The sequence below is a fragment of the Mustela lutreola genome, chromosome 11 (assembly GCF_030435805.1).
Source record: "Mustela lutreola isolate mMusLut2 chromosome 11, mMusLut2.pri, whole genome shotgun sequence".
NCBI classification, from domain to species: Eukaryota; Metazoa; Chordata; class Mammalia; order Carnivora; family Mustelidae; genus Mustela; species Mustela lutreola.
In genome coordinates this window covers 2,566,864-2,855,221 of record NC_081300.1, presented here as the reverse complement: position 1 = coordinate 2,855,221, position 288,358 = coordinate 2,566,864, and the positions used below count along the sequence as shown (strand labels likewise).

General features: G+C 51.5%; 1 protein-coding gene across 3 annotated transcripts; it reads right to left on the bottom strand.

Moving 5' to 3' along the window:
* Positions 1 to 125,124: 125,124 nt before the first annotated feature.
* Positions 125,125 to 232,900, bottom strand: ZNF516 (zinc finger protein 516). 3 transcript variants are annotated; one of them, XM_059140876.1, is made up of 4 exons: positions 232,746 to 232,900; positions 183,155 to 185,086; positions 136,411 to 137,853; positions 125,125 to 126,813 (listed from the first exon to the last, which is right to left on the bottom strand). In XM_059140876.1, the coding sequence occupies exons 2-4, from the start codon at positions 184,911 to 184,913 to the stop codon at positions 126,797 to 126,799; spliced, it is 3,219 nt and encodes a 1,072-aa protein (XP_058996859.1). In that variant the 5' UTR covers positions 184,914 to 185,086; positions 232,746 to 232,900; the 3' UTR covers positions 125,125 to 126,796. The 3 variants fall into 3 exon arrangements, with proteins under 3 accessions (XP_058996859.1, XP_058996860.1, XP_058996862.1); XM_059140877.1 differs by lacking the exon at positions 232,746 to 232,900 and adding an exon at positions 232,224 to 232,484; XM_059140879.1 differs by lacking the exon at positions 232,746 to 232,900 and adding an exon at positions 229,083 to 229,204.
* Between the last annotated feature and the right edge of the window lie 55,458 nt (positions 232,901 to 288,358).

Genomic DNA, 288,358 nt, shown 5'->3' with positions numbered 1-288,358 from the left:
TAAAGTGAAGGAAACAACATGTGTTGGAGAGGATGTGGAGAAAGGGGAATCCTCTTACACTGTTAGTGGGAATGCAGGTTGGTGCAGCCACTTTGGAGAATGGTGTGGAGACTCTTCAAGAAATTAAAAACAGAGCTTCCCTATGACCCTGCCATTGCACTCCTGGGTATTTACCCCAAAGATACAGATGTAGTGAAAAGAAGGGCCATCTGTACCCCAATGTTTATAGCAGCAATGCCCACGGTCGCCAAACTGTGGAAAGAACCAAGATGCCCTTCAATGGACGAATGGATAAGGAAGATGTGGTCCATATACACTATGGAGTATGATGCCTCCATCAGAAAGGACGAATACCCAACTTTTGTAGCAACATGGATGGAACTGGAAGAGATTATGCTGAGTGAAATAAGTCAAGCAGAGAGAGTCAATTATCATATGGTTTCACTTATTTGTGGAGCATAACATATAGCATGGAGGACATGGGGAGATGGAGAGGAGAAGGGAGTTGAGGGAAATTGGAAGGGGAGGTGAACCATGAGAGACTATGGACTCTGAAAAACAATCTGAGGGTTTTGAAGGGGCGGGTGGGGGGGCAGGGAGGTTGGGGTACCAGGTGGTGGGTATTAGAGAGGGCACGGATTGCATGGAGCACTGGATGTGGTGCAAAAACAATGAATACTGTTACGCTGAAAAAAAATTAATTAATTTAAAAAAAAACAGTTAGCCAAGTCAAATATGCAAGTTCTTCCCTAAATCAACCCCATAGGGCTCCAGATAACAAACACATTAATATGGGTCTTTGCCTGCACAAACATGGAATATTTGTTGACCATGAACACTGCATGCCAAGTGTCTGTACAGGTATTTTCTGTTTTGGTCTTCACATCATCTCTTCAGAGAAGATACTATTACTCCATATGACAGATTCATTCATTCTTCTGTTCAACAATTTTCTTCCCTTCTTAAGCCTTGGGGAGGCTGTGTGACTTGCCCAGGACCACACAGTTCAGTAGGTAACAGTGTTCTTTAAACATTATTTTGACTCTCAAAATGGCACCATTTATAGTCCATCTGTGTTTTCTAGATCTTGTATTGTTATCAAGACAGAGACAACAGAACTCCTCCAGGAGAAGGTGTAGACCGGGGTCCATAGAATACATCACAGTAATTCAACAGGGCTCTTTGTGGACATTTACCCATCTGTGTGTCCCCTTCCAAGGAGCATTCCTTGATTGCCCTGTACCCACTAACCCATGGCTTATGGAGGTGCCCTAACACAACACATTACACTCCCTGAGGATCCAACAGACCCGCTGTTAAGAATAGTGGTGCAAAGCATTTACTTAATCCTCTATGTAAGGGACAGCACTCCAAGTGCTATATTGGCCAGGACAGGCTATAGTCTGCAGTGATAAGCAAGCTCCTCCAAACCCTCAGAGGTTTAAAAAAAGTGAAGATTTGATTTTGCCTGTGTCACAATCCACCGTGAATCACACAGCGCTCCCTGACAGCTCACCTCCAACCCCCTGCATCTTCAGTGATGGCATCTGATGTTGCTGGGCCTGTTATCACTACCAAAAGGTGAATGGAGGGGGACAAAGGAGCAGATGTCTTCGTGGCCAATCCGGAAGTGGCTTCTGTAACTTTTCCCATGCTGTACTGAATAAAAACAGTAACCTAGTCCCAACCTAACTCCAAATGCAGCAAGAAAATATGACCCTCCCATGGGCTCAGGAGAAGAATATATAACTGCTAAGTGTATAATTCATCTTCGTGATGAGTGTCTGTTTGACTACAGCATTACTGGGAATGTTATGCTCCCCACATTTAGTGCTTCTTATCTATGGGTAAGTCAAGCAGTGAAAAAGAAAGCTTTCTCATAAAAACTTTTATGAGAAAGGTGGTTGGTGTTTGGGGCAACTATGCCAGAGTCTAAGAGTTCAGGAGGGCTTCCTGCAAGAAGGGACATACCTGGAGTCCCAAAACATAGAGAGGGTTTAGTGAAATGAGTACGGAAGGAAAGCTGTTCTAAGGATAAGGAAGATCCTGGATGGCAGGTCCGAAATGAGTACTAAGGACTGAGAAAATGTTGGTGCACTGGAGCAGAAAGCAGTACCAAGGGAGGCTGACAAATTACTGCCAGAGCCATTACCATTGTTCAAGTCACAAGTGACAGCAACCAGTCATCATTTGAATAGACCTGCGAAGCTCTCTGTCCCAGAAGACTTGCTGAAGGCACTGCATATGTATAATTGGATCAAGACTCCCTTCCTTAATTAGATCTGAAGTTCTTCATCTGTTTTCCTCTGAGTAGAAGCCCATTTTCAGCTTCAAGTGCAATGGCAACCTTCTTTTATGAAATGTTGAAGTTCTTCATGGAATACTTTGGGAAAACCTGTGGCCAATTCCCTCCTCTGATGACATGCCTGCCTGGCCTCTGACTGCGTTCTGAAGTGGCTTGTGTGTGCATTCCCTGTAGGGATCAGGAGGTGAGCTAAGCTCACCTCAAAGCATGTCCATAGCTTCTCCTTTCTGTGCTTTGTGCTCTGAAAGAAATTTGGGCCCCCCAAAATCTTTGGCCCAAATCTGCAAAACCACCAGCAAGTGTCGTTCTCTTAATTGAAAAATTTAAATATTAGAACACTTGCTTTACTAGTGGAAATGTACCTTCAAGAGACCCATGGTCACCCATTGCTCAGGCCACAGTGCAGCATCTCCTGGGCCACACAGTCAGTCAATGGCCTTGGACGTTTCTGCTAATGTGTCAAGATATGACCATAGCCCTTGAATACATATCAGTTCAGGAAAGATAACATTTACTTAGAATCCTGAGTGAAACTGCATCCACGTGCGGCATAAGGATCTGAAATGAGTCTTGTTGACGGCTCTTTTCTTGTTAAAGGACCCACCCTGCCCAAGAAGAGTGGGCTGGCAGGTGAGCACACCTCCACGCTAGCACGCCGCATCTTCAGTGAAAGAGACATTCCTATATTTTCAATGTGCATTTGCACCAACTGGTTTAAATGGAGTTCGACAGGAAACGAGCAGGAGGAAGGCGCAGTTAGAGAAAACGCGGAGAGGAAACCGGCTGCTGGGTTTGGCCTGTTTCACTGGTGAAGGAGCTGCATTTTCTATTTCTTTTCTTAGATTTACACGGTGTTTCTCTTCAGGGAATGCTTGGTGGCTCATCAGTTAAGCTTCTCAGCTCAGGTCTTCATGGGGTCATGAGTTCAAGCCCCGCACTGGGCTCCACAACCCAAAAAGAAATCAGAAATAACTTTCATGTTCATCGATAAGAAAATGGACACATGGCGCTCCTCTTCAAAGAGCCCCTGTTCTAAGTGTCCACGGACTGATTGTCTTCTAAACAGAAGAGACGTGACTCGATGGCGGAGTGGCCCTGAGGGGAAGGATGATGGTCAGGCCTGTCAGGCAAGGGGGCCTGGGTTCTGTGTACCTGCTTTGAAAGAGCATCAGCAGATGCAAGAGAGGATCATTCAAGGATGTTTATTGGATTTTCTTCATCCCGTTTATCTGCAGGGTGGAAAGAGAAGTCATTTTTGAGATCAGAGGAAAATGGCAGCTTTGACCACGGGCACCAGAATGCTTGAGAGCTGGGTGCAATGTCAGCCCACCCCAGAAGGGCTGCAGATCCGAGTGACTGCCAGACGTACACCCACACTCCTCTCTGTCCTGTGACTTGGGTGACAAGCACAGATACTGATTCGCCAAGTAAAAGATTATTGAGGATGAAGCACAGCCCAGGCCAGGAGCAGGGATGGACAGAGGTACAAGACACTGTCTGCTTCCAGAAGCTCCTCACAGTCAAATGGGAGATCCTGCAGGATAATTAAGCAATTCAGAGACCCTCCCAAACTTTCAGGGAAATGAAGACCTAAGAGCAAAATACTATTTGAAAAAGGTAATATCAGGATATTAGATCGACGACGGTAAATCTTGAGTCTTACGTACTTGATGAACACTCATGAGCTGTCATGTTGAGGCATCGGGATAAGAGGACCCCCTTTCAAAAAACAAACAAAACAAACAACGGAACAGTAGGGACAACAAACAGGTCCTGCCCCCATGCAGGGAAGCTCGATCCCCTGAGACAGGGCGCCACGGGACAGGCTGGAAAGCCCGTGACCCCTTCCTGCAGGGCCTGCCGCAGGAGCCCGCCCATCGCTGAGTCAGGACGTGGGGCAGGTGTGAGCTGCTTACCTGTTGGCACAATTTGTGCTGTTCTTGACCTCGGGAGGGAAGGCAAGGACAGTGGGAGCCCACGTGGACGGACGGGCCTCACGGGACCGGCTGCCTGCAGGGGTGGTGGCTTCTTGCACCAGGCTGGGCGTGCATCTGGCGGAGCACTTGGAGACGCGGCACATGGAGCCCCTGAGGGTTGGGGAACCAGAAGCCTGGCTGCTCGCCCAGCACCCTGGCGAGCCAGTGAGCTGCAGGTCCCGTCTGAGCACGTGGCCACCTCAATAGCACGAGAGCACCTGCTGTTGTCCCCATCCCCCCAGAACTACAGGCTCAAGGGACCTGCAGGCAAAGCCATCCTAGCTTAGTGGAGAAGGTCTGGCACAAGCCGCCATGTCTAACGTGAGGCCCAAGTATGCGGAGCCCTCATGAGCATCTCCTCCCGTGCCCCAGCACGTGCCCCGTTCCAGTTCCCAATATTACCCCAAAGCAGGGACAGGACGCGCCAGCAGATGGCCTCTCCCAGGAGCACGGGTGAAGAAGAATGTTTAGACATGGTCCAGGAAGTTTTTCTAATCTGTGTACACATGTAGTATATACGAAAGTGACTTTAAAGTTCTCATGGATTTTGGTTTCATTTGTTCCTGCAAATTTTTTAATATCCATGTGCTCCCAGATCAGTTACATAACTTCCTTCAGATATCCACTGGGCTATTGATATAAACAGAAATAACTGTCATTTAAAAAATAACCGTTTCTGGGGGCGCCTGGGTGGCTCAGTGGATTAAGCCTCTGCCTTCAGCTCAGGTCCTGATCTCGGGGTCCTGGCATCGAGCCTCGCGTCGGGCTCTCTGCAAAAGCAGGGAGCCTGTTTCCCCCTCTCTCTCTGCCTGCTTCTCTGCCTACTTGTGATCTCTGTAAAATAAATAAATAAAATCTTCTTTTAAAATAAATAAGTAAATAAAATAACCATTTCTGTTCTTAAAAAAATTAAGGAGACTTTTCAAATAAAAGGAAATAAAATTAAGAGCTTCTTAAAGCCAAGACCCTGTTTTCTACCCCAGTGATTCTCAAATTCTGCCGCCTGGGAATCATCAGAGGAGGCTAATTAAAGCAGCGTATCTGCATTTTTTTCAAGCCTTCCAAGTGAGCCTGGTATGCAGCCACATGAGAACCAGCGTGCCCCGGTCCCTCATTTCGACTGGCTTGAACGGGGGCATCAGAACGTCTTCGGTGAAGTGACAATGCCAGCTGTGGGCTTTGTTCACTTTGCTCTGGTTTGGCCGTTTTGTGGCAGCCGTGAGCCCACAGTTACAGACTCACGGACCCGCTGACTGAAAGTGCAAACCGCAGAGACTTCCCAGACAAGGAACGTTAAGAGGAAGGCAAATCGGATTAAGCCACATTTAAATCACATGAGTTCCATGTAGCAAAGTCATGGCAAGTATGCTGTCATTCCCTTTCCTCTGTGACATTCAACCTTGCCTTTCATTCCAGAATCTGGCTTCCCAAAAAGATTACTGAGGACTGCAACAGATTTGTAGGGAAAGTTCCACCCCCAAGTACCCCCGCACCTGAAACCAGCCAAGTACCCTGCCTATGAGAAGACCAACTTCATTATGATTCAAGAACAACAAAAAAAAAAAGAACAAAAGCTATGAATTTCAAACGTCCGCCTCTTCAATAACTTAACTCAGGCAATAAGCATCACGTAAAATTGATTCCTAATAAGGAAATGAATAAATACTACTTAATAGCTTTAGTAACTATGTAGATGTGGAGAAATTATGATCTAGTAAAATGATCGCCTCACCTCTCCCCTGCACATTTCCTGCTGTGGAGAACTTGGGGCCTCGAGTTGCTTGGGCTGCGTCTGGCAGAGCTCACGTGACCACCCCCTTCTGCCCTGTGCCACCGTGCGGGTCCCTCCCATGCATGGGGACAGTGCCGCCGGTCGCCAGCGCTGTGATCTTCCGCAGGGCTTTCTTCCCAGGCTCCATTCCTTCTCTGCAAAACGGGACTGGATCCCGCATCACAGAATCTCGAGGATTGAATGAGATCATGCATGTCAGACCCTGAAGGTCGGCATCAAACAGCAGCTGAATATGCCATCTGCCCTTTCCGGGCTGGACCAACGCGTTCTTTGGAAGGGGGACACGATTTCACACCTGGTTGGGTATTTTTTTATTGTTTCTTCGTGGGTGTTTTCATCACTTGTTTCCTCTGTGCCTCTGCCAAAGGGGGGGTCAACAGGTCTTCATGGCACTGGATCAGCCCTGAGGTTTTTCAAAAGCGTAGAGCTTATCGTGTTAAATGATACGCCATTTTTCTCCAAAAGACTCGAGCGCTCTCCTTCCAAATGCTTCATCAGGTCAGTTTTTGTACGCTTTGAAGTAAAAGTTATTAATGACGCAGCACGAAATGGATTAGCTCGCATCATCTCTGCCGATTGAGAATCAGAACATTCTGGTTTCATAACAGCAGGAGTCATCAAGAACGCCTCAAGCTCACGGAGACTCGTCCCTAAAGAGTCCCAAAGACACAAGGGATGGCTTCTCAGCATTGAGACGCGGAACACAACGGACGAATCCTGGAAATCAAGATGTTGAGAAAAAGTCAATCAGGAAGAGTAAAGTGAATGGAGAAGCTGCAACCGCTTACGTAAACAACGCCTAGAAAATAAACTAAAGCTTGTCGTGGACGTTCCTTCTCCCCAGGGATGGATGTGTGTACAGTAAAGGTCTCCAGAAGTGTCAGCCCATGGGCTTAGTAAACATGTTCTGACCAGGCTACTTTAAATTCTACGAGGCACGAGGATCGGACTAAAGTGATTTAAACTTTTCATTCCTGTTGTAAACGGGCATTCTACTTTCTGTGTAAGGTCATATGATTTTCCTAGATTTATAGCTGCATCAAAAGACAACAGTTAAAATTTATTAGTAAGATTTCTGGGGTGACATTTAAAATGTTAAGAATGTTAAGAATGTGCAAGTGTCAGGCTTGTCCTCTGACGATGGCCTTTCGTCTTGCTACGCGGACTTTCATCACGCAAATTGGGTATAATTGATCTAATGACGAGAGGATACAACCTGAATTACGGCCGACCTCCATTGATCAGGAGGGACCCAACTCGAGCCCAGAGAGGACGACGAGGCGGCCGTCCTGCGCGGGGCTCTGTGTGAAGCCTGGAGAGGATCTGGACTTGTCGGAGTGAGAGACGCGGCAGGCGTTGAGTGCGGAGTTGAGAAAGGGGAAGACATGTAAAAAGCAGTTGTCAGGAAGAATTAGGGAAAACAGGTGCTTTAGTTTTGTGCACGGATTTTACTTAGAAACTACTTATTTGATATTTATGTTTCGTAGTTTCACACTTGGAACTATGAAAAAAGTATTCATATTGAAGTTCCTGCCAAAATAAACCATTTTGTTGTCTTGGGTCTGAAACACCAACCCCTTTTCCAAAGGAAATTTCACTATATGGAGATCTGTATAGGGTTTTCTGAAGAAGGCAACTAATCAACTATAAAAATAAAAATTAAAATGCAGCAGATTTTACTACTTCCCATCCCAGTGGACGTCCTCATCTGGTTCAACAGGGCAAGCATTTTGCCACACAACTCTACGTGTGCCCGCCCGCCTTCCGAGTACTTGGCCACAGTATCTTCCCTTGGCTTTGGGTCGATCAAAATTTTTAATCTGCAACGGTGCCTGCTCCCCCCAAAATAACGAGCCCATTTTAGCTAATGATGTCCGACCCACAGCGGGCCCTGCGTGAGTTTCAATATCAAGATGAATGAAACCAAAGAACCTCCCTTCAGGTACATGGGAAGCATTGGCTCTCGTCAGCAGCTCTACGAAAAATTGATCCCAAGTCTCCAATCTGCGTGTCTGAGGAGAATGAATAATTTCGGGAAGGGTCTTGACAGAAGGTGGGAAACAGTCGCTTTCCTTTTGCAAGGACACCACCTGGAGATTGCGGCAAATGTCGTCTGATTTGTCCTTTTGGAAATATCCTGCCTCCACTGGTTCATTTGCTCCTGGTGACCCAGCATCACTTCCACGAATCCTGTGGCCCCGGGTCCCCTTTCTAGCACTCAGGTCTCCCCCGGCTCCATCGGGAAGGCTTGTCATAGCGGTCCTTACAGCGTGGGCAGCTACAGAGCTCATCCTCCTGTCCTATGTCTACGTGAGGCGTGAATTCTAGAGAAACCTCAACCACGAAGAGAACAAAGCCTTCCTTACTTGGTCAGTGACCGGAACTTAACACCAAATATCTTACTGGAACATCTTCAACAGAGGTGAGCCAGGACAAGATTTTAGCAAACAGGAGAACTGAAAGCCATCTACAGAGGTGACAAAGTCTCTTTTTCTGTCCCTGTTGCCTGAATTTGGCTGCGTCCTGCAGTCGCGCGAGGTGCTGGCAACTACTTGAAACACAGTCAGCGTGCGGGACGTCTCTGTGCGTTTAGGCGGGTTCCCTTGGAGGAGGCGTGTGGGCCTCTGTGTCTTCCCAGCACTTGTCATACACGACGGACCACAGTGACCCATGAACATCTCATGGACTCGGGCTGTTCTTTTCTTCCTCCGAAACGGTCACCGGATTCCGGGGAACATCCCAGCAGTCCCAGTCCTGCTGCTTCTTCCCTCTTTGATTTGGGGAAAGCCGTTTCACTTTTTTGGAGCATTGCCTTTCTCCGCTGTAAAATTGAGGAAATGATCTCATCCCCCAGGGCGCGGTAGGAAAGCGTCAGGTCACACGTGGAAGCCCCTGGCACGCAGCGGCTCTCCCTACACGGGGACTCTTGCTGTAGCTGGAACGAAGGAGCACTTCGTAAAGGAAGCGTGCTCTGCTCCCACGCTGGCCCGAGCGCGACTTCCTGGGAAGCGCTCTAAGTGCGTCGCCGCCGCTCACCCTCCTGAGCCCTGCATCCCCGTAGCTTTCAACACGACCTGCACCCGTCCAGACTGAGTTGACAGGCCTGCTTTCAAGTCAAGCCAAAGAAATGAGTGCCTAATTTCACAAAACTGTTCCTCTGTGGTCCTGGGTTTGGAACTAGAAACTCCCGCAAATGTTTCTCGGGGTAGAACGAATGGACAAATGCAGGGCGTCTGCGGTGGCTGCGGCCACGAGTCCGGGTAGCCCTGCGTGCGAACAAGCAGGAGGTCCGTGCAAAACCCAGAGAAGAGAACAGGGTTTGATCCTACACTTCAGGTTACCAGACTACAGGGAGATGCGGGAAATAGTCCAATATTCTCCCTCTTGTCTTGTCACGCGCACAGAAAGATGCCCGAGAAGCTGACTCTGCTGGCTCGGGTGTTTCTGAAAGCGCCAAGGTCAGGCCCGGGGTTTGTGGAGGCCGGGGCTGCCGTCCCTCGGTCCGTGGAAGGCGGGAGCAGGTGCTTGCCGTTACCGGCCGCCGATGACCAGCGCCGCGTGGACGCTGTGAACCGTTCGGTAGACCCACATGTGGGGAGTGAGGACGGGCCAGCGCGATGTGCCTCTGTTCCTCCCGACTCCCTGACGCTGCTGGACCTCCTGGACAAGACAGGGACAGTTACTAAACATGGCTGGATGCCAGGATTGCTCTAAGCAGTTGTCACGGACGAATTCATTCATTCCCCCTCACACTCTCATAGGACAGCTGCTGGCGCTTCACTTCACTAGTAGGTCAACGGGGCTCCGCAGGGCCGAGCTGTGCCCTCACACGCACACTCGCACACCCAACCACAGCGTCACACACGCTGACACACACACTCACACTCCATGAAGTCAGCCACTGAGAGGTATGGAAGCCTGCGGAGAGATCCAAGGGGACCAGCCCTGAGCCGAGCGGACCCCGCGGAGGGCTGCCCTCTACCCGGCGGGGATGGGCGTCCAGGAGGCAGACCCACGAAGGAGAAATACCCGCTGGCCGTCAGTACAAGTCCCAGAAGGCGAGGAGTGCCTGAGCACGTAGCTTCTCGGGCGGAACATTCCAGAGGCACCTGGAATCCTCAGGGTGGACAAGGAAAGCAAGTTTGCACAGAAGGAAGACACGGGACAGGTCTCTAAGAGGAGGTGCCTACCCAAGGCCGTTCAGCTGGGCAAGTTCTAGAAGACGAGCTGCCAGTCCACACAGGCACCTATGCAGCCCCCAGAACCGAGCAAACATCCAAATATGAAAATAAACACTGCGACACCTGCACAGTCTGCAGAGCGGCTGCAGACCGGGCAGTGTTCCAACCTGCTTCACCTCACCGGCTTCTCGGCCACACCCGCAGCTCAGGAAGTGGGAAATCAGTGCCATCACATGTGCTCCCTGAATCCGGCGACTGCAGCCCACGAGGCACGGATCAAAGTAGAGGAACAGTAAGTGAACATTCGGTCTTATGCTGCCTCTGCTCTTCAGGCACTCCCTCGGACTGCTGCAGGCCACACCAGGGTCCCACTTGCAGGACCACTGTGCTGGGTTTCCTCCCTCTCACGTGTGCATGTGCATGTGTGCATGTGTGTTCTAGTGCATGAGTGGCCCATGCACGGCTGTGTGTGTGTGTGTATGTGTGCGCGTGTGGGCACGTGTGTATGTGTAGATGCACGTGTGTCTGTGTTGTATGTGCATGTGTGTGTTATGTGTGTAGGTGGATATGTGCATGTATACATGAATGTGCGTGAGTCTATGTGCATCTCTGTATGTGTTGGTGTGTGTGGTGTGTGCACCTGCTCTGTTGTGTGTGCACACATGTGTGTATACATACATGTACCCCAGCATCACTCCTGGAAGGTTGGTGTTTCCCCCCACAGTGTGCCTTGGAGGACTCAGCTGCTATCCTGCTCTGAGCCTGTGATGAGGCCATTCAAGCCCACGCCTGTTTGAGGGCCCAGCCCATGCTCTAGTTCCACAAGGCAGTTGAGACCGAGGTGACTCGGAGTGGGGACAGGTGGAAAGTGCAGCCCAACGACCCACAGGCAGGTGCCATCAGCTTGGGGAAGAGACAACGCCCCGCCTGGATGGGGACTCCTGACACCCGGGAGAGACAGACAAGCAGGTTCACCCGCCCCACGGTGAGGTTACACCTCCTAACGCTTACGAGTCTGCACGCACACGCATGGGGTGTCTGATGAATCGTCCGTAGCCTACTCCCATCTACAGATGGAGCTCTTCCAAACCAAGGCTTGCATTCTTCACTACATCTAACAGCGAAATAACTTCTCTGGGAAACAAGGAGTGTGTTTGTATCTGCGTGTGCCCCCAGATACAACACCCAGGTGCGTGGGACATACCAGGAGAACATTCCTAATGCTTGAAGTTATTGTAGAATACCAAAAACATGAATACAAAATGTAGTAGAAAACTGCACACTAACAGACAATTCTCACACATCTATGCAAAATAAAGATCTAGTAAACTTATGAGAAAAAAATGATCCTCACTCATCATCAGGAAGGGAAAAAAATGAAATAATGTGTTTCATTTATCAAGCTGGGGTGTGAGAGCTGTTCGGTTCTCTGTTGTATGTTGCTGTATATTGAAGGGTTCCTACGACAATAATATGATTACGGCTGTCATCAGAAGACAGTGCTGTCACCGCGGGCAGGTTCGAAGAAGTTGCTTCTCCGGTGGTACAAGGCAGACCCACATGACGTCCCTAAGTCCCCGTCCATGCCCACGTGAGAAAAAGGCTGGTGAACCATGTTCCTCTAAGAGGCCTGTGGACTCCAAGTGCCCCTTGGTGGGCCCGTCCCGACCCACTTCGTAAAACAGCTAGAACTAAAGTCACGGTCGCTTCTGCCTCTGCGCACAGGTAGTGTCACCTCTGCTCTCCGTGTAGACAACGCAACAGTCTTTCACCAGGCTTCCTCAAGGGCTTTAACATACCGTTTCCTAAAGCAACCAGGATGGGAACCACCCTTACAAAATCCAGGAAATGTTCTGGCCTACACGCGATGCGCACCGTTTCTTCCTGGCTGGGCTCCACCAGCAGACACCAAAGTCAAGCACAGTTTCCTGCCTTCACCTAGAATTTCCGGGCTTTTTCGAGTTGAGTTCAAATGTTGCCACTCTTCACTTAAAAATATTTTGCCACAATTGAGTGGATTCAGCAGCCTTCTTTCAGGAAAACAAAACAAAAAAAAAAAAAAAAAAAAACGAGAGAGAGATTGAGAGACACCTCCCTACTTAAACCATGGACTCAGGCCAAACTCTTCACCCACCTGCCCAGCACCCAATAGCATAAACATGATGCTACCTTGTTCAGGCAGTGACTTCCGTGTGCTCACATCAAAGACCTGAGTGTCTCTGCAGAAGAATTCAGCCTTCCAGACCCTTTTGAGCTCACGCACATCCCTGGCCAGTGTGCGGGATGCTTCTGATCCAGCGAAAATTTCAACAGCTAGCGCACGTCCCTGGGTGTGTGACTCAGGAGACCTAGCGTACACTCACTTCCTGAAACACTCAGCATGCTGAGTGTAAGACACTTTCCATGTGAAGGCAGGGGCTTCCCGCTTTAGATGCTCCTAATTCAAATTCTGGTAAATGCAGAAATGTGCACCCTACTGGATTTAGAGTCCCTGAAGTAGGACCTAATTAACTAATGACCTCAAGGTCACCTCTGCATTATTCACAAAATCAAGAAGTATTGTTAAATTTTTACTGTGCCCAGGTTTGAAACCATTTAGGAAGAAGGAATAAAAAAGACCAAAAAAAAAAAAAAATGAGTAGAGGACAAGACTACGGGGAAAAGTAACACAGGAAAAGAAAAGGAGGGAGAGACGGCTGGAGGTGCCCCAAACTGAGGTCAGCGACCCGCCCCTCTACTGAGCACTTGATCTGGCACCATGTACACTGAAGACTCCCTCTGCTGTCCTCACATACACAACAAGATTGTGATAGACACTCAAATATAAACGTGAGGAATGTGTCCTTTCTACTGAATTCAAGATTTCCACAAAAACTTACAGACAGAATTTCCAATTTATCCAATAACATATCAGTATTTTTCTCTGAAATAATCTCTAAATCTTGCCTTAGTATAAGCTTTTAAGGTATCATTATGGTACATGAAGACTTTTAAAGCTTATTTTGTATCAGGGATTTTTTTTTGTTTTCTTTTTTTGTTTTGTTTTGTTTTTTACTTTCTATTGCTGTATTCCCCTCCAGAAACATACCTACTTATAGTCCTATCATTGTGTTTCACCTTTGCCGATATGGATATGAACAGTGTTTCAACTGTGAGGCCTTAGGTTATTATATTTAAAGACAATTTTTTTTTAGAAAGCCATTATTGTTCCTCAAGATCTGAATTTTGTGGGATTCATTTAATCCAAATGCACTTCCAGGAGAATGAATGTTATTATTCCCAATCTCATGATGGATATCTCAGTGAACATAGGATTTTCTAAAATTAAATATGGTCTAGAATGGATTGACTATAAACTCAATCCAAGGAAATCATGTTTTTAAAAGAGTTGAACAGCTTCTTGTACTACAGATTCATGGCTTACATGTAAAATTTTCATAAAGCTTATATGAAATATAATACATAATTTTGGCATTGATGAAAACAAAATCAACAAAATATTTAGTTGCATTTAATCCCGAAAAATCTGAATACTTTAAATTTTCCTCTATTCCAATGTTTTCACTCCCCTAACTTAGTAAGCCAACCACATTGAATCAATCTTATTCATAATTGATCCAATGTTATTTTTAATTGGGTATGTCTCTTCAGCCATGACTTCCCTAGAACTTGACTGACTTGGGATTCACAATCTTGAATTCTCAACCTCTTCTCCCTGGGGCGATATCTATGCTCACTCAATGACTTGTCCACACAAATCTGATGTAGCTACTTCAAATTCATAGTTCCAAGATATTTAAGAAAAATATTCTAAAGATCTTTAAACTTAGGGCACTAGGGTGGCTCAGTCATTAAGGGTCTGACTTCAGCTTCAGGTCATGATCCCAGCATCCTGAGATCAAGCCCTGCATCGGGCTCCCAGCTCCTTGGGAAGCCTGCTTCTCCCTCTCCTGCTACCCCTGCTCATATTCCCTCTCTCTCACTGTCTCTCTCTCTCTCTGAGAAATGAATAAATAACCTTTTTTTAAAAAAAAGATCCTTGAATTTAATTTGTTTAATAAGAGACTAACCATTTTATATTTGACTGCACTGCCCTCTGCTATTTCTTCAGTGCTGACCATCTTTGTTGATGGAACACTGATGGTTCACCTAACTTCTTCTTTCTTTGTCTCGTGTTTCTTGTTCATCTATCCTGTTCCTGACCTACCTTCTCCACCATGACTAAGTTGCCTTTTTTTATTTCCCTATTTCATTATTTTAAGATAGGTACTCTCATTCACTTCATCACCCTCACTGTGACATAGAGCAGCATGAGGAAGGGGAATCCTACCATAACAAGTGGCCAGACATGGGAAGTCTCTTTATCCCCACAGGTCAGTGACTCTTCTCCTCTCCCTAGAAATCCTAGGTGGCTCAGCCTGGGGAATTGTCATCTGCCTCCTCAGGCAGCACCAGAACTGTTTAGCAGACCAAAACAACACCACAGAGATTAAAATATAATTGTCATTGGATCCACAGTCTACAAAGACAGGCCAGAACCTAATGCAAACCCTAAATAGGGTGACTCTCTTCTAATGTAAAATATTTTAAAAGACTCAAAGACTCCTAAAATAATAGGGAATGTATCCAAGATTTAATAAAAAAATGCCCATCATACCAAAAATCAGAAAATTACAAGTTGAATGAGAAGTTAATCAACTGACACTAACACTAAGATGAATCAGATGTTAGAATTATCTGACAAGAATTTTAAAGTACGCAGCATAAAAATGCTCTGATAAGCAATCACAGCATATCTTGAAACAAATGAAAAAGGATAGGAATGGCAGCAGAGAAACAGAAGTCATACAAAAGAACCAAATGGAAATAATAGAACTTAAAGATACAATAACAGGATTTTTTTTTTAAATAGTAGAGTGTTCAATAGTAGAATGGAGAAGACAGAGTATAGAATCAGTGAAGAGAAGGACAGATCAATGAAACATATCTAGTCTGAACAACAGAGAGCAGACACAATATGAGTAAGTGAATTGACACCACAAACGGGGCTGATAAAAGACCATTCACATCATGTCCTTTCAGAAGGTGGGCAGAAGAACTGCAAGGCTACAAGAATATTTGAGAAAATTTTGTATGAAAACTTCTCAAATGTGGTAAATGCCCTAAACATACAGATTCAAGAAACTGTATAAAACCCAAATAGGGTAACAGCAAAGAAATTTATACTGAGTTACATCATAATTAAGCCACTGAAAACTAAGGAGAAATGATACCTTACCTAGAGGGGAACATGAATTTAAGTGACAAGAGATTTTCTCAGTGGAAATTATGGAAGCCAGAAAAAAGTAGCACTATGTTTTTCAAGTGCTAAAAGAATTGTCAACCAGTAAAACTATTCTTCAAGATGGAGAAATAAAAACATTCTTAGATGAAAAGGGAAAAAAACGAATTCCTCACTAGCAAATCAACTCTGAAAGCATGACTAAAGTTAATCCTTAAAGCATATAGAAAATATAAGAAAAAGAGGAAGAAGGAGGAGGTGGAGGAGGGGAAGAAGGAGAGGAAGAGGAGGAGGAGGAAGAAGAGGAGGAGGAGGAGGAAGAAGAGGAAGAAGAAGAAATATTTTTGGAGCATCAAAAAAGATAAAAGAACAATGCAAAGAGTGTAAGTATGAGAACATATCATAGACTATCCTTTTCCTTGTGATTTTTTAAAATAATATGTGATGATTGAAACAAGGATTATAAGATAATCAGACACTCCAGAAAGTTTCTCTTAAATGTGTAGAAGTAAAGAGACCGACATGGAAGTAAAGTGTCCACACTTTACTCAAAGTGGTAAAATGTTGATACCAATAGACTGTGATAAGTCATATAGGTACATTGTAACACTCAGAGTAAACCCCAAGAAAACTATACAAAGAGTTACATTCAAAAACACTATAAATAAATCAAGATGGAGTCCTAAGGACCCACAGGAAAGCAAGAAAATAAGAACAGAGGAACAAAAAAACAAAAGAAAGAAACAGAAAACAAATAATAAGATGGCAGACCTAACCCTTACTATATCAATAAATACTTTAAGTGTAAATGGTCTAAATACACAAAGTAAAAGGCAGAGATTGACACGGTGGAGAAAAAAAAAATCAGGACCCAACCATATGCTGCTTTAAAGAAATTTATTCTAAATTCAAACCCATAGATTGATTGAAAGTAAAAGGATGGAAAAATGATACCGTGCAAACATTTTCCCCAAAGAGCAGGAGTAGCAATATTAGTATCAGAAAAAGTACACTTGAGAGCAAAGAAAACCATTAGATAAGAAAGAAAAAAAGGACACGACCTAATGATAAAAGGATCCATCTGTCAGGAAGATATATATGTGAATGCATCAAACACAGAGACTCAAGAAATAGGAAACCAAGCCTGACAGAGCTAAAAGGAGAAATAGACAAACCTACAATTACAGTGAAGGACTTCAGCTCCACGCTCTGTATGAGTGACAGTACTATACTAGACAGAAAGTCAGCGTGGATATAGTTCTGAGCGAAAATTCAACAAACAGAACATACAGAACACTCCATTCAACAGCAGAATATTCATTTTTAGAATTTTTTTTCCCTAAAGATCCATGGGACAGTTACCAAGGGGGAAAAAAGAGCATATCCTGACATGCTGGACCATAAAACAAAAACCTTAAAAAATTGAAATAATGCATAGTACATGCTCTGGCACATGGAATCCATTCATGATTTAAAAAACAAAATGAAACATACAAAAGAAACATCCCAGAAAACTAGGAATACAAGGATAACTCAATTTGATAAAGAATATCTCCAAAAAAATCAGCATCTAACATTATACTTGATGATGGAAAACTGGGTGATACTCCCTTAAAACTGGAGACAAGGCTGAGATGACCACACATCCTACTGGAAATTCTAGCAACTTCAGTAAGGCCAGAAAATAATCAATACAAAGCATATAGAATAGAAAGGGAGAAACAAAACTCTCCCTACTTGCAAATGGCATTATTTCCTTCATTATTTCTACAGATTCCCAAAGAATCCATAGACGTGTTCAACAAGTTGAGTCCAGTAAGTTTTCAGGAAGAAGATCCACATGGAGAAGTTGACTACATTTGGCTGTATTCACAATGAGGGGAAAATCAAAATTAGAAACATAAGACCATAGGCAATCAATTAAAAAATGAACTACTTAGTGGGTAAACTTAACAAAACATATACGGGACCCATAAACTGAACAAATGACAGCACAGATGAAAAGATGAAAGAATTTGAGGAAACGTTGAGAGGAAGGAGCCCCTGGAGGGACAGAAACAGAAGAGAAGCAAGGCGGACCGCTCATGAAGGAGCTCGGGGCGGGAGGGGAGCTGGTGCAGGGCACACGGAGAGGGGAGGCCTCCCGCGCAAGGAGGCCAGAGGCAAATGGGCACGGCTCAGATACTGGAAGGTGCACACTTCAGGGCGTCTGACCCTCCGTGTTAGCAGTTGTTTATTTAAAGAGCAGCTGTAAGTGAGGCACAGTCTTCAGTGAGTTGACGGGGTTTGAAGGTGCAAGGAGTGTCACGAGAAGGCCGTTATCCAGCAGGGAAACGTGGTCATCTGGTGTCCCTGAGAGATGAGCTGACAGCCATCCGCAGTCTCCGCAGCGCCAGGCACCCCGTCAGGCAGAGGTCAAGGATCCCGGCACGGCAAGGGGGCTGGGGTGAGGGGCCTGAGTGCCTGGCAAAGTCTGCGGGATTGGCCCCACAAGCGTCCCCTGCCTCCTCCGACTCCCTCCTGTGTCTGTGCGTGCTTCTGGGCTCTTGGACGCCAGCCCAAATCTCGCCGGCCTCCACTTTGCTGTATTTCTGATTCTACACAACCACTGTTTCCTACAATGTTTCTGTAGTCTACTAACAAAGCGTATTCATTGTCCTAACAGCAGAAAAGATTCCAAAATTCATCTTCTCCATAATTCAGACCCAAGTCAGCACCACGGCAGGCTTGGGTAATTTGGCCAACTCGCCGGCCACGATTCCTCACGTTGTAATCCATCATCATTATGAGCTGCATTCACAACATTTCTTCCTTTGGCATCAAGTCTGAAATGCAAAGGATTGTTAGGACAGAGAGAGATGAACCAATGAGATACTGAGACCCAGATATGTGCTTTGTTAGAAATGAAAATGGAAATATGATTCCAGGGGAAAAAGGACTTTGTCGCAACATGGTCACACACTCCTTTCAAAACATGAAAAATAAATTCACCCTCAAGAAAAAGAAGAAAAATGGATCTGACAGGTTCATTCTCTCCTATCTTGAGGTTTCTCCTCTGAGCCTATGCATCAAGGATCCGCAGGAACAAGCAAGGCCGCGCCGTCAGGAAGACAGCCTGCACACTCGTTGTTACTGAGTGGGTCCTCTCCTCACTGGCCCATGGTTTTTAACCCAAATGTGATTAAGTGGCTTGTCCCAGAAATGAAAAAAGTCAGCTTCCAGCCGAAACGTAAATAGATTACATACCCAGTGAGTTTCACTCTCGCGCCCAACGCTCACTACAAATTTGAATGTCGGTACCTTTGATTGTATTTCTAATCCAGAAGGGACAAAATATCCTTCAGTAGCTCATTAATTACACATTCTTTCTTGTGGTCTTTTGATGTAGGGCAGAGCGGTGCACGTTGAGCAGAATGATGGAATGTGAGCAGAGACTCGGCAGATCTTCAGCCACTCCGTGATGTTGTGGATGAAGTGCCTGCAGATCAGGAAGGAAGGGGGCTTGCATGCCCAAGTTCTCTGGACTGGAGCCCCGTGTCCCACCACTCATTGGCTGTAATGCACAGACATACAAGGCCCTCAGTCTAGCTGGCACTTGCCCTTCTTTGCTTAGTGGGTAACTCTCCCCACAGCTAATCGTAGATGTCGATAAATCGTGCCTGAGACTCAGTAGATACCAACAGGTATGTTTTAAATATCCCCTGAAATCGAGGAAAACAAAAACCCCCTTTGATCTCATTGGAAGTCCCAACCACAAATGATTCTCAGATACCAGTAGACCCTTGACAATTTCCCTACCGAGAATAATACAGTTTGGCAATTTGTTATAGAATTAACATGACCATTTCTGAACCAAATTGTGGAATACTAAGTCTAACAATGGTCTTTTTTTCTGATTTATGAACTGATTTATAATTATTCATCACTTCATTATACCGTCAATTAATCACTTCACTGGAAAATTTGTAAATTACTTGAATTCAGAATTGTCTCAGAAAATCCAAAATAACTACATGGCAAGATCTAAAGATCCAATCACACACAGACCCAAACAACTTGGACTCTTTGATGCTCATTTTGAGTAAGTCTCATCTCCAAAGGCATAGGAAAATTTTACTGTTTCCAAATTTGCTACGTAATGTATAACTCCCCGTATAGGTCAGCTTAAAGGAAGATCAATGATCTAATATGCTTATGGTAAGCCTACCATAACCTGCCACAAACACACCATCTTCCTCTTATGAATGGGGGGAAACAAGCTCATTCAGAATCATGGTAACATTGTTTCATCTGTTCCTGTTAATAGTTAGTAGCCTGTGGATCCATTCCGAGTGTTTATCATGCAATCTGCCGGAGTGCACAAAGATGCTGTGGCTTTTCTGACAGACCTCTCTGCCACCTTCACACCTACTAAAATCAAGTGTCACGTTCTGCTGTTAATACTGAGCTGGAACACATAAAAACACCTTCACAACGTTAGATAGAGCCCCCAGTCAAGATTCTATCGAGACCATATAAAAAGTCTCAGGATGTTTAATTAAATCATGAAATCATGACATTCTCCTTACTTCTAAAGTACCCAAATCAGCCAATTCTTATGGTGTTAAACCAGTGGCCCAATAGGGTATATATATAAAAAAATAAACAAATAAAAACCAGTCACTATTGTCAGGAAGTTAGAGAAAGAACATCTCTAACTGGGGAGGAAGTGGAGAGACCCTTGCAAGCGCATCTTCCAGAGGAAATCAAGAGGAAGCATTTAGAAGGATCCCCCCACCCCAGCTTTGCTACAAACTTGGTACTAACTAGCCGCCTAAGTCAGACAACCCCACAGGGGTGGGATGTCAGACTCCCACGCAAAATGAAATTATTGGGACGTTCCAGCACCAATATTTTATTTACGTTTTGCTAAGTTTGGAATTTAATGTGCAGCTTGAAAATACTTTTAAAAGCAGATTTTCCAGAAGACAGAGTAATGACTGGCAAAGGAGGGGTTCTCAGTAAATAAACACTACTGAGTGCAGAAGAGTGTGGACCAGATAGGGCCGCTGGTGATGAGCGCACGCAGCTGCCACGAGCTGCCGTGTCCCCTTCCCTTCTGTATTCAGAGAAGACATAGAGTGTCTCTTCATATGGGCTAAACTGGCATGACAGAAGTGAGCCTTCACGTATGTTTTCAATCTTTATTAGGAACAGATTAGCCTAAAACACCGTGGGGACTTGCCACAGGATCCGTGTTTTTGCTGTCGAGCTCACACATTCTCTGTTTCCGATCTCGTCCTTCCTTCCTCTGTCCCCAGTCCCCCTTCTCTTAATGTAACGAGAGAAAATGGCACGTTAATTCCAGCTCCACCTCTGCTGGGTCATTCTCAGGTCAGCAGATCAGAGACACCAGCAGAAGAAAGAAGACAGCGCGCTCCCACTGCAGGGCAGAACGAGCCGGCCATCCGTCAGGCCCGCGCACGCGGGAACAATGACAGTCATCTGTCAGAAAGCAGGAGGTGGCGTCTCATTAACACGCTGCTCACCTGCCCTGAGCTACACCTCGCTTATAATAATATCGATCATTCACCTCCGAGGGGTTGCTTTTTTCTGCTGGATGAAATAACAACCACTCTATCTCCCCTCTTCTCCCCTTGGAGTGCCCACGGCAGGCTTGCTGGGAGAGGGAAGACGTGGTCGGCCCTGGGCAGGACCGGGCAGGTCCGGCGATGCCATCGGGAGCGCAAACAATGCGTCCCCCATGCGCTTCGGCGCAGGGATCAGTCCCCGCTCCCTGCGGGGGGAGCCGTGCCCTCGCGAGCCGGGGCCCGGAGGTGCAAGCGGGCAGCTGGGGGACTTGGTCCTGCTGCCCGCCATCGCCCCCACTGTCCTCAGGAAGGCTCCTGAAGATCTCACACTGGTTTTCCACTGTTTCCTGTGACTACAGATGTGACCATGAAGTCAGCAAACAGGGTTGGTTTTATGAGCACTGGGACCCACCACCACGCCTCTCTCCTCACTGCCTGCGATTTTCCCGATACCATCCGCCCCTGGTGAGCATTTAATGAACTCAGCCTAAGGAAACCCTGAAACTCTGGCCACAGAGGGAGTTCTTCTGGGGAAATTTTGTTGTGAAACCCTATTTAGTGATGTTCCCAAAAGGAGACTGTCGGGCTTTTGCTCTGCTGCAGCCTTCGTGGCCTGTGCAGTCCCAGGGTCTGGGTTTCTCTGATGGGCCATAAATAGATTCTTTTACAAAGTTCTAATGGAAAGCCCAGGATTGAAACTTACGCCCCCATCCGGAACTGTTCATAAATTATGAAAATGTGTTTCTCTTCCACCGTAAAGGGATTAAACACACACACACACGGCCTTTTTCAATTCTTAAAAAAAAGAAAATATAACATACCTTTTTTTCCCTGGGTGGAAAAGTAGACAAAAGCCCCTGCAGCTCAGAGGGGGTCCACGGACGAGAACACGGTGGCCCAGAGCAGCAGTGCGACCTTCATGAGACCAGGCGAGCCAGGCAGCCGCAGACCATGTCCTGGGCAGGAGGGGACATAAAACAAGTCAATGCAAACTTGGGAGAGTGGTCCTCGTGGTGTCAGGGACTAGGGCGTGTCACTTACAAGCACAGGACTGACCCACCTAGGACACAGGGAGGAAAGAAGCATCTGAGCTCTGGAGTCCTGAATGCTCGGGGCCAGGGGACGGACGAGTGTAGGTGTCTCTCCTGGGAACGGCAGGCCAGGGATAAGTCAAAGCGACAATGGGTCGCCTCACCATGTCGCAGGGTCCCCTCACCATGCCACAAAGCAACGCCTCCTTCCCGCCTTGTCACTCGGATACAGTTCACCAGTTGCGTTGAACTGTGGAGAAAACGTCAGCTGGTGGAGAAAATGTCTCGTGCAGAGCAACTCGGCCCTGCTGAGGTGCACTGTCCCCTGCGTGGGGAGCGGCCGCCTTCCTCGGGGTTCGCGGGTCTGCGTGAGGACGCATAGTTTTAGTGACGTTTTTCTATTAAGAGTCCAGGTATATACTGTCTTCTTTCTCTTATGATTACAATTTGCACAATAAAAACTGAGTGCCTGTGGGAAAAGAAAAAGTACGGGTGTATCATCCCTTATGTGCAATTACAAAAACCAAAAATGTTTGAACACTGAGAAGACTTTCATAACTACCTCTGCGACAAAATCTGACCTAACCTTCACTGGCGTGAACCTATTCCTAGTGTCTATTTTTTCCCATTTAGACTGAAGACTCCTACCTTGGACTCATGCACTTGAGAGTACTGCCCCTTCCCCGAGAAGTTACTGAGTATAAAATATACGTGCACGGTGGCACCTTTCTCAAATCAAAAAGACTGAGCACTAAAGCACACCTGGCTGGCTGGTTTCCGATCAGATCCTAAGGAGCTTCCCCCACATCCCCCTCAGATTTGAAGGGGTCTGCAAATCTCTGTGCAGACATCGTCCGGCATCCCATCATGCCTCGGAGACGACAAAAGAACGACCAAGGGAACACGGGGTTCGTTGTTTTTTCTGGGAACGTCCCCCCATGCTGAAGCCGTCCATCCATTCCTACTTCCCCTTCTTTTCCGGAGAGCAAGGAACGGTCTTGATTAGTAATAGTTCTGCCAGGAGCACTGAGCTCGCTCCCAACCACGCAGCCCTTTGATTTGAGGAAAGCCCTGGGGCCCTTCCTTGGGGCTACGTGGAGCCTGTGGGATCCAACAGGCAGTCTCCCCAGAGGAAAGGCCGGACACCTCACACACCTCCGCTTTGCCAAACCTTCACCCCTCCTTCTCTGATTTGCAAAAGCCATTACCACAGTTGCTCTAAGGGGGAAAAATAAAATATAGGCCTACCCAGTTCTAATTCCCAAGAACTTAATCTATATCACGCAGGATTAAAATATTGATTTTCCAGTAGGCTACTGGAAGACAGCAGGTGGATTTTGATGCAGGAGTCCTACGTGTGCCAGAAGCCAAATTTCGCTTCTACGACGGTCGTGTTTACCGTCGCGGCACTTCTCCCCGACAGTTGCCCTGTCCCCTTTGGTTCCACGCAAATTATTTTCAAAACTTCGTATTTTAAATCAACCACTGGATGTCTGCGTAGGATTTTTCCCAATCACTGGGGAATGACCCTTTCTAAAACCCAGTCCAGACTCATTATGCAGCTTTTTATGTGTTCTTTATTTATTCGGGACAGGGAAAACAAGCACATAATACAACATGTAATCTTTCACACAGATTCCTCTTCCTCCTCTCTCTCCCTCCTTCTCCCCCATCCTACCTCTCTCTCCCTCTCTCCCTCTCCCTCTCTCTCTCTCTCTCTCTCCTTAATTGCCCGGCCTTTACAAACCCAGGCCTGCGAAAGAAACACCCGTCTTTTCTCTGTCAGATGTGCCTGGCTGGGGAAGCTATTGGGTTTATAGAAGAGACAAACATTTCAGGCATGCCATTCTGGGGTAATGAAGCATGGCAACAAAATATACCTGTGCAACATTTGATAAAGATGAGCTGACACGCCAGTCCAAATAGGTTCTTTTGTGTGTCTGCACGTGTCTGCCATCACCGCTTCCATCTTAGAGCAGGAAGGCAGCGGCGGCGGCGGCGGCTGGCAGCGACCAGAAGGGAGAGCCACTCACACAATTAAACGTCGTTTACCTCTGGCCTGATTTCACTCCCACTACCCTTAATTTATTACATGTTTTCTCCCTTCATATATATATATATATATATATATATATATATATATATATAAAGTGGCTCAATTTTTCTTTCTTTCTGTTGCTTCCACTTGCTTTTACAGGGGCTCCAGAGAAGACAATAGGGAAAGTCCCCGGGTGGGTAGCACTGGGTCCTCAGTTAAAATGCCTCTTCGTGGGGTTTGTATGGCCTTTATTGTTGTTTGATTAATGTAAAGCAAAATTAAACCCTACAGTTACACATGGGTACAGCAGCCAGAGAGCGGGCCGACTGTACTTCCTCCTTCGGTTTACAGAAAACATCTTTTGTTGCTTAAGAATGAGAGCAGGACAGAGCGAGCTGGAGGCCAGCTGAAAAGCAAGACTGGGAGATGCAGAAAACCCCGTGACCCAAATACAAGCCAGAGAATGGTTTCTGATCACTCATCTAATCCGAGTTGCTTTCCTCGTGCTCCTCTGCCGACTTCTGGGTCCAACCTGCATGGGTTTCCTTTCTTCGGGATGGCCAAGGTGGCCGTCCCCCGGTGTCCCCTGGCGGGGGCCTCGGCTGGGACAGCGCCGTGACTGAGGGAGGGGGTCTGCCTTGCATCCCGCACTGCCCTCGCTAAACCTGACTTCACAAAGGCCTATGCAGTGGATTGCCTTAATGCTCTTTCTAGGCAAGCGCGGCCTATTTATAAAAGCAGTGCCGAGAAGCTGAAAGGCGTATAATAGCCGCTCTGTATTATGAAGCTCTTCTGTTGAAAGAGCTGGACAAAGTGCCTTGGGTTATTTGATTTCCTTCTTCTCCCCTCGATGGCAGTAGCCGTTTTGGTGGTGCGCGTGACGACAATGAGCGCTTTGTGGTCTGATGACCTCCCTGAGAGCCAGACACACACAGGTTTTGCTTTTGTTCACTCATCTAATTACCAACGCTCCACTGTATCTCTTCTCGCACATATAAACTCCAGTTAACCTTTCAATTCAAATAGGCTGGGCCTTCCATTTGCTTACATCGGAGTAAGGCTACTCTAAATTGTCATTTCCACGTGAAATAATGTAGGATAAGGGTCATTTCTCCTTCCCCTCAGACCTCGTGCCCTAGGAGTCTTTATCCGGTAAAGACCTTGAGGACAAGGATGAGGGACAAGCACGTGGGGTTCTGGTCTGAAAGGGCCCGGGTTCAAGCAATTGCCCTGTTGCTCATTAACTGGGAAAAGTCTTAATATCTTTGCGCTTCTGCTTCCTCTTCTATAAAGTTAGTATAGGAAGATTCTAGACCTAGCACGGGAGGGACTGGAGAAAATCAAGTGGGTATGAGAGCACTCTGGAAACAGCAAGCGCTACACCCAGGGTCACTTCTTTTTAAAAACATGTTAAAAGTCGTTTGTACAGATAAAAGAAAACTTCAAAAATAATCACAGAATATAGTCCTGTTAAATCTCAAAAACTTAGCGATGAGAAAGAAGGAAAAAAATCCAATAAACCCCCAGATTGTAATGCATCTGGCCTTACCGAGTCTATGTTCTATAAAATTCCCGGTTATTTAAGGCTGCGTCTTGTCAAAACCATTACATTGACTTCCTTCTTTTAATTTGCAAAGTAATGGTGAAAATATCCCTCGAGACCTACAGCAGCGAGCACTGTCTAATGGAAGTCATTCAGTAAGTTGGCTATTGTTTTATTGGTGATAGGAAACACACTCCTGACTAGAAGAGATGTATTTCGGAAGAAACTCTATAAATTTATCATAAAATCAGCCGTTTCTTAGCCACACAAAAATAGCGACATGAACAAAATTCCTAAGGTAAATGAAAAGGTTCCTTTATTTCCTTTTGTTTCAGATTTTAAGTCAAGTTGATTATCATTTGACAATTATCCATGTCAGCAAAGGCGTGCACCAGAATGAAGACATGAAACATTCCCGCCGCCCTCAGTCGCATCGGCAGCCAATCCCCCCACACCCGGTCTCTAGCAGCCACCGACCAGCTCGTGTCTCTGTAGGTCTCTCTTTTCCAAAGCTTCGAATACACAGAATCACAGAGTATGTCGCCTCCCGAACTTGGCCTCTTTCCCCAGCATAACGCACTTGCGCGTCCTCCGTGACTGCACACGAGCGGAGCGCTCCTTTCCTCGCAGGGAGTCCGCACTTGCTTGTCTACACTCGGTTTGCTTCCAGAGTTCGACAGTTATGAGGAAAACCACGTGCGCGTTTGTATAATCCCAGAGCATCCGTTGCTTGAAGGTGTATTCCGTCCTCGCAAATTCAGCATACACAGGTTTTTGTGCGGACATTTTATATTTTCATTTCTCTTTGATAAATATGTAGGCATGGATGGGATCCTGGGTAAGAGGGTGAGTGTATGTCTCATTTTACAAGGCTCTATTAAATTGTTTTCCAGAGTAGTGGCGCCATTTTGCATTCCTAGTGGCGGTGGATGAGACTTCATGACGGATGATGTCGTGGGGCTATTTTCTACCTGTGCGTCTGGTCTGAGGAGGCTCCTTCAGATCTTCTGCTCATGTTTTTTTATTGAGATGTTTTTCTTATTATCCTGAGAAACTTTAATCTAGTCTAGATACCAATATTCTACCAGATATGTGTGAGAAAGATATTCTCTCCCACTGCGTGGGTCATCTTCTCTCAACAGTGTCTTCTGAAGAGCAAAAGCTTTTAATTTGGAAGATCAACCCGTCGATTTTTTTTGCTATGTATTTCAGTATTTCAGTACTCCTGAGTACTGAAATTTTTCTCGTGTGTAACTTAATTAGAAAGACTCATCGACCAGTTGTAGGGTCCTCCTCAAACAAACAAAACTGGTCAGGACGACTCCTCGGTACAGCATCTTCCCTTCCTTCCCCTTCATGAACATGTGAGAAATTCCGAAGTCCGTACAAGGACCATGGTGTGTTCTGGCTCCAATCAGATAACAGGTGGCTCGGGGCCTGAGATTAATGAGGCGGGTGAGGGAGATCCTTGCCTAGTTATTAAGTCAAGCATTTGGCTTGGGTGAATTTAATGGTAAAATTACTATAGAGAATCTCAAAGTATGAGCTTGCTCTGCCTTTTCAGTTTTGGGGGGTTGTTTGTTTGTTTGTTTGTTTAGAGCTGAGAGGAGAGGCAGAGAGAGAATGAGAGGCAGAATCTTAAGCTGCACACACAGCTCAGAGCCCAACATGGGGCTCCATCTCACAACCCTGAGATCATGACCTGAGCCAAAGCCGGGAGTTGGCCAGTCAGCCAACGGAGCTGCCCAGGAGCCCCTCTGCTCTCCCCATTCTTGACTCACGTCTGTTCATGGACTTCAAAAAATGAATCAACTGATTAAGAAAAATTAAAAAGAAAGCCCTATGAATGGCCAATCCAGAGTTTAAAGAACCATTAACTCAGGCGCACATCAACTCCTAAATATGTACCTAAAAGCCCTTTCTCTTTACTTGTTGAGCCGCTCTTTCTGTGGTGGGGAACGGAGGACTCTGGGGTTCTCGGACAAGATGTGGGCGTCCTCTCTGAGGCCCACGCAGGCAGACGACCTCTTGACGGCCGTCTTGGGCCTCTTCCATTGCTCGGGTTCCCCTCTCTGATGCTGGAACTCTCTGGAACTTGCCGGCGGCCCCGTCCCGTCTCCGCTCCTGCAGTCCCCACGCTACAGCTCTTGGCATTTCCATCTGCTTCTTTCTGCTTCTGTGACACCTGTACGTGGACCCTTTCCTCGGACTATTCAGAAAGCAGCTGGAGCCTTATTTTCATCCATCTGCGCGTCTGCACCTTGCGCACCTCCGCGAGTCCCAGATTCCCCCCGCCGCGGTGACCCCTGTGCTCTGTGGCCCTGTGTTTCCTCCTGGCAGCTGGGTCCTTAGCTCCCTCTGGGCCAGCCTTCCAGGGCTTGTTCCCAGCAGGGACAGGCCTTCCTCTCATCCTGCAGGCTGACTCGGCCGCGTGCCTCCGCAGCTGCCCTCCCGGGCCCTGAGCATCACCGCATCTCCGGCTCCTCCTGGCTCGCACTCACCTGCTCTCCCCAGTGCCACCGAACATCACAGCACGTCAAAAAGACCCCAGAAGCCCCCAGTGTCTCTGTCTGTTGTGGAAACCCGCCATCTCCCCTTACCCCATCAGTGAGAGCCACAGCTCCGATGTGCTCCGCTAGACTCCTGTGGCTCCAGAGAAAAGGCAGCCTGGCTTCCTGTTCCCCTGTGAGGTCAAGACTGTGGTCAAGCAAAGGGGGTTAAAGATGCGCTGGGTCTAGGTGGGGCCGGTCGGGAACAAAGCAGGCAATCCGATGTGGCCAGGAGGGCTTCAGCACACGGACCTGGTCATCGCCCGCTTGGCAAGACTCATCCCAGCTACTCCAGTGGGAGGGGGCGGGGGACAACTGGAAATGTTCGGAATGATTGACCAAAACGGTTTAGCAATCTCTAGACCAAGGGCCATTAATCTGAAAATGGCTCTGAGTCTATTTGATTTCAATAGAAAGAAAAGACTCCTTTTGAAATGGATAGTGACAGCCAAGTTCAGAGATAACAGACTGGCAGTGACAAGCGGTACTTCTTAAAGCAAACAGAAACCCTTGCTGGCTGTGTTTGGTCAGTTGGTTTTTCAGGTCGTCAGGAGGGAGGCTCACGTCCCGTTCCCCACCTGCCCTCCCGCCATCAGAGCTCACAGATGCGCAGACCTTGCCGGGGAGCCAAGAGCGGAGGCACGAGGAGGACGGAGCAGAGCAGGGGGAGCGCTGGGAGCCCCCAAGCCCTCCTTCCTCTACCCCTTCACGGGCCACAGACAGGAGACCGGGGAGAGGCGCGGAGAGAGGCAGCGGGACCCTGCGGACGGGCCGGTGCGCTGGCCTCGGAGAGAAGACTCCGCGGGGCGGGTCGTAGGCGCACGCGGGCACACTCAGGCGCTCGTGTGGCCTCAGCACCAAGTCTTGGACCATCCCTGGAAGGACAGCAGGACAAGGTCATGGGAAAACACTCCTCTGAATCACTCTTAAGGAGGCAGAGGAATTAGGACTGATTTATGAATGTATTTCCACAATTTACTTGGAAATTTGTAATGTCTGTGCAGCCCAGCGAGAAAAAAAAAGAAAAGGCGACGGTTGTGTGAAGGAGCGTTTCTGTCCCACTTTATTGTAAAATTATCCCATGCTACCTGCTCTAATCCCGTGAAAACAAATTAAATCCTCACTAAGCTGACTTTAAATCAATAGTTTCATTTAAGAATACTGTGACTTAATAAAAATAAAAAACTAACTGGTCCAGCCAATTTAAGAGGGGAATAAATCATTGCCCGAGGAAAAATAGCAGATTTGACTTGTATATGGGCCCCAGGTCCGTTTAGGGGGGAGAGTCTGTGTCTAAATTAACTCCAGCCGAGAAGGAAGCCCACCGCCCCACTCCGGGATCTGCCGGGCTGTGCCAACCCCAAGAGCACGGGTGCTGGTCCCCCGAAAAGAGGGAGCAGCGTTTCAATGAGTATTTTGAAAAAAAAAATCACTAAAAAATACAGGATGACACTCCATGGGGGTCTCTCCTCAGCGACCCTGCGAACCACCCAGGGATTACCTGTGTGAACTGAGAAACATGCTGTTCACTGCCGCAGAGGCAGACGGGGCCTCGTGACGATGTGCCGGGCTCGGTAAGTGCTCCTCAGCCAGCCAGGACAAAGGCAAAATTAGGTGTGTGTGACTAACATCAGTAATTACAATAGATGCGTGATCTATCGGCAAACCTTTAAAAATCAAAGGGTTAGGCAGACTTTTTGTTGTATACTAGAGGTATGTTATCATTTTCTGAAAAATGAAAGTCATCTAGAAATAAAGATTACAATATTACTAAAGAGGTCCTCGCAAGGGCTTACAGAAGAAACCCTCCGACACCATCATTCTAAACTAGTACTTTGTCCCATTTAATGAAGTACTTGTTTATTAATCATATAAATTAGAAAAATCCTTAGAACCCCATGCTTGCCCGCTTACTTTATTATTATGTATTAGGGATACATAAACATTAAAGTGAGTGCCTCCAGACCGTGACGCATCAATATTATCAGTGTCACTCCTTACCACCAGGACATTTTTAAATTTTCTTAATTATAAAATGTCAATTCCAGTTACTCACCGATGTTCATGGCCAATCGGGTACTTTTATTCATCATGTTGACACTAACAAATAAGAAAGCATACCCTTTCTAATGTAAGATTTAACCTAAAAAAGCCAGACAAGACCACTTGTTCTTTCCCATTGGTCTCTCTCTTAGGGACTAAATTTAATTTCTTTAGTTGGCCAGAAAAACACTTGGCAAATACCTAGAGAATCAGTTATTAAGGCAGCGTAATTTTGTGGGGAACACTTTAGCTCTAGTCATGCTCTTATATTGATAATTCCGTGTCACCTACTTAATTATTTGATATTCTGGCCTCAGTTTTCTCATCCATAAAAGGTCAGTGTTCTAACCTTGGCTGGTCACTGAGTTACTAAGAGGTCTCACGGGGAAGGAATGACTGGGCCTCCTGTCTCTCCACAAATGAACATGGTAATTAATCCGAACACACACACACACACACACACACACACACACACACACACACTTGGCTTTTCTGTGGCACTCATATATATCTATCCAACATGGCAGAATGATCCTGGCCATCCTAAAGTGAGAGCTCTAGGAAGGACTATGGCAAAATATGGTCACTAAAGAGCCTATTCTCCTAGGGTTAGCCAAGGGCGTACACACTGCACCCATTTTAGACCATGTCCGGGGTTCAGAATGTAGGGTGATGGCCTCAAGAGACCTGGACAGAGTGTTTCCAAACTTGCTCCAACGTGACCAGTTGGTGAGATGAATCCATGGTTACTTCACCATGCCAGTCTCCGCCTGCTGCAAACAAGTGACCTGACAGCTACAAACTAGAAATGTGTTTGTTTCTATTTGTATGTTTTCCTTTACTGGAAGGTCAATCCTTTGTTTTCAATATCCACTCAAGCGAAAATCTTCACCGTTATGAAGCAATTCCCCAGCAGTCTCTCCTTGAAAAGTGCTCTAAAATCATTCTGTGAACAGCACCTCTCGATTACCCGGGAGGTAGGTGGGCATTTTACAAATGGAGAAACCAAGAATGAGCAGGAAGCCTGGAAAGATCGTGGGCCCACGATCATGTCGCCAAGAGAAGGGTTCGTAATCCCCTTGCTGGGTTCTTACCATCCGATCTTGTCCTGAAGTCTCCACAGTATGGACATTGCTCCCATCAGCCCAGAGTTTGAAGCATCAGTACAAGAGCTGTTGTCGGAAAGGGGGTCACCTGGTCGACAAGGGACATCCTGTGAAGCTTAATCCTGTGCACGCAACTGCCGATCCCCCCCAGCCCCTTGGCCCTTCAGAAGCTCTCCCCCAATTCTGACTGTTAGGCAGTGGTTCTAAGTCAAACCATTCAGAAGACACCCAGTGGGACAGGGAGTCCCCATCTTTGCCAGCCAGGCAGAGCCAACATCCGTAGTGATGCCAGGTCTACGATACCTACAGCCTCGGGTCACAAAGGACAGCTCAGGGAGTCCAGGCTCTTCCAGCCAGAACTCACACACCCCAGCCCAGCTACTTCCAAGGCCATTAGAAGAGTGTCCTACTCTACCTGCGCAGCCCAGGAATCCAGGGACGTGGCTTGAAGAAGCTTGCTTGGGTCCCCTGAAAGCTTGCCCCAGGCTCCCCAAACTTCCCAGATGACAGGAGTTCCTGGGCAGCTCATCAGACCCCAGATCACCCGGCGCCCTCCCTGGAGTCCTGTCCTAGGGCAGGCCGTGGGACTCTCTATCACAGGCACCCAGGAGATTCTTCTCATCAGAAATTTTCAGAACTAGTAAACAATAAGCCTGACTCAAGGTCAGTGTTCTAACCTTGGCAGGAACTAAGCAAGTCACCTGTGCCTCTTACCAAACCGGTTCAATTGCTGCACAGCTTAGTGCAAATGCAGTGCAGCCCACACGGGGATGCGGCGTTTCCAGAGCTGTGTGCAGATCCCTGAACACAAACCGCAGTGTCCTGAGAGGCCAGCGTCCCACACGCACGGCCGCGGTCCCAGAGTGCTGTGGGGCAGACACCTGGAGGGGGCGAGACTGCGGGTTCTTTCACAGGCAGGAGCTTCTGGGAGGCCGAGCCCCGGAGGAGGAGCAGATAGGAAAAGAACCGAGTCCTCCTTTCCAAACGGCCCAGCTGGCTGGCTCAGTAGTTCTAACACCTTAAGAAAACGTGTGTTCACTCACCTGAGTCCTGACCTTCCAAGACAGGAGATAGAACCAGGCAGAAGAATCAAGCCAGTCTCTGAGGGGGGGTTAGATGAGATGTTTCCAGCCAAGTCAGTGGGAACACAGACTCCCTTTCCCCAGTGAGCGCTGGCCCATACCTCATGCTGTTCGTCTCCAGCAGGAGCTGCCACAGGTTTTTGCTTCTTTTCTTTAACTTCATCTGCTAAAAGAGTTGCTTTGCAACCAATAAAACATCCAGAGACGAGTGGCCAGAAGCCTCAGGAACCGGGGAACAGGGGCACCTGGGTTTCCAGGGGCTTCCCGCCAGCTGCCAGGCAGGAGCCCCACCCGGTGCTGGTCCCCCCGCTGAAGAGGGGAGAGGGGAGCCCGGCCGGGCCGAGGCGGTCAGCCCGCCTGTCCTGCATTTGTTTTGTGTTTGCGGCTACAGACATTCTCTGCAAAATAACTTTAAAAGCCTCAGGATTGCATCAATAAATAAGTAAATAAGCCTGATGACTGCGGTATTTTTACCAAGCAGAAGAGCCGCAGCCAAACGCATAAGAGCGGCAGGTGGGCGTTCCCAGCTCCCTCACAGGGCCCGGCGTGCGGGTCCTCGAGCTGCCCAAGCAGGGGCTGAGCCCAGCGGCCCTCCCCACGGGCATGTCCCAGGATGGGGGCCACAGGCCCCCATGTCGTAGACTCTGCCAGGCAGGGCAACCCAATCTTCACATCTAAGAGAAGTTGGTGGAGGAGAGCAGGCAGAAACACTCAGGCTCCAACAATGAGTCTCCCCCAGGAGTCCACGGCACCGAGAGCACCCCAGGATGGGGGGGCGGGCTGTGAACATGGTGGGTCGCCTTCAAACAGGTTCCAGCCACTTCTTCAAGGCGATCCATCTGGGCCTTGGCTTGGTCCCATCAACACACAGCCCGGCCCTGCACTGAATACAGGTTGGCTTTGTAGGTTCTGTTGAATGAATGATTTCCTTGCCCCCAACAGATTCATCTTCTGTGAGCGTGAAAATGCTGCTGCACCCCCAGCCTGGGAAGATTTCCTAGAATCCGGGCCCACAGGAGGAGCTGTGCTCCAGCCTGAGTCCCCCAGAGCCGTGGTGGCGCCAACTTCCCCTCATCTCTCTCATGTCTTCTGGTCTGGAAACCACCTCTCAAAGCTCCTTCAGAAAGGAGCTCCTATCAGGACCAGGGAATGGAAGAAAATGGGCCACAGGTGGGTGACAGCTAGGCTGATGCCTTCCCCAGGGGATCCTGCAGGGCACCGTGCACACCCCACCCCGCATAGGACAGGACCCGGGGTGTCTCCCCCATTCTACACGGGCTCCCTGAGGGCCAAAGCGTGTGTTAGAACACACTGTTTCCTCAGGACCCGTCACAGCATCTGGCACCTGACAGGTGTTCCCTAAACATTGGTCACATGATTGATGATGGAGTCGTAGTGCGACACCTGTTTCCTCCAGCAGGGAAAGGTTTTGCGCACAGGGATCCTACTGTAGCATGAGCATTTCTGTCATAATCCTGGCCCTATAACAGACACCAAAAGAGGGCGGACTTCAGTTTTGTATCCTGTTGGCTCGTGAACCCCCCGCTTTATGAAATCACTGTCCCTGTTTCTCGTGCCCAGGTGCTGAGTGCTGGCTTTGCCCCATGAGGGGCCTCATACACACTCACTCCCAGCTCACCTGAAACCACGGGAGCTCCGTGGGGCTCTGAGAGTCTCTCAGGGAAACTCCTTCAAGACAACCAAAACACAGAAGCGCAGATCCCGGAAGACTTGCCTATGGAGAGACAAAGACCACGAGCTGGTATGGTCCCTGGTAACTCGCACATCCCTGTAGGGTAAAGAGGAGCGCCCCCCACAGGCGGGACAGAGGGTATCACAGGTTGGTAGGGACCTGCGTTTGCGGCTTCAACAAGCACTGTATCACATCCTGGAATCTCGTTGAGCCTCCAAAGGATCCCAGGAAAACCATGTGGACACTTCCTTTTATTGATGAACAACACGGGTGGTAAAATTCTGAGAATGCACGGATAACTCTGAAATAATACTAAGGCACCGTCATTACACGTATTTTCTCTACTTGAAAAATGTTTTCATGGAGCTTACCATAGCAAAATATGTATATGCATGAATTTTTTTTTTAAAGATTGTATTTATTTATTAGAGAAAGTGCATGAGTTGCGAGCAGAGGCAGAGGGAAAAGCTGTCTCCCCACTGAGCAGGGATCCTAATGTGAGGCCTGATCCCAGGACCCTGAGATCATGACCTCAGCCAAAGGCAGACGCTTAACCAACTGAGCCACCCAAGCGCCCCACACTTGAAGTTTTTGAAAAAGGTATTTAAGAAAAAGGTAACTGAAAAACGTAAAATAAATTAATTATACAAGCAGCCAGGGGCCAGATACTTAATGTAACTGAATTCTGAATTTGAGCTTCCTCGCAGTCATGTCAAAAAATGAAACCTACTGTTTTCTAAAGACAGTAGAGTTGTCAAAAGAGCAAACATTTGTCCTAATGTGATGTTCTACACTTAATTTAGGAAGCAAATACTTAAACATAAAAGATATTGCAAACATCACTAATAGTCTTTAAAAACACTTTAGAACATGAAGAAATGTGGATTACTTGAGCATCTCCTTTAAACTAAAATCAAAAGCCTAATTTCATTGTATTTGTAAATTCCAAAATTAATACGTTACTCTAAAAGATTCTTATGCTGAGAAAGTGAATAAAAAGCAGCTCTTTTCGAACACAGAATTGTGTCTTAGCTCATTAAAGATGAGCTCACGATGTTGCTTCTCAACGACCCCAGAAAATGAGAAGAACGGGTGTTGCCAAAGCCTTCAACCTGTCTCTCGAGTACCAGCCCCTGTGCAGGGGCTCCCTACGCTGGAAGTCGGAGGCCTCCACGTCGGCCCGGCGCGGCACCAATCACAGAGCCCCTGTTGGCACCCGCCGGCACAGCCACCGCCAGCCACGTGTGGCTCCGGAGCCCTTGAGGTGGACCAGCACGACCGAGGAACTAGATGCCATTCAGTTGTTCACTGTAAAATGGCTAAAATGGTAAATTTTAGGCTGGGTCTATTTTACCAGCAATAAAAACTAAATTGAGCGGATAGAGTGAGCTGTCGGAAGTTTGCAGAAAGATCTGGAAAGGAAGACAAATGTGTGTTAGGATTCTGCCAAATCTGGCTCTGTTCCGATAGGTTTGTGCATTAGATTTGCAGGAAAAAAAAAAAAAAGAGAGAGAGAGAGAGAGAGAGAGAGAGAGAAAGAGAGAGAGAGCGCTTATGGTTTCTCTGGAGCCAATTATTATAGTGACGCTAGACTAGAGTGTACAGTCCTTTCTGTGAAAAGGACCATCTTGGGGAGAGCTTGTACAGCTTTCTAAGGGAAATCTGCCCAAACAGCAGAGGCCCCGCCCGACCAGAGTGACTTCAATGCTCTGCCCCCAACCCTGCCAGGCCCTTGATGATTCTTCATAAAATACAAGAAACAACACATGTAAAATAGACGTATAAGACAAATAGATATGAAACCTAACTTACAATTCTAACCAAAGATTCAGCTCACCTTCCACATAGAAATGCATGCAAATTAGTACAGACCCAGAGTTTCACAGTTACATAAACCTAATAGATTTCCGGTACCCAAACATTTTGGTAAAAGTATAAAATAAAATTTGTCCCTCCTTGTTCGTATTGCTTTGAAACAAGTGTTCCAGGTACAGGACAATTTGCAGTTGGTACAACTTCTGAAGCTTTGTTTTTGTTTTGTTTTGTTTTTTTTTTTTTTTGAATCGAGCTAACCAAGGCACTGCCTCAATTTCCTATAGTCTGAAAACCCAAAGAGCTTGACTTCACAATACTGCCAAACCTTCATGCCTCTTTCACTCGCTCCTACATCATATGCCTGAATACCACATTTGGCATTGGCGGAACAGTATTTTTTTTTTTAAATAATGTCCTATTTCTTTCTTTTTTTTTTTAAAGATTTATTTATTTATTTATCTGACGGACAGAGATCACAGGTAGGTAGAGGCAGGCAGAGAGAGAGGAGGAAGCAGGCCCCCTGCCGAGCAGAGAGCCCGATGCGGGGCTCGATCCCAGGACCCTGGGATCATGACCTGAGCCAAAGGCAGCGGCTTAACCCACTGAGCCACCCAGGCGCCCTGTCCTATTTCTTTTTCTGATAATACCTTCCTTCCTTTGTTCTTACCCCGTTCGAGCACCTGTGCTGCTCTGCGCTTGGTGCCGTGTCAGGGAAAGAACTTGCAAAGGAGGAAGGGAAGCACCTGTGAGTGTCTTCTCGCTCGTGTGTTCCGGAACTGTATTCCCTCGGAGGAACAAGCCATCAGCCAAGACATGTAGGAGGCTTTGAGGCTAGATGGGCTTCTCCCCGCAGCCGTCTGCCCTAACATGTCCTCAGACGACGTAACCACCTCCTGGCTTACAGGGAAAGAGAGGGAAGAAAGGCGGAGAAGAAAAGGGGAGGGCGCACAGTTTCCGGAAGGTTCCTGGGAGCCTCACAGCATTTGTGAGATGGGAGCCCCCAGGGTCTGAGACGGCGCGCCCAGCAAGACACGGAGGGGGCGTCCGTGGGTGTAGGTGGGCAGTCTGGGTCAGCAAGCCTGCGACGGTCCGGAGAGTTCCATCCTCGTGTCTGCCGCAAAGGTGAGGCGCAGCGTGCTTCCACAGAGGAGGAGCAGAGCCGGCGGGGAGTGGGTGCTGAGAGAGAAACCTCTGCAAGCTCCCGCGCGGCCAGTGTGAGCAGCAGGAGGGGCAACAGCCAGAGCAGCTTCTCTGGGTCGGGCACGCGGCCCGCAGCAGAGGCTGGGCTCTCCACAGGCTTTCCTCAGCACCCCTGCCGTGCTGGGGGGGCGGACTTGAGGGGCCAAAAACCTCAGAGAAAGGGTGACTGGATCAGGTCACGTAAAACACAAGATTTTTATACTTGTGCACAAGAGTTTGGGAACTGAAAGTTGTACCTCCTCTAAGTGACATTCAGCAGTCTTAAAGCAGGTGTCAACTCACTGTCACAAACGAGCCTCGCCTTTTCATCTCCGGACACAACAGTCCCCAAATTAAAGTACACCTGGGCTGGCAGCACCGGTGCTCACGGACCGCAACGTCCCGTTCCTCACGGTTTACGCCGCAGACAGAAGCCATTATTCGTTCCTTGTGTGTGTCCTGGGCAGCGTCGCCAGAACGGGACGTGCAGACACGGAGGGCAGGGGTCACACCTGCGTCCGAGCGCTGGCTTCCCTCCGACGCCTGCTTGACTCCTCTCTAGCGCTCCTTTCCCCTCACAAATGGTTTTATTAATCGTCACCTCTGGGACTTAACCGGAGAATCACACAATGTCCCCGAGAGATCTCTGGGGAAGGACAGCTTCCCAACGATCTCCTCTCCAAGCCAAGAATTCTTGGAGACAGAAAAGGAAGCTCTTTCTCTCCTCCAAATGCACATTCTGCTCCAGCGGGGAAGCAGAGCCTTCCTGGGGATCCGCTTCCCGGGTGATGGACGGTGAGGCCATACCCAGGTAGGGATTGGGAGCTCCAAGCCAGTGTGATCTCTTAATCCACACTGAGAACCTTTCGCCCGCCCTTCTGAAAGCAGCACACGAGGTGTCCCCCAAGCACTGGGTTCAGGGTGGGGGTGGGGTGCGGGAAGCAAGGTCATGGGAACGTCCAGGGGAATCACTGCCAAAAACCAACTTGGAGCTGCCAGTCCTCACCAGTGCGTTCTTGAGAAAATGACTCAGACAAGCCAGGAAGCCAGAGCGTTTGGATTGATTTGGTTGTTGCTGTATTTTTGTTTTCATGTTCACGGCTATCCTTCAAGTTCATTTCCTGCTCATTTCCTCTTGCAGTGATAATTGTCTGCCTTGAATTGATCAGAAGGGAAGACCTGTTTCCGTCTCCCGGCCCATTGGGGACCGGTGGATGGTCTTCCTGCAGCTCCATCTGCTCTCCCGACCGAGTGCTGCCCCAGGCAGTGAGAAGGTCACGGTCTCAGGCCAGTGTTCCAGCCCCACCTCGGGACCACCGGCTCCTTGGTCAACTACCAGGTCCCTCTTCTCAAGCCGCTGCCTGTCCTCTGTCACTCGTGACCGCCCACTGCAGGTAGAGCCAGCTGTCTGTTCCATCATAAACTCTGCTCCAACCTGACAGGTCACCACGCTCTCTGTCGCACACAGAGAAGGCCAAGGGCTGGCAAACACCTGTCCCATGGTTCTCTTGGGGTGCCAGGTGGCTTGAGGCAAGTGCATATCCTCGTCGAGACCAGAAGTTCTCTAGGACTTCTTTCCTTTCCAAAACTGTGGACCCGAGCCCTGTGCCCCTGCTTCTGCATAGTCCCCCCTGCAGTGTTCCCCTGCTAGGTGCTCTGCCTCAGCTTCCTGACCTATGGAATGGGGGTCATCACAGCACCCATCCTGAAAAATGACAAAGCTCAAATAACACTATTCCTACTGAGCATTTAAAACAGTGCCTGGGTCATAGTAAGATCTCAGTAAATGAGATCTCTTTACTTCCATCAAACACCGGCCAACAGCCACCACCTCCAGGAAGCCTTCCAGGAGATATATCATCCATGGTCATCTCCCTCTTTCAGGAGCTTACAGCATCTCTTACACATTCCTCTTGCTTTAGACACCACACATATGCGCTCCAAATACCAACATGGCTTTCTCCTGGTGCCGCACATGTGATGTCATTGGTCTCACCGGATTATGGAGGGCACCCCGTGCTGCGTTTCTTTGTATGGTACCACGACGCTCTGTCTACGGCTGAGCAGCTGGAATTCCCGGGGGGGGGGGGGATGCCGAGGCTCCCAGTGTGCCCAGAAGAGAGCATGTCAGGTAAGCTGGGAGCCAATCACCTCTGGGGACCCAGAAATTCCCTTCAGAAAAGGTCACGATGGCCTTGATACGTCCACTTCCCAGGGACTGCTCCTGGCGGAGTAAATCTGAGGGCATCCCCTTGGCTGCTTGGTCCACCTCCACACTAAGAAAGCCACGGAAACTTACGGCTTAAGCTCTGCATGATATTCATGTTTACTGTCTCTAATCGGTGAATCCTGCCTCATTTACCAATAATGGCCCATCTCAGCACACCACGTGCCTGAAAGTCAAAAGGAGGGAGAGAGACCAGAGAGCGAGGGGGGCGTGGTTCGCGGAGTTCAGGCCCCCAGCAGGCCGCGCTCCCGTGCCATAACGGAAACGTCAGTCTTGAAAGAGTCACATCAGTGTCCAAAGGCGCCGTAGCCACGAAAGAGCACCGCACCGCAGAGGCACCCAGGGGGGCTGGTGCTACTACTCTCAGAAGATCAAACACTTGGAGCCCTGGAAGCTTCCACAGAGCGCTTCTGCTGAGCCGAGGCTCGCGCGGAGACAGACGAGGCAGCGCCCGATGCTGCTCATTGATGACAGCTGAGCAAGAGCAGGCAGCGACTTGACCTCGGCTCTCAACCTCGGTTCTGCGCCGGCAGGAAAACACTGGCCGGGTGTATTCCAGAAGCAGCCGAGATCATCTGCAAAGCTGGGCACAGAATGGAAGGAGCCATTGGCGTCCTGGGCTGTCCACGGAGCGACACCGCTGGGACAGTGAGGCGGGGGGAGCGTGCCGGCGAGCCCCCCAGGGCTGCTGCAGGAGAAAGGCTGCTGTATGCATGTCGTCCTTTTGGCCGGATTTGGGGCAGCTCTTCCCAGAATATGACATCGTTACTTTATAAGGATCTCGGGAAGTTGGAAGCATTAATATTTTAAAACAGGAAGAAATTTTCATCCCAGCCATGATACAGCATCACGATAGGTGGTCAGTTGTAGCCGTGCCCCATTGTACATGGGGTAAAAAGATGCTTTTCAACTACGGTGCTGGATTTTCTGAAGCCCTGTCAAGGAAAACAGTATCAACTTGTGATGTCGCTTCCTGGGGGAAAAGCCTTTGGCCATGGAGCAGAAGTAATTTTATGCTAAAACAACTCTTGGGAGTTCTCGTTAACCACCGGGGGTAAATAGGACCTTTCAAAGAGCCGACATAGATACTCTGAAGACAGAGTGTCCGCAGTGGTCCTGGCAGATTAAGTCCCTGACAGTGAGATCAATGACCTGCAAGGGAGCCCCTAAATCAGGACGCCTCAACCTTGGCACTATTGACGTTTCACGGGGGATAATCGCTGGTTGTGGTGGCTGTCCTCTGCATGGTAGGAGGCTTATCAGCACCCCAGGCTTCCACCTGCTAGACAGGGGTAGCCCCGCTTGTGGGACAATCAAAAACGTCCATCAGGACTCCCCAGTGTCCCCGGGGTGGGGGTAGAGGGACAAAATGTGCCTCCGTTGGGAACCCCTGCCCTAAGTTAACTAGAAGGTCTCCTTCGTTTGTGACATCACAGTGCAGTCTACACCTGTCCGCTGACTAAATGAACCGGCAGAGTCACCACTATCAAACCTCAGGGCTGGGGATGGGAAGGATAATCTCTTACACTCTTCCAAGAGATTCTCCAATAGGAGAACTTCCGGATGAACCAGGTGATCCCACGGGCCTGGGGTTTCTCATGTTTCATGCATGAGATGTGGCCCAATGGCGCCCACCTCCCGCCTTATGACGAACTGTTTCATCCTCCCCAGGGAACAAATCCTCTGGCTTTCGAAGGACACCCGGACAGGTTGCTTAATGATCATTGGGACATTGTGGCACCGATTTTTAAAATGAAACGCACATAAATATCCTGAGCCTGGGGGTGATTTCTCTCTAATCTTGATGGCCTCTCTCATCTTAAAATGATTCACAGGAGTGCTGTGATGACAGCGAGCCGAGGGCGACTCCTCCTTGCGTCACTTTGCGGAGACACTTATCAAATGCCCAAACAAGGCCCATAAATCGCTCACTTCCCTGGTCGGCTCACACCGTTCCCAGCCCCGTGTGGTCTATCAAAGGGTCGCTTGGTGAGAGGCCAAGCCGCCGGCCGTCTTCCCTCGGTGCTTTTTTAATTTCCTCTCTTCCTTCCTTTATTCTCCAAGATACTACATCTTTAAATAAAAGGCAATGCACAACTTAACAGGGAATTTCATTTTAAATAAAATGTTCTTGAATTCAAAAAAGAAGAAAAAGAAGCGCAGGGGGAGGGCGGAGAAGAAAGGAGAAGCTTTTCTTGATAAGTTGCCTGGAGCTCTTGGCTCGGGGCGCTGGCCGGCTTCCCACCGCGCCATTCCACACAATCGGTTACTTTGAGACAACCAGTCAATGGCTGCAAAGCCAAACAAAAAGGGACCAGGCTCGTTGACTATTTTTCCGAGGTCTCGCTATTTACGGGAGATGGGTGGCATCTGCCTTTTCTCGCGGCTTTCTCCGCTCGCTGGCCGGCTCCTTTCATGGACGATGCGTTCTCCCTGAGCCAGCTCTGTGTCAAGGCTTGCCTTGTGCATGCAGGTGGCCAGTGTCCCGCCTCCGTGATGTCCCCCCTTCCTCTTCAGAAGGGTCTCTGCCCAGCATGGGGCTGCCCAAGACCCAGAACATTCACCATGAACACCCAAAGGCCCATCAGTAGGAATCACATTCTGCCTGATGGACGAGGTCTACATTTTGTCCCCATTTTTGTGATTTATGAAAAATCACGCATCTCTTGACTTAATATGAAAGCAACATGGAAAAGCATCGTTTTCCTTGTGTTGACAAACGTTTCTGCTACGGAGACTCTTGGTCCTCTCACTTCCATGTGGCTTGAGGTTGTGAACTGGAGAGATGAAGAATCCATGGATGGTTGCCTGAAAGAGAACCCTTCGTTCTAAAACTGACTCATCCCATGTGTGTGCTTCTGTTTGGTTTGCATTCAAGGACAAGCACTTGCACGAAGCTCTTTCCCCTGGGTCACAGTGTTAATGCAGCACTGTCCCTTACGTTGGGGTGCAGGTGACAAGGTGCTCCATTCAGAGTATGGGTCAGTTCATGATGTACAATAGTCCCTAAATACATGGCCTTCACTGTGTATGCAGGACAGGTCCCACACACAGGCAGAAGACAAGCTGTCCCCAGTCATGGCTGTGACATGACACCACTGGAATGAAGAAGGGTTTTATGTTCAAAAAGAACATGGGCATCTCTCTACCTGCTTGCTAAGACATCTCACATAGTGTACACACTTTAGGCAGAGAGGATGCATTGACATAAGCTTGGGAAAAAAACAAGAGGGGAGGTGAACCATGAGAGACTAGGGACTCTGAAAAACAATCTGAGGGTTTTGAAGGGGTGGGGGGTGGGAGGTCGGGGTACCAGGTGGTGGGTATTATAGAGGGCACGGATTGCATGGAGCACTGGGTGTGGTGCAAAAATAGTGAATACTGTTATGCTGAAAATAAAAAATAAATTTAAAAAAAAACAAGAAAGCAATGATAATGTGACCAGGCAATTGAAGGAATAAAAATCTGTAGATCAGAGAAAGAAAAGAAAGCCCATCTCTTGAAATTCTCCTTGCCTAGCCTTCCTTATAACCTGGGATAAGCCCAGTCCCAACATCACTTCCTTCTACATTCAGCTGACCTTACCCCAGGGACAAACAAGTATGAATTCTGCATCTAAAAGCAGCTTATTTCCTCACAAGAAGGGAAATGTGACATGGAGAGAGACTATGCTTTACCATGGGCCACATGGATGAGGAGATGATTGAGAAAATGTTAAGGGGGAAAAGTCACCAGGACTGTAACACGGAAACCCAGGCCACCGACCATCATCAGAGACAACGATGCAAGTCCGCCTGAGCTAGAAGGTGATCATTTCGTCACATGTCTTCTCTCTCCTTTTATTTAGAGCTCTCCACCTCACATCAAGTAAGTATATTGTAGATCCACATTTCTTCCAAAGCATGGGAAGTACCTGGGATGAGAACTTGCACTGGATTTAGAAAAATGCAAATGTTTTTAATTTCCAAAAAAAAGTTTAACAGTTGTTTTAGTATCTTCTGTTTTTACCCATTTTAAAATCTTTTTCAAGAAAAAACTCAAAGGCAACTGAGGGACAGTGGTGAAGTAATGAGGGGAGGACAGAAGGGAGGGAGGGGGTTCTTTCTAGAGCTACAAGGACAGCATTGGGTTGACCTGGAAGCACTGGCAAGTCCAGCAGATACTATGATGCCATTTATCACTTTAAAAATTAGTCTAGAGACTTAAACTTCCAGAAAGATGTAATAGACGTGCCTTTCCTGTTCCTCTCACTAAGGTCAGCTAGTCACCTATAAAACAAACTGTACATTACCTATACAACAAGCACAAGGAGAGTAAAGGCTAGAGAGGAACAAGAAGACCATCAGGACACCGGGACACAAGGAAACACAGGATGGTATCCTCACCACCACCATCATCATCACCACCATCATCTTTTGTCTTGTATCTACTAGACTAGGTATTAGACTACAGAAGCCAGGAACCCAGCAACACAAAGTGACACACAGACAAAAAATTCGTGACAGAAAAAGCCTGTTCTCACTAAACAAAATTTAATAAGAATGAAAAGTTTTAACAGAACTCATTTTACTCAGCCAAACACTACAGAAAAACACTGTGGCCCACCCCATCCTTGTCAGTCAATGGAGAATTTAGATCTCCATCCTCACCGAGCTGTAACGAGGCATCCCAACCTCCTCATACAGTGTCATCAAAGGCAGCCATTTGGGGAGCCAAGACTTCCAGCCTACCCCAGGGTACTAGGCAACCCTCCTACACCAGGATGGTACCAGGAGTGAACAGGAAGAACAAGGCCACCCACCGCGATGTCACTGGCACCATGTGGGGAGCCCCTCTGAGCCAGGTGGTATTACCAAATTCTGAGTGGAAGTCCAGGCTCCCCCACACTATTCATCAGTGACAAGTGACCTGACCTCCCCATCTTCCCATGTCAGTAGAGGCCAAGTGAGGAGCATGGACTTTCATCCCTACTCTTCCACTCCCTAACAGAGCAAGGTCAGACAAGGCTTGCTAAACAGAAGAGCTTAATATGATCCAGAGACTCATGACATAATATGAAAAATGTCCAGGTTTTGATCAATAATCATTCATCATAGCAAGAACCAGGAAAATCCCCATTTCAATGAGAAAATACAATAAAAGACACTTACATTGAGATGATAGAAATGTTATAATTATTTAGTATGGATTTCAGAACAATCATCATAAAAATACTTCAATGAGAATTTATAAACAAGCATGAGAAAGATGAAAAGAATAGCAAGTTTCAAAAAGCAATAGAACATATAAAAAAAGAACCAAATAAAAATTTTAAAACTAAAAATCAATAACAACTGAAATAAAAAACTGAATGGATAGGCTCAACAGAAGAATGGAAAAGGAAGAAAGAATTTGTGAACTTGAAGGCAGGACGATAGAAATTATCCAGTGTGAAGAACAGAGAGAATGCAGATTAAAAAAGAAAAAGAAAAATCAGCAACAGTACCCAGTAACTGTTGACTGTGACAAAATATCTAATGTGCATGATATCAGAGTTTTGAAAGGAGAGAAGAAGGTAAGATTTTAAAAGTACTCAAAGACTAATAATTGAAAACGTCCCATATTTGGAAAAAGGCATTCATCTACATACATATTCAAGAAGCTCAGAAAACCCCAAACAAGATAACCTTGAAGAAACCCATGACAAGATACATCATAGTCAAATTCAAAATACTAATTAAAAAAAAAAAATCTTGAAGCAGCAAAGAGTGAAATGACATCTTACCTAAAGGAGAAAAACAATTAGAATGCTAGCAGATTTATGATAAGAAACTCAGGAGGCCAGGAGGAATTGCTATCACAGTTTTCATACTCTGAAAGACCAGAACTGTCAACCTATGATTCTATAGTTGGGAATAAAGGAGAAACCAAGTATTTCAAGATGAAGAAGCACTATGAGAATTTGTTGCCAACAAACCTGCTTTAAAAAAAAAAAAAATGCTGATAGAGCTCTCAGAAATAAAATACTAGAAGATGGATCCTGGAACATCGGAAGTAAGAAAAACAATTAAAGACACAAAAATATGGATAAATACAATAGACTTTGCTTCTCCTCTTGACTTAAATTATATGTTACTGCTGAAACAAAAATAATAACATTGATAATGTGTATGTAGAGGAAATATTTAAGACAATTGTAGTCTAAATCAGGAACAACAGAGGACATAGGGGGATATAATATCTACACGTCACCCAAGCTGGTAAAGTGACAGAAGAACAAGAAAGACCCAGGACATTTGGAAACTAATCAAAACTTCTAAATAATCAAAGAGCAAGTCTCAAGAAAATTTTTAAGAATACACTGAATGAATGTAATGGAAATGTATCAAAATTGGTGAGATGTAGCGATAGCAATGCTATTAGGGAAATGAATAGCACCAAATACTTACCTTTAAAAAGAAGAAACTTCTCAAATCCATAATCTTAATATTTAAGTCAAGAAACTAGAAAATCAAAGAGCAAGATAATCTAAATCAAGCAGAAGAAAAGAAACAATAAATACAAAGACAAAAATCAGTTCGTTTTTTAAAAATGGAAAAAAAATAAAACAAAAAAGCAAAAAACAATGAGGTATTTCTTGAAAAGACCAAGAAAAATGACAAACTTTTAGTGAGATTGAAAAAGAAGAAAGAAATTACTTATATTAAATTACTAACATTAGGAATGGAACAGGAGATATTACAGACCCTGCAGACACCGAAAGAATAAGGGAATATCACAAACAACTTATAACATAAACTTGACAACTCAGATGAAATGAACAATTCTTCAGAAAGTACAAACAACCAGAGCTCATCCAATATGAAACAGCTTTGAGCAGCCCAATAACCAACTGAGTTTCTTATTTGAAAACCCTTGGAAAAGATACCTCCAGGCCCAGATAATTTCACTAGCAAAGTCAGCCAAACATTTGAAGAAGAATTAAAACAAATACCACAAAATTTCTTACAGAACACTAAAGAAGAGGAATACCTCCTCATTCATTTTATGATGTCAGTATTGCCTTGATAAAATCAAAGACAGTATGAAAAAAAATTACACCCTTATATCTCTCATGAATATAGACATAAACATCTTTAACAAAATGTTAATAGAAGTCAACAATTTTATTATTTAGTAATATATTTTACTATTTTGTGTGTGTGTGTGTGTGTGTGTGTGTGTGTGTATCTCTGATGAGCAAGTGAAGTTTATTTTAGGGATATGAGATAGTTTCAATATTTGAAAATCAACCAATATAACCCACCATATTAACAGATTCAAAGAGAAAAGTCATATGGCCATATGAATTAATGCAGGAAAGACATTTGACAAAACTCAACTTATGGGTGCCTGGGTGGCTCAGTGGGTTAAGCCGCTGCCTTCGGCTCAGGTCATGATCTCAGGGTCCTGGGATCGAGCCCCGCATCGGGCTCTCTGCTCAGCAGGGAACCTGCTTCCTCCCTCTCTCTCTGCCTGCCTCTCTGCCTACTTGTGATCTCTCTCTGTCAAATAAATAAATAAAATCTTTAAAAAAAAAAAAAACTCAACTTATATTCATGATAAAACTCTCATAAAACTAGGAATAAAGGGGGGAACTTCCTCAACTTAATAAAAAAACACGTACAGAAAGGTGTTTAAGTATGAGCTAATCTCTTACTTAAGGGTGAGATGCTACTGAATGCTTTCTCACGTAAGACTGGAAACAGGGAAAAGATGGTTTGCTCACAGCATTGCTGTTCAATCAAGTACTGCAAGTTCTAACTGCACAGTAAGGCAGGAAAAAAATAAATAAGTAACAGACATGCCTACTGGAAAATAAGAAACAACACTACCCTATTTGCAGATTTTCTATGTAAAAATCTGGAATTAACAAAAAGAGCTGTTGAAACTAACAAGTAAGTTCAGGAAGTTCTCAAGTAGAAAAGCAGCATACAAAAATGAACTATATTTCTGTGATTTACCAATCAGCAAGGAGAAGCAAATTAAAAATGAAGTTACATTTATATCTATCAAAAAATACTTAGATGTAAGTCTAACAAAACACACACAGAACTCGTATGCCAAAAACTAGGAAACACTGATGTAGGAATTCAAATAACATCTAAATAAAAGAGATACATACCATATTCATGGATTGGAAGGCTCAGCAGTAAAGATATCAGTTCTCTCCTCATTGATATACACGTTTAACATCGTTTCTATCAAAATCCTAACCAGATTTTTTGCAAATGCTTAAAGATTATGCTAAACTTTATTTTTTATTTATTTTATTTCTTCTTTTAATTTGAATTCAATTTAAATATTTGAATTCAATTAACCAACGTATATACATCATCAGTTTCAGATGTAGTCTTCGATAATTTATCAGTTGTGTGTAACGCCCAGTGCTGTAGATGAAAAGTCTAAAAGCCACGGAATAGCTGAAGCAATCTTGAAAAATAAAATAGGATAAATCATACTACATGAGATCAAGACTACAGTCTAGCTACAGTGGTGCAGACTGGGTGGTATGGGCAGAGCGACAGACACACAGGTCAATAAAACAGAATTACCCATCACAGGTATGCAAACTGATTTCTAACAAAGGTGCAGATGCAGTTTAATGGAGGAATTGTCTTTATAACAAAAGGTGAGATTTGATGTCCACAGGCCAAAAAGGAAAAAGCAATTCAACCTAAACTTCAATTCTTCTACAAAAATTGAAATATAAGTGGAGGGGTGCCTGAGTGACAGATGAGCTGCTGCATTAGGCTCAGGCCATGATCTCTGGGTCCTGGGACTAAGCCCCGTGCTGGAACAGATGAGCTGCGCCCTGCTCTCCTCTCAGCTCCTGCTGGCTGGCTCCTGCGCTCTCTCTCAAATAAATAAATGAATAATCATTAAAGAAAGAAATGTAAACATGAAGCTATAAAAATTTGGAAGAAAACAGAACAAAATCTTCAGGATTTAGGTTTTCACAACAACTTCCTAGACATGATACCCTCACCATAAAAGAAACGCTTCTATGAGTTAGATTTGATCAAGATTAAAAACTCTTTCTCTGAAAACAACCCTATTAAAAGGACGAAAAGACAAGCTACTGACTGGGAGAAAATACTTGTGGACCACATATCTGAGGAGGAACACATATCTAGAATTATTTTTTTTAAAAAACTCTGAAAACTCAGCACTAGAAAGAAAAATCAAATAGAAAATGGGCAGAAGACAGTGCGAGGGAAGACTCGAAGAAGGATCTACAGATGGCAACGAAGCAAATATGTTGCACATCAATAACCAGTAGAAAGTGCAAACTGAGACCACGATGACCTCGTACAACGCTACCGTGAACACTAGTGAGAACACTGAGTGCTGGAGGATTCGGAGAAACTGCACCTCTCCTATACTACGTGGAATGAAACACGATGCCGTTACTCGGGAAAACGGTTTGACAGTTTCTTAAAAGCTAAGCATCTATCTACCTATAGTCCATTGTACTCCTGGGCACTTATCCCAGAGAAACGAAGACTTGCACACAACTGGTCCTGGCAGCTTTACTGGCACTCATCGGGAACTGGAGACAAGCGGAATGTCTCAGCGGGTGAACCAGTCGTCCTCTAGCCATACCATGGCAGCCGACCCAGCAGTAACCAGAACAGACGGTAGACACATGCCACCACCTTGATGGCTCTCAGGGGCATTTTGCTGCGTGAACAAAAACCAGTTTCAAAAGGTCACATGCTGGACGGTGCCACGTCTGTAACATTCCCAAAATGACAAAATTATAGAGACACAAAGAGATGAGTGCTTACCAGGGCTCAGGGCTGGTGAGGACAGATGCCATGACAAAGAGGAGGCATGAGGACTGTCTTTGAGGAGACAATAGTCCTGCTGCTTGGCTGGGGTGATGGTTGCGTGAATTTATGCCGTGATAAAATGGCATAATACCACACACACTCTACCAGAGTCCACTTGCTAATTTTGATCTTGTGCTACCGTTATGCCCCAGGCAACCGCTGGGGGAACCTGGGGGAAGTGTTCGTGGGACCTCTGCTCCATCGGCACAAATTCCCACGCACCTGTCACTATTAAATAGGATGGAGAGGCATAAAATGAAAATCTCCTTTTCCACATCTCTCCGCACACCCACCCCAGGCATCGGTGCGGGAAACAGGCTCTTCCACTTTCTCCCGGAAAATCTCTATGCATGTGCAACACACACTTGCTCATGCAAGTGAGAGCGTGCTATGCGTGTGTTCACACCGTGCTGTGGTTTTCCTGCTGATCTCTCTCAAAGTCCCTCAGCCTCTTCAAATCTAATGTAATGGTGGGAGAGCAGAACTTACTCCTCCAGTCTCTTCCCCGTGGATGTCAGAGCTGCTCCAGCTTCCGGCGGAACTTTTCTTTGTTGGATTTTTCTATTATAAACAACACTACAGCGCATAAATGAGCGCCAGACACACGTGACTTCACCTGGTGGTGAGTGGTGTGAGACCCATTTCATAAGAGTCTCGCCAGCACAGGTTTTTATCAAACTTTTGAAACGGTTGATGTTAGGGTATTTGGAAAATACCTTTGTCTTTCTTGACTGTCGCATCTTCGGCTTCAGCCACAGCCCACTGCTTGATCCTGGCTCTCCTGCCCCCGTCTCTGCACCCCACGCCCTGCCAGGTCCTGCTCCTTGACTCAGACGTGAACAGCTGAGATTCGCAGGGGCTGAGTCTTGGGTCCTCCCTCCTCTGCACACTGCTCCCCGCGTGAGCCGTCGCCTCAAGAACGCAAATACCACTCAGAAACAGGCAAGTCCCAGTGTCCTTAAAAGCAGCCAGCCCTGTCCATGCAGACCCTCTAAAAGTCCTCTGTCCCTCTGCTGGAACGCCCCGTCTCCACGTGGCTAGCTCCTTCCTTCCCTTCCCGTGTCAGCTCCAACACCGTCTCCTTGCCTGCGCTAAGCCAAGACTCAACCCCCAAGTGTTCCGCCCCTGCCTCCTGTCAGCTTCTGACCCGGACCGGATTCTGCCGTGAGTTACAGATGTTGATTTTCTACTTAGCACGCATCTGTCTGGAGCAGCGCTGACCAGGACACCCGTCTGTGAGGACCGACATGCCCTAGACGCCGACCCCTGCCCTCCAACCCCTGCCCACAGCCACATGTGACCACTGAGCTTTTTAAGATGTGGCCAGTGCCACTGAGGAACTCAATGTTTTGCTTTATTTAATTTATATTATCCTAAGTTTAAATTTAAATAGCCACCTATGGCTAATGGCTCTTGTGTTCTGGACAGGAGCGCTCGAGAGTCTCAGCTTCGGACCAACAAATGCGATGTCTGATTCATTAATGCTAGCACAGGGCAAGGGGTGATGCTGTCGTACAATAAATAAGTGAATGAAAATAAAATGTCACTTTTTATTTGCATTTTTTGTTATAATGAGTTGGATCACCATTTCAGACATTTATGGATCACGGTTTTAATTTTTTCCCCCCACGGACTGACCATTTTTCTCTTGATACGTTGAACCATTTTTATATAAAATATATTTTATATATTGACCCTTCGACTGTCAAATATGTTGCAAATATTTTCTGCGGGCCGTAGTTGGTATTTTTATTGGTATCTGTTGCTTTGTGGTGAGAAAGGGAAATGCCTTTAAGGAATTCTGTACAGCACGACAGGTGCTCAGTGCTATGGTCAAGAGTGGAAGACAAGTGCTCACACTGGACACCCAGCCACACGGGCAGCCTCTAGCACATGCACTGCAGACTTCAAGTGAAGGTCCAGCACACAACCTGCCTCGGTGGCAAGCAAGTCCCTTGATCTCATATTCCGGGGTCTTTGAGCAGCAAAGGAGAGCCTCGCAATGACCCATCCTGTAGGTCGTCAGCTCTACCTGACGGTGTGGGCATAAAGCCCAGGATCGGAAACCTCACGTCCAGTCCCAGGGGGGTGTGAGGATCACCGCTGCCTGGAGACCAGTGTCCAGACCCCTGTGCCTTGGACCACAGGGTGCTCCTGTGGGAGCGATGGAGTCTGCGGCAGAGGGCGTCCTTCATCAGCAAATGCCAGATGCCTTTCCCATCCTGCCCACAGCCTCCCAAGGACTGCATTTCTCGGTACAGTTGAGCGTCTCCCTGCCACTGGACACCGCCTGTGTCGGGAGGTGATCCACAGGGCAAGCACTTCCTGGTTGAGGCAACAAAAAGCGATCGATCGTAGACCGACGATTTCCATTTATGCTGAATTTCAGGAAAAAGGGATAAAGCCCCCTGTCCTAGGAAAGCATAAAAAGAAACAAGGAAATATTTGATATGCGCTTTTCAGGTTTGAATAAAACCTGAAGCTCGAACTTTCATATATCCCCCCAAAAGAAGAACAAGTAAAACAGAACTAACACGGTGTCAGGCCAATGGTCCCTCAGGTCTTCCCCTGGGAGGGGTCGGACCTACAAGCACGTACTACATATGTATGCGTGAACGGAGACTGCATCACATCAGAATGAAAAGAAACTAGATCTCATTACCGATAAAGTGAATTAAGAAAGTGTTTCTGGCTCCAAAAGTCTCTCCTTCTTAAAAGGAGCAAAATTAGAAGGGCCATAAACGTTTTAATCACTTCCTTGAATGTGTGCGGCGTGTACCTGGCGAACCTCTTCCGTAGGAAACACAAGGCGTCTCCCTAATGCAACATTTTCTTAATGGCTTTGCTGTTCCTGACTTCATTTCATGGCACTGTTACTTGTTACCTCCGACGCGAGTTAATATTGCACTTAAAAATATTGAAAGGCATTTCTCCACCACATCAACTCTCTCCACCCCCAGAGGAAAGGAAGCCCCCTGGCTCCAGGCCTCCTCGGGGCGCAGTTAGGAGTCAGACGGGAGGAAGAAGAGGAGGCGTCGGATGGCGCCGGAATATAGTCACCTCAGAACGCGGGTGACGAACCTCTCTCCCCCCGGGAACACGCTATGGGTAAGTAGAGAAACGAGATACCCACGTGCTGGATGGAGAGATGCATGCCACGATCCCGCAGGCGCGGCCTCCGGCGGCAGGCTGGGGGTCCCCTCGACAACCACCTCTCCCGGATGGAAGCCCAGCCCTGAGAAGCGCTTTGGATGCACAGCCCAACCATTGGGAACAAGCTCCACGAACACCCCTTTTTTCAGGAATAATCTCTCTCTCTCTCTCTCTCTTTTTTTTTTTTTTTTTTTTTTTTTTTTGCATGAGTAATCCGACCGTGTTGCTTATCACACGCTCACTAAGGACACATCCACCCACTCACGTGTCAGCAACGGACTCCTGGTCTTGGAAAAGTTCTGTAAAACTGACAGGCCTTGTAGGAGACACCCTCAGGGGTCATCTGCACCAACACCCAGGCTGCCCCAGATCTACAGATGACAAGCCAAGGTCCAGGGAAGGGACTTCCCACGTCAGCCTCCGTCAAAGCCAGCCCATCACCCAGGGTCCCCTAAACCAGCCAGGCCCTGTTCCAACTCTCGTTCGATGGAAAACAGAAATGTTTAGAAGGTCCTGCGAGGGCCTTATTTCTTGAATGGAGAGTGAGGACTTGACATTCGTTAAGAGTGCGGCCAGCTCCGGACAAGCCGCGCCAGATGACGACGCGGGGACCGGGCTGCGAGGAACCTCAGGGTGGAGGAAAGGGGCCTTTTGCTTTCTTAAACAAACTGCTATAGATTTCAAAGCACTTAGAGTTATTTTCCTTTCATATCCTCGGCTGCTTCTTGAATTCTGGGCCCTGTTCAAATGTTAGTTTTACTGGAGTGCTTTATGGAGGCCAAATTAACATCCGAACGGGTGACGCTCACCTTTGTTCCACAGATGCCACCGAGGTGCTGAACACATTTTAACACTCAAGAACGTTTCCCACCAGAAAAACACAGCAATTTGCCAAGAGGGGGGACCCGCCTCGAGCTCTTGAACCTGATCCGCAGAGGCTCCTAGACAAGGATTTCCCTCCCCCCGCCTCTCCCCCGGCTTGGGTATTCCTCCTGCTTGCGTTCCGCCGTGCGTCGGGACAGCTGGAGGCTGGACTCCTGCGTGCGGTTCTCTAATCCCTCCAACAGTGTTGCCTTCTTTGTGCTCGGCCCCAAGGCAGGAAGAGGGAGATAAATCCTGCTCCCTGTGGGTTGTCACATCGCCCGGCGTGCTGGGCCTTCCACTCAAGGTCTCCGGGCACGGGAGTGCCAAGATTCAACATGGCTGAATACGGGTCTGGTTTCGTCTTGGCAGAGGCACGGACTTTCCGCAGACAAATTAACATTGTTGCATCTCATTTTGACACCGTAATGCCTTTTCCGTACACCTGCTCTGACATTTTCATAAAATCATTGCCTCCCGATCAACTGAGCAGGGAGTTAGCCTTGTTACACCAACATGCTAGAGACTGTGGGCTCTTTTTCATATCTAAACATCTCATCCCATATGCCGCTTTGGAGAGATAAATTTGAAATCCAACACCCTGCAAATTTAAAAGTCTAAAATATGCATATTCGATTTTGCAGTCTCTCTAAGTACAACGTGTAAAGGCATAGCTGCATTCATGCCTGGGTAAATGGATAACTTTGATGAAGTATTAACCCCATCCAGAACTTTGATAAAAGAGGAAGTCTCCCATGTTTTGGCATGTTTAAATAAGAAATACTTCTGGATTGACGTTCCTGAAATTTCAGATAATAGTAATCATTATTGACGTGATAATGTTAATGATAATATTCTTCGGTTTTGAAAGCTTTCACATACATCCTACCGCGTAGGGCACAGAAAACTCCAGTATGATTCATTTATTATTGGCTTAAATTTACAGGTAGAAAACTAGCGCTCGGGAATGTTGCACGTGGTGGTTATGGCAAATCTAATTAATGGGGAGAAGGGGATGAAACTATAGGTTTTTTCCCTCAAAACCGTTATACCACAAAGCACACCATGGAGAGCGCAGTTCTTAGTGACTTCGCACGCTGCTGTTTGTGACGGCTGCCGAAATGAGTTTCTAGATCCTTGAGGCTTTGCTTTAGCTTTTGGTCTAAGAAACGGCAAAACTACACCGTCGGTGTGTGGACCATGGGCAGTTAATCAGAGGGTTGGGAGAGCCGCACCGGAGAGCTCTGCTGTGTGGTAGGATGGGGTGGGAAGGCTTTTCAAAAGTCTCAGACTGTGGTGCCCGACGTGTGCGTTGGCCAGGAAACCTCTCCGGTTTGCTGATAGAGAAAAATGTAGAGCAAACATAACAAAATTGTTCTCATCAGTACGAAATGGCAGGCACAGTTCCTCAGTCTGCCAGGGCAAAAACGCACATGTAACAAATTTGAAACAAGTGCTCTTCTGTCTAAAACGCCTAATTTCCACTTTTTCCTCCACCACCGCCAACACTTCGACTCTTCCGACAAGATGTTAGCCAAACGCCATTCGTTCTGTTTCCTCCTCCAGATAAAACTAATAATTATTAACTTCTTTACGCATCCATTTTCACCAAACACATTAAACTATGACACTTAATCCAATTAATTCATTCCTGTGTTCAGGCCAATTTCCCGTCCTCTCCACTCCCCAAATCGAGCTCGTACGATCCTACTGGGCAGGGATGGCATGCTGTCATTTTCAAATCTCCAGTTATTAGCGCATGAAAGCTTATTAAGCGAACAAATTTTATAGCAGCCTTCCAAAACAGAACATCGCCCGTCCACCCCCCGCCTTGCAAATGATCTCCCTAGCTATATACCATGCAGGTGGAAAAATTATTAAATCAATATATATTCAAATCAATTCAACAAATATTGATTTTCGCATCTAGTTTAGAGATGCGGAGTGATGCACAGACCCGCCGTTCACCCCCACCTTGTTCCCACTAATAGGATCCCTTTTATGCCATTTAGAGACAGTATTAGGATGTCTAACTCTTGAAAACTTGTCCACATGGGAGCATCGGCAATTTAGACACAAGAAATTCTGCAAAGAATCCGGAATTGAGAGGTAAATCCCTTCGTCAAAGATCAGTTTCTTCCCTGGCCCGGCGAGTGGCATTTCCTGGATTTCTGGCATCAGCACTCACAGGAGAACACGCATGGGACATTTCTTCACTTTGCATGTAACCCCATAAGGGTCTCTTTGTTCCACCAAGCTGTTAATTCCTCACACCTCTGGTCATTTTAATGGGTGCAAACTTGATGGAATGAATTAGTGACATTTTTGTGGCGGCTGCATATGGCTCGACCTTTCCAAAGTTGCCATAAACAGCAAGGGGCTGACGATCGATGATTTTTTTTTTTCTTCGAGCGCTAGGCTCCTTTGGGCAATGGGTGTTAAACACAAAGTATTTCCGTCACTGAGTATCACGGGTCGGGCACCCCAATCCCAGTGACATTATTTGTGTAGGCAGTGGATTTGGGGTTTCAGAAAGCACCTAGAAACCTTCAGCAAGACCTGTGTTTCCGTGGCACAGGGTGGGAAGGTTGATCTCTCCCAGATGTCACGCTTGACCTGGGGACATTGTGTATCATGGTGTCAACGGAAGTCCTAGTTCTGGCCCAGGTCACCCAAGGCCCAGGCATGGATGAGACTCTCCCCATCTCGGGCTCTACCCATCCCATACTCTGATGCCACAGAAGGAACAATGGGTGAATGTGTTCCCAGCAACGCACAAGGACCCTGCTCCGTGGCCCCATCGCCAGCAAAGCCTCTTTCCGAGTGTATCCCCTTCTGCTGGAACCTGGAACCCTGGAGGATGATTTTGCCAGAAGGAACCCAGCTACAAAGTGAAAGGTCCACCCTTGTCTCCAACCTAGAGCTCCCGCGCATAGAGTGAGCTGGGCACACCTTGGCGTGGCCCCAGCCCCGGCACCTGGGAGAGAACGGAGCCAGGCTACAAGGGGGCAGCATAGCAGCAGACAGACGACAGGCCACGGGTGACAGGGAGAACCGTAGCCTGATTTCCAAGTCACCGAGCAAACGATGCGTCAGGCCTTCCGTGGACTCGGGATTCCACCGTCATGAAACTGAGCAATAATTCAGATTTTTAGAATTCCAACAGGTGGGCGGGGTGGAGTTTGGCTTTTCCGCGGCGTGAGTCCCTCTGCCCACATCTGTAAGACACTGAGTGAGAATCACGCATGTGGAGACAGACAAACCCCGAAGCTGGGAAGGGCGCCCGTTCCCAGTGCTCTCTTGAACAGTGTTGCATTCAGGAATCTCGGTTCCCTGGCGCACGCCCCCGACCTCTTGCAAACCCACCCCGGCCCCACTGGAGAGGTTTCAGTGGTCGATACTGAGTGCAAGAAGTCGGCAGGGGTGGCAGGGCCGCGGGCGATCTCTGTCAGCGGGAGTGAGCCCCAGCAGGGCCGGAAGTGTGGCGCCCCAGCTCCCATCGGGCTTTCCCGGAGACACGTGGGAGAAGACACACGTCCTCTGCTGAGCCTGCCGTTCAGCCAGCATCTTCCCCGTCTGTTTTTCGGGACTCCAAAGCACCCACTCCAAGCACCCAAAGGCTCAATGAAAGTTGTACATTGGTTTGGTGTCGACTCGTTTGGGCCCAGTTCCTTATAAATGGAGGCAACATTTACGACTCGGGCTCCCCCGACCCACCCCAGACCACTGCTTCCTCCCAGGCATCCGACGGCGCAGTGGACATCCCCCTTCCATTCCGGCTGATGCATGAGTTCACGGCCATGGAGATGGGGCCTCCTGAAGACTGGCCACTTAGAACAGTGCTGTCCACAGTCAGGGTCCTTCCATCGTGAAAACTAGCAGCACGGGGTCTCCGCACTGGGATCGCTCTTCGAAAACCCGGCACTTGTCCACTATTTGTGTTTCTTATTGGTTGTTGCTCAGCCGAGAGCCTATTGGTTTGGGGATCAGAGAGAGACAGAGAGAGAGAGAAAGCCCAAGCCAGATCTGGGAGCCATCTGACTCCCTAAATGTGGACAGGTTTGCAGGAAGATATCTTAAAACTGTGCGAGGTAAACATGGTATAAATCCCCTGCTTTGGGAAGATAATTGCTCGGGGTTCTGTAAGCTAAAGGCGCAGTGCTGAAATTTGATTGAAAACTTTGTGACATGAACACCGAAAATCACAAGAAGGAGGCAGGCAGCTTTTAATCTTCTGTTGGATGACAATTCAAGATAAACTGATAGCGGTACCTGCCTCCTGATAAACCAGTCAATACTGCAGATGGGAGATACTGGCAGGAAATAGACCCTGGGAAAAGACTGGGGGATGGGGACCAAGGCATCTCTACGTCAGCCTCTGCTCTCAGCTCCGTGCTAAGCAAGGTGAGACCTACAACTTGCCACATTGTATTCTCATACTAAGGACCCAGAAACATCCAGACCCTTCCAGGTAGACCATCCAATACGTGCACATATATCCTTGGGCCGTGTCATTTGTCCATAACGGACAACGTATTTTACGAGGTCTTTGAAAGAAATCTGTCTGCCTCAAGAAAAGCCCAATTTTCAGGCAGAGAATTTCTAGTGAGTCCGTGTTATAAATTCTTTTTTACTATTTTCATGCACAGGCAGAAACACGCACAGCAACACAAAAGAACGAGAACCATCACTGTTTTAGCCAAAAGAATAGAAAATCCACACTGCTGGGGAATGAAACAAGGCAAGAGCAAGCCTAGAGTTTCTCATTGTGAGCGCCTGTGTGTGCCAGCATGCATGCACAAGTGCGTGTGAGCTCTCCAGGTTGTACATGTACATGTGTGTGCCAGCATGTGGGCACATGCGTGTGTGCCCCATCTTCAGACTCTACGCCCCTGTGTGTGCACCGACTACCCGTGGCACACTTGACTCCTCCACTTATTTGGAGGAAATTTGAGAAGATATCTTTGAATGTGGTTGTCTTAAAGGATTTTGTTTATTAAATAATTCACTAGGCTTTTCTTCTGGAAAAATTTCCAACTGTAACAGAAAGAAAGCCAAGAGAGAGGAATGTTTATAGCAAGGAGGGGCTCTGAAATATCTTGGCTCCGGATTCTGTATTAGGTAAAACTATGTGACACCACCATTCCTGTTGGAAACTGTTCATTTAATTTCCCTCTTTTGCAGATACTTTGTTTTCCCCTAAATGTCAGTGCGTGCTGGGGAAAAACATTTTGGGTTGTTCTTTTCAGAGCTTCTTGCAGTAGACGCCTCCACCTGCTGGGAGGATTTGGGCATCTTCGTTGAGCACGGCTGACGCGGACTCGGGGAGGTCTGTTTCCAGATCACTGAGGAGAACAGAAATCGTCAATACGTAGAAGAGATGTTTACTGAGCCACGTGATGTGTCAATTAAATATGTGTCCGCCTACCACGAAATTGTGCAATCAGGATATTTTAAATACAGTTTGGATTGGAAATAACTTCATTTTAGGGAAAAGAGAGTATATGTTGATGCAAGTAATACAGATATTTATCTTAATAGAGGCAATCAAAGGTGAAATATAAATCGTGGCATAAACTTCTGAATGTTAACAAATATTTCCACTTCCTGAGCGGCACTACATCATTTCTATCAGCGACTGGAAAAGAATCTGCATGTTGGTCTAGACAACCTGCCTGTTTTACACACTGGTACGTGGAGACAGGCATCCCGGTGCTATGGCATGTATATAAATTCTGAGAATTCGTATCATTTACCTGATAGATCAGGAGCCATTACAGCCGGCTGCGTAAATTCATATTTTGGCACTCTTTAAAAAGTGGATTATTAGTGACCCAATAGACCATAACAGTTCCAAAGAAGCCATTACTGTCTGTTGTGTAAATCCTTCATGGTGTGTGTTTCACTGACCCTTTAGAGCCATCAGGGCCTGGCTGGTCAGTCTCGCTGCCATGTCGGTGTACCCAACGCAGGGGCTAAAAGTTCTCCGAAATTGAAGCCGGAGTCAAAGGACGCTTGTTCCTTGCCCAAGAAGCCGCAGGGAAACCACACATCTCCACGGCAGGCTCTTCCTCCACCGGCAGAATCGCATTTCCTCGTACTTCTAAAGAGGTTGGAAATCTGCAATGTGGTTAAGCAACTCGTCACTTGATTTAAAAATTCAAAAAAAAAGAGAGAGAGAGAGAGAGAGAGCAGGGAGAGCGCGTCTCCGTGCACGAACAGACATCTCAAAGGCCGCGTGGATTTACCAGCTTCTGGGAGGCTGGCAACGACGTGGTGAGATTTCTCTAGTTTGGGCTTTTGGGAATCCCAATGAGATCTTTATTTGTCGACAGGCTTGTTTTGTATTTTCCACCTACCTGTCCTTTCCTCGCATTAAAAAAAAAAAAAAAAAAAAAAAAAAAAAGGCCACTGGAATATTTTGCCAGAAAAACCTCTAGTTATCTGCGCATTGGATAAAAATAAAATGGGACATCAGAGGCTGCCTGCTGTAGGGCTAGTGTCCCTTGTTCCGTGGGGCCGGTGAGGGCTCTGAGTCAGGCCATCCTCGCACGTGCACAAAGACGGGCGTGTCTGAGGCGACCGTGAGACTGTGTTCCTGTGCTTCCTGATACACCGAAACTATACAAATCAGCGTGGACTCCCCATCACCAGACATGGGATCTGTTCTAGAAATCACACTGTGAACACACCTACCGGCCGACCCTACCCACAGGAAGAGGAGGCCCGGTGCCGTGAGGTAGAGGCTCTTACTCTCTGGCATGAAGCAAATGGTTAGAACATTCTCGAAGCTCGGGAGAAAACGCTCATGGAATGATAGTTTCAAAACATTTAGTCAGCAAACAGATTGTAGGAGAGGCCGACATTCTTCCAAGTTACAGAACAGAGCGAGGACAGGAGGAGTGAAATTAACACAATAAAACTTTATTCTCTGCCCTAAGAAATAGTAAATACGAACCTTTTATAGTGTGTTATTTTGCTCTGTAATTGTGGTACTTGATAGTTTAAGAGCCTGACGTTCACGTGCCAAGTGGAGGACACAGCAAGTCAGAGAAACGGACAGAGAGGTAGAATCTGCAAATCCCTAAGGAAGCTTTGGGGGGATACTCTGGGGGAAATCTGTTTGTTTCCAGGCTGCAGGTACCCGCTAACCGGCGCACGGCTTCCTTCCGGGCGTAAGAGGAGGACACAAAGCACGGCTTCCCGATGCTGAGGCATAAAGCACGAGGAAACCCTTCACGGAGCCCTGGCATGACGAACCTCAACAGGTCATCTGCCTTCTTCCGGGAAGAATCCATCTGAACTCGTCCCAGTGAGCTGGCTTTGTACCCTGAGGTCTCTGGCGGCGACCGGGAGAGATGGCCATGTCACAGGAGCATTGATTCAAGTTGGCGGCCACCGCAGAGCTGCGTATCTGTGATTGTGCATCTCGGGAGGAAATCCCAGCCCTTGCTGGTGCCCACCGGGCCCATCCCCAGCTTGCAGCTTGGGCAGGAGGGGGTTAATGCTCAGCAGCTGCCTGGCAGGGGACAGATGAAGCGGATCAGCTGGGAACCCTCCAGGCCTCGCCTCTGCTGATCTTCCTTCGGAAAGGATCCAGAGACCCAGGACAGAGGACAGCCAGCCCTGCTGCATCCCTGATTCCTGTGTGCAGGACACACACGCGTGTGTACACACTCACAGGGCTCATTTGGCCTCACGATCCCTTTGCCTCTCGCTCTGATTGGAATAGGAAGTTGTATTTGCACGCACAGCGCTTGCTACCAGGGCTGCTTTCCTGCATGAGTACGCCAAGCTGCTGCCTGTTTGAAAAAATATTTGCACACTCACACGTGTCCCCAGCTCATGGGGCACCCTTACGCGCTGATCCTGCATCCTGCCAGAGGAACCCCTGGGCAGACACTCTGTCCTGAACGTGCAAACTGCCCCAGACTGAGAGTGTCCCGTTGGCCGGGCGGGGTGCGGTCCCAGAGGGGCCAGAGCGAAACCCTCAGGCGGCTGCTGGGCACCCGGGGCCTGTGTGATCAGGCTCACCCGCGCAGCCCGGGCCGGCGGTTCCCGGTGGGGACGGTAAAAGCTAACTCACTTAGTTACCAACAGAACACGAAATTCCGCTGCCTTTCTCTTCAAAAGAGGAGGGTGGAAACTGGAACTTCATTATTTGAAGGACGTCCTGGAGAATTAATATTTTTTAAGATCCCCTTTCTTCCCTGTTTTTATTTGCATTCTGGTCTAGCCCGCATGAAGGACATTGGGAGCCTCTGTCACCAACAAATGTCTGAATGTTTGGCAAAGGGCGAAGCAGGGTCTTCCTCCGGCAGCCGAATGAAAGAGTCACAGTCCCGGAAGCGAGAGAGACCCTGATCCACGTCGGAGGGGGACCCTGTGCCCGGCTGCTCTCTGCCACAGCCCAGCCCTTGGTGTGCGACTGGTGTGTCAGCGCCACCGGCAAACCCTGTTCCTAACACCCTGCTAATGACAAGAGTCCGCGCCGGCGGACTGTCTTCTGGGGGTTCTGCAGGGTTCGCCCCAATTTCTGACAGTGAAGACATCGATCCCGAACACGCCGTCAGCTGTGACGTCAGGCGTGGGCACGGCCCGCGGGGCTCAGAGCGGCGGCCTCCCTTCCATCCGTTCTGGCGGGATCCCACTGTTTTCTCTCAGTTTTATTTGTCACCGTATTTCAGCCTCAAAGTGCGAATTTGAGAACCAGAGAAACCGAACCTTGAAGGGAGGAATGCAGCCCCTGGGGCAGCCCCTCTTTCCTGCAGAGAGAAGCAGCAGCCTTGCAGAGATGTCTCTCACGAAGGAAGGCGTGGGTCCCGCCCCGGGTCTCACGGGCGGCTGTGCAAGCAGGTGCACGTGGCCGTCACCGCCAACTCGGCAGCGCGAGGCCAGCGCCCCCCACACACACCCCACTTGGCACAGCACCGCTCGGATCCAGCGGGACGGTGACGGGCAGGGCGTCCCAGAGCCCCGCAGCCCGCGGGCCGGCCACGGGCAAAGGCTGGCACTGCCTTCTCAGACCTGCAACCCTGGCGTGTGGTAGCAGGTGCTTTGTGAAGGGGAGCTACAGAGGCCTGGGACAGGACTCTTGTGTAAAAGGAATTTTAAAAGCCCCAAGACCCTAGAGATCTTAGATGAAAGGATCTTGATTTTTTTTTTTTTTCTCTCGCTTTCACATCTATTGGTCTATTAAAGTCTGCCCAGACTGCTGGGGGTTGGTCTTTGTGGGGAGCGGGGGAAGTTCTAAAGAAACAGAAGCAAAAACACGGTAGCCCGTGTGGGGCCTGTTTGGGAAGGAGCCCCCAGCAAACCAGTCTGCAGAGTGGCCGCGGGCCCGCCTGAGGGGAGCCACTCCGGGACGCGTTGCCTGTCTGCTCGTTGGGAAGGACGGACACCTCGTGGGGCACCGTTGGGGGCATCCCTGGTCAGGAACACAGAACAGCAGCCCAGTTTCTGGAATTCTGGGCATTTTGTAGGGGCTGTTGGAGCAGGGCGGGGACGGAGACAAAGCCAGCCAGGCGTCACAGGGAGGGAGAGCACATGCCCACACATCGCCCCGCACTTACCGTGGCTCAGATCCAGAAAATTCTAGAAGTGCTCTGTGAGCCCACTCAGCACAACAATGGTGGGGGCCAGGGGGTCTCCTAGGGCCAGTTCCGTAGTTGGCAAGGGGGAGCGAGACAGGAATCTCCGTGCCCACACACAGGGAGCCGCCAGGGAGCAGACCTGTGGCCTCTACTTACCTCTGTGTCCGTTGTGTTAGATCCAAAACGTAAAGGATCGAGTCGCAGGCATCCGTATTTTAAGTTCCTTTACTGGCCTGCCAGAATCAAAAAGGGTCTGAGGAGAACTCTAAAATCAGCTTGGTCTGTGCGGGGCCGAGGGTCTCCACCCCAGCCCAGGCGATGCAGCTGTCAAGGACCCGGGGCGGCGGAGGTTCCTCCGAGGTGGGGGGCTTGGGGAAGTTGCCCGCTCGCAGGCCCGAGCTGGCCGGCAACAGTCTGTGTCTCCAGGATGGACGACATCATTTATGACCCATTCTGTAATGACACGGGCGCTACAAATGGAAAAAGGTGTCCATCAACATTTCTGGGGTACCAGCCCCAGCCCAGGAAACACCAGGAGAGGGAGGATTCTCCGGCCGGCTCTGAGCTCTGTCTTTGCAGGAGGCCCTCGCCCTGCGGCCTGATTCGGAGCAAGACGGGGGACAAGAACAGGCAGCAGGAGGAAAGGGGAGTGTGCCCTGGGCGGCAGCCCCCACCCCAGCTCCTGCGCCAGGACAGGGTCGGCCGGACCAGACACAGGGGCAGATTCCAACGGTTCCCCCCACGGTTTTATCTCAAAGGTTCAAAACACTCTAATTACCCACTTGATCTCGTCCCCGGATGAAGATCCCAGACAGGCTCCCTCCTCGCGCCCGCTCTGGGCCCGTGAAGGCCGCCGTCAAACGGCACCATTTACAACGCGTCTGCCCCGATTCTGTGTGACTTCTCCCGCTTTTAACCTGAATCCCTAACCTATTTTAAACATGCCATTTCCCCCCATTAAGAGAAGGGGTCCTTTCTTCTCCTGGCGTCTTCTCCCTCAGCAGATGAACTTTCCGCGCAATCGGGCGCTCATCCCACAGACCCCCCGCCGGGCCCGATTGTCTCGGGGAGAATGGGAGCCGCTGCCAGCCTTTGTGGAGGGGGAGGGAGAAGACAGACATTATTATGATTTTGAATTCGAAGCTCTTCTCTTTTCTTCCCTTCCTTTTATTTTTTTTTCCGGGATCTAACAGCTGTTTCCCATCACAACTGGTGTTTGAAAGACATTGCAAAAATGAGTGTATCGCGGCCACAATTAACTTACTTGCCGTCCGGGCTGATTTCGTCAGGACGGACCCTGATTTATGATTCTTTGTCCCAGCGGCCAGGTGCGTGGGGAGGGCACCCCGCCGGCAGCACTCCCTTTGGGGTGCTGTGGTGGACCGGCCGCCCTCCTCCCCGGGGTGGGAGCCCCATCCCCCGGCCCCGGTGTCCGCCTCCTCCGGAGGCTCCCTCCTCACCCCATAAGGTCAAAGATACTTCAAAGCTTCACGTTAGTTCAGACAGGAGAGCACCAGCTTTGGGGGGAGGCCACTGTCCATGGTGCCAAATTATGCGTGTCCAGTTTTTGTGATGTGATCTACCACCGTTCATTAGGGACTGAGCTGAGACCATCGACTCATTTTTCTTAGGACCGAGAGCTGGTCTGCAGGGAGTCCCAGTGCTGAGAGGCCGATCAGTCCTTTGCTCACTCAGCAACTTTGCTCTTTGGATTTTTTTTTTAATGAAAATTTTTCATGCAAAATAGCAGAACCAGGCCTTCAATGCAGAAGCGAGTGGATCAGATCTTGCACAAATCGAGGGCCCAGATCGAGTGGAAAAGGGAACAACTTGGAGACATTTGGCAATCTGAGTGCAGGCCGGAAGCTGTCTGCTCCCGAGCGGGGAGGCCGGGCCGAAGGACAGCCGTCAGAATGAGGCGAGGGGGTGTGTCTCACTTCGGGACCTGGGGATTCATGGGATGTGGGACTTAGCACCTCAAAAAGGTATGCAGAACACAGTGAAACCTCAGGGCGCCTCGCCAGTAAGCAGACTCTACAAGACACATGCACCTCAGTAAAATCGTCTCTTTCCAAGCCACGATTTTAGGGCAGGATAGAGTGAAAGAGACTCAAGAAAACCCTGGAAATACCCTGGTGGTGTGCAGGCAAAGGAGATGAGAGACCGCCACCCCTGTCCCTTTCCCCCAGGGGCTTCACCCTCTCTCGGCAACTTTTGATGGCAGAGACTCGCAACCCTCAGGGCAGAAAAGGGGCCCAGGACACCCGGGAGGAGGTGACGTGGGTGTGGGCCCATCCAATGGGGTTCTGAAAGCTCCCCTGTCCACTTCTTACCCCACTGGGAGCTCCCCCCACAAGTCTGCACTGCTGGGGAGCAAATGGCCTGGCCCAGGATCGACAGAGTCCAGTACACAAGACCGCCAGTCTTCAGACAAGGACCGGGACAAACGGGGCTGTGCAGGGGTCCTGGAGAGCTGGAAGCCGGTCCCCTTCCAGAAACGCTTCCCATCACACCGCGGCCACACCTGCCCCAGATGGGGCCCAATAGCAACAGAGGTGAGAATCCACGTCCACGCAGAAGGCCCCATGTCCCCCACATGGCAGTTCCACCCCAGCCCCAGGAAGCTGCCAGCTAGTTCACAGATTTTAAAATAAAGGAAAGGAAGAAAACCTCCTGAAAACATCCCCTTGGATGGCAGCGGAGGCAGCCGGCGAACTTTGTGGCGAGGCCCCGTGCCGCACAGTCCCCTCCCACAGGAGCGCGGCCACCCAGGTGCCCAGCGGGGACAATCCTTGGCTGCGAACAGTATCGGGAATCTGTTTGTGACCAGCGGGGCAGGAGGAGACCTGAGAGCCATCCTGCACGTGTGGCGCGGCTCTTCGGTTCCTGTCTGTGGGGCTGGTCGCCCGTGTTTCTGGAGAAACCGTAAGAAAACCAGCGGAGGCTTCCGTCCCCTGTTGTTCTGAGTTCTTGCTGCTGCAGGTTTTCCTTTGCAGAGAGAGTCCGGCAACTTGGGACCAGGTTCCCGGTCCCCTTGGGAGGGACACCAGGCAGAAGAGCCTCGCGCAGTCCTCACCTAACAAAAATCACTTACAGAGGAAGAAAGCCAGACCGCCTTCGGCCGCCCGAGGAGGTGGGCATCTGCGGCGGCGTCACCTGGCTTCTTCCTGACTTTTCCGTGCGTGTCTCCCCTCCTGCAGGGCCCGGCCGGGCCGGCGGCAGGGGGCGCTGCCCCTGGAGGGCCGCACACTTCCTGAGTCCGAGAGGAGAGAGCGACAGAGCCGAGTGACAGTCCCTCCGTCTCACGCGGCATGTTTATAAGTCCTGTAACCAAAAAAATAAAAAAATCTGTTTACAAAGTGGAGTGTCAGGAACATTGTGTAACAGAACGCTCCTCTGGGCGGCTTTGATCTCTCGTGCTCCCTTAGGGAGACCGCAGGGGCCGTAGCTGGATGGCGGGGCCGAGGGGAGGAACGGAGTTTCCCAAGGAAAAAAACTGCTTGTACTTCCTCCTGGCTGCATCTAAAGCAAAAATCCTGTGAAATCCCTTGGAAGGAGCTGGCGCTGGGCCGCTGTCCCACCCCCCAGGCCCACGGCGTCGGGGACTTAGGAAGGCAGGGCCAGCAGCCAGCCCTCTCCCCGGGCGAGCGGGCATATCCACCCCGGGGCGGCAGGTCCAGGTACGCAGGACCACACCGCGCTCCAACCCTTTCCAGCCGGCCAGGAGGCACGGGACCCGTCCTGTCCTGAGGCTCCCGGGAGTTCTGAACTCCATCCAGGCCTCACAGAACAGGCACAAAAGGAGGACAGGCCGGCAGGGAGAGGAAGAAACATGTCCGTATTATTAGGATTCCCCTACCCAGTTCTAGTCTATCTTTTTATCTATAAGGGGACAAACAAAGCTGTACCTAAAGAGGGAATTCTACTTTGTACTGTGGGCCTTCAGGCTGGAAGGGTTCTAGGAAGAGCATCCAGGAGCTAGAGAGACTCAGAATTTGCGGGAAGGGTCTGTGGCCAGTTCAGGCAGACTCATGGATACAGAGAGAACATCACAGCACCACCCCCCCACCACCCGGGTTCCTCTTCCTAAAACACGTAATTGAAAAAGTAGAAGGAGCTAGTCTAGGTCTCCATGGGCTAGCCACGTAAAAATAGGGGGCGTAGTCACCGTCCGTAAAACAAAGCAAAAGAACATTCTAAAGAGAAAGACCAAAAAACCGTCAGGGACCCTTAGTGGAAGAAATAATGCAATACAATAAATTGCCCTAAATGCAGTACAGACCGTCAAGTGTGGGAGTCCGGGAACGTCAGCGGGAACGTTGAGCCTGCACAGGAGCTAGTGAGAGGAACTGTGGACCCTGGTGGGGACATTGGTGACGGGACGGTGCAAATCCTACAGGTGTCCTGTCCCGGACTATGAGTGGGCATAGTCCACGCTCGTGCATCCAAAGGCCTGGGACACCATAAAGCAAGGAAAATTAGGGGCCCACTGGAGACATAAACTCAGAGAACCACTCAGCACCGTTCAAGGCAGACGCGCTTACCTGTTGAAGGAAGACTTCTGCTATCCGCCGCAACGGGCACGGGAGCCCCTTCCTGCTGGCCGCACGGGGTGCTTCGGAGAGCCGCGGTGTGAGCGTAAAGCAGTTGCTGTTCAGGTACAATCGCTCCGAGTTCTCCTGAGAGTCGGGCTCCCCCACACCCCTGGGCTATTCCGACGACGCAGCGCGGTTGGCACTGGGGCCCCTGCTCCGCAAGGGACCTCATGGCCAAAGTCGCCGAGCTCCGGTGAGCCAAGGGCTGGAAGTCGCCCTGCGTGTGCGGACTCCCCGTTCTCTTACACGCGATTTCAGACGAGGCTGGAGCACGTGCTCACGCCCTGCAACGCTCCGAGTGGCGACTTGGGAAACCTGTGGTCCCGGCCCCTGCTCATCAGTGCCCCCCGCAGGCCACGAACAGGTGCGCTCCTCTTCCTCTTTCCCACCTGCCTGGGAGGTGCCCACGCCATCCTTTTAGAGAAGCCAAAATGACAGTAAATCGCCCAAAACTGCACACCCATGAGAATTCATGAGCTGGAATTCAGAAGCCGGTCATCAGCCCCCAGATGGTCTCTTCCTCTGCTCTGACGCTGCCGTGACCCTGGAGGACGCCTGAGGCTTGTCCCTAGGCTAGGCAGCAGGAAATCACAGCTGTGCGGCCTTGGACAGGGGACAGCTGCCCCCAGATTCCTCATCTATGAAATGGGGGCATGAAACCTGCCTATCAGAAGCTGTGTGAGAATGAAAGTGAAATGCTGATATTTAACTTTTTTAATATAAATAAAATTAAATTAAAGTTCAATCTGATTTAATTCAAATTAATTAAATTGGAATAAAATCAAATTAAGGTAAAATTAAAATACTACCTACCTAAAACTGTGTGTGAATTAAGGGGAATAATTTATGTAAAGCACTTAAAACACTGCCCGGCCCTTTTAAGTGCTTTTCAAACGCTCCTGGCTACGAGAACCGTGATCACTACCGGCATCACCATCATCATCATGATTCTTTCGCTCGTGGCCAGGGGAGGTCACTCAGATCCACACTTCTGGCCGAAAGAGTAATCCATGTAGACTTTACATCACAATCAGCAAGAACACGATTTTGAAACCACGTCTTCCCACGTCCTGTGACCGATTCCTGCATGTTACGTGGGTGAATATCTAATATTTAGCAGAATAATCAAAGTTATGGTCTGTGCTCAGTGCTGCCGACTGCTCAGCCACGTCCAACGCCAACCAGCACCAATAAATATATAAGAAAATGGAAAATGTTGCTTCAGGGTAGAAGAGACACCGGAGAACCCCCAAGCTTGTGCCCAGAGCACTCTCCCTTCCCCACGCCCCCGACGCCCCCTCATTTCTTCCTGGGCCGGGTGTCTTGGGTCTCAGCTGAGACTCAGCAGCCCTGGGAGCCTCCTGTGGTTCCACGGCGACAAGCCGGGTGCCTGGCTCTGTGCTCTGGGGACTCTGAGCACACGGTCACTGCCACACGCTCCACAGGCGACTAAACTGTCTGTCCCTCATCCCCTACTGGACCATAAAGTCCTCGAGGGTGGGAATGATAGTCATCTTAGCATGAGCACATCTCTACGTTCAGCAAACCCCACCCCACGCCAGCACCATGCCGGACGGTCTCCTCCTAGTGCTGCCCAGTAGGACCCAAGTAGAAGGGAGCCCGGAACTAAACAGATGCTCAATGAATGTTGCGAGAATCTTCGGAACTGGCAATTTCCAAATAGCCTGTCGATCTAGAATTAAACCATTTATTTTTGATTTAATAATATTTTGATAGTTTCCTACACGTAAGCTAGGTTGTATGCTTTAAGGAATATCAAAAATGGAAAATATATATGCTCTGCCCTCAAAGAGCTTTACATTTAGTAGAGAAAAGATAAAGGAAGAAAGAAAATACAGACACAAATGCTATCACAAAAGCTCAGTATCCTTCAAGAATTCCAGGAAGAGACATTCACCAGCCTGAGATCAGTGGAGGTGGTCGCGGTGGACCATGAACAGGGGGTAGGATTTCTACAGGAGTCGTGGGGCAGGCAGAAGGCGCCGGGTGGGAGGCTGGGAGCCCGGTCAGCCCGGGCAGGTCAGACATGGGTTTGGGAAGAGCCCATGTCTCCCTTGTTGGGCGTATCCATTCGCTGGAGCTGTGAAGCGCCCAGTACCAACCAGCAGCAGGCACCGCCAACATCCACTCCCTCCAAAGGCCCAGGGAGGACCCCACCTTCAGTTCCTCACCAGCGTCGGTGGATTGGGGAAGTCCTCAGAGCTCCGTGGCCAGTAGCTGCACCGCTCCGGTCTCTGCCTCTGTCTTCACATGGTCCCCTGGGCCTCTGTCTAAAGTGCCTCTTCGTAGGACACCAGCCCCTGGATCAGGACCCACCCTACTTGAGTATGACGTCATCTTTACTGTTTTTCTAAGCAAAGATGTAAGGGCGACTGGGTGGCTCAGCCGGGAAAGCATTGGACTTTCTGGGTTTCTGCTCAGGTCATGATCTCAGGGTCCTGAAATCCAGCTCCGGGTTGGGCTCGGAGCTCAGCAGACTCTGCTTGAGATGTTCGCTCTCCCTCTCCCCTGCTCCTCCCCTGCTCATGTTCTCTTGCTTTCTCTCACTCGCTCTCTCTCAAATAATAAATAAATAACTAAGATCTATGATAATTAGGGATATAATAGATTCATGACTTTTTGACTTTTACTGTTTTCACCGATGTATAACTGAGGTATTTAACTGCAGAACTAACAAATTGTTTCACAACGTACCTATTCTTCTTGAATCATTACGTTGTGTGCGTGACACTTGTGGAATGTTGTATGTCGATTATGTCATCTTAACTCGATGACATCTGCAAAGAACTTCTTTCCTAACAAGGTCACATCCATGGATACCGGGAGTCAGGGCTTCAACAAATCTCTCCTGGGCACGGCTCAACCCAGAGCGTGGACTCACAGGAACAGGGATGAAAAGGGCGCTTGGGCTCACACTGTGCAAGGGTGTGCAAACAGAGCGCTGTGGGCTGGCTTGTGGGGACATCACTCTGCACACGAGCCAGACGATCAGGACATCCCACTCCAACATGAGAAGAGAAACTCCCAACCCAGGATCGCCCACCACCCTCACAGAGAGGGCGGCCTGAAGAAGGGGCAGCATCGCCAAGCATCACATTCTCCTGGCACATGAACCCCTCTCTGGTTGTACATTAGGGACTCTGGGGACGGCTTCGAGGCCACCAGCACATTGTCTTGTCTTGTGAAGTGTAAACTATAGCATGACCCGGCGGTGGCCACGGGGAGCATGGAGGTCCTGTCAAGACGGTGAAGGAGGCGGGATCCGTGCCCACCGCGCCCTCGTCAGATCCCGGCAGCACAGCTGACAGCCCAGCTCCAAAGACGCGGAAGCGAGGCCCCGCACTATTATCTATTCCGTTTTTTATTCTACTCCTACTGCAGTCACCAGGTGACAGTTCCTCCATCAAAGTGCATGTACATTACGACTAAAAATATCTATTGTGATTTTTTTTTAACACTGTATAACTTCCACGCGAAATGAATCCCCATCAGTCTCTCCATAGGGCGGGGCCACTCATAACGGTTGATGTCCGGGGCTTAGGTCCCGCTGAGCGACCGCCACCTCCAGGTGCAGTAAAATCTTCAGGAAACACACACTACACACAAATGAATTTCTTACCCTGGGGTGAATTTTAGTAAGAATACCCCACTCAGGGCGCCTGGCTGGCTCAGTCAGTTAAGCGTCCTACTCTTGATCTCAGCTCAGGTCTTGATCTCAGGGTCATGAGTTCAAGCCCCGTGCAGGGGTCTACACTGGGTGCGGTGCTTATTTTAAAAAAGAAAAGAAGAAGAAGAAAAAGAATATACCGCTGTAGACCGAACCCTCAAAATATACAACTTTTTGCCAGTTAACATCTTCAAGGTACAATATTGTCTGTGGCACCTTAGCCCGGGCCTCCCCGGCCCGCATCCAGAAGGACCCGACGGCGCGGCTGCTGTCCTGCCCGCCCGCGCGGACCTACGTCAGCCCTAGGCCCCCTTTCCTGAAGGGAGATGCGGAGAAGCGTGCGGCCTTGGTCCCGAGAGTGAATGCGTTCTGCCACGGTGAACCGCTCCAGAGCCGGGCTGCGAAGGGCTGGCGGTCAGGGTGACGAGGCTGCGCCGCTGCAGGGGAGTGTGAGGTGCAGCGGCGGGGAGGGCGCCCCGAGGTGCAGCCTCGCCCGGTGCCTCCGCCGCGCGGCGCGTCCCCTGCGCCCAGAGGCGCGGCCGTCGGGCCTGGCCCGCGCATGGCGGCCGGACAGCAGGGAATGCGCTGCCGCACTTCGCGGGAGGCCGGGCTGGGAGCGACCCTTGTCCTTCCTGCGTGAGACCGACAGGACTGTCCGCTCCTTCTGCCGCCGCGACCCGGCGGGAAACAGCTGGACGCGGCGGGAAGCGCCACCGGCGCACGGGGGAGCGTCTCCCCGAGTCCGAGCCCTCGCGGGCGCGCGTGGCCCTGCTCTCACGGAGCTTGAGGGTCTGCGCCGAGACGGGGCCGCGGCTGTGACCCTCCGACGGGACGGGACGCTGAGCCTGGCGAATGCTCCCACCCCGGGGTCACCCCTAAGCCTGGAAACCCGGAGGGACGGCGGGCGGGCACCGGCCCAGCCACGGGGTCTGCGTCCGACGTCGGGCCGGGCTGGGACCGAGCGCCGAGACCCGCGCGTGGCGCGTCCGCCGGCCTCGGAGCGAGTCCCGTCGGCGCGTTCCGGTCCACACCGCGTCTCCACTGCCCGCTCCGGGGCGTCAGGGAACTCCGAAATGACTGTGATCTGCGCGGATCTGGACAAGAAGAGGACCCTCGGCCGCCGGTGCCGTCCCCTTCAATAAAGACGCGCAGGGCAGTGGATGAGGGCGGGAGGCGAGCCGCGGGGGCCCTGGGCACGGCGCTCCCGAGACCGCGGACACCGAGGGCGCCAGTGACACCTGGTGGCCGCAGCCGCGACAGCGCGCCGCTCACCCGCGCCGGGACGACTCGGGCTGTCCCGGCCTCCAGCCCTGACCCGCGTCACCACTCGGGTGTCGCAGAGACACCCTGGGGAGTGCACAGCCGCTGCGGGACCCACTCGTGCACCTGCCGGGACCTTCTTCCCCGACGATGGGCCCTTCCATGCCCGGATCTGCCGCTTCGTCCCCACCCAAAGCGTTGGAACGGGGGAATGATCGGTTGTGCTCTTTGTTCAATTCATACAAAGAGATTCTCTTTCTCATGTCGCCGAGGTCAGTACCTGTGGACTCTAAGCCCTCAGTGAGAGCATTGCAGAAGCAGCAGCAGGACCACTTAGAAGCAGCGTCCTCGGAGGGACACGGAGTCGGTGTGACCTGGGGTCCGCTGTTTCCCCCGGGCGACTTCCCAGCATCCATATTTTATTCAAATGAATTAAGAGTGTTTTGGGTTTTGTTTTGTTTTGTTTTGTTTTGTTTTGTTTTGTTTTTAGCAATGAGTTCTGGGTTTGGGTACTTTTTGAGTCATTGATGCTCAGAAAAAAGTAATGTTATTTAATCAAAGCAAATGATATAATGTATTTCTTTTAAAGAAACCACATTTCATGTTTAGAGCCCTCTGAGATACTGAATACAAATGAATTTGTTTTACTTTGAGTACATACTATCTTTTAAACGGAGTCTCTGAAACACACTGCCTTGGTGCTCGTTTGCTGAGCTAATTACTGTCGCCCACCACCCTGCCTGCGCCGGTCTGGGCATTCCGGGCATTTTCCTAACTACGGCACAATCTCCTTTCAGGACAGTCGTTCAAGGTATGATACGGAGGTACTGTCATACTCATTTTTTTCCCTCTAGAATAAATTGAAAACTAAAGGACTTTTCTCTAAAATTGCAGTATTAGTGATATATTAAGAAATAGCAGACTAGCACCACTTCCATAAACTCAAATTCTCTCTCAACAACCTAAGGGCCATCCTGTCCCCACTATTTGGCAGTAGCAGATCCTCTGGATCTAGAAAAGCATGAGCCAGAGCTTCTCAAGAGAAGGAAATTCAGAGCTTCTACAGAAGGAGTTCATCTGACCTTGGGTCCCTCGTACAGTGGTTCAATTTGTGCCCTGCGTAATGCAGGAGGCAGGGTCGCACCTGTCAACCAGGCAGAGAGGGCCTGTGATGTGGTGCAGTACACAAGTCCCACAGCCATCAACACTGGCTTCTGGGTATGTCTGACACTCTGAACTTCCGCCTGATGGCCTGGGAGAAGGGCATGGCAGGGCTGGGGTCAAGTCGAGCCTTCCTTCTATACTGGTACCTTCATGGCTGGCCAAAGACACCAGATCCCAAATGGAACAGTAAAGAAAATTTGCGAGCTGGTGCCTCAAGGGAATTGTCTTTCCTATTCAACTTTCAGAAGACAGTGAGAAACAAAAAGGCAGACATCTTCTCACTGAAAAGCATCCAATTAATGCCCTAGAATCTGAGAATTGTACAATATGAAATCTCTTAAGTGTTGAAGCCCTGCGTGTTCCCCTGGGTGTTACGCCAGCAAGCTCCAGCATAATACCCAGACTCACCCCGAACAGCCTGTGTCCTCACAGTTGGGATTTGCTCTCCTACAGGCAACTGGGTGTTTAATTGACGGGTCTGCTTTTAGCCCATTATGGGGCCATCTTATTGTCCAGTAACCAAATCAATTCTAATCCACATCCACAAAAGAAATTACAAAAATATTAGATGTGTTGGTGATCTACCCATGAGTTTCGTTCCCACGGCCCACTGGCCCACGGTCTTGACCCCAAACAGCCCCAAATGGGGTTGCAGCCTTCTCGTTCCAGAGCCCGGAGGGAGGCTGGCAGCCACACGGTCCTTCTGCTGTCCTCAGACTGGCTTTTTGCTTTGACCTTAGTCGCTTCTACATTGACCACAGGCCCTGAAGTTAGTCGGTGGTTTCATTTCTTCTCTGGATATAAATGTACCAGCACCCGGAACTACCCTGCGGCCGAGAGGGCTTCGGGAAGTGCCCATCATCGTTGGCTCTCTCTCGATGCAGCACCCTCACTGGCGCCCCTGATGCGGTAAGGGCTCCTCAGGCGCTCAACTCAGAAACCAGGGACCACCGTGCAGAGGCGGAGCCCTCCTGCGAGGAGGCTGAATGTTCCCTGTTCTGAACCCTTTCAGGACTGCATTCGGATGTCAGCTGAGTCACGTGCTGACGACTTACCATCCAACTCGTCCAAAGAAAAAGTTTCCAGTGAAATAACTTAAACTTCCTATTCTACTATCTATTCTAGTAAATACGGCAACTCAAGAGAAAAGATGCTTCACTCTTATACACCAGCTCCCTCTTCCCAGTGCTCCCTGCCACGGAGGAAGGAGCCACACTCCCTGCAGCACGCTGTCCTGGGACCTACGACGCTGGCCCACAGCCAGCCCACGCACTCGTTGCTCCAGAAAGGGAAGGCAATAAATATTGAACATGGTCGCCAGACCGATGGGAAGCAACACAACACTTCATCGTGACCAAACAGGGAGCACACGGCACGTCAGAGATCCGGAGAATGAACGCGCCCCACCCTCACCCCGGTCCCAACCTCACCAGAAGACGCTGATGTTCTCCGAGGGTACTTGCGAGAAGCGGGTGAGAAACTTGGGGAGAAGCTGGGGAGAAATGAAAAGGAAACATACAAACACAACCAGGCTCCTTATTTGCACATTTTGATAAAGGACCAATGCATTTCCTTCCGGTAAATCAAGGCAAGTGTGGGAAGAAATGATTTCTAAGTCGGATGCTGACCTCCCCCATCTCTCTGTGGCTTCGTTTCATAAAGCACAGCTAACCGAATGATCGATGGTGAAGTCACTTGGGCAGTCGCCAGTAGCTATCTCCTTCTGTTCTGAGACCTGCATCCAAATTTGAGCCTGTGAAATGGCTTGGGTGATCTTAATTTGACAGTTGTCAACATTTCAAAATCATTGCCAAGTTCAACCAAATGGAAGTCTTTGATCAGGCCTGGCTCTCTCTGTATGTGTGTGCGTGAGTGTGTGCGCCTGTGTTGTGTGTATCAGCGAGTTGCCAATCTGAGCCCGCATAACACACCTGTGCGCCCTTCTTCCATCATGTCTTGTTAGCATCTCTCGACGTGATGAGTTCTGTGGGAGGGGAGGGAAAAATGGCACTTCAACTCCAATAAGTTTGGTCCAAGAAGGAGCAAAATTTGCAGATGAAAATTTCTGGATAGTGGATTAAATTAATTAAACATTAAAATCTGAAAATATAAAAATCACTGCCCAGAATATAAACTTTTGCAAAAAAAGAAAGGACCTAATCGCCAACAAAACAGCTCACGGTAAGCATTACTTAGTGCTTATAGTTTTCGGCATGAACATCTCAGCCTCAGCGAAAATTAAAGACAATTTAACTGATCCAACATCCATAGAAAGGCAAGCATAAAAACAGTGAAAATAACCAGGAAAACGACGAGACTTTTCTGAAATCTGCCATGTACAGGATAACTTATTTGAAAATGAGACTCCAGGCACCGGAAATACAGAATCACCATAGGGAGGTCATTGAGACAAAAAAGCAAAAATACCTCATTCCTCCATGCAGGGAACATGGCTCTGACTTTGGGAAATGTTTCCTTAATCTGTAGAACATACAGGCCATTTCTCTTAGTGCCGAATATCATGAAAGCACAAACAGAAGACAGAGGACATGTTTTCGAGACGTGCTTTCCTTTTTTTCCTTGTTTCAGTATGTTGGGGTGACTATTCCCCAAAAGTTAAATATCACATCAAGGTATAGATGCGTACGTATAAGGCCTTGGGTCAGAAGAGCATGTTTTCAGTTCTAATAAATGTTTATGGGATAAGTAAATAAACAGACGGTTGATGGGCATAAACAAATATATATAGTTCCATGATGTGAGAAAATACTGTCTTGAAAAGCTGAGCTATGATTTATGGTTAATCTGTACTTTCAAAACTGTCAACAGCTAAATCACACTGAGTCCAAAAGCCATGCAGATATTGCCAAGTGACCTGATGTCCTATAATCAGCTCCTTGGAACAGTAATGGAGCAGAAGTCTCTGCAAGTTTCTTGATCTTATGAATAATCATACCCGAGCCCCGGGGGAGATCTGTCCTCTGCTCACACACTTTGTTGTGTGGATGTGTTGATGACACAGGTCCATCTGTCAAGACAACTTAGAATTTCCCCTGCTGCCTTTCATACATGGCCTCAGGGAGGTCAAGCCGGGGTGACCAGAAGCGTTTTCAAATCTCCCCATGATGGCCCTGCTTCCCTACCTGGTGTTTCCCCTGAAAAGGCCAAATTTGGTTTTGTGAATGAAAAGAATTCCATGAGTGGATCGATAGATTAGAGAAACAGACGTCTCTTCACAGCCACTGTCTCCTATTTCTACTGATGACCTGCCGTGATGGCGGGCTTTCGAGATGTCCATTGGCAACAAGAAAGGACTGTCCCCAGGCAGCCTGAGGACTCCAGTGCACAGAGACTACTGTCCCTGTGCTGCAAGCTCTGTGTGTTAGGAGAAGGGGCCTCAGACCTCCCACAACAAACCTTGCAAATTCACATCTTTGTTGTTGTTTTTAATTGAACATCTTATTTTGAGGTAACTGTAGATTTGCATGCAGTTGTACGAGATCACAGAGATCCCGTGGACCACTTACCCCGCTTCCCCAGTGGTAACATCTCATAGAACAATAGTGCAACAGCCCGAACAAGAGAGTGACCCTGATTCAGTCAAACATAGAGCACAGCCACCCGCCCGTGTTGGAATGGCCCGTCCCGCATCCTTCTGGCTCCATTCCCCCATACGCGCCGATCTCTCTACATTTATAGCTTAGCATATCCATACTGTCATGTAAATGAAAGCAAACCATATGCAACTTTTGGGACCAGCTTTTTTGACTCAACAGAATTCTCTGGAGACTCACCCAGGTTGCCCTACCACCAGCGTGTGTTCCTTGGGTGCATGGACCACACAGCTGGTTTAACCGCCCACCCGTTGATGGACATCTGGGATGTCCCTGATCTGGGATTTCCATGAATAAAGCTATTTGGAACATCCATGTACAGTGTTCGTGTGAAAATAAGTTTCAGTTCTCTGAAAATAAGTTTCAGCTCTCTGCACCCAAGGTGCAGTGGCTGTCATTACTGCTAGGTGGGTGAGGGGTTGGTCTGGGGCCCTGGCTCCATGAGTGATACTCCAAGGAGTATGATTTTTGGATTGTAGGGCAAGTGTATATCAGTTTTTTAAGAAACTGCCAAATTCTTTTCCAGCGCGGCTGCACCGTTTTACATCTAGTCAGCCACATGTGGAAGATCCAGTTCCGTCACGTCTTCACCACAATTTGATGTTGACACTATTCTTTTTTATTTTGATCATTATGATGAATGTGAATATTTCACTGTGGTGGTAGCTTGTGTTTCCCTAATGGCTCATGATGCTCAACATCTTTTCAGGCATTTTTCTGCCATCTGTATATTCTCTTGGGTGAACTGTCTGTTCATGACTTTTGCCCGTTTTCTAATTGGATTGTCTGTTTCCTTACTGTTGCGTTTATGTCCAGCTCACAGACCCTCCTCCTTCTCTTCACCCTGTTAACGCCCACCCGGCGAGTCGTTTCCTTCACGGATAGTAGTCCTCATCTGAAAACTTCCATCTGCTCCTTTATACCTTCGAGCATTTTGCTAAGACTTTCTACTTCTTGGCTGAGATGCTCTATTTTTTTTTTTACACTTCCTATTTTTTCCTTTGTTTCAAGTGTGTTCCTAATAGCTTACTGACACAATTTTGGGGAGGCTCCTTTTTAATCATTTTAGGTAATTCTAGCATCTCTGTCATTTGGTGTTGGCATCTACATACTGTCTCTTTTCATTCTGTTTGAGATCTCCCTGATTCTTTTTTTATTCTTCATTTAAATCCAATTTATTTAACGTACACTGAATTACTAGTTTTATGAGTAGAATCTAATAATTCATCACTTGCATACAACACCCAGTGCTCATTACATCAAGTGCTCTCCTTAATGCCCGTCACCCAATTACCCCTTCCTCACCCACCTCCCTAATTCTTGGTGTGACAAGTGATTTTCAAGGGAAGCCTGGACATTTGGGGTAACACCTTCGAAGGGTCAAGATCTTATCTAAACCTTGGGTTTTGGTTGATTTCCTTTGACCTTGCCCCACCACCTCATCACTACCAGAAGGGGGCAGAAGTGCAGGTCCCTCAACTGCACTCCATGGGCACCCAAGTGTGCAGTGGCTGTCATTACTGCTAGGTGGGTGAGGGCTAGGTCTGGGGCCCTGGCTCCATACCTTCCTGGCAAGGAGGGGCTGCATTACGTGATCACTGCTTCCTACGTGGCCTCAGCTGACACCTTCGGAGGAGGTGGCCCTGTTACCACTGGGCAGTGATGAATGTCTTGTCTTCCCACTAGACAGCTCTGCCACCAAACCAGTTGAGATTGTTGGGGGACCCACCCACATCACGTGACAGGGGTTGTCTTGGCTCAGGTTGTCTTACCATGATATCACACTCTGGGTGATTTAAACACCAGACATGATTTTCTCAAGGTTCTGGAGACCAAAAGTCCAAGATCATGGGGTCATCACTCAATGAGAACTCTCTCCTGGTATTGCAAACTCTCCCAATGTGGCCTTTCCTTGGTGCACATACTTGCAGGAAGAGATGTGTCTCTTTTCCTCTTCTTGTTGGGCCACCAATCCTGTCAGATAAGTATCCATCCTATGACTTATTTAATCTTAATCATTTCCATGAAGGCCCTTAAAAGATTTCAACATATGAATTTGAGGGACACAATTCAGGCCACGGTGGGGCTGGATATCCAGACTCTCATATGGTCTCCACTAACATGTCACCCTGCTCAGCAAAATGTGGGAGGCCTTCCTTACAGCCTCACCGACGCAGACAACTAGACACCCTGCTAGGCCTCTCCTGGTGGAAATAAAGGGGTGGGCAACACTGTTTGCTGCCATGTTTGGCTGGAGCCCAACAATTATTGTTTAAAGTTGTCTCTTTCGCCCAGCTGCCTCTTTCCTGCCCCTTCAGCCAGGGATAGCACTTCTCTTGGGTCTGAGATTTTGTCTGCAACATGTGGTTCCAGGTCACAAGCTTCTTCACCTCCAAGTGTGGGGCACATGAGGCAAAAGGAAAATCAGAGAATGCACCGCCCTGTCCTTGCATGGGTCCACAGTCCCCAGCCAGTCTCCCTACTCTGTCTGCCTTTGGCTGTCTTTCTTAAGCGTGCTTTCCATGTAATGTTTTTAGTTGTGTTCGACAGAGAAGAGTAGGTTTACCCAGAGATAGAAGTCTACTCTTTCTTTAAAAATTCCAAATAGGGGTAGCTGAGTGGGTCAGTCGATTAAGTATCTGCCTTCAGCTGAGGTCATGATCTTGAAGTCCTGGGATCAAGCCCCAGTTGGGCTCCCTGCTCGGCGGGTTGTCTGCTTCTCCCTCTGACGTTCACCCCACTCATGCTTGTGCGCGCTCTCTCTCTCTCTCAAATAAATACATAAAACCTTTTAAAAAAAACTTTTACATTTTAAAAAGAGCTCCAATTAGTTGTCAACATTAAAAAATTATCTATTAGTCTGTTCCTATATAATTTTTCTTTTTTTTCAAATCAAAGCTCCATTCAAAGCTCCATTCCCTGGGAACAGCAGCTGGTAAGACCTACATTTGGCCTGGTGTCGTTACTAACATTTCCTTCAGTTGCCAAATGAAACATTCACCCATTTATATCACCTGCCTGGTCCTGAGGAAAGAGAATTAGCCAAGCTTTAGGGAGGGGTCTGAGTTGTTGTTCAGTATTAGTCAGAGTTCACGTAGAAAGGATAAATAGATAGACAGATAGATGGCAGATGGGTAGATGGTAGATAGAGGGGGAGAGAGGATAGACAGATGACTGATCAATAGAGAGATCGAGAGAGACAGGATGATATAGACAAATGACGGAGAGACGATTGATAGACTGACGATAGAGAACTACAGAGAGTTGATAGATTGCTAGAGAGATACGTAGATACATAGATAGATAGATAGATAGATACCTTTGAGAAATTTATGACAAGACTCGCCTTACATGATTGTGGAGCTGGACAAACAGGTCCCAAATCTGTAGGGCGGGCAGTCAGGAAGGTATGACCTGACAAAGGAATTGCACGTGTGAACTTAGCTGCTTTTTGGAGTTTGGCTCAAGGAATGCCCGGGCCTTATTTTACATGAATTCCACTAGTACTGGTTCAGCCAACCCCTCACCCCCCAGGATAATCTTTACTTATTATTTTTTTAACTGATGAGGGACCTCAAATGCATCTGCAAAGTCTCTTCACAGTAGACCTACCCTGCACCATCTAAGTGGGCAAGGGGCACATGTACAAAATGGCCACTTGCGCTTCCCATCTGTCCACACTTAGCCAAGGTTACACGATGCATCCAAAACCTATTATGGTGGGTGGAGTGCTTTTCTTTTCATCACAGACATAAAAAGCATCAGGCCAACCTATTCTCACTCAAGGGATTGTTCAAAACACATCACTTGATCCACTCCTAGGTATCTATTCCAAAGAACTGAAAGCAGGTCCTCATATAAGTCTGTGCACGCACATAGCCTCACTATTCCCAACAGGCAAAGGTGTGAGCAGCACAAACATACACTGATGGATGGCTGGATAAACCACTGTAGTAGACCCATACGATGGGAGGCACCCAGCTCAGAGAAGGATGAAGCACTCATTCATGCTAAGGTATGAATGACCCTTGAAAACATTACATGAAATTTGAAATGTCAGAGACAAAACACCACAAATTGTATGATTCCATTTATACAAAACATCCAGAATAAGTAAATCCACAGAGAGAAAAACATAGATCATTTGTTCCTGGTCGGAGGAAGGCAGGAAGAGAGAGACTGCTTAATGGGTTTGGGGAATCCTTCTGAAGTGATAAAATTGTTTTCCGACGAGTGAGAGGTAGCAGTTGTACAACACTGTGAGTGAGCCAAATGACTGAATTGCTCACTTCAAAATAGTTAATTTTATATTATCTGAGGTTGACCTCTATTTTAAAAAGGCCTCGCTGGACAAGGACGTGTTCAGAAGGGTAAGTTCTCCTCTATGCTCCCCTATGTGCGAGTCTGAAATATACAGAAGGAAGGTCAGATCTTGGGCACTGTGAGGACGGGACCACTGGCTTCAGGTCAAACAGACAGTTAGACAAAGGCAAGACAGGGATATCACCCTAACATATAGTACCTTTCAAAGATTGAAACTGCCTGTCTCTCAATCTCTCTCTCTCTCTCTCTCTCTCTCTCTCTCTTTGTTGGGTATGGTGAGTTTATTATGATGTTTATATGATTTCTGGTAATGGATAGGCTTTTAAAAGAAAATGAATGTCCCACAGATTTTGCCTTGTCATTTCACTCACTGCAACTTGATGCCCAGAAGTTAGGCAAATAAAGCTTCAAGTCAGAAAAACCCAGAGAAACCACAGTACATAAAGTATGAGAGGAAGTCAAAGTGAACCAGATGACACAGCAAGCTCATTTCTTATTTTTCTTACAGAGTCCTCTTTCCCTCAGGCTGACCCTCAGTCTCCTCTCTGCCGGGCAAGGTTGAGCAATGAGCGTCATGACATTGGGCAGCAAGCAGCAATGGCTGTCTCAAAAAGAAATCCTATCGGGGCCCAGAAGGTAGAGGAGGGAGCAGAGCTACTGAATGGCAAAGAGTGGAGACTTCCAGCAGAGGCCAGCCTGCCCCATCTGCCCCACCAATGCCCAGAACCTTCCAGAAGCACAGAAGTCTCAGACATAGACGAGCACAGACCACCACTGTCTTGTGCTGTGCCCATGACTGGTTTTACTCCCAGGCTGGTATAAAATGGGGGACAAGGTTTCCATACAAAACTGGCTGCTTTTGTGCAAGAATTGGCCAGTGTGCCACCCTCCCTGTCCTTCCCCGATATGTGAGGATCATTGGAAGATGCTAAAGGCTTGTTGAGCTTTTTACCAAAAACAAATGTTAGCACAGATCTTGGGGTTTCTCCCAAGGATGACAACCAGAGAATCAAAAGTGGGCAGAGGAAATGAAATGGCTGCGGGTAGCTGACATGGCTGACTTGGCACTCAGCATTTACCCTCAAAAGTTCTGGTTCTCTGCGGGCTGGCAGCACAAAGCCACATTGACCAGTCTGAGGTCACTGCTCACAGAATTGGTCGGGATGTGTATTCTGTGCCTCCTATCCCTGTTTCCAAATAGGACCATACTACAACTGGACCAATCTATCTCAGAGATATGGGAAGTTACTGTATTTTCAAAGGATCCTTGGAGAGGAGTGTTCTGTAATTTCCCTTGGTAGCTTGTTCCCAATCTTAATAACACTCAGTATTTCCACAATTGTTTTCCTGTGTCTCCTTTTTTAACAAATAGTGTTTGTTCGTTTGTTTATTTGTTCAATTTCTCAAGATTTTTGATTATTATGGGAAAACTTTGCAACTATTCCAGCCCGTTCACAAACTAAAGAGGTTACCTCAGGTTATTCTCAAAACTATTTCCCCTGTTGTCATCATAAACAGCTTTCATGCCAACAGCTCATGATCCTTTGTAGCTCATGATCCTTTCCTTAGAATGAAAATTATTTTCTTAATTCTGAGAAAAGAACTTCAGGAAATCTGTGCTGTATTAATAAAGGGTAGATCTCCTTTTTCTACAAATAACTGTTCGTGTACACAGCCTTCAAATAGCAGAAAAAGATGTGCAAATATTGCACCTGTGAGAGGTTATTTACAGAAAAACATTGGTGCTATGTGGGGTCAAGATACAGAAGGAAAGTTAATTCACTTCTTAGTGTTTATACAGAGCAAAAAACATCATTCCCCAAGCCTCTTACATTCTTATTCTATAGTTAATTCCATCATTAATTCTTAGTAATCTTACAAATTGGTCTGTTTTTATCCCATTTTACAGAGAAACTAAGGTTGAGAACCAGGTCACAATTGGTAATCCTTTCTTTGCCTAGTCATGTACATAAGTGACTCTTTGATTGACAGGGAAATGTCCCAATTAGCTGTGTCCCAGGGAGAACCACAGATTGATAATAGTGTCAATTACTGTATGTGAATCTGAAATTGTTAATATTATTTGTAATATGAGATGTCTCCTCTGCTCAAGACCAGAAATCCAAGGAGCCTAGAGCTAAGCTGTTATTAGTTTCAATTTTACATCTCTTTGTTTTGATCCCCAAACTAGCTGTATATTAGACTCACTTAAAGGTGCCCCTGAAAAACGCATCTCCTGGGCACCAACCCCAGAAATTTTAACTCCATATATGACAGTGTATAACTATATAGAGTAAAAAGGTGAAAGTTCTATTTAACCCCACACACACCATTGTCCAATAAAATCAGAACAAGGCAGATACCATTGCTACCATTATTCAGTGTTGCTTTTCAGTCCATGTAGTGAAACAGAAAAAGAGAGAGATATAAAGAAAGGCAGATAAACTCATAGTTGCCTTCATAGTAAATCCAAATGATAAATCAAAATTGTCATTGACTTGGTCCTGCTAAATGATGATACAAAAGTATACACACACATGCACACACACACACACACACACACACTAGCAAAATAAAAAGAAAAATGTAACTAAAAGGAAGAAGATTGACTTTTTTTTTTAGGGGGGTGGGCAGAGACAGGGAGAGAGAGAGATTTTTAAGCAGACTCCACGACCAGCATGGGGCCTGACACAAGGCTCCATCTCACAACCCTGAGATCACAACCTGAGCCCAAATCAAGAGTCAGACCCTTAACCGACTGAACCACCTAGGTGCCCCAAAGGAAGAAGATTAATGTCTTAATGCAAAAGAAACTACAAATTCCCAGGAATGGTAGTAACAGTAAATGTGCAACATCAACAAATACCAACATTAAAGAAAAATATAAATTTTAATGACAGACATAAAAGAGAATATAAATAAATGGAATATCATTTCTGATGAGATGACTCAAGTTTAAATATGTTATCTTTCTTTAAATAAATAATGAATCTCATAAAAATCCCAACTGATATCCCAAGATAATTTAATTAAATCTGGTTAGCTGACTCCAAAGTACATCTAACAGAGGGAAAGCACAAGACAACTATTGAATTTAAAGTGACCAATAAGAGACAACTTACCTCAGCAGACAATAAAAACATAACATACACAGTAATTGAAAAATATGTGGTGGGAAGAACTGACAATAGAAGAAACAGAAGCTTTTTCTGAAGCAATGGCATACGTAATAAATATTGTTCAGAATCAGTAGGGAAAGATTAATTGTTCAACAAATGGACTAGAATAACTGTCTATCTTTGTGAGAAAAAGTTAAGTTATGACTCAATCTCACTTCCCACAGTAAATTCAGGATGGCTGTCTTATATTAATGTGAAATATGATGTTATTTTTATAATCCCAGCTGGAGGTATTTTCATTAACCAATCATTAACCAGAAGCTATGAAGGAAAATATTAAAGTTATTCTCTATTTCTATAATTTCATTAGGGGACAGCATTATAAATAAAGATAAAGTGAAAAAATATTTAGTAGTTAAAACAGACCAAAAAAATCAATATTCATAAAATACAAGAAACTCTTTCAAATCTATGGGGAAAAAAATAAGCAAAACAGTAATGGATATAAATAAGCTTACAAAAGAGTTCAAGTGACACAAATTTCAGGAAAATATGCTTACTATTACCTATAATAAGGAAAATAAAAAACAAAATAAGATAATAAGTTCTACTCTGGTAATGAGAGAATAGCTTATATTAGACAAGCCTCCTGCATATAAAAATGCCTAGTCTGAAAAAAACATAAAAGTTAACTAATTAGAGAGTGATCCATAAAAGCATAAACTAGGTGAGAGTTGGTCCTCAATGGAGAGGAACTGCATAGAATGATATGTGTGATTAGGCAACTTTTTGTTGAGAACACACACCCAACTAAGTGAAATAAGGCAGCTGAGACTTGAACAGAAAGCCAAGCATTACTGTCATGAGGAGTCAGAGTACAAAATCTGGGGTGACAGGATTGCTAGGAAGTGAAGGGGGAAAACACAGAAAGGAGGATATACAGATGGAGAGCCCAAAATCCAAATATGAAGTCTGCTCAAGTCCATAGCTTATCCCTGATTTACAGATGCAAATGGAAACTGCAGAAGAATCAATGGAAAAGAAACTAAAGAAGAGAGATGTTAGCATCACAGAGAACAGGATTTAGAATCTGATTCTCATCAGGTTAGTTGACTACCGGAATACTCTTCAAAGGACTAATGAAATACAGAGTCTCTGCAATGTCATATGTACATTTTCAGTACAAAGTCAAAAATTAGTAGACAAGCATAAAAATTAATAACAATAAAAATATGACCAAGGTCAAGGGAAAAAAGAGTCAATAGAAGGCATCTCCAAGATGACCATTGATTTTGAAATTCATGGGAAATAATTTCAAATAAAATACAAATGTGTTCAAACTATTGAAGAAAAAATATCGTCATAATCAATGAAAAAAAAAGGGGAACCATAGCAGAGAAAGGGAAACCATTAGACAACCAAATAGAAATTACCAAACTGAAAGCTACAATAACTGAAATAAAAATTGTATTAAGTATGTTTAAAAAGCAAAAGACAAGTTTCAAAACCTGAAAATGAATTGATAAAATAACACAATCTGAATAACAGAGAGAGAAAGAAATAAAAAAAGGGAGGAGGAAGGAAGGAAGGAAGGAAGGAAGGAAGGAAGGAATAAAAAACCTGAGGAAGAATTTCAAGTCTAACATACATATAATTGGAGTCCCAGTGGGAAAAGCAAAAAGGAAAAAAAAAGTTAAGAAATAATGGGTAAAGTTTTCCCAATTTAGTGAAAAATATCAACTTAAAGATTCAAGACTTTCAGTGAACTCCTAGGAGTAAAATACAAAAGAAAAAGAAAATCATGAATGTAGCTTGAGAAAAATGACATGTTAGACATAAGAAAACACTATAATTGATATTTACCTTCTCATCAGAAAGAGTGGAGGCCAGAGGCAACAGAAAAACAACAGAACACTATTAGTGTCAAGGGGAAAAAAACTAGAAATTGAGAATACTTTATCAAGCAAAAATATTCTTCATAAGGGGTGCCTGGGTGGCTCAGTGGGTTAAATCCTCTGCCTTTGGCTCAGGTCATGATCCCAGGGTCCTGGGATCGAGCCCCGCATCAGGCTTTCTGCTCAGCGGGGAGCCTGCTTCCCCCTCTCTCTCTGCCTGCCTCTCTGCCTACTTGTGATCTCTATCAAATAAATAAATAAAATCTTTGAAAAAGATGAACTTAAAAGCATTTATTTCTTGTTCCATATACTTGCATAAGTAGAAGTGGGTACGAGAAGAATAAATGAAAGAAGATGGGATTGGGAGGGAGACAAACCATAAGTGACTCTTAATCTCACAAAACAAACTGAGGGTTGCTGGGGGGAGGGGGTTTGAGAGAAGGGGGTGGTATTATGGACATTGGGGAGGGTATGTGCTTTGGTGAGTGCTGTGAAGTGTGTAGACCTGGTGATTCACAGACCTGTACCCCTGGGGATAACAATATATGTTTATAAAAAATAAAAAATTATATTAAAAAAAAAAGAAGAAATCCAATTTTTTTTAGGCTGAAGATAAATAACTCTACATGGATCTATAACAAAGAAAGAAGAGCACTAGAAATAGTAATCATAAGGGCTGTTATTAAAAGTAATAATTTTTTATTAATTCATTTAAGACATGACAGTTAAAAAAAATATATTTAAGAGAAGGAGAGAGATTCTCAAGCAGGGGGGCAGCAGAGGCAGAGGGAGAAGCAGACTCCCCACTGAGCAGGAAGCCCCAAGCAGGACTTGACCCCAGGACCCTAGGATCATCTGCTGAGCCTAAGGCAGACACCTCACCAACTGAACCACCCAGGCACTCCTAAAACATATGACTATTTAAAGCAAATATTATAGCAAATATTGTAGGTAAATGTAGTTGTAATATATATAACAGTAGCACAAAGGATGAGGGGAAGATAACTATACTGTCATAACTTATCTATTACTAAAATAATACAATACTAACCCTAAGCAGAGTGTTATTAAAGATGCTATGTGCTGGCTACTGAGATACCATAGATATTATATATATATATATATATATATATATATATATATATATATATATATAAATTATTTTATATATATATATCATCAACCTAGAAGTTGAAAGAAAAAGATGGAATACATATTTTATGTATTTATCAAAATAAGCTTCAGCGACTATATTAATGTCAGAAAAATAGACTTTGAAACAAAAACTCTTATCAGAGACAAAGAGGGAAATATTTCATCATGGTAGAAGAGTTGATTTATCAGGAAGACAACACAACCCTACATATGCATGCACTGAATAAAAGAGCGTCAACACACCTGAAGAAAAACTGGCAGAACTAAAGGGAGATACAGACACCTGTATAATCAGAGTTGGAGATTTTGACACTACTTTCATGATAATTTACTGGACAATTAGATAACACTATTAACCACACAACAACTATAATCTACACATACTTTCAAGTGCACCTGGATGGTTCATCAGGATGGATTAAATCTTTAAAAACTGTATTCTTTGTAGTAAGTGACCAATGAAGTCTCTGCTTGGTTAGCTTAGAGTCAGCTAATGATTGGTGAGATATTTTTAAATGCCTTCATCCGGTAAGTCATTTGCCTTTTGACAAAGAGTTCTGTGTATGTTGGGGCATAATTTCAATACTTAGGGTACATATGAGCCTGCCTTAGCCTGCACTCCCTACTTCCCTACAGACTCTAGGTCTTTCAGAGATAAAAGATGGGGTCCTTCTTAGGTCTTTCCTGGCTGGGCATACAGTACTGCATGCATGTGGTCTTGGTCTTAACAAGAATAGAGCAGAGCTCGGGGCGCCTGGGTGGCTCAGTGGGTTAAATCCTCTGCCTTCGGCTCAGGTCATGATCTCAGGGTCCTGGGATCGAGCCCCACATCGGGCTCTCTGCTCAGCAGGGAGCCTGCTTCCCTCTCTCTCTCTCTCTGCCTGCCTCTCTGCCTACTTGTGATCTCTGTCAAATAAATAAATAAAATCTTTAAAAAAAAAAAAAAAAAAAAAAAAAGAATAGAGCAGAGCTTTTCAAACCTTCAATGGGCATTTCATTCTCCAGATCTTGCTTTCAGATTTTTGGTCAGGCTCTTGTTTGCACTGAAAGAGATCAGTCCCAGGCAACCATGTCCTTAAACAGTTATAGCTGATTGTTTTCAACAAATGCCTTGGAGACAGAGGTTTTCTAGCAGAGTGACCTCTGAGTGAAGTCCAACTACAATACCCTGTTAATGCAGCTCTTCCACGGAGTTGGTCAGGTGGTGACAATACTCTGGGGATGGAGCTTTTTGAACTCCAAATGTGTTCCTCTTCATTTGGTAGCTGCAAGGCTGTTGGTTTCCACAGTAATCATGGTTGCAAGGCCATTGGTGTTCAAGGCTACTGCAGAGCTTGGGAGGCTTCTGAGAGTCGACATGTTAAAACACCACAAACCTCACCACTGAGCATCTCTTCTTTAATAAATACTTCTTAGATTGTTGCAAGCTTTTGGCTAATTTCTGGAATTCTGAAAAAGTTGATTTTAACAAATTTGCCTATATTTTTTTCTCGTTTTTATAGAGCAGCAGTATATTACTTTCCATTGTTGCTATAACAACTTACCACAGATGTGGCTTAAAAACAAGCATATATATTATCTTAGTTCTGGAAACCAAAAGTCTGAAATGAGTCTTACATGGCTAAAAGCAATATATTACAGAGCTCCATTTAACCTGGAGACTCTAGGGGAAAATCTGTTTTCTTGTCTCTTCCAACTCCTAGAGGCTACCCACACTCCTTGGCTGGTGGTTCCTTCCATCTTCACAGCCAGCAATCACACTCCTCTGACCTCTGCTTCCATTGTCATACATCCGTCTCTAACTCTGTTTCTCTTGCCTCCGTATTCCACATTTAAAGGACCCTTGTGATTACACTGGGCCCACGCAGAGAAGCAGGATAATCTCCTCACCTCAAGAGCCTTGACTTAATCATACCTGCAAAGTCCCTTTCACCACTTTACCAGGTAAGGTAACATAGTCACAGTTTCTAGGGATTAGGACACAAACATCTTTGGGGAGCCATTGTCCTGCCCACCACAAACAAATTTAAGGAGTTCCTCGCTCTGTCTTTCCAGAAGTCCTGCCCCTGGCCTCCTCCATTCATAACCACTTAATTCTGTAGAGTTGACTCTGTCCTCTGGCACATGGAAAGAGCATGTCTCTTGGGCGTGTGCTGACTACTTACATCCATAAGCTCTTCTGGGTTATTCTTCATAACAAACAACCCAAAGATCTTGGGGGCTTACAACAACAGTGGTTTATTCTTTGCTTCTCTGTGTGTCACTGTGGATCTACTGCAGTTGTACTGATCTCTGCTCAACTCTCTTCTTTATCCTGGGGTTCCAGCTAAAAAGATTTGCCCACCTGGGATGGGTCATGTCAGAAATGTCTAAGGTCTAAAAGAATGGTTCTCAATCAGAAGTTGTTTGGTCACCGAAATCCAAATTCAACTAGAGGTGTGAAGGGAGGACACTTTGCATCTCTGAATAAAATTATAGTTTGCTTCTGCTTCTAGAGGATAGCTTTAGCAAACCTTAATGACCAAAATAAAGTTTCTTCCCAATTAACCAGTTAGCATTTTGTTCATATGACTGAGGACTCCCAGCATCACAACATAAGTAGATGCGCTTAGAGGGAAAAAGAGTTGAAGGGAGAATACAAATCTGAAACTTCTAGTGTCTCCCCTTCCTTAGTTACTTATATGAAAATAAACTATATGAATGTTTGAATTGAGGAGGAACAAGGAACATAATAGAACAAATATGGGCACTGGAGAATTAATAGGTTATTTGCACAGGATATTCTAAATGTCCTATGAGAAAAGAATTTAGCAAGCCAGTATACTTGATTGGCTCGTGGCTTCTTCAAACAGTTAAAAAGATCCATGTGCATAATCCCAAACTATTTGTCCTGAGATTGTATTTTACTGATTTTGTAGCAGATTCACCAACAAAATGAAGCTTTATTCAAGCTAATGGTAAAGCTGGCTTGTGTCATTCTGGAACAAAGCAGGCAGGAATACAGACTGTGCTATGTCAGGCCCACAGAAAAATTATCCACACACAGACATAGAATCTGATTGTTACTTACTTTCTCAAAACAGAGTCTCAAGTTGAAATTTCTAACAGTCCCAAACATGGAAGTTCGGGATATTGTGTATCATCATGTTCCACGCATGAATTCCAGTAAGTTTAAACATAAAACTAATAAAATCAGAAATCACCCTGAAAGACTGAGGGAAAATCAGGATGTAAACATTTTTGTAGCGTCAGTTTGATGATGACTATTTTCCTCCACCCAAAACATCAAGAAGCAGTGATCTGGCTTCACAGGGACAAGCAGCTCATTCCTCGGCCCCTGCAAGATGCCTGGTCCGATGGCAGCTCGGCTCGAGTCACGGGAACTTGCACAGGAGGCAAGAGGTTCGCTTCTCCCCGAGGACACAGGTTGGGAATGACTGAAGCCAACACGACCATTAAGTTGTCCTGCACGTGTCTAGCAGAGAAGTCTTGTCTGTGGAGTACAAAGCGACAACGCCGAGCTACCTCTGTTCCTCGCTCCTAATCCGACCAAAGGAAAGGTCTTCCCTCGCCTTCCTTACCTATGCTTCAAGCTATTGGTCCAAAAAAGGGAAAAGTGAGATTTTTGGCTTATGGCTTTACAAGGAGCAAAGTTCAGTTAAGTATTTAAGCTGCCGTATCTTACTCTGTGTAGGCTGAGATGACAGCAGAGCCTGGGATCTTGTCTTTGTTTTGGTGTTGATTTTCTTTCCCACTCGACCACTTTGTGCTGGGAAATTTTCCTGAGACCTCAGACTCAAAAACTAAAATTTAAATAAATGGAAGAGGGGAATGGTTTATTTTTGTTTGCATTTTTCCGGGTCTGGTTGCTGAGAAAAATGGGTGGTAAGAAAACCTACCAAGATTTGCTTCGAGAGGTGGGAGTGTCACCAGACTTTGGCCGGCCACGAAAATGGAACCTAATGCCTGAGGCACAAAGGAAGTGGGAAAAGCTGAAGGAAAAAGAAGAATTAGAGAGGCTGCAGAGACCTGAAACCACGTGGCTCGTCCCGAGGAAAGGAAACATGCTCTTCGATCTTACGGTTGTCCCACAGCTGTCTTATTTTCAGGGTGAACTCTGTGGCTCCAAATCTTGTGATTCTGAGTATCTTATTTCAGGACAGGGTTGGATGGCCCCGTTCGCGGCACAGCCAAATGCAAAGAGACGGGTTCTGGAGTAAGGCGTGCCCCCTTGGTTGAGGAAACAGCCGAAGGGCAGGGTTGAAGACCAACGCCATCCCAGTCCCCCACTGAACGAGAGGCATCTCCGTAGGAAGCCTGCAGGGATGGAGCTCATGAGAGCAAGAAATTCTTAGCGACACGGCGTGGCCTGCTCAGCGCGTGGGTTCTTAGCGACACGGTGTGGCCTGTCCAGTGCACGATGGCTTCCTCCTCCCCATGCCCAAAGCTACAGATGCTCACTTAAAATCCTACAGCAGCCCTCCTTGGCCAGAACTTCTTCAAGAACGGGCCCCCACTGTTCGCCCGAGACCCCCCAGGCCAACACCACAGCTGCATCCCCCTCTAGCTCGGGTCTATTCAAACTAAAGATCAAGGGGGGACTGAGTTCCAGTTCCTTCCAAGATGCTGCCTCAAGTCCTATCTTTCAGTCCCCTGGAAAGATGTGCCCCCGCTTCCATTTCTTACCAAAACTCCTATGGCCCAGGGTCCTGCGCCCGGGCTCGGGTTCCCAGTGCACACTGCGGGAGCACAGGGCACAGCTCCCGGGACGGGGTCAGTACCCGGAGCGGAGTCAGGGCAGGGCGCCATGCGTCACGACAGGCCCCACAGGACGGCCAGCTCTGCGTCTCTGCCGGTGTCTCCCCAGCGTTCGGCAGGGGCTGGGTAGATGCTGCTGGAAGCGGCAGCTTCGGCAGGTCCGTCTGGCTCCACGGCCAACAGATCTGAGAGGTTTTCCGGTGTTTGGTGACAGGTAGGACACCGTGGCCTGGAGACGAAAGTCGTGGTGCTGACCTTCGCGGCTGCAGACTGTGGTGAAGCAGGTGCCAGGCCGAGACTGCAGGAGGGCGGCGGCTTCCCGGCTGGACCAAAGGTTCCCTCGCTGAGCAGCTCAGCACCACTGTTGCCGAGACGGTCCCAGAGGGCAGCATGGTCTGCTTCTCCAGCCTCCCAGCAACCCAGCAGGTGTCTGATGCCCTGTGGGGAGCGCCCGCTGCCTGGGGCCGAGAGCCCTGGTCGTTCTGTCCACTGAGCCTCCCGAGCTGGCGCTGCTGTCCAACGTGATTGCTGTGGGGCTGGCTGCTGGGGATGGATATGGAACTGACCGGCACTGGAGGTGGGGCTTCTGGGGGTCTCCCTCTGCTTCAGGACCACCTGTGCTCACCTGGAATGGAGCTAGCGGACTGTCCATGAGCAGGTGCAATTCTGGAAACTCTCGCGACTGGACCTGAAGTGAACTGGAGACTTGGAAGATCATATTCCAGACTCTTCCCAAGCTCCCATGGAAGGGGTGACATTGAGAACCCTTGGCAGCCCATCGTCCCAAGAGGCAGACTTTTCTTCCTTCCTCCCATGGGCACGGATGGGGTCCCGGCCTGTGCCAGTCATCAAAGACATAAATATGAATAAAACAGAAAACCCGATCCCCCAGATCGATAACGTGCAGAGAGAACTGGAAATATCTACGTGATGCTGTGGGCTGTCAGGGCCACATCTTGGGGTTGGCATTGGAGCTGGGTTGGGGATCTGGAGATGGATCAGGTCATGGTGTCAGCATGCTCCCTGCTGAGATGGTGGCATCTGCCTGAGCCATTGAAGAGAAGCAGGAGTGTCCTGTCAGCAAATGGAACAATAGACCGTACAGGCCAGCAGATGAGTTCTGGGACAGGGCACCAGCCGGGGCACAGCCGGATCCCGGCTTTCACCGGGCAGAGCAGAGGGAGCGCCATCTGGGAGCGTAAGCAGGGGCCGTCGGTGCTGTTCTGCGTTATGAGGAGGGGACCTCCGCGTGCGGCAGGCCGGCGGTAGGGAAAGCCTCTCTCAGGTAATCGGGGTAATCGGGTGGCTCTCGGTGGTCACAGGCAGGGGCGGGCAGGTCACCCACGCAGGACAGGGAACGAATGCAGGGCCTGAACGGTGCTGGCGGGCTCTAAGCCAGGAAGGGACTCCGCGGAGGCAAGAGCCCGAACCCCAGAGGTGTGACCCAGTGCGACCCTCTCTCCACTGATTTCCAGCCCGTCCGCCCCTCCCCTCCAGATCTTCTGTCCTGGTTGAAATCCACATGGAAAGGCCTTGTGCCACCACCGACGGCCAGTGCCCATCACTGCCAACCCCGATGCCTCCTCCCAAAGCCACAGAGCCTGTGCCTGGAGGGGACGATTCAGGCAAGGAAAGCCCTACACCGTGCTTTTCTAAACACGCAAAAGAAGGCCATTCCATCTGCAGTGGTCCAAGGGCAGCTCAAAGCCAGCGTGCCGTGCGCAGGAGAGAGCGCGCAGATCAGGCTCGGCCAGAGGAAAGGGCCGAGCTGGGGACCGTCACGGATGTGCCGCGGCGAAGGGAAGGGCTTGTGGGGGGAGGACAGAAATGGGAGGTCCGACCATCGTCCCAAAACACCCAACTGGGACACGCGCCGGATCTGGAGAGAAATCGTGAAATAAAGTTCGAAGGCCTATTCTAATTGGGAAGAGTCTCATTTTCATTTGGTCAAGAAACACTGGGCCAGACACCATGAGGTTATTTCCTCGGACACCTCGGCCTGAGCATAACCACCGGGCAGGGTCGCCGCCTTAAATCCAGCAAGAGGGAACAAAGCTCTGCTCCAAGGTTTTGAGCAACAGAAGGCAAATAGGATAGACCCTTTCCTATTCTGGCTCTCAACAACATAATGCGGAAAGACACTCTCACATTGTAGGAGCAGGAGCGGGGAGCTCTCCGATATTTAAGGCGATAACGTTGCTTTTTTTGGTCCAGCTGGAATCTGGGAAAATCACAGAACTTTCTGTGCATGTGAAAGCAGCCCCAAAGAAAACACAGTCTCTTGGCAGGGCTTCTGAGCTGCTAAAACATCCCTATCCCGGGTGAGAGACACAGATCCGGCAGGCTGAAGGTCACGGGCTCTGAGCGAGAAGGGTTGAAGGTCACGGGCTCTGAGCCAGAGGGTTTTATCAGCATTCCAGGAGATTCTGTACATGCCCTCCGACGGAATGGATTCTTTAGGAAATGAAACACTCCTTTTAACAACTTTGCACGTGTTTGCACGTCTCTCTCTTCCTTGGAGCCTGTTGGGAAAAGCACAAACGTGAAAAAGAAAAGGTGGTTCTCTGTGGTGAACCCTGTACGCCTGCGCGTCCCGGCGTGGAAGCCAACACTAAGGCAAGACTTTCCTCTGTTTGGGTGTAAATAACGCTGGACGCGGAGGAGACTCCCCTTCCCAGTCATGACTGTCATGGGTTTGAAGAGAAAAAAGCAGAGGTCATTTATGATAGGTTATTTTTCATGCAAAACACCCCATGTTAGCCGTCATTCAAAAGGATTCCAGCGACGCCCTCACTCGTATATTAACAGGGCTTCAGGTCATAACCTTTTATGGCATTTGGAATTCCAGAACCTCTGATTAGTGCAGTATTTACATATCCTTCAGGAAAAGTGTTCCTCCATAGAAACGCATCAAGTGTTGTAAATTTGTTTGGCCTTTAGTCTAGACTATGCATGAACTCTGAATTCAAATCAGGGTGCATTAAACTCTATTACTTTGTCTCGTGATAGTGTTTCCATTAATGGGCCACCAGTTAACCCTTTAGAGAGGGGCTAGCCTTGCAAGCCAAGAACATCAATCGAGGGAGGTCTTTTCAATAAAATTAATAGTTGCCACTTACCCGAACTACCTTGACCATTTGATCCCATTTATATGTTTCTGGAGAAGAGAAATATTCATGTCCAAATCAGCCTTGATTTAATGGTCTCCATAGGATTTGAAATGGTGGAAATTTACTGGAAGTTTTAAGAACGTCACTGAATTACTGCATCATCACCTTATAGAAAGAGACACCCATCTTGACTCTGTGACCTTCCATAAAACGGGAGCACCTTCTGCTCCCTCTGCATGATCAATACGTACCCCCTCTTTTTTTTTTTTTTTTAATTTGCCAAATTCCATTGTTCCACTGGCTGAGACGGCTGTATCGAGCCTTCACCTGGCTTGCTGCTTTGGCCAACAGGCAGATTTGTTCCAGACTGCCACACTCCAGTATTAAAAGAGTGCCCCCCCCAAAGATCTATCGACTCAATGTTACTCAGCAGAGTGATTTCTTAAAAATAAAATTTAACCTAGAAAAGAGGTCCAGAGCTACAGCCGAGGTCCATCAAGAACCAGACATCCACTTTCTTACTAGCATTCCTCTACTCCCGAGAGCAAGGAATATACTGCATTTTTTCAGAAACGGAGTCCACAATTCCCCCTTGACCTGGGACTTAGACCTGCCCTGTGGTTTGGAAAAGACAGATGTGCTATTGTTACTTCCTTCCCAAAATATCCCCCATGAGGAACTTGCGTGTGCGCACACCTCGTGTTGACTTCACAATTCAGAGACATTTTCTCTCACTTGTCCCAATTCCCCTCTGAAACCTCGAGCGTCACTTAAAATATGTTGATGTTCAATGAAGAAAGAGCCATACTTTTTAAAAATTTTTTTTATTAATTTAACAGTATTCATTATTTTTTTCACCACACCCAGTGCTCCATGCAATCCGTGCCCTCTCTAATACCCACCACCTGGTACCCTAACCTCCCACCCCCGCCACTTCAAACCCTTCAGATTATTTTTCAGAGTCCATAGTCATTTTACTTCTAGGGTTTTAGGCTGCCTGCCGTGACCTGACACTATCTTCCCCAGGAAAAGGACAGGCTCACCAGTGCACAGCACGAGGAAGTGGGAAGGAGGCGGGAGACCAAAAGTGGGTGTGGCCTGCGGACATTAACGCGCTCAACCCAATTCATACCCCTTTAAAACTGCAGGAGGGCCGACATGCCTCTCGGGATTGCTCTCCCTCTCTCCCGCCATGCCCACACCTGCTTCCAGGCTTTCACCTGAGGCTCCTGCTTACATCCCATTTCCAACCGTGTTCTTCTCTTTTCCCAAAAATTCATTCCATCTTTCTGACTGGTGGTCCACCCCAAACCTTGTAAAACTGACAGGTATCTAACCGACACACATTTTCAAAACACCTGTGACAGCAAATACCAATTTTACACTTCAACCTGTCGAAAGAGAAAGAATGTTGTCTCTGCAATTTGTTAGACAAAAGAATATTTAAAAAAGTAGCCCATGCACCCCAGCCTCTAGGAAAATATGCTACATGTTAGCTTGCTTAGAGAAACAAGTATGGCTAAAGTAACACAAATTTCCTTGGAAACGAATCTTCACTTTGGAATAAGAAGCATTCAGACTTCTTCCGAGGCCTGCGATGCGACTCTGCTGCAGTCAGGAAGCTGGTTTGCCTGGTTTGCCAAGTAATGTCAGCCGCTGTCACTGGCAAGCCTTTACGCACTCCATGTCGGTATTGGGGCAAGGAACGTGCACCATATTATTACTGTTCCCTCCGATTACCTCCCCGGGGCTGGGATTTTGTTCTCACTTATGGACCTGAGCTTCTGAGAGACAAATTAACTTGTCTAAAATCGCAGGGAGGTTGGAGGTAGCAAGAAACGGATTCGAACATGGTTCTGACCTCACGCTCTTGACCACGAGCTTATTCCAGACGTGTGCGTCCTCTCTCTCCATGTGTTTCCTGCCCTGCACTCAGCTGCGATGGACGGGCCGAGGAGGTGACCGCCTCGTGGTGGACGGCTTGTTCCGAGAAAGAGCTGAACCAAAGGAGTCTAAAGCTGCCCCAGGCTTGAAAGGGGCAGTAAATCGTGTCTGGATGAGCAAATAAAATGAAAAAGCTCTATTCACGGGGCTTTCAGGAAGAGCCCGGCCATCGTCAGCTTTGTGGCCCGGGTTCGGTCCTCGTCCTGAAAACGTGGTCCAGACGCGCATTCCCAAAGCAGCTGCAGTGCCTGGAGGGTGAGCCGGCGTCTGGGATTACCTGCCCCGAGGCACATTTTTATTACCGCGGGGGTCACAGCATCGGCCGAAGTCCGATTTTCCTACAAGGAGAAACAGTAACTATCCGACCCAACGAGAAACCAAGATCCCGCAGCATGGACGCTGCTCCCGCCCCCGCCTGAGCATCTCCCGAGCACGTGCGCGCCGGGGAGCAGCTGCGACCCTTCCCTGAAGAACTCGGGCGTCGGGGAGAATCGTAGCTGAGCGCGCGTCGCCGGGTCGGGATGGGCGAGTCGCCGGGACTGGAAGGGCGCGTCGCCGGGTCGGGAAGCGCGCGTCGTCGGGTCGGGAAGGGCGCGTCGCCGGGTCGGGAAGGGCGCGTCGCCGGGTCGGGAAGGGCGCGTCGCCGGGTCGGGAAGCGCGCGTCGTCGGGTCGGGAAGGGCGCGTCGTCGGGTCGGGAAGCGCGCGTCGCCGGGTCGGGAAGGGCGCGTCGCCGGGTCGGGAAGCGCGCGTCGCCGGGTCGGGAAGGGCGCGTCGCCGGGTCGGGAAGCGCGCGTCGTCGGGTCGGGAAGGGCGCGTCGTCGGGTCGGGAAGCGCGCGTCGTCGGGTCGGGAAGGGCGCGTCGTCGGGTCGGGAAGCGCGCGTCGTCGGGTCGGGAAGGGCGCGTCGCCGGGTCGGGAAGGGCGCGTCGTCGGGTCGGGAAGCGCGCGTCGTCGGGACGGGAAGTGCGCGCAGACGCCCCGGGTCCCGCACCGCGCGAGCGGGTCGCCGCAGCCGGACCAGCGACCTGGAGGCCTGGAGGAGCCGCCCGCCCCGTGAAGGGTGTGAACAGGACTTCGGGAGGCGCGAACCCGACCTCGAGCGTGGACGGCAAGTCCCGCGCCCGCTCAGCGCCCACGGACCTGTTACTTGGTCCCCGTGTTCGAGCGCACGCAGTGGAACCGTAAGTCCCAGCGAGAAGGAAGCGGGCGTCCTGCCCCGCCTCCGCGGAAGGCGCTCGCGCCGGCTCGGCCGGTGACGTCCGTGTGACCCGAGAGGCTGCAGAGAGCCAGAGGGAGGCCGCCGTGCACAGGGGCTGCGGGACAGGGGTGCCCGGAGGAATTGGCGGCCGCGTGGTGGCCGCGTGGCCGCGTCCCCCGCGAAGCCCGGCCTGGGCGCTCTCGGCCTGCGGGGCTCGGGCGCCGGGCCGGCCCTTGTGCTCGCGCGGCCCGCTCCCTTCTCCTCCAGCAGCAGAGACCACGGCAGAGCCGCCGCTCCCCGCCCTCCCGCATCCTCTCGCTGTCCGAGGAAGAGGGGCTCCTTCGGGGAGGTGTCTGCGCTCCGCTAAAGGCGCCTGTGAGCCGAGGGAGCGAGGGGGGCGCGTGGATCTCACGCACCCGCCAGAGCTCCAGGCCCGGACAACACTCAGATACAAATCCAGCCCCGCGGCTCCGGGACGAAACCCCGCTCGCCGCAGGCAGGAATCAGTGCAGGCGAGGCTGAGGCCCGTGTTTTTCTCTTCGGCGGGAATATGTGCTTGACTGATCTCTGCCAGGTTCAGAACCAGATACAAATGCATCCGCTTAAGAAAACAAAAGCCCACACAAAGCCCACACTTGACTCATTAAGATGATTTAGCCTAGCTTTGGCGGAGGCGCTGGAAGAACTCTTGTATACAGACTTACATTTTATACCAATACTTTGTCTCCCATTCAAAATATTTCCCATCCAAGACCAGACTCCAAGTCCCTGGGGTGGCGGACAGGGTGCCAACGCAGAAATTACCCTGCCCGGACACATGTGCCTCACTGATTTTAAAAAGTAAGTGCAAATCAACATTATTTTATGTATGTGGTGGCTATGAGCTAAACAAGCAAGTGGAGGGGCAGCCCCCCACCCCTCACCCCCACCTCCATCTCCTCCTACATGCCCCCTGATGTCTGCTGAGCAAAGGTACCACAGAGCTCACAGTAACATGATTGTACCCAAGTGCACCCTTTTCCCCAGACATCTGCCTTCTTCCCCCGCCTCTCAAAAACACACACACCCAGTAAGAGTCACCATGGTGTTGAAGTTCGAAAAGATTATATAAATACTGTCTATTCTCCGAATACTTTCTGTCCCTCTCTCATTGCCCTTTTGTGCATAGAAGACATAAAATGGACCTTTAAGAGTTCCACAAAATAACTCTACTTAATGCTCCCACAGCTCGTGAAATGCACGATGAGAGGCATGAAAATAACTTTTATGCCCAAAGTGAATTTCTAGCCTAGACGAGTAGCTGTGTCTTGACCTATTGATCTGGACCTGTTATCTTGAGTTGACCATGAGGGGGCCCTGCCACGTTGACCAATGAACTTTGAATTCTTTGTAGCCACCAGCAGCTCACCTTATACCAGACAGCTTTCTTATCGATGGGTGTTTGTTGTCAGTCACAGAGCATGTGGGCAAGAAAACGAGGAGGAACGGCACCATGAGAGGCCCAGGAGGTCGGCCTTGGAGGACCGCTCGGTCGCATCTTGGAGCGCACGGTGGACGTGCAGGTGAAGGGGCTCTTGGGCACACCGATGCATAAGCTTTGAGAGGAGTGGGGTCACGCGATTGTAAGTTGCAATGAGAGACCGAATCGAGACTGGTAAGAACAGGACCAGACCATCGTTAGGACACCAACAATCTGAACCGGGGACATAAGTGCAAACCCTTCACTGAAGTCTGGGGGCTTTGTGATTAGATCGTGAACAGAAATGCTGCACCGATCTAGAAAATCAGAATTACGGGAGACTGTGAGCTGATCTTGACCCAACGCCCTCTTTCTACCTTCAAAAAAGCAAGGCCTGGGGTGCCTGGGCGGCTCAGTGGGTTAAAGCCGCTGCCTTCGACTCAAGTCATGATCCCAGGGTCTTGGGATCGAGCCCCACATCGGGCTCTCTGCTCATCAGGAAGCCTGCCTCCCCCTCTCCATCTCTGCCTGCCTCTCCCTTACTTGTGATCTCTGTCTGTCAAATAAATAAATACAATCTTTAAAAAAAAAAAAAAAAAGCAAGACCAAAAGAGCCATGGTTTGCCCAAAACGCTGAACAGCAGGCACCAGCCCCTTATTCCCCTCCCCACAACGTACCGAAGCTGTGTCCTAACAAAAAGCAGGAAGGCCTGTACAACATTTTACAAAAAGTGTCTTAAGTCAAAATTTTAAGGACAATAAAATCATAGCTAATCAACAGGAGTCGGTGTGTGTGTAAGAGGTACATTAATACACAAGGTGATACACATGAATTAGGCTTACATACGCTGTCGTCACGTAGACGTATCTGTATACCTTGTAGTAGACAGAATAGTGCACCCCCACAGGTGCCCACAACCTAATTCCCAGCACCTTCGACCATGTCACCTTCCGTGGCAAAATGGACTCTGCTAAATGATAACATCAAGGACCTTAGCGTGGGAAGATGGCCCTGGACTGTCCTAGTGGGGCCGACAGCATCACAAGGGCCTGCTACGGGTGAGAAGCAGCAGGAGGGGCAAGACGTGGGGACAGGGTCGGACGTTGGAGGCCTGAAGATAGCGGGCAGCCGGCCGAGAAGATGCCACAGGGGCCCCTTGCCAGAGAGAGGAGGGGCCTGCGGGCTGGGCGGCGGGACAGGCTCCTTGCTCGAGCCGGAGCTCCGTGTCAGACTTCTGACCACAAGTACAGCGTGTTCATCTGCTGCAGCAGCAGCACGGACGGGGGTGCGTGTGCTAGAATTTTTAGGTAGAAGTACGATGCAGAGGGGGTTCCTGTTGCCTCTCAGACCATTTCTTCCCTACATGCTCCTCTTACGTAGGAGATAAACCCAGTTTAACAAATCCTTCGCCCAACTCAGTTGTATTAACACGTTGTATTAGCACAACACAGAAGAGGCCTGAAGTTATATTTTAAAATTGTGCTTTATGCATCATCTCAGCCCATCAGATCCCATTCTAGATTTCTCTTTGGGGCTAGGAGGACCCGGGTGGCGTCCCAGAGGCAGCCACACTCCTGATTCAGGCAGGAAGCTGGGGTTTCTTCCAAACAATGGGCGTCCCGGTCCCAACGTCACGCAGTTGGGGGTGCTTCTCACGAAATGTGACCAGGGAGCAGGGAGGTCAGGGGTGAGATTAGGGGCGCCTGCTCCCTGACATCCTGACACTTTGACTGACAAGGTCACTGTTCCCACACCCAGCTTCATCCCATCCATGACCGTTTTGCCAACACCTACGTCTCCCCTATAAAGCCTTCCTCACTTCTCCCATCACCAAAGGCAAAACTACCCCTCTGCAGCATGCCCCCGTGGACGGAGAGCGTGCAGATTATGTGATGGCGGCAACTTCTTCGTCACCTCCATTGCTGCAGGTACGGCACGACTCACCTACAAGGTGCTCCGTAAATACCAGCGAAGACCCCTCGCATCCTTTGGGCCCTAAGACGGATAACCAGGGGTCATCTTTTCTGGAAAGGCAGCAGAAGACTTTGTCTTGGCCCCCGGTCATTCGGATTAGTTAGCTGCCACATTCTTGGCAAATTTCAGTACGTAGCTCTATGCAACCAATCCTCACTCTTCTGTGCACGGAGCGAGGCTTTCCCTGGGCGCTGATGAGCAGGACAAGGAGACACCAGCAGGCTCTCCCATAGCGCAGCCGTCCGCTCTTCTGCTCCTTGGTCAACACAACTCTCAGCTGCAAACTGGGGATAGAAATTTTAAAGACCCACTTTGGAGCATGCCATTCGGGTGACACACACACCTTCAGGATGGGTGCAGACGGCACGTGACAAAAATCACAGTCGGCGTGGAGTTCTTCTTTGTGGAGAGCGCACATCCGTGTGCCAAGAGAGCAAATCAGGTCAAGGAGTGGAAAAATATCCAGCCGGGCCCCCACAGCCGGGCCCCGAGGCCTCCACACAAGGAACATTCCTTGAGCAGCTGGGGTTACCAGAGGCTGACACAGCAGAGTCTGCAAACCGAGGTGATGGCTTGGCGTGGAGAGTGGGCCACACAGTGGAACGTCCCCCACAGAGAACCGGCACCTGCGAGGGGCCAGCGGAGACTGGCTCCGTCACCTCATATGTTTCTTAAAACTTCAGTATCTCCCAGCCCTCCATTCAAGAAAAGCCGCAAAGATTCTAAAACACATTCTCCTCCTTACTAGTTTGTTTGTTTGTTTGTTTGTTTGTTTTAAAGCAATTTTTTACAGCTCTGTTTTCCAGAGAAACGTGAGGAGTGAGCCACAGCGATGTGTGTAAACCCTCGCAGGAAAACACTTTTGTCGCTTAAACGTTCCCGCGGAAGGCACGCGAGGCGGCCGTCGTGGGACGTGTTGGCTGTGTCAGCATGCTTGTTTAACACATGATTCCGAGTCTGACAGGTTACTCAGCCTTTAAAGACTCAGGGAGTTCATAAAAACCCACGGAGAGAACCCCAAAACCTTCCCCGAGGCATATCTCTGTTTCTTCCAAGTCAGGCGATCGAATTCAGGCCCTTTCCCAGCCGCCCACATGAACTCGCGGCAGCCGGTGCTCGGGCTCTGGGAGCACCGCCGCCCCCCGGAGCCGGTTCCGACTCCGGCCCCAGCCGCAAAGCGCGTTCGCCACCTGCAACAGTGCTCTGGGTCAGGGCCGAGCGACTCTGCTGTCCTCGTGCGCCTCGTGACTCTTCTGCCACACACTGCCGCGAGATCACGGACAAAAGCTGCCGCTTTGATCCCCATTTGTTACAAGGAAAACGGAGAATTAAAGAAAAATGAGGAAAGTTGAATATTACAGGGAAAGTGATTGATAATATTGTGTCATATTCTGAGTTTTAATATTATAAACTGAGTTTTATGTTAATCTCTTATAATCGTGACATATTTAACATTTAAGATGGGATATAATAACCTTATGGGGTAAAATGGATATTATTCGATGATTATACCATAGTGCTTTGTCAAATTCTTGTATGTTAAGTATAAAAAAAAATACAATAAACACAAGAGGAAATTCTGCCTTCCCCCGACGGAGCAAAGACACTCCACGCTGAACAGGCCTCAGCGCTGTCTGGCCCGCCGCAGGGATGTGCGTCTTGTCCTGTCTGTGGCATCGGAGAAAAGCCGAGAGTTGTATTTTATCCCCATAATTAATGTGAAGCCATTTGTTGCGGCTGCCGTGGCCCTGCCTGCTTCATTCTCCAGCGCAGGAATAAAAACCGAAAACGAAACAGGGTCCTGCGACCCCACATCTCCCAGGAGCTTACGATGTGGCACAAGCTTCGGGCTTGGCAGGGACAGGCCCCAAGAAGTAAGCGGAGCTGTGTTATCACAGGGTGGCGGCCCTTGGTTCACTTGGATGAAGGCACTGAGAAGTCCTGCTTGCCATCACCTCAGGAAGGAGCAGGGCTGGGCCATGGGACGATGCAAACAGAGAATCGCAGAGGTCTTCCACACCCAGAATTCACAGAACATCCAGAGTTCACAGTTGTCAATCCTGAATCCAGTAAAAGGGAAATGCGACAATGTACCTTCCCTTTCGGATGCGTCCTAACCATCTTGTTACTTTTCTCCTCATTTTCTTCTATTGTCAAACGTACGTTCCATATCTGTGTCGCATGGATACAGAGGGACACAGGCTCAGGTCCAGACACAAGAACAAGTCCCCGTGCAGACAGAGATGCAGGCTGTACGCAGGCGTGGGCCGATGCTCTGTTGGCTGCAAGCTTTAGGCATCTGCGGCCACAGTGGCAGCCTAGTAAAGAGACGATCCCGCAGAAATCTGTCCGACACTAAGCACACCCACCTTGGGGCTGCTTGGGTCACGTTACGTTTCCTGGGACCGTTTCAGAAGGAAAGTAGGCCCAGCGATGGGCCAGGAACGGCCTGTTGGGCTGTTCGCCCCATAACGCACAGCGCCGACACGCAGCCACGGTCAAGTCTACACGACGAAATTCACATCAGCAGCTGGACACGTTGACCCTCATTTCAGGTGCAAATGATAGATTTTGAGTGTGATTTATTACTTTGATAATTCAAGTTCTCTCATTCACCTCACTAGAACTTAAAGGAAACCCAGGCAGCCTCACGGGACTCATGCCCAGAGCCTCGTGAAAATCCAACACTGAAATTAAAAGATGGTATGCGACCCCCTCGCCTTTTCTCTGTCGTATTTTATTTCGATGAGGTCATGCCGGAGTGGTCCACATCACCCCTCAAGACGGGCGTCTTTCTCCTGTTGGGGTGACGGTAGGAAGTGTGAGCTCAGAGGCAGGCATTCGCCTCCACTGCACACTCAGGATCGAAGGGTAACCAGCGGGGATCGAACCTGACCCAGGGCAGCAAAACATCCGCACAGCAGCCTTCCTTGAAAATTGTTTGGAAGGCTGTACGTCTGTGTTTTACACCCTAAAGTTTTGCCAGTGGAGAACTCTTCTCTTACTATTATGGGAAAAGGGTAACCAGGATGGAGCCAGCTCAAGGATCCTATATTAATGCCAGAGTTTTGACCACAGCATCAAGAAAGACGTGGGCTTGATGAAGACTGTATTCCCAGGGCTCCCTTGTTGAAGAGGAGCCTTCGGTCCACCAGACAAAGACAGACGTGGACTCAGAACTTTGCATACTGTCCCCCTAACTCGGGAGCAGCCAAATGCATAAATCGATTAATAACAAAATTGAAGCAACTCATTGATAATGGCACGAAAACAGCAGGGGACTTAAAGACCCTACCCCCTGCACCGGACAGATCATCCCAGCAGAAGATCAGCAAGCAAGCAAGGGCTCTGGGGGAACGTGTCGGGCCAGGGGACCACACAGACACATGCAGAGCATTTCCTCTTAAAGCAACAGAGCACAGCTCTTCTCGGGAGCACACAGAACATTCTCCAAAATAGATCCCATTCTGGGCCACAAATCAGGTCTCAACCTTTGCTCAAATACTTCTGTTGATATTTTCTAAAGATTCAAACCGTCGGACCTCTTAGTTATCCAGGCCTACTCGAAGTAGAATGATTTAAAGCTTATAAATGGCTACATTTAGTCATATGAGTAAATGATTTTGCATTTGTGCACTGGCTTAGGATTTTCAGAAAATGCCCCGTCAGATGCTCAGACCCACCTTTTGGGAGGGGTAGGTTCTACAAGGCGACCCTCATTTTCTCTTCTTTCCTTTTTCTGTTTTTATGGTTTTCCGAAATCATGGAGCTAGTCGGAAAGAGCTGGAGAGCCCCATACGGAACCCTTCCTCTGGTCCTGCTCTGCCCAACTTCGTCAGGACCCCTTGCACCCAGCTTTCTGGGACCACTTTTCAGGAAGCCCCATTAGGCAGGCTTCCCTCCCCTCCACCTTCCACCTTCCCAACCATTCCAGGGTCACGGCATGGACGAAGGACAGGTCCGCCTGTCCCTACTGGTCTGGGCTCTGGGTTCCTTGAGTCAGAAGCCACAGCTGTCTTGTCTCTGTGCCAGCATCTTACGGGATGGTGAGGCCACCTGCACGTACCCGACGCCCTGTGTCCACGTGACGCTCCACATGTAGCGGGTGGCAGGTGCGCAGAGCCCACCAGTAAAACGAACGGTAAAGTGACAAGGCTAATGATGTTGCATTGATTAACAACGCCTTTGATTTCCAAAAAAGCAATACTCACATTGTTGGCAACGGTTCCCTGTGAGCAGCCAGGCACCCTACAACACTGGCAAGACCGAGGTCTCTAAGCTCTTGTCCAGCCTGGGGCACCCGGAGCATCACAGCTGCAAAGTGCTTCCGTGAAGACAATTCAGACAGACCCAAGTTCAAGTTCTGTTTCTGCCCCTTGTTAAATTGGGTAAATTTTGGCACATTTGCTAACCTCTCTAAACCTCAGAGTGGTGATGCTAGAATCTCTGAATCTCCTAAGTGTAAGTAATAAAATCATGCTCAAGAGGTAGATAAAAGCAAGATGGGTATACGAAGTGCACAACAACATGTTTAAGACCAAAATAGCTCATTAAAATGCCACAAGCAGCACGGGTGAGTGGGAAGAAGACAGAATGAAAAGCCAACTCCGAACTTGGTGAGAAAAAAAAATATCAGAAGACGTTTAGTGATCTAACTGCACTATTATTAATGTTATTATTTATAAAGCATGTTAAGTGAGTAAGACATTCTACCAAACAGACATTAATATGGTCTCTATTTTTACTTAACAATTTCAAAGACATAAAACAAGCCTCCCGATGGTTTGGCCGAGTCCGATGCTTTGATGGCGCTTTAAAGCCAATGAAGAGCCCCATTCCTGCGGTTCGCGTGCCACGGGTGTGTGTCCGCGAAGTCGGTGAGTTTCCACACCCCTCCGAAGCCCCGGAGCCTGTGGGGGGGCGAAGAGGGTAGGGAGACTTGTGGTTAGCTGAGCCTTCGTCCCCTGACTTCAAAAACAATACTGCAACCAAAGCTAGAAAGGAACCTGAAATGTCAACAAATAGGAAAAAGAATTACTATTCTGGAAGAAATTGGTAGAAATGCGAGTAAGTGTATAGTGCGGATATAAAACCAAGTTGTGGCCACCGTATGGTGGGTGCAGAGCCTCAAAGCCTTGCTCCCCGCTGAGCCCATGGGAGGATGGGTCCCCCGACCCTCCTTGGCCAGGCGACCCCATGGGCCCTCACGGACCTTGGGTGCTGTCCTGTCGGACCCATTGTCCCCTCTGCGAGGCCGTCACCTCCACAGCCCGCTGCAGACAGACACCGGCGACTGATCTCGGCTCCTGCCTGTGCTGAAACCTGAAAATATCCATGTCATAAAGGAGGGTGTTTATAGGGAGCACTCGGGTTGAGTTCCGAATTCTCCGAGATGACAAGGTAGCCGTCGCGACGTCGTAGTACCTCCGAGCTAATTGCAGGGACCGTTTTATATTGTGTCGCGTTCGTGCCACAGTGTGATGGTGGCACCCGGACCTGTCAAAACAAATAAACTTTCTTTTACTGAACTCTGTTGCACAAAGCACTAAAACAAATCATGGGGTAGAGGCGGGTGTCTACCACACTGTCAGCATTTAATGCCTGGAGACAAACAGCAGAGACTTCTAGGAATTTGATTGAAAATGAATTGAATGCGAACGAAAGTCTTGATCAGGGAGACGAGGTTTTGCGAGAGGGTAGCCCACGCCGCACGCTCCCGTACAGTTGGGACATCTGGAGTGGCACAGACCATCAGCACACAATTTGCAGCTCGGATGGCCAATGACTCTGGGCAGAGCCTCGGAAGAAATGTCCAGGCCCCGGGTGACAAAGAGAAGGGAAGGGGGCTAAGTGTCGGATTGTTGGGCTGGATTCACTCGTCACTAGAATGCAAACATTGCTAGAACATTTGAGCTGGTGCCTTCTACGTTTCAACCAACGATGAGAGAACTGGCCCTAAACCAGGGCGGCAATTAGTACTTGTCGTGGTCAATAAAACCCCAATGTCAAAGGGCGGACACGAATGACGGTGTTTGGGGAGAGAGAAGGCGCAGGCATCCAGATGGGCCCGAGACACACGACCCGAGCAGACGGGGCACGGGAGAGCCTTGCTGATGGACCACCTGACAGGATGTTTCGGCAGCACTTTAAAAACAAGGTCGCCGTTTTGTACCCAGGGAACCTCCCAGAGAGAGGACAGAATGGTGCACGGATAGGAGAGCGTAGGTTCTCCTCGGGGCTCTGCTGAGATTAATCATTTTAAGTCAGATTCAATCTCGAGGCCCTTCAAAACAGAAGTGGGTGCGTGGATAATAGATCCACGACACAAACAGCTTTGCCACGACCAAAAACGATCCTGTAGAGAAAAATCTCTAAGCGTGGGAGACGTTGACATAATAGATGAAATAAACAGGTTGTAAACCCGTATGTAAAATGTCTCCTTTCGGAGAATACAGTATGTTATATCCCACTGCAGCAGTTACCACATCACACACAAACAGCACCTAGAGTCACGCGGCTGGAAATGCTATCGGCAGTCGTCTCTTCCGTAGGGGCTCTCGGGCTGTTACCTTTTCTCTGCCTTACCTGTCTTTTCTCGTTTTTTTAAACAGTAACCGTTTAGCCTGATACGAAAGGGAAGCCATTTGGAATAAAAAGTAAACTGGAAAGGAAAACTGGACACTGAAAAAAAAATTAAATTAAGTTTTTTAAAAAAGAAAGAAAAAGAAAGTGAAAGCTGAAAAAATAAGCAGAAGCAGCAGCAGAGAAAACCAAACCAGCCAACCCCCAGCACACAGCGGAGGAGGTAAGAGGCAGGCAGGCCGCGGGGGTGGCTCGAGCGGGCCGTCCTCGTCAGCCTGGGATGGCCCTGGTCCACTTGTTTCCAGAGCCTGACGGTGAGCTCCATTCCTGAACCAAACAGAAAAAAGCCTGTCTGTCTGTCTGTCCATCAGCCGCTGGGGGACGGGAGAACGTGCCTGGCTTTGGGAAGCGCATCGCAAGGCTTTCAGAGTTCATCGTCGGCCGGGGACAGAGCATACGTAATACTCCACCCACTGGTTATCTTGTTCCCACCAGCTCATCTAGGAGAATACTGTTACTCCGTCTACACTGGGAGGCGACACCACCTGGACTGGAGTTACTCACTGGTCCCGCGGGCACTGGCTGTGGTGACGTGTCCTGAAATAATCAGGAGGATGGAGGAGTGGCGTGGGACTACAAGACGGCCGCTGGCCGACCCGGGGGATGTCCTGGTACCGGAGGCCAGACAGCTCAGTGTCAGAGAGACACTGAGTCACTTCAGTGGCTCGGGGTGACAGGGAGGCACTCGCGATGGTGGCCTCTCCAAAGACGCAGGGTGCCCATCTCCCGGGGACCTGGTGGCATCTTGGGAGGAACAGCAGAGGCTCAGAGCCCGCCGGCCCAGAGACAGCGGCCACCCCTGGAACACCTCGCCTGCCGGCCAAGCTTCCTCTGGTCACTGTTGGACCCCATCAGTGTGAGCGCCATTTCCAAGACATTTCTCCTTGCAAAAAGGATTTCTTTCATTGACCTCATTTCTCCGTGGATCAAGTCCCCTGAGAGCAGGCGGGTGTGGCGGTGCTTTCGGCACCGGATTCCTGCAAATGTCCTTTTATTTTTTTTCCAAATCACTTGCATAGTTTTGGTGTTGCTGCCAAGACAAACCTATAAAAGGATCATTTTTCAAGAGAGAAAGGACTTGAATGGATGTAGCAGGGACTCGGCTGTGTTCCTGGGTGAGGTCCCTGGAAGCAGGCACCCGCTCCAACCGCTGGGCTGGGGGTCGGCTCTCGCCTTACACACTGGTTGTGCAGATACACATCCCCGTGTCACTCTGTACAACCTGCCTGTGCTCTCATGCACGTTAGCCAGCACCCCCAGCACCCCAGGAAGAATTGGCCTGGCTTCCTCCTGACCCTCACGCCAGGCACTGTTCCTGCCACAAACATGGCACCAAACCTTTTTCATGCAGAGAAACAAACACCACACAACTTAGGACATCATGTAACGGGCACGTACCCTCCAATACAGAGAGCAGAAGGGTTGTATCCATTGCTTTACCCCTGACTTTTTACTTATCTAGAGTGTGTATCGGTGAATGCCTCACAAGGAAGGACACACTATCTCAAAAGAATCGCAGACGTCATGCAACGGCTTCTGGACAGCATGGCTTTCTATGGCGTGCCACCTCTCTCCCTGCGGAGGCACAGGGGACAGCATATCTGTGGGTAGAGGGCGACCTGAGCGCGAACTGCAGGTGGACACGTGTCCGCTTCCGGGTGGGGGCTGCAGCCTGCAGACTCCTCCCTCCTCCCTGAGTCTCTCTGCCCCGGCGTCTGTAAGGCCCCAGATGCGGGCGGAGGCTCCCAGCCCGCCCTGGAATCCCAGGGGAATGGCAGATCGGTGACACTCGTGGGCTGGAACCTGCGGCAGGAATGAACCGGCTGCGCCAGGAGCAAGGTGCTTGTCCTCCAGGTGCTTGCCGTTGGGATCTTTGGCATTTCTTTGGACATTTGCTGCCTAAAAATCTGACTTCCGTGTCTTTACATAAGAACACAGAGCCCAGGAGAGCCCAGTGTCACTGTCGGCCCACCCCCTGCGCACCCCGGCTGAGGCGCACCCGGCAGCTTCCTCCTTCGGGGACCCCCTGCTCGGAAAGTGGCCCTTTGAGGAGTCAGCCTCACACGTCCCTCAGCCAGGTCCCCATCTCGTCCCATCCGTTACAGAATCTTGCCGTATCTGCCTCCCGAACGCATGGCCATACTGGCTGCCTCCTGCTCCTTCACAGTCTCCTCTTACGCTAACGTGCCGTGCCCCTCCGCCCTACTCAGGGCTCTGCTCCTTCCAAACCACCTCCACCCAGCAAGCAGCATGATGAGCTTTTGAAAAATGTCATTCAGATTATGTCATAATCTGCTGTTAAAAAACAAACAAAAACAAAAACAAACAAACAAACAAACAGCATCTGTGTCTCGTGTTTTCACTTAGCGTGAAGACCAGCAGTCCTGGCCTTGACGATCACCGTGTTTCTGGTGTCTCCATGTCTGGCTCTACCCCCCTGTTCTCTCCCGCACACGCAGCCTTTCCTCTCCTCCCTCTGGAGTGCTCTTCCCGGGCCCGATGTACGCTTCTGGGCTCAGCTTCGACACGCCTTCAGGGAAGGGTTCCTCCTCTGCTGAATCAGGGGCCCCGTTTCGAAAGTGTGTTTGCAGAGGTGTTTCTGAAATACCTTTTGGGGGTGCCTGGCTGGCTCAGTGAATAGAGCATGAGACTCTTGACTCTGGGGTGGTGGGTTCAAGCCCCACGTTGGGTACAGAGATTGCTTTAAAAGAATAAAATCATTGGGGCGGCGGGGTGGCTCAGTGGGTTAAAGCCTCTGCTTTCGGCTCAGATCATGGTCCCAGGGTCCTGGGATCGAGCCCCGCATCAGCTCTCTGCTCTGCAGGGAGCCTGCTTCCTCCTCTCTCTCTGCCTCTCTGCAGGCTTTTGATCTCTCTGTGTGTCAAATAAATAAATAAAATCTTTAAAAAAAGCCTATTCTGTATGAACAAATATGTAACACACGAAGAGGTCTCAGTCCTCCTAACGTCCAGCTCAGAGAGGCCAGATGCCTTCCTGCCGTCCCGATATATAATTCCTCACCATTCTCCCTTGATTAATTTTTTAAGTTTTCAAAGGGGGAAAAGCAGTTAGACTCACGATGCTTGTTTCAACAGTTTTAGTTACTCATCAGCCATGTCCAGAATCCCGGTCATAGGGCAGCTCCAGCGGTGAGGTGGAGAAATGGAGGGGCTGTGACGTCGCTCCTCGCAAACTGCCTCCTGTCTCGGGCTCGCAGGCCATTTCTTTAATTCCGTCTTCCAGAAGGCGACTCAAGTGTGTGCTCGGTGTGGATCTCCTTCCTCATTATTTTTGAAAACCCGGAGCAACATTGATCCCTTTCCTGGTTCCTCAATTTTCCCCACCCCGCTGAGATCACCGACAGTACTCTGGTCAGCAGGGTGTGCCCGCGTCTCCAGACGGAATCCATCTGGTGTAGGGCACGTGAGCACATTTCAAACATCTTCGAGACACGACAATTTCATTTCCCTCCTTCCTCCCGCCCCCCCACTCCTCCATCCTTCCCCAGAGAGCCCGTCTGCTGGGACGTATCAGACACACACGGCCCTGCCCTCCAGAAGCTTTTCCCGCCATACTAGCTCATGGTCCTATAACCTGTAATTTATCCACAAATAATAAACAAGCTTATCGATGCCGGCCATTTGATATTACAACCACTCACCTACTTGCCTTGCAATGATTTCAGTGACATCTTTCAGCGACAATATACAATCACCGCAGCGCAGCAGGGTACATTGTCCCTTGCTTTATTGCGCCGGACAGACAGTGTGTTTTTCCACAAACTGAAGGTTTGTGGCAACCGTGCACTGAGCAAGTCTACTGGCGCCTCATCTTCTAAGAGCGCTTGCTCACTTGGTGTCTCTGTGTCACGGTTTGGTAATTCTTGCAATATTTCAAATGTTTTCTTTTTTTAATTAATTAATTATTTGACAGAAAGAGATCACAAGTAGATCACAAGTAGGCAGAGAAGCAGGTAGAGAGAGAGGGGGAAGCAGGCTCCCCGCAGAGCAGAGAGCCAGACACGGGCTCGATCCCAGGACCCTGAGATCATGACCTGAGCCGACGGCAGAGGCTCAGCCCACTGAGCCACCCAGGCGCCCCATTCATACCATTATATGTGTAATGAATGGTATGACCCACAGAAAGCGAGGATGATGGTTAGCACTTTTTTAGTAACAAAGTATTTTTAATTAAGGTATACATACTATTTTTTAGTCACGATGCTGTTGGACAGTATACTAGTAGACTAGTATACTGTAAAAGTAACTTTTATAAGTTCTGGGAAACCAGAAAGTTAATGGGACTCATTTTATTGCAATATTCACTTGACTGCAGCAGTCTGCGACAGTATCTCCCAGGTTCGCCTCTGGTTCTTGCAATGAGGTCATACACCCCCTGCAATCTTACACTGTAACAGATGCTTCTGGGTCGTTTCCTAAAGTAGTACATACTCTGGAAATCTCCGATGGCAAGATACTGCCAAGAGACCATTTACAAATCACAGAACTGATTTAAGTGGCTCTAAATGCATCCCTTTAACCGCACAGGTTTACGTTCTAAGTTTCCAGCAAACATTGCAGAAGGGGCTCCTTACTTTGGTTCATTACAAGCTCTCAGACGTCCTGCCGAGGGCCTGATGTCCAGGCACTGCATGGAGGCACAAAGGCAGTTGCGTGGAGGACATTCTACCACATCTGGGCTGCAGTAGCTGCGCTCCACCTAAGGGCTCGGTCCCCACTGGCCCGCACGATCCCCACCCTCACATCGATGCAGATGGGTCTCCTTGAAAGCAGCAGGGCGTCATGGGAGTGAATGTTTGCCCAGGTGTCAGTTCAGCAGGTAATGCTCCCCTCCCTGGCAGCTCTGTCGGAACCTGTTGCCGGCTGCCTTCCTTCACTCCTGTAGGAGAATGGACACCTACTGATACTTTGACCACTTTTTTACTTTTGTCTTTTTCCTTAGGGAGCTCCCACATTTTCCTGGCCTCAGCCGTGAGGACTCACACACAAAGCTTTAGTTTCAATCTTACCTCCTCCCTGAATCTGAGTTCTAATGTTCCAGCTATTTTATTTTATTTTAGGACACTCGTTTACATAGGAGGATGACGGCAGTGATGAGAATGATGGTGGTCATGGTGACGACGGTGATATGGTGACGGTGTTGTTGGTGATGATGGCCATAGTGGTGATGGTGGTGATGGTGGTGGTGGTGATAATGGTGGTGATGGTGGTGGTGATATGGTGATGGTGGTGATGGTGGTGGTGATATGGTGATGGTGGTGATGGTGGTGATGGTGGTGGTGATATGGTGATGGTGGTGATGGTGGTGGTGATACGGTGATAGTGGTGATGGTGGTGATGGTGATGGTGATATGGTGATGGTGGTAGACGTGGTGATGATAATAGTGGTGGTGGTGATGATGGTGATGATGATGGTGATAATAGGGCAACGGGGATGACAGATAGTGGTGACGGTAACAGAGATGACGATGGTGACGGTGGTGATGACGAACGTGATCATGATGATGGTGGTGATGGCAGTGACGGCAATGACAATGGTGATGATCAGGACGGTGGTGAGGGCGGTAGTGGATACTGACGGTGGCAGGGGTGAGCATGGTGATGACAATGGTGAAGATAACGAGGACGGTGGTGACGGTGATGGCGAGGGTGGGGGTACCACTAGGACCGCTCTCTCGTGGGAGTGCCTCTGAAGGGGGCATCAGGCCAGGAGCTGACGGACATGAGGACACATGCTGAGAAAGGTCTAAGGAAAGAAGTTTCCAGAAGCACAAATGTTTCGTCAAGGATAATGTTTATCCACCACAAACAGGTAACATACTTCCCAGGGTATAGATGATGTTGCAATGTTTACTGACGAGGATACAGAAAATAGAGGATTTGCGTTGGGTTACAGCAGGCTGCCCCGGCCAGGATCCTGGGTGTCGGCAGAGCCGAGGGCACAGAGCTGGCGGAGGGAGCGTCATGACCCTTGCCTGGCAAGAAGAGCCGACGACATGAGGCCCCGAGCCCCCAGCCTGGTGCCTGCTCCTCTTTGCGATCACTTGTCCTCCATGGCTGGCTCTCACCTTCCACCTTGAAGACAACCCATGAAGACAGGCCCGGCCACTGCCACCTGTGTCAACTCTGCATTCGGTCAAAGGCGCCCTCACCTGGCCACCGCAAGTCCTCACACCCCCCTTCGTAAGGCACCAAGAGCCTTTGGCAGAGCTGGTCCTCAGGAGGCCGACTCCAGGGAAGTGAGGGCCGCTGCTTCCGCCTCCCATTTCCCCCGCACCGCCCCTGGGCCAGAAGGTCTCACCCCAACTGTGACTGTACTTGGGACCTTTGCCTGCCTCCCCCACCGGCGGGGCTGAGCGGCCGAGCTCTCCCCAAGTGGCTGCCCCTCCAGCCCTTGGTCCTTCTCTCCCTCGGCCTTGACCCCCTTCGCGGGGCCCGTCTGATGTCTTCTCATGGACGCCATCCTCCCAGACTCGGGGAAACCGAGGCCCTGACAACGCTCCTCTGTTCTCCTCCTCCCGACTCCTGGCCTTTCTCTGCTCGTGGCTGTCCTCTCCTTCTGGGGTATGCACGCCTTTGGCAACCGTGTTTCCCCAGAAGAACGTAAAAGCCCTGAAGGGCGAGAGCTAAGCCTCTGATGTGCCCCTGCAGCCCGGGAGCCTAGACCCAAGCGAGACACGCAGCGGGCGCTCATGGCAGACGAAGGCAGGAAGGAACGCCATCCGTGCTCACGGCCAAGGACCACGCAGCCGGAGCCCTTTCACCCGCCCTGACGTCGGAGCTGCCCGGCCAGCAGCCCGCCCGTGCTCCGGCACACGGCGCGCAGTACACGTTCGCTGCAACCCATGCTGAAGAAGGGATGGCTCTGAAATGGGATTAGTTTACGTTCATGTCTGACCACCGTCCACCACCTAGTGGTGGGAGACGGCAACTTCAGGGCGACGTGCTTCTGCAGGAGCACCAGGGAGAGGATGGAGGCAGGGCTGCGGCCGCTGGGGAAAGGCTGGGGGGTTCCAGCACTTGCTCTGTGACCACATCAATTCAGACTCCGGGGTTCGACCCCAGAGCTGCACCCTGCCTGGGACTGAGGGAGAGCAAAGGCCAGCCAGTGGGTCCGAAACCCCCGCGAGCCACGTGGATGAGAGCTTCCGGGGCCGTCCGCGTGTTCGCGGGACGTCGGATACGTCAGAGTGACAGTCCGGGGACTTGCATGTGGCTTCTGACGTCATCAGAGATCAGAACCACACAGAAGCTTTAACTGGAGAACACAGGAATGCTGTGTTTCCAATGGCCTCAGGACACCCCGAGATCCCTCGAGGGAAGTTAAAATAAACCGAGAAGAGTGAGCAATGCAAATCTGAGGGAGAGGCAGGGTGAAAGGCAGTAGAAATGACAAAGACCCCCGAAGCATGAAGCCAGAGAGACCAACACAACACTTACTGCCTAAGATCACAAAACCCAGTAAGACGGCAGACCCCCACGCTGGCAGTCCGCAACCCCTCCAGACCGCTCTCCAGCAGGATAAACAAGAACTTTGACAACACAGGAACTAAGAGGTTTTTCAACCTTCAAGTTCTTTAAGAGTCTTATTTTAAATTAACTTCAGGCAACTCCCCAACCCAAACCTGAATGTAGCCTCATTCGGCTTTTCACGGCGTCCTTGAATAAATGTTTGCTTTCTTGCTCTAGGGACCATCCCAAACCGGAGGGTAGTGACAGGGACGAGGTGGGACACAGTTCAGGAACGTGCCAGCCTGCACCGAGCTTCGTGAAGACCTAACAGAGCTTCCGCAAAGCTGGAAACACATGGGGATCCGGGCGGTGGGTGTCCGCGAGCAGGGCTGGCAGGCGACGGGCGGCGAGCCTTCCTGCACAAAGGCGGGCCAGGCCGCGCAAGGTGGCCGCCACGTTGCATCAGACAGACGCGGAGAAGCACTTTCCACAATGACCCACCCGCCTGTGCGTTCGTAAATCCCAGGAATCTACCGGACTTCAGGCCACGAAGACCACCATGGGACACGCACCACTTTTATTCTTTGGGAACTTAGCAGGAGGCAGTGGGGATTCTGAGCTGCCTGCCCTTCCCCCGCATGCCCAGGCCCACGCTCTCAAAGCTGGGCGATTGCTCACCTATGTCCTGGTGCTGGAGCCACAGAGCAGGGCCAACTCCTACAGGATCTCTGGACGGCCGACACTCAAAGCCTCCGAGGGCATGAACACAGCCCCTAAGGTCGCTGGGGCACCCTCGCCCCCTCGGCCCCTCGGACGGCCCGCGTCAGCTTGTACGGCCCACCTCGCCCCACAGCCGCTGCTCCCTCTACAGCCCACCCCTAGCAGAAGCACATCCAGAAAACAGCCCCACCTGATGCTCCACAGCCATGTGCACAGAGCCCCCCGGGGGCTGCACCCAGTCTCCCCTGGGACGGCCCAGCCCTTCCTGTCCTTGATAACGAACAAAGAAGCCTTTTCCCAGCGTCTACCACTGTAGCTGAATGACCAAGAACCATCGGAAGTGGTTTGGTTAACGTACAAGCCCTCGTAAGCGCTAGCTCACTTCCGTGTGAAATGTGCAGAAATTAGTTAACCTTCTCCCTTGAGCAGCCCTGTGAAGGGCCTGATGACGGACTGCCCCACAGCAACGGACCAGACGGTGGCCCGGCGGCCCGGTGGCCCTAAAACACGGATCGAAGCCCCGAGACTGTTCACTGGGTGTTCGTGGAGTGGTTTCTGTCTACAGAGAGCACAATCAGCTCTTCCTTTATTATCATTTCCGAATGTTACTAATAGAATACATTGTTTCATGAAGAGTGTGATCAGCTCGCTTTCACTGGTTGTTAACCTTTGTCGCTACAAGGAATCCAGCTATCTTTCGCTGGTCAAAAAACTTTGTGAGCGCGGGAAAGTGACCCACTTTTAAGTGTGTCAAATAAGCAGTGGAAATTTCCTGATTCACAAGGGCAATACCTGTTTTTTTTGAAAAGCTGGTACATAAAACCCATGTTACTTAATGACGATCTTACAGAACTGGAAAAACACTGCTATGTAAATTGCTTGGAAGTAATTCTGGCGCGTGTTTATGAGTCACATGAGAGGCTAGAGCATGCAGCCATCACGCCATTTGACGCGGCAGGAGTAGGAGGGAGACGGGACTGAGACGGGTCACCCTGCACAGCTGTGGGAACTGAGGCACGCCCTGTTGGGTACGGGCTGAAGAACCGGCCACTGGGGCTCCACCAGGGGACCTGGCTTTAAGGCAGCCCAACTTCTCTGCCTGCCAGCAACTCGGCTCATGGGGAGAGGCGGAGGGGACCTACTGACTCCCAGACGTCACGCTACCCGCGGTGAGCAGATCCCAGCATGCTGCAGGGGACCCGGAGGAGAAGCAGGTGCCCCGCCGGCGGAGGGTACGGGAGGTCCAGGACGCCAGGGTGGGCCCTGCACAGGCTTCCTCAGGGGTGGGGGGAGGAAAGCGCCAAGCATGCGCACCAGAGCCGGTGCCTTCAGGAAACGCTAGTCACTTGGTATTACAGGAGGCGTTGCATGACGGCACACAGAGGAATTCAGCCTCTTTCTCAAGGATATAGAAAATTACTGGTGAATTCAATCAGGAGAGTAGAAAGATCTAACGCGGATTCCAGAAGATTCCTATGGTGGCCACAGAGGGAGAGTAAATTGGAGGGGAGGTGATCCAAGGCAGAAAGACCAAGGTCATCGTCCCCAGAGCTCAGAGAATAGTGTGGGGGAGACGGTCTGTGGATTCGACAGGTGTGTGACAGAGAGAGAGAAAAGTCAGGACAACCCCCTTACTTTGGGCACGGTGACCAGCCGGCAGGTGGCTATGCCATTTACTGAGACGTATTTGTAGGAGGAAGGGCTGAGGGGAGAGAGGGAGCCTGTGAAGTCCCGGCACCCCATTGCCGGCTGAGCCCAGGGTGGCTGAGGCTCCCAGGGCACGACGCTCACCTTCACTGCCCAGGCAGGAGGCCTGTGTCCCAACCCTCGGTGGGTGCAGGGTAAGAGACGCACGTAGGAGCGGGATGCTGGCCAGGAAGACCAGGGTCGCCAGGTCGGGAAACCAAGGGCGGGGCTGGAGGGGATCGATGGAAGAGGAAATCCCACGGAAGCATCACGCAGTGCAAGGAACACAACATTCCTGTTTCGTTTGTTGAAAACACATCACTCGGAGATCAAGTATTCACAGTGCAAGTATCGGGATGTCTGGGAATGTCCTGAAATATTCCAAGAGAAAACAGCCATAATAACAAAGTAAAGTGTAGCAACAAACTTGGCAAAACGTACGTTTTATGAAAAATGTACATGTGTGTTTTTCAAAGGACATTTGAATAACACGTAGAATAAAAGGGGAAAAAAAACATGATTCTAACCAGAAAGGTCCTTTGTGATCTTAACAGGAGACAATGCAATGAAGTAAGTGAAGTAGGTGATGCTCTTCAAAGCTAGACTGGGGACTGGCAGAGGGACCGTGAAGCACCTTGTTTGGAAGACCGGCCTTAAAAGGCAGGACAGGACGTACGGGAGGGAAAGGAAGCAGAGGACCAGAGGACCAAAGGTGGTGGGGTTTTGGGGGGCGGTGGTGGGGAATAGGATGTCTCGATCATGAAGGAAAGAGCCAATAGAGAAGGAAAGACCAAATCTGGGAGAAACTGGCCAATGGATGCCTGTGTTCCACCTAGGACGTACCGCATGTCCTACCCAGGCTCTCAGAAATCCCAATCGGTGTTGTCCTCCCTCCGTGTTCGTAACTTCCGGGAAGTCCATCGAGAGACTCTTCGACCCAGAAAGAAGAGCTCAGGAGTCCGGAGCGTCTGGTTCTGACCCGGTGGTCGCCTGCCCGCCTGCTGGACACAGGGGCTACTGTCTGCACCTTAGTTGCAGGATCGCCACCGTGGTCCGCGGGGTAATGGGGGTCTCAGAGCTCCGGAAAGCGGGAACAGGTCTCGCAGAGATCATCACTGTTACTCACCCAGCTTCCTTAGGGATGGGAGGCAGAACACGCCGAGGCAGAACAACAGTAGCTGGCGAGCCCACGGGCCCGAGCCCCAACGGTGTGTCCGCAAGCTACTGCTTGTGTCACTTTGAGCACGGTGCCCTTCCAGAACCTTCTGTGTTTTTGCCCTTAAACTAGACTTAATGATGCCGGCTTTGAAGGTGCAGGGAGACTTGCCATAAGGAATGGCCTTTCCCAACCCCAGAGCCTGTCCTCTCGAACGTCCGCTGTTCTTTGGTTCTGAATCTACCTCTCCAGACCGAACCAGATCCCACTGAGACCAGTCACAGTGCCAAAGTGCTGACCCAGGTCCTTCTCAACCCTGTTCTGCCTCGGGCTAAGGCCTCCCTCCGTCAACCGCTGGCTTCTCCGGTTCCTCAAACCCGCGCGGTGGCCCATCAGCGACTCGGCACAGACGTGCACTGTTGCTGGCCTGTCCCAGCACCTTGCCCACGGAGACCCCTGCTCTCTCTGCCCGACGGCTCACTTGGAGCTACTGTCCCCAGCGACCCCGGCCGTGTCATCGGCCCCTGTTCTCGATGCAATCTGACAACTTGAAGTACGTTCTGAAGGTGCGGTGGTTATTTCCCAGAATACTCCTCTCTGGATTGTCGTCACTGAAATCCCCGGGTCACCCTTCTCTCACGCATCGAAATCTGCTTGGAGGCTACCCAGGTCCACGAAGGTTTGAGATCAGATGCCCATTTTAACTCTAAATCATCACCTCCACCGTTTTATAAAATTGTTTCTGAAGTTTTAGGTCAGTGCCCCTGGGTCGTGGTAACACAGAAGCGTTTGGCTGGTTTAGAAGATCCTGGTCCCTCCTCCCCCGCCCAGCGGGCTCCTGCCTCCTCCACCCACGCCCCGCAGCCCTGACATGCCCAGCATCAGGTCAGCTCCAGGATGTCCCCGTCCTCCTGTGGGACACAGCCAAGGGCAGGCTCGCGTCGCCGGGCTCTCCCACCCAGCACCTGGGGCTGCGCTGTGCCGTGGCAGGGGCCCCGGACTTGGGGCATGGATTTATAAAGTCAGAAACGTCCTGTACCATTTCCACAATTGGGCCCAGGCCCGTGGGCTCGCCAGCTACTGTTGTTCTGCCTCAGCAGAGGCGTTTTCTGCCTCGGCGTGTTCTGCCTCCCACCCCTAAGGAAGCTGGGTGAGTAACAGTGATGATCTCTGCGAGACCTGTTCCCGCTTTCCAGAGCTCTGAGACCCCCATTACTCCCGGACAGTCTGAACTCTTGGGATGAGACGGGCACGCTCTTCTGGTTCCAATTTGCTTCGCCGTGCCTCCCGCCACTGAGAGCGGCTCCGAGGGGCGAAGTCCCCATAGGTCTTCACTTGCTCCTTCTCCTGTACATCTCCAAGACCTCACAACCACTCACCTGAGCTGCGTGAAGATTTTCTTCGTAAAAGACGCCCCTCTGTTTTCGATTCCTTGTCCCCTGTCCTGCACATGTTCGAGTTCACCACGCTTTAAAAGGTCATTTCCCGAACTGAAATGAGCCCATCAGGAGACAAAGTGAAGCCACAGGTCAGGTGGGGACACTTCTCCTGCCCTGAACACGCATCCTCCACTGACAAATCCGGGTCCAGAGAAAGGTGAGCTTCCTTGTCCCCTCTGAAACTCAGAATGTTGGCCACGCGCTCGGGGGTCAGTCTGAGCCCCCCCTGCAGAGACCCGGCCTCCCGTCAGGAGGCCTCCTTGGGAAGAGACTCCCATACTAGCTTCTTCCGTTGGAAGAAGGGAAAAAAGATGGCATTCTCATTACGATCTTTATTTCACTCTTTCCTCTTCCCTCAGAGGAACCCAGAGGGTGCGCCACCTGATGTCCCCTGCTGCCAGGTCCCCGTGGCCCTTCCCCAGCCACAAAGCCCTGCCACAGCCTCGTGTGTCCACGGGCAGGGACTCTCCAAGAACTCATCACATGGGCCGAGACCAGAGCACGTCCCGTTCTCCTTCAATTATTCTGCTCATCTCTTGAACGAGAACTCACCTTTTCAAAGTTCAGGCGGGGAACACGAACAGCCCAGATGAGACACACATCGTTTTCAAACGGCAAGAAATCAGACGCAGGGCAAGAAGGTGCCGTCACAAACAGCGGGATTTGTTTCTCAAGCGTGTGTGTTCTGTGTGGTGGGGGGGTGTGCGTGCACGCGTGTGTGTGAAGCATGGCCACGCCCAGTCCCTGCCTCCAAGGTGCTCCGTGGCCGACTAGAGCGCAGGAAACAGTCAGTGGCCATCTTACGCCATCTTCTCCCAGTGGCCAAGGAGCCCCCAGCCCGCGGCTGTCTGCTGTCTGGTGACCAGCAGGGAGACAGAAGGAACGCACCTTCCTGGAGAAAGGACTGTGGCCACCTGGAGAAAGCCCAGGGTCGGGGAAGGTGTCTGGGCATGAAGTTAGGAGCTCCCACGCCTGTGTCCTGTGAAAGGAAGTCCCTGCATCGGGGCACAGGGAGGTCTGGGCCAGGGTTTCTGCCGGGCACCAGCAGGACTGTCCGTTCCCACCTCTCTTACTGCCAGTGGAGACACAGTTATACCTTCTCACTTCAAAACACTTCTCAGCTTTTTAAGCTGAAGTCCCCTGAGGGCCTCAGACCTCATGTTCTTGATCCCGTCACTTCATGTGACTCGGGCTCGCTCTGCGTCCGTCCTGCGCACGCCGCGTGACTCGGGCGGCCAGAGTAGGGACGGTGTGTGCGTTTGGTGAGGGAACAGCGAGGGGCGCCGCGGGAGAAAACGAGTGCTGTACGGTCACCTTCCAAAACAAGAAACAGTGTGCATGCCCTGGAGTCGGCAAAAAAATAAAAAAACAAACAAAAACAAAAAGAAAACACTCTGGCCATCCTGACATGGTGTTAGATGAGTTATCTTGTGAGTCACGCTAAAACCCTTCTGCTTCTAGAAAGAACTCTACACTTGGCTTTGTGTTCTGCCAATGAAAACAGGAAACCACAGATCGAGACGAAGTTTAGGCACCTCCTGGGACCGGCGAAGAAGGTCTTAACGAGTCTCAGCAACTCCAAGATCTTTTTATTGATTTCAAAGTCCAATAGAATGAATATGTTTTATCTAAATATTTTTTCACATAACTGAAACACTGAATTATTTTTTCAGAAATAGAGTTAAATACATCCATCTAGTTACAAATCTAATATAAAGAGTACAAAATATAATGTTATAAACTGTATTTAAAAAAAAAAAAAAAAGAAATACAAACTCTATGGTCTTTTGCATTTGACTGCTTCAGAGTGTGATCAGCGCAGTGGATGAAGAATGAAGCCCCCTCGGTCCCGTCCCACGGGTGTGCAGGAGCCCGGCCCGCACCGAAACCACCTCCGGGAGCCCTGGCCGTGGTTCCCTTTCACTCCGGGGACAGAAGGCTCCACACCCGGAACTCAGCGACGAGAGACAAACACGGCCCCGCTCCTTCGGCGCCACTGACACCCTCAGGGCTTGGGAGTCAGCATGTTGGCTTTAAAGCAGAGGCTGGTAAAGGGAATCTGGGCACAAGAATCTTGGAGGCACAGTGTCTCTGGGGCACAGACCGACACGTGTCGTCACTGCAGGATCGAGGCGACACCCGTCCCGCGGGCTCCGAGCGCTCTGGCTGTCGTGCTCTCAGCCGGCGGCTCCCCGTCCGCGCCGCACTCGAGACTGCGCCCATCCGAAAGCGGGGCTCGCTTACCAACGGCTGTGTGCGGGCCCTTGTTCCGGATGTTTCCGGAATATTACGTGACCTGTGACAGAGTGGCCACGTCTGAACGTGGCTCGGGACACAGATGGCAAGAGCCACGTCCCTCACCCGGCGCAGCGGCCACGGGCCAGGACTACCGCGAGCAGCTTCCCGGGCGCGCTTCTTGGGAAACTGGTGTCTTTCTTGATTTCGAAAATAAATGAGTATCAGAGAAACCGCTCCGAGTATTTCATACTTTTCGAAACTAGAAAGGCAAAATCGCCGAGCCCTGCAGGTCTGTGCTGCGTTCGGACCGGCGGGAGACGGAGCCTTCGGAGAGGCCGAGGGACCCTCCCGGAGCAGGCGGCGGAGCGGCCGAGGCGGGCTGCGTCCTGGAAGGGGCCGGCGGCAGACGCTGCGGAGAACGGACGCGGCCTTCTTCGAGTTAAGGAGTGTGAGTGAGTGACCTGAAACGCTCCTCAGCTCGTCGTCATTCTGTGTGACCGGACGGGGACAAGGAGGAAAGACGTGAGCGGGGAGGGGAGGGGCGCGGACAGCCGGACCGACAGCCGCCCGGGGCAGCGAGGGCGCCGGCGGGCCGGGGAGACACACGGAGAAGCTGCGGTGTCCACAAGCAAACCCTTTATTGTCTAAGTTACATCAGACGCCAACACTGTAAAAATCCTGTTAGGAAACAAGGAAACAGCAGGTCGGTAGAGGTAGTAGAAAGAGTCTGTAACAGTCAGAAGACGACTTACAGGAGGGATCACGTGGAAATTATCGTTCGAAAAAAAGCAAATCAAAACATTGGCTAAATAAATAAGAAAACACAGATCATATTAAATACTATGGTCAAACAGACACCAACGCATGAACAGACCCAACCATACTGCTGACCAGTGACAGAAGGAAGCCACAGTCCAGCCCCAGACAGCGTGGCTGCTCCGTTCTGGGGCCGCCGCCTTCTGCGCTGGGCCAGGCACGCGCTCCCACAAGCGGACTTGGACTGCGCGCTTTGCCCGCGGGACCGGGGGTGCACCCCTCTCGCCATCAGGCCATTCCGGCCACTGGCGGGGCTCCGGGGTCGTTGGGGCGTGGGGGGGAGCTTCCAAAACAGGAAGAATGGACAAGACAGCTCCATGTCACTTTGGGGACAGAACTGCTTTTAATCGCTAGAACACAGAGAAAGACAGGACTGGGTCTGGAGCCCCTGTGCGCCCTGACCTGTCACTGTTCACTTTCAGCTGAGAAAATGAAAGCCGGAACTTATCACTGTGGGGAAACTATCGAAATGATCAAACAGAAGTCAAGAGAAAGGCATTCTGATTTCTAACAGAGGAATGTGTCTCTGCAACTTTGCTCAAAATACAGAAACAGTCGATCACAGCTGCTCGATACAATCGGCGTGAATGTTCCTAATTACGCCAACACAACAGATCATTCCGGAACAAACCTGGTGTACGAGGATCAGGAAAAAGTGAGTGAAAACATCGTGCACACAGGCATACGCGTGTGTACATCCATACGTAAAGAGGAGCTACCCAGTTACATCCCACTGTTTCCAAGTGTTGCAAAGTAACCGGAACCTCAAGTAATTTAAATTCAGTAACAAGTAGAATCCAGAACCAAACATTAACTAATAACAACATCAACAATAATAATAATATAATAATTCAACAAATCATTAGAACAGGAAAACCACACTTCAGGGTTTGTGTCTGTGCGCGCGCACGAGTTTAAACATATCTTTGTATCAGAAGCCCATTTTCTACAAAAAACTGCGCTGATCCATGACTGTATTAAGTAAACTGTTGCTCTCACCAGTATTAAAGGTTAGGATAATTTCTGTACAGGTAAAATTATTGCTTTTTTGAAAAATATATTTAGCATGCTTGTTTTTAATCTGTTTCCTGCCTTTACAAAATGTCACGATTAAAAAAAACCTAGTAAAGCTTTTGCAAAAAATTTCACAGAACATTGTCATTCAAGGCAGCAACCTTTGATAATGCATAAAATCATATGTGCAAAAATCTGAAACTCTCAGAAATATTACCATCGCACACAGTGCCACGGTAACAGGAAAAGAAAATATTTCTATCTGTGGAATACAATTTTAGCTGCGTACACTGCACGGTTTAAGATCCTTTGTTTTGGGCCTTAACCCCCCACCACAAAAACTTGCATTTGCGGGACTGAGGAAGAGGTATATGAAGCTGTCCCCACCCAGGAGCCAGGGGACCTCCACGCTCCGGGAATGAAGGGACTCATCCCATGGAGGTCCCCGGGCCCGAGAAGACACGACACCTACTAGCTGGGCCGGGCGGGGGCAGCTGGGAGGGAGAGGAGCACAGGTTTCCAGAGCACCAGGGCCCCCGGATCTGCTCAGGGATGCTCCTGCCATCACTGAAACGGGTCTAGACCGGGGCAGGGAGTTTCAGTGGCTAGAGAATTTACGGGCAGTCTTCCTTGGGGAGCAGTCCGCAGAGTGTAGCCCTGTTACAAAAAGGTCCTGAGAATAAACAAAGAAGCCTGCTTGTCTTAGTGTTCAACTAGCTCTTTCCCGAAGCAAATACACGCACTCCTGTGGGTGTGTGTCCCCTGCAGGCTCGCCGAGCACAAAGGACGGGAAGGTCGGGCAGAGCAAACGGGAAACACCCGCGGCCCCCAAAGGCCACCAGTTAGGACCACACCATGGCCCCAAGCCACCGGGCCTGCTTTCCGCAGTGACCAGTGCTCCCTCCTTCCTCTCTTGTGGACGACTTTAAACACCCGCTACGACACAGACGGCTGTGGCACTAACGCTCCACCAGCCGCCCCACCACGTGTCCTGGCGTTACCCGACTGTCCTCTGAGCGTCAGCAGCTCCCGCCGGCGCCCAGCTCTTCCGTCTCTCTGACACGCACAAGAATCTCTCTCCAGTGTCTCAGACGTGTGTCCAGCAACACAGAGGCCTGTGCTCTGAGCGTACCTGCCAATAGCACTGTTTATGATAAGAAAATAGGGGGCGGCGGTCGATGAGCCCAGAGCTGCCCAGAGTATGTACACGGGATCCTGGAGGAGACCATCTTCGTGTGCTCCAAACCGTTTCCCAAGGCGCAGAAGCATCTCCCTTTGGCCTGCGCTCCAGCACGGCCGCGCCCGGGTCAGGCCAGGGTCGGGCCATCCGGTCGGGGCTCCTGCAGCTTCTCCTCCACGGGGGGTCGGGGTCACTGCCGGGACGTCCATGGGGGGCTGTGAACGGCTGTCACGGGGCACCAGGGTACGCCGGCCACGAGTCTCTAGGTTCCCTTTCTGTGAGGCACTGCTGGACGGGATTGGGGTTAGAACGGTCTCTCCCCTAGATGAGAAAAAGCAGACAACAGAGAAGCTCATTTCTGCCTTTTGGTATCTAAGTGCATTTTCCCTATTAATTTTCTTATCAACCCCCAAGAGCAGGGCGACCTTGACGCAGCAACCCCGTCAGGTGGGTGGAGACCCCTGACTGCTGCAGGAAATCACTCTGCTCGAGCAGAAGAGATTTTAAATGGGCCTTCCTGCTCTGCGGGGGCAGCTTCAGACAATCATTCGCAAGGCTGCAGAGAGGATGGCCGGCCGCCTCCGTTTCACATCCAAGAAGGCGAACAAGCATCCAGACCAGCCCCGGAGGTGAAGTGACAAGATGGAATTGGGGGAGGATTCCCAAAAAAAGGAGAATTTTGTAGCACGACGCGGATTTACAGGTGAGTGACAGCTCCGCAAGGAGGCTGAATTTGGGGGTCAGACAGACAGTCAAAAAAGGACAGCTCCCACATCGATCCGTCGGAACCGAGTGCTTCCACCGATTCCCGTACATAATCACCACGTTGGGAAAACAGAAGGGGTTCTCTAAAGTCAAGTGCACGGCGAGATAAAAATGGGAAAACATGTGAGCCTGCGGCTTTCAGAGAAGGCTCTCCAGTGACATTCGAAGCATCGCTGTTGGAACAATGGAGTTTACCATCCGAGAACAAAAACAACAGGGCGAGATTAATCTTACTGAACTGCATGAACCTCCAGCTGACGTCCTGACGGAAAGAGACCGATCACTTGACATTAACACGCACACGACGCCACAGCACTCCCGCGCCGTTCTCACTGGTTTCCAGCCGTGCCTCCGGGAACCCCAGAAATCCTGGGGGGAGGGCTGGCTGACACCGTGCATTAAGCGCTTCTCTTTAGTCAAGTTTCTGAAAGCTCCTACTTAAAACCAGCCCCACGTGCATGACGTCCATCAGTCAACACTGACGGAGGCCCAGGAAGACACTGGACCAAAGTTCTGGGGGGGCTGGGGCGGGCACAGTGGCACAGGCAGGAACTTATCCGACGCGTAAGAGTAACTCCACGTCCTCGGGTAGACGGCGCATTCCCCGCAGCGAGCGGAGCGCGAGGTTTTACATTTTTGCACAGCGACCTCACACCACGGAGATTCATAACAGGGCACTTTCCAAACTGCTTCTAGATACATTCAAGAAAGGAAAATGGCCTTTGTGTTTGCCAAGAGAAAAATGAGTTATTGTCAGTGCTTAGGTGAATGGCCTGGAAGTCTCCCCAGAATGACTCGCCGGCGATTCTGAACAGTTTCCACTCTGCACACGCGACAGCGACGGCGCCCCTGACCGCCGCCTGCACCTTGTTTCCTTGGGGCCAGAATACACAAGCTTGCACAGGGCAGATTAGAGAGGGAACAAGAGGACGCGGCTCCCTCCATGAAGGACAGAAGTTTTGAATTGCAAAGCTCAGGAAGTTTTAAAAATGATTCGGAAGGACTGCAAAATCTGGTAACCCTAACCACCAGGTTGTTAAATTCAGTCCATAAATCTAGACACAGTAATGCCTATTTTTGCTTTGGAACTGAAGCAATATGTTCAGACAGCATCTCATTCTTTAAGGGAGTCATCAACATTTTATTCCTCAATACAGCGACCTACAGGCTTTTTAGGAAATGAAAGAAATTCATTTGAGAAATCGGCACATGGGAAATGCAGCCCGGGAAGAAAGGAGTCACAGAAATATGCACGTGCACACCTAGGATTTTGAGTGCACACATGCTGCTTTCTCCCGCTATGAGACAGAATACTCAGAAGACGAGAAACATGTTTTTAGAAAAATCTGTGGGTTTTCTGCTGCTCTGTGAATTATGGGCTTTTCAGTAACAGCAACACTAAAGAAAATAATTATCTTCCTTAATGCACTTCAATGTTCTAGGGATGGATACTGACTTCCGGAACTTCATGAGGTCTACTTTTTCTCCCTTTTGGCTTTATAAGGTAAGGGGATGTACGTGTACTCCTGTGGGGAGGGGTGAGGACACAAACACCCTCCCAGGACACACGCGAACCTGTCGGCCTTCAGAGGGAAGGGGACGCGACCAGCGTCTGACACACGCGGTGTGGTGCTCTAGGCCGGATGAGGTCACACGCAGCACCTTCCTGACTGCGACCTTCACTCACCGCGCCGCAGGCGAGGGGCGGCTCTCAGGACCGCGTGTCACTTTGGACAAACCACGCATCCTGTTCACAGCTTTTCATAGTACGTTCAACTCAAGAGAAAGGTGGAAAACGTGTTTTGAGGTGTCTGTTTGGTTTTACCAATACGGAAGCTGCTTGGAGACCTGAGCGGGACTTTGAAATCCGACGTGTGACACTGAGACCCCAACAGTGACCGGAAACTGGACTGGGCGGCTCCACGAGTCTCCATCACCTGCATCATAATATCCAGAGCTAAACCAGGCCCCCAGTTACTTTTTCATTTCCCCTTATTTTGATTAATGGAATTATTTCTCTGGCTTAACTACTTTAAAATAACATTTAGAATAATAAGAAATAAACTATTAATCATAGTCTTTAAATTTTGGCAAGGAATCCAAACACACTGGGAACACCAGATTTGCTATTTCAGCAAAAGTCAGTCTGGTCTTTTAAATCCAAAAGCCAGGATACAGCAGGGAGACAGGGTCCATTCTTCTTGGTTCTAAAACCATTTCAATTTCTAACGTTTAACCACATAACAGAAAAGACAATTTCTTCACAACACACAGACAAAGCCACCTAGAATTCTCCCCCCAAACACCACTAGGACAACAATACCCATATGTCAGCCTATTATTTTTTAAAAATCTTGCTGATGATGAATACTGGTGATTACTGGGAACTAAACGTTCACTCAGTCCTGCTGAATCTATGACAAAGCATCTTGGAAGGATGCCCTCCTTTCATTTAGAATTTAGCTTCGAGCATCAGCTACCCTCACGACTGGACTTGGGTGCACTTACGAGAAGCACAAAAGTGGGGCCTTCATTCCTGAGGGTGGGGACAGTACACCCAGAGCCGTGGCCAGGCCTCACGCGGGATGACACTCCTCCCCTCCAGCACCCACGCCCTGCGAGAGCAGACACTGCAGAACAGACACCATGACCACGAGTCTCCTTCTAGAAGCTCGACCACTAAATCCACGCCTGTAACTTGTAAGGGTTCAGCGACCCTGTCCACTCGAGCTGTGGGAGGAATGCCTGCTGACCAGCGCCCGTACGGAGAAGAGCACGCTGCCACAGCACACAACCAAAGAGAATCACTTCATTTCCCCAAGTTTCTTTCATTCTGACCTAACAGAAGCAGATTCATTTTGGCTCTGGGCCTGGACCCCGTGCCTCACTCGGAGACCGGGGACATCATGATCTGTCCGAATTAGCTAACACACAGACTCTGGATGCTAATTTGGCAAATCAGGGGGCTGCTGCGTGGTTGCCGGTGTGACACGGCAGAGAACTGGGGCCCCAGGTCTTGGCGACAAAAGGCACAGTGCCTGGCTCTGGCAGCACCAGGATGTCCAGAAAAAAGAACCGCCATCGGGGCTGGTTGGCTCATTCAATCTGGGAGCAGCATCCTGCCTCCGCATGTGCCTGGATCCCAGCGGTCACGGCGGGCAGCGGCAGACCCATCCCAGAGCACACCTGGATCCCAGCGGTCACGGCGGGCAGCGGCAGACCCATCCCAGAGCACACCTGGATCCCAGCGGTCACGGCGGGCAGCGGCAGACCCATCCCAGAGCACACCTGGATCCCAGCGGTCACGGCGGGCAGCGGCAGACCCATCCCAGAGCACACCTGGATCCCAGTGGTCACAGCGGGCAGCGGCAGACCCATCCCAGAGCGCGTATGCGGCCCACAGTGTCTTCAGGGCGAGGGTACGACGTGCTCCTGGGGTTACCACAGACACGGGGCACCGGCACAAAGTCCCACACCCCAGGCAGGGCGGGGGGCAGGGCAGCTTCCTACTCAGGACCCCAGGGTCTCAACAGTTCAAAAGTGGACCTCGCTCGCTCTCTCAAATAAATAAAACTTAAAAAAAAAAAGCCACTTTAAATGTGACAAAGGACAAGAGGCACAACCAGGGGCCGCGACCTCCCCCTAGGAATTAAGCAAACCAGCAGCTCCAGTGGGAGGGGCAGGTAATCCAGCACAAGGCCAGGGTCACAGGTCTGAGTGAACGTGTCCCACGGTTGGCCAGAAGGACAGCTGACCCACAGAGGGCCTGGCCCCGAGAGGGAACGGCGGCTTAGAGCACGTAATGTGCATCCCTGCGGACAGGAAGCCCACAGGTCAGTCGGTTAAGCACAAAACTGCAGAATTTGCGTCCACAAGCCCAGAGAAACATAAACCATCTTTTCTCGGTCACAGTCCAGCACGGGTACCAACCGTTACGAAACCCCAACTAAGTACCGCAGCAAAGACACAGCGTAAGACACAGGCTGTGACGAGGCTCGCTGACTCGCGTGTCGCTGTGACAGGGCACCCGTGACAGGAGGCGGGGCGGAAGGAGCGCAGCGCCCACACCGGACGCGCGACCCCGAAGAACCTCGCCAAGCTCCTGGTGGGTCCGCCGGGCCTCGGCCGCGACACCCAACACTCTCCGCGGAAAGCCACGCCCTAGGGAGATGCAACGGGTCGCCTGCGGGCCACGGACACTCTGCCCCGACGCCAGCTGTGACCTCCAGCGCACTCTCCAGCCCCGGTGCATCCGCGTTACGTCCCGCAAACACGCCGCGGTGAGTCCCGCCATGAGGGCGTCTGTCTACACCCGTGGGAAACGGCGGCGCCCAGGCCACGTCTGGGTGGGGATCTGTTAACTCCGCATCCGGAGAGACGTTAGTTACGTCCGAAACGGTCCCAGCACCGCCAAGTGCTTTCTTTCTATGCTAAAACAGCCCGTTTCATGGACAGACAGAAACTGCTGACTGGAAAACGCTACCACACAACAGGGTGTTCAGTCGGTGACGTGAAGAACAGGCTTTTTAGCAACCGGCAGACGTTCTAAAATCATAGTAAGACACAAGCACCAAGTGCAGGACAGGCCACTCCGGGCGAAGGTCCACCTGTGTGGCAGTGGACGCTCCCCTGACAGCTTTGCAGCGAAGCTTCCCTTCTTGAGACACACACCGGGAGGCCACCGTCACCGTCCCCACCCTCAGCAGCCCAGAGTCCCGGGGACGGTTACGCTGGTCAGACAGGACCCATGAGCGTGCGCTGACCCCGTGACAGGGCCCGAACACTTGCCCCGGCTGCCGAGACGCCGCTCCCTTCACAAAGGGGACAGCGAGCAGCTACAGAATCCCGTCAGAAAGCGAGAATGTCAGCGGAAAGTGCCCGTGGGAGGAGAGAGCACAGGGATGTTCTGTGCGGGGACAGGAGTGGGGAGAGCCCTTAGCCCAGGACGACCCACAAGGCCACTGAGGACGGTGCGCGCCCTGCGACAGGAGCTCACACTGAACCCCTCCGACGGCGTGGCACGCCGTGGGGATGCTGAGCGGTGAACACACGGAGGCCATCCAAAGCGGCAGCAGAAAAACGCAGCACTTCCATTCAGCCGACCACACGGCCTTGATCAAGTATGCGCCGGCGCGCACGCACCGACACACAGACACACGCTGTTCTCCTGTGCACTTTGCCGCATCGTTTTCTCTTTCCTCTCTGAGAAAGGACCGCTGCCCTTCATGGTCAGTAATGTCGTGCCCGAGCTACCCCGGAATTCGGAGCCCAACATGAAGGTTATAGACTTCATTTGAGCCGAAGACGGGCTGGGGACAAGCGCTCTAACACTCTGACCTGGACACTAGAGTTGCGCAGCAAGGAGGCCCGGTGAACGGCAGGCGCCTCCGCGAGGCAGGCGCAGACGCTCCCCAGCCCCGCACGCTAACGTGACCCGATCAAACACACTTGCCTGTCTGCAAGGGGAAGGGGAGCCTGGACGCCTGCGGGGACCCCTCACGGAGCCCGGCGAAGGAAGCACACACCTCGCATCACCGTCACATCAAGTGTCTGTGTGGCGGCAGCAGCGCTGGACGGGACACTCCCCGGCACGGCCCTGGACAAGTCTCAGGCTTGTCCTCGGACAAGGGACTCTGTCAAGTCCCAACAACAGAGACCTTACATCTCATTCTATCTAAAATCAGCTCGTCCTGTTACCCTCAAGTTTCATTCTAAAGTCCCTATTCTCACCTAACATAGGCTGACCACGAAGCGTGAAAACCCAGATAATGTATTATTTTTCTATTCTATCAACAGAACAGTCCTACTCTGCAGATGGAAGTTTCCAGACTCGCCAGCCACAGAGCAGACCCTGTGTTTCAGGCTTCAAGGGTGGTGGTCGGAGTCCCTCCAGGAAGCGACAGTCGTCACGCCACAGAACATCCTTCCTCCCCTGGCAGGGCCTCCCCACAAACATCATTCTGTCGCAACACGTGGGGAGACGGCCTCGGAGAACTCTCCGCCCCGATGTCTGGAAGGACCCGATGTCTCCGAGGCACCGCCCGATGGCACGGCCTCTGTGTGAGCAGAACACGAGCCCTGACAGAGTCACACTGGCCCCCACAAACACTGCACGTGGCACAGACGGCCGCTCTTCTCAGATGGTTCCCTTCAGCAGCCTCTGCCTCCCCCACAACAGCGGGAGGCCAGGAGGTGCATTCCTGCGGCCCGCGTGGAGGAGTTGAGACCTTTACTCTACACGGACACCCCCGAGAGGAGGCTCGCATCCGATCCGAGAGGAGGTGGATCTGACCACGGAATGGGAGCCGACCAGCACGGGCCGACCCATCAGTGGTGCAGGCCAGAAAGATGACTTGGAACCGAAAGAACTTAATTTTCTAGATTCATGATGTGAAATTCAACTGCGTAGCACACCAAAGCCACGGACGCCTGGCCAGCAGAAGACAAAAACCTCAGGAATCTGCGTCAGTGGCACCTTCAGAAATGCGTCAGGGCGGTGATCTAGGGGCCACTCGCATCTGCCGGCGGCACAATGACAGAGGGCCTCCCTACAAGAACCGTCAGCCCCCCACTCACCTCTCGGCCAGGCCACGCCTGCCACGTCTCCTTCCTATGCAACACCTCAAGGGCCATCCAGAAACATCCCAAGAAGGAGAAAGGAACCAGCAAAGGCCCCGGAGGGGCGACCACAGACGGGACACGTGGGCAGGGCGTGGACAAGCCGAGGAGTTCGAGGAGTCCACAGGTGTTCCCATGGGACAGCCCAGACCCGGCCCCAAAGTCGAGCCCAGAGCCCAAGGGGGGCCACAGAGGGGAGGGCCATGCAGGGGGCGTCCCGTCCGTGCACGGCCATCACACAGACACCAGCCAAGTGACGGAGAGAAACCGATCTCTGCTCTTCCCTAAACCCAGGAAACCATGGTTCTAGAAACACACTTAATATATTACAGCTGAAAAGTTTAGGATCTGCCCTTAAGGAACCCACGTCAGCGTGAATTTAAACGCCCTAAACGCCCTTAATCCACGGAGCTGTTATGTCCATGTGTACACGGGCAGAGGACCCAAGAGAAGCACGTGTGTGTGAGGCACGAGTCAGCGTTTCTCACATGTAGAAGGTCAGTGTGGAACCTCTCTTAAACCGCGCACACACGCATACACGCACATTAAACCCCGAGAACCATTTACAATTCTTAAGGAAAAGGAGAACATTTCTGGCTACTGCATACTTCCAAGCTGCCACGTGAAATTCTCAAAACCCGAACTTGAAACGGACTTCTACTTTTTGGGGGGAAAAGCAACAACAGCACCGTCGGACGGGCAGCACGACAGGCAGCGCGACGGGCCGGTACAGAGGAGGGTCGCACCATGACGCCCCAGGTCTGGGCGCTAAGCAGAAGCCACTGACACAGGGACAGGCTTCCCCGGTCTGGGCACCCGAGGCCACAGTCACTGGAAGGAGTGGACAGCGGGTCACGGCTGCTGGGCACACGGGTACCCACGGAAACTTGCCCACTGTCAGCGGCCTCTGACTTCTCAGCTTTGAGACCCACGGAAACCAAACCTAGAGCAATGGGGCTGCCCCCAGGTCTAAAGGGCGCCCACGCACTGTGACTCGTCTCCCAGCAAATAATCTGCATGCCTGGAAACGTCCCTGGGACGTGCAAAACTCACTGAATTAACTGAAACCTGAACATGTGAACACACCAGGCCACGGGCCGGCTGCCTTCTATCACCCGCCACAGCCTGGCGCCGCGCCCCTGACCCGAGGGGAGGCGTTGCGGACACAGGGCCTTCCAGCCTTGCCTCCCAGCACCTTGGTGATGGCGCGTCTCAGCGACCTCTGGGCTTCCGTGCCTTTAGCTTCATTCTAGAAAGTTCCCAGGAAGCGCGGGCTCTGAGCAAAAAGGACAGACGCCAGCCTCGAATGAGGACCCCACTGGCAAAACCTCCGAGACTGTGGGACCCGGAGTGCTTCCCACCTTAGTGTTCCCAGGAGCCAAAGGCACCGCGAGCCACGCCAGGACGGCTCCAGCGTGCCCAAGGAGCTGGCAGGTTCCAAAGTCCCTGCGAACGTCGGCCAAGACCCGCCTTCTCGGCGAGGCACCCGCAGCCACATCGTGGGTGTGGGACGCCTCGCCGTTCACCCAACTGCCACCAAACCATGAACCACATTCCCCAAAAGTGCCTCCACCTTGCTGGAATTTGAGGGGCCCGATCGCAAAGGTCACTGTTGATGGTGACCTGCGGTAACGACAGGTGCGCGAACACTTGAGATCAGAGAAGGGCCACGGACAGAGAGAGCGCCGCGGGGCCTCCAGCTGCTTGATCTTTGGTTTTTAACAGCAAATCCTTCACTCTCCTCGTGCTCTGTTAAGGGAGAGCCCCCCACAATTCACGCCCAAGGAGGAGGGCGCCCTATCCGGCGTGTGCCTTCCCTCGCGGTCCCCGCAACAAGGAGTCAGTACCCAGACACCGGCAGAAGAGGGCAAACGGCCACTAAGGTGTGTCTTTTCTCAAATCGCGGCACAAGCCAGTCCCCAGACGTCCTCCGGTACATTCATACTCCGCAGGGCTTGCTCACTACCACCACCGAACTACGCGCTTTTCGATTACGTACGTACAGAAACAAACGCTTGCTTCTTCAAATGGACGTTCCCACCTATTGAGAGAAAAGGGACCACGAACATCTACTGATTCTGTGTTTAAAATGACAAAGGAAAGCGCACCCAGCTGGCTCCGTCAGGAGAGGCTGTGACTCCTGATCTTGGGGCATGAGTTTGACCCCTATGCTGGGCAAAGAACTTACCTAAAAAATTAAAAAAAAATTTAAAAAGATAAAAAAACAAAGGACGTGAGGGGCGTCCAGGCTGCCCGCTCCCGTGAAACGTCAGCATTCCCGAATTAACAGCCCCAGGAGGGAAGGCCTGCGGGGCCAGCAGGCTCCCGCCCGGGCCCCAACCCTGGGCACCCGAACCCAGGCAGGCAAAGCTGGGGGGCAGGAGGGTGCACGGGCCCCGCGTTCTCTGCTTGGTGCTCAGAGGCACAGCCGGCCGCCGGCAGCTGCCCCACCCCGTGGGGAGAGGCTGCTCGTGGGGCCTGCAGAGGACCTTTGTGCCGGCGCTCGCAGGGCAGGGTGGGGGCTGCCCGTCTTACCTCTGTGCTCGAGTGCAGGGCCACTGGCACCCCAGCTCTGGTAGAGAGAAGCGAAGTCCTTTGGAATGTACGTCTTAAAGACACTGAGGATGTCCAGGCGTTTCTCGCGGCCATCCGCTGCGGGCTCTGGCTTGCTGGCCTGCACGGCCGAGCTCCCCCTGGGGCCCGCTCCGCAGCTGGTGGGCGGCCGCAGCTCCTGGCCGGCCTTGGAGTGGGGCTCGCGGGGAGGTAGAGGGGGGCCCCCATCGCCTTTCCCGTGAGGTGGACCCTGAGGCTGAGGGCTGAATTTGGCTTTCGGAGGGTCTGGGGCACTGTGCTTCTGTGGGGGGCCGAGGCTGGCCCCCGTGGGAGGGAGGACATACTTGTCCCCCGGCCTGCTACCTGTGGGGGGCTGGGCTCCTGCTCGGGCGATGACGGGGGGCGTGGGGGTGGCACACCGGCTGAAGCCACCGCCGCCTGCCGTGGGCCCCGCTCTCGGGCCAGCCTCCGGCCTGGGCTTCGGCAAGGACGGCGGTGCGGGGGCACCGTGGGGCTCGGGGCCGTGGCCGGCTTTGGCCTGGCGGGGCCCGTCAGGGCCGGCCACCCAAAGCGCACAAGGGCCCCCGGAGTGGCTGTCCTTGCTCTTAGGCAGGCTGGCGGCTTTCGTGGCCACGCCCAGGGGCGAGGGGCCGCCTTTGGGCCCCGGCACCCCACCTGGCACCTGAGTGCGTGTGAACCGGGCGATGGGCAGCGGCTGGCACTCTTTGCCCCCAAGGGCAGGCGGGGGGCCCGTGCGTCCGCTCCGGGCAAGGAAAACCAAGTTGTTCCTGATGCTCCTGTAGCCATTGGGCTGGATCCACTGGGGGGCCACGGAGCTGCAGCTGACCCTGTGCCAGACTCGCTCGTGCATCCACAGGACCTCGGGGTAGTAGGTCTTGTGGTTGCAGTAAGGACACGGGTGAACGGCCAGCGCGGCCTGCAGAGATGAGGCCAGCTCCTTGCGGCTGGGGTCGTCCCGGCTCGACCTCTCGCTGAGGTCCAGGGGGGCCAGGTCTGGGGCCGGCCCCCTCCGGCCCCCTGCAGCGTGCTCCTTCATGTGCAAGTCAGACGGCTTCTCCTTCAGGGGCTGAGCCGGGCCCGTGGACAAGAGCGGCAGGTCGGCTCCTTCGGGGAAAGTCTGATCTGAATGGAAAGGGGAGTCGGCGGCGTCCCTGGAGACCGCAACCTCCTGCTTCGGGTGAAACGCCGGCATTTTGACGCCCACGGAAAACCGGGGCTGCTCTGCTCTCTTGGAAGCGTCTCGGCTCCTGCTTCCGAGTGCGGACGCAGAGGCTGCGCTCCCCGCTCCGGGCTCCCCGGTGTCGGTGTGTGACGCGGCAGTCCGGGGCGCGCGACCCTGGTCTCCGCTGGCGAGCGCGGTCGAGGCTGCCTCTTCAGAAAAGCGGAAGTGGAGAGGCTTTCCCCCTGGAGGGTCAGAACGTAAAACGTGAAGTTACCACTTCTCATCAGAACAGAAGAGGCACAGCAGCACACCCCAAGGCACTGTGGTCCTCGCGCGCAGAGGGTGCACAGGTCCTCGGGAAACAACGGGGTCTCGCCACAACACTCTCAAAAGTGGGCCAGCTGTAAGGGCAAAAGGATGGTATTTGGGGTGGGGTTTCTTTCTTCGGTTGATTAACTCAACAGACTGTCGGGAGAAATAAAATCTAGCTGCCTGCAACCCTGCAGTTACTCGTGAACAGAGGGTAACTAGTTGTATCAGACACCAAGAAACACCTGCTCCGTACTAGCACAAGCTCCCCATGCCTTTCTGAGAACTCTCTAAATGCAGTCACAGTTAGGGACCCCGGGGACGTAAGCCAAGAGGACCCCAAGACCGTGACACGCAGCCCGTGGTCACACAGAGGACCCCAGGACCGTGACACGCTGCCCGTGGTCACACAGAGGACCCCAGGACCGTGACACGCTGCCCGTGGTCACACAGAGGCTGAGCCTGAAAATGGCTCACTTTGCCCAGGGAATCCCGTGGCTGCCGCAGAAGTGTCTGGGCTACAGGTCAGCTTCAGACTGATCCAGAAAGGGTCCCGAGTGACACTCTGTCTCAAGGTCCACTCCTCTGGTCCAAAGCCTTGACACGGGAAGATTCCCTTCAGAGGCACGGGAGGTAAGTGAAGCCACGCATCCCTGCCCTTCCCCAGAGGGGTGTCCGGGACGGGGACCCTGAACACTGCCCCTGCGGTTCCCACTTGCAGTGCTCCTGCAAGAGACACCGGGTGCACCCGGAGGCCCTGCCCCAGGGAGGCCGGCCTCTGCCCAGCCACGCTGCGTGGAGTGGTCAGTGGCCGGTGGAAGCGGGGCTCTCTGCCCTTCAGGCCCGATAGGTGAAAGCCTCCGCAGCCAGGCCAGACCACACCCCAAGGGGATGAGCACAACCTGAGAGAAAGTCCACTTCACACTCGCACTGATGAGCTCGGGTGCAGCGAGCCCAACAGCGGGAAGGTGTGCGGTCCTTTCTGGATGTCTCAGAACTTTCCAACACAGGTTCTTCATCGTGAACACCCGCTGGACGCCCCTGCGACCGCTGCTGGGTGCCCACTGACGGCAAGGCCCAGTACTGCTGGTCTTTAAGGATATTCACACCCTTAAATATCTGCAGTGAAACGTAGGTATCTATTTATAAAAAAATGTTCTTTAAAATTATTCTAAGTATATTTTGGGGGGTTAAGTCTCAGAAATCCCATCAAATGGGTATTTTTTTTAACGTATTCTAAAGGGATCTCCATTTAGGCAGGAGAGCATCCTTCAGAGAACGGGTTTGACAGAGATCAGAAGGAGCACAGTAACAAATGTGCAGTTTCCATTAGTAGGTAGTGAGCCGCTCCCACGCAATTTTAAGGGCTTGTGACTCACATGATACGTGACCAGCATGTAGTGATGGGGAGGATGGGTGAGGAGAGAAGAAGGCGCAGAAAGGATAACTATTCCTGTCTGCACCAAAATGCTAACATGTGAACCACTCTGGGGTATGTGTCTGTCCTAAGTACCATGTCCTGTTCCCCGGAAGGCACACTGAGCAACCCTGGGAACCTCTGCTGACAAGAGGGTACCTGATCTGGGACTAAACACGTGGAAACCTCGTGGCCTTTGTTCAATTCCCACTGATGCTTAGAATGTCATAGTCACTTTTAAATTATCCAGAGAGAGAAACACCGGGGGCTGGGGGCCTCGTCTTTCCTGTATTAAAGGAATATGGATTTATGAAAACACATGCCAGAGACTAGGAGTCGAATTCCAAAACTGAAAGAGAGAACCGCGTAACCTGACACTGCACATCTGTGGAGGTTTCAAAGCAATCTGTCCAAGGCCCCACATCTTATGCTCCCAGAAAGGATTTTAAAACATCACAGCGGGACTTCCAATACCCCTGACCACGACACTAAATCACAAGATGAGACATGCCACGGGGTCATCAGAGCCATCGATGGGGGCATGGCAGAGCTGGGGTCACGGGAAGCTGGTTGGGAGAAAAAGGAGGCACTCCTTCCCAGCTGCCGCCTGACTCCTGGAGGACAGCTCAGGAGGGGACGCCAACAATCCACCATCAGGCGGGACGGGGGAGCTGCTGAGGAACCAGGTGCTTCTTCAAACCCAGAGCCTACAGCTCTCACGCCCTGGAGCCCTTTCCTTGAGAGGTTCCCTACGACGGGTCTGAGGAACCCCAGTTCACCGCAGAGAAGCACCTCCAGCCCGTCCCACGAAGCCAGGGGGCTCACTCGAGGCCGCCAAGCTTCAGGGCAAGCAGGCCAAAGCAGGTGCGGAGGGGCCGCCCGGGGGCCCCATGCTCCTGGGTTCTTGAGTGCCATTTCCAACTTTGCAAGTCACCCACGGGGTGGACTTCTGGGGCGCTTCCCCCAGCCACCTGCTCCATGAGCACATGGGGAGCTCATTCCCAGCAACTGATGAGGCTTCAACAAAGGGGTTGCTTAAACCCAACACTGAGTTTGGGGCCTGAGTTACTCTCCAGCAACAAGTGTGGGTGACCCTGGCCACAAGGCTAAGTGTCTGCAGATGAGACACGGGCTCCGAGAGGCACAGTAAGTCAGCGTCCCTGCGGGAAGCAGCAGCCATGCGGTCTAGCCACAGCCCCTATCCCGGAGCCCGTGCCTGGTGCAGAGCAGCCAGACCCGCACGGCCCTGGGAACCACAGCTCAGTCACCACCCCACATCTGCACATCCAACAGGGTGATCACCACCACACACACGTGTGTTTGTGCACATGGGTGTGCACACAGGAACACACATGTATGCACACGAAAACATGCACGTGTGTGTGCACTGGAACATACACGTGGACACATGCACACACAGGAAGCGTGCATACACGTGTGCATGCACAGGTGTGTGAGCGCAAACACGTGTGTGCACTGGAATCATGTGTACACACATGGACACCTGTGTGCACTGGAACATGTGTGCACACATGGATGTGTGTGCACAGTGTATGCGTGTGAGGAGGTGTGTGCGTGTGAAAACATACCTGCACGTGCGTGTGAGCACACGAACGTGTGTGCGCGTATGGAACCATGCACGCGAGTGCACACATATGTGGGCACACACGTTTTCCAGGGCCTGCCGCTCCTTGGCCCGAAGGACAATGTGTGTGAAATCTGTTTCTCCCTCAACAGGACCATCCTGGCAGCGCTGGGAGCCGTGCCGCTCTGACACGGGCCCCACATCTGCAACCGCCCGGGTCACTGTGCATGCACACGTGCCGTCCACACACACACGCATGCGCACACAGCGCCCTGCAGACCCCCAGCCGCCCCAGAAGGCCGGTGGAGGAGGGGACATCACCGTTGGAAATCTCCACAGCAACCCCGTTACACACACACGCACACGCGCACACACACAACTACCCCGAAACAGGACACAGTGGAAGGGCACTCAGTAAGAAGAATCACTCCCCTTTGACTTTCTCTTTCTCGATGTTTTTACTGCGATAAGACCTCCGTCCGTCACAACAGATCCACCGTTTCACCATCCCGAGTGTCCGCTTTCGCCCTGATGACGGATCTGGTTTTCACCGCACATCCCTGTTTTCATTTTTATACCCACTTTAAGGCACTTAATTCTCTGTGCCTATCACTGCCTCTTCCCCCCTCCCTGCTCCAACCCACAACTGAAAAGCAGGCCTGTGTGCTGTTACGTGCCAGAGACGAGCAGGCTGTGGACACGCCCCATGGTGCCTCGGACTGGGGTGCCGTCCGTGCCCCGACGCAGGGGTGCTCGCCTGGGCCGTGGCGCACCCCACCCCTGCACACGGGCTCTCCAGCTCACACCCCAATGCACAGCTGCTCGCGTTCTCTCCACGAGGTGCCTGTCTGACTGGGTGCCCGGCCCACGGGCTCAGGGCAGGATGCTTCCACCCCACCCCCAGCACTGGCTTCATCACGGTCATTACCGATCCTGGGAGTGACCGCGATAACGCGTGCACCCGCCCACGTCAGAGCTTCCCTTGCCACCCCGTCTCCCCAGGACTCAAGAGTCCCTGCAGGTCCAGCCTGGTGACACGCAGGGCAGGGCTGCCAGGACCCAGCGACCGGCACGTGCGCAGGAGCCTTGGACCCACGTGCAGCCACGTTCGCCACCTCACGGGCTGGGCTCCCCCCACAGCAAGTGCACAACACAGACAACTACAAACCGGCATTCCGCGTCCGCCTGTGGTACCCGGGGCTGACGGGAGAACGAGGGGGCCTCTCTCAATCGTTAAGAAAGAGTAAAGCTTCCAGGCTGTGCAAATTACATGAGGAAGAAAATCTGAGGCCCACCGCCGGGATTCTCTAAAAGAAAAGTCGGTGGTGCAGCCCTGATTCCAGGGCATTTTGGACACAGACCTGTCTTCTGCCCAGCCCGGGACGGCTTCACCGGAAGCACCACCAAGAGCTCGCTCGGCAACTGCACTGCGGTCTCTTGCAAGGACTTTAGTTTCTTCCGACCCGGTAGCGCTGTAGTTTCCTTCTTAACAGATGAATCTGAAGTTGAATCTCTTCCTGTTTCCCGCTGTCAGTCCCTGCAAAACCATCACCCTCGCCCCCGTGGGACGCTGTATTGACACGAACACCTTCCACCTCTCCCGTCCTCGAGCAGCCGGAGCTCGCCGCTGCCCTGCCCAGGCGTCACGCCCTTCTGTCCCCACAGCAGAGGAGGACTGGGTGCCCAGGGCGGCGGGGCCGGGGGATTCTCATCCGGCTTCCCACCCAGGCTGTGCGCTGGAGGGGACCTGCCTTCTGCCGCTCACACAGCCCAGCTCCTGGGAGGGAAGGGGGTCTGCGGGGCGGCTCTGCTCTGGGTGGGGTGTCCGGGGCACCTGCAGGGCCAGAGGAGATGTGGCAGGACCCACACTGTGCAGTGCACTCAGCTTGGCCTCATCCATAAAGAAACGTGTCCTCCTCCAGGCCTCCATGATGACCAAAGACAGAGGCAGTAAATTCTATGTGCCTTGGTGTTCGGGTTTATAAAATAGGATGCATTTCAAAATATTTTATCCTAGGTTTGACGGGAAAAAAAAAAAACAAACAAACAAACACCCAGCACTGTAACAGCCCACAGATGGTCCAGCACAATTCCCTCTGCGACAAGGCTTTCAACACTGGTCACTCAGGGGACAGAGTGGCACATGGGCCTGACTCGCTGACAGTCCAGGGACTGGACGGAAGGAGGCTGCACGGAGGTCTCAGAGAGGCAGGGTGGGCTGAAACCGCGCCCGTGCCCAGGACCAACAGGAAGGAAGGCCTCTGAAGCGTGTTCAGTGTCTGTGCTCCCACCGTCATTTCCACCAGGGCCCTTGATGAAGAAATGGGACTAGACAAGTTTATCAGATCCGAGACTGACACTCAGCTAGGAGAAACAGCCAAAACCTTCAGTAACAAAACAAAGACTCAAAAGTTTTCAACAAGATATAACAAAGGCTGAAAAATAACGGGAAATCCCATGAGGAAAAACAGAAAGTGAAAGGTCTGGCTTAAGAGCTGTGTTGTGAAAAAGACTCCAGGATCCTAGGGGACCACAAGCCCAGTATGTTAGATCAAAAAAGCATCCTCAGGCAGACGTCTAGCTGGAAGAGCCCAGCCCCGGCTCTGAGCCACACACCAAGAGCAAAGAAGATGAATGGGAGCACGTCCAGAATAGGCCTCCTGAGGAGAAGCTTCTGGAAACCAAGCCATATGAAAAAGACTTGCAGGATCTTGGACTCCTCTACCTAGACAAGGGGACTGGAGGCTGTATACCTCGGACATTCCTTCACTCAGTGTGGGATGAACGAGGGGATGACTTCCTCATCAAGGGCAGGGTTCTGTCTACACCCTAGAATCACCCAGAAACATGCGAACCATCACGGGTGAGAAATTCCCAAGCCTGGACCAAGAGCCAGACTTTCAGGGGAGGGGCCTACCCTCAGCCTTTTCTCCAAAAACCTTGGGGTGATTCAAACTGCGGCCAAGACCAGGGAGCAGAAGAGTCAACACAGGACGAACACCTGGGAGTCACAGAGGACCTGGGACACTTGGAGTCACAGAGGACCTGGCGGCCAGGGAGGCCAAGGTGGACATACAGCCACTCCTCCTGGGGACAGCGGAAGCCCAAGTCGGCTCCCAGGAACCGAGTGACCAAGTGTCTGTGCGAGGCCAGGTGACCGGCACCCAGTGACCTGCACCCAACCCCGAGGCTCTATGGGACCCAGTGACAGGGGACCACAAGCTGCTGGTGTCCCGTGCTTCTCCGGCACCCCCGTTCCTCCGAATGAGCCCCTTTTCTGCACACTAAGTGTCAGCGAGGTTCAGGACAGAGCCCCACCTTTTAAAAATAGCTTTGTCACTGTGTGAGCTGCAACCTGAACCCCGGCGCGTGACGATTTCTCCCAGAGCAGCTCGGCAGCATGCACTCGGGGACGGCTGAGTGATGGGGACGCGGCGTCTGGGTGGGGCAGAGCCGTGACAGCCCTGACTTCTAGCCCCCAAATTCTCCTAGTGGCTGACTCGTGAGCTCGGGCTGCCGCACACTCCGCTGTCTGCTACGGGACTCTGACTCTTTCCTTCCTTGCAGGTTCTTCATCATTTCTACCTACCTACCTATTCCTTCCTTCCTTCCTTCCTTCCTTCCTTCTTTCTTTATTTATTTTCAGCGTAACAGAATTGGTTTTTGCACCACACCCAGTGCTCCATGCGATCAGTGCCCTCCTTAATACCCACCACCTGGTACCCCGACCTCCCACCCCCGCCCCTTCAAAACCCTCAGATTGTTTTTCAGAGTCCATAGTCTCTCATGATTCACCTCCCCTTCCAATTTCCCCCAACTCCCTTCTCCTCTCTAACACCCCTTGTCCTCCATGCTATGTGTTATGCTCCACAAATAAGCGAAACCATGTGATAATTGACTCTCTCTGCTTGACTTATCTCACTCAGCATCATCTCTTCCAGTCCCGTCCATGTTGATACAGAAGTTGGGTATTCGTCCTTTCTGATGGAGGCATCATACTCCATAGTGTATATAGACCATATCTTCCTTATCCATTCATCCATTGAAGGGCATCTTGGTTCTTTCCACAGTTTGGCGACAGTGGCTATTGCTGCTATAGAACATTGGGTACAGATGACCCTTCTTTTCACGACATCGGTATCTTTGGGGTAAATACCCAGTAGTGCAATTGCAGGGTCATAGGGAAGCTCCATTTTTAATTTCTTGAGGAATCTCCATACTGTTCTCCAAAGCGGCTGCACCAACTTGCATTCCCACCAACAGTGGAAGAGGGTTCCCCTTTCTCCACATCCTCTCCAACACATGTTGTTTCCTGTCTTGCTAATTTTGGCCATTCTAACTGGTGTAAGGTGGTATCTCAGTGTGGTTTTAATTTGAATCTCCCTGATGGCTAGTGATGATGAACATTTTTTTCATGTGTCTGATAGCCATTTGTATGTCTTCATTGGAGAAGTGTCTGTTCATGTCTTCTGCCCATTTTTTGATATGATTATCTGTTTTGTGTGTGTTGAGTTTGAGAAGTTCTTTATAGATCCTGGATATCAACCTTTTGTCTGTACTGTCATTTGCAAATAGCTTCTCCCATTCCGTGGGTTGCCTCTTTGTTTTGTTGACTGTTTCCTTTGCTGTGCAGAAGCTTTTGATCTTGATGAAGTCCCAAAAGTTCATTTTCGCTTTTGTTTCCTTTGCCTTTGGAGACATATCTTGAAAGAAGTTGCTGTGGCTGATATCGAAGAGATTACTGCCTATGTTCTCCTCTAGGATTCTGATGGATTCCTGTCTCAAGTTGAGATCTTTTATCCATTTCAAGTTTATCTTTGTGTATGGTGTAAGCAAATGGTCAAGTTTCATTCTTCTACATATAGCTGTCCAGTTTTCCCAGCACCATTTATTAAAGAGACTGTCTTTTTTCCACTGTATATTTTTTCCTGCTTTGTCGAAGATTATTTGACCACAGAGTTGAGGGTCCATATCTGGGCTCTCTACTCTGTTCCACTGGTCTATGTGTCTGTTTTTATGCCAGTACCATGCTGTCTTGGAGATCACAGCTTTGTAGTAAAGCTTGAAATCAGGTAACGTGATGCCCCAGTTTTGTTTTCTTCATAATTTCTTACGTTCCCACTCTTCTGGTTCAAACAAAATAGAAACTTTCACTAAGCACAAACCCAGGAAAACTCCCCCTGATGGTCGGCCTCCCTCTGCACAAAACAACCCTGACGGACCCTTCCTGGTGATGCTCTGGGCCCCGCAAGCAGCTGTGTGCTGAGGGCCTTGGCAGATCTCCTGCACACTGACTGGCCCCCATGATCCACAGTCTCCCCTGTGCCTCACCCGAGGGAGCGTGGCCATGAACCCGGAGGACTGGCTTGGAGCCCAACACCAGTGGATCTCACTGGACATTACCAGCTACCACCATCCATAACAGAAGCCCACAAATGGCAGTGTGGCTCCTCTGTCCATGTACCACGAAGCCACGTCACCCGTGTCGGGGAACCACTGGCAGCCAGGTCAGCTCCTCACGGGCCCCCAGCCATTCTGCCCTTGGGAACAGGACTAACGGCGCAGGAAGTGGGCGGTGCCACGACAGGGACACGACAGGGACACTCTACCTCATGACAGATTGTATGTGATCCTTTGCTCTTTGTCCCAGGAATGAGGAGCAGGACAGAGAAGCAGAGGGTGAAGAACTCCCAGGTCGAGAGGAGACAAAATTGCAGACCATGGGGAAAAGGTCTCGAATCTCTTGGTCAGCAAGACTCTGGGGGGACCCAGGGCTCTTCATGCAGAAGCCGACCTTCAACAGGTTCAAAGTGGGCTCTGGGGAAAGCAAGCTACCCTGGGGGCCGTGGAGCACAGGGAGAGCCTACAGCTCGGAGCAGAGAGCCACTGGTGTCCGGAGGGAGTGCTGATCCACACCTTCCCACGGTCCGACCACCACGCTTTCCCCCAACAGAGCTACGGGCCATTTGGGGGAACTGAGACTCTATTCCACGTTTTTGTGTCTGAAAGCCTCCCTCCCTCCCTTTAACACGTTTCTGCCCTAAAAAAACATGTGAACAAGTGCCTGGTCACCTAAGGCATGGCAGGAATATTTTAGAAAGTACGTAGCAAAGTCACTGAGACGGTCTGTAGAACACCTCCTTGGGCCATACTAGAACAAGCATTTGACCGTAGGAGTGAAGCTCTCATCCAGCACGTCCATCACCCGGCGGCGTGGGCTTCCCACACGCCCACAGCCACTGTCCCCCCAGGCCAGGCTCCTCCCCCTCCCCGAGGAGCACCTCCCTGACCACCCTCCATAAAATAACACCCCCTCACACATCCGTTCCCACCTCTTGCTCTGTCTGCTTCGGTGCTGCGTGTGGGGGCGCGTCCTCTCTGCCTCTCCCCAAAGCCTCTGAGCTCCAAAAACACAGTAACCAGACACTGTTCTCGCCAGCGTCTGGCACATCTGGCACGGGGCAGACGTTCCACGGACACACACCAAATTAACAAACAAGTAAGACAAGTCATTCAACGTGCACAGGTCATGTGTACAAGACGGAGCACAGGAAAGCACCCCAAAAAGTGTGAGGTGAATTATGACCCGGTCAGTTCAGCAGATGCTTCTCATGGGCTTGAGGGACCGAAAGTGAAGGCTGTGTGGTCAGTCGCGAGGCCCTGCGGTCCCCGCACTGTGCAGAACCGCCAACGCAGTTACCCACCTCGGTAGCAACCAGTTACCCAGCGCGGGTCCTGGAACTGCGGCGACCGCCGTGAGTGCCCAGTCACGGGAGTGGGGGCAGGCACGGTGCTGACACGGCTCACGGCGACGGGGTCCCCGCGCTGCTCAGACCTGAAGAGCTCCGAGGGGACCCGCACTCTGGACTCCTCGGCCCACGAGTGAAATCAGACGCCCGCTCGGACGCTGGCAGGACAGGCCCGGCTGCGGCAACGCCCTCCGTCTCACTCTCGCTAAAGCGTGAGAACGTCCCATTATTGCTGCCGCCTCCCACCGCCCGGTTCCCACAGCCCCGAGAACGGAACCCTCGCTTGCACCACGGGCCGCCACTCGCCTTGGGCCGGTCCCACTGCGAACTCCGTCAGCGTCCCCCTCGGGCGGCGAGAGGGCACGGGGCCGCCCCAGCCGTCCCCCAGCTCCGAGGGCCAACTGCTGAGCAAGCCACTGCCTGCGCCTCTGCTGGTCCCCAAGGCTGCCTCTTCGGAAAAATAAACACCATTTCTGCAGGGAACGTGAGCTGAACGCAGAAGAGGGAGCAAGAATCGTCTGTTTCCTGCGTCCGACAGCGGCCGAGGGCAGGTGCACAGCCCGCAGAGCGGCGTGCGGGACCGGGCCGCGCTCAGACGACGTGGCAGGGCGTCCCCGGCTGCCTCCTCGCTGTGGCTGTGCACCTGCTGGAGGAGCAGCAGAGAGACGCCACGCTGGGACAGCTCGGCGTGGCTTCTCCTGGGAAGGGACCCATCCAGGCCGGGTGCACTGAGGGCGAAGCACGGGCCTCACACGAGCAGCGAACCTCCACCGCTGTCTACACGGAACCCAGATGCTCTCCAGCCACGTGATTCTAGGAGAGGAACTTTGTCTCCAAGACAGGCAGCCTGAGCACAGGGCGGTCCAGGAGAACTAACAGTGATCCCACGGAAACGCAGGTCAGCCGCGACAGCCCCAGCCTGGGCGGCTGCAGCAAACGGCGGGGACGGCCCAGCGGGCCTCCAAGGGTCGGCGAGCTGCAGGGACAAGACCCCACGACAGCCAAAACCTCCCCAGCACCTCCCCAGCACCTCCCCAGCACCTCCCCAGCACCTCCCCAGCACCCCCCAGGGTCTGCGCCAGGCGGCCCGGAAAGCAGGAAGAGGCAGCTTCTCCAGGACCCGCGGGGAGCCCTGTGCCACCCGGGCATGGGATCCGATCAACAGCCCCACGCCCTTCGTTAAAATCCAGACGTACCATCTGCAGGGAGGACCCACCGGCGGCCGCGCTCGAGCGGACGGCAAGCGCACACGCAGGTGCCCAGCTGGCCCGTCCCAGCGGCTGTGACTTGGGAGAGCTTCACATCTCTCCTATTTGCTCCTCTTTCCTGAAAAGATCTGCAAACTAATTCCACATATGGAGGAATTAGGGGGCACATGGGGGAAGGTCGGTCACTTGAGACAGAAATAGCTTCTATCCTAAACTGTACTGTGATGTGAGCTTTCTACGGCACACGGCCCTCCTCTGAGGACATCCCGAGCGCTGTGAGCCTGAAGCAGTCTACTGACAACTACTGGATGAGAAGTACGTTTAGGGGCACCTGGGGCTCAGTCAGTGAAGTGTCTGCCTTCAGCTCCCAAGGGATCGAGCCCCAAATCTGGCTCCCTGCTCAGGGGAAGCCTGCTTTTCCCTTGGCACGGCTCCCTCAACCCGTGGGATCCTGTGTGTGTGTGTGTAACAAAATCTTTTTTTAAAAAAGGAAAAAAAAAGAAAAAGAAGTCCAACATATCAGCAGTTCATTTTAGTATTCCTGAGTTTCTAGTAACTTTTATAATAAACATCACCAGTTATAAAAACCTTGATGTGACAGCGAGAACGCTGCAGTTCGTAAACGTTTCTCGGCAGATTCTTCTCTTATCTTCTTTTTATGTGTCTTACAACAGGACAGCTGGTCGCCAAAGCCAGGCCAGAGGAAAGGTAACAGGTCTGGGGAACCACCAGACATGGGAGTCTCGCTGAAGCCTCGGACTTCCTTGACAACTGACACGCAAACATTAACAAAGAGAAAACAGCATGGTGTCTGCAAAAAAAAAAAAAAAAAAAAGTGCCCTGGAAAGATGTTTCCATGAGAAAAAGCTCCAACACAGACCACTGATTCTCGGTGAAACGTGATGACGTAATGACGATCTGGCACTGGGCCTGAGAGGAGATCTAAGAGCTAAAAGCTTCACGGCCGTCGAAGGTTTTAGGTCGGACCTACAGGACGCGCAAGATGGCTTTCAGCTCCATTCCCCATGGGGCTTTACCGTTAAAACACACAACTCCGGCGTCCTGTGCCAGCGAAGCCGAGGGAAGGCAGGAAAACACTGCCACGGGCTGATTTACCCCAGAAGCTCACCTTCCAGAAAGCGGGAAAATAACCAGGAGCCCGAGACAGAGCTGGAATGTGCGGTCAGCAGAGGGACGCAGGAGGGAGGAGCGGCGGGGCTGCCGGAGACGGGGCAGGACCGAACACAGACGCTGCGGAGACAGAGCAGGACTGATCACGGACGCTGCGGAGACGGGGCAGGACCGAACACGGACGCTGCGGAGACGGGGCAGGACCGATCACGGACGCTGCGGAGACGGGGCAGGACCGATCACGGACACTGTGAGGCCATCCAGGACCCTGGGCCCGGGACTGAGCACAGAGCACCAGCGGGGTCCCTCCACTCACCCTGAGACCTCAGTATGCCATCTAGCAGGTTTGGTCCAGGGGCCGGAAAACTTCTCCTAAGCGTTCTAAACTCTCTCACAAAGGTCATTACACCCACAACATAAACTACAAAAAGAAGAAGAAAGCCTAAAAGATAAGGAAAGTGCCAGTAGCTAAAATAATGGGTAACAGCTAATCATATTTTCCAATTCTTACAAAGAACATGTCAAGTTGCTCGGCTACTTTTTCTGTGTGAGTACAATATACGTTTTCATTTTATTTTTTTTAAAGATTTTATCTGAGTGAGTGAGAAAGATTGCACAGCCGAGGGGATGGGCAGAGGAAGAGGGAGAAGCAGGCTCCCCGCTGAGCAGGGAGCCCGATGGGGGACTGGATCCCAAGACCCTGGGATCATGAGCGGAGCCAAAGGCAGATGCTTAATCAACTGAGCGACCCAGGTGCCCCCAAGTTTTCATTTTAAACAACTGATCTATTAACATAAACAAACTGCAAAACTAATTTGCATTAATAGAAAAACAGTTAAGAACCTTCGTACTTTGGAAGCCGTACTTTGATTTCTGAAGAAAAAGGGTTACAAGTTAAATACTGGCTTTCTGACTGATCAAATTAACCAGCTCATACAAGAAAACCTAAAGCTTAATATCCGGAAAAGAACTTTTTCAAAAGTTCTCCTACTCCTCAACTACAAAACCCGGTTTCCGAGGCTAGTCAGACACCTTGAGTCTCCACGGAGCTTCAGCCACTCACCCGCAGTCTGTCCCACCGTGAACACAACTGCGTTCTCGAAATCTCAAACTCAGGAACTGCTTCCTGACTCAACCATGAAACACAACTCCCCGGTGGCTGCTGTGTATTTAACAAAAACCCCACTGCTGCTGGAGTGAACAGAATCCGGGTCTGTTTTCATAGTGGCGATCCATTTAACACACCCCCCTTCACTCCCAAAACCTAACTGCAAAGGACAACTCACCCATTTGAAAAAACACAAACAAATGCAAAAAGAAATCACGAAACAAAGATTTGCAAACCGTGCTCTGAGCAGCAACGAACATTCTCACCCAGCACAACCAGCGGGAAAGTAAATCAAATCTTCCACAAACGGTCAAAGGAACTGCCGGAAAGAAGGCCCTTCTACCACGTCTGGGTGTGGGAATGTCACCACGGGAGGAGAGGGGACAGAAAGGCACAGGACAGCTCAGCACCGGGCGCCCTTCCACGTCCCCCTCGGGTGGTCCCGACCTTGCTCACGGGACAGCAGCCTAGAGTCGCTGTCGGGGGCGACCGAGAAAATGCTCCTGAGCTCCCCTGCTCTGTCTCACACCAAGTGTTTCCGGACTCGGGAAGCGGGGAGCCCTGAGAAGGCGGTGGCGCTGCACAGCTCCCGCAAGAGAAGCGGGACGACACGCACAAGCTCGCAGGCACGCGGTTTAGAAGCTTCCCCCTGCTGCCTTACCCCAAAAATATAAAACCCAAATGCTGGGTATTTCCAAAGAAATTATAATGATCTTGTTTTTAAAAAATCAGATTATCTACTGGCATCGCCTTCAGACCTACAGACAGACCAGGGAGGCAGGCGCTATGCAGGCCGCCCGCCACTAGATGGCGGCTGCTCACAACCGATAGGCCCAGGCTCCTGCCGGCTCCCTGGGTGGTCCCCGGAGCCCAGAAATGGGACCTAGAGATAGAGACCTCTGAACAACGCCGTTTATTAGCAACAGATGCAAAACCAGGAGCGCGCTTTCAAGTCTGGTCAACATAATCGTGCCTGTTTCTTCTAAAAGGGCCTCATCAGCATTTGGAAGTAGTTCATCAAAAGGTCTTCAAGCATCTTCCATCTGTGGGTGTGTTTGCTCATCAGGACGGGCGGCAGTCAGAATGTGGAGGGCTTTCACCTGCTGATGCACTCAAACGATCTGGCAAACACGAAGTCAGACCAAGTAACGTTTTTCTCTGCCTTGGACTCTGGGGGACTGGACCTGTAAATGTCCAACTTGCTGGAACTTAATCTAGTGGCTGATTTGAACGACTTGGGTCCTTAAGAAAATGACTTGAAAATCTTCATCCGCAGATATTTTCACCCTGACTTTGAAGCAGTTCCTTTCCAAGTTAAAACAGAAGCAGTTTCTAGGGGTGCAAGTGCCAGATCGTCTAAGAAGGGGGAAGGGGCTGAGTCACGACCCTCTAGACTCAAGTCTGAAGGCCGAGCTCTAGTTGCAAGATCACGGTGTCTCCGAAAGAATGTTTCCTCATGCAGTGGGAGCCCACTCGGGCCACCGACCTCGTTCAGCAGGTAAGCTCTGCACACCTGTCCGTGTCCCACAGTCTGCTCCGTGCTGGACACAAGCTACCGGGGCTGCGAGCCGGAGAAGCAGGAATCATCATTTAACACTGTGTGTAGAAGGGAGGTGATGAACTGGAAGCATTTCTACAGCTGCTTCGTCCTAGTCGGGTCCCCCGATGGGGCTTTCCTGCACCTGCTCAGGTGACCACCACGGAGCACCCGGGAGAACCGTGACCGCACCCCGTGCCGTGTGGGACCGGAGCCAAGCCGCCAACTTTCTGGCCTTTCCGCACCCACACTCACTTTCCAGCAGCAGGAGGGCCGTGTGGGCAGCGCATGCAAGGCCGGGTTCCGGGGACTGGCCTGGGGCGGGGGTGGGGGGGCACCTGCCATAGGCACCTGGTAAGACGGAAACACTTCAAAGGACAGCATGGTCCCGGGATGCGTGGCGTGGTGGGATCTCCTATGTCCTTCCACAAACAGAATCTCTTGTCTAAATTAAAATCACTCCCTTCTTTGAGTGATGTCCTATGTATCTTCTGACAAGATGCGCCAATGAGACCTGGGCACGGCTTCTTCCGAGCACTTGCCAGGATTCGCCCTCAAAATGCCCACCAATTTCAAATGTCACTACTCGTGAAGGTAAATATATAAACTAAGTATGAAGCATTCCTTCTCTCACGGCTTGAGTGGATTCCCAACACGGACAGCCACTGCCGAGGACAAAGCAAGACCCACAAGCCAGGAGCAACGAGGCGGCCGTCAGGAAAGTTAACAAACCGGCCAGAGCCTGTGTGGCCGGCGGTCTCGTCTACATGGGGACGCTCAGCCTGTGACCCAAAGCCGTTCATGGTTACAAATGCATACCTGACAGCGAAACACATACAGTGGTTCTAGCTCACCCCGAGAGCTCCAACCGTTACGTAAATACTGCATCTCAACAGTCTCACTTCACCAAAGATACTTCGTGGCCAGAACTGTTTCGTGTTTCACTTCATGATTTAAGCAACTCTTCTCCAAGTCCGTCACTGAAGTTTTCTGGGGTCTCAGGCAGGCCGTCGAAGCCCCGTGATGAGTCGTGACCATGGGGTCGTCAGGAGAATGTTCTTCGTTAAAATGCAAAAAGGAACAAAAGAGCTCATGCACATTCCTCCTTTGTCAACTTCTCCATCCCCGACTTTTCGTGTTTTCTCGTTTCTGGTGACAGGCGGGAACTACGCCCCCTCCTATGGCTCTTCAGTTTCGCTCCCGAATGGCGGCTCTCGCCAACCTGCACAGTTTTTGAGTCAAGACGGAGTCCCAAGCTCGAGGGAGCAACGCCGCTCAGAGGATCTCGGAAAAGCCCCGATTACTCCATGTATTCTCCTCTACCATTTCAGTCCTACTGCTATTTTGAGAAGAAGTTGCAAAATAGGATTTCTGAGATTGTTTACTAGGAGCTGGGTGACTAAGCCAGCGGCCCGAATCCATGAATTAAAACTTTCTTAAAGCTAAGGAAAGCTTTGCCATCAAATTCTGCTGGCTGAACCCAAAAGGACAAGCCCTGAGCTCCGCCTGTCCCCCACTCTGCCTGGCGTCCCCCCGCAGAGAAGGCCCCGCAGCGGCAGGCTCACACGGGGGCCAGCCCGGACCGTGGCCCAGCGCGGACGCCTGCTACTGGGGCCAAGGGGAGGGGCAAGCAGGCCAAGACACAGAATAGGCTCCGGCTTCTCACCCAGTCAACAGCACACCGCCACCGAGCTGCTCCCACATTCAGGAACGTGGCCAGCTCTGCACGGGCGCCCAGAAAAGCAGTATTTTGGAGCCCTGCCTCTGTGCAGGCAATTTCCAGACATCGACCACGGCACGCGTGCAGGTGCATGTGCATGTGTGTGTTGTGTGCACGTGTGGGAGCAGAAGGACAACCGGGGGCTTCTCCGAGGATATCCATTGTGGGCACGGGTCACCCCTCAGCCACGTGCTCCCATTTGCTAGAGACACCGTGGAAGTCAATACTAAGTAACTAATTTATCTGCTCTTTAAATATGCAGCTCAGGACTCCCCAGAGATCCCCCACGGACTCAGGAGTGAGCCAAGCACACACCACTGTCCCTACACAGGCGATGGGAGCCGATCGGAACAAACGGGAACTAGCAGCGTAGACGCTGCCTTGATCGGCCGTGATCTCTCTGAGTGGCCCTCCAGAGCATGGAAGGTTCTACTAGCTCCCTGCACTTCACGTGTCCCACGATGTCTATGACCCATGGTTAGGGTCCCAAGTGACCCCCGATGCCCCCACGGGGCCACAGATGCAGCAGAACCAGACCCTCCCCAGGGCACGGCGAGCTGCCAACTGCAAACGCGAACGGACACGAGCATCCCCATCCCGCTGTAGGTCCCCCGAGAACAGCGAGCTCCCACCCCGTCGGCCGCTGGGTCTCCCTGGCCTGGAAAACACCTTTCTCTGGCTACCATGCCCCTACCCCATTTATAAGCTCCTTCTCTTTCAAAATGCTGGCAGCTCACTGTTCCATGCAGGCCCGAAAAAGATCCACTGGTCGTGATGGCAGAGTTGAAGCCATAGGGTTGAGAGCCATAAGCCACATCTAAAAATAGACTGTGCTCACGGACGTTAATTACCCGCAGGCCTGCTGAGTCATCCCTTCGCGACCCTGGAGATCTCCAGGCTCTATAGGCCCAGCCGGAGCCGACCGCCCCACGGTGTCTGCGTCTGCCTGTCTGTCCTCACCCTGAGCTCCCCACACACATGGTCACAGGGCGACTCACACACCGCGTGCGCACGCACACACACACACACACACACACACACGACTTCCCACGGCAGAACCACAGCGTGCCCGGGTCAGGACCACAGGGGCCAGCAACTACCCAACCTGATGATTACACCTGTGACCCTGAGTCCTGCGAACGTGGCCATGTCCCCACAATTACAAAGTCCAAAACTGAAAACCCCACCATTCTTTAAAAGGAAAAAACGTGTGTTGAAGCCATTTTTTTAAAAACTGAGAGCATCGATCCAGCCCCTTAAGGCCATCAGGAGACCGGCTGACCTTCTGCGCTACCAGGACCTAAGGGCCCCAAATACAAGGTCGTCTCTTCCCACCTTCGTTCACAGACTCTGTCCACTTAATGTTTTACAGAACACACCACACCACAACTAAAACACGCAACTGCAGAAAATGAAATGCTTACTTTTAGCATCCGGCTAAAACTCCACTAGTCACATGCAATTGTCCTGTTGCTTTAAAACCACAGCTCCCCCCCGGCCGGCATCCGGACGGGTCCCGCGCGGCCCTCTGCGCCCTCCCTGGATGGCTTCCACTCCGCGGCGCTGACTGGCCACCGGCTCGCAAGTTCCCACACAGGAGCTCACCAGCCCTGGGACAGAAATCACAATGTTTCCACTCTGTGGTCACATTACCGAGGGCCTTGGCCTTCCACGCCACCAACCCCCAGGGGCTTCTGCAAAGCACCCAGGGGCCAGATACCAATTTTTGGCGCTGAAGGGAAGTTACTGAAAAGCAGCTGAGCAGATGCAGGGAGCGAGGTAAGGGCCACTGAGGCAAGCCGCCCTCCTCCGTCACCACAGAGCCAAGAGCGACGAAGACAGTTTTGGCGGGGCCGGGCCCCCCGTCCTGACTCACCTCCCTCCAAACACCAAACACATACCCATGTCTTTGATCACTGCAGTGTGAGTGTGCGTGCATGCGTGCGTGTGCGTGTGTGTGTGCGCGCGTGTGTGCATGGCGGGGGGTGTCCGCGCACAGACATGACGGCGTCCAGCAGAGCACAGTCTGGTGAGCCACAGGGAACGCTGCACCTACCCTCCCAGTGCCCGGGTGGCAAATCCCGGGTCTCTGTGCAGCAAGGAAACACACCGGGCCCTGCAAAGGTTCCACACTCAGGTTGGAAGGTCCCTGGATGCCTGGGCGTCCAGGGCAGGAAACATATCCAACAATCCTGACTTTCCTTCAAAGGACTTCGCGAAGTGGCTTCCCTGCACCACGGCACGACACAAGCCAGCAGCTCCCAGGGGACACGGGTCCCACAGAACAGGGTCTGCAGAGACACAACAGGCCAAAGGACACCTCAAGGCCCGACCCCCACTTGCCGGACAGCCTTTCAGCACGTTCCAACGGGGTCTCGGCGCTGCTGAAACGTGAGCAGGGACCAAAAGGCTCACTCCATCTGTTGAAGGAGTGTGTGCGCGCGGGCGCTGCCTAATCACGGGACACTCTCGGGTTTGGGTAAAACTACGAGGTGCTCAAACAGTCTACAAAGCGGCAAATGAGATACCTTCCAAGGGAAGAAAGAGCACAGCACAGCGTCCCTTTACTCCACCTCCTGCCGCACGGTCTGTCTTAAGCTACTATATCCACATGGTGGGTCTCAAAGATGACCCAGCCCCCAGGAGCCATCCGGCAACATCTGGAGACAGTCTGATTTGTCTCTGGGGTTGAGGGCTGCTGGTCTCTAGGGCTGGAGACCAGAGACACTGCAGAACACTCCTCAGAGCCCAGGACAGCCACCATCTCAGAAGTCAACAGCATGAGGCTGAGAAGCACTCGGCTGGAGCCCAGATCCCCGGGCCAGCGCCTGGGCAGCCCCAACACTCCCTGCGGAACAGGAGCCCCAGAAAAGGCTCAAGCGGTCCCAGGCAGGATGGCCTGCTGATGGGGGACAGGGGGCCCACGAGGCCTCCAAGAGTGGTGAGACACTCTCCAAGCATCCAAGAGGGTGGGCCAACAGCAGACCAGAAGGGGACAGTCCCCAGAGGCGTGGAGACCAGGAGGGGAGGCGTGAGGACCGAGGAGGCCGGCAGCCGCACTGAGAGCAGGGCAGGCGAGGTGTCCCGACGCGTGGGGTGGGGTCAGCTAGAGGAGCCGGGACAGCCTGACGTCCACGGGCTCTCGGTCCCCTTTTATCTTCCAGACACTCAAGCATGTTGTGATAATCCAACAGCAGGTCTGGGTCTGCACAAAGTGGATGTAAAAACCACGGGGAAGGCTTCCTCTGTAACACAGACAAGCCCAGGCATAAAACCCTTGTGTTTTCACAGAAATCCCGTGTTGGTGTGTGACTCACGCATGTCTTACTTCAGTGCCTCGTCCTCACCCGGGCAGGGGATGATGGCGGACCCTCTCCCTGCTCAGCTAGGCTCACAGGACAACGGCCTGTGGTTTGGATGCCCAGCTGTAATCCCAGCGGGGGACGGGCAGCGGAGGGCCGTGTCCGTCTGATGGGCTTGGGATCCATCCAGATGAGTGGCGTCCACTCGAGCTGGACAGCATCACGCACTGGAATCTGCTTAGCAGCCCAGTCTTGTGAGAAGCAGCCAGTGGGAGGTCACCTCTAGCGTAAGCCTACCGGATGCAGGACACTCCTGTCCCTCTGTGCTGGCCCCTCTGTCGGGGCGGGCATCACCTGCACACGTGCAGGAATGATGACAGCGTCTGTGCCCGCGGATGCCGTCACCGCTGCCACCTAACTCGAAGCTGTTGCATCCTCCGAAGCCTCCAAGGCATGCCAGAAGCCTGTGCAGACGGCTCTCCCGGCTTGGCTAGCCTTTCCCTTCCGACATGACCCTGGCTAATTCCCAGGAGACAGTCACATTCCCCTTCACGCGAGTCCCAACAGTTTCACTGATGATCCAGGAACAAACGGGGTCTCCGTCTTAGAGACGGAGGCACAGCGCACACCTGGGAGCGTGCAGACGGCTGTCGGCACCTCCCCCCGCCCGGGTCTCGCACCTGCCCGGCGCAGGCTCGGGTGCAGAAGCCGGCGGTGGGGGTCTCCCGGCTGCAGACACACCCGCCAGAACCCTGGTGCTCTCGGGGCAAGCGAGGAGGGCGGGTTAGTGAACTCTGAGCCCCTCCAGACAGGTTACAGCCCGCTCTGCCGTGTCAAGAGTAAAACGCAACAGAGCGCCGGACCGCCAGCCCCGCACACAGCCCGGCCCCGTGAATGCCGCCGTCGGGCAGGAAAGGGCACCCCAGGCCGGCGGCTGTGCCCCCTTCACACTTGCGGCCTCTGGACGGTGAAACAAAGCATGGGTGGGCGCAGAAAATGAAACCAAAGCAGAGTCAAAGTCCTCTGAGGGAGCACTCCTGAGACCCCGCTCAGGTCGGGCAGGCGCCAGCGGCCGAGCCAGGGGCAAAGCAGCACGTCCCCCCGACCCTGGTCCGCACCAACGCACATCCTGGGACCCGTCATTGTGCGTGCCACCCGCCGCCAGGGACAACCGAGAGTCCGAGCGCAGCCTCGCTCCGCGCGGCCACGCAGCCCCGGCAGCAAGGAGCGGACCTGCAGGACACCCCATGGCGGGAAGCGCGCCCGCTCCTGGGCACAAGCAGGAAGCGGCGGCACGCTGCCCCCCAGGGTGTGCCCAGCGGTGCCCCCGTGACTCCGGGAGAGCGAGACAGCGGGGTCAGGACACACAGGACGTGGAAGTGGGGCCTTTCGAGACTGGCAAATGCACGGGAGTCCCTGGGGACGGTTCTCTGTTCTCTCTCGCTCCCAGGAAGCCACCGCACGCCGCACCGGGATTTCCCGTGAGGCACCAGCGGTGCAAACGTTCCTGACAGGTGTAGGGCTGACATCTACAACGCTTTGAAGCGACGTCAGCCTAAGCTCTGGGCCTCCAGGTGCTCCGGGCCAGCTCAGTCCGTGGCACGTGCGACCCTCCATCTCGGGGTCATGAGTTCAAGCCCCAGGCCAGATGCGGAGCTGCTCACAAACCCCAACAAAACTGCGGGCCCGGAGACACCGGACAGAGCCCGGCTCAGAGAGGGCTCACCTCCCGGCCACCGGCCAAAGCCAAACTCACGAGCTCAACATACTGGGCCCACCTCGCTTCAGACGGGAGAGAGAGCTGCGTGACCTGAAGCTGACAGAAGGTATCATCTGCGGGACGCACACAGCCAGTGGACGTGTGTACACGTACACGCTCCCAACACACACACGTGCACACACACACACACACACGTATGCACACGCACACACACACACGGCCAGGAGACGGCAGCCCAGAAAAACGAGTCCACGAAAATAACGCCGTCCTTACGGTGATTGTTCCCTGCAGGAGTATGTACTGTAAATCCATGAAAACCCTATTTTTGTAAGGTCAGAAATCCCAGAATAAAACCCTTGGAAGACCAACATTCCACTGTCAAATTTAATTAATGATGAATATTTCATTATCAAAATTAATAAAATCCTACGACCTTCAACTTGTGCCCAAAAGACCGCAGGAAATCGTACTGCCCACACAACACTTCTACCAAGTGAAATTTCAAAGGAAAAAGTGAAGAAGACTATTTTGAAGCAAACAGTCAAAGCTAATTCTAAGAAACAAAACACGAGGCGCTTGAATTTCACCTTAGGAAAGATGACTGTGCCAGTAGGAACGCTGCCATTCATGCCCCAGAATTCATGACAGGGACAGGAGGACACAGCTGCTCCCAGCGGGGCAGAGACACCTGCTGCTTGCTGTACGGGGAGCAGCGGTCAGCCTCCGTCCACTCCGGGAACACCCAGGCAGCCCAGCGGTGGGGCCAGTGTGAGCCCCCCGTCCTCCAGTCAGGGGCCCCGTCTGGGTCTGGAGAGACAGCATGTGGCCGGCCCGTGGGCAGGCCGGCCGGTGAGGACGTGGCGCGTGGGCCCCCACAGCCGGCCCCTTGGCTGTCTCCGGAGTGGCCACAGTGGCAGAGTCCCCCGCTCTCAGATCCAGGCACCCATTCTCCTGCGTCCAGGGTTTCAAAAGCAGTTTTAGGACTGGGGATGCTGGCTTCTTTCTGCAGGGAGACAATTCTGGAATGTTCCAAGGGCCGCCCCAGGAAGCCTGGCCGGGCCACCCAAGATTCCATAAGCCCTGCTCTACATGTCCTGCCTGAGACGGGGACAGCAGCTCCTGGGGCCTGAAGCCTGGCAGGTCAAACTGCCTCGTCCGCAGGGGAGGAAAAGCCCGAGGCCTCGGAAAGCTCCAGCTTGCTTGGAGAGAAGGGAAGCTCTCCCGCTCCCGGCCACGGCAGTCACTCACCTGGGTGCCATGTGAGTCAGGACGGGCCGCGAGGAGGGGTTCTCCCCCCGGGGCTCCCGGGCAGGCTCGCTCAGCGCCCGGAGCCGGCCGACAGCGACGGTGCGGGGCTCACACCCACGCAGCAGGCCGGCGCCCAGACACCCCGCGCCAGCTCCCGCCCGCCTGGCCGCGCTCAGGCCACTGTCCAGCTGCACTCGCGGCCCTCCCAGTGGATCCGCCAGCGGAGCGTGCACGGCTTCTGGCGAACACGAGCTTTCAGGAGCCAAAGCCAGAAGAGCAGCTAGAACCCTAAAAGAGCACCAAGGCCGGCAAGGGGTCACTGCGATCAATCCGTCCACGGACTGAGAGGCAGATCCTAGGACCAGAGTTAAGAGAAAAGTCCCTTTTCCACACAACCACACGGGCACCGGTGAGCTAAGCTCACTTTTCAGGGTTGTGTGAACAAGACACAGGGCAAGTTTCTAAAAACCCGAACTGTAGGATGACGGGAATTTCTTTTTTTCTTTTTTCTTCTTTTCTTTTTTTCTTCTTCTTCTTTTTTTTTTTTTTTTTTTTTTGTATTTATGACGGTAATTTCTAACTGCCTTGAGGTTTCCTGTATTTCCTACCATTCTGGAGGCATTCCCAGGTTATTTATCCTTCCGTGTGACGCGGGTGTGATTTACCCACTCAAATACTCCACCCACCCACCCACGTCCCCCGTCCCCACCCTGCTGCCCCCAGACCGGTTTTATGCCCAGAGAGAAAACGCTTCCCCAACCTGACCCACTTCTGGCATGAGGTCCATGTGACCGGATAAAGCCAGAACCGAAACGGTCTTTAAAGAAGGACCCAAGCACACGGTACCGGTGCGCAAGCACGAGGCGTCCGGGAACCCCGGGAACAGAAATGTTCCGACACAATCTTGATGTACTGGGAACCACGGGAGTCGGGCTGTTCACAAGGCTTCATTACCCGGTTTCTCAGACTGATAAAATATTGAAGTTTACAGAACTACCAAATCGCTTAAAGAAGTTCACATCAACTTTTATTTCTGAAAACATAAACCACTGAAACCGAAGGTTTTTTTGAGAAACTCCCGATGCCGTCAAAACCATATTACCCTTGCCTTTTCTCCGAACAAATTCACTTTAAAATTATTTCTCCCAGGGTTGTAAAGACTCACGTGCACGTCGACACATATTGCTAAATATTTAAATTAAAGAAGGTAAATCATTCATTCCCTGCTGTCCGGCTGCCAGCACTACCGATCAGTGGCTTCCAACCTGCTGTGAAAATCCTACTTGTTCTGAAACCAGCTGTCGTGCCTCTTTCTGGGATCGCGCACTAGCACGTACTTAAGTGAGATTTCACTGAAAAATCACCTGATTTGAATACTAGCACACTACAGTGATTTTCCTCAGTTGGGGAATTTTTTTTAAAGTTTAAGAAAGGTTTTAAAAGTTGGCTGATCCCAGAGCCCACCCTCTCCCGCCCTGTCTACCTGCGGACGGCAGAGGCCCGGGGGAAGCGCGCCATCCGCCTTCGTGATCTGGTGACCTCGAGAGGGCACAGGGCTTGAGCCGCGCCCGACAGCCCAGACTGACCGAGTCCCGATGGCCCAGACTGACCGAGCCTGGGGCTTCTCCGACTTGTCTCACCTGTGAAGGGTCACCTACTTCACAGCACCGAAGCTTCTGAAGGACTTTCCTCTTGCCGAACTGGCTTACTCAGAGTACTTACGGAAAAGGTCAGAGGAGGGAGTGAAGTCTACGTCTGCTTTTAAATCACAACATTAATTTTTCACCGACGTGTGATGAACAGGACGCTGGGAACACAGGACTCTTGGTGTTCCCAGCAAATATTCTGTGCTAAACCACACCACGCATCAGGCCCTCAATTCAGTCTTCAAGTGAAATGACACGTACGCACACAAACATGTACGAACCTGCGTACACACATATATGGACAGATACACGTACACTTATATGGACAGATAATCACAATCATCCTCACCTGCTGCACATGCACATACACAGGCTCTCACACACACACACAGGTTCACACACACAGGCTCACGCATACACACAAGCACACACACACAGGCTCTCACACACACAGGCTCACACACACACAGGCTCTCTCACACACACAGGCTGACACACACACACAGGCTAACACATACAGGCTCTAACACACACACACGCACACACACACACACAGGCTCTGAAACGCTTCACCACCATGGACCACGTTGGTGACTGAGGACCACACGCACTTGAGCTTAGCTACGTGGGACTTGGACACAGCAAAACTGGCCCCGGGTGGTGAAGGCAGGAGTCTGAGCTGGGAGGGCGGGGCCGGCGCACCCCATGCTCACTGCCTCCGTGATGACAGCAAACCTGTCTGCGGAGGGTCCCATGGGTCCTGCGCCGCGGCTCCTGAGGTCTCAGACTCGGAGGAAGGTTCCCGTGGCAGGAGTCGGGCTGGTCAGGAAAGTCACTGTGAAAGGAAGAGTGTTCTGGACCCTCGGAGCCAGGGACCACCACCCGCCCGGGAAGGAGCGCCTCGGGGGCGTATCGGGAGCATACTTCTCTCGTTTCAACTGCACAGAGAACCTGGCTGAAAGGGCCATGGGAATATCCGTTCTCTGTCCCAAAGACCAAGTTCACTTCAGAGTCGCTGACTCGGCCTCCACACCTGAAGCGGAACCTGGTTCCTTGAGCAAAAGCGCTTCTGGGAAAGCCAGCATCCTTCCGCCCGAGAAGTATGCTTTTAGCAGCCGTTTGGGGACCAACCACCAACCGGGTCAGCTTGCAAACGAGTCAGTGACACACCAGCAGCGACCCTCTTCCAGAACCGTGAATTAAATTCACCGATTTATATGAACAGAACAGACTCCTTCCCACGCGACAGCCTTCCCCAGTCAATGTGGGATTATTCTGAATAAAGGTCACCTTCTAGCGTTGCACACTGAACCGCTACTCCTTCCCGAAAGGGAAGGACACACTCTGGAAAAAGACAAACGTCAATGCAGGAGAGTGAAAGGCAGCTCTGCAGGACGACCTTCCACGGAAGCAGCAAAAATGCCACAGTAGGAAGCCGCACCCGAGTCACGCAGAGGCGGCCGGTTTCCCAGGAATAACATGTTCTCGCGGATCACACCTTAGAAAAGAACCACGCCACTGCTTCTCTGTTTGGGCAAAGCTATGTGCTGACCCAGATCCATGGTCACGGGTCGGTGCGTCCATCCCTGGGCACGGCCATCGCGGGGTTCCCTGGGCACGGCTGTCACGGGGTTCCCTGGGCACGGCCGTTGTGGAGGGCTGTGCTTTACGTGACGTCAGGAGCCATAAACTTCCCTCTCGAAGACCACAGACCAGAACTGCCCATTATCCAAACTTCCTGCTTGCAGGCTTTGGGGTTTTAGTCCAATATTCAATCCTGTTTCAAATCCTCAAACATAACCAAGCCCCAATGCCAGGTGAGAACACGGCACATTCGTTCTCCTGTAGACCTCAAGAAAGAGAAACGGAGCGTTCCCGAATGTGGACCTCACAGATGTCACCTGAAACATCCCAACTCCTGAGCGGTAAACAGGAAGCTGTCTTTAATAAGCCATAACCACACACCTGAACCTCTACTGTAACCGAGAAGGAGGTTTAAAGTCTCATATGAACTAGAACTTTATCGCTGGGGGAGTGGGGACCTTTGCAAACATGCGTTTCCCTCCTTTTCTCAAATCCTGCCTCCTTCCTGGGTTGCCTGCAAACACACGTCCTGGGACCCCATGCGTCACCCTTCGTTCCTCCACGCCCCCTCCTCCAGAGTAAGGCGGGGTGGGCTGCCATCTCAGTTACGGCTGCCAGGAAATCTCCAGCCCTTTTCATGCTTAGCCAACAGCCCGAAAGACCCCATAAATAACTCAGAGAATACAGGCTCGGCACGGTCTGTGATACAGAGAAACACATAGATTCTCCCAGCACTGCTCAGCGGAAACCATTTGGCGGGACTTGGGACGTGCTCTCTGCGAGGCGCCTTGGATCTCAGGATGCGTCCCCATGGTACAAGGACCGTGTGGATCATCTGGTCCCCGTCCCCAATGTCAAAGAGCAGGCTCTCGTCCCCGAAGGGCACCAGTCTGGGGTCACAAATTTAGCCCTAAACCTTTCACGTGACGCTTCCAGCCCTTTCAACGTCTCATTAACCTGTGAAAACACGGAGACCAGAGCCATAGGGTGACTCCAGGCACCTCAAAAAACTTTCAAACTCTGAAAACTGTCTTCACAAAAGTCTGAAAACAGTCATGACTTTTTGTTGTTGCCAAGCAGATCTGCCAGCAAAATGTATCAATTTCTCCACCACGTTCTTTGTCCAAATAGTTTAAATACGTGCGTAAGAGGATGATTTCATTATCTTCAGCAATCATCTGAGGTTAGCTGCATTCTGTTTACCTCAAGGTTTATCACTGGATTTTTTTTGATGCTTTCAGCCAAGAAGTAATAAAACTGGAAATGACTGGGTTTTTTTTTTTTGATGTAACTAATTATATTAACTTGATAACCTTCAATTAGAGAGACTACTGCATTAAACAATTTATTAGCCCTAAAAAAAGTTCACAGTTCCTTTTATGGAATTACTGATGTCACTGATTTTCTGCAGAAGTATCAAAAACTCCTTGGTCAGAATGTGCACCAGCTCAACCTCTGAGAAGCAGTGACATATAAATACACAAAAGACAAAAGCGTGGTCACCTATTAAATGTGAAATCCTACAGTTTTGCTAGCTATCAAGATGCAAATCAGCCTAACAGTCAAATATGACTGAATTCTTAAAATCAAATTATAGACAGTTTCTTGGTAAAATACATGTATCAGTAAAATACAGTATTTTAAAATTTCTCTTCTCAGTGCTTTTGGGAGAGGGTTGTCCCCAGTATTTCAGCACAGGGCATGTGGTCTTTCACTAACAATAACTCACCCTGATCGCGGATTAAAATAAACTAAATTCAGATACGAAAAGAAAAGCAGAACAAGATTATGTTTCCCGGATGCACCTTGTATGTGGAACAAAACCAAGATGGAAACACAAATCTTGGAGCAACAGCTTCATCTGAAATGTAATCTGTCTCGGCTTTCCCCTTGGAAACCTACAGCACGGGCTGCGCAAGACAAAGACGCCAGCTGGGGAGTCCAAAGTGACCAAGCAATGGCAGACCGTTTGCTGGTGAGCGAGGACAGAAGTGCCTTCCTCCCGGCGAGGGACACTGTAAGCACGTGAGCGCGGCAGAGGATGGTGGGGACCCGGACACCCGCTTCCCCAGCCCCCAACCAAGCGCCTCCCTCAAGGCCTCACGATGAAAGCCCAGGAATCCTCTGGGAGAAGTGGCCACTCGGTCGCCGCCATCCTGCCCCGCAAACTCGGCCGCCACTCTGTCACACCGACAAGTGACGTCTCGGCTTCCCGAGACCGCGGGGGGCCAGTGTCCCGCGCTGCACTCTGGGCTGTGCACAGAAGCTCGTGACGCAGCGAGTTTGAGAAAGGTCTGTAAAACCGTCCCCCTCCAGATGCACGCAGGTGTGAGTGCAGACACAAGCCGCACGACAGGCGGACGAGACAGACCACGGAAAGGCCTAGGAAGGAACAGCCGGACCCGAACAGCGAGCCCGATCATCTCTGAGCTGCGGGAGCCTTTCTCCTTCCTCATCCACATCTCCCACACGACTACGGGTCACGGGACGTCCATGGGGCAAGCATGGTAAAACCGCCCGTCCTCCCATACACCCTGACCCATCCGCCGTCATTCCTGACCCCAATGCCGGGGCGTCACTGCTGGGCGTCAGGCCCGGTGCACAACGGAGCTGTCAGGGAAGGTCTGCCTGACTGGGGACCGGGGACGCGACCCGGCTCCAGGGGCTGCGACGGTCTCGTCCATCCTCTGTTCGACCCCTGAATGTGTGCAGCCCCCGCTTCTCCATGGTCAGTCTTCCTGCTCCCACGTCCTGACATGTGCATGGGTGGGCTAGAGCTGCCACACACGTGCTGGGAATGCGGGTCAGCAGCGGCACCCCTTAGCGGCCACGGAGCTCCTGCTGGAACCCCCGCACCATGGCCTGCCTGCTGCTGCACGGACACAGGCCACATGCCAGAGCTCCAGAAAGGTAGCCTGCTGAGCCTTGAGTGGCGGGAAAGTGCCAGACCCCTGCGGAAGGAACCCGCCCCGTCACGGCCACGCGTGGTTCTCAGTTTCCGTGCAGACGTACCTCTGCGGGGACTGGATGGGGGGCGGGGCACGAGCATTCCATCACATCCTGGAAATCCGCGGACACCTGCGGCAGTGTCCTGCCCCTGACAGAGGATGCCGAGAACCCGGCCCTGAAGTCAGCTCCTGCGCCTTCAAAGTCTCTGCTTCCGCTGCCTTTACAGCATCTCAGAAGGTGCGTGTAGTCGCGTCTCCTGAATGCGTTACGTTCTTTTCTCAAGAAAGCGTTTACAAGCTAGTTATGCAAAATAAAAATGTGTTTTTTTATTGGAAAATTTTATACCCTGCCGTTAAGTTCCCAGACAAGTCCGTAGACGGATACGTGACCACCCAAAAGTAAACCGACAGACGGCTCCACAGCTCCACAGCGGCAACCTTGTGAAAACCCCAGTCACGGTCACGACACGGTTCGTTTTACAAGTTGTGCAGGCCGGTGACCCAAAATGCCATACGCAGACGAGAACGAAGAGGCAAGACTACACGAGCGGTCCGTCGCTGGCTGGAGCAGCAGGACACAGAGGGCGTCTGACCGCCCCCAGTGCCCCTTCCCCGGACCCGCACGCATCGGCCCCGCTCTTCTCAGGGGCCCCACCCACATTCAGGGCCGACCTCGGATGCAGAAACGCTCCAGAAGGGAGGAGAGTCAGAAGCAGCTCAGGAGGGGGCGCCCGGGGGACTCGGTCAGGGGAGCGTCCAGCGCTCGCTTTTGGCTCCAGTCGGGGTCTCGGGGCGGTGGGATCAGCCAGCACTGGGCTCCGCACTCGGGGAGGCGTCTGCTTGAGATTCTCTCCCCTCCCTCCCCCCCCACTCCGAACCTCCTCTCACTCTAAGATAAATAAATAATATCTTTAAAAGAACAAAGCGCAGGAAAGGGAGCTGCAGTTATAGTCTGAGGTGACATTCAGGTCACCCCCACATGACAGAGGGGGGCCACAGACATGCCAACAAGACAGCTCTGGCCAGTCGCGGCCCTCCCAGCCAACCCCTACAGATGACCTGTCCCTGCGCCCAAGCAGAAAGTCGGGGGCCCCTGCGGGCAGTGGAGACAAAGCTGGTCCGTCCTGGGTCAGAGCTTTGGGGGGTGGTAAGAAGCAGGTCACGTGTCCCTGGACTCTGTCCTGGGCTGGCAGGCTGCAGCCTGAGCCCCAGCTAAGGTCTCCCTCGGCAAACCTCTGCCCCAAGAAGAACCTGCCGGACGGCCCAAGAGTTGGCCAGACGGGTGTGCTGGGCACACGGGCCCGCCCTCCATGCTGCCGACGTGTCCACAGCGCCGGCCGCCAGCACGGGACGGGGGCGAGCGACACCCTCCCTGGAGCTGCCGGGAACCCCAAGCACACTTTCTCACGGGCAGAGGAGCGACAAGAAGCTGCATGAAACACTGTTCATGTTGGGGCAACACTTCCCGTTTCTCTTATTTCACTCCCCGTCAGAACGCACACAGACTGCCGCACTTTCAGAGCAAGAAGGAGTTTCCAAGGACAAGACATGCCCATTGATCTCAGTTACACGAGAGTTCCACGGCTTTTCTGTGTCCTGCACGGGTCAAACTGTAGCGCTCGGGCCCTTTGGAGGCCTTTGGAATCGTGACAATTCATTAATACACCAGACCATTAGCGATTATCGGTGTCATTTTAAGTAAAGCTAAGACTACGTGAGCAATTTAAAGTAAATCCCAACAAAATTCAGCCAAAATACTAAAATGCAAGCAAAACACAGCCATACTGTACGTGCTGATAAAGCCACGTGGGTCTTCAGTGGCACAAACGCGGTGACTTACTGGAGGCACACAGAGCGTGCCCGAGAGGAGGCTCAGAGGGGGCTGCTCCTGGGGGTACACGAGAACAGAGCGCCAGACACAGCTTCGGCCCAGCTGCACTAAGAGCGCTCTTCTGCCTGCAGGGCTGTGGCCTAGCTCTTCCCCTGAAGCTACGTGCTCCCTGGCCGGCCCAGCTCGTGGGGCCCCGACCTTCCGCCCACGCCTTCAGACAGTGGGGAGCACACAGAAGCAGGGCCCGACCCGATAATGCATGGCCAGGGAGCCGCTTCTCTTGGAGACCTAGGATCCAGACGTGTAGGTCACTGCAAGGTTAAAACACACACGATCTCGAATTAAAGTAATGACTGGGGGACAGGCCAAGGCTGCAGGAGCTCCAGGCGTCCAAGGCGCACGGGACGGGGATACCCAGTGGACAAGCCAGACACGCGGAGGGCGCGGGGCCGGGGACCGAGAAGGACGCGCGGGCCGACCTCGCGGGGCGCAGAGAGGAGACGTGGTCCCAGCTCCGCCGAGGAAGGCACAAGCCACGACGGTTTCAGCCGCAGGCAGGGCAGGCGAGGAAGCAAGCTCGCCATGTGATACACGCCAAGTGACGAACTGAGAGACGTCAGAAAACCAGCTAAAGTGACTCTCCTCTGTGCGGATCCTTTTAACAAAGCAAAGATAATTCATTCCTGTGATTGGTTCACGGAGTCTTACCTACTGACAGAAGACAAGACGTCCTCTCACGATCCTACTGACTCCTACTACTAAATGCCGCACCGCCCGGCCGCCTGGAGCCTGCTTTCCGCCGCGAGCATGGGGGCTCGCGGGGAATCCTGGGGGTGGCAGGTGCCCGCCAGCACGCAGCACCAATGGGACTGGGATCGGTCACAACACGACGCCTGCGACCGCATTTCCACACGGTCATTCCAAGGGAGGAGATGCCTATGAGTCCCCAGAAGGAAAACAGCTGTGGGATTTTTTTTTTACAAGGTCCAAAGGGAAAAGTCACCCAGAGCAAATGCTGGGACGGCATGCACGTACGTCCCCACTAGTCCCTACTGGTGCGAAGCACAAGGACCTGGCCTCGGACCCCCGTGCGTGACACGGCGGGACAGGACACAGGGCAGCAGGCAAGACGGCTCGCCTGGAAGGGCCTTCAGGTGACGCAGGGAACAGCCGCCAGCCCACACAGCCCTTATCTCAAAGGAACACCAGCTTCCAGCACCTTCTATTTCAATGGCAGACCAACCTTGTAAAACCAACTCCAGATCTCTCTGCATATCCTGAGAGGCTGGAGGTGTACGAGGAGCCCCTGGTTTTCGCCAAGTTGCCTCTGTGCCCTGGAACCCACGGCTCGTGTCAGTCACTCGTCACAGTTCAACCAGGGACAAGGAATTCCCACGGGAACGGTGATTCGCCATAGATTTTTTTTCCACACATATTTACTTCGTGTTTGATTAAACCAAAACTAAGGAAGGACAGATCATACACAGATAAAGCCAACCGAGAACCAGAAGAAATATGTACCCTAAAAATGCCACAGCACGCGGATGTCCTCCGACGACACCAGGGGGACAGCGAGTCGATCCTGGACCGTCACTCCCTACTGTGAAGACCACAGCCCAGAGCGCAGGGACCGCTGTGACCACAGAGCAGCCCTCCATGGGTCAAGCACGATCTAAGGAAGGGATTCTCAGGTCTCTTTTTATTTTGAATTAATGTGAGAAGCCTGTCCACGTGACCTCAGGCTCAGCGTTTAGGGCTCGGGTCTTCCAGGAACAATGCACCCCGCACAGGGTTCGCCGACACCCTGAGTCAGGACAGGCTACAGCGTGTACGCCGCCCCAGGGACCCCGACATTCCCCACAACAGTGCTGACACGAGGTATGCCCGTGGGGCCCAGCTCCGAAATGTCACCTACAAAGTCCCCAACAGATCAGAACCTCCCAGCTGAGGACGGACGTCCATGCGGGAGGGGGAGGTGGCGGCACCAGGTCCTGCAGGGCAGCCCCGCATCCCAGCATACCACACGCCATACTCGGAAGCGGGGGCCTGTCCCAATTCGAGAAACTTGATACAATCGTGCTTGACAGAGACTGTGCGGTTCATCGAGCGACAGACGAAGGTAGTTTTATTTGGTCCCAAATCCCGTTCTCAGCAAGCACCGCTGTGACCCTCAAGAGTGTGAACACACGAGAAGTCACCGGCGAGCGGGAACAGTCGAGAGCGCACACCCCGCCGAGGGGGCCTCCCCTGTCCTCCGCAGCATGTGAGTCCTGGGTGCGCATGGAGGGGGTGAGCAGCGGCTGGGCCTCGAGGGCAGCAGCAGGGGCGCAGCCGAACGGCCTGACCCGCTGGCCGGGAGCCGGGACTTCTCCCGTGTGCTGAGGACAACATCCGCCCCAGGAGACTTAGCCCAGAGCCGCTCTCCAGGAGAAACACGGCGCATCAGGTAACCCTGACTTCAGATACACGGCAAGTCATTCTTAGCACAAGGGATTCTCCAGCACTACACGGGACACATGGAGACCGAAAATGTACCATTCACGGCTTCTCGCAAATGCACGTTGAACAGGTGACCCCTATTTTTACTCACTGAGTCTGGCGACTTGACTTTTTCTCTTATGCGAAACACATGATCTGAATAAATTACCTCAAAAGCAGCACAGAGCGAGTGAGACCCCTGGCCTGGAACACGTAAGTGATGCAAGAACACGTGAACATCACACATGGAGAGAAAAATTATTTTTCATTTATATGCAGCGTCATTAATTCACTGCCAAGTGGAGACTCTCCACAGCCAATGCAGGAGAAGCCCGTAATGGCAGGCGGTAACGGGACGGGGCCTCTGGGACCCTGCGCCACTGAAGGCCCCATGCATGCGAGCAACCGTCCACCTGCGGGACCCGGCCGGGCTCCCTTCATCCTCCCGGGGCAGGCTGCAGAGAGGTCCTCCCTGAGCCCTGCTCGAGGCCCTCCTGAGGCGGGTGAGGGGTGGGGAGTAGCTGGAGCACAGCGTGTGTATGAAGGGGAAGGTCAGGAATTCTCAGGACAGCCCGGGCGCCAGAGAGCCCAGCCGCTGCTCGAGGGTGCACAGCACACGCCCCCTTCTCTCCTCCTCTCCTCTCCCGGCTTCCTGCCCCGCCCGAACACTGCGACGGAACCAGCACTGCCCCTCCTGAATACTGCAACGGAACCAGCACTGCCCCGCCCAAACACTGCGACGGAACCAGCACTGACCCAGGACTCACGGGTTGGCTTTGACACGATTGTCAGCACGAAAGTCTCCTGAACCTCGGAACCTTGGAACCTCGTCTGGATGTGAAGAGGAACATCTGCAGCCTTCCGGCGCCCGGGGGACGACGCCGGCCCACGGCCTGTACGTGGCGAGGCTGCTGTTTCAAATCAGCAGAAATAAGACGCTGAAATAAAATGATGCTGGGAAAACGGGATAGCAATAGCGGAAACAATTAAAAACACCTCCCAGGATCTGCCAAAAGTGCCACGTGGGTTCATGCAACATCGGCTAAGCACACGGAATAAAGCAAACTCACTTCATTCGGTGAGAACATCCGAACGGTAGGGCCGGGAATGCCTAAGTCCTGGGTAAAAACCATGACGGAAAAATGAACAGTTCTGACTTTTTAGAGCTTATGTGCTAGAAGACTTCACACAGCACAGCACAAAGTGAGAAGAAAGTAAACCGAACAACAAGATTCATTCCCACGATGTACCGAGTTCCTGTTAATTAATAAGAAAAGGACAAACACCACATTATAAAAATGGACCGAGGGCATGAACAGGTGAATCCCTCGAGAAATGCCAACGGCCAGCGATCCTGCAAACACACTCACTCTCACAGGAGCCGGGAAGAGGTGAAGTCCGGCAGAAACACATGAAGAACATTCTCTGCCTTCCGCTGGGCGAGTGCAGGAGATTTATGATCCTGGCACCCTTGAAGGCGTGGGCCCACCGCCATACTCGCGAGCTGCTGGTGGACATGGGGACAGTCACGGCCCGCCTGGTGGTACCCACAGAAACAGAACAGATGCAAACCCCCAAACCAGCCGTCTGGTACCGAAACAGGTCTGGGCAAACTCCCAAGCGTTCTCAACGGTCCCTGTTACCGGCAGCTACAAGCAACGCTCTTTGTAACAATGCAACTTCAAGGTCCGTCAACAGGCAAATGAATTACGATCATACTTCACTTTCAGACGGCTCGAGAGGGAAGCAGATTCCTTTATCGACATGGACGATTTCCGAGACATTATATAGAAAAAGCAACTTTCAGAACAGAACAAACAGGATAATCTCATCAGGTGTCCAAACAAGAAAAATGCACAGACGCGGATCTACTGACACATGTAAACACACCTGAAGGGTCTGAAGCGGACAAGAACCCAAGTGTCTCCAGCCCACGAGGGAGGACGGTCGAGGAGGACGGTTTCTCACACGCACGTTCAGACACCGCGGATCAGCTGCACTTGGCGAGCGTTCGTGAGACCTGCCGACTTTCAGGAGGAGGGGGGGGCAGAAGTTTAAACTCAGCAGCATGGGCCTGGCACGGTCTGGCCCAGGCCGTGTGCTTGCTCCTCCTCCACCACCTCCCACTGCTGGGCCCGTGAGGCAGCCTCGGGAGGAGGGAGAGCCTGGGGAGTGTGGGGTGAGCGGTTCTAAGGCAAGAAAACCAGGTCCAGGGTCCCTGACCTTGCCCCAAAGATCTTCCTCCCCACCAAGGGCACCAGGAGGAGCAGAGACGTAAGGAGTTCATCTTGCATCCAGGGCAGAGGGACGGGCTCTCCCAGGAGGAGGCTCAAAGGGCGCTCCATTCCTGGAGTTTCTATGGCCAGTGGCCGCAACCTGGGATCCTGTCTCAGCCCCGGGACAGAAGAAAGAAGGCAAGCACAGGTGTCCTCCGTGATCAAACCCACAGCCCCAGGGTCCGCTGCTCCCCAGCACCATGACCTACCGGGTGGGGTACGTATTTGATGTTCTGTGATGCCCAGTTTCCACACGGCCCTTCACCCGCCTGACTGGAAGGGGAGGGAAGAAAGGAGCAAAGAGCTCGAAGGGAAGGAGACGAAAAGCGGCGGGCCGGTGGGCGACAGGAAGGTCCCCCCAGTGCCCCATCCCTACCCAGATGTGCTCTGCCCCTCACAGGTGTGCCACAGGTCTGAAAACTGCTGCAAGCAGCCACAGCAAACACCCCCCCTTAAAACTGGATCTCAAAATTCGAAGGAAAAAATCTTAAACTCAAGATTGGGGGAGAAGGAAGGAAGCAAGGCACGCAGGCAGGCAGGTTGGCTATTCTATCCTGACCTGGAATGGAAAAGAAATGTTCAGAGCACAGGCTATTGAGAAGGTACTAAGGTCTGCCAAGGGTGGCGGGCTCGCCAGGCAGTTCTGCAAAAGCAATTTTATCTATTCGTAACTAACTTGCAAGCATGATGCCCTTTTATAACTGGGTTTCGAAACAGTATCAAGAATTTGTTTCTAAGCTGTGTGTGTAGGCTTATCACCATGGAAACTGCAGATACTCTGCAGAGAACCTAACCAGAACCTTCCTGTTCAGAGTTCCCAAAATCTGTCAGAACTTCACAATTCCTTTAACACCTAAACTTCAGGAACCCTGCGAGTCGTCTCTTGGTGACACACAGAACTGCTCCCTGAGGCTCTCACTGATAACTTCACCACCCGTAAAGGAGGTTCACGATAAAAACGACTCCTCAGTGTTTACGCCTTGTTTCCAAGTGCCGACCCTTCTACCACACTGCATCATTTTTTAAAACACGGTACCTGACGTCTCCTTAAAGTGGAAATGTTCAAGCCACCCCACTATCAATTTCTAATCTGAGGCCAAAACCCTCTGCAGAAGTCCTATGCCATGAACTGTGTTGTTATCAATGTTTCAAAAACCAGCAATATCCTAAGCGAGTCTTATATCAAAGGAGCTACGGTAACCAGAAGGGACAACTGGAGATGATCATCCATTCCGTATCACAACGTTCTCCAGGTGTCCAATCCAATTAACAAGCTATGCCCACGCCGCTCACACGCCGAACGGCCTCATCTTGTGACCCGGGAGGAAGCTGACAGCCCCTGGGTCTGTGTCACGGGCACGCACGCGCCAGATCCTGGGAGGAGGGCCGACCCCCCAGAGGGGACCACTCAGTGACCCCTTTACATCGGGGATCTGAAGAACCGGTGAGGTCACAGACGGTGCTGGAAGTAAGTATTCTGAGTCAGAAGAAAGAACACGATTAAGACTCGGATGGGGCACACTTTTACAAGACTGGAACCCCAAATGCCTTACTAATCTCTGATAATACTCGTCTCAAATCAACGCCTGCCTTTGTAAATACAACTGGAGCCGAGACATCCTGAAAATGGAAAGGACTGCCCTCGCCTCCCGCGGAATCAGGTAGGACCCCAGGAAGGAAACTGTGACCTTCTGACCTTCATCCGGAGAAGACCATGCCTCACTTTTTAATTCTAGTAAAATACAGATCTTAAAAAAAAAAAAAAAAAATCTAAAACCGCAGTCTGCCTGAAGACCCAAAGGCTTATGCAAATCGGTTATGCAAATCCTGATGCTATCAGCAGCCCACAAAGGTTTCACTCAGAAATGGCCTCAGATTAGGTCCAGCACACAGGATATTAAGGAACATCAAAAAGAAAGAAAAAAACTAAACTTATAAATGAAATATTATGATTCTGTGCCAGAGAGGGGCACACAAAACAATCACCAAATGAAGGCTAAGTGCTTGGAGAAGGAGAGGCTAACTCACTGAGGAATTCAGCTTGCCCGCTGCGCTCAGACTGCCAAGGAGAAGGCTGAACGGGAGAACCCAGGGCCCAGGGGCAGGCTCCCCGCCACGGGCTCTGGGCCGTCCTCTTCCTGGGCCTTCCAGACAACCGTGGCTCCCTGGTGGAACCGTGGGGGAACGGGAGGGCCCTGCCTGTCCCGGGCCACACGGGTGAGCAGTGTTTTGACGAGTCACCACTTGCATTCACAGGATGGCCCCAGGAAGGGCCAGGCCAAGGGCGCTGTGCCCACCAACTGTGCTGACTGGCAACTGCTGGGGACACAAGCAGGGAGGTGGGAACCACATGGTGACCTCAGTCCCTGCTTCCTGAGATGCCGGGTCTGGGGGAGCATGGGCTGTCCCCTCCGGCACTGGGGATGGGACAGGCCCAGCCCACTTCTGCTCCCCTGCACACAAGCGACTCCCGGGAGTCCTGAGAAACACAAAGTCCCAAGCTGATCCCAAGTCTGGCACTGGCTGGGAAGTAGCTCCAGAAGCAGCCAACTCCTGCCGTGCCAAGAGGCCAGTGTGCTGGGCCATGTGCACAGGATTCCAAAGCTCAGGCACAGGATGGTATGAGTATCCGCTCTCATCCGAACCCCCACTGTCCGTCCACACCACCATCATGGGCCACAGGCCTCTTGAAGCTGGCAAGCACATGCTCCCCCACGGGGGACAGATCTCAGCGAGGCTCACTGTAAACCCGAGGTGCTCCTGCTCCGTCCAGGGCGGCTGGCAGCCACGGCCGGAGTCGTGCAGGCCATGGCGCAGCCGGGCTGAACGAGGCAAACCCTTACCCTCAGTGAGATCACAACAGCAGCAGGCGCAGGAGGTAAAGAGGACACGGGGCACGGGAGGGTCCTGGTACGGAGCGGGAGTGACGCACGCGGGCTCCGGGAGGACTGGCCACGGGGGCCAAGAGGGGCTTCCCAGGTCCAGGGCACACTCAGGCCACACAGAGGGCACATGGGGGTTCTGGACGAGGCATGCGGGGTGCGGCAAAGGAACAACAGCGGACCGTGGTCCCAGAAGGCCTGCACAAGAACAGCGGGCCTCCACTAGCTACCTGACGGGCGCCCGGCCTCCAACAAATACCTGGAAACCGTGTGAAGAAGGGGACGCGGTGACAGGTGCCACATCACCACCTCAGAGGATACGCAACTGGCCAGTGTGCTGATGCAGCAGGAATGCCTGGCCCACGTCTAGGATGGCCCTGCGACAGGCAACATCTTCAGGGCGATGCCACGCCAGCAGAAGCCGCCCCCACTGACTGGGTGACCCCCTCCTACAGAGCTGACCTGGAACTACCTTACCCCAATGAGCAAATGCGGATTGTCCAGAAGCAAAACCAGGTCAGCCTGCTCGGCAGACACTCCCAGATCGGGCACGATCCAGGCCTCCCCACGGACCCCCTGCGGACGCTCCCAGACCTGGTGAGACCCAGGCCTCCCCGCGGACCACCCCCCACAGGGCCTGGGTTGGAGAACCGGACGGACTTCTATCCCGTCGATGCACAGAATCCACAAGAGGGCCCCTTCCACTTCACGTCAGGAGGAACAAGCTCAAGTCGGAAGCGGAGAAGACCAAGAGCCCTTCTTCGTGACAAAATGACAAAGAGGACACTGAAACCCAGGATGGTGCCAGAAACCACGGCCAGCATCATGCCTACAGCAGAGCGAGAAAAACTGCATCCAGCAGGACAAGGACTAAAACAACAGAATTCAGGACGTGAACCAAAGGCAGAGGAAGTGGAAAAGTGGTTACACATCAGCTAAGGCTCTCTACAGACCCATCGTGTCCATGTTTATTTGAATGCAGGGACGCAGATCATTCTGCCGGGAGAGGATGCCCCCTGAGTGCCCCCCAAACAGGCTCCCGCGTGACAGACGCCCGGCCTCCACCCCACCCCACCCTCGGAGCCAGCCTCCAGGCAGAACTGGGGATCCAAAACCCCGCATGGGGTCCAGGCCACCTTGTGCCTCGAGCGACAGGGCAGCACAGGGACCCTCTCCAAGGCTGGAAACCGGACGCTGAGGCCCCAGCTCGGATCAAGAGCCGACAAGAGCCGTGCCCACAGGACGCCGACCACAGGCCAGGCACCCGAGGAGCACGGCAAGGACAGCCCGAGTGGGGACATCGCGGTCCCCCACGGCCACTGGGGGACTGGACACTTGTGGAGCTCCAGAGTGAACAGCACGCTGCCCCTCAGTGCAAAGGTGACTCGCAACCTGGCATCTGCCGACCGGGCTGCCCTCCGCAACACACGCTGCCCACTTCTGGAAAACCAGAATAATTCCTATAACCCAGTCCCTGCCCTGATGAAACCGAGACAGACTCCCTTCCAACTCTAAAATCCTGCGATCCTGTCTCCTACAACGAAGTAAAAGGAGAGAGATGAAACCGAGCGCGTGAATGATGCCAGCAAACCCAAACGTTCGCCGGGGCCGGGTGCACGGTTCTGGGTACCAGAGCCCATGCGTGTGTCTCGGGGAAAGGAAGAAAACCCCAGCATCTCGTCTCCAGAGTCTGACGCTGTTCACGCCGCAGTGAATTTGCTCTGGAGGTCAGGGGACGTGTCATTCTGCTCAAGCGGACATCAGCCTGCAGGCCATGCAGACACCCACATCGGAAAAATCAAAATACCAACAACCGTACTCTCGTCGTAACTCAATGTCCTCCAGTAATTCAGAGTGCGTAGCGGGGTGCTGGCTGCGCAGGGGCAGGCCCCCTCGTGGGTGGACGTGTCACCAGCACTGATGCACGCAGGCCCCAGCCGCTAACACGCGAACTGAGACCACAGGGCGCTCTGCTTCTGACGGCCAAGTACACCTGAGCCGCTTTTCCGAAGACCTGCCCGGCATGTTCCCACCAGACAGGACATGACGAGGAAGGTTTCCAGCTCCACCTCCGTTCTCTGACACCAACAATGAGAGCTGCCTCTGCTCCACAGAGCTGGAACGGCCGGGCGTTCCAGGACGCTCTTCTGGAACCCGCAACAGCCCGGCTCTGCCATCGTCTCCAGCTCCAGGGAGAAGGGAACGACCCGGCACTGCTGGGAACAGGGCCCGGCACCCGCCACGCGGCAGAGCGCGTCCCAGGTTTCCAGCCCGGCACCTGACACCCCCGGCGGGGCGTGCCCCTGGGCCCTCCCGACCGGGCATCGGCCCGTGTGGACATTTATTTGGTACTGCTGATGGCGACCCCCAGGTCGCCGGAGCGGCAGAGAACCTGGACAAGGCAAGCCGGAGCGACCTGCCCGCAGCTCAGGAGCCGGACCGGAGGAGTCCTGTCACCAGTTCCGCGGGCTCCCCCAGGACAGAGGGTGCCGACCAGCCAGGCCCCCGCTCAGAAGGACCACCTGCGGTAGCCCCGTCCGGCAAGGCTGTGCTGCTAGGATGGAAGCATCCCCAGACATACTGCTTCCCTCCCCGCAGAGGCAGACAAGAACCTGTCGCCGGTCTGCACCTGGGCCCCTCCTTTCTCCCTTTTCCCATGCACACCCCCACCCCGGACACGCCGGCTCACGCTCAGCCCCTGGGTGGGGCCGATGCCACGGTCCCTCCCGCTCACTCCGTCCGTGAGGTGGCCAGAAACCGCGGGGTCTGCTACGCGGGTCCCAGCTCCGCCGCTCAGGACACGCATCTCGAGTGGATCCGGCCAGAAGCGCAGTGCGTTCCTCCTGCTCTGCACTGAAGCAAACCCTGAGATAAGCGATCGTCAGAGCTCCCCGTCTCGGCAGGCCCAGCTGCCCCGGACCAGCACCGGTTAGCTAGGTTCTCCCGCAACCCCGGGACAACGGGTGGACGGCCGAGAACGTGCTCTCCCCGAGCCGTCCTGAGGACCGTCTGCGCTCTGAGAAGCGGAAAGAACGCCTGCTGCACCTCCGCGGCCCTGCCCCCGCACGGCAGGCCCTCCTCCCCCACCTCTGCCCCAGCACAGGGGGCCTCCTCCCCCGCCCCGGCAGCACCACGGCCGCCCGTCGCACAGTCTCGGGGCGTGCGTGCAGGAGAGACGGGGCATCCTCCTGCCGTAAGACGGAAAGGACAGAGCCGCGATGCACGAGGCTGTTGGCCTGCGGGGGGCAGGGGGACCAGCAGAGAGAGCCAGGCAACCGGGGCTTCCGGAAGGAAATCCTGTTCTTCTTTCAACTGTCTGTCCATTCCCTGATCCCGCTCAGTGCTGAGAACGCTCTCCTCCATTCTCCAAGCTGCGCATCACACTGTGGCCCTTGTTCTAAGACCCCGTTCCTCTCTCCGTGCAGCAGGTCTGACCCTTTAGTGGGCCAGAAGCCAGGATGTGCGATCTCACAGGACTTCATCTAGAACGCGTGGTTTTGCCATCCGTCCAGCTGCACCGAGTATGCGAAGACGTACCAAGAGGCAGGCTCACCAGAAGTGGGCTAGGTGTGACAGCCGTGTGGAGAACACCAAGTGGGCCACACCGAGGTAGTCACATAAGTCTTCGCAGAAACTATACGCAAATGGTGGGAATGGGGGTCCTTGGCATTTTGCCCGAAGGCAGGAAGATACACCGTGATGGCCCCAGATAAGGGAGGCCACCCAAAGGTGCTCCTCACGATGGCTCGGGCTGTGAACCAGCCTGTCCAAGACACGCTCAACAGTGGTCCCTCATTCTGGAGCTGTCCACAAACTCTTTGGGCAGAACCCACTTGGGTGTATTGTTCAGCACTCCTTCATCCCCAGAGTGACCTCAGAGTGCCCGGACTCTGCTTTGTGTTGGAAACGCTCATTTTATAAACCTGAACTGCATCCCCTCTGAACACTTCTCTCTTCCCTAACTCAAAGGCTTCTTTTTTTCATGAGCTCCAAAAGTGCCCCTTCTCTGCCAGGGCTACGCCACTGTCTCAGTGGAGGGCTGAGATCCAGCTCAGGAACACATTTGATACTTGATTTTTATTCACAGGTTGCTCTTCTACCATTTTTGGTCAGTAAGGAGGGCTGCCAGGACCCAGTGTTCCATGGAAATAAAGGGAATGTGACAGAGCTTTTCAAACAAGCACATGGATTTCATGGGGAGCACAGTTCTTTTAATTAATCTGATAATGCAAAGTTTCTCCAGGGCCAAAAGCAGCATTCAAATCCATTCCTGGTTGTCAAAAAAATCTCTGGGTAAAATTACGGCACAATGGGGGCTTGCTGCGAAGGGTCACGAAGACAGAATTGTAATGTTGACTTTGCTTCCACCAGAAGGCACATTCATCTTGTGGGACCTACTGTGTGCGGCTCTGATCTCACGCTCCACGTATTTCCTCTAACAATTTTGGCCGGCCACCCCACCAAAGTTCTTAAGAATGGTACGGTGCCTGTATGTGTAAGACGTAATTCCCCTGTTAGGAGTAGCAAAGGCACACTGCAGATCGAGAAACGGGATTCAAAATACTCGTTTGCTTTTCCGAAGTCTTTAGCCAAACCCCGAGAATGGGAGTGTCTGTGGGGTTCACGTGGACTGTAACGCACATTTCACTCCTCAAAGAACACCCATGAAGCTGTGGTTTACTGCCCACACTGGACCACCGAGGGCCTGCTGGGCTTGCCAAGTCTGTAGTCTTTGGAGGAAAGAGTCTGCTCCTCAGAGCCACAAAAGGTACCCATGCAGACCCACAATGTTCTTCAACACTTTATGCCACTGTCATGACCTAAATCTCCATTTCTGGTCTCTCAAGGAGCTAGAACATTCTGTTGATTCTACTGTCAACTTGTTGAACTAGGACATGAACACATGAACTTGTTACAGAAACATCTGATATATCAGGTTTCTCAAAAAAAAAAAAAAAAGATCACATATAGAAAATACATATAATGTCATTAGGAGGGAAACAATGATCTCAAAGTTAATGAATCTAAGATGAAAACAGTGAACTCCAATGTCGAGTGAAAATCACTCCATCTTTCCAACATTTTCAAAGGACGACTGAATTAGATTATTAATCATGTGACCAACGTCACCACAGATGAGGAAAGGCTCAAGAGCTTTTTTAAATATTAAAAATACCAACCTCCAGAAAAAGACTTAGTTCTAACCTAGTATTATCCAACGCACTCCAAAAACAGTTATAGTGCTATTGGAATATCATCAGTAAAATCTGTAATTTTCAAAACTTTTAAAAGAGAAAAACCAAGAATTAATCTTCAAAAACGCCAACCAAAGGTCGCAGCTGGGTGGCCCAGGTTTTAGGACGACTCGGAGAAGGAGCGGTGGTTTGTTTTCAGAGAGGAGGGTGTTCTGCTCCTCCCCACTGGTTAGTCAGAAATGAAACGGGACACAAGGGTCCGCGTGCAGCGTGCCACTGCTCGTCTCGGACGGATCCTTACGAGGTATATGCAGGGGTCAGCACGGGCTTCTCTACAGGACTCGAGAAACAACTCTCTTCCACACTGTTACTGACTCAGTACATCTGAGCAGCACACTCTCATATGACACACAGATAAACCTATAATGAACCCTGTGCCAGAGAACAGGCTAGGCCCCTCAAAAGGAAAAAGAGGACGCAGATTTTGCTTTGGAGGAATGCAGGCGTGTTGTTTTCTTCACTACCAATCGTAAAGAGCCCTCCTGAAGCTCCTGGGTTTCTACACCACAGGACTTTCAGGTAAAAGCAACATCCACGAGCCAGTCTCCAGGGAGAAGAGAAAAACACTCCCAGTGATGCAGGGAAAGTTACAAGTTCTGTCACTGGAACAACCCTTTCTACTAAAAAGAATTACCCAAAACAAAAAAATAATAATTAAAATATCAAAACGCTTAAGATGTCTAAAAAGTAGGAAAATGATGAAAACAAAGTCAGCAAAGCATCTTTAAATATTTACATAGCTGCTGTTTGGAAAGCCATCTGTTCCAATGAGCCGTCCCTAAACCCACAGGGTTACTTGAACCCGAGGAGATTAATTAGAAGAGCACACCGATTGGAAGTTACTCCTTTCCTCGGCTGCCTGGTGCAAAGGAGAAGAGCAGAGGCAGGGGTGTGTGTGTGTGTGTGTGTGTGTGCATGCGCACATGCGCGTGCCGCCTGGGGAGGGCACAGGCTCTGGGACTGCGGAGAAAGAGGAGGACACGCCCTGGACGTGTCCCATCACCTGTTCTTTGCTCAGAAATGACTGATGTCCCAGAGAAACCATGAATTCAGGAGACCAAAGTTGTTAATTAATGCAAACACATCTGAGCAAATTAGCGAGAAAGGAGCGTGAAGTGGTGTGGACAGGCACCTGTGCCTGCACCCACCAGCCTGAGCTCGATGTACCGGATGCCTGACACCTCGGGGGGCCACCCGGGCTGCAGGGTCTACCTGGGCCTGGGAAACCAGACCTCCAGGGTGCAGGGCTGAGCCTGGGCCTGGGTTATGTGGGTACTACCCGGACCCAAGGCCACCCCCCTGCTAGTCTGCTGGGCCTGGGCTGCCTGGGCTGAGGGCTACCGGTCAGAGGGCCACCAGGGCCCCTATGTAGGCACGGGTTCCCTGGGCACTGTTCAGGGATACTTTGGGTAGGGCTAAGGGCGCACAGAGCTACCTGGACCTGTGTTCCCTGGTGTGGGGCTCCCAGGGCTGGGATCCCTGGGCTCTGGGACATCCGGACATGGACCACTTGGGCACAGGGCTCCCCAGCCGGGGCTACCTGGGCGCCGGTCACCCAGGTACGGAGCTCCCGGGGCCCTCACTCTCTGAGCCCAGTGCACGTGCTCACCTGCCGCAGGGTCCGCCGCCCCGTCCTCTCCACTCTCGTCCGCAGCCTCGTCGGCCAGGCCCGAGCCCGGGGAGTCAGCGGCGGCCCCGCAGGCCGAGCCCGGGCTGCTGGGCTGCGAGGCCGAGTCGCCCTCGCTGAGCGAGCCGCAGCGCGCACGGGGCGCGCGCTCCCCAGGGCCGTGGCGGTCTCGGCGCGCGCGGCGGTGCACCCGCGAGTGCAGGACCATCTGGTGATACGTGCGGAAGATCTTGCCGCACTCGAAGCACTCGGACGACTTGCCGTGGCCCGCGGGGGCGGCGGCGCGGCGGCTGGGGCGGGCGGCCGGCCTGGGGTCCAGGGGCCCGGGCAGGGGCTCCCCGGGCACGCCCGCCCGCTTGCGCGGGGGCCCCTGCGCGCCCGGCTCCGGCTCGCGCTTGCGCTTCTCCTGGCTCACCAGGATGTACTCGCGCCGCTCCTTGTCGAAGGCCACGTCCCCGGCCAGCGCCTCCTCCCACGCCCCGTACTTGAGGTACTCGGCGGGCTCGGCCACCTTGCCCCGCGTGGCCAGCTGCCAGGCCTGGTAGCTGTTGACCGGGTCCAGCTCGGCCACCCGCCGCCCCGCCTGCCCGCGGGCGGGCGCGCCGGCCACCGCAGGCCGCAGGTTGAGGCACCGAAGGAAGAGCTGCTGGGGATCCGGGGCGTCGCCATGCACCGCGCCCTCCCCCGCCGGGGCCCGCGAGCGGCCGGCTTCCACCCTGCGGTGGATGGCGTTGTGCGCGTTCAAGCTGTCCAGGTTTGTAAACAGGTTCCCGCACTTGGTGCAGACTTCGTAGAGGGACAGGCCAGCCACGATCATCTCCTCCTGCACCACGTTGTTGATGGTGGCGATGGGGTCCGGCTCGCTCCTGGGTTTGTTCTTGCTCCCGGTCTTGGGCCCGTGCGCCTTCATGTGGTTCTTGAGGAACCACGGCTCCTTGAATCTCCGGCCACAGATGTGGCAGCCGTGGTCAAAGGAGCCCCTGTGCTTCTTCATGTGAGCCTTCAGGAACCAGGTCTGGCTGAAGGCCTGGCCGCACACCTCACAGGGGAACTCCCCGGGGGTCAGCTCGGGCTTGCCGTTCTCCACGTAGGCCTCGGCCCCGCTAGGCACCTGCGCGGTGATGTGGTCCTTCTCGATGTGGCTCAGCAGGGACTCCTCCCGCAACGTCATGTAGCTGCACAGCCGGCACCGGAAGGGCTTGTGGGCCTGGTGCACATGCTGCTCCAGGTCCTTCTTGCGCTCAAACTTGCACTTGCAGAAGGAGCACTGGGCGGCCGCCTTGCCCTCGTCCGGGGCGCTGGCGGCCCCCTCAGCCTCCTTCTTGCTGCTGCGCAGCAGGATCTTGCTGTCGTCCACCGGGGCGGCCCCGTTGAGGATCTTGTTGCAGGCGGAGGTGCTCTTGGTGGGGCTGGTGCAGCCGTCCAGGCCCTCGGACGCACGCAGCTCCCCGGCCTCAGGCTCGCGGCCCTGGGTCAGGGAGCCCGTGCGGTGGCTGCGGACGTGGATCTTGAGGTTGCCCTTCTGGGAAGCCCTGTGGTCACAGTAGGGACACTTGTAGGGCTTCTCCCCCGTGTGCTTGCGCATGTGCTGTGACAGGGAGCTCTGGAAGGGGAAGGTCTTGCCACAGATGCAGCAGCTGTGGCTCAGGGCCTTGTCTCCGTCCACCTCGGGGCTCCTGCTGGCCCCGGTGGGGCTCGGACCCCTTCTCAGCTCCACCTCGGCCGCACGGGTGCGATCCATCTCCAGGACCAGGGCTCCCCAGCCAGGGCAGGCACGGTGTTCTGTCACACGGGCCGGACCTCGTCTTATCTCTCCATTTTCAGATGAGGCTTCTGCTTCCCAGCTGCAGAGATGCACCTGCCAGGGCAACCTGCATGTCCTACCTGGAAGCCATGGCAGGCAGCGGAGAGCACCTAGAACAGAAAAGACACGAGAGATCTTAGGAACGAGGTTGCCTGTGCCCACGGGGACCCGGCAACATCCACGGAGAGTGACGGGCCCGCTCCTGAAAAAGAGCCAGCCAGTCCCAAAGGAGGCACCAACACAAATCCAAGTACGCATACCAGCAGCTGCTTTCCTCTGAAAGAGAGATAATTAAACAATTACTGATAACTGTATGCTAAATCGTTACAATAAATAACCTTATGCGATCGTATGCTAGAGTCATTCTTCTCAGAAAGGTCCCACATCTGTAGGGAGACCCTGAGAAGAGGTTGCGGCAGCGTGAGCAGCACAGACCCCGGGGGGCGGGTGCGAATGAGGAGCACGGGGAAGGGACCAGGAAGGGGGCGGCAAGGGACACAGAGACACAGCCCGTGCCCAGGACGTGCCCAGGACGCGCCCAGGATGCGTGAGCCCCAAAGGCAGCTGGCAAACATACTGCCGTGTGTAGCTGTTGGGGAAACAAGGCTTCGGGACAGAGGCAGACGCACCCCGAGCTCGTGCAAGGTCTGTGGCTGGAACCCGCTGCTCAGGACCGGCTGCCCAGCATGGAGGCCCCCGCGGACACCGCCTGCCGGCGCCCAGGGCCACAGAACCACCACCTCTTAGAAGAGCCCCAACCCTCCCGCCACCACCCGTCCCCGTCCCACGCTTTTGCTCCTGCAACACCACCGCAGCCCAACCCCCAAAGGGCACCGAGACTCCGGCTGGAGGGTCCCAGGGCAGAACAGCCTCTAGACCCCAGGTGTCATGCAGTCACCCCCAACCCCTCTGCACAGGTCACACACCCATGGGGCCTTCCCAGGGAGGCTGGCTACACCTCTCCCTGGCAACAGCAGGTGTCACAATGCACGTCACTGTCAGGTTCGTGCCCATCCCCCCTCCAGAGATGAGGGGCGGGCCCTGTCGGAGCCACTCCTCCAGGTGGCTGGCTGCTTCCGGCACCCTGTGCATAGGCAGAGACAAACCAGACAAGGGAGGTGCCCAGCGCCGAGCCCGGCACAGGCAGGCCATCACCCACGCGTCGGGAAAGCCAACCGCGATGCCTGGAAGCCGCCAGAGAGGCCCAAGACGATACACACCAGAAAGCAATTATCGGCAGTAAAAACAAGAATTTCCATCTGACTTGTGATAAGCAGAATAAGCAAAACAGCGAGCCCATGAGAAAGGAAGGGAAAGAGAGCATCCCCCGGAACAGCCTTCCGACGGGTCAGAAAGGGAGCAACGCGGCACCACAGCTTCCCTGGGACATGGTCTACTGAGCCTTCTTAACGCTGAGCATTAGAAACGGAGCCGGGATTGTGAAGGTCTTCCTGGGGGGGTGGGGGGGGAGGACTTCAGACTTGCACCGAGAGGCACCCAGATAGGCAGATTTTCTTTAAAAATAGCCCTGACATATATAAAGGAAGCCCTCTTTTTACAAACTCACAACCTCACACACATTTAGAACCTGTACTATAAAATTTATAAAACATGAAGAAGCTATAGGTTTCTGGTTTTGAAGCAGTGTACTAATACACATTTTCTGCTCCCAAATGAAAGGTTCTCTCCCAAAAGACCCTGGGCGGCAACTCCTTGTCTGCTCTGGGTTCTGCAGCCTGACATGCCTTCGCCGGAGGAGACACAGAGAAGGGTGCTGACAACGGGACAGGGGAGTGAACAACGCAGGAGAACCCGCCCTCCAGGAGGGGTTCAGAGGCAGGGGTGCGGAAGCCCTCTGTGACAGATGCCCTCTGGACAGACGACACACCTGCTTCCTCCAAATGCCATCTCCCGCAGAAGAAGAAATCTTGCTTAGTAGAAAGAAATCTAGAAGAAATCTTGTTTAGTAGAAATCTTATTTAAAATTATAAATTTTGGAACACCTTTTGATAAAGCCCCGTGGTCGTGGGGTTACGGGGCACCGGAGGAAACCAATACGATCAGAGCAGCCAAGTCTGGAAACGGGCCGAAAGCAGAGCCATGCGCAGGTAACCCTTCTTCTAGAGGCTAACAGGGGCACAGGGTATCCCCTGCCGAGAGAGCCCCCAAAACCAACGCCTCCAATAAAGTGCCTAAATAAAAACTGCCTGTGAAATTGCACAAATGAGGTTAACCAGAACACCTCCTGGTGACTGAAGCTAATTTAAATCATCTTTTCAAGGTGTTTTGGTCGTGGCACAGCTGTGGAAGGCTCTATGTGTTGCTATATACAGGTTACACGGCAAGTGATCCGCGTGCATCCCCTCTACCCCGGGTTGATGTCATCCCCTCAAGACGCTGAATGTGAAACACTGTAGAAAAGTCGGAACGAAACCTAGTATTCCTATTTCGCTCAAGGATCTAATCTGGGTATAAATATCTTAGAGTTCAAAGAATCATAAATACGAAGAAAAAAACACCGGAAATTGGAGGCTCTGGAGTAACCACAGCATCCACTGGCCTTCCCGGCGGTCGGCGAAGCCCGCCGGAGTTGGCAGCTCTGCAGCCCGAGGGGCTGAGACAGCCGCGAAGCCGCCACACAGGCAAGGGCCCACAGAGCGCCGGTGCTCCACCAGGTAGGGGCGGCAGGTGGCAGCTCACAGTCACCTGCAAACGAAGGCAGCCCCTCCAGGGGACACTCGTTCAGACCCCCTCAGTGCCCACTCCGCGGCCGCTGCACTCCTCGCGCTCCGCTACCGTGAGCTCAGCACCCCCGGGGTGCCAAGGGCGGGGCGGGGCAGGTCAGGGGTCTGCGCCCCAGCACGAGCCCGGGGTGACACCCCATTAGGAGCCTGGTCCCCCGTCAGCCAGCCAGGTGGTTCTCGGGGGGCGACCCTCCCAGCCCAGGCTCCTCTCCTCATACCCAGGAGGCCAGGGTCAGGCAAGCGGCCCGAGACCCGTGCGGCCGTCCGCACACCGCAAACCGCTGCCCGGTCCAGGCCTCGCGTGTGACACCAGCCGGCGCCATCCCTGTGGCCCGCGGGCGCCAGCGAGCTGCCCGGAGAGGAGCAGGCGTGTGCGCCGCCAGGGCCGCCAGCGCGGGCGGGCGGAAGGGGTTCGGCAGGTCCCGGGTGTGCAGAGCGCCGGGCCGCGAGGCTGCCGGTCCACGGAGAGGGGACCGCGCTCCCCTTTCTCTCGGGGGCTGCTCCGGCCTCTGCACACCGAGCAGGGCAGCCCTCCGGGCCGGCTGAGCAGGCCACGCGCCTGCTCCCAACCCGGACTCCCGGGGGCCCCGGTTCCCGCACTCCCCCGGCCCGGGCGCAGGCCTGGGCGCCGTCCCTCAAGAACCCAAAAACCAGACCATACAGGTCTCCGTCTCGGGCTCCCTCCGAAACCAGCAAAAAGCCTTCACCCAAGCCGACAGGGCCCGGCCGTGCCCATGCAGTTCGCAAGCCAGGACGCGAACAGGCGCTGCCGTCAGCAGAACAGGCTCCGCTTTCTCTTTTGTTTTCCACTTCTCGGCCCAGCCCCATCGTTCAAAACTCAGCACTGCTCCAGGTCCCGGGGAGAGCCACACAGCCATCACCAAGGAGAAAACACATCAACACAGAAACGGGGGAAATGCCCTAACAGTAGTAACTATCTAAGCCCTGAACGCCGCTATCTTAAGGAAATCCTAACGTCAACGAAACAGTCTCCACTTGAGAAAGTTCCACGAAGCGGCCCCTTCTGGGCGCCCACGGTCCACTAACGGGGTTTCCTGAGAACCTCTAAAGCCACGTTCCGAGAGCGAGTCCCAGCCACCGGCCCTCCTCCATCTGCGGCCCCATCACGGAGCTCTGTGATCTTCTTAGCTGCAGGCAGAAACTGCTATTTAAGACAGGGTCGTTGCTTCTCTTCCAAAAAAGAACAAGAATGCAGTCATCGCAGCTCTGAACTTAAAAATGCACCCCACACGGCCGCCCCAGTTGGAGGCTGGTGGAGCCGCGGGCGGCCCCCCGGCACCCCGGCTTGGCAATCGACTTGAAAAACCTCCGCCCACCCACGTCCCTGAGCCCAGAGGGTCTCAGCCGGTCTCTCCACACTCCTCTCGGTCCCCAGTGGGGAGCGGGTCACGTGCGGACACCACCGTGGGACAAGACGACAGACTGTTCTGCTCTAGGCAGATGCACTTTTGTCCCGAACTGCCTTTGACTCTCCCAGACAGACAAGCACATACCACATGGGATTCGCTGCTCCAGCTTTCCCTACAATAACACGTCCACCTAAAGATAACTAGTGTTGTAAAATGTGTGAATAAATGTCAGCTCTTTGTGCTGACCAGAGCATGTCGGGTCCCAGCAGCAGGAGCACGAAGCGGGCAGCGCGTGGAGGGGAAAGCAAACACACGTCTGTGCTTTTGCTGACCCAGCACAACACGCCACCCCCACGGACATCCGTACACGATGGCCCCATCTGAACGCAGTTTGCCCATAATGAACCCGTTTTGTTGTCACCGTATCCCAAACTTTGTCCAAGGCTGTAACTGGGAACTTGCCAGACAAGATTATAATTTAATTGTTTATGCATAAAAATGGCTTGCTGATGAGGGTTTTAAAATAGATTTCCAACGGAACACTCACTATGTGTGTGTGTTTCTCTAGAGAGAACAGTCTGAAGCTACTCTTTAAAAATGCCTTCTACATTTTTTGAGATGTGATTTTGTAAAAGGTAATTTGATCATATCGATAAAAAAGTGGTGAAGGTAAAATGTTTTTAAGAAAATAAAATCGCATATTCGTAATGTACAAAATGCATTACAGGGGATGTGGGGAAGGGTTTAAGAGGCGATATAAAAGCTGCGAAAATATAGTATGAAGCTAAACTTTACAAAGCAATCGTGGGAACACAGAAATAAATGACCCACGAGCTGTAAACACAGAGGTGCGGGGTTGCCGCCACACCTCTCAGACACTCCCTGTGCCTGCATGCCACAACTTACCGGATCTGTGACAAATTTACTCTGTGGGTCAATGCTCCAACTCACAAATCCCTTCTCTAAGTGAGGATCCTGGGGTCTGCATCTGTGACCGCATACAAAGCAGGACAGTCACTTCCGGAAGCGTGCCCTGCTGCAGCAGCTCCCTGTGAGGACCTAGGGGAGTGCAAGTCTCCTGCCCTAAGTGAGTCCCGTAGGGGCAAGACCTGGACACCTAACACCCAGGATGGAGAACCAGACTGCCGGACAGCCAGAAAGCTGGACAGCTGGATAGCCAGATAGCTGGACAGCTGGATAGCCAGATAGCTGGACAGTCGGACAGCTAGACAGCCGGACAGCTGGACAGCCAGGTAGCCAGAAGGGAGAGCACAGCCAAGGGATCTAGAAGAACCCACGTGCACCCCTGCATCTCTGCCGGGGAGAGCACCACACAGACAGCCTCACAGGCCAGCAGAGTCCCACTGAATACAGGTTTCACCCCAGTTCCTGAGAGCTTATGGGGCACCAGGCCACTTACTGGATCCTAACAACTCAAAGAAACGAAGCAGGCTTGGGCTAGAGAAACCCAGAAGTCACAACGGGAAACACGTCCACACACAGAAAACAATGTCCTGGCAGTGGACCAGCAGAGCAGGAGGATGCTTCCAGAAGCAAGGAGGCACGTGGTGACCTTCATTGACGAGAGCGGGCTCGGTGTTCTAGGGAGCTCGAGGCTCTGTCCGGAACACGGGGATGTGGCAGAACCCTCGGTCAGCGCGATTCCCCCCAGGGCGGGGACCCAGCCACAAATCCCACTGGTCTCACCCTCGACTCTCCCCTCCTCCTCCTCAACACCCAGCCCCTTCCCCCACACCCTCAATACACTCCTGAATCCACGCACCCCCTATCCCGAGCCAAAGTGGGCATTCCAGACAGAGACCTGGGCCAGCCTGAGACTTCCACCCTTCACAGCGATATAGCCCAAACTCCCCCTACAAGCGCCTGAGCCCCCGCACTGCTGCAGGCGAGTCTCCCGGGCCCCTTCTAGGACTGTGAGCTCTGCTCCATGCCCAGGCAGACACACACTCACTCTTATCTCGAGCCTCGCACATGCAGTTCCCACCCCACCCACACACAGGAGGTCTCACCTGACATCTCACCTGACCCCTAGGAGCTGTGCCAGCTCTCCGCATGGCCCTGGCCCTACTCTAGCCCACATCTGCACGGCTTCTTCACCTGCCCCTCCTGTGTTGGAGGACAAGCCTTCTCCCCACTGAGTCTCCACACTAGCACAGAGCTGAGCACATGTTGGGCATCACGGTGCTGTGGGAGGTGGTCTGGCCCATAAGCTTCCAGGTCAGACTCGCCAAGATCAAACCCAAGTTCTGGCCACTTGGCTCAGATCAGCCGTGTGACCCCAGTCTTCTCCTCTCTGGTCCCCAGCCCACTGCACTTTTTAAATGTAAATGACGGTTATGATAATTACAGCAGAGTAATTCTGTGAGGCTTAAAGTAACGCATTCTAGGTTCAATGTTTAACACACAGGAAATGTTGAAGACGTTATACATTATTATTATTAACTGCTGAATAAGTAAATGAAAGGTCAGTGTAGGACCCAAAGATACCTTACTCACTGAGAGGGACAGTAATTTGGTTAAATAAATTCAAAAGGACAAAATAATACAAGTTTAGGAAACTAAATGAGAAATCACTAGGGACCCTTGTGCGCTCCGTGGGCCCTCACAGGTCCACTACAAAAGGGCATTTAATACAACTATTAAGACTTCAGCAGCTACAAGCCTCCACAGCACACGTGCTCAAACACATTCTAGCTCCCAAACTCTTCACAAAAACTAAACTTTAACACAGGCTAAATATTAACTAATATTTGAGAACTGCTTATTTTGTTAGGTTGGCAATACAGGAGAATGGTCTTAGTTTTTGAAAATGTGAATGAAGTAATTTGGAGGTGGTTTAAAAAAAAGGAAAGGCAAAGATATCAACATGTCCACGACTGCTAGATGTAGACGGCAGATGCAGGTGTGTTTGCTTGTCTGAGACCAAAACCAGACAAGGACGCCACGAAAAAAACACAATTACAAGCCCATATCCTGGATGACCAGCGACCCAAAACTCTTCATCAAAATATTAGCAAACTGAATTCAACGATACACTGAAAGGTTCCTGCACCATGATCGGGTGGGGTTTATCCCAGGAATGCCAGGATGGTTCAACGTCCACAAGGCAGTCAGGGTGGTACACTACGTAGACCAAATGAAGGATAAAAATCACATGATCATCTCAACAGACGCAAAAAGAAGGTTTGACAAAATTCAACATCCATTTATGATAAGACAACAGCAGCCCTAGAGAGACCGTATTTCAACTTATTAAAGGTCACATATGACAAACCCACAACCAATATCACACTCAATGGGAAAAAAGCTAAGAGCTTTTCTCCTAAGATCAAGAACAAGACAAAGATATCCAGCCTCAACACCTTTATTCAACCTACTACTGGAAGGCCTTGCTAGAGCAGTTACAGAAAAAAACAGAAAATAAACCACTATTTGTAGATGACATGATATCATATACAGAAAACCCTAAACACTCATCGAGAAACTGTTAGAGTAAAAAAATTCAGGAGTCGTCAAAGGATACAAAATCAACATACAGAGATCTGTGGCATCTCTACACATTAGTCTCTACACATTAGTAACAAACTACCAGAATTTAAACTGAGAAAGCAATCCCAGGGGCTCCCGGGTGGCCAACTCTTGGTTTTGGCTCAGGTCACGCTCTCACGGGTCATGAGATCAAGCCCCATGTCGGGCCCCACACTCACCACAGAGTCTACTTGAGATTCTCTCCCTCTGCCCCCGATCTGTGCATGCGCACGCATGCGCTCCATAAATAAATGAATCTTTAAAAAAAGAAAAAAAAAAAACGCCATTTGTAATTGCATCAAAAAGAATAAAATACCTAGGAATACACTGAACCAAGAAGATGAAAGACCTGTACACTCAAAATTACAAATGTTTAGACACAAATAAATTAAAAGATATCCTGTGCTCACGCATTACAAGAATTAGTATTGCTACATCATCCATATTACCGAAAGCAACCTACAGATTCAACGCAATCCCTACCCAACATCCAGTGGCACTCTCCACAGAACTAGAACAAACAACTCTAAAATCTCTACGGCATCCAGAAGACCCCAAAGAGCCAAAGCAAGAAGAACTAGGCTGGAGTCATCAGGCTCTCTGATTTCAGGCTGTACCACAAAGCTACAGTCATCAAAACAGTATGCTGTTGGCATAAAAACAGACACACTGATCAAAGGAACAGAACTGAGAGTCTAATAATAAACCCACATGTATACAGACCATTAATTTACAACAAAGGGGCCAAGAACACACAATGGTGAAAGCAGTGTCTTCAGTAAATGATGTGGGGAAAACTAGGCAGCCACATGCAAGGGAATGGAACAAGCCTCTTATCTTACCATACACAAAACTAACTCACAATGGATGAAAGACTTGAGTGTGAGACATGAAACCATAAAACTCTTAGAAGAAAAAGTAGGTAGAAAGCCTGTGAGTCCTCGGTTTTAGCAGTATGTTTGAGCCCAACTCAAAAGGCAAGGGAAACAATAGCAAAAATAAACCAACGGGACTACATCAAACTAAGAAGCTTCTGCACAGTCAAGGAAACCACCATCAAAACAAAAAAGGTAACCTAGTAGGAGAAGATATTTGCAAATCCTATGTCCAATAAGGGGTTATTAATATCCAAAATACATAGAAGCTCCTACAGCTTGACAATTAAAAAAACAAGCCACCCGACTAAAAAATGGGAGAAGGATCTGAAGCAGCATTTTTCCAAAGACGTCCATGTGGACAACAAGCGCGGGAAGCAGGGCCCAACATCACAAATTACTAATAATTATAAATCAAAGCACAATAAGAGATCATCTCACACCAGTCAGAACAGCAATGATCAAAAAGACAAGAAATAACAAGCATTGATGGAATGTAAAACAGTACGGCGATTCCTCGAAAAACTAAGAACAGAATCACGATACGATGCCCCTGGTTCCACTTCTGGTATCTACCTAAAGAAAACAAAACACTGTAACACTATTTCCAAATGAGACCTGCACGCGCCCACCCCGTTCACGCAGCGTTCCTGACAGTCATCAAGATACGGAAGCAACCTAAGTGTCCACCAGAGGATGAACGGGCCAAGAGGACGAGGTGTGCAGACACAGACACACGCGGTGGAGTACTACACAGCCACGAAGAAGAACGGAATCTTGCCATACGCGATGACACAGAGGGACCCTGCCAGCATCAGGCCAAGTGAAGTCCGTCAGAGAGACAAAGCCAGATACTGTATGATTCCACTCATCTGTGGAATCTGGAAAAAAAAAAAATAGCAGTATTAAAACAAAGTCACAGATACAGATCAGTGGTTGCTCCAGGGGGAGAGGGTGAGCAAAATGGGGGTCCCTGTGCGCGGACAGGCGGTGTCTGGTCTTTGGTGGCGATCACGCAGTAGCGCATACAGATGGCATAGTACACTGTTGCACACCTGACGCCTGCAGAATGTTCTGTACCAAGTGCACCTCATTAAAAACAAAGCAGAATGTTGGTGTGTTATTCAGTCAAAAGGAAGTGAATAAAAATAAATTAATATAAATAAAACACCTCAACATTTTTTAATCTTCGTTGCTGAATCTAGATGGTGAGTGTATGTATGTCTATCATTCTTCCAATTTTTATGGATTTTGGAAGTCTTTTTACAAAACAAACGACAACAACAACAACAAACTCCCATCTGCAGCCTCAGGAAGGAACACAATTCAAAGCAGGGCCCTGGGGAGGCCTGGGGAAGCCTGGGGGGCCCCTCCCCCCACCTCCCCCTTCCCAACCCCTCCCCCCTCCCAGGCCTGGAGGAAGCTCCGAAGGCTCCCAGGAATGTGGTTCAAGAACATCATCTTTTGTTAATTCCAGTCTTCAAAATTCAGAAAAGAAAAGAAAAAAGAAAAATCATCTGAATAATAAACCGTTCACATGAGAAGCAGTATTTACGAGACTGCTCAATGCAGAAAAACCCCGGGATCCACTCAGAGCTTGGTCACAGCCGTGCCGCGGGCAGCAGGGGCCTTCTCCGGCCAGAGGAGCCCGCCCAGGCTAGCTCCTGGGGCTCAGGGGGACCCCACCCGCAGCTTTCCAAGGGAAAAAAACTCGGTCATGCAGTTGAGGTCTCTTTCCCACACTGCAAACAATCATTTTCTAATCAGTTAAATGCGGCCTCGCCAAGGGGAAAAGGGAAAACGTCCTGCGCTTTTGAGCAGTCAGCCTCTCTCTGCATCTAAGGGCAACCTCGCCGTCTTCTGCTCTGTGAAGGAAACCGACACTCTGCTCCTTTCCCCAAAACGGTCCAAGATCATTCTATCGACATCTGCTCCTGCACAAGGAATCCAGAGTAACTCTAATATTTTGAGCAATTTGCCTAACCAAACAAGTCTGCAAGTTTCTTCCAACAGACCCGAACCAGAGTGGGAGAGGCCAGGCCTCTCAGGCTCCTGGGGCTGCGGGAGCACTGGCGGGGGCATTTCCTGCTCCAAGCCCAGTTTTCGGTTTTAGGGAAGCAGAAGCTAAAGCCTGCCCTGTCTGTCAAACAACTCTCCCTGGGGTACTTTTGCAGTTCTGGCTCATTCATTAACCATCTCCCGCTACCAAGAAGTAGGTCTGCTTTCCTCAGCAGCTGGGGTGCCTCCTCCTGTGTCCCCTGGCCACCTCCTAGGGAGCCCCGGGCTTTGGGGAGGTGGCGGGAGCCGCAGGGGCTCCCCCCGCCTATTGTGCAAGGCTCTGGCAATGGGAGATCTGTGGAATCTGAAGTCTGGCAGGCCGGGAGGATCCCGTAGGAGACCACAGCTCTCCAGGACGGAGGCTCGGGCATTACGGGAGGGGTAGGGCTCCAACCCACAAGTCACAGAACAAAAACACTGAGTCTCCAGCAGGGCCTGGTGGGACACTTCCGAAAGCTTGTCCCCAGAGCAGAGGGGGCTGCCCCCCCCACGACAGGGCATGCCCAGGATCACAGGCCCCGTGGGTGCTGGGCTCGGGGGCGCAGTCACTGTCCGGCTGTCCGCCTGCAGACAATGAAATGGGCTTTGCTTGTTACACTGTAGTATTATGGGCCTGAATTAAAATACATCATTAAGATCCTGCACAGGCTTATCTACTGCGGAGACAAAAAGCCTATTCTTTTAACAAACGGGGAGAAATTCCTAACAACAATGAGGAGTTCCTCTCTGCACACAGCAATCTGCCCCAGATTAACAATCCCAGGCTTATAGTCCGCGGCCACCGAGTCACTCCGTGAACTGATGCTTTCACTGCTGGGCGGTTGCGGACCGAAGCTGACAAGGCCTCGAGGCTGCCTGGCTCGGGCCAATCAATAATCCATTATGAGCAAACTACATTTCCACTCTAATAAGAAGACATGAATAAAAGGCCACCAGAATCAGCAGCATTCACAAGAAACCCCACCCCACCGCCCCACTGCGCGGAGAAAGCACAGAAACCCACTATCCCAGGGAGGGAGGCGCACACAACCGCCCACGGGCGAGGCAGGCCCTATTTCCAAGCGGGAACACTGTGCTCGGACCATGGTGCGAGGGCACCCGCTTTAAAGGTAAGTCCAAAAATGCTTTGTTCAGAGCACGAAGTAGAAGAAAAAAACAGCAACGCAACAGCGACAAAATCCCACCTTCTCCAGCAAAGGTTTCCCTTAAGTTCTTCAGCACCCCACGCCCAAAACGTCAAGTGAGGGCCACCACTTTCATGGACCCCAAATGTAACCAACTGTCCCTAATACGGTTTCACTGCGCGAACGGCACGGTCTCCGGGCAGGGCTGGCGCAGACCCGCCGTCTGGCCTCCACCCACGGCCGAGGGCCCACGGGAGCAGGCGCCGCTGCGGGAGCTGCGGACCAGGCTCTGCCACACGCGCGCCTGAGCTCCTGGTCCCCGAAAGGACAGCCTCCATTTTCACCTCCAGAGAGACGGCGGAAATAGACCAACAGCAACAACTGTACGCCGATGTATTTCCAAGAGAAAATATGAATTAACATCAGTATCAAAGCCGCCTGCACGTCCTTGGACGAAAATAGAACGACCGGGAAGTCAAACCTGCCCCTGCGGGGGGATGAGCAGAGCAGACGAATGCGCCATCTCCTTATCGATCACATCCGAGAGCGACCAGGAGTGACGAGGGAAGACGTGGGACTTTTCCCTCCCCGGTCACTAATAACAGACCCAGAAAAATCCTAAGGAGGCCTGGAGACGTTCACCCAGAAGCCTCCACGTGCAAACAAACAGGGCCGGGTGTGTTCCATCCACAGGAAAGCAGCGTCCTGCCACTAGTTTTTCTTCCTTTGCTCTCCAAAATCAGTGCCTCACTCCTGCTGGCCCTTGACCGTTTCCAAGCCTTATACTACAAAGAGACGTTATCAATCTCTTTGTTCCTAAAAAAGTGAACTTCTCTCCGCTGGCGGGGAAAAGAAGAAGAATGAGACGGTAAGAGGGGAAAGAAGAAAAGCGAACAGAAGTCAGAGGCTGCTCTGGAATGTTCTGCGGCTAGATTTCCTGCCAGGGCTCCCGGCCGGCCACAAAGAGCGGGGGCCTGGGGGTCCACCCAGCGCCCCTGGAACCGCCAGCACAGTTCATGACCTAGTCAACATCTCCATTAAGAGCCCACGTCCCCCCAGCTGGGCCGCTGGGTGACGTCTGCAGCCCCCAGAGGCTGCCCAGCGTTTTACAAAGAGAGAGAGCAAGTCACTCGCTTCATTCCACGAGCCACAAAAGCGTCCGGTTTCACTCTGACAGTCTTCCCATGCTGCATGCAGAGGGGAAAGCCTAAGTTTCGAATAATCCAGAAATACTGACAACCCGGAGAACCCCAAAGAAAATCAAGACTCATAAATTTCTAGTTTTAAAACAGACATGGGAGATCCGAAGGCTCTAGATAAAGTGCAGGTAAAATCCCATTTACAAGTGGCTGGTAAGTTTTTATCCAGCTTGACCTCCAGAGTGTGCAAATTATCACCAATTCAGTGCCTAATATCAGTGTTTTTAAAGAAACTGTCAACAGTGAAAACAAAATAACCCTGTGTAGAAACTCGCCACATTTTCTCGCTGCGTCACACTCCCTGGTCTACTGGACGTACCTTGTTGAGATTTTATTAGTTGATCATAAAACATATTTCAACAGAAATTCATTTCTACAAATAAGCTCTTTTGCTCCAAGTAAACCAAGAACAAAGGATAGTATTTGCCCCTCAAACCACTAACAGTGACCTCTTTTCCAGACTTTTACCTAAAACCAATATATTTCTCCCCATGTAAGAATACAGACGGCCGTAAATACCTAGACCTGACATTATCACTTTCCTCTGTGCTTTTCATGAACAGCCTGGAAGTCCCCACCCTCAAATAAAGAACTGTGCCCAAGAATACAAAGAGAGATGATTCTGTGCGGCAAGCCATGAAACATTCTGTGAAACGTCACCTTCCGAGGTAGGACTGTTGAGCACAGAAGTCCGCCCCCCAAAAATCCCTTCACTAAGAGCACACGGGAAAAATAAACTTTGGTGATCAATTTTACTGAATTCTAAGTGACTGCACACAAAACATTTTCTGTAAAGATACCCTGAATGGAGTTTATTTTGGCAGGACAGTTGAAAAGCATATCATGTAAGAAATCATCGAAGACTTTCTTGGCCCCTGTACAAACACCAATCAATACTTTGAGAGGATCAAAATCAGAAAAGGACAGATCTTCCCCAAATGCTTTCTTTCGTATCTGAGCACATTCAGAATAACCAGTTTAAATGCTCCAGACCCATTACGGCCAGTAACTGCTGCAGCGTGACCCAGTTTACCACTCGCACACACAACACCTCCGAGGCCAGCTGGGTGCTGCAGCCTCTTACGGGAGGGCGACCTATCAGAGAATGTTTACAAAGAGCAATTCTTGACAAGAACATGATGTCACATCGCCCCAGGATTTATCCCGCATTGCTTGTCTAAAAATATATTTTCAACCACACTTAATGACACATCCCTGCAAGTCCTAACTTCTGCAGATAAAAGACCACGTCTACCTTCCTTGCAAAGAACAAAAACGGACAAACACGCGAAACTCCACTCTCATTCCCCGGAAGAACGTTATTGTGTATCCGGCTGCCAAAGTCAGGGAAACGCTGCATGTGAAGCGATCGTAAGTGATCTCACAGAAATGAGGGCGGGATGTTTCCTAAGCCAAAACGTCTCACCCGGCAACAGCTCTGAGGGAAAGTGACCACAAAATACAGCACAGCAGGTTTTGGGGTTTCAGAGCTCGCAGGCCCCGCACCCGCCCCCCAGGCCCGGGGAGGGATGGGAGATTGTGCATGCAAAAGTGCCCTCCTGCTTTGCTGAAGGAGCGCAGCATTGCCCGGGCTCCCAGAGACACAGCAGTAACACCGGCTGCTGCAAACGGAGTCCGAGAACCAGGAGACCCAGACGCGGAATCAGGGCCCACCTCCAGAGCCTCCTGCAAAGACACAGCGAAACCCAGAGTCAAACTGGCAGCGGGCTGGTGCGATCAGGTGTGTGTTAATTCCGTCAGCGCTGTCCCTCCCGCCACCTGGCACACGGCAGCAGAAAGCTCTAGAAGCTTCCTCCATGCGCTCAGCACAAGGCCCGCGAGCAGTCGGGCCGGCATGGCGAGGCGACAGACCAGGGTTCCCAAGGGCCGCATGGGCCTAGGTGGGAGCCCAGGGCATGCTCGGAGCAGGCGGAGCTCGGGCACCGAGGGCCTGGGGGGCTGCTCTGGAGTTCTGGGGACCGTGACATCCCAGCTGGGGCCGCTGGTTCCCGAACATCACTCGGGAGTCGGAGTTTACAGAGGCAAACTCCAGAAACGCCTCTTCGGTGAAAGAGGAACAGTTACTCGTAACCATACTGTCCAACAGCCACGCGACACCCACGGTTACAGGAGTCTGTCGCCAAGACGCCGGATGACGGTGCACAGGCCGGGTCTCTCGTGAGCACAGACCTCCGTGGGAGAGAGAAAACAGCGGAACCCCCCCAACCAACCACGTCCTGCAAAAACAAAACACAACCGGTCTGAAGTATGTTCCAAGTCAGCTACGGGAAGGAGCTCCTGCCCGTCGCGGGACGGTCCCTGTTAGCGGCTAGAGGCCTCCTTTACCTCCGCATCCCCCTGACTTCCCCCCGGAGGGCCCCACCCTGTCTGCGCCCACAGTTCCCTGCCGGAGGCAGGGCAGGGCCCGTCCAGCTGCGATGCCGTGACATGCACGTACTCGGAAAAGCCCACGCTCTGTCCCCACAGATAGGGACAGCGGGCTCTCCTCTCCCCTCACGGGAAACAGCAGATGCTCACTCTAGCTCTGCTGCCTACCACACTCCCTGGGCCGCTGACGCTGGGCAGGCACAACCCTCTGTGCCTTTCTGAACCCAGGGGGTACGCGCCCGCACCGCTGGGGGGAACCTGCATTACCGCTGGAGAAACGCAGGACAAGGAGTGAGCACAGCTGAGCCTTTCCTCCACTCAAGCCCCCCAAAGTGCGCCTCTCTGGACCCACAGGTAACTAAGAACATTCTGGTCATGCACAAAATTAAACAAGCTTCCCAGTGCAGAATCCCATCACCTGGCGCCTCCGGAGACAGCACCGCCCCCAGCAGGGGGGAACCGACCGGAAGCTTCTCGACGCTCACCACGTAGCCAGCAGACGTCATAATTCCAGGGGACGGCCCACGGCCCAGGAAAGTGCACACAGCACATTGTCGCCGGACGCGCGACCAAACCCTAACGCGCAGGTTTGCCCGTGTGCTGCAACGAAAAGGCACCATCCACTGATCCCCCGCGGGGGGTGCGCGACCCCAATCCTCAGTACAAATGCGGTTTCTCCGCTCTGCGCTTAAAGTCAGACCGAGCCACTCGCACACACACTCGCTGCAACCTACTTTTGATTTCCTTATATTTACACCGAGTTTTGTTTTTGACATTTTTTCCAAACTCGGTCTGTTGCCCGGAAGGTGCCCGGTCACAGCGCGGGGAGGCTGGGAGGGTCGTGCCCGTGGGGCCGGCTGCGGACTACCGCGACGCGAGCCACAGGAAGGGAGAACAGCCGCCCGGGGCTTCACCTCCGCCACGGCACCAAGTGAAGCTGGCAGAGGCCCTGCCAGGAAGACCGCACACACGGCAAACAAAACGATGCTTCCGAGGAAGCCCGTGTAGGTAAGCGTGCGTCCCAGCACGTGCGTGTGGCAGAGAACAGAGACCAGCCTGAGTTGCTTGAGTGTTAACCTCCCACCCAGGAAGTCCTCAGGCAGGAGACTGGTCTGCGGCCTTGGTCCTTTCTCCTTCACCTGAACCTGCCTGCACTTCAGAGTGGCACACGGGGACCGGCTTTCTCAGGGAGCGACAGCTTCCTCCAGCCAGTTCTAAAATCTCCTAAGGGAGACCCTTCAGAACTAGGACCAAGAGCCAGTGTTGCTTTCCGGAGAGACGCACACACAGGCTTTGACTCGGGGCCTGCAGTAGAGGCCCTGTGGATCGGTCTCGCCATCTAACAGGGTAATTCCCACCCGCGTCATACTCTGAAAACACAGCTCCATGAGGAAACACGTGGAAAACACTCCTGTCCTTCCAGGACGGTAAGCTCCACACCCACTCGGGGGGCTGGCCTGGGCCCGGCGCCGCGGCCTCCCGCGGGCACAGGACCGTTGCACGTTCAGCTCCGCTTGCAGTCCCAGCCGTGCCGTGACCGAGCTCTTCCAGAAAAGCCCTCTCGGGAGGAAAAACTGGCAGGAAGAGCCCCTGAGTCACGTTCTTCTAGAAGTTCATGGTTTTCCCACCAGTGCACAGACGGGCGACACGCTCCAGCTTCCAGGCACAGAGGCTCGGCCCGCACAGGCCAGCGCCCTGAGGAGCCTCTTCTCACGGAAGGGCTCCCCACGGAGACCCCAGCCCCAAGGACCCTCTGGAGGCGGAGGTGGCCATGGCCCGTGCATGGGTCACCAGACACTCGGGCTGGAGGCCGGGGCTTCGTGCACAGCAGGACAGCAAGCGGAACCAGACACCTGCTCCTGAGGCTGGTTCTCTGTCTTTATTTTTCTGGAAGGGACAGGAACCGATTTTTATAGCCCACTGAACCATCAGTGATGGCTCACCACAAGCACAGAGCCAGGGAGACGCAGCTTTCCCGGCAGGACAATAGCCCCCACCACCAGCAGGCCCCATCTCTGTACGCAACCGGCGAACCCTGACAGCATCCTCGGGGTCTGCCTTCGCGTCCCAGCTCTCCGTGCCCCAGCAAACCACCAGCAGGACATCCGCGGGGCCGAGCAGACGAGACCACAGGCAGCCTCCTCACCACCAAGGGGGCCAAGGGCACCTGGTGACCACACTGTTTGAGGGGCCCTGGATCACCCCATGTTCTTGCAGCCATGGGAGATTTAGGGGGAGTCACTGGCCACACACAGTCTCTACAGTTGTCAGAAACGCAGTCAGAGAATGCTTCCCCTTCTTGCATTCCAAACGTGGAGTGAGAAAATGTACATAAAGTCCTCAGGCCTGTGCTGGTCTCCGGTGGGCACTCAGCGAGGGAGGGTCCCTTCCCCGTGTGGCCCCAATTCCAAGATTCAGTAGTCATGTCAGGGACCACGGGGAACCCCGCCATGGGAGTCCCAGGCCCACATCCGAGGTCCAGTCCTGCACACGGTCAGCAGATGACCGCCAAGCGCCCCCCTCAGGCCGGGCGGCCCACATGCTGCTCACGGCTGGGCAGGTCTCTCGCTGACCTGGGCACCGGCGGCTGCGCAGGGAGGGCCTGGCCTCACCCGCTGGGTGGAGGTGCTGAGGAAAATCCCTCCTCCAACGCTCTGGCCAAAGGATTGTCCCCAGATCCAGAGATTAAAACCTACGGAGCTCTTTTTCTATGCTACGTAGCATCAAAATATGTTAAAATCACATTTCCTATTTTTCTTCGGGCTTTTAAAGTGATTTTCAAAGTGTTTTTGCCCCAGAAGAGCTTTTGGCGTTTCCGTGGTGGGCCTGGGGTCCCCACAGGGGTGGACCTCACAGGCTTCAGTTTTCCAAACCTGGAGGCACTTTCCAGCAAATTTAAATCAAACCATTTCACAACGTGAACCAAAGGACGACCCACAATCACCGGAGAAAGGAAAGAAGAATCTGTGCTGCACACGTCTCCTTATAAGGAAGGCGAGCCCAACACTCTCCGGCCTCCAGAACGTCCCGTAGGTAAAACACTGACACCGCGGGGCCGGAGTCCAGGCATGTCCCACCCACGGCAGGCAGACAGGACCGGGACGGGCACGGCGCGTGGCAGACCCGCCCCGGGAAAAGGAAACATCGCCCCCCACGGACACCGACAGCTGCTTCCTCCGCAAGAGCTGGAGGAAAGGGAGGACCGAGCGCAGAGTCCTCGACGCCCACAGCGGCGCCTCCCGGAAGGGCCCGCAGCCGCCCGCCGGCCCCACACGCGGCCCCGACCACCCGCAGCGGACGCAGTGCAGGCGCGGGCAGCGCTCCGTCCCGCTCCCGTCACGCGGCGTCCTCCGAGCATCACCGGCCCCGAGGGCGCGGCTGAGTGTCCTCCCCACAAGCCCCGCGCAGCGCGGGCGCCGGGAAAAGTCTGGCGAGCGCGCGCTCTGCCTCGCCCTGACCCCGTCTCCTGACCAACAGGGGCTCTTGTTCACTTACTTCCGATTTGCCCTCAAAGGCCCGTGACCATCTCCCTGCTGTGCAGGAAGAGCGACCCAACGCCGAGGTCAGAGGGAAACTACTGTTTTCTTAAGCACTTTCAACCCCAGGTCTGCAAAACACAAGTCCCGAGCATGGAACAGGAAGGTATCCGCGTCGACCCAAATCTGGCTTCGCTGAGACGGAGTCAGAGAAGCAACCAGACCCGCCCGACGCACCCCGTTCACCACAGCCCCCCAGGAAAGGAGCCCGAACCCCCCGCAGCCCCTCCCAGAGCCGGAACCCCTCCCCAAGCCCGTTTCAACGGATCACACGTTTCCCTTGGAGATGTTATTTTTTATTCTTCTCCAGTTTACTTACTGTTGGTTTTTCACTAAGTTTTTTTTTTCAAGTGACACTTTTTTAAAAGTTTGCTATTGCTTTTTAGAAAAACATTAACTGCTGCAAATGCACAAAGATGTTTTCATGAGACCCAATGGCACCCCGGGGCAGCTCGCGGGAGACGCCGGTGCGCGGACGGGAGGCTCCTCACAGCAGCCGTCGAACCGCGGGCCTGGCCGCCCTGGGCACCGGTCAGCCACATCGCCGAAGACCAGCCGCGGGGCTCTCCTGCCGGTGCTCTGCTCTGTCACGGCTCACGTTGCTGGCCACCGAGCGCCGGGCCCCATGGGCGGCTCTGTCTTCTGCCTGGACCATGGATCTGAGGGGCAGGACCTCCACCTCCGCCTGAATTCACGAAACAGACCCTCGGATCAGGGCTGACTGGGACCAGCAGACCGACCGGTCCCCCGTCCCGGGAGCAGCCGTGCCTAGCGCTGGAAGCCCATCATCTAAATCTCAGCTTCCTCGGTTCTCGAGCACTCAGCACGGGTGCCGCTGTGATCATCCAAGCGGAAAGGTATCCGTATGCTGGTGACAGTGAGACTTAAAATGACACTTAAAACATCTCTCCAAGCCTAAAATATAATGCATCTGCTGCACGAGCCACACACAGTGCATGGACGTCCTTCCTCTCCACCCCAGTGACATACACTTTTCTAAGAACGGGAAGACCCGGGCAGGGCTTCCCCCGAGTCAGAGCTCAGGCTGGAGCTCTGACAGAGCACAGGGTCACACGACGTGTCTTCACGTCCAGGCTCGGGTCCTAGAGCTCCTGCCGGCGTTACGGCACATTCGTGGAGCCCCTGGCCATGTCTCACGCTGGTAGCTGGGGGCTCTCGAGGAAGGCTAGGAGGTACCAGGTCACTGGGACCAGGAGTGCAGAGCCCCAGCAGGGACCCGGGGCCAGGGCTGGGGCACACAAGGCCTCTTCTGCACTCCACGCCCAGTCACTTCACTTACAGAAAGGTTCACAGATTTCCTTTTCTCTTTCCAATTTTTAAAAAACTATTCAGCAATGTGTCGTTTAAGGCCTGAGCTGCATCATGGATCCCTCAGGACCCTGGGGCAGGGCCGGGAGTGGACGGGTGGCCGGGCGTCAGGTGACCCCAGCACAGGCCCGGCCCCGGAGCTCTCCAGGCACGAGGCTCCCGGCAGACGCCACAGCCCCACGCACAACCTGGGCAACCTCGTGCAAACTGCTGCCGACCGCGGGTCTCCCGCGTTAGGGTTTGTTCACTGAAGCACTAATTTTTTTCTGACTTAGTTTTTCCTTGCCTGAAATGACATTTCACCGTGAGGGCGCTGAGAGGCCATTTCCTGCCTCTGGACACCTCGGGCAGAACGAGGAAGAAGAAACAGAAAAGATTTTATTCTTTGGCACCAGTTCCTCAGTGCAGGAAACTCAGAGGAGAAAGAAGCCTTTGAAAAACCCTAAGTACCATCCCCTGTGGGCCAAGGAGCCCGCGTCCGTCGGAGAAACGCTCTGATGGGGCCCCTTTCCAGACGGCGCACAGGAGAAACGTTCCAGAACAAACCGTGAGATGCGAGAGGAGACGGAACCCCAAGGGCAGCGCCTCGGAGAGAGCCGCCCCCACCTCCTCATCATGACATCACTGCAGTCACGAAAGACGGAGGAAGTGGCCCTGGAATGACCAACGCGCAGGTCAGCCAGCCCGAGAACTGCAGGGCGGAGCCGGCGAGCAGAGCCGCTCGCGTCCGTGCCTCCGTCCCACGGACACACGCACCACGGCAACCCGACCGGGGCTCCGCCGCGCATCCAGGGCAAGGGCAACAAGGGACGTCTGCGGGGACCACCCGGCCAGAGGGGCTGGGTCCCGGGACAGCAAGAAGCGCGGAGGGACACAGGCAAGGCCTGGGGCGCAGAGACGCTGCCGCACTCATGTCCACCTTTCCAGACCGGACAAACGCGCAGCTCGTGCAGGGGACGCGGCGCCGAGGGGCTGTGGGAACTCCATCCACGCAGACTGACTGCAAAACTGCAGTGAAAGGACACAGCCCCGCATCACCCAAACAATACGACGTCAGGGATCTGCTCCTCTAAGAGCTCTTTGCTGTCTTTAAATAAAACAGTGTTGGCCTGTGAGGAACAAGTCAACGAAGGGCGCCGGGGTGGCTCAGTCGGTTGAGCATCTGCCTTCGGCTCAGGTCGTGATCTCAGGGTCCTGGGATCGAGTCCCGCATCCAGCTCCCTGCTCATCGGGGAGCCTGCTTCTCCCTCTCCCTTTGCCCCCAACTTGTGCTCGCCGTCTCTCAAAAATAAATAAATAAATAGACAGATAGATAGATAGATAAATAAATAATATCTCTAAAAAAAAAAAAAAAGAATAAGTAAATGAAATAAAACTACAGAGACAGGCCAACATGTGAGAGGCAGAGAGCAGTCCCCAAACCAAGGTGCGTGATGCCGTGGAGCCGTCCAGACAAAGAGATGGAGGTGTCGCTGGCCTGAGGACATGCAGGCCCCGGTGGCCTCCCTCCATAACTCCCTGCTAACCCTGGCCCCCCTCCAGGCAGCTGTGGCTCAGACGCACAGGGAAGGGTGCCCCCCACCCCGCGTGCCAGGTGCGGTCCCAAACATATCTGTGAGCCACACGTTCAACGTGCCCCAGTCCCTGGTGCAGGAACCACACCCACCCTCTCCTCCTAACAAGGAAACGGGCACAGAGAGGCAGACGCACTGCTGAATGTCACACAGCACACTGGTGGCCGGGCAGCGGGGTTTAGGGCTCAGCCCCTCTGACCGATGATGTGGAGTCTGGGTGGGCTTTGGCATGGCTCCCTTGTCCAGCGAGGACGCAGGGTGGCGCACCACATGTGGGCGTTTCAACGCCACCCTGCAGAGGGGATGGAGCAGGGTGGGGAAACCCGGTGGCAGGCACAGGCCCCTGGACGATGAGCCGTACCAGAAACGCAGGGTCCTCAAGGAGGAGGAAGAGATGCAAAGCCCCCTCCCTCGGCTCACGCTCTCCTCTGCTCGCCGCACCACCCAACTCCCACCCGAGAAGGGCACAGGCAGGAACTCTGAGGGCCCAGGCCCTGCGCCCCAGCCCGTGTCCCCAGGGGACCGACTCCCCTTCTGGCTCTCCACAGTCCCGCTGACCAAGCCCTGCCGGAAACTCCCAAAGTCCCGCGGGAACGAACATTAACTCCAGCTCCTGAAATCCGTCTTCCCGAGGACGACAATCCTTTAGGCCTCATTGAGCTATCAGGGCCCCGCGGACACGCCGGCTCAGTCCCAAGGGCGCTGAAGAGGTCACAGGTGTCACCGCCCTCCCCCTGCCCGGATGCTGCTGGGTCACTTCAGGAGGCCATAAAAGCACACGTTAGCGCAGGCCCTTCCTCCCCTCGGGGTTCCGTGACCTGCTCCCAGGGAGGTCGCCCGTCGTGCAGCCCGGCTGCCCCATGGGACCGCGTCCGCTGTGGAGGCCTCTCTCCTGCCCGGAATCTGTCCCAGCGTAGGAGGGCGGGCACCGGACACGAACACGGTTCAGGACGCCAATCGCAGCCACACGGCAGCACCCTCAGAGGACCGCTCGGGATCACATGCAGCCACGCGGGGTTCCAGGGACAGGCAGAGGACAATCCACTTGGAGCGGGTTCCAGGACATCCAGGGACAGGCAGAGCGCAGGGAAGGCAGAGGGGACTCTGAATCGGGGGACAGGGCTGGCGTCCCTTGTCTCCCAGCAGGGACACACACCACCCCCTCCAAGCACGCAGGGAGGACGGAGTCACGACCGGTCTAGGGGACAGTCAAACCAGGTGAGCGTGAGGAAGGCCATCACTGCCGAGACCACCTGCCATCAGACTCAAAATGACACGGGAAGCCCCCAAAGTCTAGGCATGAGGAGGTGACAAAGAACCAGAAAGCCTGTCCCAGAGCCCCAGAGCAAAGACAGGGACAGGGAGACGTGAGGTGGGGCCGTGGACCTTAGGCCCTTCCAAGGGAAGCATTACGGACAGAGACTAAGTTCAGGGCCCATGGGACCCCTGACACTAGGGGCGTTGGGCAGAGGCCTGGAGCCGGGGCCCCGGGATGTGTGGTCAGCCAGCAGCAGCTCTGGGTCTGGGGATGACCATCTCCTCGAAGCTCAGAGCCGGGACGAACCGAAGGACAGCTGACCCCACTCCTCCCGCCTCAGAGCCCCAGCAAGGTGGCAAAAAGAGAGAGGCCACGGCCCAGTCAGGTGACTGCCTCCCTGGCCCCACTGAGACGGTCAGCACCGGAGGGGCAGGAACAGCAGGGTCCTCCCCGGCGGCCACAGGTGACCCCATGGCTCACAACACACAGGCTGGGAACTGGAGCCCAGGGTGCTGGCCCAAGGCTCGAGCACCCCTCACCATAATCTGGAGAAAGACACAGCTCATCGCATCAATTTAGAGTCTGAGCCCCAAAGCCCTTCTGCACCGTGCCCGGGCAGCCTCGGTTTTGTAGCAGAAGTCTGGCAACTTCCTGCATTTGCAGACGCGCTCCAACAGCAAGTACATTCAATTCCTGATTCTTCTGTTACCAGATAAATGCATTTCCAAGCAGGAAGGAACCACATGCCTCCTGGCCTCCCAGGGCGGCCTCGGGGAGGAAAGGCAGGCAGCAGGGGCAGATCTCGAACTCGCCCCACGGTGCCGGACAGCCATCCCAAGAGGACGGCAGGCGGCGCACCCCAAACTCCGGCCCGGAGGCAGCAGCAGCAGCGGGCCCGACGCACACCGCCGGGGGGCCCATGCGGACACACCTGGGACCCCACAGGGCAGCCATCACATCCTCGGACCACTGGGACGCTGCAGCCACGAGACCGGCTGGAGAACGCTCTGGCGGGCCGAACGCAGAAAGGTCCAGAAACTTGCACAGAAACAAAGTTTGTCTGAAGTAAGAGACGGCAGGATGAAGACTGGCAGTGGCCTTCGGCGTCTGGGACGTGGGGCAGGCCTGCGGTCCCTGAGCAAGAAATGCCATCCTGGGAGCCCCCGCTGCAGTGAGACCCTCACTCGAGGGGAGGAAGGAACGCGTGGACCCCCCGCCCCGGCCAGTTCTCTGGGGTGGTCCTCCATGAGCCGCCCTGGCTGAACCGATCGGGTCACCCCCCCACGCCCGTCAGACATCCCAGTGTCTCCCCGGCCATGGGGGTCCTGCAGCCACAGGGCAACGCCGACCGGAGGCGCAGAGGGAGAACATCGCCTCCCACTTCCCACAACGCGCACCGAGGCACTGAAGCTCCCTCTGGAACGTGGTTCTCGCTGAGGTCCGAGCGCTCCCACAGGTGCAGCCCTAGATACCCGAGTATAAATCCCGGACGTAGTCTGCGTCGGCTGTGCGGTGCTTCCAGGCTGTGCTGCAGAACGTCTCCGCCTTCTCCGAGCAAAACGTAAAATTAGGAAACCGTGCAGAGCGGCGAAGTCACTCGCCCAGAGCTACACCCCCACTTCCTATTATTACGGATCTGCCGTCCTGCTTTTCGTATGACCGAGAGCGCAACACTGTTCTATTTAGAGGGTTCTTTAAAAATAAATTTCAGGAAAGATCTATGAATGTGTGTATTGTACCCGGTGGACAGTTACAAGAGAGTACTCATGACTTTTGGTTACATATTTTCCCTTCTACACTGAAATAACCAAAAACCTAGTAATAGTTTCCACGACTGCATTTAGGGTAAAAGTGCGTTCTTTCAGTGTAGTAAGAAATTAAATAAAAATTACCGGGTTGGGCCAAGGGAGGACATTCACTCTTCAGATAAACGGAATGGTGGTGATGGGAGTCCTCTGACCAGAAACCCGTAATATTTTTAAAAACATAATTTAATGTTGCGATGACACAGAGACTTCACGGCCTATTTTTATCTTCTTCCACTTGAAAGCTCTGGAGTCTGACAGGTTAAGTCACGCTGTCCTCAGAAAACCAGACGTGGTCAACTTAGGTTTCTCTCAACTGATATTAATTATTAAAAACAAAACAAAACAAAACAAAAAACAATGTAGGCACTGAAGTGTACACTCAGTCATCACTCAAATGCCAATTTTTATATCGTATCTACTTGGCCACAATCAAAAGTGACAAATAAAAACACAGAGATCATCACATAAGCCTGAAGTCAGCGACAATGCCTTCATGTTCTATTCCCAGAAAATAAACCACAACACAGAACAGAAGACTATTTACAGGCACCTAATCTACAGTTATACGTGCGTGAATTATATTAATCTTGAAACACCATTATTCCAAATGATTAGCTCTGTAGACATCTGAGGTCATCACCAGAATCCTGAAAAGAGATTTTTTTCCCTACACGAGGTCAATTCTCGTGCGCCAGATGTGGAGCGGGCGGTCTGGGGGGCGCCGCGTCACCCTCCACGTGCTCTGTCGGCTCTCTGCGCCAGCAAGCTCACAGAAACCCATGGCTTTTTTTTTTTTGTTTCTCAACTTGCAGCTGAGCTCTAGAACACGCCAGGAGTCTCATGACACAGTTCTAGGGCACATACCGAACATAAAGGAGAGCTTCAGAGAGGACTCGTCTCCACCCGTCCACGTGTGTTCCCAGTGCCACACCCGCTGTCACCGCTTGGAAATTCCAAGTTAGTTCAGACGCAGAGTCTAAGCAGCTCCACGGCCTCCGGACCCGAGGAGCCCTGTTCTCGAGCGGCTTCGGAACGTCCCGCTTCTTCCTGCGAGAAATTCCATGTGGATCCTATCCTGTGCTTTCCAGCTGATTTGGAGAATTTTAATCCATTTCATTTTCTGCTACAAATATTTCACAGTCAACCGTGGCCAGAAGCGCTCCCGCTCTGACTGAGGTCACATGAAGAAAGTCTTAGCGATGATTTCCGATCAGTCCTGCGTACTGCCAGGCCGACTCTGCCCAGAAAGTGTTTCCGCAAAGCTCAAGAAACCTGATTTCAGAAGTTCCCTCTACTTCCCTTACTTTTCCGAGCAGTGTCCTTCTTTAAAAGTATTTTTGTAAGCTGGTGAATGAAAAGACAGCTTTCCAAAGCTGTGTCCACCCATGACAAAGATAACGATTTACATTATTCCTAATCAATCTATCGGCCAGAAGAAATAAGAAAGAAGAAAAAGAACACTATTAAAAACTCTCACTAAAGAAAAAGTTAGCAGAACACAGGACATATTGTCCGTGCAGACACTGTCACATTCACCAAATCCTCAACCCTCGGGACTGGGAAGGACGGAGCCCCGGCCGCCAGCCCGGGCCGCGACGAGCTGAGCTGCGTCTCTCCCGTCACGGCTGGCGGGAGCTCTCCCCGGCCCTTACTCCCACGCCCCGGGACTGGACATATGGCCTCGGACGTGTCCTCTGAATCCAAGGCCTGTACTGCTCCCGCGGGGACGTGAGCGCCTGGCAACAAAAGGCCTGCAAGGGCTTCCCTGGCTGGACAGCCGTTCCGTGGGGGCACACGCCAGGCCTCTTCCTGGAACGGCTCCGTGGCCTCAATTCTGTCATTGGACAGATGTTCAAAGCAGAGCCCCAAGTCCACCAGGGCTTCCCCGAGTTCTGGTCCAGCAGCCGGCACCCCTGCCAGGTGTTGGAGGCTGGACCGTAACCCCCGTCCAGGCACGGCCTCCACTGGGGCCAACCCAGAATGCCAGGCCCGCGTCTCCCAGCCCCACACTCGCCACACCTACAGAGCCCACAACTCGGCCCGTGGCCTCCTTCAACAGGGCCACCGACCTGGTGAGGGGATCACTGTCCCCACAGACACACATGGGAATCCGAGGTCCACCCGGCCTCCCCCAGCCTCACAGTATCTAGCACATGGCCAGCTTCCCAGAACCTCACCTTCCAATGGGAACCACTCGTTTTCACCCCTCTTCCCCCCACCTCTCAGTCTCTGGACTAGCCCCAAGCACCAGTCTCCTTGGATCGGTCCTGAACATGCCCCTCCTCCAGTCTCCGCACTGGGGAACCCCCTGCCGCAGCCACTGAGGGTCATGCAGAGCACGTCCCACTCACCAGCGACAGCGCCTCTAACTTCCACTGCCTTTCGCGCTGAGCCCAAAGTCTTCCAGACATGCACCCATGCTTACACACCTGTGTGCACCCAAGCTTGCACATGCATACACGCACGTGCACCCATGCTTACACACACGCATGCACACAGGTGCACACACAAGCACACCTCCAGGCTCCAGCAATACCAAACTTCTCCCACGCGTGGTTCCTGTCCAGCGCCCTTCCCTGCGCCGGGATGGAGCACCCTCATCAGCAGGTCCTTTACCATCTCCTCGGAAGGGCAACTAGGCCAAGTGAAAGATGACTCAAAGAACTCAGAAAAAAACAAGAATGAAAGAAGTCTGACAATTATCACTACACCCAGAAAGCGCGGAATTATCAATATAATCACCCGCGATCTACACAGAAAATAAACATGCAATGCTTGTGTTTCCTGCAGTAAAATATAACGTAAAAATCATAAATGTAGGCTAGACGAAAACAACCTCCCACAAAGGAATTGCAGGAGCGCCACGGGGAGAGGGAGGAGCTGGAGAAAGAGAAGAAGGTAACAGAAGTAACTCATTTCTTCACCGTCCTCCAAAGAGGAAGTCGAATTATATGGTTACTGAACCCGATAAATTGAGAAACATGGGTTTAAGAAAAAGCTATAAATATAACCACCAGCATAACTAAAACACTGGACTTTCCGCAGGCTATCTTCTGACTTCAAAACTTAAAGGACCATAATCCATAGATCAATAAACAGAAAATAAAGGGAAAAAGAAAGAAAGCGTAAAGAAAATAAAACGTATTTTTAATTAGGAAAGAGGACATCTGTTTCAGCAAAATTACAAAAGGAACAAATTTACCCAGGAAGACTCCATGATGGGGAAAAACAGACGTCTAGCTGTGGGCTCCCTATAAGAGACCCCGAAAGCTAAGGGACGCACAAAGTCGGGCACGGAGACAAGCTACACCAGGAAAATGCAAACAAAAGCAACAGGGAAAAGGAAAAGATCATTAAAAGTTTAATTCACAGTTTAAAAAGCACTACATGGCACAAAAGTCATATTTATTAAGGGTAAAAAAAAAAAAATCACAAAGAAAACAGTGGTTCTTAAAACTGTATGTCCAACCACACAGAACAAAACATGTAGAACACCCATCCCAGTGAGTGGACGGGAAGACCCGCGGGAGAAAACAGATGCAGGAGAGATGGCGAAACACTCTAAAACCCGGATCAAAAAGGAAAAATAACAGAGGGCTGGAAGGAGCTCCGCGCCCAGGAGCGCCATGATGACACAGTACGACAGCAAACGCTAGCAAGAAAGAACAAAACCAAAACTCACAGAAGTTCAGCCACTTGGAAAATGTTAAATTCTCCGTAGCAACGCCTGTGGCAGGCGCAATCAAAGCTCAAACCCAAAACCTCTCCTGCAACTGATCTGTGTCAAAATCTACAGGACACAAAGAGAGCTGGCAGGTTAGCTCTCCAACAATTAAAAATAAAGAAAACATAAATGAAACACTCAATTCAAAAAGTAACAAAGAAACCTCTTAAATCCGTTTTAAAAAGTGGCAATAAATAAGAAAAAAAAAAAAACAGTAAAACTGATAAATAAAATCGCTAACTATCCCTTTGAAAGCCCCAATGAAGGAGTTAAAAGACTAGCCAGCCTAATTTAAACATTTTTTAAAAGGCAGGATTTGGGGGAATTAGGTGTAATGACCAACAAAAGAATGAAAACTAAAATACTGCAATGTTTTTCCAAACTCTGGTTGAATACACTTGATAAGAAATGATGAAAGAAATGATGGATTTTCTAATAAAATATAAATGGTTCAACATTTACTCCAGAATTGACAGAAAAAGTAACCAGACTAATAATCCCGTAAGAAATCAGAAGATCTGCTGTATTCCTCCAGCGACTGAGACCAATGCGAAAAAGCCACCCAACTCACACATCTTCTGAGAAACGACTCAGATGCAGCCATTTCAACGCTGCCGGAACCGAAGGAATTCACAGAAATTTTAAGCTGTAAACGAGATAAACAAAAAGATACTTGCAGCACCAAACACAAGGCCACTGTCCTAAGAAAGCAACAAAGTACCGATAACTGGGTGGAAAACTGACCAAGAAAATAAGCAGGCAAGTCACAGGAGAAATGAAATGATCAGCAAACATGAAGAAATGCTTAAAATTTTTAACACAAAGTATTTCCCTGATTCGCTGGCCAAGACTTAAAGGACCAATGAGAGCAAGCGCCGACGGAGAGAGCCGTCACTCCCGCCGACAGAAAACGGCATTCCAATACTGCTGTTGAGAAATCTGGCCGTATCCATCAGTTCAAACGCCCCTTCCTGGGGTGCCTGGCTGGTTCATTCAGTAGAACACGCGACTCTTGGTCTTGGGGTCGTGAGTTCAAGCCCCAAGGTGGTCAGAGAACTTACTTTAAAAAAAAAAAAAAAAATGTAATATCCCTTCTTGACCAAAATTCCATCCCAGGGAACTTTTCCCAAAGAAATATTCCCCCAAGTACACAGAACTGTGTGTCAGAGAGGTTTGCCGCACCCGAGGAAGGAGCCAGAGGGACAGAAACGTCCTGCAAGAAGGGAGAGGTTGAAGGGGGGCACCTTGCTGGGGCAGACGTCCGGCGGGTGGGTGCTGGCCGCCCCTACTGGCTGCTCAGGCCACAGCCCACTCAGACAGGTCAGAGCTGGGCCACACTGGGTGCTGGGCTTTGGGAAATCATTAGAGCGTGTGCAGAGAACTGCACTTTACACATCCCTTGGAAAGAAGAAGTTGTGATGTTTTACACACACACACACACACACACACACACACACAAAATGAGCTGAAGGGGCACCTGGGTGACTCAGTCGGGTCATGTTGGAATCGTGATTTCAGCTCAGGTCATCATCTCAGGGTCATGGGACAGAGCCCCACATCGGGCCCTGGGCTGAGCAGGGAGTCTGCGCGAAGACTCCCTCTCTGTCTGCTTGTGCCCCTCCCCCAGCTTGTGCACACAAGGGCTCTCACTCTCTCTCTCAATGAAGTAAATACATCTCCAAAATAATGAGTTGCAGAAAAACTCACATATGGCCCCATTTTAATGTTTTGAATTAAAGTTTACATATTAAAAATCTTAATACATTTATTAAGCTCATGTATTTCAATGCCTAAGACTGCGACGGGCACAGAGAAGGCGCTCTACAAACAGTAACCGGCGTACGCGATCAAATTAACGTGTGTTGTGAAACGTCTAACATATTCTTTTTTCTCAAAATGCAATTTCCTCTTTAAGTTGTAAATATCCTGAAGGCAAAAATGAGGAAAAATCTGTAGTCTCCAAACTATGCATTTTGGGTAATTATCTTCAAAGACATAGTTTAATTTGGGCAAGAACACTACCCTACGTTTTTGGCTCTAACGAAATTGCTCAAACACGTTGTGAGAAATCAAGTAATGTGTTACCTGCTGTGAATTCCACACCGCCCACCCCACGCCCCCTTCACAGCACTAAAGAGAAAGTATGCATTTTCATGCCATTTTGTGGACTTCTCTGTAACTTATTTATTTAAATCTCTGTGCATCTCTTGAACGCAAAGCACTTTCGTCTCTCTTCACCCCTTAATGCAAGAGACATCGGCAGTGTAAGGTACTGGGTACCAGCTGTCAACATTTCTGTGTGATTAAATAATTAACCTATGTAGCTTTGTATTGATTCCCTGGAACAGTGACAGATCAGGGCACAGCCAGCAAAGGGACTTCTGCAGTAGAAACTTATCACCATCCCAGGATTCGAGAAAGGAACCGCACCTGTTCCCAGCCGCTACGGTGCCCAGTGACTGGAAGGACGCAGTCCCGTATCCTTAGCTCTAACCTCAGACTTCTTAAAGTGAATTAAACAAAGTGACTTTCAAATAAATATGAAAGAAACGCTGCCCTCAGTGACTCCATGTGAGCCTACAGTCCTGGCCTCCAAAAGCAGTCCCGGCTCACCCGTGAAAGGGTGTTTCAATCTGAAGGCTTTACCGCGACACTGGGGTTCCATCCAACCAGCAGATCCTAAGGCAAGTGAAGCCCCGAAATTCCACGTGGCTGGGCAGAAAGTGTCTAAGCTCCTGAGACCCCCACCCCCGGATGCGTGGCCAAGAGGGGGCAACCAGCGATGGAGGCTTTAATCCTTTCCAGATAAGGCCCACTTGTACAGTGGAACTCACTGAGACGCACTTGGGTTCGCAAACGCTGCGGAGGGTCTCCGGCGCACACGAGCACACGGTGACCCCGACGGCGACAGCCCACACTTCCCCGGCCGGCGGAGACACCCCCTGGCCTGCACCTGCGCCCGCCCGCAGGGCCCTTCTGCCGGCCCTCGGGACGCGGACCCAGGGCACAGGCAGAGTGCGCCGCTACTGCAGCGCAATGGCACGGCCTCGGACTGTCACCCCGCTGACCGCAGGCGTCTTCTGCCCTGAAGTGCTGAGTTTTCTTAACTCAGACGCTGCTACTCACGTGCAGGACGGCGAACAGAATCCCAGTGTGTCAGCAACACTCAGCCGTCGAAGAGGCATTTCTGTGACTGATGGGACAAGAAATGGAACTTGACCCTCGGTCCAAGTAATGAACTTGCTGACCTGCACGTCTGGATTTCCAGGCAGGACAGCAGGTAAGCCACACAGAACAGCACCGGCCCCAGAAGGACAAAGCCATCTAACCAGGCGTCCCCTTGAAAATGCGCCAACACTGAAGACGCAGATCGAACAGCCATCTTGGGACACCTGGGGATGAAGACCGGCTTGGCTCTGTCTCCTCAACACAAGGCTGGCTTCTCCCCAACACAGGTGGCCCATGACGAGCAGGCCCACCGCCCCCCGCAACTATATGCTTGTCAGCCCCCGCTTCTGCCCTCCCCCGAAAACAGCCCTGCCAGGCCCACACAACGCCCCCGCGGTGCAGTCCCTGAGGGCTGGGATGTGACAGGCCTCTCGGCACTCGCCCGCGCACCCACCGGCGCAGGCACAGCCCAGCAACCAGACTCCAGGGCCCTGGGGGAGGCCGGGCCAGAAACTCCCGGCGCCGCGTCTCACCGGCATCCTCTGAGACGAGGCTCCTTTGCTTCGAGGGGACGACGCCGAGCTTCCTTCTGAGGAACAGCTCTGTGGAGCCGCCACTGTCACCCATCTCAGGGGGAAACATGCATCTTCATCATTATTCATTCATTCATCACATCACTACATTTAAATGACCCGTTTAGAAAGGACTGATCAGACATACTTGTCCCGCCTCTCCACGAGGCGCCCGACCTCAGTTTCCTAAGCTCCAGTGCAAGGCCCCAGCGCTCCGACCCCTCCCCCGTCAGGGCCTAGGAGAAGGAAAGGGACATCAGGCCATCGAGGACAACACGACACACACGGGCTCCGCCCGGGGTCTCGCTCCCGACGCCCTGGAGGCCCAAGGGGCGAGTCCATGCCACACGCTGTCCATCGGCCTTTTAAACTGTGGGGCCAGCAAGACTAACATGGGGCAGAGTGCGGTAAAACAGGCCTAACTCCTGAAAGGCAATACAAATAATATCTACCTAATTGGAAAAAAACAATTCTCTCTTTCCTAGGAAAAAAAAAAGAAAGCAAGGAAAAACAATGGATGATGTTTTTAATGCACAAAAAGTAGGAGAAACCAAGTCGCTCACACAGCTTCTATGTCGGATGTCAAATGATCACTCGATGAGACCGAAAAGGAACTCAAACCGCCACGATCCTCCTCCGGTCACCGAAGTCTCCGGGTCAGCAGGGCTCACCCCCTAGTCAGTCCCTCTGTGACTGGCCAGCGGCCGCGGGAGCGGAGCCTGCGCCCCGCTGGCCCTCAGAAAGGCCGGCATCCTGTCCACTTCCCAGACGACACAGTGAAGGCTCGCCGAGGCTCCGTCCCCGGCCCCAAGTCACTGCTGGATCCTGGACTCGAGGCCTCACTGCCTCACACTCAAACTCCTTTCGCCACAACAATGATGCCAGACTGGCCGGCATGAGGAGGGCCGGTCCCGGGGGCGGGGGGCGGGGGGGTTCCTAACTGCAGGAACACGGGACGATCCCCACACACGGCACATCGTCCCCCCAGAGCACACTCAATGACACACTGGGAACGACGGAGGCACACGCAGCGGGGCCGGGCTCCCGCCTCCTGGCCTTCCTCGCTGCCTCCCCGGGGATGCACCGCTCAGCCCCGGCACCCCCACGCCGCCCGCACCGGTCCCGGGCCCAGGTCTCGCAAGTGCTGACGAACCACCCCTCCTCCTCCCGTTCAACTGCTAACGTCCCACAGAGACGTTCCCAGAGCATCGTCCCGCAGCGTCCTCGCGGGCAAACAGCTGAGATCTCCCAGGGACGATCTCTGACTCACCTCGGTGACGGCCTTGGTTTAGGGCGTGTCACCTCAAGCCCCTACAGCTGCCCCAGCCCAGGTGGTGGCCTAACAGGGACCCGATGTAAGGGTGAGATCCACACCCGATTTCCAAGACCTGGTACAGAAGCAGAACAAAAACAAAACCTCAGTGATAATGTTTATGTCATTCCCATGTCTGAGTGACAATCTGGGCAGACCGGGTCACATAAGAAATTCACGCGACCTGGACCATTTCTCGAGCTCTTCTCTCACGGTCACTGGGAACACGCAAGCGACAGATGCGCTCACACTCCGTAGGGCAGTGCTGGCCGAGCCGTGGCGGCCTGGGGGCCGAACCCTGCCCACCACCTGTCTCTGGACGGCTTGGGAGCTAGGAATGTGTTTTACATTCCTAAGTGGTTGGAAAAAAAATTACAGAAAAAGAATAACATTTTGCGACACATAAAATTCTATGAATTTCAAGTTTCGGTGTCCATAAATATAGCTGCTTTATTTGCTGACTTGCTGTCTCGGGCAGCTTCCGTGGATCAGGCAGAGCAGCTGCAACAGAAAAGGCTGGCCCGCGGAGGCCGAAATAGTTAGTATCTGGCCCTTCACAGAAGAAGCCCGCCGACCCTACAGACCCCTCATTTCCAAAGTTCGGGAGGGTGGGCTCCATCCCCCTCGGGCTCCAGGGGCGCCTCCCTTTCCAAAACCTTCCTGGGGAAGGCCAGGAGCCCAGGGTGTGGCGAGGCCCCCCCAGCTGGCTAGGACCGCTGGGGGCCGACGTAGGGCCCCTCTGCTTCGGATCCTTGGACCACGCTCTACATTTCCCCTTCCTGATGGATGACTCGAAATCCTTGTCCTCAGAGGAGATATGACTACTGATTATCTCCCACGTTCCAGCCCCCAAAGGCTCGGGCAACGGGTTCCCTCTCGGGGGACTGTGCACTGGCTCCCAGCTTCTCTGCGGTGGCTCCTGGGTGACCCCAGCCATCGCAAAGGCAGAGGAGCTTGGAGAGTGGGAAGACGGGTCCTCCACAGTACGATCTCTGCACGGTGATTCAACTCTAGGTGCCCCGACCAGCCCTCCCATTAACTCCACTTTCTAACAACCGTGAGGAAGGTCATAAACTCAAGGTGACTGCCCAGAGGAGATCTATAGAGAGCCCAGCTACAGGGCTTTGACCAAGTCCCCTGCATGGGTCTCAGCATGCTCCCGGGGGCACGGGGGCTAGAAAGGCCTCCCGAGCTCCTAGCGGTTAGAAATAGCAAATGGTACCCATACGGAACGCGGGCACTGCCGTGCTCACCACGGGCATGGGACCCAGGTCTGTGGCAAGGAAACAAGGGGTGACAGAGCACTTACGAGCTACTTATCGGGGCTCATCCAGGCCTTCGCCAGTGGGGATTCGGGTCTATAACAGGACATTAGTAACAAAAGTTAAACTTCTAATACAATGGGAAACTGTACTGCAGTCACTTGGTTCACATTTTTAGGGTGATTCAAAAAACCAGGTCTCGGTGCTTTGGACTCTGCTATCATTCACCTTGCTGGTTCTCTGAAACCCTCCCCACGAGAACCACCTTTCAAGAGTCACTGTCATCGGCCGTAAGACTACAACCGAAGACACTGTTCACGTTAAAAAACAGTCGTGACACCCTGTACAAAAACAGCCAGTATCAGAACCAATTTAAAAACATCCCCTCTAGCGTGTGCTGGAGATTTTCCTTCCACAGGAGACCTGAGGACTTCTGCCCTCGTCAACTCAACGCATGAACGGCAGGTTTCACTCCGTGTCTCAGTCACCAGAAAGCTCAGACTAAATTCTGGTTCGAGTTCGGCCCCGGGAGGAGTGCTGATATAGTGTGATCGATCACCCTGCTTCCCCCTCGTCACAGTCTATTACTTCACTTCCTCGTCCTTGGTTTTTCTTAATGTTTCGCCCTAACGCGTGACCCCGGCACTCGGCGCCTTGTAGACGGCACGAGATGTGCACAAACCAGCAAACTCGCACTGCCGACACACAGATACCAAGATCTCAATCACCAGGTACTCAAGCCTGCAAACACGCACTCAGGATGACGTCCGTAAGAGAGACACCGACCGAACCGATCTACGCAATCCCGAGTTCATGCTGAACGTAGTAGGTCATGAAAACTTCTAGAACAGCAGCAAACTACCTAGGACAGAGTCATTGGTAAATCATGAAAACGCATTCGGTACCATCTTCTCCAGAGAAGGAAAAAGAGATTCTAAATCGGGGTCTCGACATACTGATTTTTCCTCTGACGTGGAAACCTAGACCGTGGGCCTGTCTGCGCGCCCGGAGCAGCGAGCGGGCTCGGCTTTCTAAGCGGCTCTTGTGCAATGAAGCAAAACGCACGGCGTCCCGGCCCAGCTCCCGAGGGAGCCCAGGCGGGCGGAGCGGGCAGAGACCTCCCCACAGACCGGTAACGAGCTGCAGGCGTCCACACGGCAACCCGCAGCCCAACAACAGCAGCCAGCCAGGGCCAAGGGCTGCCGCGTGTGGTGCCCAACTGCACGCCCACGGACACGCAGGGAAACGCGGGTCTCCCCGTGTCTGGCTCGCTCCCCGGCCCACCTTCCTTTCTCTCGGTGGCCTTGTGGCCCACGTGCACCAAGGACGTGTGGACGGAGAGGAGCGCCACTCCCTGGCCTGTCCCAGCCAGCAGCTGCCCTCCGGGAAGTCTGTGGTCCCCCGCCCCCTGTCTCGGAGCACAACCACACAGAAGCCCGCTCTCCACCGACGCCCGCACCCCATCACCCGCTGCGGCTGAGCACGAACGCCCCGGAGAAACCGCTGCCCTACCGACGACGCTCGCCGGTCTTCTCGACCCCACTCCCAGAAACTTTCTGTGGTGTCTTGTTTTTTCTCTTAGGGCTTTCTATCCCATGCTGGTCAGTTACTTCCTATGGTTACCGTCTCATAAGAAGGGTGATGATCGGTGCTACCACTGGGTTTCCCAAGAAAATCGATTTCCCGGGCCACGCTGAGCTGGGAATCTGTGCAAACAGCTGCTAGGCCTTCGGTGATCTGGGCTTCCCTCGTGGCTCCGGCCGGCAGAGCCGCAGGAACCGCGGAGCGGACGGCTCGTCTGGTTCTCACACTGACACGATGCCCCACTGAGAGGGACAAACACAGAACCCACATTTTTTCTTCTCTCTGGGACTAGAGCTGAGCACCAGAGGGTCAAACGGACGTGGGGCAGTATACTATCCACGTCTTCAATACCCCATCACTTGCAGGGTCTACACTCTGCAGCACACAACGAGCTCTCAGTCAAGGTCACCTTGAACGTGGGCTTTCTCCCACCTCCCCTTGCTGTGGCATCCAGCATGCACTGGGAACTGGGAACCCAGAAACCTGTCTGAGCTCTGCTCTGTGGCCGTGGCCTTCACCAAACCACGGTATCCATCTGCCTTTCAACTCCTGAAACAAGTCAGGATTCTCCCCAAACCACCTCCAAGACTCCCACCAGTTATAATACAAATGTAAGCCTCAATCTAAAAGCCCAGACAGAAATAACATAAATTTACAAAGGAAAGTAAATATAGTCAAAGAATACACGTTTTCCTTCACGGTCATTGTAGGGTGTGACTGAACGCTCCTTGGAAACCCAGAGTGAGGACCCACGTTAACTCTGCTCTTGCCAAAAAGGTGCGGCTTCAGCGGCCACCAGCCCACAAGCTTCTACAAGGCGCCTCCGTGGCCCACAGCTCTACCACTCCTTCCAAGACGGCCTACTCCGTCCGCAGACAGTCGGCAGACCTCACACGAGGACAGCGGGAAGCCCACGCAGACGACGGCCGCTCTGCAGCCGAACAGCGAACGCAGACTGTACCTCATCTCCAATCACAGCCCAAATGAGAGCTGCAGGAACCTCCTTTTTTAACCAATTCCTCCAGATGCTGAAAACCGGGTAGCTGTTAGAAAAATTAACCATCCTTTGACAATTCCAGAGTCTACGCAGCCTGTGCTCTGCCGTCAGTCTAGAACCAGTGGAGGAGCCGATCTTCCCATAAAACCATTAACAGATTCTGCTTTTCTGTCACCAGGGTAATTTACTGAGGCCAATTTTAATCCTGCCGCTAAACCACTAATCCCACGACTCTACAGAATTGTCCCCAAGTTTACGTTGCTATGGCGAGGACTTTTATGTGAGGAATCCGCGTATTCACTCCCAGTCATGTCTTCACGTCGGCTTTAGGGATAAGTTCTTCTTCCTTGTCCCTTCCGTGAAGACGTAAAAAGCCATTTTTTGGACTCAGGTCGGCCCCTGAACACCTGGGCTGGGCCGTACTCAGCACAATAACGCTAATGTAAATTACGCAGGGTGTTACTCAAAGGCACAAATTATCGTCATTATGCTAATGGTCACGCTAAAGACATGAAAAGCTTTGGTATGATGAATCTAATCCGGTGGGAATATGATTATCCACGTGAATGATGATATTTTCTCAGAGTGGCATAAAAACGTTCTCTCCGTGTCACTGATAATGTCAATATAAATTATGCATCACCAAAAGCGGCATTCGAGCACATCGCTGCGATGCCATGAGACACCCAGGCCCGCCTTCCCACACACACGCGCGTGCACGCACACGCAGAGTATAAATGTGTTTACTTCTTCCGTTAAAACAGGAGAACCGGTAGGATGAAGCCCCAGAGGCAGATCAACACGAGGGGTATGGGGAGACGCCCTGGCTCCCGCCGCGAACAATGGGAGTGCCATCTCCGTGCTGGTCCCTGCTTGTAAATTCCCGGGATGTCGCCTAAGAAGCCACTCTGGTGAATTACACACAAGACCATCCAAAAATTCGAAAGCAGTATGTGTAAACAAGTCACTGAGTGAGGGCATCTCTGTTCCGCCTCTGCGTAATTCCAGAACAGCAGCACAGAAGCTTCAACTGGGAGGTGGGGTCATGCGTTTGCTCAGGGATCCGACCGCTCACTTAAAAAAAATAACAGCCAAGTCTTTAAGGGGGGGGGGGGGGGGGCACATTTTTCAGGTCTAGCTTAAAATCACTAAAATAATCGGGAGCTAAACAGGGCCTCTCAGCCTATCCGCAACCTGCAGAAGTTTTAACTACTCGCACTGGGCTCTGTAGTTCCCTGAATTAACACAATCAGTCAACCTTGAGTATCAAACTATTTCCCACCAAAATTCCTGCAGGAAAGAGACAAGTGATGCTTGCTCACGACGCTGAAGCGTCAGGGGAACAGGAAGCGGCTAGGGCCGCGAGCAGCCCCGCCCCCACTCTGGAGGCATTCTTCCCTGTACTAAATTTCAAAGAACATTCTCGAACGCTGAAATCAATCAATGCCTAACACCATGCCAAGTCAGCTCGAGCAAGATAGGTTAAATAGTGCCATATGGCAAAGGCAGACACATGTTGCCCTTTTCTGAAACAAAGGGGAAAATTCCTAAACAAATATCCTTCACTTCAACACGAGAAGAGCTGAAGACAGGGGTTTCCAAGTGTTACTAAATAATGCTGCAAATGCTATTTTAATCCTTAACCATCTGGGGAAAACTACAGAGTTTAACAGAGAACCTCGATTTTTGAGAGTCTCTCTTTAACGATGTCCTGAAAGCTAACACCACATGTTAGCCTAAGCTCACCATCCCCTAAATGAGCCAGAAAATAACAGGACAGCTGTATCCAAAGGCCGAGGGGCCCTCGGCAACTCCTCGGGGGGGCCAGATCCTCGGGAGACCGGTCTACCTGCTTCTGAAGGAATAACACGCCAGATGAATTTGGCCTTGAAATAAAATATATTAAAAATCTCTGCCTGCGTTCCGCACTCCACTGAGGAAGTGTCTGAACTTTACAATCACATATAATACCCATCCCTGAAATTTTGATTAAACAACTTGATTAAATTCTTGACCAAATACACATATACAGCCAGAAAGAAAAAAGTCTACCAGAACGAACTCACATTTGAAATAAACAGCAAAATATATCTAAGCCCAATATAGTCTCTAAATGATTTATCTTTTCTATTCCCCTGTGCAGTGTCTTATTTATTACTTTACATATATTTACATGTTTACGTTCTCGAAGTAGTTGCATCTCTAATTACTCCTGCTCTGTGAGCTCCACACCAGTGGAATTGAAGAATAAAGGCCAGAGCTTTTTTAAGGAATGTTGAGAGCCACAAAATCACACTCCTTCACACTGTGCATGTCTGCCGCCGGGACACGTCTCATTCTGGACGTAAATAATGACAGCCAGCTCCAGCTTTGCAAAGAAAGGCTTCAGCTGTTCAAATCACGTGTAGCCAGAAGCAAGGGAGGAGGGATACACAAAACGGACAGTTGCAACTGCTCATTTTTGCCAGTCCGTCCAAAATATACTTGACATACCCCAGTGGGGGGCACAGATCCCAAATCTAAGTGACACATTTATAGGGCCTGGAGATGTATCCTCCCACAGGTGTTACAGTCACACCCCAAAAATAGTCCTCTGTCGAAGAAAATTAATTTCAAAACAAACATGCACTTTCAAGAACTGGATGAGACATTAATTCGTAGTGAATGTTTTTCTTTATTCTTCTTCGAAAGTTAAAGTTACTTTTACTAGTAAATTCTTCCTAAACATTTGATGTGATTCTTGCCTTGAAGTGGGTTTGTGACAAGCCACCAATATTCCCGAGAACTCGGAGACAGGCCCAGCTAAAGCCCGATGACGAAGAGGATGTCCCGCACCCCCACCCACCCCAACCCACCCTAAAAGGTGGGGAGGGGAGGTCTCAACCCACTTCAGGCAGAGGTCACCCCTCTATCAAAGAGAAATGTCCCACATGTCCCACCCCAAACTCGCCTGTTTCTGGGACCAGTGAGAACTAAGGGCAAGGCTTGAATCTGAAAAAGGCTGTAAATCACGTGGCCCCAAGACCCATTCAGACCCATAACAGGCTGCTGCCAACACACTCCTGGCCGCTGGCCATTGGGTGGAAAGGTTGGTGGTGACAGCCACAGAGGAGGACAGGACAGGACAGGAGGGAGAAGAGGGTCTCTGTCATACCGGGTGGCCCAGGCCACCAGTTAGCCCTAAGTCAAACAGAGCAGGAGTCAAAAAATTGCTGGTACCCCAAGTCCTGGGCAAACTGAATGGCGCGCAGCCCACAAAGACCCACCTGCAGCCCACATCCCCCCGCCCCGCCTTCTAGACACCCCAGCCTGCCACCAGAGCCCGAAACATTCATGGAGAGGCAGGCCGTCTGCTCAGGCCTCAGAACCACCTGCACCCCAACTCTGCACTTCACCTAAAAAATGCAGACCCAGAAGGCACGTCCTTCCCGACCCACAGACACACGGTCTGGGAGCCGAAGCCGGCGACACAATCACTGTGCATGTTTACACATCACTAGTTCTGGAAGCACAGGTCGAAGCAGCCCAGCGGTAAGCAACCCACGGAAGGTCCAAGTACTGGCTGCTGGTTCGGCCGTCAGTTCAAGTACAGAGCAGGAGTCCGCCAAGGGTCAGGGCAAGGCATGGACGCTGGGCTCGGCGAGGGCGGGGCACGGCCCTGGCTTTCTCTGGACTTGGGTCAGGAAGAGGAGAGCTAATTCAACTTTTGTCACAGACTCTAGAACTTTTGAGGGGTTGGGCTGAGGGCAGCGAAGAGCCACACTTCGGAGAGAAGAGCTCACGGGAGCACTGAGATGCAAAAACACTGCCAGCACCGAAGACCGCTTTCGAGGAAGGAACGTGACTGCTATATTCAAAAATCTACAACGTGGATATGTAATCAAACCAATGGAACTTTCTTTTGCCTTCTTCCATTATGTCCCTGACTTCTGCTTCAATCCATGCCCTTGAAAAAGTCTCGATGTCTCCGGCTAAATTTGGCTTCCAGACACCAGCGAAAAAGCTCTGTTTCCTGCACCTTTAATACAGATGCTTTATTCAGTTAGAAATCGAGTCGCAAACAAAAATACCACTTTTAATTATATAATTAACACCTGCCCTGTTCTTCAAGGTTGAAAATGGAATAAAACCCAAAATAGCACCCTGTCTTGAACACTGAACACAAGCACATTATAAAAGGCAAGCGCAGGCCTTCGGACAAGCTCCTCCATTCTGAGTGTAACCCGCCTCCACTCCAGGGTCCGGTTCCTGGGACAGTAAGGTATAATGCACTTGAAACTCTACACACACTGCCCTGCCAGACTTACAGCCACTCCCACAAAATGCCTGTTTAAAAGATTCCTTCTGGTACACTAGAAACAAGACCAATAGCTATCCTGGAAAATGAATACATAAAAACCCACAACAACCCCTTTAACTGAGCGCTGGTTTTTCAAGAACAGTGTCCGTGATGAAACTCTACTCCACGTCCCCGGTCACATTACCACTTTTCCCTATTTGGTCAGACTGAAAACACCGTCTGGGAGACAGAGCATACCTCATTGTCCAATATTCTCTAAAGAAGTCTCTCTTCTTTTCCATGTGAGTGTTGGGACACAACATCCACATCAAATTCATCAACCTATAAAACGCAAACAGCTCCATGTAGGAGAAACTAAGGTCCATGAAAGTAAAGTTCAGTTCATGGACATGAAAACATGGTTTCCCCACTGACCAGCTTTCAAAAACCTCTCTCTCTTTCCTCCTTGAAAGTCTCTGGGTCGCCATCCTCCAGAGTCAGACACACAGGACCTCAAAGGCCCAGGAACCCCTGAATCCCGCACCTGTCCAGCCCCCTTCAAAGGCCATTTACCAGTCACAACGGGACACACGGGGACGCACTCAGCTCTTCTCACCCAGGATGAACAGCCGCACACAGGGCAAGTTCCCGCTCTAGTTTGTTTCAGGTCCCGGGTCATTTGGAAAGAGGACTCCGGTGAAGACTTCCAGAAATAAAAACAAGCAAAATTCCGCTCTCTCTGCACTGCTGGGCACTGTGCCTTCTGAAGCACTGCTCTGTTTCCTCCCCGGCAGGCATTCCCACTCTTCCTGGGCATTTTACGACACATCCCTGGGCACCGCCAATATTTTTTAGGATGTTAATGTGCTCTGAATGTTTCAGTATATTCAAATAAGCTAACCGAAGGAAACAAAGTCCTCCTAAGGCGCTAAGAGAAACACTAGACTGGACCCACAGGCTTGGGCCTCAGCCCGGCACCATTCTAATTGGAGGACTCGAGTCTCTGAGGCTTGGCTGCTTCTGGCGGGGCCCACGAGAGGCCCGGGAGCCCAGGGAAACTGAAGATGGCCTCCTGGGTCAGCAGCGCCCAGACCCAGGCCCCGGGCCAGCTCGCGCCACTCGCTGCCCGATCTCACGGAGAGGGCAAGCTCCGAGCCGAGCGCGGCAGAGGCCTGCGGTGGGTTTAGGTCCAGCGGGTCGGCGTCCGCAGGACAGCGCGGCGGTTTTGAGGCCACAATCGGGAATGTAGGGAAGAGCAGGAGGAAACGCACCGCGATGAAGCGATCGGGCGGCCTCTCCACGCGGCAGCACCAGGAGCCTATCCAGCACACATGCCTCGGCCCCTAAAGTAGCCCTTACATTCCTCAACCAAAATACTCCCGTCATATTAATAGGGCGGCTTAGAGCATCCTCTGGACAGGATCCCGCTGGGGGGTCGCCAGCCCTGCTCCCACTCGGGCCCCTGCTTCAGTGCATTTGGCCCCAGGGCCACAGGACCCGAGCCCCCGTTTCTGGATCATCTGGAATCAGGATCACAGACTTAACGGCAGGTTCACGGGGGGGGGGGGGGGGGGGGGGGCGCCTTCGGGGCACGTTTAATGTTTCATGAAGACCACCACCCTCTAAAGTTCCTTTGGGGACTTGCTGTTGGGTCCCGCTGCCCCTGCCCTTTGTTACGCAGTGGACCCCGCCGGCGGGCCCCACGCCCTCGGGCACATCTGGGCTTCCAGGAACGGCCCCCCGCGTCCACGCGGGCCGGCGCCGGCGGGACGGACAGAGGCCACGCAGGCAGGACGCCACACCCACGCGCCGCAGCCCCTCGCGCGGCCCGCGGCTCCCCGCGCCGCCCACCCGCGCGCCGGCCGGCCCGGGTCAGGTGTGAAGACTTATGTAATCGTCCTCGGGGCCACGCCTTTGCCCGCGCCCCACCTCCGCCAGAACAAAGTGAAGTTTAAAATAGAAACCAATTACCTGGCCGCGGCCGCGCCTCGGCCCCCGGAGCGCGGCCCGCGCCGCCGCGCAGACCCCCGCCCCCGGCTGCGCGGAGACACGCGCCCCACCGCCCCCCGCCCGGGCCAGGCCCCTCATCCCCGCCCCCGGCCCGCGCAGACCCCCCCGCGCGGCGGCCGGACCCCCCCCCCCACGGCCCGCGGAGACTCCCCCACCCTCCCACACACACACACACACACCCACCCCGGCCAGACCCCCCTCTCCCCGCCCCCACCCGCCAAGACCCCGGCCGTCGGGCCCAGCGGAGACCCCCGCCCAGGGCCAGGCCCCCCACTCCCCGCCCCCGCCCCCTGCAGACCTCCGCCCCGGCCAGGCCCCCCCACACCCCGGCCCATTCCCTCCAGCCCGCTCCCGCCCCAGCTAGGCCCCCTCCGGCCCGCACGGACCCCCGCCTTTGTTACGGTGCGAAGTTGGGCCGTGGGTCCCCGTCTCTTTCACTTCTTGGGTTACAGTGCAGGCGAGTGACGTCCGCTCCACATGACGGGGGCGGGGGGCGGGCGCCCGGGGGCGGGGGCGCGGGCCGGGCCCTCCCCCACCTCGCTGCTCTGCCCGCCCCGCCCACAGCCCGCCCCCTGGCAGCCCAGCAACAAGCGGCCGCCGCCCCCGCCCCCGGGGCGGGCAGGTAAATCCCCCCGCCCCCGCCCCGCCCCCGCCCCGCCCCCCCAGCGGCGCCCCGGCCCGGCGCCGCTCGCTGGGAGATACATAAATAGGAATGATTTAATCCCGCCACACCTCCCCCCTGCTGCCCATTCCTCACTCGGCGAGCTCACCGGGGTGGGGGCGGGGGTGGGGAGCAGAGTCGGGTCGAACTCGAGCCCGAAAATGGCCGGAGCGCGAGGATGGGGTCGGACACCACCTCGTAACTGAGTTGGGTTCTCGCAGGGGGGCACGACGGAGGTCGCCTGGGGCCGCTCGTGGGCCCCCGGGGTAACCCCGGTGCGGCCGGGCAGACGGGCACCCCGCGCGTGGACGAGGGCGGGGCGCGGGATTCCCCCCTCGGGGCCTCCCTCGCGGGGTCTCGGGGGCAGGAGGGGCCCCACGTGGGTCCGTGACCGGCTCGCGGCGGCAGCGGCATCCAGCCCCGCACGTCGCCGCGCGGCCCCGGGCGCCTCGCGACAGAGATGCTGCGTGACCGGGTCCGGCCCGCACGCGTCCACACACCGCGACCGACGTCCCGGGGGGAGCTGGCGCCGCGTCAGGCCGGCACGAAGCGTGGGGCGGCCCGTGACGCGCTCCGCCCGTGAGTGTGCCCATTGTGCGGGGGGGACCCGGCGGGCGCGCGGCGCTCCCGACTCGGGTGGGCAGCACAGCCCCCCCGACCGCGCGCGGGCCGCGCTCCGGAACCCGCCGTGGGCTCGGGGTGAACTTTCAGCGCCACCGCGTCGCGAGAAGTTGCGAGGTGCCCGCGTCCGCACTTCGCCACGGATTCGCACCCCTTTGCCCGGCGCCCGTTCCGTGCGCTCTGCGCCTGGCGGGCGGGCTCCGTCCCGGACCCCGAGCGCGCGAGGCCGCGCCCGCCGCGTGGGAACGGGACGGAGGGGGACGGAGGGGGCCGTACGGCGCGGTCCCCGCGGCTGGACGCGGGATCCCATCCGTCCCGTCTCCGCCCGCCCTGCGGGTTCCGACTGGAATCCGAAAGCGGCTCTCGAACGCCCATCTCCGCAGGAGCACCTCGGCGGCGGCGAGGCCCCCCTGCGACGGCCGCGTGCCCATCTAGTGCCCGGACTCAGGTAGCAGCGTGTCCACGTCTACAGCACGGGGCTGAGCACATCAGGCGCTGCGGGCGCGCGGGGCCGGCGGCGCGGCTCGGGGGCGTCCACATGGGCGCGGGCACGCGCGCGCGCGCACGCACACTCCAAATTACCTCCGGGATGGAGACAGCCGCTGCGGATTGGCCGTCAGAGCCGTCACTCACGCCCAGGGGGCAGGGAGACTTCGCAAGGCTGTTTCCTTCTTTTTTTTTTCTTTTTTTTTTTTTTTCCCCCTTCCCTCCCTACCGTTTCATTTAATGGTAAAACAACAGCAGAGCCCTGAAAGTTAGCCATCTGCGCGGAGAGTTTGCTTTCTTTAACGACGGGGGCGTCAGACAATATCCATTTAAATATATTTTGTTCTTCCACAATGGCTGAAAAGGGAAATTAGCGATCCGGGGTGGGGGCGGAGAAGGAGCTGGGAGTGAGGAGGAGGGGGTCATCCGGAGGGGTGGACGCGGAGTGAAGAGTTGTTCTCAACGCCCAAAAAAGACTTTGACCTTTATTGATCTCGAAATTAAAAAATGTTTTTCACAGATCAGATTGTAACAAACGCCGGTCCTAATTTATGCACTCATTATTTTAATTTTATTATTTAAGCTTGCGCCAGCAATCGTGTTTCCTTAAGAAAGAACTGACCTATTTTTGGCTGGAGATAAACGATCATGTTAACAGATGTTAATCTTGTAATCTGTTTTTCCTGTAAGCACTTTACATACCCGGGTTTGAGACCTTAAAAATAACATCTTTTCCAAAAAGACCTGACGTCACAATTCACTCCCTGAAAAATCACCCCCCCTCCAGTTTTTTTCCTCTGCAATGATTTCAAAGACATTAAATCTTTTTCACTTTATAAATGCTGATTTGTTCTGCCTCAACTCCCACAGGCTTCTATTTGCATTTCAAATTCCACAGGTTACACCAGTCGCCTTTTCAAAAAATGTAAACCAACAATGAAGCAGCAAATGGCTTTTTGTGCATCTGGATTAAATAAGGCGCAGAATGAATATATTTAAAAAGAGGGCTGAGCAAGTTGATCTTTGCACACCCGGAGACCAAGTAATTCTTTATCAGTAAGCCAGCAGAATGAGTAAGATGCAGACACACAAACCCCAGAAGGTCCTGGTCTGATCCCGGTCTGCTGCGGGGAACTTATTAACGCGGATAATAAATGGGGCTGACTTACAGACCCACATTTTCGGGTAAAAGGCTGGGTCTCTCTGGTCCCTAATTGCAAGGCTCCCGCGGCTTCCCTGCCCACGACCACTGATTGTCAGCCCACACCAACCTCCTCCATAAACCGCTGTTTTCGATATCCAACTCGACTGGCTTTTAACAAACTTATTCATACAAAGTTTCTTTAAAACTTGACGAGGCGGTTTATTCTAAACACTGATCGCAATTATTCGGTGTGTTAGTTCTCCCTGGAAATGGCAGACGAGGCGCTTTTCCAAACACCCCCCCCCCCCCGCCAGCAGTCTCCTCTGCTCCTATATCCCCGGGTACATGTCGCGATCGGTGGCTCCCCAACCCCCACTCCGACCCCCGCCAGGCTCGGTGCCTCTGCGAGGAGCCCCTGCCACCCTGGGCCCTGTCCCCACCCCTCACGGTCACTGAGAGAACCTTCGCCCCCACCCCCACCCGACCCTAACTTCCCTTCCAGGCGCACTCACTTCTTTAATGTTAGGGTCACTTATATGCCCCCAGCTAATGGGCATGCAGCCAGGGGAGGGGGAGGCAACCCCCCCCCCCACACACACACACGCCAACACGTACCCGAGGCAGCAGCGCTCCGTGCCCACAGGCATCGATCCCATCAGCCAAACCCTTAATAATTGAAGCGGCTCCTCGGGCTCCGCAGCCCCATCACCCACCTTCACTAGCCGGAGCGTTTTACTTTAAAGTAAGGCAATTTGCTCTTTGTCTCCTAATGGATGGAGAGCGCATCCGAGCTCCCCTCCTCCCGCGTCGCCTTTGACGAAGTGTACAAAGCCAGAGCCTCTTCCGCGCTCCCACCCGGCCCCCACCCCGCCCCTCCACTGCGGTAAAAACCACCTCCCAGCGCCCGCCTCGCCGCCCGAAGTTGCATCTTCCCTCTCCTGGAATCGCCGAGCGGAGCAACTACCCACAGGGAAGCCAAGCCGCCCTCCCCGCGCCCCGGAGCCCCCCCCCGCCCCCCACCCCCGCCCCCCCACCCCCGCGGCGCACACCGGGGTCCCGGGCACCGCCAGGCCCCGGGCCCCGCGCCCCCGCCCCTTGCGGGCCCCGCGGCGCCCCCCACCCCACCTCGGCCCCTACCTTGGCGGGAGGCGGCGGGCCGGGAGGAGAGGACGCGCACGCCCCGCGCCTCTGAAGGTGAAGCCGAGCGCCCGAGGCGCGGAGCCGAGCGCTGCACTAGATCGACCGCGCCAGCTGCGCCCGGGCGCGGGGGACGCGCGAGGGCGCGCGGGGCCCGCCACGCGCCCGGCCCCCTCCCCGCGCCGCCCTCGCGCGCCCCGGACGCGCCCGCCCCGCGGAGACCCCGGCGCCGGCCGGGCTCGGGGGGCTGCGCGGCGGGGGGAGGGGGCCGGGACCCGGCGGCCGGGCGCAGGCCCGAGGCTTCCCCCAGCCACGGAATGGTCTGCCCTGTAGGAAACGCACACGCTCCACTATTGTCTCATCAGCACAAAGTTCTACCACACTGCGGGCAAAGTCTGGAGGCTCGCGATGACTCAGACGCAGATAATCCTTCCCCTAATAGCACTGAATCACGATCCCAGCGGCTAGTTGTCGCCCCTTCTCCTCGAGGACCGACGCTGCCGCAGACCCGGTTACGGGAAGCTGTTTACGCGCGCACACACGGACACACACGCACGCGTCCATACGTGCAGACGTGTCGGGACGCGTTTTCAGCCGCTTGGGCACCTGAGCACCCAGCCAGGAGTCCAGACCTCTGCGGGGTGTCCCTGCGGTGGTCCCAGAAGCGTGTGCATTCCACACGGCTCAGGGTGCGCGCTTCACTGAACTTCCTGGTCAGGGTGCTGGGGATCCTCGATAGATCAAGTCCCGGGTCCAGACCCAAGTCGGCAGAGACTTGAGAACGAGGACTGTGCTGTATGGCAATCTAGAAACGACCGTGGGCTTTTATTTTTATTTTTATCCTTGGAAAGTTCAACTCTAATTTTTTTTTCTGTTTTTCAACCCATTTCTTCACCCCAGCTGCTCTCCGCGGGCCGTAGTTAATGGCAGCAAGTTAAGTCTGGGAATAGAAATGCCAATTTGACTCCAAGAAGCAATCAGGGTACTCGGGGCGGGGGGAGGGGGAGGCGCCGACGGGGAAGGGGCGGAGGAACGCGGAGAGGGGAAGAGGAGAAAGAGAAGGGGCGCGCCCCTGAATCAGCGTGACGCAGAGCGAGGGAGTTGGCCTGCGGAGGGGAGCACTGTCTTCTCCCACCAGGCTCCTGGCCATATTGTTCTGCTCTCCTCGTGATAACTCCGCAGTGGAGATGGATTCCGTCCAAGACACCGACGTAGCTGGGCTTCGCCATCAGCGCCGCAGTCCGGCGTCACCGTCCGCCCTGGCAATTTCTCTCTCTCGGCGCCCAGCACTCGCTCACACTCGGCTGCTGATGCAGCTCGGGCCCTCTCCAACTTAGGGCATTTACAACAGAAACTACTAAGGACGAGCTCCAAAGGGAGGAGCTTGTGCCTGCAAAGCTGGACTCTCAGACACAGGGGCCATTCTGAACATGTGTGTGTGGGTGTGTGTGTGTCCGTGGAGGAAGAGGGCAGCAAGAGGGGGTGGACCTTGGCGAGAAGGATCTTTGAATCCTAAAATGTAAGCTCCTTGTGATTAATGGTCTGCATTAATTAGGATAGCAGGCACAGAGGTAAAGGTCTTTGGCAATTGTTGCAGGTTTGGAGGAAGTGCTTAAATGGCCTGTATTCTTAATCAAATTTAAGTCGGGTTCACAGAAAAGTATTGAAGGAGCACAACTCATTACAGTACCCTGTGACAATACACAAATGAAAGTACCCCCCATTTGAACTAATTCCACTGTATAAATGGCGTATACAGACTTAGAGAAATCCTCGTGTGTTATACGTGTGCACACACAAAGATTATAATATGCACACTTGGAATTTTAATAATTGTTTGTCATATCTGGGAACGGATTTGAGTCAAGGGTAAAAACCCGCTTCGTTAATCTGCATTCTTGGGTCTATTTAAGACTACAGTGTTGCACTAATAACTTCCATGTGTTCAAAATTGACGAGTTAGATCAAGGGACGGTTGATCAGCAAAACTTCCAAACTCCTGCACGTATAATTGTGATTTTCATGACTCGCCTCCTTTCTGTAGCCTGCTTATCACCCACATGTGATTTCACTCAGGGCAGAGCCCGTTCTACAATAATACCGTGCTTTTAAAAGATTTCCTTTCTCCCTTTCTCTACAATGCATGCAGAATCTGAGAATGTAATTCGAGAGACAAGCCAGGGTTACATTCTGGAAAAACAGCAGCTTGCCAGCCAGCAGGTCTTGATGCTGCTGAGGGTGCCACAGTGCCCGGGGAGATAGTGTTCACATTATTTGTGCACCAAGCCACTGGCGGAGGTCCCTTTGTCAGTGCATTCTTAGCTTGTTCGGGGGTGGGGGGAGCACGGGGAGGTATAAAAATAAAATATTTAGCAAGGCTTCCCATACCACTCCTACAACATGTTTAGCATTGTTAAAACTTCAAGTATTTAATAATATCTGCAAAGACTTCAAGTAGCTATGAAAGATTAAGGACCCTGTTTCCGCACAAAATACAAAGCCCTGAAATCCCTGGAAAGAGGCCCACCTCGTTTGAAATGTTTAATTACAATATTTGGGTGGAGAACCATGATATTACTGGATTACTGGTTGCATACATATTTGGCTATTTACAACTTTATCACAGGCAGTAATTCTACTGAATGAAATAGATGGAGAAGAAAACACATTTTCTCTTGTGATTGTCTAATGAATTATTTGTTCAGCATTTGGGACTCTGCTCCTTCAAGCTAAGGAAAATGGCATTTTAATGCAACAGCGCTCAGTGGCTTGTCTGCAGAGCTTAGGTGGGAACATGACTGGTGAACATTTGGATCAGAAAGGTTCTGGAAGGGTTCCATTAAAGAAGAACTAAGAGTAAGAGACAAACAAACAAAAAGAAGCCCAGGAAAGGCCTTGTCTGTCTGAAAGCTGGAACTGAAACTCTTTAAAGTATGAAATCCAAGACAAACTAAAAAATATTTATTAAATATGCATGCTTAAAAATTTAAGTGCACTGCCTATTGGTAAATATTTAATGTTAATTCTATCTCTGTGCAAATTTGTATCCTATATTCCAAATTACATCTGAGGAAGGAGAATGACAGTGGCACCTAAGTCTAAGGGTAATTAGCTCTTTGAACTAACTTAAATTTACAGATTTAAGAGTGGACAAGGGAGAAATTTTAGTTAAATTGTCAACAACTACTCCAAGGTACGGACTGTTTTAGGAACAGACTACTTGTTGACCACCTTCATATCGTGTGAAGTAGGTAACAATTTCATGTGTAAATGGAAATTGGCTATTTCTTTAATAACTGATGGTTTCATAAATATTGCCCCAATCCTAACCTAATGGGGTTTTTTACCTAAAATCTTAATTTTTTTTTCACAGAACTTAGAAACTAAGAGAATACACTGCATTTAGAATATGGAGGAAGGGGCGCCTGGGTGGTTCAGTGGGTTAAGCCGCTGCCTTCGGCTCAGGTCATGATCTCAGGGTCCTGGGATCGAGTCCCGCATCGGGCTCTCTGCTCAGCAGGGAGCCTGCTTCCCCCTCTCTCTCTGCCTGCCTCTCCATCTACTTGTGATTTCTCTCTGTCAAATAAATAATAAAAAAAAAAAAAAAAATCTTTAAAAAAAAAAATAAAAAAAAAAAAAAAAAAAAAAAAGAATATGGAGGAAGAGGAATTTAATAGAGGGTGATCCCCTGCGGAGAAGGAGGGAAAAGTTGTAATGATATTTTAGTCTTCTACAGAGTGGTTTTAGAGGGTTGAATTTGGAGGTAACCAGCAGAAAGAAGGTCTTTAATCTTGGTGTAGGAAACTATCTTAGTTCTGTTTTTTTAAGCTTTATTCCCTTGAAGGTGATGAACTATAGCAAAAAAATAGATAATATCCTTTTCTTACACACACACACACACACACACACACGCACACCCCCTAAGTGATCTACGCCCAAATCCTCCCATGTTTACTGTAACTTCTAAGTTGTGTCTCTTGTTTGGTCCTTTTTGCTCAGGACAATTTGGAGTCAAAGTGGCCGTTTTCTTGTTTTGTTTTGTTTTTTAAGACTTATTTATCTGGGGTCGCCGTCACGTGCAGGGGGTGGTAACTACATCAGGACTTCCCAGCAGGTAAAGGGCCCTCAGATCTGTTCTTAATTTCAAGTGAAGCAGAAGACTTTGGGCAACAGCTGGCTGCCGGAGAGCTGATCCACAGTTCCACAGATGTGGTTCTTAATGGGTTGAAGAAGAAAAGGAAGGAGACCACGGAGCAGAATTCATTGAAGGAAAGACAGATTCAAGACGCAATGCTCTTGTGAAAGATTTCTGTGTCAGCGGGGGGACTGTTTCTCCTGTTACATTTTCTTGTAATCCCTACAGTCTGTTCATTACTTAACAGGTAAGCTGTGACCTCTTAACACCACCCTGTCTTAGGATGGCAAAACCATGACTTGGTCTGCCCCACAGTCTCATTGTGTTTCGTGGTGCGTGACTGATTACACGTGCGTGTTTATGCAAAGTTTGCTGAGAGAACCAGAATAAAGTAAGGCAAACCGCCAGGCCGCCTACACTGGGCCGCAGAGGCTTTGCCCGAGATCGCAAGGGCCTTGCCTCAGCGGCAGTCTGAAGGAAAGGATTTGGCACTTGGGGGTTCGGTGGAGTTGGAAACAGAACAAGAACGGAACAGAACGGAAACAGAACAATACGGAAAGAGGATGTGGCTCAGTCGTCATAAGGAGTTGGGACATTTCGTTGGTGAGGGAGGCTACATACATTTTAGGGGGTGACCATTGCAGTACAATCTACGTAACGTAAAACTGACCGTTTTAACCACTCTAAGTGTCCCAATTCAGCACATTCCGGTCCTGTGCAACTGTAATCACCACCTCTCGTGTCCAGAACTCATTCTACCTTGCAGACCTGGAACGCACGCCCATGTGATGACTCCCTGCTCCCCCGCGGCAGGAGACCCCCGTACTTTGTGTGTCTGAATGCTGCTCCCCCAGGGGCCTCCTACAAGCGAGCTTGTCCATTGTGGTGGGCTTATCCCCCCAGAGGGATGCCCTCACAGCCCAGGGTGCTGTGGCTAGGTAGTATTTTGTCTTCTTCAAAAAAGACGCTGAGCTTGTATGTGAGAGGAGGCAGGACCTTCACCAAAGAAACGGATGAACCAAGCGAGCCTAGTCGCGACAGAAACGACTCTCCCTTCTCTCCCGTAAAGCCATCTCCTCCCTGCCTGTCTGCGCCTGTCTTTGCCCCCAAACGGATCCTGAACCAACGGCATTACAGTAAACTCGGGGGGCCCAAATCAATTTTGGAGAGCGGCAAACAGTTCGATCTCCTGTCGAGTCGCTGAGTTGTCCTGAGTCACCGAGAAGCACACGTCCACGTTCTCTCGCGTGGCGCAGCTCCTGATGCCGGCGGCGTGAAGGGGAGCAATGTCAGGCTGCTGACGCATCTGACGCATGGAAACATTTTTTAAATATTGTAAATGTTAAAAATACGTAGGGAGGCATGATTGAAAGGACGACAGGGGGCACCCGTGGCTCCGCTGGCGGAGCACGCGTCTGGTGCGCCCTGCTCAGTCGCCCGCTCACCCACCTTGCAGGCTCTGATGCAGGACGGAGAGTGAGGCCGAACTTTCACAGGAATGTTTCCTATATTCTTCTTGTGTAGGAAACCCTCATGAGGCTTCCATTGTATCTCACTTCACAGGTGCGGGTGCCACTGTTGTGTCATTGCACAGGTGACAAGGGACCAGACAGGCATGTACCACCACCCCCAGGCCTGATGGGCTGGTACAGGCCAGGGGTATGGTAGGAAGCCAGCGGCCCTGACAGGGGAGCCCTGAGGGCCACCCAGGCCCGCACCACCAACCCTCATGTCAACGGGCCCTCCAGCCAAACATCACGGCCTTGGCCTTGGCTGTTTTCAAAGTACTTCTACAGAGAGACAAAACCAAACCTGTCTTTTCTGTTAGTCCTTCTCGGAAGGTGTCACGACCTCTCCATCCAGCTCTCATTCTGTTCATCAGCAGTGTGCCCCTGTGCATGTCACATCACACCCCCCAGGGCGTCTGCGTCACCCAAGGGGCACTTGTCCCTCAGCAACGGACATTGTCGGTCTTCCGTCCACATGATGTGTGTTCCATATGCGTGCAGGATTACTTCGCACTGGTGGATGCGGGATCTGTACGGGATCTGTCTTGGTTTCCCAAAGGGTGTGAACCGTTGTTGTTGTTAGTACATAAAATATAGGAAGATAGCATCAGCAGTTGAGGAATTAGGTTGGTGGGGGGGGGAGATGCAATCAGGGTCCAGAGGAGCTCACCGAGGTTTAAGACAGGTGCACACTGATCCTATGGGTGCTTGGGGGTTGGGGGAGAATCTTCCCCTGAGCTTCCTGGCACCCAGAACAAAGAGGGAAGCAGTCAGCTTTGACAAGATCGGCACAACCTATAAAACAAGAAGCACACATTTCCACAGAAAAACAGTACGTCCTAAACCTGGTGCCTCACTGAGATTTCTCCTGAACGTTCGTGAAGGAAGGGAGGGCAGAATGGATGGCGTTCCCAACATTATTTTTACCAAGAAAATACTCAGACGCTGTTCTTCACGGTAGTTTGGAGGAAAAACCATGAACCTACGATACAGTGAGAATTCGCAGGAATGACCTGGTCTGCTAACCAGGAAGAGCGTTGTCGAGGACGAGGAGGAGAACGTGAGACCATCCACAGATGCTGCCCGCACGTCCGCCGGGACACACGTCCCTTCTCCTCAGAGACAGGGTCTCCCTCACCATGGACTTGCTGACGGCATCAAGGTGAACAATCACATTTTACCTGAACACACAGTTTTCAAGTGTCCGCAGGCATCCAAACTCTTGTTCCAAGTTGTACTTGTTCTCTTGAAATGCGGGCGCATCCAGAACCGTTCGATTTTTCTTCGCTGGTTCTTACAATTCTGTTTGTCTGCTTAGGATGTCATTGGCATGGTCGAGCCTTGCCAAATCCTGGAGGCACACCCCAAATCAAAGACGTTTAAAAGCTATGTCCATTTAGGATCTGATGTAGATGTTCCCAAGCACGATGTGAAATGTGCGTTGGGATTCTGCTCCCTCTCTCCCCACCAAGCCCCTGCCTGGGTCAGGTTCCCGGGGGCGCCCCTGGTCTTCCCCGAGCCACTGGCCCTCCCGGCAGTTCTGGGTCTGCGGAAACTTCTGGGGTGTGGACATGAAGCGTTCGCAGGGTCTGGACGCACACTTTACTTCTTTATTTCCGACGGCTTAAGCCCTTTGGCTTCTAGAAAGCCTTTATTTAAAATAAATACAGGAAAGATGTGTTACACTGTGAGTTACAATACAATACAATCCTCCACTAAGTACCAAACTCTGTTCAAACAAAGTTCATGGCTGGACTGACAAATTTACAAAAGCCAGGAAATTCAAAGAGGAGGACCGCCGCTCAGCCGCTCTCCGTCGTGCGGGCGGCCCTGCAAAGCGGCCCGGCAGAAGGAGGGGCGGGTTTCTTCCGTTTCATCTGCTTTGCTTCTGAGTTAGGATACCTGGGTAAATTGAGGGTATAGGTGAAAATAAAGAAATCCTTAAAATGAAGTCATTTTCTGTATGCTCCTTTTCTTCCAGAAAATAAATTACCCCAGATTTCCGGGACTTCCCTCCCTGTCCCACAGCTCCCGTTTTCTTAGCGGCAACTGAGCTTATCAATTGTTTACGCTGGGATTTTACCCAGATGGGGCAGGAAAGGGACTTTTAGGCAAACTGATAATAAACTTCAGTTGTAGATCTTGAATTCTTTAGGAAGTAATAAACCACGATTTCGCTACTATTTCTAATAGCAGAAAACATTCCTTTGGAACAACACAAAGGCCACATTTTAAAAAGACGTGTCTGTGAAGTATTACAGAGATGGTGTTGCACTCCTCTTACCTGTTCAGGAAATACCGTCTTATTTTTAAACACAATGATATGCTCACATGAACCCCCCTAAGAACATTTTTTATGAAACCTTCTTTCAATTACCTACAAGGCAAAAAGGATTACAAAATCTAAACTCTGCTCCAGAAGAACCTCTAACACTATTATTTCTGTTGACTCCTGTCTTTTTGACACCCCCCGCCCCCCCAGAACTCACCGTTGTGCGATATCACTCCACCCCTCCTCGCTGTGCAGAATCACAGGGAGGTTCATGGTGCCAATCTCCTGTTCGTTTCAGGGCCACTCTCGCCCGATTAACTCAACGGGGAGGAAAAACAGAGCACATATGTAAGGGGAATGCAAAGGAATTGCTTATCTAATGCTCTGAGAAAAAAAGACAGAAACCAAGCAAAAAACCTGTTGTTTGGTAACGTCACAGATCAATCATTTCCAAACTGTGGTGGGAGCTTCGTCTGGAAGGGTTCTCTGCACATTAGGTCGGAGCATAAAAGCCATGAAGACACAACTATTCTCTCTGTGTGTAGAGATGCTGCTATGTCCCAAGTCAGCAGTACTGTGTGAGGAATGCTGTGGATATGAACGAGGTTCTATGAGGTCCAGGTGATTATTTCGAAGTCACAGACTAAACAATCAAAGGAATGCATTAGCTGTGAAACATCTAACTTCCCAAGGGCTGAAGCCCTGTCGTGTGTGTGGGTCTGAGCATTCCTGGGCCAGCTGTGGTCAGAGAAGGTGACCACCAGGCTGCTCCTGAAATACAAGGAGAGGTCTGTGCTGCAGAACCTAATACACACGCTGTGCCTTGAGGCACTTTCTCCTTCATTTGTTTTAATTCTACTCACAAAGGCAAAGTGAAATTGCTCAGAACTGACTCCATTTAAAAGTTTAAAATTCAGGGCGTGTCTGGCTGGCTCTGTCAGAAGAACACGCTAATCTTGATGTTGGGGTCGTGAGTTCGAGCCCCACGTTGGGTGCAGAGATTAGCAGATAAATAAATAAATAACCTTAAAAATAAAATTAAAAGGTAGTTTAAAATTCATAGCAAAGTTGTTATGTTTCCTCCAGGGGACAGTCGGTTAGAAGCAGAAGCACTTGGAGCTCGTGGCGTGTGTTTAAGAACCACGTGTCCAAGAGGCCGGTTCTTACAATCCATTTGCCCCCCACATTATGGGAAGGCGTCTCCCCTGTGGTCATATGGGTCGCACATGGCTCCATCCCAAGATCTGAAGGTAGAACAGTGTCCTCGCTCTACTCCTACAGCTCCTACCTTCCCCGGTACGGGGACACTAAGAAATCTTAGGAAGGATGATGATTCTTTCTGTAGCCAAGATTGTCTCTACAAAATGTAGCAGTCAACGATGAACTGCAAATTTGGGTTAGTTCCTGGATAGACTCAACTCTATCAACTAATGTCCATTGTTTGTATGATTGTAACCTAACTGTCTTCCAAAATATGAGTGATGAGAAGCAATATTTAAGAGGATAAAGGAACACAGGGCACATCTGGCTTTAAGTGCACCTCGTCTCAGTAAAACCAGATGTAAGTCGTAAAGCCCAGCATGTTAACTTTTGACTTATGCCATCTGGCATCTGACGCTATCACAGGAGTAAGGATATATCAAACGTGCGAGATGAGCAGAGATAGAACCCTTCGCTCATTCGCCAGATGTGCACTGAGCTCATCACTGGCGTGAGGCATCGGGCGAGGCCCGGGTCTTCACCGTGAGGCCAGCCCCCAGGTCGCAAGGTGCTTCCCCGGCTTCAGCCCACCTGCGACTTCTCACAAAGGGTCCCCTTGCGGAGAGAGGGACTCTGGGTGGAAACATGCCTGTCCTCCTTGTCCTGGAGGCCACCACCGAGGGCACCGGCAACACGGGAGCAGGGAGGCCAGCCGCCGTCTTCCTCCCCGAGGAGCGGGACATCGCGGCTCGCAGCAGTCGCCCTACCCGAGCAACCTGCCCTCTTTGCTGTCGCCCTTCAAGGCGGGGATTTCTGTCACATTGAGTGGAAAGCAGCCTCCACCTGCTTTGGCGGCAGCTCCGGGCTCTGACGCTTCCCTCCCCGCCTGGGAGCCCCGCCAGCGGCCGCGCACAAGCCCGGGGCAGAGCACCACAGGGGCTGTGAGTGGAAGTGGACGGCCGTCAGGGGTCACCACGAGCACCTTCCACAGGAGAAGGACAGGATCAGACTCATTGTTAGAGACTGCTTGGCCTCGGGAAGGAGAATTAAGAGGTCAGACGCCACTGAACCTGATGATCAAAATTCTGAGTATCTCCCGTCCCGGCAGAGGCAGGGAGGTCGCTGTGGGAGGCTGAGACGGAGCACAGAGAGGCGAGGGGGGAGTGCTGTCCCGGAGGGGAGACACCCACCCAAAGGAGGATGAAGTGGCCGAGGGATGAGATCCCGCAGCACGCCGAGGGATCCAGCAACCGGCCATGCAGGGAGCTCAGATGAGAAGTTTCCACGGGACACCTGGGACAGCGGCCAGATGCGGGGGCCTGGACGGTCCGAGGTGAGATGAGCCTGCGGTCAGTGCCTGCTGGAAGGGCCTTGGGGTTGAGGCAGGGGACTCTCTGCCTCACTCCCGTGTGCAGGTGGGAGAGCTATGAGGATGCTGAGCGCGGACGCCGAGGCTCCGAGGACATGCAGAGCGGTCTGGGGAATGAAGACACGCCACGGCGGCGGCGGCCTCTCGCCGCTCACGGGCTCTGTCTGCTCCTGGCCGTGGAGACGCCGGATGGGCCCGGCCCACACCAGTGTCCACGCTCAGGTGGGTGACCGCTCAGGGACACACCGATGTCCACGCTCAGGTGGGTGACCGCTCAGGGAGTACGAGCCCGTGCACATGCAAGCCGGCTGCCCGGCTCTGAGCCGGGGTGTTCACGGCACCTTTTGCTTGAAAGGCCTCTGTGGAGCGCTGAGGAGGTCAGGAATCACCGGCCTTCGCTCTGTTGTTGGGACCATCCTGTCCCCCAGGCCTGGGGCCCAAATTGAAGCCTTTTCTCCACATCAGCTGTCACTTCACATCTACTCACTGATGAAAACCCCCTCCAGATGTAGAATCGGAAATGTACGCTGTCCTCTCTCCAAGTTCTGACAGCCTCAGGCCTGGAACTCTTCTGAAACCCAGACTAAAGAAAAGTGGGAGCAAAAAATAAATAAATTTTTTTAAAGACCAGGGGTAGAAGCACCACGAGTGAGTAAAGAAGCCAAGAGAACTTATTGTTCCACTTAATAAATGCTGGTTATAAGACATGTAGCGGAAACTGTCTGGAACAGGAACCCTTGCAAATCCCAAGACCAGAGCAGGTAGAAAAAAGCCTGGTGAGGTTTTATCTGGGTTGGGTTGGGGGAAAAGAAGTTTATTAATACTGGATATTGACAGAAAGAAAGATTCATTAACTGTGTTCAAAATTTATGAGTAGAAACTAGAAAAAAAATCAGAGAGGAAGGGGCTAAAACCTAAATGGTAATAAAAACCCGGAGAAAGGACGGGAAATAGAAAACACACAATATGCAGGACAAGTCAGCACACGGTTGGAGTAAAAACAAGTGCGAAAAGAAGATACAAGGCTGCGCTTCACGTCCAGTCACGTGCTCTTCTCCGGAGACAGCCGGATGCAAACAGCAAGATTACGTAGAAAGAACGGACATCAGGCAAATATTAATAAAAACGATAAAATGTAATGATAGAAGCAACAGACAAAAATAGAAGTCATGACAAAAAGAAAAACAAAGGATATTTTGAACTGATACACGTTACAAGAAGATTCTTCGTGGACATTTATGTACCCAATAACGTAGCTTCAAAACACAGAAAGCAAGTGCTAGCAAGTGTCCAGAAAATAGACAAATCATCAGTTCTAACGAGGGTTTAACATACATCTAACACGAGCCATGAGCTAAGTAAATAAAAATAGTTGTGCTTCATGCATTCAATAAAGTCGAGCTGACAGAATACGGGATACTATAGAAGACAGAGTAGAACCTCGCTGGCAACAGTCATTGTAAAAATGAAAGGAGAAAACAAATGAACAAAAACCACAAGGAACTACTGGTAAGTTCCAAAGTAAAGAAATCACCAAGGTGTTATTCTGAGCCACAGGGCAAACAACTACAAATTAGTGATACGGAGATAGTCAACCACACTGGAAAAAATAATAAACAATTGAGTAAACATCGAAAATATCCTAAATTTTAAAATATTTTATGTGAATATCTTATATAATTTTAAAATATCTTATATATATAATATCATATATATAAAATATCTTATATATTTATATAAGATATCTTATATATAAGATATATATCATATCTTTATATCTTATATAAAATGTCTTATATAAACAATTGCAAATTACTATTTAGATAGGAAAGAAATGAGGGATCTACATAGTAAATACGTAAGGTCTTATCAAAGTGTGATTAAGCTGACAGGAAGGGAAACACGTAGGAACACATTTATCATAAGACGCGCGAGCCCAAGTTCCAACTCGGAAAGCTATCAAAAAGATAAATGAAATCAATCCAAATAAAAGAGAAGAAAATAGTGAAAGTCAAACACAATACATGAAACAGATAAAAAATAATAATCAGGGGGCGCCTGGGTGGCTCAGTGGGTTAAGCCTCTGCCTTCGGCTCAGGTCATGATCTCAGGGTCCTGGGATCGAGTCCCGCATCGGGCTCTCTGCTCGGCGGGGAGCCTGCTTCCTCCTCTCTCTGCCTGCCTCCCTGCCTACTTGTGATCTCTCTCTGTCAAATAAATAAATAAAATCTTTAAAAAAAATAATAATAATAATCAGTAATTGAGTTGATTACTAAAAGTAAAAAAATCGTTTATCAGATAAACTTTGCCAGTTCTAGTCAAGAGACAGAAAGAGGACACACAAAATCAATAATTAGGAGTAAATTACATGAAAATGTATTTTATTATAAAGGAATAATGTGCTTATGTCAGTAAATTTAATAATCCAAATCAATATTTTTAAGGGATGTAAAGCACCAAAATTGGCTTAAAGAATAAGCCGTTACCTTGAATAGACAAATAATGGCAGAAAAGTTTAAAAAGAAGTCTGGAGCTTTGATTTAAAGTGATACCACATCAGACAGGTTTATGAAGTCATTTAAGGGGCCCCTGGGTGGCTCGGTGGGCTAAAGCCTCTGACTTTGGATCAGGTCATGATCTCAGGGTCCTGGGATCGAGCCCCACATTGAGCTCTCTGCTCAGCGGGGAGCCTGCTTCTCCCCCTCTCTCTCTGCCTGCTTGTGATCTCTGTCTGTCAAATAAATAAATAAAATCTTTAAAAAAAAAATAAATAAAAACATTTATTTTTTTAATTATAGAAGCAAAACATGCTTATTTTAAATAAAACAGTCAAAGGTGTAAGAGTATACCATAAAACTCCTCTCCTCAACTGCATCTTTTATCCAAATTTCAATGCCCAGGGGTAACCTGTTAGCTGCAGACCTCTTACCACAAAGAGGCAAACCTACACATTCTCGTTAAGTTTACAACAAGGAGAGCTTGAAGGCACACATCGGTGTGAAACTTATCCATCTGGTGTCCTGACATCAAACCATATAAAAATATAACAGATGCACAGTATTCAATTGTGCCATAATATTATTGCAGAATATTTCGGGTCAGCTGTCCCTCGCTTCAGAGAAAGAAGCACCTGTAGACATATTCCAGCAACCTGGGAGAGCGCCTTCCACCAGAACGTGAGGTGGGGAGGAGTCTCCAGATGAAACAGGAGAGCGCGGTACTTGGGCTAGTGTCCCACCAGCACTGAGGAGATTGTCAGATCCAGCATGACGGCACAATGATGAGAACTGAGGTTTGAAGTGTAAACTTTCCAGGTCAAGACTAACCTGACCATATAAAAAATAGATGAATATAAAAAAAAAAAAACCCACTATATTTTCTGTACAAGGACTTCCAATGGTGTTGGATAAGACAGACCCACACTTCCTGTCAAGGGGGGTTCACCAGGTTGTGAACCTCAGAACCACGTTCTGAGCACACCATGAACCTCACGTTCTGCCGAGGGCCGTGTTCACTGAATCCCCCCGGGTGCTCCCGGTTCCCCCACGCCGCTGCCTGAAGTGACCGTACTTAGTGGCCGTCAGTCTAGATCTTGCTCAGCCGGGGGTGCTTTATGAGGCTGTGGGCAAGCCTACGGACAAGAAGGAGGCACTTTCTGGGAAGGACGCTGTGCAGAAAGAAAGATACCGCACGTGGAAAGGCAGACTGAGTCCAAGATCTCCCTCCTTAAACTGCGAGGATCCGTAACTACCACAGTCACAGGGTCTAGAAACGCAAAGGTTAAGACCAGTGAAGAGACTGGTTAATTCATGTGAAGTTTCTTACCCACTCCTCGTGCAGGAAAAGACAACAAATGACAGCAAGTAACCTGCTTTCCTCTGCCGGTCTACGTTCTTCCTTTAACCTTTCATTAGGAGCATCTGAAAGTTATGCTTCTTTGCTTCATATTTAAAATGATGGGTCGGGGCACCTGGGTATCTCAGGGGTTAAGCTTCTGCCTTCGGCTCAGGTCATGGTCCCAGGGTCCTGGGATCGAGCACCGCATCGGGCTCTCTGCTCAGCATGGAGCCTGCTTCCTCCTCTCTCTGTCTGCTTCTCTGCCTACTTGTGATCTCTCTCTGTCAAATAAATAAATAAAATCTTTTAAAAATAAAAATAAAATAAAATGATAGAGACTTTCCAAGAAGTGATCATGGGACAACAGGATATGCACATTTAAAAGAATGACGTTGGACCTCTTCTTCATGATAAACCCCCAAATTAACTCAAAATGGATCACAGGCCTAAATGTAAGTCCCACAACTATAAAACTCTTAGAAGGAAATAAGTAGTAACTCATCATGAACTTGGGGCAGGCAGAGCCTTCTTAGATACGACACCAAAAGCACAAAATAAAGCCGATAAATTAGACTCCTTCATAGGGAAAAGTTTTTGTGTCTTCAAAGGACATTCTCAAGAAAATGAAAGGAGCTTCCAGAATGGGAGACAATATTAGGAAACCGTGTATCATATCTGATCAGGGACCTGTAATCTGGTATGTACATAGAACTCTGAAGACTCAGCAATTTAAAGATAAATAACCCAAGTGAAAAATGGGCCAAGGGGGCACCTGGGTGGCTCAGTGGGTGAAGCCGCTGCCTTCGGCTCAGGTCGTGATCTCAGGGTCCTGGGATCGAGCCCCGCATCGGGCTCTCTGCTCAGCAGGGAGCCTGCTTCCTCCTCTCTCTCTGCCTGCCTCTCTGCCTGCTTGTGATCTCTGTCTGTCAAATAAATAAATAAAATCTTAAAAAAAAAAAATGGGCCAAGGATCTGACTAGATCGTTCTCCGAAGAAGATATGCAAATGACCAACAAGCACACAGAAAGATAGTCAGCACCATTAGACATTAAGGAAATGCAAATCAAAACCCTAACGAGATTCCGTGTCCTGCCCACGAGGACCGCCAGCACCCGAAGACGATAGGAGCCAGCGTTGGCAAGGGCGTGGTGAAATCCCTGCACCCGGCGGGCAGCGGGGGGGGGGGGGGGGCGGTGCCGGCGCTCTGGGGGCAAGAAGGCTGTCCCTCGGGAGCTGGGCACAGAGTCATCACGCGTCACATCCCCACTCCCGGCCCACGAAGCTGACACGCGAAGGTGCACGGCCGCGTTATTCTTAAGAACCGAAAAGTGGGGACAACGGAAGTCCACGCACCGACAAGCGGAGGAGCAGCCCGTGGTCTGCGCACACTGGTACGCTACCCAGCCGCCCGTCGTGTGCCTTCCTCTCTCACGCTACGGCCCCGAAGGGCCTCAGAGAACGGGGAAGGCAGCCACGCAGAAACCGCTGAACATGTACGACGGCTTCCACAGGGAATGTCCCAAACAGAGAGGCTGCCGGGGCCGGGGAGCTGGGGGGGACATGGGGGTGACCGCTGGTGGCATATGTGTGACGGAGATGCTTTGGTCCCAGATAGAAGGAGGCCGATAGTTGCACAATACCGCGTGTGTGCTAAGCGCCGTGGAGTCGTATGGTTTGTGTGCAGGAGTTGTACGCTGTGCGAATCGTCTCTCAGTACAGCTGTTATAAAAATGACAGGGTCATTAGGACTGTCCTCTCTGTTATAAACAAGGAAGAGATTTATTTACTTATTTATTAAAGATTTTATTAATTGATTTGTGTGAGAGCAAGAGAGAGAGCAGGAGCAGGGGGAGGCAGAGGGAGAAGCAGATTCCCCGCTGAGCAGGGAGCCCACTGCGGGGCTCGATCCCATGACCCTGGGATCATGACCTGAGCCGGAGGCAGACGCTCAACTGACCCAGCCACCCAGACGCCCCAAGAGGGGATATAGTGACCTGAAAGACAACACACCTTCCTAGATCTCCTGCTGGGTACAAGTTATTTTTTCTCAGGTGTTCCTGATTTCCCTGGTCGTCTGGTCAGGTCACGGTCGTGGAGAGTGACGGTTTGGCTCCTGGAGGGGACATGGACAGGGCAGCTTCTTGCCCTGGTTTTGCTATGACTAGTTGTGTGACCTTCGTCAAGTAACGTAACTCCTCGGGGCTTTAGAAAGCTTGTCTGAAAAATGAGAGGCCAGAACTAAACAGATCCTCCTGCCTTAGAATTTTATGATTCAGGTTTGAAAGGGCATATGTAAAGATAAACATAATTATGGAAGCAAAACATATTGTATTTACTTGTTTTTTAAAATATGTAACAAAACGGGGTGCCTGGCTGCCTTCGTTGGTTAAATGTCCAACTCTTGAGGGGTGCCCGGGAGGCTCATTGGGTCCAGTGTCTGCCTTCTGATCGGGTCACGATCCTTTAGCCCTGGGGTCAGCCCTGGTCGAGCTCCATGCTGGCTAGATGTGGAACCAGCTTAAGATTCTCTGCTTCCCTCTCCCTCTGCCCTATCCCCTCTCCCTAAACGGAATTCATTTTAATTATAAAAATAAGAAGATAATAAAAAATAAAATAAAATATGTAACAAAATGTGAGTCACGGCTGACTTGTACGATGGGTGATCAGTGTTCGGCTTTCACTCGTGCGGGCTTCTCCGCTCTACCGTATACCGGCACATTTGCTATTATCCTGGAAGAAAACATTTTTTTCAAGAAGCTTTGTATCGCACACATTAAAGTGTGATGACTTGACTGAAACACAAGTCTGTTACGTCTGTAAATACAGACGCAAGACGTGTGTAATCTTCCAGTGGCGAGTGCAGATCATTGCAAGCCCTTGGTGGTATAGAACCCTAACCCGTGGTGTTTTTCAGTTGGAGTCCTTTAATACAGAATTACGATCTCTTGGTTTAAAAGCGTTCTTACTTTTCAAACTCAGTACAGTCCTTGGCACATACCTCTGGTTCTCATAATGTATGTGCTGGTGGGAGCGAACTTAATTTGTAGACACCAGGGAGAGGGGGCCTCTAACTCGTCTTTCCCAATGAAAGGGAAGAGTCAGAAAAACACTTAATCCCGATAGTTTCTTATGCAAAACTTGGTTCCTTACAACAGGTGTGCACCAGCGACGAGACGAAAGCTGAGTAAAATAATTTGTTATAACATACATGCAGAAACGCTTCGATGAAGGAAGTAGTCGAACAGTGAAGACCCTTTCGTTCAGGTTTCCAGACCAGAAAACTGTGCTCTGCATTAGGCCGAGAGCCCTTTAATTCCATGGAAAAGGTTTTCTTTGACTGAAGTATTTTTAGTGTGGACATTGGAAATGACATACGTCTTTGAGCTTGAGACAAACGTCGTGGACTTTAAGAAGTGAAGGAAGCGGCAGTTACAGATCTAAATACTGTTCAGCAGAGCCAGTGTCGCGGCAGATTCAGGAGGACATCAAACATCTGCCCACAGGTGCCTCCCCGTGTTGCCTTATTATGACTGGAGAGCTGATGCAGAGGTCAGAGTGGACCTCAGCACGCCCGGAGCAAGGGGACCACACGTGGTGTTTCCTGCGGGAGACAAAGAGCCCGAGGCTCAGGGAGAGGCCCGGCACGAACATTCTCGTTGCTGCCAAGGTGTGTGGCTACAGACGGTCACTGCTGGACACAGGCCTCTGTGCTGGCTGGTTGCCGACGCCGGTGGGAATCACAGAGGCGGGATCAGTGTGTCAGTGTGCCCGCTTCACCACTGTCGCTCCCATTCAAATACCCTGTTGTGCGAGTGTAAAGACAGGACGTGAGTCCCACGGAACCGGCCGCAGCAGCCGCGTCGAGCTGCAGGTCAGCGCGTGTGCTCCTGGTTGGGGAACTGATCCGTGTTTAGTTTATGAAAATGCCGAAAAAGTACTACCTTTTCTCTGGGAAAAGTGTTTTCAGTATTTCACAAGAAGCTTCGAGGGACAACGTACCTATCCTCCGGCTAATAATTGCGCTCGCTCGCCCGGGCCTCTCACAGCAGGCTCGAAGCATTTAGTTTGGTGCTTTATGCGCGTTTCTTTCGAAACACTGAAATGCGTCTTCAGAGGCGAGAGAGGGAGAGGAGGAAGAAGTAAGCGATGCGGAGCGCGCTGTGCTCGGGGTTTCCTGCCAGTCACCGGCCCTGGGCACGCAGGGACAGAGACCCCTCATGCCCCGCTCTGGCCACGCGGCTGCCCGGCACAGCGGCCCTGGCGCTCCTGCCCTCCGCTGAGGGACGCGTTGAGAAGGGCTCCTTCCCTTGCAGGCCGAGAGGCAGAGCCCCCTGGTCTGAGTCTTCCTTACGACTCCTGCTTCCCACTTCATTGTGCCAGCTCGTACTGGGTTGTAAGACTTTGGAGATCGACGCATTTTCCCAAACTGAAGAGCATACAAGACTTTTGGGTTCGAGTCCCAGAGCAGTTAGGAACTCATTTGGAATCCAGGTTCTCAAGTCTGGGGTGTGGATGAGATCAGCTACACGAAATGCTGTGAAATGGGGTTGGGGGTGGCTTACGGCCTTCTCCAGGGCCTCGACACACAGTATTTTAGTAGCACTCTCAATTCCCAAGAGAGTGAAGCAGCTCTCCTAACTGTCCCAAGGGAAACATTGAACTGAGAATAGGAAGTGGGGGGGCCTGAGGTTTTCCCGTCGTCGTGTCTGAGCTCCGACTCCAGGATGCAGAATGAGCTCCCTGCTCGCCGCCACCCGCTGGGCGCCCTGGGCTGAGAAGACAGGTTCCCTTTTCTGTTTCTGGAAGCAGCCGCAGTCTTGGTCCTCACGATGCTTCATCCCTGCAAGCAGCTGGGGGTGGGGGGCAGATAACTGTGTCTCGTCCTTGAGCACAGGGTGTTGCTTCAGCACATGGCGAACACCCATCTGTAAAGTCCCTCCTGGAAAGTTGCCACATTCTGATGAAAATTCAAAAGAATGTAAAATCCAATGTTTGCGGAGGAAATTCACCACAGTTTGCTATCCTGTTTTCAGGCTGACAATTTGCGTTTAGCCTGTAATTAGTTTGTTCGCAAACTGTATTCAAGACCTACGACATGTTAGAAGTCGTTTGAAGATTTGGGAAAGAAATCCAAATGTACTATTTCAAAAGAAAATCGGGAACAACTAAGTTCATGCTACTGGTTCGGCTTTATTTTCACTCCACTTTTTTTTTGGTCCCGGCAGGTGAAGATTGTTATTTTAAAAGCCATGTGAACATTTATGAACAAACCATTTTAAATAGCTACTGGTACCAAACATGACCTTCATAAGCTCAGGGAGAGCGTGGACCTGTCCTCAGGTGGCACGGTGCCCACCCCATCCAAGTGGCATTAGTGAATCCCCGTTTTAAAAGCTTAATGATCAGATCCATAATACTCAGTAGGCAGCCCTGTTAGAAACTAAAATTTGGTCCAAAGACAGCTTTTTTTTATTTACTTGATTTGCGATTTCTCAGAATTAGGGAAACTGTTTGCTGGTCGTATTGATTTATCTTAGAATCGCCTGACAACACCCTTTGGCTAGCTGTTTCTAGGTTTCCTCAAACATTGGAAAAAAAAACAAACATAGTGTCTTTCGGCTGCTTGAAGCCTTATCTTTCTTTTAGTTCCATAACATGAACACATTGTAACATTGTGTAGATATTACACAATTATAATTTACAATTATAATTAAAGTGTCATAGCCGTTGTCGTCTAGTTGTGATTCTCCTTTGGGGACAGTGGGTTCAAAGAGCCCTACTCTTCATGGGATAAGAAATTGATTCTTTAATTATTATTTAATGGTCTGTAGGTATGAGACAGAAACTGTCTGTAGGTTCATTCCCGGGCTCTGCAGTTCACGGGCAGTCTGTCCGTACTACCGTCGGACCCCCCTGGAAATAACAGCTTCTGACAATCCTAGTGTTAAACTATAGGATTCATGACCAGCTTTGAATGTGTAAATCAAGTATCCAGTATAAGGGTACCTGCCCCTCCTTTTACCTGTTTTATTTGACCCAAACCCTCTGTTGATACAAGAAGTACAGGTCGAGTCTCCACGTAAACCCGCTCGGGTCCATGAGCTTCTAACTAGATTTGGGGGGCGAAGTGGGAAATCACAAGAAAGACTCCTTGGGAAAATGGCATATTTGTAGTTGCACTGAAAGGCCAGCAAGACCTCAGGGAAGTTGATGATTAACTTTAAAAACTGCGAGGCCCAAACCTCAGTCCCCAAAGTACAAAAAGCTAACAGCCAGCCCAGCGGGGGGGCTCCTCTCTGCTGCCGGCCCCCAGCCGCCTCAAGTGGGAGCAGAGGGCAAAGCGACGGCTTCCACGTTCTGTAAGAAAAGATTATCTTCCCTTGTTCTGAATTAAACTAGAAAAGATGCTTTTCCCTGAAAATCTCAGTGTAGTCGCCTGCTTCCCTTAAACCCTTAAGGACATTCTTTGTCAGTGGATCTTAACAATTACATAATAGTCTTCAGTGGATCTTAACAATTACGTAATAGTCTTCAGTGGATCTTAACAATTACGTAATAGTCTTCAGTGGATCTTAACAATTACGTAATAGTCTTCACTCATGGCAACCTATTAAGAGGCTAGTTATATCCACCAAATTATATGGTTAAAAATGATCATATACTTTTTTTTAAGTGGAAAAAGCATTTTAAACCACAGGGCTCAAGAGTATCTATTGTCTCTGCCACAAGAGGGGACATTTATTTCGTGAGGGGTATTTGCATTGCAATGATGAGCTTCAGGGCTGACATTTTCTCTAGGAAATAAAGTCCCTTTCTTTCTTCGAGGAAAAAAAAAAGATTATTTGCTATTTTCAAACCACCTCCTTCCTGCCATTTTGGCGGGTTCTAGACTTTTTCGGCTGATCTATTTGTTGTGCAATGATGGACTGGCGAGGATTTCTTTCTCATCACTACATGGCTCGAAAGTCTTTCTCTGGTCTCGGCACGTGGGTTTACCCCCCTCCCCGCCCCACGCATGTCCCAAGCCAGGAGCAGGGGCGCCCAGGAGCCCTCACCGGCCGTACCCAGCTTTCCTACTCGCAGGGCAGACAGCAGCCTGGAACTGCGTGTGGCAGCCAGCGAAGTTGGGGTCACTCTGTATGTCAAGGTCTCCAGGCTAACGGAACTACAATTAAACTACTGGTAACCGTGGCCATCCCCGAGTGCTTCTGAATGGTTTCCAGGCCATTCTTTTTGTTTCAATAACAACGTCAATTTAAATGGATGCAACCCAGATTTCAGAGAATTTGAAGTGATACGTTGCCCATAACCTTTAAGCGACGTAAGCACATCTAAATGAACCCTACAGATTGTCTTTTCAGGACACTGAGATACAGGGCCATGGGAGGCAGAGGTTTTAAAATTCACATGGCATTCCCTGAGTGACATGAGATTATTAACACTTATACACATGTGAACTTTAAACAGCAGCCTTGATTTTTAACCAGCGAGAACCCGAGAGAGGAGTTCCTGAGCAAAGACGACACTGCTGGTAATGAACAGCCAGCCGAGTTCCATGGGAGCCGCTTAATGGGGCAAGGGGAATTTGGGGGGAAGTGGGAGAAAGCAGACCCGTGCAGCAAAGGGCTTGGTTGGTGAAACCCGTGGCGTATAAAAGGCCGCCTTTCTTTTCAGTGCTGGGGGCCTACGGCCTTTCATGTCGAATCAAGACGCCTTCCACTCCCAGAAGTGCTTCTGACCTAAGTAGAAACTGAATTCAGCAGCAGCAGCAGGTAAGAGCTCCTGGGCCGATGCATGGGGAGGCTTGTAAGCGGCTTTGTCCATTTGTTTTGAAAGCTGGCAGAGCGCGCCATTCCTGGAACACAACGCCGGTGAACACTGACACGACAGACCGAACCCAGGAGGCCACATCCCAGACACACGCTCGCCAGAAATCCTTCTTAATGTTATCGAATCCCTGAAACATTATAGCACTGACAGTAATGCAAATAATTATTGCAGAAGGGCCGTAAGGACAGAACCCGACGAAGATAATCTGTATGTTTATGTTCTGTAATACATCAGAAAACTGAAACTAGGGATGGGCTTTCCTGGTTGCTAGGAAACAGGTGTTCAAATTGTGAAGATGACTATTAGTCAAAAGCCAGAAATTTCAACTACCGCGTCTGCATCTCCCCCTTCCAAGCCCCCCGCTGGTGATGCTCACCAGCCCTAGTATTGTGATTTGTCATCAAGGCCATGCAGAGAAGTTTCTAGAGATCTCCTTTCTCTTATAAAGAGCTCTCCAGGCCTGACAACGTTGCTCAAACAAAAGCCCTGAAAGGATTTGGGGAAGGCAATATTTTAAGAAAGCATTTCTTAGAAAAGAAAACTTAAGTTGCCTTTAGCATTTTTTAAACTGTTTTCTGCTACCTGGAAACAACTTCTAAGGGAAGTTAAGAACACTTTAGTTCTTTACAATGTAAGTGGAAAACGGGGGTGAAATCATCTCCGGCATGAGAAGAATTGCTGTCTTCAGAAAGTCTCTAACACCTATAGTTCCACTGAATAAATCCCCCAAAGCACTCAGTGATTGTCAAGATTAACTGGCAAATTATTTTTTAAAAGTCCTGGAAATGCCTGATATCAGGCACCTGACCCTTCCCTACCAGTATGTTGCTGCCGTCAGGTTGCCTGGGGTAGCCTTGGGGTTTTCGGCCCTGGAATCAGATAGAACTGGGAGTCGAGAGCCTAGTGGGACACACAGCGGGACAGGAAAGCAGCGGTCCACGCGGAATTTACTGAGCCTCTGCAGGAAGAGTGACTGACTTACGTCCCCAACACAGACAGGCGCCACTTCCCAACCCGCCTGGGGTGTCAACCGTGACCAGCTTCTACTTCCCAAAGTAACAAAATAAATTAATACTTAGCTCTCACCTGACAATGTTTGCATTTAGAAATCTTTGTAGCTTGCCAATGAAATGAAATGAAATGAAAATGTCCATTTTCCTTCTTACCCAGTATCTACTTCTTTCCATTCTTTAATGTCCCTTAGAACAGATCAGCGGCCCTTTAACCAAAATCAAATAGATCATCACAAAGAAATAAAAATAAAAGGACCCACGCGATCCCAGAAGAGCGGAGGAAGCGGCCCCCGCGGGCGGCAGTCCCCGCCCCACACAGAACGACGGGCCCCGCGGTCCGAGCTGCCCTCAGCCCTTCGCCCGCGCAAGCTTCCCCAGGAGCGCGCGGGGCGGCCGGGGCAGCCGCTCTGCACCGCGGGGCCGCGAACCCCTGCGCGCGCCGCCCCGAGGGCTCCCCGCGGGTCTGCAGAGCGCGCAGAGCTGCGACCCGCGGGTCTGCACAGAGCGCCGAGCCGCGAGCGCGTCCGCGGTGTCTCGGGGCCCCGGCGGGCGCGCACCTGCAGCCCGTCCCGCGGGGAGCGCAGGGGGGCCTCGGGGCCTCGCGCAGCCGCGCACCCGGACCGCGCGCCCTCGCCACACCGCGCCGGGCTCCCGCGCCCCCGCCCTGCTGCGTCTCCATGGCGATGGGAACGCACGGTGAGGGCGCAGAGTCGGGGTGCGGCGCCGGGCGGCCGGAGAGCCCGCGGTCCTCCGCCCCCGCGCCCCGCCGGACGGGCTGCGCTCCCGTCCCGGGGGCCTTCAGAGACGCTGGGATTCAGAGCCCCAAGAAGGTCAAGGGGCTGCCGGAGCGGGAGGCGGTCGCCGTGTTTACTGTCAATACAGGCGCGTCCGCGGGGAGGAGCGGCGGGGGCCCGGGCAGGGCTGGGGTCCGTGCTGGGCGCAGACACACCGGGACGGCGCCCACCCCGCGCGCGGTCCTGGGGCAGCTGGGGTAGACGCAGACAGCACCCGTCGCTCTGAAACTGGCCACGCAAACGAGCAGGGGAGACGACGATTTCGGGGAGACTCGATGCTCCGCCCCGGGGCCGCCCCGAGCGCACCTCGGACACGTCTGCTGCCCTCCACGGTCCTCCTGGGCTCCCCGGGTTTGCCGGAGGAGCGTCGGTTTCCTACTCCAGCTCCGCGGTGAGCCGGAGCCCCTTGGGCAGCGCGGATGCGGCAGAGCGTGGGGTGGGGGTGGGGGTGCGGGTGGGGGCTGGGGGGGAGCGGGCCGGCCAGAGAAAGGGGCTTTGTGTGCGGGGGCTCCATTAGCGAAACAATAAATACGCCCCTAGTAAAACTGATATGATGGGAAATGACTTCTATTCAGTTAACTCAATTATTAGTGCTAATTGGGGCCAGGTGAAGCATGGATAATTGAAATTCACAGATAATCCAAAAACCTCTATTTAACCAATAACTTCGAACTTCTTCCCCATCAAACCAATTACCAGAGGAGCTAACAAATAGAAAAAAAAATGGATTAAATTGAATTTTGCCTCCCCGAAGATTGCCACTATGATGTATTTTTATTGATTAATTCGGAGCAAGAGCCGAGCATTGACTATCTTCAAGAGACGAACTTATAAATCGTCCCCAGCAATGGCAAAGGCAAAGGCTCTCTCTGCGAAGTTTGTTTATGACTCGGCTCTTTGAGACTCAGAATGCTTTTTCTCAGAGAACAATGTTCTTCACTGTGCTTGGGCTCCAAGCCAGCCCCCAGAGGCCGCCTGGTGACCTAGTGACACTGGAAATATATTTAGAATCCTAAGTCCCTTAATCAATCCCCTTTGAATCCTGAAGCCTTATCCTCCAACCGCTAAATCTCTCTGAGCTCTAAACCTCAGGTTTGTTTAAATTGAGGGAAATTCATGTAAGAGTAACCATTTTATGTAGAGCGTACATTGTCCCTGGAAGAAACCGCTTCTGGACCTCCGGCTACCACTGTGCATTCCCCATCCCCGCAGCCCCCAGCAAGCACGGATCAGCCCTCCGGCTCTGGGTTCGGCTGCTTTGGACGCTGCCTATCTGTGGACTCAGAGCCCGTGGTCTTTGGTGACTGCCTTCTTCGCAAACAGATAATATATCTAAGGCTTGCCCGTGTTGTAGTGCGTGTTGGGATTCCATTCCTTTTTATGGTCAAACAGCATTTCATGGTACGGACCAACCAGAGATTATCTACCGGGTCATCAGCTCACAGACCTTTGTGTAGTTTCCGTGGTGCAGCTGTGTTCGACTGTCACCCCTAAGGATTCAGCCTGACATTCTCTGACCTCTGAGGACCCCAGAAGTGGCCTGGGGGAGGGGTGCATGGATGCCCAGGAAGCAGGAGCTACTGTGCTGTCACGTGGGGAGTCTTGTCCCCACGAGCCGGGCCGTGCCACACCTAAGTGCTGGCACCTGGGGCAGGCCGGGTCCCTCCCACAGGGGCTGCCGTTGGCAGGGATGTTCCTCAAGAAGCATCCACAGGGAGGGTCAGCCACGGCGCACAAAGAGGCAGGAGGACGTGGAGAGACTCAGACCATTTCAGAGCGGGGAGCGAGGAAGGCTGGAGGAGGCCCTCTGGGGGCTCCAGGGGAGCGGGTGCCTCCCTCAGGTTCTGGCTTCGCTGGGTCCCAAGACTGAGAGCAGAATTGGACTGACCAGCAGCAAATCTGGCAAATAATCTTGGCCTGTTTCCCACTTTTCTGAAAACACAGTTGCCAGGAGAGGTTTCCATGGCAGCCGCCAAATTAGATACCAACCTTCACTCAGCACGTAATTCTGTTCCCCTGGTGTGTGACATGGGTGTCCCCATGCCCATGAAACCCACACCTCAAGCAGAGACCTCCTGCCGGAAAGCTCCATCCCTCGGTGTTGGGCCCGTGCTCTGCCTTCCTCTGTACCCTGCCTCCTCGCCTGGTGGGGAGAGGCTGGCCGGCAGCCACAGAACATTCCAGAATGCCAAATGCGAGGTCTTCCTTGCTTCCATGGTGCACACTTGGCACTTCCCAATAACTTCTGTTGGTCTGTGTTCTGTAGAGTAGAACAGGGTGAGCTATATAATTTCTGGCTGTGCAACTCGATACATGTCTGTGAATATGTGTTGTGTATATGGGTGTGTATAGAGAGCCACGTCTCTATTTGCACATGTGTATGGGCATACACACAAATATTTTCTGAAACAACATTTATATTTAGTCCTGTTTGCTTTATTTATTCCATAAACTCCATTATAAATTCGATAAATAAAATTCGCCCCAAATCCAATCACAACAGCGCGTCAGCAGTGAGTATTTTCATTGTTGTCGTCGAGCTGTGATAGCGTTTTCTATTTTGCCTCTTCGCTGTGGGTCACTTTCCTGGGGTTCTGTGCTCTGTAAAAAGTGCAGGTGATAGCAGTTGTGCTCCCGGTGAGGACAGCCCCTGCCCTGGCCGGGTGATCAGACCCAGCGGGGCCGCAGGGCGAGTCCGAGACCAGCAGAGTCAGAACCCCCGAGGGGCACCTCCCTTCCGAGATAGCTGGGCCGAGAGTTTGCAGAAGCAGGGGCCCCAGACCCCTGACCACGGTGGCCAGGCTGTGGGGGAGCCCAAGGCACTCTTGGGAGGGAAAGGCTCCTCCCTGCCGTCGCCTCCGCTAGGTTCTTAGTGACCCCATGGACAGGGTCCTGTCCCTGACTCGCTGCAGGGACGTCTGTGTTTCTGAAGTGGGCAGAGCAGGGTTCTGACTCACCGTCCCCCGGAGCCTCCGGGCTTCTGGACACTGCTCGGGTCTAACTTGCAGACGGTTCCTGGTTCGACTTATTTCAGGACGGGAGCAGGACGGAGCCCCTGCACACGCAGGGCCAACAGCAAGCGGGCAGAGCATGGATGGAGCACCTGTCTCCTGTCCCTCCTCGGTTACCGGCCTTGCCATTGGTCCCTGCCATGGGGACCCTGAGCCAGCATGGCTTAGGGCTCCCTCCTTTCTCAAGCCCCAGACCAGGGCCTGAGTGTTGTGGACAAGTCCGACCCCCTGATGTACTGTGGCCCAAGCCCCCAGCTTCTTTGGGCCACAAATGGCTTTAGCATTCTTTGACTTTGTTTCGTCGCCTCTGGCTGAATCTCCTTCCATCTCCAGAGAAGGTTCTGTGCCTTCCCTCTTTCTGCGCAGAGGGTGTTTGGGGAAGAAGGGTTTCTTGTGTGCTGGCAGACCTGACTATCTTGGGGTGAGGTCGCAGGCAGATGCGGCCAAGGGTAGGGCCTGTAGGAGGCCAGTGTGGGGGGACCGGGTTCAGGCAGAGGCCGACAACAGCCACCCGAGTTTCCGCGTGTTCTGGTTTGAGGGACTCTGCCGCTCACAGTCGGATGCGAATGGAACCCATTCCTCAAAAGACGCAAGAACAGAGTGGGGGTCTCGTTTTGCGTGAATGTGGCTTCTCGTGCTTACGTGACTAGAGGCAGCAGGAGGTGGGGGTTGGAATCATGTTTTGGGCCGGACTCTTTCCGTGCTGGCCAGCCACCCTCCAGCTGCGGGGCCGGTGGGTAAGCCTGCGGCGTCCCGCGTCTCCATCTGAAGACAGGATAACCAGGCCACCTCGGTCCGTACACCTGCTGTGAGGCTGAAGCGAGCGGATGTTTTCGGGGTATTTGGAACAACGCCTAAGGCAAAACAAGGGCACGTGAGGGCTCCCTAGACTACACCTAGGGCAAAGACAATGACAAAGGCCGTGAGAAGAATCCAAAAGTCTGCACCATCGGAGAAAACCATTTCAGTTTATTTACTTGTAAACCGAGGCCAAAAATGCAGTTCCTGGGAGCATGTGTGTGCGCGCACGTGCGTGTGTGAGCCTGGGGAGTGGGCATTTCTCGAAGTGCTGGAATCCCCGGAGAGCGGGCACCTGCGGGTCATTTGCTCCCTAGAAAGTTAGCGAAGGAGGTAAGCAGACCACAGGAAGATACGATGTCAAGGAAAAGTGTGTTTGATGGCGCGGGCAGATGTCACCAGCTTTTGTTTATTTATTTTAGAGAGAGAGTGGGGAGTGTGAGTGGGGGAGGGGCGGAGGTCCACGGACAAGCAGACCCCCTGCTGAGCACAGAGCCCAACCCGGGGCTTGATCTCAAGACCCTGAGATCATGACCTGAGCCGAAATCAAGAGACGGAGGCTCAACCCGCCGAGCCAGCCGGGCGCCCACATGTTTCTACGAGGCAGGACCCTCCATGGAGCTAACAGGCAACACCCCGAGCGGAAAAGGATGTTTGTCTCCACAACACAGACTCTGTGACGAGGGCGAACACGAGGTAAACTCAGATCACTCACCCCCTACCTGGGAAGGAGGTCGCCCGCACACCAGGACGGGCCCCTCGCGGGGCCCTGCCTTCTCTCCGTGGTGGTATCCAAGTGCCCGTTTGCGGACAGAGCAGGACGTGTCCGTGTGACGCTGGCCAGGGCACAGAGCCTGGATGCCTGCTGCAGCCACGGGGAATTTTCATCAGAATGAAGAATGCTGCCCAGTCTTAGTTAATTCAAGGAGCAGTATTTGATTGAATTTGCTTACAACATTCAAGATTCATAGCATCTCCCAGGAAAATACAAATATCTAAACGAACATTTTTGACCTTTGCAAATCCACACAAAAGAAACATTAAAATTTCACAGAAAGCACCCAAAATGGAGGTGTTTAGAGCAATATCTGTGTCATCACATGGGCCCCAGATATCAGGTGTGATTACTGGTTCACCTTAGTAAGGCTCCCCGTTGTGAGGCAATCAGTGTGGGGACTGTAATTGGCAATGCGGATGGGACAGTCTAGAACGGATCCTCTGTAAGTTCCCAGAAAACGCCCACGGCCAGGAAGACCCAAGGGTGCACCAGGGCTCCCGCAGGACCCGGCCAGCTCAGCAAACCCCCCGGGGGCGTGGGGCTGGTGACAGGAAGAACTTCCCTCTCTCCCAGCACGGGCTGCGCAGGGGGCGAGGCAGGCAGCTGACACGCACTTGGGGTCACGGGAATATGGAAAGCGATGCTGGGAGGAGGCGAAGGGGTCGTGCCCTCTGCGAGAGCCAGGGAGGCTCCGGGGGAGAGTGGCCGTCGGGCGTCCTGCAGATTACAATGTAGGTGCCGAGGGGTGAGTGTCCCTGTGCTGACTCCATGACACCGGGCTGGCCCGTGGGGGAGGGATGGCAGAAGGGACTTGCTTCCCTGGCTGGACCGAGCCGGGGGGGGGGGGCGGGTGACAGGGGAGCAGAGGCTGATGGATGGCAGGGCCCTGTGGGGGGAGGGACCGCCTCCCACAGTTGGGTTTTGTGTGGGCCCCGGGGCGTCCCCTCTAGCCAGTGCACGACCCGAGTTAACAGCCGGCTATCTACACTTCACAGAAAACCTCGATGGCCAAGGGCTAGCTAGGGTTCCTCTGAAATTGCAGTAAACTAGCCACAGATCCACGGGTTATCTGTAACCCCCGACCTGCCAATAATGACATACAGTCATGCTCCCCTTAGCCCTACTTTGCTTTTCTTTCTTTCTTTCTTTCTTTTTTTTAAGCTTCTCTTCATCTATTTTAGAGAGATCACAAGCGGGGAAGGGGCAGAGACAGAAGAGTAGAGACTCTGAAGCTGACCCCACACTGAACATGGAGCCCGACTCGGGGCTCGATCTCACGACCCTGAGATCACGACCTGAGCGGAAACCAAGTCAGAAGCTCAATGGGCCCAGCCCCCAAGGTGTCCGGCCCCCAGCCCTGCTTCTGCGTGAAGTTCCCTGTGATTTCGAGGTCAGCATCAGTCTGGGCCAAATATTGGAAAAGTCAGGGCGAGCATCGCAGTGAGCGGCCTCATCCAGGAGCCCCATGCATCAGAGCCACGGGACACGGATGAAAGACGCTACTTTTATGTGAGGCAAAAGTTGGCCCCTGTCCCCTGCTGGATCTCACCCACTTCCTAGGAACTGGAACACTGCAGAGCGTATAATTTAATTGTTGAAAAGAAATAATAGTGAGTGAGGAAAATAGGTCCCAAAATAGATAGATCTGACATGTTCACTGTATTTACAAAAAATAGAGAGTTTGACTTTTTACCATTTTGTTATCTTTGTGCTCTGAACACTGGAAGCGCAAAATCAGATTCTGTGTTGGAAGAGAAAAGCATTTTCCTTGAAAAGCCCATAAAATGACGAAGTCCTCTACTCGACACCGACTTCGTAGTTTCTGCGAGCCTCTTGGAGACAGGCGTTCCTGGGTCACCCCGTAGGCGGTGTAGACAGGAGCCAGCGAGCCCGCTCCAGCTCCGGGAGAGGAGTGCCGTCGGCAGCTTAAATTCCTCCGTTTGCGCGCATATCTTTGTTTTCTCTGAGTTGGGAGCAAGTTTGAAACACTCTGGAGAGAGCCAGACGGGAAGAAGCACCCAGCAGCGCAGAACGTGAGACGGAGCTCAGGCTCACTAGTCGTCAAGCTGTCGAGCTGCTATTTTTACCTTTTTTTTTTGATCGAAGACTGCCAGGTCTGCAGAACGAACGGAGCCAGAAGCCCATCCAAGGGCGCGTTCGGCTCCCCAGAGACGGCTGGGACATCGCGGGGTCCTGTCTCCATCCTGCCTGGGCCCTACTGCCTGTAGGGGTCTGTCACCCCGGACCCCAGCCTTCGCCCCATGCCAGGAGGGGCAAACCCCGCTCCAGAGTCCACAAAGGCCACTTTCTGTCTCTCTGAGTCATCTGGAACGGTCTCAGCTGACTCCTCAGGAGGAGAGGACCGGAAGCCCGGCTTCTCTCCTGAGCCCTGGAGAAGCACGGTGCTGGGCTTCAGGTGGGAAGGGGCAGCGGCAGACGGGGAAAGGCAGCTGGGCTGTCGTGCTCTTTCCAACAGTGGGGAGCACAAACCCCGGAGACTTTTTATTTTATTTTTTTAAAAGATTTTATTTATTTATTTGACAGACAGAGATCACAAGTAGGCAGAGAGGCAGGCAGAGAGAGAGGGGAAGGCAGGCTCCCTGCTGAGCAGAGAGCCCGATGTGGGACTCGATCCCAGGACCCTGAGATCATGACCTGAGCTGAAGGCAGAGACTTAACCCACTGAGCCACACAGGCGCCCCCAGGAGCCTTTTAAATTTATTTTTTATTTATTTTCAGCATAACAATATTCATTATTTTTGCACCACACCCAGTGCTCCATGCAATCTGTGCCCTCTATTATACCCACCACCTGGTTCCCCCAACCTCTTACCCCCCCCAACTCCCTTCTCCTCTCTAACTCCCCATGTCCTCCATGCTATTTGTTATGCTCCACAAGTAAGTAAAACCATACAATTGACTTTCTCTGCTTGACTTATTTCACTCAGCATCATCTCCTCCAGTCCCATCCATGTTGCTACAAAAGTTGGGTATTCGTCCTTTCTGATGGAGGCATCATACTCCATAGTGTATATGGACCACATCTTCCTCATCCATTCGTCTGTTGAAGGGCATCTTGGTTCTTTCCACAGTTTGGTGACCGTGGCCATTGCTGCTATAAACATTGGGGTACAGATGGCCCTTCTTTTCACGACATCTGTATCTTTGGGGTAAATACCCAGTAGTAAAATTGCAGGGTCATAGGGAATCTCTATTTTTAATTTCTTGAGGAATCTCCACACTGTTCTCCAAAGTGGCTGCACCAACTTGCATTCCCACCAACAGTGGAAGAGGGTTCCCCTTTCTCCACATCCTCTCCAACACATGTTGTTTCCTGTCTTGCTCATTTTGGCCATTCTAACTGGTGTAAGGTGGTATCTCAATGTGGTTTTAATTTGAATCTCCCTGAGGGCTAGTGATGATGAGCATTTGTTCATGTGTCTGATAGCCATGTGTATGTCTTCATTAGAGAAGTGTCTGTTCATATCTTCTGCCCATTTTTTGATATGATTGTCTGTTTTGTGTGTGTTGACTTTGGAGCCTTTTTAATTCTTTATATCCATGCACCTGTTGGCACCCATATTCTCCGGTAGGTGGGACGCATCCCAGGACCGCGGCGTAACGCAGGCAGTTCCTATTCGCTCGCTGTGTCATATGGTATGCTTTTTGTCCCACACTCTGTGGAGTTCTTCACTGGACAGAGCTGGATCATCTCTTCTCCTCCTTAAAACTTGAGTCCAAGATCGAGTTAGGGGCGGCAACAGAGGCTGCAGGACGGCCACTTAGGGACAGTCCCATCACTCTCCAGTGTGCGTATGGGCTTGCAGGCATAACTCAGTCAAAGTCCCTGCAGGTCTGACAAAAATACAGGTCACTGGGCCTGCACCTGGGACACCTGACTCAGCAGATTCGGGGCTGCCACAGAGTCTGCTTTTCTAGCAAGTTCCCAGGCGAGGCCAATGCTGCTGGTCTGCGGACAGCACGTGGAGACTCGCGGACACGGAGGGAGCTGAGAGCCACAGTGGGTCATCGAGAGCACAGGCGGTCCCTGAGGCTCACGGTGGGCATGGCGGGAGCAGGTCGGGAGGCTCCAACCTGTGACCTAACAGACATAGGCATCTGATTTTTTTTTACAAGACTTAACACACTTAGGGGTTAATAGATTTCTTCTGTGTTTTTTTCAATGAGAATTTATGGCTCAGCATATGGTGTTTTTAATTATAGTAAAAAAAAAAAAAAAAAGCAATAAACAAACCCAAGTGATAGTCTTACCTTCAAGGAGACTAGAGGCGCTATCTGGGTTCTGAGCTCTGATCCTCTCTGTTTTGTAGGTCTAACCAGACGACTTAACTACATATTTCAGAAGCTATACACGATGACCACATGCGAACTTGGGTTAGCCTTTGATAATCTTATGAAAATTACCCCCAACATTAGAATGATTTTTAAAGTAACAGCCCAACCAGACACGTGTTTAATGACATGCGAATCGCTTTTGGTTTTCCTTATCATCAGACAAGAAGGATAAGTGAAATAACTAAGTAATGGAGTGTTTTGTTTTTTTCCTTGGAACCCACACAATTTATTTTCATGGTTTTACTTTTCCTCGGTTCTCCATGGCTTCTTGCAATCAACACCGTTGCTCGGCATCCTTCGTGACGCGGCGTTCCGTCCTCACTGCTCACAGAGCCTGGAGATTCACATGGGCCGACACGGAGTGGCCACGCCACCCCGTGCTTCCGAAGCTCGGCCCCAGACTGAGGCCCCGTCTGCTCTCTGGGCAGAGCGTCTTCACGCAGATACGAGCAAGGAGGGTGTGGCAGGGGTGAAGAGGGTCACGGGGGACGTTGTACGGGGCCTTCAGCACTGGGCCCTGTCCTGCGTCCGGTGACGGCTCTCTACTTCAGTCTTCTTGAGAACCGTGATCTAAGCCATGACTTTCCTCACTTGGGACATGAAGAAATAGTCACTCGTCCAACAAATGCTAGAATGGGAAGGAGTGGATTTGAAGCCAAGCATCTCGTTCTCCAGCACAAGAGTCCTTTTCTCCCTGAGGTGACCACCACCCGCTAGGCTGTGCCCAGCTCCGGGGTGGCCCAAGCCTGGCCGAGGGAGCTGGCCGTGCCTCGAACAGTCTGGTTCAAATGACGGGCAGCCCCCCGCACCGCCCTCATCTCCATAGTCCCAGTCCCGTCCGACTCTGGCGGATCATTCCAGGTCCGGTGCAAATGGCCTTGACTTCTTTAACCCTTTCCAAAGAAAAGGTCTTTCTGCTGGCCACTTCCACACACATTCACACCCACAAAAACAAAAGTTGTGGCAAAGGTTTAACATTCACTTAAACCAACGTTTTTAATGCAAACAAACATGTACATACAATTCTGGGAAAGGACAATATTTTAAGTCCAAATTTGAGGGCCTTTCATTAACTCATGCCCAGGGTCAACTTCTCACTTGCAAATGTCCACAATGCTTTATATGTACCACTCTTAAGATAGTTACGACTCTGTGCCTTGTGTTGGAGAGACACCTTGTCTCCTGGGAAGTCTTTAAACTCAAGGATCCATGGGCATGTCCGCTTGACATTTTCCACTGAGCGTTGGACCGAAGGAATACAAAAATGACATTTGCTGAATAGACATTGAATTAACCATGCCTCTCCGCATTGTGTAAACTTTTAGTGAGCTTTCCATTCCAACCAAATAAAGTCCCTACTTCTGCATGCATCTTTTTTTTTTACGATTTTTTAAAATTTATTTGACAGGCAGAGATCACAAGCAGGCAGAGAGGCAGGCAGAGAGAAAGGAGGAAGCAGGCTCCCCGCTGAGCAGAGACCCCGATGCAGGGCTCGATCCCAGGACCCTGGGATCATGACCTGAGCCGAAGGCAGAGGCTTTAACCCATTGAGCTAACCAGGCTCCTCTTGGAACCTCATCTTCTTAACATTTCTTGTTTCTGGGCTTCAGGACACAGGCAGTGGGTTGGTTCTTGGATGCATCAGAGTCCTACCTCCCCGTGCCTGCATCCCCAGATTCTCTCTACCTGGATGGTAACTTCGATGCCTTTTTTCTGCTTGTTACAAATTTCCTATCTTTCAAAACAAGCTTCAGCCTCACCTGCACTCTGAAAGTTTCCATAACCATAACCCGAGTCGTATTGAATTCTCTACCCTGTTTGTCCCCACAGCACGGGGCTTCGAGCATTGATAAAATGATTATTTAATTCTCCCGTCACCGCTGGTTCCTCACATGACGTTTGGAGGCATGTTTGTGTCCCCTTCTGTGGCTGAGGACATTTCACTGGGGAGACAAGGTCAGCGGGAGAACCCGATTTCTCCTTCACGTTTGTTGCTGCCACTTCGCTGGCGGCCTCCCGGCTCCCCTACGGGGCCGCGCTCCCATGTGTTTCTCCCGTGAGTCTGTGTGTGTTCTGTTTCCCACATTTATCAGAGACTTTTAAGGCCAGTCGCTCAGTCTTCCATTTTCTATAAATCTGTTTACATGGAGACACTCAAAAATTCTTTCTTGGCTGTTACTCTCGGTAGATCTTCACAGTGAAGTTTTAATTTTTGCTCGTTTTGTTTCAAAATAATCACCACTCAACATCTTTCTAATTAAAAGGGAGTTTTCACAAGAGACTCTCCAATATTTTCAAAGCCAGCCGCATTTCCAGAATCTACTGTCCGTATTCTGTGAACTTCTGTATCTTTATCTCAGGGGGAGTCTACTGCCGTCAAGGCAGTTCACTCTCAAATTCCTGAAACTAGAAGCCAGAATAAGGCCTGCTTGGAAGCTCCCCAGCCCGTCTACTTCTTGCCACTCTCAGAGCAAATCCCAAAGATCGGCCCATACATGCCTGTGTCAAGTCAGGCACGGATCGCCCACAGAAATCCCATGCTTGGCTCTTCTTGAGGAAGGCAGAGAGGAGGCAGTACCCGGGCAGGCCTGACCGCCCCCAGGGCTGCCGTGGGTCCTGGCTTCCGGCCGTGGTCCCCTCGGTGGCCTCTCTCAGGGATGGTGCCCCAGCTACCCGGGAGCTGTGTTTCCTGAGCTCAGCGGCCTCCCAGCCCAGGGCACGGCATGCCCAGGGCATGGCCTAGAGGGGAGGTCAGCAGCCGTTCTGGGGGATCAGAGACCCCCACGGATCATTAGATTCTTTGGTGTAGCTGGACTTACGGCTTACTGGGGATATCCCTTTTCTGTTTCCTTGTCCCTCCCCACACTCTGCCCATCGCCCCCCACACCCCCTTATAGCAAACACCCCTTTGTTCTGGATTAATGGGTCTGGTTTTGCTCCTCGTTTGTAATTGATTTATTTGTTTTATTTTTTATTTATTTTATTATTTACTTTTAACTAAAGGATAATCAACAGCCAGCATTGTAGAGGCTTCAGGTGTACGATATAGTGATTCAACCCTTTGGTGCCTTTCCCGCTGCTCATCCCAGTGAGAGCGCTCGGAATCCGCATGACCGATTTCAACCCATCCCTCCATCCAGCTCCCTTCAGACAACGGCCAGTTTTCCTCTGTATTTAAGAGTCTTTTTGTATTTGTCCTTTTATTTCTTTGCTTGTTTGTTTTGCTTCTTAGATGCCACACATGCGTGAAATTCTATATATTTGTCTTTCTTAGTTTGACTTACTTCACGTAGCGTCACACGTCCTGCTCCATCCGTGTTGTCGCAAATGGCAAGATCTCGTCTTTTCTCTGGCTGCGTAATATTCCTGCGTACTCAGGCGTGCGTGCGTGTGTGTCTGTGTGTGCATATACGCCACATCTGCCTTACCCATCCGTCTGTTGCCGGCACTGATGCTGCTTCCATGTCTTGACTCGTACACACAGTGCTACAAATAATTATAAGGTGCATATGTGTGTTTGAATTAGTGCTTTTGTCTTCTAGGAGCAAGTACCCAGGATAGAATTATTGGATCACATGGTATTTCCATGTTTAATTCTTCGAGGAAACTCTACACTGCTTTTCACAGTGGCTGCACCAAGTTTCTTTTTCACCAACAGGGCACCAGGGTTCCCTTTTCTCTACCTCCTCACCAACACTTATTACTTTTGGTCTTTTTAATTGTAGCCATTCTGGCAGCTCGAAGGCAACATCTCCTTGTGGTTTCATTTGCATTTCCTGAGGATGAAGGACGCTGAGCATCTTCTCAGGTGTCTGTTGGCCGTCTGGACGTCTTCTTTGGAAAAGTATCGATTCAGGTCCTTTGATAAGTTTTTAACAAGATTTTTCACTTTTTTTTGGTTTTTGTTTTGGTGTTGAGTATCCATTCTTTATACAGTTTGGATACTAACCCTTTGTCAAGTATGTCGTTTGCAAATCTCTTCTCTCATTCAGCACAGAGTCTTCTAGTTTTGTTGGTTGATCCCTTTGCCACGCAGAAGCTTTTTGTCTTGATGTAGTCCTGGTAGTTTCCTCTTGCTTTGTCTCCCTTGTGTCAGGAGGCGTATGTAGAAAAACTCTGCCGCAGCGGACATCAGAGACATTCTGTGTTCTCTTCCAGGACATTTACGGTTCAGGTTTCACATCCACAACTTTGTTCCACTTTGAGCTTATTTTCTGGATGGGGTTTGGAAGTGATTGAGTCTCATTATTCCGTGTGTGGCTTCCGCTTTTCCCAGCACCATTTATCGAAGAGTCTGCCGTTTTCCTGCTCTGTGTTATTGTCTCCTTTGTCAGGATGGACTGACTGTATAAGTGTGGGTTTATTTGGGGGCTCTCTGTTCTGTTCCCCCGATCTAGGTATTGTTTTTGTTCCAGTGCCATACTGTTTGGGTTCCTACAGCTTTGCCGTCTAGCTTGACCTGGAATCGGGAAGCCTCCATTTTTGTTCTTCTTTCTCAGGAAAGCATCCGCTCTTTGGGGTCTTTTGTTGTCCCATTAAATATTCGTATTATTTGTTCTAGTTCTGTGAACAATTATGTCGGCCCATGAAATTTTTAAAAAATCACATTATATGGAGAAATCCTATCTTAAAGTAAACCCTTTTAAGAGAGGCGATTAACTGAACCACATGAAGTTGCTATTTGTGCAAGTCAAAATGATCAAATATCAGCAATTTCACATGGCACCGTTACATATTTTTCTCAGATGAGCAATGTTTCAGTTGGAGGTTATATTCCTTTAAAAAAAAAATCGGTGTCAAATAAATGGTGTCCGTGATTAATATGATGCCCTAAATGCAAAGCAGCAATAATCATTGATGCCTACACTAATTCTAAACGGTCAAATTACGCTCCGTGTCATCGCATTTTAGAGCTGAAAGGGGCCTAAGAGATCATTAGCCTAACATCATTTTTAAGATATGGAAATTGAGTCTCGGAGTGGCTAATCACCCGCCCAGGACTGGGTCTCCCGTTTCCTGATTTCCAAGCCTGTACTTTGCCGGCCCACAGGCCCCCTCCCTCCCACAACAGGCATACTGAGGGGCTCCTGTGAACAAGGGCCCTACTGTTCCGTCAGATTTGCATATAAAAAGATAAGAAACCACAGTTCTGCTATAGCATAAATAAGACCTAAATGAAAACATGAGCTGTTAAAATATTAAACAAGTACTGATACACTGCACTCCTCTTTACACGTTAGGACTGACCCATTTCACACCGGGTTTAGATGACACCCTCCGTCTGACCTCTGAAGGGGTAGCTGCTGGCCCTCCCTGGGTCTGCCGTCCATGGCCCTGAAGCCGCCCGGCTCCACCCACCGCGTCACCAAATCAAGGAGGGAAAGCCCCTCTTGGACCCCCATCTCCTTCCAGAGTGAGCACGCTGCGTCCCGGGTGCAGGTGTGAGGAGAGCGTGGGACCGAGGTGGGGGGGCGGGGGGGGTGACCCTCCCCCTTCGGGAAATGTTACGTTTGTTGAATCGAAATCCGGGCACCACAGTCTCATTCTTCCATCCGCGGGGCGATACCCCATACGAGGAGGGCCCCACTCCCAGCCCACGGGCTTGTCTCCTTGGCTGTTGAGGGACAGACCTCTTCCCAAGAGGGGCACGGAAGTCGCTGGGCTCTCTTTAAGCCAGGCTCTCTGGAATTGTCTGGTTCTTTGTGTGATGACGTAGCCTGTCACCTCGGTGAGCACACGGCAGCCCAGAGCTGGAGAAACCCTTCAGGACACGTCACAGGATGGGGTCAGGCGCCCCAAAACTGAGGCTGAGATCCTGGAAGTCAGGATGGCATCAGGCTCAGGGGGCTCGGCTTTCTAGGCACAGAGCTGTCAGAGGTCTGTGTCCGGCCAGAGACCACGCAGGGAGAACCCCTCCGGGCTTTGCGGCCTCCCCGAGGCTCACACCGCTCTGAGTTTCCCCTGATCAGAGCACTCGGCTCTTTTTCTTGTCATCCTTGTGACCGGGAGGGTCTTCTGGACGGTGAGATGTGTTTGGTATTGCCGTGTCCCCGAGCATCATCACATGAAGGCCTCCGGTGAGCGTGTGGAATGAGTGGATGAATGCACGCGCGCGTGCGTTCTCGTCGGGGCTCCATCTGGCGAATGGGCAGCCGACCCCAGGAACGTGGGCTGAGCGGCGCCGTCTGCCACCGATTTGTGGAATTCTGTCATTAAACGCCGAGTAGGCGGGATGAGAGAGTAATTTGATGCCGGCATGTGCTCAGAGCTGTGGGTTCCGCGGGGGGCGGGGTGGGGGGGGCAGACCCCTGAAGTCATCACCCCCCGTGAGCAGCCTCCCTACCAGTGCACCCTCTCCTCTGGGACCCAGGCCTCTGGAGGAGCAGGGAGGAGGCATTCAGGGCTGGAATCAGTGGAAGGAAGGGCTGCCTGAGTGCAGAAGCGGAGGAACCTGGAGGGGACGGGTCTCCACCAAACCTCTCTGTCTTCCCAGGAGGGGTCTCCGGGGCCCCCGAAGGACAGGGGCTCATGATGGGCCTTACGTGCATCTGCCTGTCCTCTTCTTCTCGAAGAAATTCCCCACAAACTGTGCCAAGGTGCCTGGGGTACAGAACTCTCGAGACATGGTGAGAAGCCCAGAATGTGGCAGGCACGGCTTTGCCGACCCCAGCTCCTTGGCGGGCCGGTCCCGCCACCGGTTTCCTCTCCCGCCTCTTGGCTTCCTCGTGGCTCACACGAGGGAACAGGAATAGGTACTCCGTGGTCTCCAGCGCGTCCTGAAGCTCCTCCAAGCTCACACGACAGAAACCCCCTTCCAGCACTAGAGGTGCACGTGGGCACGTGTGTAGACCGCATCCCTGCGCATCGGGCTATTTAAACATGAGGGGAATCATCCGTATAGGGACAGAGCTTCTGAACAAACGTGACCCGTGAAAATTATTCTAAGAAAGAAAGAAACAACGTTGGGACAACTCCTAAGTCGAACGGAGTCCCACGTCTGAGATCAAGGGACAGTGCACCCGTGTTTCCTCCAGGGAAAGATATAGAAGCATCAGACTTGGAGGGAGACACCTGAGCACACTGGAGAGCCCACCCCGGGGCGGAACCTGTGTGATCCCAGTCTCGTGTGAACACCGGAGCCCCTGGAGACCAGACAGGGCTGGGGCTTTGATGTCCCTCGAGCCACCTGTACAGCCTCCACGTGGCCCGGTATGTCTTTGCCAGCACGGTTGGACCGGACTCAGAGACCCCCACGTCTGCCCTTGACAGGACCTGCGGCTGCCTTGCCAGCCCAGGGAGGACGCAGGGTCTGTCATCGGCCACCGGGGCAGAAGATGCACGACTCACACTCACGTTTGCTCCGCAGCCTGGTGTCTGTCAGTCTCCCTCAGCTCGGTCTGACGAGGGCCCTCACGTGCAGCACAGATCGGCGGGAGTCGTGCAGGGGTTTCCCGTGGCCTGGAGAGGAGGCCCAAGTGTGTTCTGCTCCGTCCTCCACTCCCGCCTCAGAGGGGACAAACCAGCCACAGGGGACCCCGTGTGTCCGTGTGTCCATGTGTACGTCTGCAGCTCAGGGATCCTCGGGCTGGGCTCCGTCTGCAGGTGCTGACAGCTTTTCTCCACGTTCCTCGGGGCCGGTGCTGCTGGATGGGTGACGCCGGCCTGCTGCTCTGGGTGACTGTTCGGTGTCTCTGTAGAGGGGGTCCCGGACCCCAAAGGAGGCTCTGGGCCAGCCCGATCCCCAGCCCCCCACAGCGGTGGGTGGAGCGAGCGTCCATCACCCACATGACTCGCTTGTCTGACCTTGTCTTATCACCAACTCCGACGTGAGGGCTTCAGAGACACAGAGATGCACACACCGGCCGGCAGGCGTGTTCTCTTCATCTGAAGAACGTCCAGAACAGGGTTGGGAAGGACTGGGGTGCCCCCACTTCTGGGTTCACACCCGTCTCTTGTGTGTGCTGCTCCTCGGCGACATGAACCAGCAAGCTGTGAGCCAAGGCACCTGCCCTTGCTGTCTGCTTGCCGAGGTTAGGGGGGCGGAAACAAGCAGCGGGAGAGCCCGTGACCGCAGTGGGGGGGGTGACGGGGACCGACGGGGACGCACGGGGACGTGCGGGGACAGACGGGGACGGACGGGGACGCTTCGGACGGCTCCGCCTCGGTTTGCGCGTCTGCCCGAGGCTTCCTCCGCCGTCCGATCCCTTCTCTTTTCCCCTTCTTGCGCCAACCTCGTCGCTGGGCGAGGCTTCCCCGGGGGCTGGCACCACCGCGCACCTCCCTCCCCTAACAGCGGCCCCGGGGAGCAGGGCTGGGAAGACTCGGGTTTAGGGGAAACAGTGACGAGGCCGCCGCAGGCATCGGGACACTGGGTAGCACGGAGCTGTCCTGCGCTCCGTCTCTGTGCCCGGGGCTTTCCAGCACAGCTCAGGCTACTGTGCGGTTCCTCGGGACGTGTAAAGATCGGCCAGAATTCTAAACTGAGGAAGAGACACAGCAAAACCCTAGGTGAGGTCGTCCGGGAAGCACAGGACGGGAAGGGAACTACAGGATGAAGAGCGATCGTCATGTGTTTCCAGGGCCGCCTGCCACCCGCCGGCTGTGCGGTCAGCCCTCCCGCCTGGCCCGCGCGCCCAGGGCCGCCTCTGGACCCCCTGAGCTGGCTGGTGCTGCCCGGCTTTTCTCCACTGTTCTATCTGCGAGGCTCTTGCAAGAGGGGACCCCACACTGTCCTCGGCGGTCGGCTCAGACCTACCAGGCTAGGAAGCGCCTCCTCGCAGCTCTCTGGGAATCTCGGTTTCTCAAGGAGCAGGCCCCCTCCCGTGCCTGGGAAATCTGCGGGGCACCAGGCACCTCGTCCTCTGACAGAGACCGGCAGAAATGGAGTTAAACCTTTGCAACCCGTATTAATGAGGCACTTGCGATTTTAATAGCTGGTGAAGGAAAATTTCAGTAACGTGCTGTCGGCAGGCCGCGCCGGATGGTGTGGCATACGGGCTACGTTTGTGTAAAGCCGCGTGTAGGGAAGAAATTTCCCAGCACGTGGGAGCGGAGGGTCCAAATATTAGTTTGCATTGGCGGGGACCCTGCGTGAAGCTCAGGGCTGCGTCCAGGTCTCAGGGGGATGGACAGCGATGCGGCGACCCCGGAGACCTCATCCTCCCAGTGTGGGCTGGGAACTTCTTAGGCACGAAATAGCACCTTTTCTTAATCTTTGACTTCTCTGGACGATTGGGCCTTACATGGGAGAGAGCTGGGCGTGAGAGCAGACCGAGCCCCGTGTGAAACGTGCACAAGCTCCTTAGATGCATGTGGTACGGTCAAGGGTGTGATCAGCTTATGCCCAGACCCTCCTCCCGCTGCCCCCGCAGTTCCCTCTCTGCCCGTCCCGGGGAGCCCACCCGGTGTCCAGTCCCCACTCGCTATTACAGGGGTGAGATGGACCCCCCAAATCTTCATTCTTTATTGCACAACTCGCCGTGGAAGGAGTGTGTGTGTGTGTGTGTGTGTGTGTGCGGTGTTCGTCGTGGGTGGGCACTGGGCTGGCTCTGTTTCCTCCTCAGCTCGTGGCATGATGTCGCCATAGGCTCTCCCTCGTCTGTGTAATGAACTAGCCAGTGCCCATAGCCCCTGGCTCCAGCTTCTCATCATCCCACCCCCGACCACACCCCAGTCGGCAAGCACGTTCACGGGTTACACCTGTGGCCTTTCTGTTCATAGGTTTTCTTGGAAACTGTATCGTTTTCTGTTGGAGTTTTTTTAATAAACATAAATCGTATCATATCACACATTTTATTCTGCTTCTCCTGGTACCTGCTTAGGAGTCTGTCTTTGGCGTTCATTCTGATAATGTCCACAAACCCCCATTGCTTCTGGCTGTGGGGATGGCCCCGTGGCAAGAGTTCCTTCCAGAACTGCCTTGCTGTTCTTCTAGGGTGGACGACCAGATCGCTTCCAACCTCCCTACCAAAAGGACACTCAGGGAGATATCCTTGGGCACAGTTAACACCCTCGTGGTGTAGCCCTGGTGGTATTTGAGGGCATTTTTGGAAGCAGGTTTTGGGTCGTGGAGTAGCATGTGCTCGCACGAGTCAGGAGGACTAGGTGTTCCCGCGGGGCGGCTCCAGCGTCCACACCGCCGGAGCAGACCCAGGGGTCCACAAGGTCACTTGGTGAACTTGGAAGCTGGCCCCCCAGGTCAGCGGGGAAAGCACCAATTCCACTGAGCTCTCGGATCTGTTCCCCTTCATTTGTGGGTGTCTGCACCAATACCAGTTACCATCCGGGATGGATTTGGGGGTTGCTTACTGTCAGGCAGAGAGAACACCATCTTCATGCTTCTTTCAGGCGGATTTACTATGTTGGGGACCTGTATTCTTTCTTATGAAGTTTAGAGTTTCTTTGAAGGGTCCAACTTGAATTTTGAGTGATACCGCATTGAGTTCTTGGAATAGTTTGAGGCTAATTTGAAACATTTAAAATGTTGTCCTGTGCAAGCCGAGACTTATTCAAATCATTTATATCTTTACTCTTAGAAGTTTTCATTCTGAAATTGTTTCCAACTTACAAACCCGTTGCGAAGGGCTACAAAAAAGTTTTCTCTCTGCTCACCACTCAGCTTCCCCAGATGTGAACTTGAGTTACTCGATCCCTTTTTATCGTCAGCTGTTCCTTTTTCTGGCCTAAGGCCCAGCCCGGGACTTCTCGTGGCATTTCACCGTCATGCCTCCTTGGTCACCTCCATTCTAGGACACTTTCTTGGTATTTCTTGTAAATTTAACACCCAAAGATTGCATGGGACCAGCTTATACTAAAAAATGTTTCATTGTTTACCAGAAATTCAAGTGTTACTGGGTGTTCTGTATTTCTATTTGTCAAACCTGGAAAGTGTGCACAAAAGTGATTCCGTGCTCTACTCAGGGCATCAGAACAAAGGGTACATAATTTTCATAACTCTCTTCAGCTTTGGTAACATGGTTAAGGTGGTTCCTGTCAGATTTCTCTGCAGCAAAGTTATTATTTTTCTCTTTTTAATTAATGAGCTTATGATGGAGAGATGCTTTGAGGCTGTGCAAATATCCTATTTTTCACCACACTTTCACCCACTAATTTTAGCATCTACTGATGATTTTTTTTGCCTGCAAGAATTATGACTGGGGTGTTTGCAAAATGGGATTTCTCATGTCCATCACTCCCTCTATGCGAGTTGGGATTCTACTGTAAGGAAAAGCTGTATATTCTTCCCCCGTTGATTTATTTATTCAATTTTTTTATATCAGCATGAACTTACAGACATTCATTTTGTTGTACAGATAATAATCTATTACTACCATTATTGATTGTGTTGCTCAGCTCACCCCAGATCTGACCATACAAGCGGACTCCTGTGTCCTCTGGATTTGCCTCATTATTTCTCGAGCATCTCCTTCCCTCTTCACACCACGCAACAGGTTCCAGCTCCTCTGGTACTCTCCAGGCCCCAGCCCTGGCGTTAGCCTTTTTCTTCAAGGAACTCCTGTTCTTTTCATTAGAGAATGCTGTTTAGAAGCCAAATCTTGGTGCTAGGTGTAAAGCGTCTGTATATATTTCTAAATTTGTGTTCTTATAATAAATCTTATTTTCTAGTTGGACGTTACAGGTATAGAGAAATGCTTCTTTGTTTTGTAAGATGGTCTTATATTTAACAACCTAATTAAAGCTTCTAATTTATTTTAATATCGACTATTTATTCACTTTTATTGAATCATATCAAATGCAAATAATGAGGTCTTATCTCTTTCCTTTCAATTTAACTTGTTTTAATTTTCTTTCCTTACACCATTGGCTAAGGCTGCTATGACTATGTTAAAATATAGCTGTGATAGTGAATGTTCTTGTTTGTACTCCCAAAACTTAAAGAGAATGCATTTAAAGTTGTTTCTTTATGTATATTTGCTTTAGATTTTTGACATGTAAACTTTGCCTTAAGGAAATCTTCTATGATCTTGTATGCTGAGAGATTTTGTATTAAGTCATCAAATACTTTCTTATGTCATTGACTTGGTGAGATAATCATGTAACTTTCCCCTTTTAAACAATTAGTGGAAAAGAGGCATTAATTACTTTTCTGATATTCAATTCTCCTTGAACTTCCGAAATGAACCCTTCTTGGTCATGATTTATGATGTTTAAATATAATGTTGGAATCTTTTGACTAAAATTTTATCTAGGATTTTTTAAACTTTATTTTCTTTCCTTATATTACCTTTATTTGATTTTAGAATCAAAATGATATAAGCTTCATAAAAATGTGCTGGGCAACTTTTTATTCATTCTAGTATTTTATTTTAAAGAATTGTATAGGAAGACTTAACTATTTCTTAAAAGTTTGTCATACCACTAAAAATGTATTAGAATTAATAAACAAGTTCAGCAAGTTTATAGGATACAAAATCAATACAAAAAATCATTGTATTTCTATAATATATAAGCAATAAGCAATCTGAAAGTGAAATTAAAATTTCCACTTAGAAAACCATCAACAAGGATGAAATACTTAAGAATAAATTTAACAGTGGAAGTGTCATTTCATTTATACTGAAAACTACAAAACGCTGTTGAAAAAAAGATCAAAGAAGACCAAAATAAATGGAAGGCTATTCTGTGTCCATGGATAGGAACCTATGATGTTAAAATGAAAATATTCCCTACATTTATGTACAATCCAATGCAATCACTATGAAATTCTACCTGACTTTTTAAAGGAACTGATAAGCTGAACTTAAAATTCAAAGGGAAATGAAAGGGACTTTGAATCACAGAAAAAATCTTGGTAAAGAACAAATTCAGAGGGTTCAAATTCCCTTGTAATCAAAACAGCATGATACCTAAGTCAATGGAACAGAACTGAATTAAAAAAAATCCCTTTTTTATGGCCCATTGATGAAAGTGTTAAGGCAATTCAGTGGGGGAAAGAATCACTTTTTCAACAAATGGTGTTGGCTTCTTTGGATACCCACATGCGAAAGAATAAAATTAGACCCCTATCTCACACCATACAGAAAAATCAATTCAAGGTGGACCATAGAACTAAATGTAAGAGCTAAAACTATAAAACTCTTCAGAGAAAATATGGCAATAAATCTTTGTGCTGTTGGGTTAAGCAATGATTTCTTAGCTATAATATCAAAATCATAAGTGATCAAAGAGAGACTGAAAAGTTGGATGTCATCAATAATATAAGCTTTTGTGCTTCAAAGGAGATTGTCAATAAAATGAAAGACAACACATGGGCTGAGAGAAAATATTGATAAATCATATAACTGATAAGAAGGTTGTGTCCAAAATATATAACAACACTGACAATTCAAAAATTAAAAGACAACCCAATATAAAAATGAGCAAAGGGCTTGAATAGTCATTTCTGTGAAAAAGACATATAAGTGACCACTACACACAACAAAATAAGCTGAACATTATTAGTCACCAGAGAAATGCAAATAAAAACCATAATGAAATAGTACTTGACATCCACAAAAATGGGTGTCATCAAAAAGACAGACAATTCCCTGATATGAGTAAGTGGAGATGCACCAGGGTGGTTAAGGGGGTAGGAGAAGAATAAATGAAACAAGATGGGATTGGGAGGGAGACAAACCATAAGTGACTCTTAATCTCACAAAACAAACTGAGGGTTGCTGGGGGGAGCGGGGTTGGGAGAGGGGAGTGGGGTTATGGACATGGGGGAGGGTGTGTGCTATGGTGAGTGCTGTGAAGTGTGTAAACCTGGGATTCACAGACCTGTACCCCTGGGGATAAAAATATATGTTTATAAAAAAAATTTTAAGTAGTCAAAAAAAAAAAAAAAAAAGACAGACAATAGCAGGTGTTGATGTGGAGAAACTGGAACACACATACATTGTTGGTGGGAATACAAAATGGTGTAACCACTTCAAGAAACAGTTTGTTAGTTTCTAATAATGTAAAATATAGGGTTTTCATATGACCCAGCAATTGTACTCCTAAGTACATATCCAAGAGAAATGAACCACACATCCACACAAAAACTTGTATGCAAACATTCATAGCAGCATCATTCGTAATAGCCCCAAAGTGAAAACAACCCAATTTCCGTCAATTAATGAATGGATAAACAAAATGTGGTCTAGCCATAAGATGCAACATTATTTGGCAGCAATAAAAAAAATGAATTGCTGATGTATGTTACAATGTAGACAAATCTTGAACACATTACTCAGAGTAAAAGAAGTGGTCACAAAAGGCCACGTATCATAGACTATTTAAATGTCCAGAAATGTCCAGAAAAAGTGAATCAATGGAGACATAAAGTAGATTATTGTTTGTTCAGGGCTCAGGGTGGGGAGGTAAGGTTGGGGAGGAAAGTGTGAAGTGACTGCTGATGGCTTCTACTAGGGAGCTGAAAATGTTCTACAAGTCGAATATGTTACATAACTCTGTTACATAACTCTGTAAAGACACTAATGCAATTGAATTGTGCACTTTATTTATTTTTATTTATTTATTTATTTATTTATTTATTTATTTATTTATTAGGGAGACAGAGCAGGGGAGGGGCTGAGGGAGAGGGAGAGAGGATCTAAGTCAACTCCACACCCACAGGGCGCCCCATGTAGGGCTTGATCTCATGACCCTAAGATCATGACCTGAACTGAAACAAAGAGTCAGATGCTTAACTGACTGAGCCACCCAGGCGCTCCAGTAATTTCTATGTTTTATCCCAATATTATAGTGGAACAAAACCTGAATGACATTGATCCATTATGGCCTATTTTCGTAAATGTTATGTGATGGCTCAAGCTGATTGAAGACCTCGTTTGGGTCTTGGACAGCTTTGCTTAGATTTAACTTTTTGTTCTGTCCCTTTTGGGGAAAGATGTGCTAAAATCTCGTCGAGGATTGTTGACTTAGCCACTACTCTCTGAGGTCCTGGCTCTTGCCGCTTGCATGGGCTGAGGTCGTACTTACATTTACTATGGATTTAGCTTCTGGTTCTCTCTGGGCTTTTACCAGCAGGTAATACTACCCTTCAGATCCTGACAGTATTTTTGGCCTTATACAATCCATTTTGTCAGAAATTCCGATTACTACACAACTTCCTTCAGTTCATATTTGCTTAGTATAAGATTTTAACCCTTCTATTTTCATTTCTCTGTCTTTTTGTTCTCAGTGTTTTTCTCTTATGTTCTTTTCAATCCCAGATCTGTCTCTCAGTTGGTGGATTTAACCTATTTTCATTTATAGTAATTACTCATAGGAAAAACTCACTTCTCGTATCTTATATTTTTAATTTGCTGAATTCCTCCTTTTAGTTTTTGTTTCTGCTTTCTACCGTATGGGCCCGATTTTCTTCTGCCGGCTTGAGCCTTGGTGTTTTTGCTTTGACAATTGTCTTCACCTCAAGACAAGTTCTCATGTGCATTGATCTTTACTGGCTTTTTTTTTTTTTTTTTTTTAAGATTTTATTCATTTATTTGAGAGAGAGAGAAAAAGCGACCGGTGGGGAGGGTCAGAGGGAGAGAGAGAGAGAGAAGAGCCGACTCTCCACTGAGCAGGGAGCCCAAGGCAGGACTCCATCCGAGGACCCTGAGATCATGACCTGAGCCAAGGGCAGACCCTTATACAACTGAGCCCCCGAGGTGTTCCCATGGATCCTCACCGACTTCTTAAGCTTACACTGTCTGTTTTTCTCCTCACAAGGAAGGAAGTTACCACACTTCCATATCCCGTGGTGTTCTTGCCTCACACCTTCGATGTTGATTCTGCCCACGGGTTAGATTCTGGGTTCTCCCCAGGAACAAACGTCACCAACATATTTGGCTCCTTTGAATTCCCTGTCTTTTACAGCAATGTCTAGGGGTCTAGCTCTCTTAGGTTTAGGATTTTCCGCCAAGTGTTTTCTCACAAAAAGTGGGTCTTTGTATGGAAACCCTCGGAGAGTACTTGGGTATTGCCCGACAGGTCTTACCTGTGAATGGTAGCTTTTCTAGAAATAATATTCTAGGTTCAAACCTGTTTTTCTTTAATTATTTAAAAATATTGCTCCACTGTTCTCTTGCAGTCGGGGCTGCTGTTGGGAAGTCCAGTGACAACCGGGGTCCTGTTCTCAGGAGGTGAACTGCTCATTATGTACGGAAGCTTTCGGAGTGTTCTCTGTGTGTTTGGTGGTCTTAAATGTCACTGCAATATGTCCATATGTGCCATTTTTCCTCATTTTTCCCATCTTTTTAAAAACTTCTTTGAGTTTTTTTTTTCTTTCTTTCTCTCCAGGAAATATACCTGCACTATTTTTCCAAACATTTGTTCTGCTCTGGGTTTATTGGTCCCTCCTGGGATTTCTATTGCGCAGATATTGGTGTTTTTAACTGTCATTCCTCTATGCTTTTCTTTGATATTTCCTATTTCTCCAGCCCTTCCTGTAGGTTTCTGAGAAAATGTCTTAATCTTGTATTTTCACTCCCTAATTCACCCCTCAGCTCTATCTTGCTCTTTTCCTTCGTTATTATGCCCGTGTGCTTTTATCGTTTGTGGTTTTTCAAATTCTTCACTACAGCTCTCAGTCACAATAATAGTATAAAATATAAGAAAAGAATAAACTCTGTACGTAGTTTCCCAGTTAAATGGAAACTTGGTATTTTAAACGTTTTGAAGTCAGAAATTAAGACAAAGGAAAAGCCATGAAATCTGGGTTATATGGGCTTTGAGAAAAGTTGTATAACATCACAACCCTGCGTTTGTTGGGACTTGCTTCACCAGAAACCCGGTCGGTGAGCACCTGGATCTCGGACTTCCAGCCCCCGGAACTGTGAGACGTCAAGTCTGTTTCTCAGACCGCCCCTTCCATGGTCTCTGTTACGGCCATCAGAGCCCGTCAGAGCCCGTCGGAGCCCGCCCTGTGTGCTGGTCACCTTCCTGCCGGACATCAGCTCCCACCTGCCACATGGACCCCCGTGCCCTGAGCCAAGCTCTGTGAAGCATCCGGTTCAGATCCTGCCCTGCGGGGAGCAGTGAGCAGTGCCAACCCGAGACAGGAGAGGTGTGCTCTGGAGTCAGGCAGGTACGCGGACTTGGCAGCTGCCCCCAGAAGCAGTGACGCCTCCTCCGCACTCGGGCCGGCCAGACACGCCTCTCAGAGCGAGTCCTCTGGTGTCCTTGATACAGCTCAATAGTTGCACCTGAACCCGCTTCGTTTGCAGGAAAAGCCCAGTTATCCTCGTGTGTAAGCGAGAAGCCCACTCGGGGCTGACAGTGTCAGAGCACCCCGGGGCGTGCCGCCTGCTCTCAGGAGTCTTCGTGTCGCCGGGCGCACCTGAGCCCGGCGCTCAGATGCACGCTTCCCTCGTAAATGACAGACAACCACGGAAAATTAGTTACTTTATGGCCATGAAGTGCCACGTGAATATTTTCCCCAGAATATTTCCCAAAAATCTTTAGGAAATGGGAATGTACGAGTAGCCTTTCAGGACGGACATAACCGAGGCGGCGCGTCCCGGAGCTGAGTTCTCTGCCGTGATCATTTCGTGTCTGGATCCTGAGTTTCGCCTGATCTCAGGTGAATCATTTAACCTGCCTGAACCTTAGTGGCTTCCTCTGCAAAATGAGAAAAGGACTGTCACCTGCTGTCTAAAATGTGACTCTTGGGACAGCCGGTGTGAAAATGCAGGCGCCGCGCTCAGCGAAGCAAGCTCTGGGGAAGCCCCAGGCCACCCTGGCCCGACCCTCCTCCGGCACTTCCAGCCGCTCGCTGGCCGTCCCACACCCGGGGGGGTCGGCCGAGCCGCTCTTGGTGTCTGTTGTCCTTCAGTCTCTCTTCAAGGTGGAAATATTTCTGGCAGTTGATTTCTCGGATAATGAGAAAACAGTTCATCGTGAGTATGCAGTTACCGAGCAGTTTGGAGAAGACCGTTCCGGGAGTAGCTGCATCTGGCGAGACCTGGGTCAGCATTTTATCTGTGCCTCTTCTTTCTCTGTTATTTTGGGAAACACCGGCTTCCATGAACCTCCATGTCTGCGTCCACGAAGCCGAGACTGTCGTACCTGTGTGGCGCTTCCTGTGGAGAGCGTGGGAGATTATTTGGGGGCGACCTCGGAGCAGGATCTGCAGGGTGTCTGGCTTCCAGCCGGGGCTGGGGCTGTGGTCTTGGTATTTTCTGCTCCTCGGAGCAGCATGTGTGCCTGGGCGTCTCCTCTTGCCCTCCTGGATGTTGGCCATCGGGGAGGCCTTGGCCTTCCAAGGGCTGGAACATTGCCTTCTACATTTTCTCAAGCTTTTGCAACGGCAGGAAGCCGGGGACAGGTGGGCTGGAAGACGGGTCAATTTCACTCAACTGGAAGGTTGGAAAAAAACAATTTGCTGATTCGCTGTGTTTGCTGAATAGACAGACTTTTGGGGTTCTGGGCTAAAGATTTATTTAATCTCTTATCACGTAACTAAAGAAGGCATGTGTGCCGTCAGTTCATGTCTGTTCCACATTGTCCCTCTGTCTTTCCATTCCTTCTGGGAGAGTCCCTTTCTTGGGGGACAACTGTGCACAGGCAACATTTTGGAGCTGTTTTAGGCTTCGAGTTTGACTTGGGGACATTTGCGGCCAGGACTCGGTTTCAGAGAGCGCGGGGAGGCGGTGGCCAGTCCCCAGGCGAGTCCTGCTCAGGACATTTGCTTCTTGCTGTCCACTTTGCAGCCCCAGCCGCCAATGGTCAGGACGGTCCCCGCTCTGGTTGAGATATCCTTGTGCCCTTTAGCGGCTGGAACTGTTTTCTGGATACACGTCTTAGGGGCATGTGGAGCTCCCACGCGTGGGCTGTCAGAAACCTGCACACCCCTGCCCGGCGCGCGGCAGCACCTGCAGAGGACCAGCATGACAAGGACCCCTCCCACCGCGGACTTGCTTTGCTCCTTAATACGTTGACATACGGCTTGTTTTTCTGCGGCTCAGTGTGACGTTCGTACCTACAAAAAGGCAAGTGCGTGAGAATGCTTTCGGAGCAAAATCCATTCTTGCAAAGGTAATGATGTTCTAAAATGGGAAAAAGTGCAACTCAAGCAAAAAGAAATGAAATAAACCCTAAAAGGACTGAATTCTTCTTCTTTCTAGATCTTCTGAGCAGTAAAGTTTTTTCAAACATGCTATCAGATTGCTTCCATTATTTAAAAATATTTTTAACACAGGAAAAAGTTAATAAGTATCATATTTTATATTTCATAATGCTACCCGGCCGTCTTCCGCTGTTCCAGATGTTGGCTCCGCTGTGCAACTAGGCTTATGGTTTAAAATGGGTCCTACGTAAGGATTCATTCCAAAGCCCGGAGAAAACGCGCAGGCCCAGAGAGGGCCTTGTATGTTGCCACAGGAACCCCACGCAAACATGCACCGGTTTGAACACCACAGAATTCACAGGGAATAATTCACATATTCTAACTGCGAATAAGAGGGAGACAGACACTTTTAAATGTCATGTTGATATTTGTATAAATGCAGAATTGGGGGGTAAAGCAACTACAAGAAAACACTCCAGGGCGGTTCTACCTTGTGCCAGGCCCACCTAAGCAGACAGGAGGAAAAGTCCAGAAGGACTGGCTGGGCTCCTCGCTCTGTGTGCCTTGCAGAATGTCCGTCTATGAGAAAACGGCAGGAAGAGAAATCTGCTGTTCTCTCCAGGTGCAGACGGATCTCTCTCTCTCTCTCTCTCTCTTTTTTTAAAGATTCCATTTATTCATTTAACAGAGATCACAAGCAGGCAGAGAGGCAGGCAGAGAGAGGAGGAAGCAGGCTCCCTGCCAAGCAGAGAGCCCGATGCAGAGCCCGATCCCAGGATCCCGGGATCATGACCCGAGCTGAAGGCAGAGGCCCCAACCCACTAAGCCACCCAGGCGCCCCTGCAAACGGATTTCTGCACGAGCGCCCTCCTGTGTGCTCTCGCATTCCTTCACTCCCTGCCTCTCGGGGAGGTCGGAGAGGGGTTTTTTGACATCAGTCCTTTCTAAATACCAGGGGGGACATCAGTCCTTTCTAAATACTATAGGGGTCGCTGAAAGGGCTGGGGCCCAAGAACGTTCGAGTTCGGGCCTGCCTGTAATTGGTCAGCTGGTGTGGCCCAGAAGCCCACCTCTGCCCGGTCCACAGGGAGAACCTGAACGGGGGCAAATTCGCAGCAGGGCAACGTGGTGCCTGCAGACCCGGGCCAGGCTCTAACGAGATGTCTCTTGGGAGAGAGGGACTTGGTCCTTTCCCCTGTGCCCCTGGGGAGCCCCGCTTAGGAGTCTTCTCTGCCCCCCTCTGGCTTTCTGGTTGACCCTGATCTCCAGGGGCCCTCTCTCTCTCCATTCTCTGAACCAGTATAAAACTGTCGCTTGTGACAAATAACGCACACATTTAAAATAACCGCAGAGTAGTTTCCGAAAAGGCCAAGACTCTAAAAGAAAAACTGAAGGCGTGCAGCTAGTTTGTGTGAGGTAATGGCCCAACGTGGAGGACATCACAGGGATCTGATGGCCCTTGGATGGGGACATCTTACCTTCCCCAGGTCGTTAACGTTGGGTACCCATGTTTCTTTAAATAGCGGCTCGTGCCCTCCTAAGCAGGGGCGCAGAGTGAGTCGGAAAGTGTGAAGAGAGCAAGGAGCCTTGACTGCGCGCAGGAGCCGAGGGAACCAGCAGGGCCTGTGGGAGAAGGCTCCGCATCTCAGCGGCTGATGCCCGTGGGGGCTATAATGAGCTTGTTCAAACCGTTCTCCAAGCTTTCAGAGAAGTGAAGCCTACTCCAGGGGAACAAACAGGCACTGGGTTTGGTGCCGGTATGAGGAGGTTTTGGGAGGAGACCACATCCATGGGAGCAGAGTGCAGAGGGGAACGTGCCCTGACACCATCTGAGGCCCTCCGAGTATTGCCAGACGTCAAGGCACACAGATTCTTGGGCTTTAGTTTTAGGTCTTACTTATGTCATGGCTAAGAGCAGGGAGTGTGTCATTTCTGGTCACACAGGAGTCCGAGGTCAGCACCGGGATGAGCTGGATAGAAAGGAGGGAGCCGTGTGCGTATGTGGTGCTCTTGGGCAGCTTGTGTCTCTGATGACTGTACAACAAGGGGAGGGGGGTTGATGAGGTACGTGGGAGGGGCTGAGCAAAACGAGGGTCAAGCTGTACCTCTTGCTTTGTCGGCTGGATTAGCCCTGAGCTTCTAGTTAGAGGCCTTCAGTGAATATGCTGGGAAAAACTGGGGTTCAGGGAGGCAAGAAACAGGCCCACGGAGGAATGCTTATATTTCTGATGGAAAGACCTGGATTAGGAGTTAGAACATTCAACTTCATTTCACCCCAAGGAAGGCACGCATCCCCAAATCACTGTTTGCTGAACTGCAAAGGGAAATCATAGCAATACCAGCCCACTCGTGAGAGTAAAATGAAACAGTAGACGGGGAAACTATGAAATACCCCCCATACATTGCCGTTGATAAGGCATTATCATTCACACTGAGCTTCAATTGGTTTTACTATGAACGTGATTACGTACTTTAAGCAAGTAGTACTGGATAATAAGCTAAAAGGGATTTTAAAATGTCCTTTTGTTGTTTAAAATAACATGCTCTCAAAAAATAAGTGGAAATCATACACATTTTTATTTGGACTTTTTAAAGGAGGCCATTATGTCACTTAAAAATGAAGAGATGAACATCAAAATCAGACAAAGACATTAAGGAAAAAAAACCACAGACTGATAATTTTTATAAACATGGTGCAAAAATCCTCAAAAGAGTTTTAGTAAATCAAATGCATACACAATGCATACAATTATACACCACAACCAAGTGGGATTTATCCCAGGTGTTCAGTCTCAACATTTGAAAATCAATCAATGCAATCTATCATATCAATAGGCTAGAGAAGAAAAATCACATGATCATATCAATAGATGCAGAGAAGGCATCTGATGGAATCTAATACTCATTCATGATAAAAATTTTCAACAAACCAGGAATAGAGGAACATTTCCTCTAATTAATCAAGGAAATCTACCAAAAAAAACCCCCTACAGTTAATATCACTTAATTGTGAGAAACTCAAATCTTTCTTGCTAAGGTCAATGAAAATATTGAAAGCAAATGGAATTTGAAATTAAAAACATATTCTCATTTACATTAGCATTCCTCAAAAATGAATATTTAGATATAAACCTAACAAAATATGTATAAGAGGAAAACTATAAAACACCGATGGAAGATAGCAAAGAAAAACTAAATCGATGGAGAGAAAGCCCATGTTCATGGATAAGGAGACTCAATCTTATCCTAATTTGATATATAGATTCAATATGATCTCAGTTAAAATCCCAGCAGGTTATTTTGTGGCTATTGACAAGCTGATTCTAAAGTTCATGTGGAAAAGCAAAAGACCCAAAATAGCCAACACAGCATTGAAAGAGAAGAACCAAATCAGAGAAATGACACTACCCAACTTCAAGAAATTACTAAAAGCGATTGGAATCAAGACAGGGTGATGCTGGCAATGGAGAAAATACACAGATCAACGGAACAGAATAGAGAGTCCAGCCATAGATCTTCATAAATATAATTATGTGATCTTTGAGAAAAGAGCAAAGGCAATACACTGGAGCAAAGATAATCTTTCCAACAAATGAGGCAAGACATCCACATGCAAAAAAATGAATCTAGATAGACACAGACCTTACGCACCCCCACA

What these genes read in the sequence shown, in the direction of transcription:
- ZNF516 (XM_059140876.1), bottom strand. Translation starts at nt 184,913, where the DNA reads ATGGATCGCACCCGTGCGGCCGAGGTGGAGCTGAGAAGGGGTCCGAGC. An exon ending in GGCGGCGGACCCTGCGGCAG is followed by an intron (nt 137,854 to 183,154) that starts GTGAGCACGTGC and finishes CTGACCCTCCAG; the next exon opens with GGGGAAAGCCTCTCCACTTC.